Raw genomic sequence first — 288,358 nt, 5'->3', positions numbered from 1 at the left:
CAGAAGTAAATATAAAATGTAAGCTCACCTTGAAGCTGCAGGGCCAGTGTAGATGATGTCATATCGTTCCCTGAACCGTGCAGATGTTTGTGTGTTTCAGCTGACGCCACCGGTCCCAATTTAACCCAGTCGCAGTCATCAAATGGAGATAATCATGTCAGACTGTGTCTGTGCTGTGAGCGCCCCGAGGCTCGTTACGCAGATGGAACAATGAAGTGTAAAAGCATAAAGCATGCTCATGTGTGTGTGTTTTAATGTGCAATATTTGTAGTTGCCCTCAGGGCCACAGCGTACAACATGAGCATGTGCATTTGCAAATGCTTTGGCCATACTGTCAATAATAAATAACTTTGTCACCTCTGTCTGGGCTTGCCTGCGTTTAACCTGCGACACCTGTGTTTATGTTCGAGTGAGAAGTTCGGAGTAAAGTTCAGCTTCTGCCTGGGACAGAACAACGTGTGTTTAATGGCTCCAAGTCAACCAAGTGATTTGAGCTCGTGGACAAATTAATGCTTGAGGCGGCAGCTCCGAACCGTGCAGCAGGCGAGGCACAGCAAGAGTACCAAAGTAATTTAAATCCTCTTCTGAAGGTTAAGAAAACATTTTCAAACAGTTGTGGGGATTAGTATAAACGGGCCTCTCCCAGGTCACGGATGGATGGGCTTATGCTGGGCCATGTAACAGGTTTAGTAGCTTCTAGCTCATGTCCCTCCGACATGTTAGAAAACATCTAACCTTCTTCTTTTAGACGCCTCGGGTAAACCTTTGGCGGTGATGGTAATGGATTCATTTTAGTGGTTCATCACAAACTTTAGACCAAAGGAACTGATGCATAATGTGTAAAATTAGGAACTGAGTTAAAATGTGTCGTAATAACAAGCAAAAAGCACCAAGAATGGTGTCATTTCAGATCTGTTCGTGAAGTTATAGTAGAGGTCAGTTTCAGAAACACGTTTATCATTTTTATGTTGCACCAGTTTCAGGTTATTTCAGCTTTTCCTGATTCTTGGTTCAGTGTTGCTCTTTTGACTTTGGTTAAATTATGTTCTCAGAGGAAACCGATTACATCCTGACACTAAACCTTTAGAACACAAATTCATTATTTGAGGAGTTAAAACAGTTTTGGTCATCGGTTTAAGTTACAGTGTATAATTGTCTCTCACACACCCAGCTTTGATTTGGTGCAATGGTCAACAATCTAAATGATGGTTTGAGATTCCTACAAAACATTCTGAAGTCCATCATTATTCCATCCTCTCAGACCTGAACTCAAGCACACAGCGACTGTGATTAACAGGTATGGTTTTCTTTGGACTCAAAAGCTCGTCTTTATTCCTTAAAGCTAGTTTTTTTTCTCCCATTTGACCTTAAATTGCTGCTTTGGGTGCATCAGCAAACCTCAGTTATATCCTGAAAGCATTTTAACCCAAATGCCATCCAACTTGCTCTTTTTGTACCTGAGGATCTTAGATTAAACTGTCATCATCCAATTACCCTGGATGGTGCTAACTTGGCCTCCAGTTCTAATGTAAAGAACCACGGTGTTTATTCTGGACCCTCACTTGTGAAATAAGTTACCATGACTGCATTTTCCAGAGTGGAGCATCCTCTGCATCGGGTCTTTCACCGATCTTCAGGATAGCTCTCCTAAAGGCCCGGTCAATTGGGAATAAAACCCTCATTTTAAGGGATTATTTTTTCCAGCAGGAGGTGACATTATTCTGCATGAACGAGACCTGGGTTCTTCCTGGTGAGTCAGCGGCACTGTCAGAGCTCTGTTCTTCAGACTGCCAGGTTCTGAACGAGCCCAGGCTCACTGGTCGTGGATTACTAACCATGTTCAGATCCTCTTTCCATCCTAAAAGACTTACTATACCGGTGACTCCAACCAGCTTTGAGTTTATGGCTTTTGAGGTGGACTTTAGTCCTCTGCTGCTGTTTATTCTCTGCTATCGCCCAGCTAAGTACAATTCAAACTTTTTATTGGAATTTTCTGATCTTTTAACAGACTTTCTTCCAAAATATGACCGTGGGATTATTCTTGGTGATTTTAATATATATGTTTGCTGCCCTGACAAACCTCTTGTTGGTGGCTTTTTAGACATTTTAGATTGTTTTGGTCTCCAGCAGCAGGTCCAGTCACCCACCCTTTCAGGATCGCACATTTTAGACTTGGTTTTGTCATTTGGGATCTGTATCTCTGATCTGATTGTTGACTCTGCATGTATCTCTGATCATTCTCCTATTATTTTTAATATCTGTGGTTTGACGCCTCCATCCACTAGGCAACATAATCAACACCTTACAAGAATAATTTCCCCTTTCACCACCAATCTATTAGCATCTAGCCTAGCTGCGACTCTATCCACTTCCCAACCTGATTCCACCTGTGTAGGAGTTGAGGAGCTGCTAACTTCTTTCAACTCTACCTGCTCAACTGTTTTAAATGCAGACGCTCCTCTAAAATCCAGGCATAAAAAATGTGGCAGACCTTTGGCTCAATGAGGAGACTCGTGCCCTAAGACGCCAATGTAGGGTCTGCGAACGCCGGTGGCGGAAGGACAAACTGCAAATCTCCTACCGATTATTCAAGGATTCTTTGACCCACTATCAGAAAGCTGTCTTCACAGCTAGAAACAGATATTTTGCAAATATAATCACTAGGCATAAAAATGACCAGAAGAAACTGTACAGTGTCCTCACCTCTGTACTATCCCTTAGAGAATCTCCCAACTCTTCTCCCTCTACAGGGGCTCTTTGCAATGAGTTTCAAAACTTTTTCCTGCATAAAATCCAGTATATTAGATCCGGATTCTCTTACTCATGTTGGATTACCTGTGTGGAACCTCACTGTCCACCCTCATTCTCTTGCTTTGCTCATGTGACACTCTCTTCCCTGGTTGATCTAATCTTGGCTATGAAGCCCTCAGGCTCTCCAGAGGACAGCCTTCCTCCAAGACTGCTGCGCGATGTCCTTCCAGCGGTGGCCCCTGCTGTTTTAGATATTGTCAATTCCAGCTTCTCCTCTGGTGTGTTTCCAGCTGCTTTTAAAAATGCAATTGTTCAGCCGCTATTGAAGAAACCAGGCCTTGACCAGTCTGACTGTGCCAATTATCGCCCAATCTCAAAACTTCCATTCATCTCAAAAGTAGATGAGAAACTGGCTCTCACGCAGCTTACTTCTCACCTAGATGACAATGGGCTTCTTGACCCTTCCAATCAGGTTTTAGATGTAATTACAGCACATAATCTGCACACATTAGGGTACTCAATGACATCTTGATTCTGACTGACTCTGGCTCCCATGTGCTGTTACTGTTACTCGACCTGATGTCATGGTCTGCGTCAGCCCCTTCATTTTTTGTGCCTCCTGGTGTCCTCCATCCCTCTCTAGATTCTCTCTTGTGTCCCTTTGTTCCCCAGCTCCTCTTGTGCTCCACTCCAGGTTCCCCCCTTGTGCTCTCTTAGCGCCCTCATGTGTCCTTGTCTGCATCCCTGTTTTGTGTCTTATGTTGTAGCCCTTTGGCGCCCTCATGTGTCCTTTTCCTGCGTGTCAGTTTAGTGTCTTATGTTATCTTTTCTACTCTTTCCTCCCAGGTCAGCTCCAGCCTCGTTGTCCCCTGCTCAGTGTGTGTGGGTGTATGTGCTATGTCCTCCTCCAGCTAGTTTGTGAGTCCTTCCCTCTGTCTTTAGGTAATTGTTGTTTAGTTTTGTGTTTAGGTGTTTGCCCTCCTCTGTTTCTGTTTTCCCCATTGAGTTGATTAGTGTCACCTGCCTTCCCTCCAGCCCTCACTCCACACACCTGCTTCCTGTTCCCTTAATTTGTCTCCCAGTCTATTTAAGCCCGGTATTGTCTCTGTCTTGTGTCGGTCCATTAATGTTTGTTTGTTCTTGTTAGTCTTGTTCCTAGCATCTAGTGTTTCCAGTGTCTCTAGTCCTCTAGTGTTTTTATTTACTCAGTTTAGATTATTGGATTTTTGTTTTTTGGCTCCCTGCCTTTGGACTACTCCTAAATAAAGGATTTATTTTCATCATCTACCTCCTGCCTGGTTCATCTGGTTCTCTGCATTTTGGGTCCTAAACATCCTCCTACACCAAATTGTGACACCTGACTGCAGCATTCGACACTGTAGACCTTACCATCCTTCTTCACAGACTTGAATTTTGGGTGGGTGTGACCGGTACTGACCTCGAATGGTTTAAGTCGTACCTTCATGGTCGGTGTTTTAGTGTTCATGTTGGAGACTGCTCTTCTCCCAATGGCCCACTTCCATGGGGAGTACCACAGGGCTCCATCCTGGGTCCTCTCCTCTTTTCATTTTACATACTACCACTTGGTAAGATTTTAGCAAGTCTCGGGGTTAACTACCACTTTTATGCAGATGATTGCCAGATCTACCTTCAAATCAACCAACAGCACTCATTTTCTATAATGTCAGAATGCCTCTCCCAGGTCAGATCCTGGCTTTCTCAAAACTGCCTACGGTTAAATGACAGCAAATCAGATGCCATACTTTTTAGCCCCATTAACATGAATGGTGCTTTAGATGTCTCAACTCTCCCACTCAATCTCAAATTATGTGCCACTAGCCTAGTTATGAAACTGGACTCTGACCTTTCAATGTCTTCACAAGTCAACGCTACTGTCAAGTCCTGCTTTTTCCAACTCCGCCGCATCACTCGTCTTAAGTCAATCCTCAAACGCCCGGATCTTGAGTCAGTCATTCATGCTTTTATTACTTCACATCTAGATTACGCAAATTCTGTCCTGATTGGGATTAATGCTTCAGCCCTAAGGTTCAAAATGCCGCGGCCAGATTTTTAACCAACACCGACAGACGCATGCACATCACACCCATCCTCGCAGATTTACACTGGCTCCCAGACCCAGTCAAATTTAGGATTAACTTCAAGGTCCTGTTATATGTTTACAAGGCTTTGTACTGTTGCTCACTTTTGGCACCTCGCACCATCTGGTATTTTATTTCGTTTTATTTGTGCCATTTCAAATGTTTTTATTATTCGTGGCATTATTTTATTTTTATAGTGCTGTTAACTGTTCTCCTATTTTATTGTTTTTAGTAGGAATTTTTATCTCCGACTATTTATGCTTTGTTCTTATGTATCTTGCCTGTTCTTATTGTGTTTCTTGGTCAAGCATTTGGCTTTTTTATGTACAGCACTTTGGTTAGCCGCCATGCTATTTTGAAATGGTGCTTTATAAATAAATATGGTATGGTATTGTAAGGTATCCTGACCCAAATCATTGCAGAAAAACTAGTCAATGCATTTATTACATTTTGGCTTGATCTTAGCAATTCTTTATTATAAAGATGTTCAAAGAATCCATTAAATGTCTCCAACTGATCAAACTCTGATGAGAGGAAGAGATTTCTCCATTTTAAGCATGACTTTATTGGCTCCCCAAGATCCAAAACAGAATTTATTGTATTTCTAACATATAAACCTCTTAAAGATGGGGTTTTAGACAGAGTTTAGACATTCTTTCCGGAACTGCGCTGCTCTGGGTGGCTGCATGTTGGAGTAGCTCTGTTGACTTTATGTAAGTTTTGTCTTTTCTTGGACATTTTTTCTTCTAGTTTCTCAAGAAAAATCGTATTTTTTGGACACTTTACTTTTCTGTTTCTGGAGCTGTGAAGCTTGGAGGATTTTTACTGCTATTCTTTAGCTTTTTTCACCTTTTGAGCATTTGTTATGATGTGTAACCATGGCAACAAGCTGGTTTACAATCGGTAGCAGCTGATTAACATTGGAAAGACTGAAATAATACCTCAACTGAAGCCACAAATCCCAAATGAGCTAAAACGCAAGAAGCGTGGATGCAGAGCGGGAGCAAAACGGAAACAGAGAAACAGGAAATTCAAACCATCTCTTTCATCGATCATAATGGGTAATGTGAGATCATTGGCCAACAAGATGGAGGAACTCCAAGCCCTTTCAAGGACTCAGAGTTTTGGAACCACTGGAGGAGATAATGCAAAGAATGATTCTCCAGAGAATCAAGAAAATTATGGACAACCCTGAGCTTTCTCTTTACAAGACTGTCCGACAACGGAAGAGTGTTTTCAGTCAGAGGCTTCTTCAGTTTCGCTGCAACACTGACCGCTACTGGAGATCCTTCCTGCCAACAGCCATTGTAATATACAATAACTCTTTGATGACTTGATTATTATTATTATTCTGAGCTACTACAGCAATCAATTTCCCTCTGGGATTAATAAAGTATTTTTGAATTGAATTGAATTGAATTGAGTTACCCTGACTCATCCCTTTGGTGATGCTGCTATAGACTGCAGAAGGACACGTTGACCACATTTCCTCCACCTGAGCTGGTTCTCAAATACAAATGAACTAAAAGCAGTGAAGCTTGAAGCTGCTCATTTAGAAAAGTTTCATTTTTAACAGATAAAAAAATCAAAATTCCAGCTTATTTTACTTCATGGGAAACTCATTTGTTTTATGTTACACATTTAGGCTAGTTCTCTGCAGCTCACAACTAAAACTTAAAGGATAAAACATTTCTTTAGGACACTGACATTTCCATTCTCCTCACCAAACTTCTGTTATTCTAACTGCAGCCTTCCCACCACACACGCTTTTGGGAAAAGTGCAAGTAAAGAAATCTGTTCCAATATGGTGAGTATTGTCACCCCGACACACTTAAAACCTGCAAGCTGTTGCTTCCGTCTCAGTGAAACAACAGTGTTTTTTGTCAAATTACTGTCTTCATCCTCAAGTAAAGCTAGTTTAAAGGTAGTTAGTTACTCAGTAAAATTTACTTGAGCAACCTTTTTTGTAGTTTTACTGCATCATATGTTTTATTTTGACTTCAGTAATATTATTATGAAGTATTGCTACTCTTACTACAGAGTACAATTCTTAGTTACTCTACCACCTCTAGTTACTTTATTGAATGACAATCAGGCAGGTTGTAAACAGAAATCCAGCAGACACACATTTACAGTCATTTACTATTAGTTTACCTGTTGAATTAATAATAGATTCACTAGGATAAATATAATAAAATTTATCTCTCACCAAATAGAATATTTACTAAGAAATCACAATGTAACCAAAGAAACACTACTTGGCATATATGGTGTGTGTGTGTGTGTGTGTGTGTGTGTGTGTGTGTGTGTGTGTGTGTGTGTGTGTGTGTGTGCGTGTGCGTGCGTGGGTGGGCTGGTGGTTGGTGTAAGTCTTCTCCATCCCCAGTGAGTCATGGTGGATGGCTGCTTATACTGAGCCAGTATGGAGGTTTCTTCCTGTTAAAAGGGAGTTTTCCTCTCCACTATTGTTGTATGCTTGCTTAGTATGAGGACTGCTGTAAAGACACTGACACTAGTCAGTGACTCGATGCAATCTGCTGGGTTCCTTATACAGGAAACGTTTTACTCATTGGCTTAACAAACTGGGGCCTCATTTATAAAGCTTGCTTATGCACAAAACATGGTCAGAAAACTGCTTAAGCAACTTTTCACGCAAACTTTGGGATTTATTAAAAAATACAATGTAGCAGAAACGTGTGCGCAACTTTAAGTTGACTAAGGACATTGCTTACGCACATTTTGGACATGGAGAGCACCTGCAGTGCTGCTGCTGAGAAGGATAAAATTATGAATTCCAGCAGCATAACCACTTATACTGCTTCGTGTGCGCACAAAACAAGCAAATGTCTCCCTCATTCTCTGGCACAATGTCATGCACGCTTGCCGGCCCGAGTACTGCTGAGATCCTAATGGCGAGCGGTGGGGGGATAAGAGGTGCTAGGGCCTCCGCCAGTGGCAGACACACTGGTAGTGGCAAGCCTTCTTGATTTTTTTGCCAGACCTTTTTTTTTATATATCCGCCACAGATCTCTTTGAAGAACTCACAGCATTGACGGCTTCAGCAATGCTTTGACACTCCGTGGATTTTCTCCTATTTGTTTTGCCACTGTGACCTCCAAAAGCACTTCCTTTTGTTTTTACACCTCACCCACAAGTACCTCAATTGCTGCTTTGGTGAAAATTTCTTCCTTGATCTGCGGTCGCCATCGTTAATGGTGAAATGCTGCAACGAGCCGGCTTATGTATATGCATGAGCTCCACAAGGCATTTTGCATTGACCATTTATGGCAGAAAGTGGGTGTGTTGAGGGCGGGATGTGATCCAGAAACACCTGAGCACATTTCTAGGTAGTTTGTGATTTATAAAGCGGCGATTGCGTGAAGCTGTGCGTACTCCATGTTTTATAGGTCACAAACTTACTTGGCGTAAGTACTTTTTTTGCTGAGCTTAAGTACAGTCTTAGTAAGGATTCTACGCATTTTTTTTTTATAAATGAGACCCCTGAACTGTATCAGAATGCTTACTTTGTGAAGTGCCTTGAGACGACTCTTGTTGTGATTTGGCGCTATATAAATAAACTTGAATTGAACTGAAATTGAACTAAATTGATTTAATTCACTGCAGTGGTGCAGTGGTTAGAGCTGTTGCCTTGTAGCAAGAAGGTCCTAGGTTCGCTTCCCGGCCTGTGGTCTTTCTGCATGGAGTTTACATGTTCTCCCTGTGCATGCGTGGGTTCTCTCCGGGTACTCCGGCTTCCTCCCACAGTCCAAAAACATGACTGTTAGGTTAATTGGTCTGTCTAAATTGTCCTTAGGTGTGAGTGTGTGTGTGTATGATTGTTTGTCCTGTGTGTCTCTGTGTTGCCCTGCGATGGACTGGCTCTCTGTCCAGGGTGTATCCCGCCTGATTGCCCATTGACCGCTGGAGATATGCACCAGCCCACCCCCACCCGACCCCACATGGACCAGTGGGTTCACACAATGGATGGATGGTGAGACTTCTTGTTTAACATTATTTTTTGAGCCTGCTGCCCCTTTTTAAATGTGTGGAACACTGAAAACCATTTTTTAAATCTTGTGTGTGTGTGTGTGGGGGGGGGGGGGGGGGGGGGGGGCTGCTCTGTCTTCTCGATCCCCAGTGAGTCATGGTGGATGGCTGCTTATACTGAGCCAGGATTCTCTGGAGGCTTCTTCCTGTTAAAAGGGAGTTTTCCTCTCCACTGTTGCTGCATGCTTGCTTGGTATGAGGATTGCTGTAAAGTCACTGACACTAGTCAGTGACTTGATGCAATTTGCTGGGTTCCTTATATAGGAAACATTATTTCTGATTGGCTTAATGAACTGACCTGAATTGGAATGTTTATTATGTGAAGTGCCTTGAGACGACTCTTATCGTGATTTGGCGCTACATAAATAAACTTGAATTGAATTGAATTGAATCTCTGATTATAATTGATCACTCAGAGTTTTTCATGCAGGCTGAACATGAAAATAGTCTCCCACACCTAACTCCTGCATTTATTTCTGATAGAAAATCGATGGTAGTAGAAAATTCTTACAGATCTACGTCACACTGTCACTTGACATTCACCCAACTTGACTCACAACGGGTAAGGCTGTTGTTGGTTTAGCATTCAGCAAACAGCAGAGAACGTCTCAGCTAGAAGAAGCTAAAAGTTAGCATTTGCAACTCCACCACACAGCAGAACTCCTCAAGGCTTTTGTGGAAACAAAACATCAACATTGCAAGTCATATTGCTATTAGCCAATCAGAGGTGAGATATCCAAATAACAGGAAATAAGACTTCAAATCCTGCTGTCTGACACTCAGCTGTCATGTGGCTCACTTCTAATTCCTGTATTGGTGCAATTTTTAAAGTATGTTAAGAGAATAAGGAAGCTTAATTCCTGTAAGTATCCGAGTGTTTGTGGACGTGTCTTCTGTTCATGTTCGTCAAGGTCATCTTCATCCCCTGGTGTTCCTGCTGTTTTTTCAGCAACTTGGGGTCTCATTACTGCTCACTTAGATCTCTGGAGGGAAACTGAGTCAAAGCTCTCACTCAGGACCTCTCTCCCTTCGTCACATAAGCACAGGCAGACCCACACACTGTCATGGCTCCGCTGCCATCACTTATTCAACAGATGGTTGTTTCTCTCTGGAGCTTTTCCACACCAGAGCTTGTGGTTTATACATAATTAAATCACTTTGTTGTCCTGTTGAAGGTAGAACCGAGCGGAGTTGAGCCAATTCAGGCCTGAGAAGAGGAGAACTTAACTCAGCACATGCACAGGGTGCAAATAAATAAATGAAATATCCAAAAGAAGACATTTTGTATTTCTTTTTGTAAAACAAAAACCTTCTGTTGAATTTACCAGGCTTCAAAAAGAGTAGAAAACATCATGTTTGCCGCTGTTTTAAATCACCAGTCAGATGTCTGCACTACATCCGATGGACTAAACATCGACTTGAGCTACAAAAGTTGGAATCAACCCAGAGTCTTCGAAAATAACCCAAACTTCAGTCAGACAGGAAGTAGCAGCACTTTTAAAACAGAGCTAATAACTCTCTCTAACTGCAACCAAAAAGCCTTTTATGATGTCGAGCAGGCAGAGTCGGGGAGGGGGGGGGGGGGGGGGGGGGCGCAGACTAAAACAAAATAAAAAAAGGAGCAAATAAATAAGAAGTGGAGAAAAAAGCAGACGGAAGCGTGAGGAGGGAAAATGAGTCTATAAATTGTATCTGGGTGCAGGGCTGCAGGGAGGGCGTAGCAGCCTGATGAATAGAGCCATCAGCTTAAGCAGAGGCTACAGAGCAGCCTGCCATCTGCCTGCCCATTACTAAAACGAAGTGCATGACAGTCTGCTTTCATCTGCAGGCTCCACTGGCATCTCCAGCACCCAAAACCCTTTCTTTAAATCCAAACGGGAAAATTCTACCTTGTGCCTCAACCTAAACATCACTTTGGCTGCATCTTCTATTGTAATCCATCTTGAGTCAAGAACTTGTGTATTTGTGAAAGGATGTTGTGTAAAAGCTGTGTGCATGGGTGAGCAACAAGGAGCGGGTATCCCTCAGAGAAGAATTACAGCAGCATGACAGACGCTTCACACCTCATTGGCAAAGCGAGAAGAGCCAATCGCCGCCAGTGGATCCGCCCCTCAGGCTGCCAGTCTATTCTTCATTATCACTGATGAGTTGCAGGGAACGAGGGAAGTTACAGAAAAGGGAGATGCAACAAAAAAAAAAACTAACAAACAAGGGAAATGCTAAAGAAAGTGGGATGAGGCAAACAGGAAGAGAGGAACAGGGGAAAACCAATTATTTCCTCTGAGAAGGTCATTACATCAAACGTGGTTAGTCATCATGATGGAGGATGTTGCTTTTCTGTAGTACAGTTAACAGCATCGTGCTCTTTTTCTATTTCCTTTTAAAACCAGGTAGTACTAGTAGCAGTATAGAGCTCCGGACGTCACGTGACTCTCAGAGAGTAGACACCATGTTGGCAGGCAACAAATGTAAACAAAATGAACGGGATCGGCTTGGATTTTACTTCGTCGGAGTTTACTTCACACTTTAAAACCGAAGAAATCGTTTTATATAGTCAGAAATTAAATAGACTAAACATCTCCGACCCTTACCGTGCCCCTGGGATACTTTTTAAAAACGCCAGAAGCTGTCGGAGCGGACTTCTTACTAGACCTGGCCGGGGAACGCCTTGGGATTCCCCCGGAGGAGCTGGCCCAAGTGGCTGGGGAGAGGGAAGTCTGGGCCTCTCAACAAAGGGTACTGTCCCCGCGTCCTGACTCTGGATAAGTGGATGAAAATGGATGGATGGATGGACAAATAACATAGATTTACATGTAAGTAGTTTAAATAGAGTGCTGTGCTGTTTAATGTATAAACTGAATGCCAAGAGAAATCACTAGTTTGATATTTTTTTCCGTGAATAAAATAAATATGTCAGGCAGGAGCGTCTCAGGATCTGTCTGAGATCTGTCTCGGTGAGACAGATAATAGCAATCCAAAGTGCTTTTTATGTGTGATCTGACAATTGATCAATCATTGCTTAAAAATTAAATACAGCTTAGCCGGTTAATTGCTGTGATCATAAAACACGGAAACGGCAGCACGCAGAAATCACGAGGCAACGTTTTACGTGATGTTTACTTGTTGCTATGAGTAATAAGACAGAAAAAGCCACGCCAAAATAAGTTTAGGAAGCCCACTAAGAATCGTAATAAAAGCATTTAAAATAAATACCATACACAGTTGAGGAAACGTTGGTTTAAGTACCTGATATGAAGTGGTCGCTGCATAAGCAAAAACCTTTACTCTCGGGATCCCACAGCTTCATTTTAGCCCGGTCACTAGCGCGTTTTATTACAATGATCCAATGTTTGCGGCACTCCGGATCTTGGGGAATCCTGTAGATGGAATTCCTTATGTTGTCCGTGTCTGTTCTACATCCTGGGGCACAACAGGAATCTACCATATTTCCCATTTGATTGAGTTTTCAATAACAAATAGTCCAGCTGCGGGCTTCTGCCTGCCAAGATGGCGTCGTTTCGATTTGAACTGTTGCATGCCGGGAGAAGTGACGTCAACTCCCGAAGCTCTATTGGAGAGAAATATCACTAAAACATTAAAATAAAATTGTAGCTTCATCTCAATGGCTGCATGCAGCCCAGTGCAGGAACTGGTTCCAGAGAGAGTTAAAAGTTACAGTTCCTACTATAAAAGAAAGAAAATTCAGACAGCAGTGTGAAGAGTGGTGCAGAGGACCATCGGTTCACACTCGATCTCACGGCTCAAAAAAGGTACAAACGCCAGCATTGTTTATGCTAAGACTCTAAAATTAGCATCTCCACCAGCAGGTAACATTAATCATCTTCAATTAGGGTATGGAAAGTTCACTTTTGCATTTTTTTCTACAACAGCTTAGAAAATAAGCACGACTTTATTTGGGTCATGATTTGAAACACTGTGGCCTCTAACCACGACTTTAGCAGGACTTCCTGTTGGAAACTGACTTTGAGTTGATCAGGATTTGATATGAGGTGAAAACCTCTAATATTGCCCTAACCTTTGCTGCACAGCTGATTTAGAGTCAGAATTGTGTTATGCTGCTTCCATGATGTGCCGTTGGCCATATGTGTCAGATCAGCAGCTAATAACAAAACAGAGAAGTCTTCCCTCGGTGATCGAGCAGCTGACCTTCGGCGGTCTTCCTTTCTGCCTGATAAAAAAAGAATTATCATAACAATTTGCATTATCTGGAGCAGAGATAATCAGGACAAAGAGGGCTGGCAGAGGAAATAATGCAGCTTTTCAGGGGCAAACACTTCTCATGACAGGTCTGCGAGTGACAGAAATAATCTACCCAAACCATAAAGTCATAAAACATGTTCAACTTTTAAAAATGATTAATAAATACTTTTCCTAAAACACAAAATCAACTCTAATATTTATGTTTTCTAGCAAATAAAAGCTGGAAGCTCAAAATGACACACGACTGTGGTTCTGTTTCATAAAATCCAAATGCAGGAAACCAGAATTATTCTAATGGTTTTAATGGTATGGCAAGCAAATAACATCAAAGAGTAGAACGTCAGAGGAGAACTAAGTTTAACTTAGACGTTAAGCAAAAGTTGTTAGAATAAAACTAAACAACCCTTTAGCGTCTTTTTAGGACACTTGTTCAACTTCTCCCCCACTTTTAAATCATCACACTAAACAGACACATTTATACCTGTAACTAACTGGAATTTATCTGTTCAATATACGTCATGTATAACAGGATTTTTACATCATTCAATTTACGGGCAGCAGTAGCTCAGGAGGTAGAGTAGTTTGCCTCATGATCAGAGGGTCACGGGTTCAATTCCAGCTCCCACCAGGGGTATCCTGCTGTTGTGTCCTTGGGTAAGACACTTCACCCAACTTGCCTGTCTTAGTGGTGGTCAGAGGGGCCGACGGTGCCAAATGGCAGCCTCGCCTCTGTCAGACCGCTGTGGCTACAAAGTAGCCTACCATCACAAGCAGTGTGTGGATGTGAGAGTGTGTGAAAGCGTCTTTGAGTGTCCTAAACAAGTTTGATGTATTATTATTATTAATTTTATTGGGATTTGACCCTTTTGGGGGTGCATTTGGGATAAAACCTGTTTTGCCTATTTGTCATGCTTATATTTTAATTTAATTGTAATCCTTAATTGTAATCCTATTACATACATAAAATACTCTCAACGTGATTATTCTGGGCAGCACTTGGTCAGATGGAACAAGCAGACTGGGGAAAAAATAGTGAGACAAAATTATCTGGGTTTGTTCTACCAAGAATCACCTGCTGCTAACCCCAATTTCTATTATCCAAAACTCCTCCCACACACACATGCACACACACACAGACACACACACACACGTTCAGCGTCTGGAAGAAGTCAATCCCACTGAGACCAAAAGTCAAAAAGCACAGACAGCTGACCAACACACAGAGGATTAGTCACAACAGCCCTCTCTCTCTCTCACACACACACACGCACACACACACACACACACACACACAAACAGGCAAGTATAAAGTTGTTGAATCAAGCGGTAAAGCTACACAAATAACAAGAGGAATATACATATATTTGATCTCCTGTATCGACTTACAGGTTTTCACAACGCTGATGAGATTCATTAAAGTGTATTATGGTTTTAGGACCTGACATGCTGAGTTTAACCAACTTCTGGGACAATGTGTCCATGAAGCTTCAGTAAACTGGATGCAAATTCACTATAGATGTCATCTGGTATCTAATCTATTTCTACTCTGCACGCAGGTAGAGTTGCTGTTGTGGAATGAAGACACAAAGCTCCAGGAGAAAAACTAAAAATGGCTTTGGCTAGAAGAATGTTTTAGTAGTGGGAGGCTGCTGATAACACTGCTTAGTTGTTTCTACTGAAGAGGGAAAGAGAAGCTTTTGGCACAAAAAACACCCATGTTACAAATGAGAACCTTTAATTACACGTTTTATTATAAAAGTGTAAAATTCTTTTAGTTCATGTGTTCTGAACTCCATACTTTATGATCTAAAAACTTAATCATATGTTTTGGGAAATTAGAACAAGCTGCTCAGCCTTTCAGATTGAAATACTGGAAAATGTGATTTCAACCCTTGAATTTAATTTTAAACTTCCTTTTTAATTAAGAATACTTTAACCTTTCAGGATTCAAATTTTGTTCCAGGACCATGGTCTTGAGTTGAAAAAAGGTAGAATGCCTTCTACAGGTCAGGGAAGAGATCCTGCCTCAGGTGGAGGAGTTTCAGTATCTGTGGATCTTGTTCTCCAGTGAGGGAGAGATGGATCGGGAGATCGACAGGTGGATTGGTGCTGCGACTGCAGTGATGCAGGCGCTGTACCGGTCTGAGGTGAAGAGAGAGTTGAGCTGGGTGGTGACACTCTCGATTTACTGGTTGATCTATGTTCCTACCCTCACCTATGGTCACAAGCTTTGGGTAGTAAGAACGAGATCACGGATACAAGCGGCTGAAATTAGTTTTCTCTGCAGGGTGGCTCAACTCCCGCTTAGAGAAAGGGTGAGAAGTCAGGAGGGGCTTGGAGGAGATCTGCTGCTCCTCCACATCGAGAGGAGCCAGCTGAGGTGGCTCGGGCATCTGGTCAGGATGCCTCCTGGACGCCTCCCTGGTGAGGTTTTCTGGGCACGTCCAACTGGGAGGAGACCTATAGGAAGACCCAGGACACGCTGGAGGGACCATGTCTCTCAGCTGGCCAGGGAACACCTTAGGATTTTCCTGGAAGAGCTGCCCCAAGTGGCTGGGAAGAGGGAAGTCTGGGCATCCCTACTTAAGCCCCATTCCCACCTGTACCGGGTCGGCCCGGGCCGGGTAGCCCCAGTCGGCCCCAGCCTGGCCCGGTTGATTCCACACATCCTTGCCTTAAGCCCATGTGGGCTGATTCTACCCACCAATCAGAGGCTTGCTCTAATGGAAGGTGTGAATGGGCTGATTCTACCCACCAATCAGAGGCTTGCTCTAATGGAAGGTGTGAATTTGCTGTCAGCAGTGGGCGTGTTGGCCCTGGTCGGCCTGAAGCAGTACCCCTCGGGAAGAGGGCCGAGAATGAGCCTTGGTTGGCCCGGGAAAATTCCAGGCCACCCAGATATGTAAACAACCTACGCTACCCGGCCCAGGCCGACCCGGTACAGATGGGAATGGCCCATTAGGCTGCTGCCTCCGCGACCCGACTAAGGATGAGTGGTGAAAAATGGATGGATGGATTTAACTGTTTTCTAGTTTTTTAAAACCTAAACAATTTTTTTTTTTGCTTTTTGTAATTTAACAAAACATTGCTTGGTTCAGGCACGAATAATCAATTATGGCCACTCACCCAAAAAAAAGGGTTCAGATGGATTATTTAGAACAAGAAACATGGAGGCTGGCAGAATAAGGAGTGTATCATCTAAAATGCTGCAATTTAGGCCTTTCTCTTCCTTTAATCTGACGGCACAATCAAGCTGACCCACCTGCTACTGAAAAAACATGGTAAATACTTTTTAAATACTCCTTTTTGCCAACAAACCAGCTGTAAAAAATTAACAAATATTTGTTATTAGTTAAAGCAAAGCCAACAAGTATGCACCCTCAAGATGCTGGACTGAAAGGTGAAAAAATAAATTCAGCAACAGTTCATTGTTGTTTCGTCTTTATTTCTGGTGTTGGTGTGGATAAATGCTGAACATAAGTGAAGTCAGACAAACTGAAGCGTATTTGTCGACACCATAGTGCACGAGGAAGGAAATAAATTACTGAGAACAGGAAAGCCATTTAAATGTAATAATATGAACACATAAAACAAGTGGAAATGGATCTATGTGGCAGAAGCAGCTGGTCTTCTACAGGCGCTTCTGGTTAACGCTGATTGCCAAGCTCAGGCCTGTTGTGTCCTGTTGAACATCAGATGTATCACTACCACTCTGTCAAGATCACAGGAGACAGAGACAAAGGGTAAAGGAGGTAGGAAGGGATGTGGAGGAAAAATGGCTTCATTCCTCTCCCCTTGTTGTGTTCAGTGCCTCTCGTCTGGTTTTGGTCTAATCTGGGTTTTAGAGGTGCGTGTTTTGGTGCGGACTCATTCCTCCACTCTGGTTTAGTTTGTCAGTCCAACCGTCCATCAACAATCCCTCACAATATGCTCTGCATTGCTGCTTCATTCTCCTTCTCACCCTTATCCCCCGGTCCTCAGCTTGTTCTGCAGACAGATCAAAAAGGAAAGTGCATCAGAGAAGGAAAGGCAAAAATATCTATCAAAACAGACAAACAGAAGGGAAAGATATTATTTCACACATGAAAGACGACACAAAGAGAGGACAGCTTGGGAGTACAATAAAAGAGGAGAGGATGAAGTGAGTTGAAGAAGCATGGAAGGGACCCAAGGGCACTGGATTCCATATTAGTGATAAGTGCAACCACAAATCCCCAGCACTCCCCGTCAATAACCATTCGAGCCAGCGTACTCCAGCAGAGGCGACAACAAAACCACCTCAGAGAAGATGAGTTGGGGGGGGGGGATAAAAGCTAAGGAACAAAAATACCCGTTTCCTCAGTCGCCAACTTAATAACAGCACTGGAAGATCTCTAAAGAAATCCGAGTTTATTTTTCCCTTTATTGATCTATCCGTAAAACAAATATTGGCTATAAAAACAGCTGCTCCTAGCATACCAGCTGCACAGCAAAAGTCTAGATTAGGACCAAAACATCAACAGGATGGTCACAGCTCATTAAAATTCTCAAAAATTAAAAAACAAGACTTGAAATCAGTCCCTATGTTGAAAAAATATTGTTAATGCAAATATTTGTGCAAATACAAATTCTTTTCCTTCTGAGGTCTTGTTCACGGAGAAACCGTGTGATCGTGTGTTTCACATGCATGCTCATGGTGAAAACTTTCTTCAGCCCCCGTCCTCAACGTTAGCCGCGGGAAAGAAATAGATGGGTCATTAAAAGCTAGCCTCTTCTACATCACTGGGAAAACATTTAATGCCCCGCCCACCTCGTCTAGCGACCGCTGCAGGCTGTGTTGTTTTAGCGGCCGGGAGAACGCATTCCAAGTCTCGGCTAGTAGAAGCTAATCATTAACATTTCCACTCAGCTAAAGACATGAAACCCCGCGACCCTGCTTGGACAAAGCGGGTTCAGAAAATGGATGGATGGATGGATAAAGACATGAAACATGATAGTATTTCAAGCATAATTACAGAAATTATAAACTCAAAAGCATGTTGAGCTGCTCAGAGAAATGCTACGTCTAACAAGCTGGAAGGGTTTTTCATTGACAGTGCTTGCTAATACGTCTCTGCCTGATATAGGGCTGTTTAAACCTCAAACAGGAATCTGGCTCAGCCCTTTGAGAGTGGCAGGGAGACGGAAGGGTCAGCCTTAAAAAATAAAGTGGAGAAAGAAAAGATAGGGAGCAAAAGGCAGCCATGCAGCAAGAATATGGAATGAGGCAGCAAGCAGTGGATGGAGAGATCAGCCTCAGTGATAAACTCCTATTCAATGACAGAAGGAGAAGAAGAAGGGAGAGTTTATCTGTCCTCTGACCACCTCTTTTTCCTGCCGCTTGCTATCAGACCTGTTAAGAGCTGAATGCATTAGAAATGTGACTTGGGATGAAGGATGGAAGGAGAGAAGGAAGTGTACAGGTGAGGTGAGGAGGGCACAAAGGAGAGCAAAAGTGGGTCTAAATGTTATCAGTGACTGCTGTGATAAGAGGGCTAATTATCAGTGACAAAGGCCAGGCAGCTGACAGACAACACTTCTGTCTTGGTCAGCTTCTGTTGAGGGGTCAGCTTTGAATCTGAGATTTGGCTCATGGAGTTCTCAGCTGTGATTAGATGATATCTCAGCCATCCATATCTCTATCCGTGTGCATCGGACTGAGAGGGCAGGAGACACTGGTTGGAGGTCACCTTTGGATCTTCTGACCTCCAGAAATAAAAGTCGTGTCCTTTGGCATTTATACTCACCGCAGCGTCCTGCTTGCCTCTGATAAAGCTGCATAAACATCCAAATCAAGAACCTGCATCAGCTCATATCAAACCTCCTTCATTGCTCCCCTCTATTCTGTCGGCTGTGTAATTCTGCCCATTATTCCCTTAAAGCCTTATCGCACAACTGTCTCTTTTGCACCTAATGACTTTAAAGGCAAGTCTTAAGACAGATAAGCACAGATGAACAGGAGTGGGTTGAGATTGCTGCAGGCTGATAAACACAAGCGGATTACCATTTTGTCTCAGGCTCGCTTCCAAACATTTTAAAAGATCCTAACAGCTTCCAGAACGTGAAAAAGCCCTTGCTGCATCCCAACGAGTGTACAGGTAGCCTCCTTAAATGTGCACAAGCGCGCACACGAATACACACGTCCGCAGGATGAATAAAACATTGTGCAATTTACATGATGTATAGCTTAAAAATCTGCCTGCATCTGACTTTTGGATCTAATACTATGCCCACGAGAGTGACCGAGACGCAAAACTCGGTTTTCTCCATTTTCCGGGGAAACAATGCAATTGCAAAAAATCTAATAGAAAAGCTCTATGAATGCAAATTGAGTCTTTTTGAGGGCAACGGACGGTAGATATTGCAATGTGAGAGAAGGGGAATCAAGTTAATATCACCCTGAGTGACATGACTATAACCAGAATGTTTTGACTGTGGGAGATGGAGGATGAAAAAACATTTGCACTCAGTAATGAACAGAGGGAGCACAGACGAGACGAGGATGTCCAACCAGTGGCTGCTGCTCTCCCGGACTTATTACATTAAAACATACACGGAGACAGTCGGGAACGCCTGTGTCAGCAGGTATTATGGAAATATACTGTAAGGTTCAAACCAGCTATTTAAAGAGTTTTATTCAGGCGCCAGAAACACACAGGAAATGACATCTTCCTGTCTAACAGCCAGCAGTCAGAGGGTGTACTGTAAATGCATGTTAGGGTGTGTGCTTGTGCAAATTACATCAACTCATCTAGACATTAAAAAGGGAAAGCTGTGCTGGACGTAACTATAGGGTCAGTGACAAATGCTGCAGCTGGATGGGAATACTTCTGTAACACAGATTACACCACGTACAACTACTTAACCAGATAAGGGACTTACACGTCGTCTGTCCAGGAAGGTGCTTGCACATGCTTGTCGTTCTTTCAAAAAGGAAAAGAATTGGGTTGAAAAGTTGGGATATGTTCAGGTTGATGTGACATCCTTTTGTTTGAAAATGTTTGTCTTCTAACGAGAAAACGGTGCAGATTTATAGCCGTTAGATGACTTGATCTCAAACAGCACTGAAACTCAACAGACCCTCATTAGCTGGGTTCCCATCCAATTATATCCAGTTTTACCCAAAATACACAAAAGAAAAAGCTTAGATCTGAATGTCCTACTGTTGAGTGATAGTTGAGAATAGGGGTAGAATGATATATTGGGCCGATATTTACTGTTGTTTTTTAATTTATTATTATTATTTTTTTAATGTATCTGCAATAGCCGATTTGTCCTTAATAAAGTCAATTTAAAGTCAGGCACATGCTCGGGCGGCCTGGTTCTGTTACAGAATTGAATTTAAATGTATTTTTACGTTCACTAATAGCATCTGCATGATAAATACTCTAAATTAAATTTATTTAGGTGTCTGACTTTAACACTGAGCAGTGCACAAAGTTAAGATTGAACAGTTAGTTAAATTTAGAGTAAAAAAACTGATTCCGCTTCAAAGATTTTGTGCATCAACTGATGTTATTAGTGACATTTAGCATTAAAATAAGGCAGAAAATGCCTAGATATCGGCCATCAGCTGACCATGACTCCTATATATCGGCATTGGTATCGGCAATAGCAAAACCAATATCGGCCTCTAGTTGAGAATGGTTTGATTAAAAGGATGATTTGTCTAGAAATAACTACAGAAGTCTGCACTATAAAATAATTAAATATTTAAAAAAAGACACCTGTATGTGTGTCAGCACTTTTTGGCATATCCAAGTATCTCATAAGCATCTTCTAACAATAAAAGTTATTTTTGTTCACATACATATCATTTTTTGACAAAACCCTTATTTTTGAGTATCAGCCTTCATCAGCGTGAAAATTTTCCTCGTCGCTACAAAAACCTGCTCAGGTAGGATTTGATGAATACAAAAACTGAGCAAAACCAGCTCCCAAACTCCCCAGATCCCAATCCAATAGAGCATCCTCGAAGTGCACTGGAACCACATCCACCCGCACAAGCACCACCCCCATCCCACAGGTCTCAACACATCTTCTGCCAATGTCGCCGTGCCAAACACAACAGAACCCCTCAAGAGGGTCTGTGTGGATGTCTCCATGGGTCAGAGCTCATCTAGCACATTTTATAGTAGGCAGGTGGTTTTGGTGATTATTGTGACTGTAAGGATGATTTCTCCTTAAGGAGTGGGATGATGTGTAAGACAGACTTGTCATAATTAGTAGTTGAAGTAAAGGAGTTAATAACGTGGGATAGATTTGCAGTTTGGTGTAAAATACTTTGATTACATGTAATTCCTTGAACTTGGCATTCATCCTTCCATTTTCTATGCCCGCTTCTCCATGCAGGGTCATGCGACCATCTTGCAACAAGGACAGATATTTGAACCGCAACACTTTTGACTTTCAAACAAATAATTCAGTTTAAAACGCACCTGTTTGGCATTGTTGACACACTGAAGGTAAAGAGCTGCTATGTTGGAGCAGTTCAGAGTTTTTCCAGCATTCTCCTTGTAACAGGAAAGGACCTGGCCCTGAAGGTCTGCACACACAGGATTCACTTCATACCTCCTGCAGGGGCGAGAAAGACATACCGAAGAGTGTGAAAAGAGAAAATACTGCATTTACCAGGAGGTGAGAAGATGGAGGACAACAAAACCAAATCAAAAGTGTAAGACACAAACATGTACGTAACACAGGAAAGAATGGGTGGATAAAAATGTTAAACTAACTAAACGCATAATGTTGCTCAATGACAAGAATGACAGCAATGAAAAGGAAGAACAAAACATTGTTAGGTTTATCTCAAGAGAGGCCATGTAGTTAGAGCCCACAGATGTGTGTGTGTGTGTGTGTGTGTGTGTGTGTGTGTGTGTGTGTGTGTGTGTGAGTGTGTGTGTGTGTGTGTGCGTGTGTGTGTGTGATTCCATTCTAAAACACCTGACGCAAGAATCAACAGAACTGTATTGCTTTGCTGAAAGGCAGGTCATTGGTCCACACCTGCTGTGTACACCTCAGCATTTCCCTGGAGAGGCCAGAGGGTTTCCTAAAAACTGAAACAAAATTTCCATCCTGAAAAAACAGGAGATTCATCAGTGCTGCTGGACTGCGGTGAGGACAGCCTCAGAAAGTTAAAGATATAGAACACTGAAAAAACATTTTTTATTGACTATTTCTGATTATAAATGGTCTCCGAGTTTTTCATGCAGGCTGAACATGAAACAAGTCTCCTACACCTATTCCCCGCATTAGCTTCTGATAGAAAATAGATGGTGAAATGCTAGCATTTCAAATGCCTCAACATCCACGGACTCACCCACCTTGACTCGCGACAGGGAAGGCAGTTGTTGGTTTAGCGTCAGGAAATAGCAGAGAACGTGTCGGCCTAGTTGAAGCTAACCGTTAGCATTAGCAACTCCACAACATGGCTAAACTCCTGCAGGCTTTTGTTATTCGTGGAGGTAAAACAACATTGCAAGTCAGTGGTACAGCTGCATTGCTTGTTAGACAATCAGAGGTAATATTAGGGAGGCAGCGATGGATCGGCATTTGATCCCAATCGGCCGATAGCACCCCTATCGGTTTTGATCGGAGTTTTCAAAATAGATCAAAGCAGACCGATCAGACCATTTTAGATTAGGTTATGTTTCCTTTATTCCCAGATTATGTAGTTTGTAGCACTCATTATAATGTTGTAGAAAATTTCTGGTCAATCCACGTGTTCGGTATCGGTGATCAGCATTCTTTGATATCGGTATCGGTGATCGGCAGCAAAAAACCTGATCAGTGCATCCCTAGGTAATATGTCCAAATATTAATAAGTAAGACTCCAAATCCTGCTGTCTGAAGCTCTCTTCTGATCTGACAGTCTTCTAGTTCCTGAAACAGTCATATCAGGCCTTCTTTTTGTACTCAGAGTACAACTTACAAAGCATTCATTCCTACTAGAGACCACTGGAAATGTACTGATTAAAAGAGTGGACCACATCTTTAATGTTTCCTTCAAAAAAAAAAAGCATCTGATTAGTCAGGACAAATTGTGTAATGCATGAAAAAATGATTAAATATTTCCAAACTGGAAAAATGGAAAATTTCATAGTTTTGTATCCATTTGGGAGAATGAATCAAAAATATTCATATTGTAGGCAGCGCACAACTTCACCTGATAATGTTTAAATGTATCACCTGCTGCTAATTACGCTGATGTAATTGGTATTTTAATGAAGGATATTTCTACACTTTTGTATGTTTAAATGATTTTTATGCAAGAGTTGGATGTTGTCTCTAGACCTAGCAGCGGGACTTCCCAGCAGCACTGGTGTCCTGCAGCATTAACTGCTTTTGTCTGTCTCTTCACACACCCCATAAAAATCCATAATGACTACGTTTGCACATGCCTATTGGCCCATTATGCTAATAGTGGTGTCATCGTTTTGCTCACATCACTGCTCAGGACTCAGCATCTGCCCCACTAAACACGCCTCGCACTGGTGTGAAAGGGAATGGGATTTTGCCTGCCAGCAACTCCGGACCTCTCAAAGGAATATTGGGTGGTGGAGCCAAGCCCCTGTAGTCAGAATCAGATGTTTGATTTGCATCCTGGAGAGAAAAATTACCCCCTGTTGGATACAAAGTGGGGGATTGGATGCATGGGTCATTACTCAGGGTGCAATGCAGCAGGAAGCTGTAGCAATCGAGACAAGTACATATGTGCATCACCACATGGTCTTACTGGTTCACAGTGCTGCAAAAATCTATACAGTCCTTGCTGGCAACTTGCTGACAAATTAAAACAATATGGGGTGCTGCCTCCAAATATTCAACAATTAAAACTCAGGGATGAATAATAATCAATTTCCAAGCAAACCTGCCGCAGGCTAAAGTCTTATCTTGAGCATGAGGATATTTAAATTAGGTTCTGGAGCAGGTCTACAACTAGAACCATGCACCACCATTCATCCTTACAGTGCAGGCTAGAATATTATACTGTTGGGAGACGTTCTACATTTGTGTATCCATCAGTGTGAGCTTCAGTCATTTTCTAGGACACGTGACAAGGCCATTGCTCTGCGTCAGGGTGCTGAACGATGACGGCAGAAATCACCGCCATTCTATTCCTATAGATCCAGGCACTCATTTATTACACTGCCTATAGGGCATCTACAGGGAGGAGAGGAGTCACAAATGCCCACTAATTACTTTTTTAAGCGTTTGCGTTAATGCCAGGTGCATCCCGCTGATAGAAACCACCAGTGTTTATCACCAGTGATGGCCCCAAAGAGAGAGCGAGAGAGGGATAGGCAGACAGAGGAAATGAGGGTGGGCAAAAGTGAAGAGCATTTCTTGATGAAGAACTAAACAGTGGTACTTCTATTTATGCTTAATCTCGGTTTTTTTCTCAGGGGAAAGGGCTGAGAACGTGGTGGAGTTAATCATAGGGACAATAACTCTGTCACACACACCGTGGCAGAATGTTGCATCCTCTATCATCTGTCATTAAGATTAACATTAAGTTCTCACTGCCATCCGCACACAGCCGCTGCAGAATGACTATAACCTCCCCTCCCTCCTCCTCAGTTTCACATTAAGTGCCCTCGTGTCATTTATTATAGTGTGACTGCTATGGTATTAAAAAGCAGAGGGAGAACATGCAAAAATCACAGAAAAGTCACACAATGAAAACACCATAAAATATACGAGAACACTCCCTTATATCTACCTTTCAGTAGCACCTCGCATTAAAAAAGCACAAACATAAACTGCAAATTTAACAAAACTGCTGGGAAATAAGTATGAATTTAAGTGATCTCCAGGTAATCTTCTATCTCAATGCCCCAAACCAAGGAAAAGATTATGCTCTGAAAGCTGAACACAGTTTAGAGCATTTCATAAAGCACAGACGATTCTGTCACCATGGGAATTATAAGGTTTCATTATAAATATAGTCAAAAACAGCTACAAATCATCCAGTTTCCATGTAACCTGAGCTTTCATAAACAAGGACACCGTTTCAAATTCCCAAAGCAAACGCTTGCCTTCACTGTGTTTCTTACGTGGGGAAATGATGGCCAGAGGCATGTTGATACATTTGCCTCCTTGTTTTGTTCCAGCCATGTAGTTCCAGAGATAATTAATAAGTTGAACTCAAAAAGGATTGATGCAAGTTAGAATTGTACTACCTACATTTTAGCAAGAGTTCACCAAATAGTAAATCCATTTGAACTGGCGATAAGAAGACTTCTTAATATTTCTCAAGGCCAAGGGCCAAGCATACAGGCTTTACCATAATCCTCCCAGCAGTTTGAGTCAGGTTTTGTAAAAACTTTAGACGTACAAAGTTTAAAAGGGCTCTACTGGCCAAGAGCTGCTTGACTTTTACACCTTTGATACTTTGGCTACTCCCTGTCCTCATTTTGGTGCAACTATGACTGGCAAACTCTTCATATGAAACAGAATTTCCTCATTTGAAATGGTTCTGCTGAAATAAGATGATGGAAAGGTATTCAGGACTGAATATCAAATTAGCAGAAAAAGGATAGTTTTAAAAGTCTTGTTCACTGAGAAACTGTGTAACACTTGCTCTTTTTGAAATACCATCGGCCGTTTCACATGCTTGCTGAACATGAGCATTTTCTTCAACCCCCATCCAGCCACCCATCCATTTTCGGCCGCTTATCCGGTTCAGGTTACGGGGGTAGCAGCCTAAGCTAGGAGGCCCAGACTTCCCTCCTTACAGCCACTTGGGCCAGCTCCTCCAGGGTAATCCTAAGGTGTTCCCTGGCCAGGCGAGAGACATTGTCTCCTCTCGTTTGGATGTGCCCGGAAAACCTCACCAGGGAGGCATCCTAACTAAATGCCTGGGCCACCTCAACTGGCTCCTCTTGATGTAGAGGAGCAGCAGGTCTACTCCAAGCCCCTCCCAGATGATTGAGGTTCTCACCCTATCTCTAAGGGAGAGTCCAGCCACACTGCGGAGAAAGTTCATTTTTGTTGCTTGCATCTACGATCTCATTTGTTCGGTGACTATCCAAAGCTCGTGACCAAAGGTGAGAGTCGGAAATAGGGGTCGACCGATTTATCTGAGTAAAAGGTAAGGCTTCTCTTTGGCGTTTCAAAACCCTACAGCTGTGTATTTGGTGTGAATTAAAAATAAAATATGAAATAATACTTAGCTGAGTGAAAGAAAAAATGAGCCGTAAGAACCGCCGGTAACAAGCAGCATGCTGCTAATGCAAGGCTAGCTTGTTGTCAACTTTAGAGACCGTCTTTAACTCTCAGCTGCTTTATTGCTTAATATGTTAGCTCCAGTTTTATAAATAAAATTATTTTTCTGTATGAGAGTCGGAGAATTTCACTCTGTGTGCGGAGGAGAGAAGAGGAGACTCCAGCGGCATCTGCACCCCCTCTCCCGATGGTGGTGTTCTATGTTGGGAACATTTTCTCATGTGGGTCGAAGCCAAAGAACATCACTTGCTTCTCCAGTTTTTATTTGGATGACACAATGAACAGAAACCACAGAAAATGTTCGCTATATAAGTACAAGCTCTTGTGTTTTTCTGTTTATCATGTAATCTGTGATCAGAAACAGCAGAGATGTGTTCCGAATAAAGACTGCATTTTTAATTTGTACGCTTCGTTTCCACGTAAAATCCAACATCAACAGTCAGTAACACTAGTGAATAGTTAGGGTGCACTTTTATTAATAGATGAGTGCTGTTGTTTAAACGTTTCTCTAATATTTATCATATAGACTGTAATGTGCTGAGTTCTCCTCTGCTCTTTCTGCCACAGACTCAACTGAAGATGGATGCTCTAAGTAAACACTAACAACCGTTTCTCCTGATTCGTTTTTGTCTGATGGCTCAACAAAAGTCAGATCCAGCATGGAAGCAAGTCATGGGGCCAAACCAAGGAAAGCAAGGTGTGATATTAGCAGGAGGCTGGTGAGCTATGAGCTGAAAAATGTAAAAACAATCCAACCTGAAGGTTCTCCATCTCCAGGCACGGAAGCTGCTGCTGAGACAAGAGCTCTAAAGGATTTTGTTTATATTTTACATGAAAATGTTATGAAATAATGAGTTAAAAAGACTGAACAAACTTTAGATGTTGCTGATGTTGTTTTAGCAGGTTACTATTGTGTATTTTATTGATTATTACATCACTGTTATGCATTTTTCTGTAGAATCTGTCTTTCTAAAGTTATAAATATTTTACTTACATGTAAATGTGCATCCCAATAAAACATCTGCTAAACAAATGCCTTGAAACATTATCAACTGGCATTTCTTTTTTTTGCCTCTTTTGTATATTTAATTGGTATTTTTTATTAATCTTGTTAGAATGTTTGATTTTAACACTGAGCAGTGCACAAAATTAAGATTCAACAGTTGGTTAAATCCAGTGTTTAAAAACAGATAAGGTTCAGAAATCTTGTGCATCCAGAGCTAGTGATAAAGCATCTAGATAAGGTGCCAAACATCGAGATATTGGCCATGAAATTGGCCCCAAAAAATCAGAAGCACTTTTCGACCATTGGCTGACCACGACCACCTCATATCGGTATCGGCAATAAAAAAACAATATCAGTCGACCTCTAGTTGGAACGTAGAACGACTGGTAAATTGAGAGCTGTGCCTTGCGGCTCAGCTCCCTCTTCACCACGACAGATCGGTACAGCGCCCACATCACTGCAGAAGCAGCACCAACTGCCTGTCAATCTCGCGCTCCATCTTTACCTCACTCCTAAACAAGACCTTCAGATACTTAAACTCCTCTACTTGGAGCAGGACCCCATCCTTGACCTGGAGAAGGCATTCTACCCTTTACCGCCTCAAGACACACCCTGTAGTCCCCTTTTTTAAAAAGGGGGACCACCACCCCGGTTTGCCCTCGATGTCCACGCGATATTTCAGAGCCACCACAACATCCAGTGCCTTAAGGAACTCTGGGTGGATCTCATCCACCCCCTGGAGCCTTGCCACCGGGGAGCTTTTCAAATTCAATTAAATTCAAAGATACTTTATTAATCCCAGACGGAAATTAGAGATTAATTTTGACTACCTCAGTGACCTCAGCACCAGAGATCCGAGAGCCCAACCCAAAGTGTCCGGACTCTGCTTCCTCACTGGAAGACGAGGATTGAGGAGGTCTCTGAAGTACTCCGCCCACTGATCCACAACGTCCAAAGTAGAGGTCAGCAGCACACCGTCCCCACTAAAAACAATGTTGGTAGCACACTGCTTTACCACCCTGAGGCACTGGATGGTGAACCAGAATCTCCTCAAAGCCGTACAAAAGTCTTGCTCTTCTTCTTCAACCCCCATAGCCTCCATTAACCATAGAAAGAAAATAGCTGGAAAATTATCAGGCCAGAAAAGCCAGTTTTTTCTGGTTCACAGAGAAAACTGGTATTTATTGACTCACCCACCTTGGCTTGCGGCCATGGAAGGCTGTGTTGATTTTTCTGCCAGGAGAGAGCGGGGTGCACCTAGACTAGTAGAAGCTAACTACTAGTAACCCTACAATGTGGCAGAACATGGCTTTACCCAAAAAAATGTGTTTTACAATTTTCTGAGTTTTTTTTAACAAAGTCAGTGGAAGAGTAGCATTGCTATTAGCCAATCAGAGGCAAGACATTTGCATATATAATAATAGTAAGATTCATAATTCTGAACCCCCCCCCCCCCCCACACACACACACACACACCCCACCACCACAGGGTTGCCTACACCTGATTTATACTAATATACACACACACACAAAATGTATTGAAAAAATTAGTGAATGGGACCTTTAAACAATTTTTTTTATTTTTGCAAACTAAAAGCATGGATCCAGGTAAATGGTCCTTTTACATTTAACTGTAACTTAAAAAGTCATCTAAGGAAATCAACACATTGAACCATATCTTCACTCTGACTCAATGGCCTCTTTCAATCTTGTATTTATTTCCTTTTCCCAGCATGAATCTCCAGAGATTCATGGTATATTTAATAAAGCTCTATGTCGTACGATGCACAGAAATAAATAGACATCCAGCCATATACAGTTGGTTATTATTTGCGCTCCAAGAGTTTACGTGTGTGTGCCCCCACCCCCGAGACAGTAAATCTAAACAGTTATATGGGGTTTCAACTCACTGCCATCAGTAGCATGAAAGGTCTCCATAACAACTCCTCCTCCAACCCAACCCCCTCCAGGCCAACCATCAACAGGCAAACACAAAATCCCTGCAGGTTCGATGTACCGATAGAGGCGACAAAAGAATGACAGAGGTTGGTTTAGATATCTATATTATAATTTCTTTGCTGTGATTCATAAATCACAGATGGGAACGTGTCAGAGAAGAGAAAAAGAATAACAGTGAAGGGCAAGATTGAGAGCCTTCCACTGAAAAAAAGATACTCCACAAGAGAAACTGGAACGGCCGTGTTTAAGAGAAGCAGGACAAAGGAACATTTTCCTTTGGATAGAACAAAGAATTAGGCTGAGAGACACAGAATATAAAAAAATAACTTAACGTAATGAAGCTGCACAGATCATCTGAAAATGTCTTGCCAATGTGCTTCTTCATCTTCAAGATGTCTGTATATCACTTAACGCCGTCCCATCATTTAACCATCCTTCAGGCCAAGTCAGCACATTTCCATGGATGGAATGTGTTCTAATGGGTTCGTGTCTTGGTCTACAATCCTTAAGGAGCATATTGACTGTGAGCTGGGGGGCGTTTCTAAGATTGATTCCTGGATTTTCATACAATCTGCATGCGTTACTCCATAAACTGAGCAGGGAACTGTACCGGTCCATTTGTCAAACCAACACACATTGACCACGACAAGCATCTGCTCTAACATCAGACTCTAAAATGACATTCATAGATCTCTGTTATTGATACGGCATGCCTCAATAGCTGAACAAAATGTGATACAAGTGCATGAACAGCCATGTTCATCTGTCATAATTTCACACGCATCTCAACTGTGAAGACAGATGGGAGACAGCATGAAGAGATTAAAGACAAATGCAAAGACACTTGATGCAGAGGTGAAGGAGATGGGGTCCACTCCAGCGGACATACTATAAAGACAAAGAGAGAAGCACCACTAGGTAAGTAATGACCCTTTTTCAGACAGAATGCTTCGTGTGCAGCACTTGAGGCCCGGTCCATCGCACTAGTCGAGTGAGCCACAAAGAAAAGAGCAAAAGAGGTGGCATTTTTAACACGGAGAGCATGTCATTTTGTCACCATCAGTTTGGGAGTTCTGCTTGTGTTTGTAGAGTCTCTGCTGCCAGAGAAGGAGATGTCACTGTCTCATAGCAGAGGAAGAAACACACTGGAGATGAAAAGAGGACCTTGAATGTGACAATCTGTGTAGCAACACAGTAGAAATGTGTTGCTTTTCCTCCTGTACAAACATCTCGTGTCTACACGCTGCAAAGGTATTCAGTCAAAGTTCAACAGCATCACCAAACTTTCACCTGATTTAAAATAATAGATCACAAAGCACAGCAACAGTTTATCTGCAGACTTTTTGAATGAGACATAATGAGAAATAAATACAGCAACTATATTCAATTCAATTCAAGTCAAGTTTATTTATATAGCGCCAAATCACGACAAGAGTCGTCTCAAGGCACTTCACATAATAAAAATTCCAATTCAGGTCAGTTCATTAAGCCAATCAGAAATAATGTTTCCTATATAAGGAACCCAGCAAATTGCATCAAGTCACTGACTAGTGTCAGTGACTATACAGCAATCCTCATACCAAGCAAGCATAAAGCGACAGTGGAGAGGAAAACTCCCTTTTAACAGGAAGAAACCTCCAGAGAATCCTGGCTCAGTATAAGCAGCCATCCTCCACGACTCACTGGGGATACTATACTACAAGCACATCCACGCTTTCACTTGAAATTAATTGTTATGACAAAAAAGGATCTTAAAAAGGGAAAAAATAACATAAAAATTACAAAAATTTAAAAAAACATGCATGTGAGTTTAATAGCAAATGTCCAGATGTTTTCATTCTTCAACATCACTGAGCCCTAAAACACCGGTGTTATGCTTTTAAAAATGAGTCTATTGAGGTAGAGGGGAAGAGAATTACTAGCCAGAGCCATGGGGGAGCCAACATTTGGTCAAGGTTTCATTAAACCTTTGAGTAAACAGATAATAAATACACAGAGAAAACTGAGAGAAATTTCATAGTTTGCTCATACAAAAACTGGAGCTTACTTTGATCTAAGGTTTTTCACAAACATGTGAGGTAAAAAAAAGTTATTTACTGCAGTTTTCAAAAAGCTTTTAAGGTTTTAAGGTTTACTGTTTAAGATTTTTCCTGAACAAGCAAAAGGCAGTTCTTCAGCCCAAACCTTAATGTGGTTTGTTTAAGTCAACTCCCAGACAACAAATCATGTCCAACTCGTTTTCGGGCCCCAGCAGCACTCACAGATCCAGAAGGAACAAACACTGCGGCTCCGTCGATGGTATGGATTATGCGTCCCTACCACAGATTGCGTTTTCAGTCACCACATTGTCCATCTATCATCATTTGGGTTCTTTCTGGGGTTAATAGGGTTAAGGGGAGGCTGCCAGTTCCCCCTTAAAAAGCCTTCACGTTGTTTCCAGTTAAGGCAGGCGTCAATAATAAGATGAGTGAATAAATACAAATGATCCAGTTAAGTAGAAAAATGACACACATTCCACTCATGCTGCTTTTTAAAAGCGGACCTGAGTGAAATCCATCTCCGTGGATAAGAGACTGAGACAAGAGGAAGGGACACAAAGAGACACCATAAAAATTAAATAAGTAAATGTGAAGGATAAGAGACTGCTGGAGACTGAAGAAGGACAGTGAGGACTAGAGAGGAAGAAGCAGACAATAATGAGCAAAGAGTTAGCTAGTGCTGCCACGATTAGTAAATTTGCCCTGACGACGTCGACAAACAATTAGTCGACTATGAATTTAAAAGTTGACGTTGTTTATTCTTCGAGCATTTTTTGAATCTTGCCTGCTGCAGCACACCAGGCGACTGCTTTCTGTCCGAGGCACATGCGCAGCATTAGCCATCCAGATCAGCCTCTGAATTAGAATCACCGGAGAAAGATGACATTATAGCGAGTTGGCAACGTAGCTCAAACATTTGGGAGCATTTTACAAAGACAAAAGAGAAGCACGCAGACTGCAAAATCTGCTAAGTGAAATACTACTTTAACGGGAGCCCATCAGCGACGCACGAGCACCTTAAAAAGAAGCACGTCCTGGCGGAGAACAAAGAGTCTGCTCTGTAAGTTAACTACCTCTTGTTAGCTGCTAACATCGACAGAGAGTTACTCGTATTCATAGGTGTAACAACATCAGTAGTGATGGTGATTTATCATTAGAACACACATATACAGTACAGGCCAATATTTTGGACACATCTTCTCATTCAACGTGTTGTCTTTATTTTCATGACGGAGATTCTCAGTGAAGGCATCAAAACTGTGAATGAACACACACGGAGTTATGTACTTAACCAAAAAAGGTCTCTTGATGAGCTTCAAGAGGTAGTCACCTCAAATGGTTTTCCAACAGTCTTGCAGCTCATGAAGCTCATCAAGGGAATGCCGAGAGTGTGTGAAGCAGTAATCAGACCAAAGGGTGGCTTTTTGAACAAAATAGCATACAAAACATGTTTTGAGTTACTTCACCTTTTTTTGGTTAAGTGCATTACTCCACATGTGTTCATTCATAGTTTTGATGCCTTCAGTGAGAATTTCCCGATGTAAATGGTCATAAAAATAAAGACAACACGTTGAATGAGAAGATGTGTCCAAACTTTTGGCTTGTACTGTGTGCCACGTATTTGCTCTAATGTTACGAACACTACTGATTTATTTTATCCTGCTACGTTACAGTGTTTAAAAAGTGCTCCTCTTCAACGGTTGAGTTTGTTAGAAAGCAAAAATGACTATTTTAGCTGGATTCATGTGTGAGCACAAGTCATTTTTGTGTACAATTATTTTTGGTTTTAGGTGCACCTCCATTGTGAGTGTGTAACATTTGTATTAATGGGTTACAAAGTGAATTAAAAATTGTATAATAAGCTATTATCTTGTCTTTACTATTAGATGGGACATAACTGATCAAACTAGAAGCTAATGATGGGTATATCAGAGCATCCTGGTGCAATAAGCCATTCATTTATGCATGACATGATTAGTCAACTATTAAAATAGTTGTCTGTGGCAGCCCTAGAGTGAGCAAATGAGATTTAAAATAAGACAGAAAACACTGTTCTGTATTAAGTGAACACTGAGGGAAGAAGGATGAGTGGAAGAGTCCGCTCTGACCTTCCTTCGAGTTATACAAGGACACTGGTCTCTGGCCAAAGGCAGAAAAGCAAATCTGAGAAATCCCAGTGAAATATAACTGTTTCACCCTCTACTGGAGATGCAGAAGCAAAAATGCCATGTCAGAATATTATTCACACTCTTGTAATAAGGGGTAAATTTGTTGATTTAAAATAATGTATTAATAATTACAAATCTGAACACAAAAACTACAACAAGTGCAAGAAAAAATACCTTTTTGTGTGTGCAAAATCAACAAATATGCTAAGTGTGTGTGTGTGTGTGTGTGTGTGTGTGTGTGTGTGTGTGTGTGTGTGTGTGTGTGTGTGTGTGTGTGCGCGTGCACATGCGCGCACCCATGCAGGTTGCTTGGATCATGTGTGCCTTTCACAGCCAGAGCAGCGAAGCTCTAAAGACCAAAAGAGGAGCTTTTAAAGCAGTTATTGACTTCTGTCTCTTCGGCTGACCACCACCCTTGTCCTCGTGCCCAGGTTGCTTAGCTACAGAACTGCGGTTCACCCTCACCTGACAGACGGGTCAAAATGCTGCTCAGTCTATCCAACCATCCTCCTTCCTACATCCTCCTGCCTCCACGACGCAGACAGAAAAACTCAGACACATCATCTGAATTAATGTTTCATAAATCAATAAATTGCTGTTTCACTCATCCTGGGCAAACAAACATTATTACAGACTTTAAGAAGCAGAATCCCTGTCAAGAAAATGGAGAGCCTTTACATTTCTGCTGCTATTTTAGATTTGCAAACAAAATGGACTGTGCAGAATATTGTATGGATTTTTTTATTTGTCTTTTCTAGTAAAATAAACCAGAGCTGGAGTGCAACAGCCTCATCGTGCTTACCGAATACGAGTTAACGATCTCTGTGACAAACAACAATTACATAAGGGTTTTCTTTCATATATTTTATTATAATTACTTCATAACAACTTATTTAATAGCATTTTGTACCAACAAAAGATACTTTCAGACACTTTTCTTCAGCATTAATCACTTAGCTTTCTACTAATTTGATGCAGTTTGAGGATTGTTTGTTTCTGAAAGTTAGTAAGCGGCTAAAGTGGATGAGTGGGTTCAGCTTTCTCCCACATAACACAGAGAAGAAATTGTCAGGCATGGTCTCCTGACCGTGGCAGCAGAGCACGTCAGCGTTGTAAAGGGAAAACAATGAGCCATTAACATTCAACAAGTTTCGTTCCACTCCTCCTCATTCCACCTTTGCATGTGCGTGTGTCTATGTAGACGGGGAGAGGGCTGAGACTGCCTGTTACTGTCAGCTGGATTAAATTTAAAAAACAGATTTATTCAAACAAGCTATAAAAAAAACAACAGAGAAAGCGAGCGTGTTGCCTTAGGGAGGAGGGGAGTGACAGCAAAGTGACTGAATAAAATAAGATTTTATCTTCTGTGGCAGCACATGTAAGGACAAGCTGAAAATGTTTAGTTTAGGCACACAAATGCACATTAGTAATGAACACTAAGGTGTGAAAATACAATCCCTTTTCATATTTTTGCACCATGGAGGAGTTAAACTTACACAAGCCTCATTTGTCTAGCCTGCTCCCTGATTTATGATGCCCCGTCTCAATCCTGCCGGGACCTGGGAAAACCAGAAGCGGCCACCTTCAACAAAAGCCTGCCAAAGGTTAGCGCTTAGGCCTACGCTGCCTTTGTTCATTCCACCATCCTTATAATCACACATCTAACATTTTCCTTCATGCTTGTCAGCCTCCGTCCATGCCAACGATCCGGTCCCAGCATCACACACATTCCCATGATAACTACATGTGTGGACATTATTCTTCAAGTGCCCCCTTACATACATGTCGCTCGGTAAAGGTCACACATTCAGAGCTGGACAGTGTGATAGTGCCTCTCGCTTTGATAAACAACTGGTGGCAAATGAGGCAGCGTATAAATCAGAGGAGCGAGACAGTCACGTTTCTACAGGAGGAGGTGGATGTAGTTGCAACAACAGAATAAGGTTTCCAGCCGTCGGCATTTAAGGCTCACTGCCGATACGTGAAGTGAGCAGCCAGCACCATGTCTAGTGACAAATTGTACAGGGTAAGGACTAATTGCTACTAATATGTTTATTTTACAACAGTAGTTATCATAAGAACATCTTCTGGGCTCAGAAGCAGCTGCTTGACTTGCCAAGTCCGCCTTTTTCCACAGTGCCAGCCTCGCTGTGCCGAGCAGACTGTTTGGATGATGGGTTCATCCCAGGATGTTAGCTCATTTCTACATGTATCATCAAGGTAGCTTATCTGCAAACCTCAAACCCCCGCTTCCGGTCGGTAACAAGATGGCGCCCGTGCTTGGCTTAGCCGCAGTCAACGGCCACTTTTTCAAACTTTTCTCCACTAACCTCCTGTTTTCCACCTTGCTCCTGTCTGCGATCCTCTTCAGTAGTGTCCCTTCTACCATCTCCTATGATCGCCAGACTCTTTTGTCCTTTGGTTCGTTCACGATCGCCCAAGATGCACAGGGGACGTACCTCCCTGTTTGTTTATCTGAGTGATGCACTGGCCCAGGGCCAAACGACGATTCCAACCAGGGCGCCTCCAGCTAAGTTTATCTGGTCCCGGGAAAACGTCGGAGGAAAAGAGGTAAGTGAGCAGGAATCCAGGTGAGAATAAGACTTCTCTTAAAGCGTGGTTTATCTAGTAAACATCAGCGTGATCTTCTAGCTTCTTGTTCTTTGTTTGGCGACTTGAGCGCCACTTCCGCATTCCCGCCAGGCCGCGTTGCGGCGCGGTTTCTCCATCAAAGTTTTTTAAGGTCGGTTTATCCTCATTCCTCAGTGGTTTCTCCTCCTGTTCCCTCCATAAGTAGTTTTTATAAACACCGTGGATCTAACCCTACTAATTTACGTCCACTAACTCCAGCTGTTTCTGTAGTTTCTGATTCCTCCTCCTCACTCAGCATGGCCCTATTGAACACCCACTCTGTTAACAATAAGTCCTTCCTGCTCAATGATTTAATTTTCTCTAAAAACCGGGATTTTCTGTTTCTGACTGAAGTTTGGCAGCAAACATCTGATTATTCTGGTCTGATTGAACTCTGCCTGAGTGGTTATTCTTTTCTTAGCCAGCCCCTGGGTTCTGGTTGTGGTGGAGGCCTAGCTGTTGTTTCCAGAGACCATCTTCCATGTAGCTCTACAACCTCTTGTCACTTTGCTTCCTTTGAACTGCAGCTGATTAAAGTCGGGTGTAAGGACCCGTTCTACTGTGCTGTGGTCTATCGTCCACCTGGTCCAAACAGTTCTGTCCTGCAGGAGTTTTGTGACTTCCTATCCTCCACTGTGAAGCTGTCCAGACTGGTGATTGTTGGTGACTTTAACATCTGCGTTGATGATCCCTCTGACCACTTTGCCATGAATTTCTCCAGCCTTATGGACTCCTTCCGCTTTACCCAGCATGTTTCTGGCCCCATACACACCAGGGGGCACACTCTAGACCTTGTTTTTACCCTGAGTCTAAATGCTGACAGTGTTTGTCCTGAGGACGTTTATATTTCAGATCACCATTGCATTTTCTTTAACTTGTCAGTTTCTGCGTCCCCACCTCCTGCTCGCTGTATGGTCAGTTCTCGTTTTCTTAATGAGAGCACAGCTAGCAATTTTTCTGCTTTTAATCCACCCTGTTCTTCTGATAACGAGCCAGATTCCTTAACTTCTCAGTTTAACGAGAACTGCCTCTCCATTCTGGACAATATCTGTCCTGTCAGAACCAGATCAGTTCCTGCAGTGAATCATACTCCCTGGTTTAATGACAGCATTCGCAGCCTAAAGCGCCAAAGCAGAAAAATTGAGCGCTCGTGGAAGAAACCCCATCTGGGCTGGGCATAAGTAATTTTACAACATTGGTTTAAATAGCGCCAATGACGAGACGCGGTGACTGGAGTGGCTCATGGAGCTGTGCTGCACACACACACACACACACACACACACACACACACACACACACACACACACACACACACACACACACACACACACACACACTCACACACATACACACACAGATTCAATAAGTGCACGCTGCGCAAACTCCGGCGTTGCGCTGCACTGCGCCGCGCTGTCAGACTTAAGGCAGAAATGAGCACTGCCTCCTCCGTGATGAAAACAACTTTTATAACAACATTTTTCATTCAAGGTCAAATTAAGATATTAGCTTATATTTGGGAATGACGTATGAAATTCGAGTCTGCTCCAGCCAGTGACTCCTCATGAGCCTGACCACAAATCATGTCATTGCAGCATTTGTTATTCCAGTCCGCGTGGCAGCGGATCGCAGATTCAGCCACACCATAAAACAGCAATAAGTTGGTCTGAGGCAAAAGTGAACCTCATGGCTAATGCTTTTCCATCTTTTCCCCTATAGACATTTGATTACGCACAAGTAAGTGATCAGCTCAGGTTTACGCAGAGCAGAAGGAAGGAGAGCGCTCTGGCCACAGGTTAAACGTTCCTACTTTAAGAAAACCATTAAATTGCATTTTTTTAATGTGCTACCTGGGCACTCTAAATATTTATTTAAAATTAAATCAAAGGAAATTGTAATGGTATTGAATGTTTATTAATTACTACTTAAAAAATGAAAGTGATGGGGAAAATGGTCGATCATGTTTTTTAACTCTGTCTGTCAAGTGACTGTTTAGCTTGACGTCTGATATATATACAGGTGCTGGCCAGTAAATTAGAATATCATCAAAAGGTTGAAAATATTTCAGTAATTCCATTCAAAACGTGAAACATGTACATTATATTCATGCAATGCACACAGACCAATGTATTTCCAATGTTCATTACATTTAAATTTGATATTCATAAGTGACAACTAATGAAAACTCCAAATTTGGTATCTCAAAAAATTAGAATATTCTGAAAAGGCTGAATATAGAAGACACCTGCTGCCACTCTAATCAGCTGATTTACTCAAAACACCTGCAAAGGCCTTTAAAAGGTCCCTCAGTCTTGTTTTGAAGGCACCACAATCATGGGGAAGACTTCTGACTTAACAGCTGTCCAAAAGACAATCATTGACACCTTGCACAAGGAGGGCAAGACACAAAAGGTGATTGCTAAAGAAGCTGGCTGTTCGCAGAGCTCTGTGTCCAAGCACATTAACAGACAGGCGAAGGGACGGAAAAAATGTGGTAGAAAAAAGTGTACAAGCTCTAGGGATAACCGCACCCTGCAGAGAATTGTGACGACAAACCCATTCAAAAATGTGGGGGAGATCCACAAAGAGTGGACTGCAGCTGGAGTCAGCGCTTCAAGAACCACCACGAGGAGACTCATGAAAGACATGGGATTCAGGTGTCGCATTCCGTGTGTCAAGCCACTCTTGAACAAGAAACAGCGCAAGAAGCGTCTCGCCTGGGCCAAGGACAAAAAGGACTGGACTGATGCTGAGTGGTCCAAAGTTATGTTTTCTGATGAAAGCAAGTTCTGCATTTCCTTTGGAAATCAAGGACCCAGAGTCTGGAGGAAGAGCGGAGAAGCACAGAATCCACGTTGCATGAGGTCCAGTGTAAAGTTTCCACCGTCAGTGATGGTGTGGGGTGCCATGTCATCTGCCGGTGTTGGCCCACTCTGTTTCCTGAGGTCCAGGGTCAATGCAGCCGTCTACCAGGAAGTTTTAGAGCACTTCATGCTTCCTGCTGCTGACCAACTTTATGGGGATGCAGACTTCACCTTTCAACAGGACTTGGCACCTGCACACAGTGCCAAAACCACCAGCACCTGGTTCAAGGACCATGGTATCCCTGTCCTTGATTGGCCAGCAAACTCGCCTGACCTTAACCATAGAAAATCTATGGGGTATTGTGAAGCGGAGGATGCAATACGCTAGACCCAACAATGCAGAGGAGCTGAAGACGACTATCAGAGCAGCCTGGGCTCTCATAACACCTGAGCAGTGCCACAGACTGATCGAGTCCATGCCACGCCGCATTACTGCAGTTATTGAGGCAAAAGGAGCCCCGACTAAGTATTGAGTGCTATACATGCACATTCTTTTCATGTTCATTCTTTTCAGTTGGCCAACATTAGAGAAACAAACATTTTTTCATTGGCCTTTAGAATATTCTAATTTTCTGAGATACCAGATTTGATGTTTTCATTGGTTGTCACCTATAAATATCAAATTTAAATGTAATAAACATCGGAAATACATTGGTCTGTGTGCATTGCATGAATATAATGTACAAGTTTCACGTTTTGAATGGAATTACTGAAATATTTTCAACCTTTTGATGATATTCTAATTTACTGGCCAGCACCTGTATATATATATATATATATATATATATATATATATATATATATATATATGTATGTATGTATTTATAGTCATGCCCTGATGTGGGGGCTGGGGGGTGCGTCGACATGGTAGGGACATAGAAGGGGGTGCGCGGCTAAATAAGTTTGGGAGCCGCTGATTTAGACAGACAACCTGAAGTTAATTCTTTAATGAGGACCCTCTATTATAAACTCCTAATTACCAACAAACCTTTACTTATTTTGCAGCTGAGGATCAACTCCTAGAATCTGCTCAGGAAGATGTACGGAGCGGTGACAGTAATACACCTCTCAGCTCCCACCCTCTCTTGATATCTGACTTGTCTGAAAAAGCAAAAACTTTTGACAGACATCCACACCTGGCCCCACAGATTTCCTCCATAATAAACTGTAGCTTAATATCACACCCTTATACTCTTCACAGTGGTGCTGACATGAGCTGGAGTGAGAAATAAAGACATCCTAATAAAAATCTTTCACCCGTCTCACCCTCAGATTAACATTTTAAATTATAATTTTAACAAGAACCAATTAAGCGAGTTCTTCTAAAGCCTCCAGGGGATATTGTGATTTCTGAAGACATAAAAGGTTGCTTTGAGACAAAAAAATATTTGTTTTTATTACTCAACAGAGGCCTAATATAACATCTTATCTGTAAACTCTGTCATAAGAGCTCTGACGAAAGACACACACTGTGCACTCAAAAGCTGCTCATCGCACGAGAGCACACAAACATGCACTATTAAACATGGACTTTTGCACATAAACAAGAATGGGGCAAACATTACTCGTTAAATCCAATTAACCCTTTGCTCTGATCTCTTCAATGCATCCCTGCTCCATCTTGTAACACCAGATCCTCCCGCCATTTCATTAGCACACACACACACACACACACACACACACACACACACACACACACACACACACACACACACACACACACACACACACACACACACACACACACACACACACACACACACGCGCGCGCGCGAATCCTCACCATTCGAACCCAGTCACAACCCTGCTAATGCACATCCTATAATCAAATCCACCAATCACTGTATTCCGTGCAAAGGCCCGTGTCACATGACTAACTGCACATTAGCTCAACGCTTGCTTGGAGTTAGCGCTGTCATTTAGCACTAATGTGATTCGAGAGTATCTTTTTTTTTCTTTAATGTGATTTGGGGAGTCTAAGCTCTGGCTTCTACGAGTCTAGCGCTAAACCCCTGGTGGGCTAGGCTAATCAGTTTCCAACATTTCTGAGGGAGACAATGATCCCGGTGTTAGCTCTGGCTAATGACAAGCTAACACAATCAGCGTAGCCTCCCTAGAGGTGAGCTCAGAGCCAGGGCCCAGCCTTGCCCCACCTCCTACAGGCTCCTCATCCACTTTCCTTACATTACTATGGAGGCTAATGGCCTCTTATTAGGAAGACAGATGGAACATGAATGGAAAGAGATTCTATGCCCTCTTGAGTTACAATTATGTGTTGGATATGAGTTACATTCATGTCCGTTTAAATTTAAAATTCATATCCTGCTTATCATTTTTATTCCAAGTTAACATCGGTTATCAGGAATAAAGGTTAATTACTCATTCATCACTTTAAATGCTTTGGCTTGTCTCCATGTCTTGTTTCTTAATGCAACAAAAAGTTACCTGTTAAAAATACATAAATGTTTTAAACACCTTGCTGCTTGATTCAGGTTTAGGCATGTATGTAAAAAAACACTCTTTTTAAAGTTAAATTCTCAACTAGCAAGAGTTCTTTCAAGAATCACCATGAGATGATCAGAATTATCAGTGAACCACATCATCAACATCGGCTAATGGGCCACACTAATGTGGTTTTGATTGAAAGATGTTGGTTGGAATGAGGCTAGCGTAATTCAATAGCATAGCCAATGGTGCATGAAAACATGTTACCGCATCACTACACGCAAGATCAAAACATACATGATGACAAAAAAGGTTTAGGTTGTAAAATTGATGAAATAAATGAAAATTAAAGACTGCTGCCCTGTGAGTGATAGTCTCACAATATTGTACCTGTTAAAAGCAAACTGTGGTCTAGCTTGTTGACACAATGCTTCATCACGTTTGAGTGCATGAGCATGTTTGGATTAAACACTATTCTCTTTAATTGCCAAACAACTCTTCGTTTTGACAAAACACTAAATCTGAATGTTACGACTACAAAGTTTAGCAGCTCCCAAATCTCAAATTAACTTTCTGTGACATTTCTTAATTACTTCTCGAAAACCTGATACTTCTCTGCAGCCTTCACCTCACCCCATCTGTTGTTATCAGTTATGTGATTTTCAGATCCTCACCAGGCTTTTAGTCGTTGAGTGGAATCAAGCTTTAGAAAGAAGGATGGCCACACTTTATAGTTACTTTTTAACTTACTGGTGAGCTGGGATCGAGCGATATTACACTTACTTGAATTTGGCATTGACTTGGTCAGCAGCTTTGCGGTAGTTCTCAGTGGTGACCTTGTAGAACTGAGCGCTCTGCAGAGGCAGACAGAAGAAAGTCTGAGTGAGGGAAATACACAGACATGATTCTTGCTAATGTGAAAATATAGATTGAAACTCATTATATAAAAACAACACATTGCAGCAGCATTTCAGATGTTTCTGCGCAGTTCATATTTTGATGTAGTGCTACGTTCAGTGCAGTATATTCAGCTCCGCTTCATCTCTCAAATCTCATTAAAATCTAATGGAGATGGATATTACCAGCAGATGGTTGGGTTTCCTGTGCACAATGCACTTTTCAAGTGAACAATAACTTAAAGAGAAAAGGGGTTGCAAAGAAAAAAAAACTATTGCACTATATTTTACTCTGGTTGTGCAACTTGTGTGCAAGTGTGAATTATGATGTTTGTGTTTATCGTCTCACAAAAGACTACTGTAATAACAGAGAGCAAACCGGGAAGGCCACAAGGTCACTTGTCAACAATGTACAGACCCATTGGTCAACCCCCCCTGGTGACCTGTAGCAAATGAGCCCAAAGCAGGACCACTCAAACTAAATTACCTCCTCAAACACAGACATACACCCCTGCTCCTAGACCATTTAAACAACTTCAGAAAGATCTGTCTCGTCACCCTCCAGTGGCTGTTTATAATTTATATTTATAATCACACTGTGAGAGGTTGCAAAGAATGACAGATAGCTCGACTGAATGGTACACAATAACAGATGGGGGGATTTTTACAAATGTTTCTGCCGAGGATGGCAAAGTAAAATACTTTAAATTCTAAATCTTAATATGGCTATACTTAGGGATGGGTACCAAATTCGGTACTTTTTAGGGTACCGACCGAATTCCATAGTACCGACCGAGCACCAATTCACGTCATTTCAAACGGTGCCTCGTTTCGGTACCCGTCCTTCATAACGAGAACTTGCCTAGACAGCTGCGCATGCGCAAGAGCGTTTTGTCGTCGGTCGCTGCGAGCCAGTTGTAAACAGAGCAGCATGGTAGAAAGAACGCATCTTCATCTGCTCCGGTAGGTAAATATAATTAGCTTGATATGTTAGCTTCCGTTTCGCTAATGGTGCGTTCGCTTTCTCCTCGGAACTCTGAATTCCCGACTAGAAGAACATGAACGCGCTCTAAAGTTTGGCTTCACTTTACTAAATGCGACGGGTGAAGACGAAACCAGTGACAACGATCTAAGTGTGAGGCATCATCGTTTTAATCTGCTCCAGCAGCTAAATAAACTGTTTAAGATAACGTTAGCTTGGTATGTTAGCTTCCATTGCTACCATTGTTATCAGCTAATGGTGTGTTCGCTTTCTCCTCGGAAATTCTAACTTCCCAGTAGGAAAAATCTAATGAAAAAAGACGGCAAAAGGAATGAAGATACACAGTAAATTTAGTTCACAGTAAAGATGTTTGCTTCAGTTTAATTATCAGCTTATAAAACTACAAGGACGAAGTTAAAATACAAACAGTTGAATGTTATTTATCGTGATATTTATCAAATACTGTTATATATTGAGAAAAATATATATTTAATTATAAAAGAGAATTAAAATAATAAACACTCAAAAGTATCGAAAATTGGTACCGTTAAGTACCGGTATCGATTCGTAGGTACCGGGAATTAGTACCGAATCGATTCAAATGCCAACGGTATACCCATCCCTAGCTATACTCTCTGAAATGGTCAGTCCTTTAAAAAAACTACAGTCTATAATGTGCAATAGATGCAATACAAAATATAAGCATTAAAGTTGTAAAATTACATTTGATGGCACCCAAATGCTTTTATACATTACATTTAAAATAAGTGCAATCTAGAAACAGTAACATGCACATGAACGTGTCCTAATGTCTAGCTGCGTGTTTTGCACAAAATGTTCAAATCATATTGTAATATAATATAGGTATTTATGGCTATGGTAATAGCTAAAATAATGGCCAGACCAACAGGAAGTCTAAAATTAGTGTTTTTAAAACAACTAATCATAATCATTATAAATTATTCAGCTGATTCATCAAACTTATTTATGAGAAATAATTGACCCTACAATCAACCTGCAGACATTCCAAATACACAATAAAGGTGACAAATTCATGCTTCTTGGTGCTGCCTGCTTTGACGTCATCTTCTTGCTGGGCAGACATTCATCATAGTTCAGCATGGATCAATAGGAATGAACTGCGCTGCTGAACAGATCGATAGTCATGCGTTATAGAGGTAAAAGAGGATGGGACACGGCACTGACAAAAGGTCTGATACCAATTTGAGTCCTCTTCATTTGGATAGACACTTTTACAGACGAACCACGATGGATTGAAAGTACTTCACTTGCTCAGAGTGCAGAGTTTCAGAAGTCATTCACACTGTTTTGTAAAACATCAATATGCATGCTGCTCCCAGTCTGTCCATGAAATACGCAGGCTCAGTTGTGAGTTCTCAGTCAGGAGGTAAACTGGATTTGAGAAATTAAAGTATTGTCAGTGTGTTTACGCAGATTGATGAGGAAATTTACAACAAATACTGAAACTGTTGGGGGTGAGAATGAAAGTTTACTTCATCAGCCAATCCTCATCGTTCCCTGAATGAAAATCAGTTTCTAAAACAGATGAAGGAGTATTAGCAGGTTTGGTGGAGTGGTAACAACATGACCTGAAAAACAAGTAAGCAATCCAGAATTACAAAGAAGGGTTTAAAACAGAGGCTCAGTCAAAGAGGAGTAAAATAAGCAGAGATTTTGGGGGACGCTAAAGAGGCGAGAATAAGACCTGTCCTGGGTTCTGAGACTAACCCACTGGAAGAGAAGGAGAGACGGACCCAGCGAGGCTTGGGTCCCTGTCTGGAATACTAAGTATAAGGTAATAACACCTGCCTAAATGGCAGCGCTGGTACTAATCAGCGCACTAATCCACCTGAAAGGACAAAGGGGTTGTGTGTGTGTATGATTGCAGACCTTTTTAAAATACATGTGCACTAGAGTTCTCACACAAAGCTAGCATGTGTCGACACAAGCTGAAAATGTACACGCACCCTGGCGGTTGGATATAAACAGGGTCACCAGCAGAGAAAAGTGTAATTTGTGTGATTACTGAGTGGCCTCAATTGTGATGTCCTGCTGTTGTCCCAACTGATTTTGAGTAGCCTTGACCTTTTTTTAGCCCAGACAAGACAGGCCAGTCTGAAAACATTCCCTTTAAGTGATCGCAGTGGCAAAACACAACCACACAGTGTTCCCTCGAAGAAACAAATGTTTTTACCACTGTTTGAGGTTGAGCTATGCAATGTCATTGGATGAGCAACATCTTGCAGCAACAAGAACCTAGCAGAGTCATTACCTCTGAATGCAATAAAGCATCTATCACCTCTTGGAAGAAATGGATTCTGTTTATGTTCACACCATTTAGTGTCTTTGCCTTCCGCGAGGATTTTAGCTCATCTGGAGAAAAACAAAACGCCAGTAAAAGGGGCGTCAAAGACAGATTAAGTCATTAATGCTAATGCACTGCAGCAATGTGGAGAAGATAAAAGTGGCACCCTGGTACAGGCTCCAGCTGAAGTTAGAGAAATATCTTGGAAATTGTAACGACTAAAACAAATAACTCAACACACTGATGGCTTCTCTCTCCAAGCTGCTGCTGAGCTGAAGGGCCCTAGGAGCCCCACTATGACCACCATTAGGATGAAGGAAATGAGGCTTCTGCTGTGTGACTCAGCAGAGAAGCATACGATTAATTAAACAAACCAGAGTTACTGTTTTGAAGTTTAAGCATTTTCTTTTGCTTTAAGAGCCAATGTGAGGAGTCGAAGACGTGACACCAAGCAGTTAAGACAGCTTCAGGTAAGTTAATGGGTCTTTTGGCCGATTTTTTTGTGCATTGGTGGGCAAAAGTTATAACTTTATCTTACCAAGAGAACCTGCTGAATGGTCCCAGTTTGGAGAAATGGTGTCTATGTGCTGCAGGACTAGATGTGTAACATCACAGACACGTAAGTCCCCGTAAGCTTAACAGCGCATCCCCACACACACAAGGTTACATAATCACTGGAGAATGGCAAGATCACATGTGATTTTGCACGTTCACACAATAACAAGCAAAGAGAAAGACAAGAGAATGTATCCAAAAGGCCTGTGGTTAATTTTCTGTTCTTTTTACCCCAGCTACGAAGGTGTCACATTCAATTAGGGATGGGTACCTTTGACATTTGAATCGATTCGGTACTAATTCCCGTTACCTAGGAATCGATACCGGTACTTAACGGTACCGATTTTCGATACTTTTGAGTGTTTATTATTTTAATTAACTTTTATAATTAAATATATATTTTTCTCAATATATAACAATGTTTGATGAATATCACAATAAATAACATTCAACTGTTTGTATTTTAACATCGTCCTTGTAGTTTTGCTGATAATTAAACTGAAGCAAACATCTTTACTGTGAACTAAATTTACTGTGTATCTTCATTCCTTTGGCCGTCTTTTTTCAATTGATTTTTCCTACAGGGAAGTTAGAATTTCCGAGGAGAACACGAACGCACCATTAGCTGATAACAATGGTAGCAATGGAAGCTAACCTATCAAGCTAACATTATCTTAAACAGTTTATTTAACTGCTGGAGCAGATTAAAACAATGATGCCTCACACTTAGATCGTTGTCACTGGTTCCATCTTCACCCAATCACCCGTCGCATTTAGTATAGTGAAGCCAAACTTTAGAGCGCGTTCATGTTCTTCTAGTCGGAAATTCAGAGTTCTGAGGAGAAAGCGAATGCACCATTAGCGAAACGGAAGGTAACATATCAAGCTAACGTTATCTTAAAGAAAAAGTCAACCCCTACCAGAGTCTAACTCCACTCCCACTTCATGTTTGAAAAATGCAACACATGCTGTTGCCTGGCAGACCGAGGGGGCGGAGCTGCAAACAAATACACACACACTCAGGCTCTTGACAGCATTGTGACATCATAATGTACCAGTTTACATCATAGCATACTTCTTAGCCAATAGCGGTGGCAGATTTAAATTAAAATACAGTGCAGAGTTTTTACCTGACAACGGCACAACACTGCCAGTTTTAGGCAGAATATTTAAATTTTAACTAAGATGCACTAAGTGCCAAATTATTGACGACACGTGTCTGCAGCACGATTAGACACTCGTTTATTTAGTTTATCAGCAAAAAAAAGTTTATTTGGGGGTGACTTGCTCTTTAAACATTTTATTTACCTACCGAAGAAGATTAAGATGAGGATGTCTCACTTAGATCATTGTCGCTGGTTTCATCATCACCCAGTTACCCCTCACATTTAGTGAAGTGGACCCAAGCTTTAGCGTGCGTTCTTTCTACCATACTGCTCTGTTTACAACTGGCTCGCAGCGAGCGACGACATAACGCTCTTGCGTATGCGCAGCTGTCTTGGCAAGTTGTCGTTATGAAGGACGGGTACCGAAACGAGGCACCGTTTGAAATGACGTGAATCTGTGCTCTGTCGGTTCTATGGAATTCGGTCTGTACCTTAAAAAGTACCAAATTCGGTACTCATCCCTACAGTCAATTGTGTTTTTTTTTTCTACTAGCTAGGCAAAAGAAGAACTGCACACGTCTTTATTTTGAAAGTTGTCTAATGCTTACATTGCTCCTGTGTCTGACTTCCTGTATGGCCTGATCTGAACTGCTGAGCTTGACATGTTCTGGAAGTGTATCACAAAAAAAATAGACCCAAAGCTTAAATTAAGCAGAGGTGGGATACATATATCTGTGGCTATTAGCTGCGTATTATGCCTTGTGGACGTTACACAGCACTTAATTAAATGTCCTCTATAATAAATTTGACCGTGACATGCATCCAGTGGAAAGCCAGGGTTTTGATCTAACCGATGGTAAAAATGCAGCTAAAGCCAAGGTGGATTGCTGCTTAAAATGGCTTCAATCTCCTAAACTAATCTTCATTTGCTCTATAAACATATTCCAAAACAAACCGTATGTTTATTTCGTACAAACCATTGTGGGTTCTAGGGCTGCTCAATTAATCGAATTTTAATCACGATTACGATCTGAGTTTTGGACGATTATAAAAAACAAAACAAGCCGATTATTTGCTCCTCCCGCTTGCGCTGCCCTGAGTTACAAATGAAGCGCTCCTCCACAGTGTTGCCAACTTAGCGACTTTGACGCTATTTCTAGCAGCTTTTCAGACCCCCTTCTTGACTTTTTAATCCTAAAAGTACCTGGCGAACATCTCAGAAACATCTCTGGTAACCCTTAGCTACTTTCTGGATAACTGTCGTCGACATTTCCTGCAAGTTAGCTAAACACTCCGCCTGTGCTCCGGACCGTTCTTCACAACATTAGGAAAGGGAATGATGCAGTGATGTGTCGGTCGCTAAAGAAACGGCTCTCGGAGCCGGCTCCCTGTTGGAGTAACCAGAGTGAGTGACACACACCGCACCTGCGGACTCCTGAGCCACTAAAAACAGCTAAATGTGCGCGTGCAGCGTGCTAAACACACGTGCAGCTTGCCCCGATTGCTGTGAGACCGGGTTGGGGGGTGGGGGGTGCAGCTGTGGTTGGGACAATTATTACATTAACTGATGGACCTGTAAATAAATAGTTTATAAATAAGGTAGAAATAAGTTCCTCACGCTGATAATTAATAACTAATCTCTCTGAGGACACGGTGCTAGTGCACTCTCCTACAGCACCTTGACACGACTCAGTAAATGTTACGCAACATTTTGTGAACATCAATTTATTTGCATTTATTTGTTATAAATGCCACTGTATAATTCTTGCTGTCAGTATTTGCAAGATATTGGTATTTGGGTCTGTACTGGTTAGACTTAAATGAGTTAAACCAAGGTCTATAGCCCTTGGGTCATAGACTATGAGCTATAAGTATATTGGTCTTTTTATACTGGGAATCAGGAGTTATTTTAGTGATCATCTTGTTTCTTATTTTTGTCCTGATTATGCCCTGAGCAGTTTTATGACTGAATAAAAACAAATAAAATCAACATAAATTGAAAAATCGTCCTAAATAATCGCGATCTCAATTTCAGTCATCATAATCGTGATTATTATTTTTGCCATAATCGAGCAGCCCTAGTGGGTTCTATGATGTTAACTCGTTCTCAGACCTCGGTGAAATAAGCCCAGTGATGGATGACTAACACTTCTAAATGTTTTTTAAGGACCAAACCAGTGACCTTACATTTAAAGGACAACCCACCTCCCTCCTGAGCAACAGCTGCCACTGAGCTTTAGTCCCACAGAATCTCATCATGCAGCCAAAACAGGAAACGGTAGGAAACATCTAACAGTAGAAAGCATTGTTGTATTTTTATTACTCTCGTCATGGTGATTACATTTGTAGCCTCAAACTGAGAAAATATACAAAAATAATGAAAAATTGCTAAAAAAAATGTATTGTTTTTCTCTCCTTCTAGCATTCATGCTGTTGAACAATAGCAACAATACTTCCACACCTGTCCTGGAAAAGAGAGGAATAACGAAATGATGGGTAGAGCGAGTGAGGAAGCTAGTAAATCAAAGGCACAGAGACAGAGATGGAAGGCATTACTGTTTTTTTAAATCTCTCTCGCGAGCTTTTCTTACTTTCACAGAGCTGCGGAACTTTGCTATGAGATGGCAATTGCTGCTGTGATTGTCCTCCATAGGAGAGCAGAAAAATCCAATTTCATTGATATACAAGAAAAGAAGAACGACGGACATGAGAGAACAAAATCTTTCCTGGAAAATAAAGAAATAGGGGCATGCAAGGGAGGGAAACTTTAGTGAAAAAAATCTGTAAAGAAAAAAAGATATATAAAGACAGATATGGAGGAGAGGGGGAGCAGAAAGATCGGTTTGGAGGGGAAAAAGAAACATCGGCAAGTTGATTGTTAAATATGAGATTGTTTTACAGCACGGCAGGTATTGAGTGAAAATTTAATAAATATATAGATATTGTTTTCAAGGGCTATTTGGTAGCTGTGAACCCAATGAACAGCAGCAGCAGAGGCAGTAGGCTGAGCTGTCTGGGAGCCTGGTGATGGCCTGTCACTGGAAGCCCCTCTGATGAATGACCATGTTGGATTGGAAGAGACATGTAATATATATCAGACTTACATTCTATCTCTCCCCTTCTAGCTCTCTTTTGGTCACTTTGCCACTTTTTGGCTGGTGTGCAAGCTGCTTTTTTTTGGGGGGGGGGGGGGGGGGGGGGGTCTAAGATCTAGCACTGAAAACAGTAAAAGGCCATGACATGTGAAGGAAGATTTCCGTTACCTAGCAAATGCAAACTCTAAATCAGCGTAATCACAAAGGGGACAGAAGGGGTTAATCTGAAAGTATATTGTCGGCTCTAACATGAAGACAGGGATTGTGTTGGTGCACACATCTGCAGTGATTTTAGCTTCCTTCTGGGGAAGAGCATGGGGAGAGAAAGGCTGGAATGTGAGCCAGAAGGGCAATGAGACAAAAAAAGAGATAAAAAATGGTTTAATAAACATATGGGATCGCAAGCAATGTGCCCACCGTTGATCATCATTTACACACAGCTGAGATGGGAGGTATGGTGCAAACAAGTCTTCCTTTCTTAATGCAAGTTTGGTGGACAGCGTGCCGTTTAATTCCTCAACTGAGTTGATAAATAAATAACAATTGTTCAATTTTGATATTCTTTCCACTGATTCACATTTCTAATTCCCCCTCCCTTTCTTTTCTACGGTTGTAGAGATCTTTCTGCCTTTTCTCCTCTTGTTCTCATTTGTGACATTTACTCTTTCTGCTGCTCCTCTGCCTCTTATTTTCATCCTTCCCTTGTTCTTATTCAACATCACATTCTCACAAATGTCACTTTATCATCATTCTTAGAGATAACTTCACAGGTGAAATCTGTTTAATTCCAGTGCGCGTCTCCTGCTATCCCGGTTTTGTTTTTTATCTCGTTAGAGTTTGAGTTAAATCAGTGTTTCTCTCTTTTTATCCCCGACTCCTGTCCCTGTTGTCCATCCATGGCTCTGAGTGTCTCTCTCTCAATCTTTCATTTCACTCTGAGGTGTGAAGGTGATTTGTTGACATTTTGATCTAAGGATTATTGACCAGAGGTCAGGATAGCTGATGGATGGTGAGTGCTTAGAGTCGATAGCGCTTCTGTTCATTGGGACTCATCACTTTTATTATCTGCACCAACATTTGCTTCTGTATGTGAAACAATCCAGGGATGTCACCATGTCATAAAGCTGAGGAAAAGGACTTTATGGATAGATGTTTTTACTGGCCGTGGTCTCATACATCTGCTTTGTCCTTCACTTAGGCCTAGTCCACACGTAGCCGTTTTTTTTAAATAGATATCCGCCCCTCCAAAAACTTGCATCCACACCACCTCGTTTTTAAAAAAAACTGTCCACACGTACCCGGATAAATACGTTTTTAAGGATATGCCAGACCTGTAGGCGGCAGTACTTGGAGAAGCCAGGTGCCGGGCAATAGCCGTTCTTAACCTCGTCCTTCGTCTGTGGTCTTCTGCAAGGAGCAGTAATTTCGCTTGTAAAAACAAACAAGCAAAAAGCGCTTGGACAGTTGATAAAGCGAGCGCAGCACTGAGGGCATCCATGATGTCGGCTAGTGTAAACACAGGTCGCACACGTGATGTCAGCATTTTTGTGTCGCGGAAAGTGACGTTGTGGACCCTAAAACTCCGGTTTTGTCTGTCCACACGCAGACACCCAAAACGGAGAAAACGCAGATCTTCACTTTGGCCGGAGTTTTTAAAAAGATCCGTTTTCGTGTGAAAAGACTCCGTTTTCGTGTGAATGACAGCCCAAAACGTAGAAAAATATCTACATTTTGGCAGATCCCCGGCTATGTGTGGACAGGGCCTTAGATCACAGCCTTATTATTATTTTAAAAAATCCAAAGATGAATTTAATTGACTGTGGTGTTAATAATGACTGATTTGGGTGAATACTAAATGATTTTAACTTATGTAAGAATTAAAAACAAAGCCAGATGTCGGTGCCCTTTTGTCCTTTTTACTCCACTATGGAGAAAATTTGACTTTTTGCTCCATCCAAAGGAGAACTCCTCCTTCACAGCGTGATTGTATAATTTTAAGGACACTGAATGAGGCATTATAGCCTTGCTGGGATACTTATGATCTCAGAACTGCATGAAGGCATCCTTTTTTACTGAGCTTTAAAAGGGCACTTGACCCCAATCCCCTGCCCTGCAGGCAAAGACCAGTATGGTGCTGTCATTTCAAGTGTGCTAATCATGGCAGCTGACCCTTGTCCAGATGTATAGGACTCTACTATAGCATGGAGCATCAGGGTAATGTTGTTCTCAGGCAAAGAGAGACACTCACTGGGATGAATAAGACTGAACTTTTTATCCTTTAAGCAGAGTAAGAAAGGTTCAAAGTTCAAGGGCAAAACAGGCTAAAACTGTTTAAGAAGTAATTAGAAAGAGCGAACAAGCCTATTTTATTGTATAGCACACAATATTGCATTAAAACATTCCTGAACGCAGTGTAAACAGCAAGTCGTCCTTCATTTATAACAACTTGGCAAAGAACCAAATGAAATAGTTTGTGAAGCTGAGTTAAAGACACTGACACATAAATGATTTGGATTTGGACTGAATAGAAAAAATACATTTAAGAAGTCTATTAAGTTAGTTTCTTACTCTTTCTTCCAGTCGGGCAACTTGTTCCCGGTAGAAAGCATCCTGCTTTTTCAGATCTGCTTCCTTTGCATCCAGCTGCTTGGCCTGAACACACAAATACACACAAAAGAGAACAAAAAGTTGTGTTTAGCAAAGGGATCAGTGACAAACTCATAAAAGAATACTTACTCAAGACAAGAATAAAACGTATTGGTATGAAGATAACTAAAGTTCATTTACTGTACAAAGTACTGAACCAGAAATGTGTACAAAGCTCTTTAGACGATGTTAGTTTATGTGTGGACGCCAAAAACAAGAGGCCTGATCAGCCCATGGCAGGTTCTTGATGTCCTCTTTTGTTTGTTTCTCAGCCAAACGATCAGCCCACAGAGATAAGATCATTTGTTGTTTCAAACAAGCGTTGTGTTCTGCCACATATATTTACCCAGACTACCTGTCTTCACTGTCCTCCCCTCTACCGTGACCTTCACTAAATGTATGGCGGACTTCTATGTGACACACAGGCTGGATAAGACCCAATAAATCACACCATCATGTTGTGAACGCGGACCAATGGCTAACCAAAACACTAACAGGTTACATGCTCTACAATCAACAATAATAAAATATTTAAGAAATGAAATCATGTTCAAATAAACAAAGATGGGAGCAAAAGCTATAATTTATGCTATACTGCAATGATTATCCAGGCAGCAGCATTTTACTTCTCTGGTAACACAACAGCAAGTAGAAAACTCCTCATCGACACCTCTATAGAAGCATTAGGAGGAAACAAGCTGTAAACGCATGTTTACAAAATGTGGATGCTGAAATAAACAAGCTGGCCAAAAGACAAATGTCTGAAATCAAAGATACTTTAAAGAAAAAGAAACCGTTTGTTGAGCAAAGACGATGGGAAGAAGTCTAGTGAGAAACTAGACTCACCTTCAGTTCAAACTCCTGAATCAAGAAAGCAATAAAAAGAAAATAAGAGCGTAACAGACAATGAAATTAGTTATTGTTTACGTAATCAGAGACCAGCCCATGAGAGGCTGGTTTTATACTTATAGCTCCTTCTCAGTTTACTTTCTTGTTCTCAAATGCCAAAAAATATTAAATGCACAACTGTACGTTACGGCAGTACACTGAAACAACGAGCAAAATACAACAATGGATGAAAAAATGCCCATTACCTCATCAAATCCTCTCTCCACTGATAACATCTGTGCTTTAGCTACTCAACACACTGCAGGGGAGACGGCATGCTCCATGCATTGTGATGAGAGGAGATGAGGGGTCTCAGAGAGGAGCGGTCCTCACATGAGCCGAGTGGAGGAAGTTTCAAAGTCAAGGGGATGCTCCAAGCTTGCCCATAACACAGGAGCCCTCACAAAGTCAAACACCTTCTTTATGGTGTCAGACGCAGCAAATAAAACAAACTCCAGGGCGATACTTTATCACACTCCTGACGCTACGAGCAAAAACCCACCAGGACCGAGGTGCTACCGTCTCTGGTGTCCTCAGCTCAACCTCACATAACCAACGACTGCTGTGGTCAAGCACTTTTCGTCACTATGAATCCTTTTAAGAGGTGCTTTTGTTCATCTAATGTTGTACAATGGCTTGGCGCAGCTGCACTGCATGATAGAATCAGGTAAAATTTATACCCAAATGACGGTGCTCGGTAAACGTGCCCTGAAGGATGCCTTTAAAAATGTGCAGTTACTACAGATGAGACCTGTTATTGATTCTGAGCCTGCAATCACGGCCTCTAGGATGGAAAAGTTTTCAAGAGACTGGATTACGTTGTCGTGGTGCCAGAAAACTGTCTCCCACCAACAGCTCAATTTAGTCTGAAGAGACAAGGGATGATGGGAAGAGGGGGGCATTGGCAGGGGGTTGCTATATTGTCACAAGGTGTCCAAACTCAATGTTACGCTGCTAGATGGTGACTAAAGACTTTGGCGTTGCAGGGAAAGACAAAAACATGCACACAAGCACAGTGAGGCAGACAATAGCTCAGACACTGATCTGTAACACACAAATCATCACATGCACACGCAGCAGCCTGAGCAGCTGTACCCACAGAGAGAGGGTGGGGAGATAAATGTGTGCTGATGGCACCACTAAAGGGGTCATTAAAAGAGGAGAGGTTGTGACAGAAATGTGTACCAAGGGATTTTCTTCTTTTATTCACTGTTGTGTGGGTCTCTGCATGTCTACATGCACATGCACCAGTGCGTGTGCTCAATTTCCATTTGAGCAGGTTGGCCCACAACCACAGATGCGCACACATATTATGTCAGGATTACTTTGCACTGATTAATCCCATTCAGCAGACTTTAAAGATAATCTAATCAAACTAAGGGCCAAACAATAGGACAGACTTCAGCACTGTCCATCCACCTTTTGTTCCCCTAATAAGGAGGCGGTCGTTGTTGAAGGAGGAGAGCTCGGGTATGGGCTGAGGGTGGAAGAGGAAAAGAAAGGAAGAATCAGACAAGAAAATGGAAGTGAACTTGAGGGAACAGAGAGACAAAGAGCAGAGACAATAAAAAGTGACTTATCAATAGAGGTGTCACAAAGGGGAAACTGGCTCTTTGGTGGGACATGAAGCATGGGTTAAGTCTGTTTTTTGTGAAATACATTTTCTCCTCACAGCAGCAAAATTCATCTGCAGACCAAGCGGTCACATTACCAGGAAACTTAGACTCAATCCATTTCTGCCCGTCCCTTCCTAATACAGTAGCTTACTGGCTGAGGGTGACACACATTGGGGAGTGAGACCACAGTGGTCAGATTAAACGAACCACTTAGGCTTGGTGATCGCCTCTGTGAATATCAATTAGCCAGCCGCTGAATAATTAAGGACAACTATGTTTTTTAATTAGCTGACTGCCGCAGTTTGAGCTGGGTGAAGGGACTGAGAACGAGGCGCAGGAGGAGGAGCAGGGAGGAGCTGAGGAGAGGAGGATGGAAGAGGGATGAGAACAGGTGGATTTAGCTGCGTCAGCCCTCCTCCCCTTAACTCTCACCCACTGGCTGTTCTCTCACTGAATTGCTCCCATATAGACTATTTTCTTTCACACCTGATTTTTTTCTTTCAAATGTTCTGACACTTGCTCTTTTTTTTTTTTTACTTTAAACCATTTTAAGAGACTGAAATAAAAATAACTCCTGTATGTCGGCAGTATTACAGTCTTTCCTTGGGCTACACACTGGGCTCTGCTAGAATAAAGACTTATTCTAAATACACTTGTACATTCTATTAGCGCAGTTCCTGCTGTTTGGACAAGCAGTAAACTGCACAACTAAAGCGAGGCATAATATTTGAAAGTTTTCTTTTTCATCAGTCGCCAACAGTGAAAAAAAATTGTAATTTCAGAAAGAACTGACAGAATTTCCTTACATATAGTTTTTCATTTCACACCTCAGTGATGAAATTCCTCTAATGTAATAAAATAAGATTCTCCTCTCTTTCCGTGTGCCTGCTAGATACTTATAAATCATGATAGGTGAAAACAATCTCGAGTTGTCATGATCAATAGAGCACAAATCAAATCTCATCACGTTCTTCTTCTGGCTCTTGGAGAGTACAGACGCTTTTTTCCTCCTCTCTTCCCTATCTTATCCCAAGGCTCTTTGTCTTTGGGTGTACGGCACTTCTGCATTTTTTCTGGAAACTGGAAATTATTAAAATGGATCTGGTCAGTTGGTCTCTCAACGCAATTGACAAAAATTTTTCAGTGATGAGAACGGGAGAAGGGGCTCCCGGTTGCCCCTCTGGGACAGAGCCAGCTGGGCATATCATGGACTCCTGGATACAGTGGAACCTGATCTGCCTCTCTCAAATGTCTGTAGAGGATTCTGAAGACGTCTGGATATTCGTGGTGTTGGTGTCAGCTGCTTTTCGGCCTGAGTGGTTACCTGGCTTACCGGAAAATTAATGAGCTTTCGAGGAATACTGGCTAAATCCCGGAGCTCAGGGATGGATTACACCACGCTGTGAATGCACAAATTCATATAATTGTCGAGATGAGTCGTAAGCTTGGAACTTTGGCTGAGATTCAGACTCTGGCACAGAAGGTGGATTCGATCAAGGAGAAAGTTGACGGGTCAGCACGGATTGGGATAGATTAATTACGCCATTATTGGATTTAGAGGGGTTGAGGACCAACGGAACTTTAAGACAGAAAGGAAATTATTTCTGTCTGGCCCCAAAAAAAGTTCTTATCTGAATCTGGTGCCCTTGAGCCTGTGAGGCTGAAGTGATTACTACTCCCCCTCAGAAGAAATGTGGAATGTTGCCGTCGCCATGGCAACTCTGTCTCCCTATCCCAGCCTAGGTGGGACTGCGACCGGTGAAGGCCGTTGAATCGTTCCAGGAGTCACTGAGCTCTCTAAACCCAACGACCTCCCTCACCTGTCCAAACGGAGGTGACGAGTGCTGCTTATCGCGGCTGCATGCACTGATGTGAGGAGAGTCCACAACCCTACCTCCCCACCTAGTGGACACTTATGTTGTGTAATGTCTGAAGTCTGTTGCATTTCTGTCTGAGGTGTTTTTTGCATAGCAAAGCTGCCCTCCCTGTGGAGGATAACTCTGAAGTGCCTTTTTTTTACTCCACCTGACTCAATCCTCATATAAACCCTCTGATCTCTATTAAAGTAGCACGATTCGGGCTGCGAATGACCACAGTCACCAATTCTTGTCATGTGTCTTTGCCTATGTATGTATGTCTGATCTCAGAATTGTGTGTATTGAAACTCTAATTTCCCTCTGGGATTAATAAAGTATCTTTGAATTGAATTGAATTAACCGCACCTCATCCATAACCTTGGTTTCTTTTGTTTCCCCGTTCTACGACTATCATCTCAGCCCCGATTCACCCCGTGTCACCAGTGGCATCACAATCAATGCTCCCTCACACTATCTGAGTAGACTCTGCAGCACGGTGGGTCAGAGCCACTCGCCAGGGCCCATCTATCACATTCATGCAGGACAGGCATCTATGACAAACTAATACTGAAGCCTGCGAGCTTCAAATCCTGCACAACCCCACTGGCAGAGAGGAGGTCAAGGGGCAGCACAATGAGACCGTGCTCTGGTGTTAATTAGCACAGAGGAGGTGTAGGTGGCATGTGGAAGGTTCAAGATGGATGGAGCATGGGATAGAAAAGTTCATAGGGTAGGGAGGATGAAACCGAGGGTGGAGGGATGATTCAATGTGAGAATGAAATATGGATGGATCCTTCTGAGAGTTCTGCAGGGAACATTTTACACTTTGGAACATAACAGAGGTTTGATGACAAACTGTTTCATATTGTTTTTGCTTAAACAGTAATAAAATGAAGTTCACACACTCAAAATGGATTTAGACACATTTCTGTTCTGTCTTCTAGCAGCCTAAAAACCCAGAGCAGCACAATCTTCAAAAGCTACCGGTGGCCGATCAGTTCTAAGTGATGGTGTAAAACGATATCACCTGAGCTTACTGGGCAGTAATTGTTTAATTCGTAACACTAGTAAAACATAAGTCTTGGTAGCAGAGGCTGTAAAAGTCCATTGGAGGCCATCCACTTGGAGTGCTTAATAAGTAAGTTGGGGATTTATGGAGCACCGCTAAACACTCAAGTTCATGGCCATCTATTATAAGCAATGTAATCATGTCAGTTGAGGTACAGACAGTTAATAGGCTTAACTTTGATAACATCAAAGGACAGACACTTATTCACACACAGAGAAGATGTGTTTGGCAATCTTCAATCCTAGGCTTCATGTGGTGCAGAAAAGCAGATCAATACAGAAGTTCTGGTTCCTATTCAGTCTGAAATACTTTTTAAATGTGATGGGATCCAATGGAATATATTCGTTATTAATCTTTGAGAAAAACATGAAAAAGTATGCACCCAGTAATTATACAATGATTTAAGCTATCCTGGTTGTGGATGCAGTAGCACCTCTGGTTGCAGAGACAATAACCCTCCCTGGGGACCTTTTAACACACTAAATAATGACACAGTGACCATCTGGGTCAAAGGGCAGACCTGCTCAGGACAAGGCCCAAAGGCCAATAGGTGTAGGCGGAACATGTGGGTGTCTCAATATTTGCACATGTATCGTAAACGCTGACTGTTTAACTACTAATTAAGACAAAGTGCCTCTAGGGTTGGTGGTTTAACGATGGCAGTTGATTCAAGGTTTTCATCTAACGCAGCTGGCTTTAAAAAGGTATAGGCAGAGGCGACAACTCAATCAGTCATTTACATTTCTTTGCAAAATGTTAAAAATCTGGTGACATTTCAGCAGTGCCCATGTTAAGTATGAGAAAAAAAACTGAGTAAAAATCTAAGTAAGGTGTGAAAACAAATTAAAGTGATGAGTCAGTAAAAGATTAAATCCTCATGGACAAATGAAAAATGGCTCTCTTTTCTACTTTCAGACACCTCAAGCCCTTTAGCTTTTGTTGGAGACATCACTGCTGCTACTATTTGAATGCAAGATCCTCCACGGAGGGACAGAAATAGCATCTGCTACCTCAGAGATTGATTAATTGGCTGATCAGGTGCCTGTGGTGTAAACTGATTGATTGATCATTCTGAGGTTGGAGTTGCCTTTATTCAGCACCCCGGAGAGCAAACCTCTGGAGATCCCGAGTCATCTGTCATGTCTAACACACAGCTGAAGACAAGGAGTGATGATGCGCTTTGGGTTCATTACCAAGACATTGGGGGATAGAATGGAAGAAGTTTAAGGCAATATGGGAACAGGGGACATGCTTCAGTAATTATAGAACATTTGGACAAAAAGGCCAAAGTTGAATGAAAGGAGAAGAAGCTCCAGATGTACAGGAAGAAAAATGAATACCATCTCTGAGCCAAAGACGGCCAAGAAATGTGTCAACTTTGGGAGCTAGCAATAATTAATCAAAGAAGGAATCCTCTAACAAACCCTTCACTTTTAAACTATTAAACTACTACAGCACCTCTTGTTTCCATAAACACAGCTGTACTGGAATAAGGCTGGGTCACCGGAACTTGTTTTTAAGTTCTCAACAAAATTCAAAAATTCAAAAGCAAGCTTTAAAATGTTTATATCCATATTTACTGTCATGTAAATTAAAGTAAAACGTGTGTGGTAGAAGCGCTTCTCACACTGAAAAGTATCTGATGGTGTTACATTAATAAACAAGGGAATTAATTCTCCAAGCTGAAAGCAAATTTGAGTGATTCCATCCTACTCACCAACCAGCCAGAGGAAGATTCAACGTGAAATGTTTTCAGGGATACTAAGCAGTTTTGCTTGCTTTTACCACCCCCTTGTTTCCTCGCTGTCTTTTTAACGCAGCTGGAATTTCTCCCCAGCCATCCTAAGTGTCTACAGGAATTTTTTCTCACTAAATCAGCCGTGTTCATGATCTAAAACATGCAGGAAACGGGCTGAAGCCAGACAGCAGCGCCAGGTAGGTCAGTTAAATTTTTTCTAAGGCCCAAAAAGACCGGACCGGCAACTATTGCAAGTAGGGCTGAAACGATTCCTCGAGTACCTCGAATAATTCGAGTACAAAAAAGCCTCGAGTCAAATTCTCTGCCTCGAGGATTCGTTTAATTCATATTTAATTAATTCATGGCTTTGCAATCGCCCGGGGTCATGTTTCACCCGGACTGAAATAAGTGACGCACATGCCCACTGGACTGAATGCACACGCGAGTAGCAAATGTAACTTAACTTTCTCTTAAGCCATGGCGGACAACTTGAACCCCAGTGGAGTGCGAAAAAGACAGAAAATGTCAAAGTTGTGTGACCATTTTTCACTGCGTAAGGTGGAAAACGTAGTCCAGTATAAATACTGTAAAATGGATTAAGCCCACCACAACACCACATCCTCCATGCTGCAGCACATGTAAATGTCACTTCTGCAAGCGGACTCGGAGCCTCTACAAGATAATGCATTTTAGCCTGTATTTCTATATATTCTGCGGACTCTGCGACTTTTTCGTTTGTAGCACTCAGTTTCAGCTCACACCGTACATCTGGTAGCAACACGTCGAACTTAAAATGTGCTAAAAAATAGCAGTTTTTACACAATATGTCGGACTTTTTATTGTGTTGTTACTGATATTTGTTGTCCCTCGGGATCGCTGCAGGAGGACACGGGTATTATGAGAGTGATGGAGGAAAACGAAAGAAAGTAAATAAATGTTTTGTGATCAGTATAATTTGACAAAACCACAGCAAACATGCTTTCTCGACAATCCTTGTTATTGTGTGAGAAAAAAGTGTAGAAATTAAAACGGACGTGTGTTAATAGGGAAACAGCCGGCGAGCTGTTTGCGCATGCGCCATGAGCGGTTCTGGTTCTGTTTGGGCCGCAGCCGCTCGCAGTGCTACTTCAACAGTTATCCTCCTAGTTTTTGTCTGGCTTGCAGGCTAGCAGATTCTCGCACAAGGGGAAAATCGGCTCAGGTTGTATACTTATTTTTTGCACAGCCATTTGTTTACTGTGAAGTAAAGTTGAAGTGCTGAAGTTTTGCAAACTAATTTTGAATAAAACTTGAATAACTGGCAATTGCTTACTCATTTTAAGAGGTCTTTCATAATTATAACATGCTATTTGATATAATGGTTTACAAACACAAAAGGGTAATTTATTAGAGTACTCGATTAATCAAAAAAAGATTCGATAGAGTACTCGATTACAAAAATATTCGATAGCTGCAGCCCTAATTGCAAGTGTGATATTCTGGCCAAAGGGGCAATAGGGGCTGGGCGGCCTTTCATTAACCATGTAAATGGTCATTTTAGCACATACTGGCTCAATAAAATGATTATGAAAAAGTTGCAAATTGTCCCTTTAATTCTATAGAGTAAGTTACTACAGGATACATAAGACATCTGAACAAATCCCAAAATGAAGTAAACACAAAACATGTACTTCCTACTACCTTTGTGTATAAGAGCCCACAGAGTAAACATAATGGTTACATGAAGTAATGAAAACTGTAAATATTCAGGGCTTGGAATGAAAAAAAAATCTATCACAGTAGAATGAATGTTACTTCTAAACGTACAATCTATCTGCTCATTTTGAATTCCTGACCAGATCAGTAGACAGTGAGAGTAAAGAGAATAAAAGTTAGAAATGTGAAGCTCGTCATCCAAAAGGATAAACCAATGACAGGACAATCTTTTTCCTGATGTCAGAGGACACATTAAATGACCTGGTACCAGACATCCGCTCTGGACAGCAGATGTTCCTGAGGTGCCAAGTTAATGAGAAGGAGAGCTGGTGGGAGAGAGACATGGGGGTGAACAACCTATGGCAAAAGAAGGTGAGAGGAAAACCATGCAGGGAGGGGGAAAAAATAAAACAGCCACTGGATGTGCTGCTGACATTGGATCTCATGGACAGCCCAGGTGGCATGTGAATAGTTTGTGTGCACATGTGCCTGCAGCCTGTGAATTCTCACCTGAATTAGAGTCAATGTTTGGGAGCAGGGTAGTATGTATATAGCTTAAGGTTTGCATGAATATACTGCATGTACTGGGTAATAACACATTCTCCCCAGCAGCAAGTGGGCCTTCACATAGAAGCACCAACATGTTAGCAGAAAGAATGGCCTTCATATTCAGAAAAAGAAGAAGAAACAAGTTTTTATACAACGCTTCTCAAGAAAAAAATCCTGGCACTTCACAAGAACAATAAAAATCTATTATTAAAAAGACCATAAAATGGGAGAAAAGGGGAACATTAAGAGTAAAAACTGTGGATAAAAATACAAAATAAAAATGTAATCACAGGAACAGAGGACATAATAGGTAGAAACACCAGCATGAAAAGAAGTGAAGAAGAGGGTGAACAGGAGGTCATACAAAGGCCAGCCTGAAACTCATATTCAGAATGATATCTTTATTTTATAAACTTTAAACATCCCTCTTTAGTAGTGCATAAAGGTTCAATAGAGAAACATCTTCAGAAACAAGTCTGAGAAAAGCAAGGATGCATGCAGACCTCCCTTTTACACTGTTGTGTTTTAGTCTAACCTCAGTGCTACAACAGTATCAAATAAGCATGCGTGGGTAAACCAAATTGCATTCTGAATTAAATTTGAAAATGTCCTTGGCTATGTTTTCATCCACCACCATACATTTTCCAATTGACTGGGATTAGGACTGTTTGCAGTCGTGATCTTTTTTTCTTTCGTTGGAAGATTGAATGATCTTTGGTCTGCAGAAAGACGGATCATTATTCTGAAGAATGACTAAAATGATTAACTTACATCATTACCAAGCCTACCTACAACTGACCAGATGAAACACAACTCTAAAGTTTGATGCTTTCCTTCATCCTTCTGTTCATTTCTCTTTTACAACCTTCCCATTTTGTTCACACCTGTTCTAGTTTTTGGATGCAGCTAAAGCCGGGCGTACACTGTGCAACTTATTCACTCATAGCATTCAGCGCTAAAACGCTCAAAGAAAATCGCACAAGCTTTAGTAGAAACACAAAATGTATCTACAATTGAATTCATCATGTGTTCCATCTTTTGGATGGAAAAGATGGTTGTTTGGGTAAATTTCCTATCATCTTATAATCTCTACATTTTCCTTTTTAATTACAAAATAAATAGCAAATTTTTACTCGTGGATGTGTGTTTTATTTAATAAAGACAATTGAGAATTTCTATTTGAATGATTCCACTTTTTTTTTACTAAATTTGAAAAGATGATATGACTCCATCTACTCTGTCACTGCTTTGATGTTATTCAACTTTTTGTTCTTTCCCTGTTAACTAACATCTCAGTGGTCCCATATTAGGTTTTACTTATGTTCTCATGTTCTTTTTACTTTCTCAAGCACCTGAGAAGACTGTTCACTTTCATGAAACCTCATTAATACCATCCTCCTATAAGAGCAAAGTGAAAAAATGCAACTGAGACCAAGAAAATGAAAGAGACAAGCTAAAAAAAAAATCATGTGGTCTGAGACAGTCGCTCACTTTAAAGTGAACCCTGAATATTTGTTCTCCAAAATCTTGTACATTATCAGATCAATAAAAACACAGATATGCCAAAATAAACAAAAATATAAAAACCCAAGGTTGCCCCACGTTAAAATGCAGATCTCTATTTTTTATGTATATTAATTTGAGTGTTGCTAGCTGAGGTGCCGCATGTTTAGACAACACAGACAAAATCTATGTTTGTACTTCTACAGGTAAGAACTACGTTTTCTAAAAGCTTTAGAACTAATCAGGATGAACATCGGTATAGACTAGGGCTGGCCGATATGGCCTAAAATCAATATCACGATATATTGTGGATTTCAACTCAATAACGATAAATGGACGATAACTACAGATATGCGCAGAATCAAAAGTTGTCCACTAGATGGGGCTAGTAAGTTGTCTCATTTTTACATGACTCAAGGTGGTACAGCTTCCTAAATGGAGACATCTTTTCATTTTTCTATTATCAAATTTACTGACACGGAAAAATGTATCTCAATAAGAGTCAGAAATTTCGATAACAATACATTTTTTATTTATTGCCCAGCCCTCGTATAAACACAAACATACCACCAAGTGAAGTAGAGAGATTAAACTGACCATCTCTTGATAGAAACAAGCTGTCTTAACAGCAGTATCTTTCCATCAATCAGAGCGCAGAGGTACCCCACCACTGAGGCTCAAAGTGTGAAGTACCAATTACAGACTGGTTGAGTGCCAGGTGCAGATTGCTAGCCAAAGGCTCAGCCAATTAGACTCTAACCTCACATCTAACCCTAGGAGTGGCCTGGTATGTGGGCGTCTAAACCTGGACATGGGTGGAGTACTGTCATCAATGTGTGAGAAATGGATGAGTGGCCTTCCGTGCAGACAAAGTTAGAAAAAAGTGGTGAGGGGAAAAGTGCAAGAGACATTGTTACATACTCACCAGTCAATAAGGAACTAACAGAATGTGATATAATTTAAGTTTTACTGTGAACAGGAATTCCATTTTAACTGATAGATCGTTCAAACAAACACAAAAATAAATCACCTATGTGATGAAATATGGTTAAAACTGCAGAAAATATACAGGGAGTGCAGAATTATTAGGCAAGATTTATTTTTGAGGAATAATTTTATTATTGAACAACAATCATGTTCTCAATGAACCCAAAAAGTCATTAATATCAAAGCTGAATGTTTTTGGAAGTAGTTTTTAGTTTTAGCTATTTTAGGGGGATATCGCTGTGTGCAGGTGACTATTACTGTGCATAATTATCAGGTAACTTAACAAAAAACAAATATATACCCATTTCAATTATTTATTTTTACCAGTGAAACCAATATAACATCTCCACATTCCCAAATATACATTTCCGACATTCAAAAACAATACAAAAACAAATCAGCAACCAATATAGCCACCTTTCTTTGCAAGGACACTCAAAAGCCTGCCATCCATGGATTCTGTCAGTGTTTTGATCTGTTCACCATCAACATTGCGTGCAGCAGCAACCACAGCCTCCCAGACACTGTTCAGAGAGGTGTACGGTTTCCCCTCGTAAATCTCACATTTGATGATGGACCACAGGTTCTCAATGGGGTTCAGATCAGGTGAACAAGGAGGCCATGTCATTAGTTTTTCTTCTTCTATACCCTTTCTTGCCAGCCATGCTGTGGAGTACTTGGACGTGTGTGATGGAGCATTGTCCTGCATGAAAATCATGTTTTTCTTGAAGGATGCAGACTTCTTCCTGTACCACTGCTTGAAGAAGGTGTCTTCCAGAAACTAGCAGTAGGACTGGGAGTTGAGCTTGACTCCATCCTCAACCCGAAAAGGCCCCACAAGCTCATCTTTGATGATACCAGCCCAAACCAGTACTCCACCTCCACCTTGCTGGCGTCTGAGTCTGCCCTTTACCAATCCAGCCACGGGCCCATCCATCTGGCCCATCAAGACACTCTCATTTCATCAGTCCATAAAACCTTAGAAAAATCAGTCTTGAGATATTTCTTGGCCCAGTCTTGACATTTCAGCTTGTGTGTCTTGTTCAGTGGTGGTCGTCTTTCAGCCTTTCTATCCTTGGCCATGTCTCTGAGTATTGCACACCTTGTGCTTTTGGGCACTCCAGTGATGTTGCAGCTCTGAAATATGGCCAAACTGGTGGCAAGTGGCATCTTGGCAGCTGCACGCTTGACTTTTCTCAGTTCATGGGCAGTTATTAAGCACCTTGGTTTGTCCACACGCTTCTTGCAACCCTGTTGACTATTTTGAATGAAACGCTTGATTGTTCGATGATCACGCTTCAGAAGCTTTGCAATTTTAAGACTGCTGAATCCCTCTGCAAGATATCTCGCTATTTTTGACTTTTCTGAGCCTGTCAAGTCCTTCTTTTGACCCATTTTGCAAAAGGAAAGGAAGTTGCCTAATAATTACGCACAACTGATATAGGGTGTTGATGTCATTAGACCACACCCCTTCTCATTACAGAGATGCACATCACCTAATATGCTTAATTGGTAGTAGACTTTCGAGCCTATACAGCTTGGAGTAAGACAACATGCACGAAGAGGATGATGTGGACAAAATACTCATTTGCCTAATAATTCTGCACTCCCTGTATATATATATATATATATATATATATATATATATATATATATATATATATATATATATATATATACAGGGAGTGCAGAATATATATATATATATATTTTTTTTTTTTTAATAAACAAAAACTGCTCAAGTATGAAGTTTCCCATCACATTTTTGGTCCAAAAACAAAATATAAAAGAAAGAATATCTGGACTGCAGGCAGGCAGCTCAGCACCTTTAATGCTGTGCTTTCATAATACGAGCAAATTTTGATGTGGCACTGCTGTGCTAAAAGTTATCTGTGATGGTAGAATACACTAACCTACAAATCTACACTGTCAGCTGCTGAAACAAAGTGATTTTTCTCTGCATATCAGTCTAGCCACGCTCCACTGGAACCTCCACAGTCACAGCTAGTCTGGTGGCTGGCCAATCACAATTCTCTATTGGTTTGGTGGGCAGGATGTTACTGCGACTGAGCAAAACGAATTTGTCAACACCTCGTTTGAAACTACTTTGGCATCAACTTTGGACTATTACGACTTGGGCTTTTCTTTGAGTCAAGAGCAGATAAGGTACTTAAAGCTTCTTTCCAGAGCATTTCTCTATTACGGTGGCACCATCTAGTGGCTGACAAGCACATGACACAAAACAGTCTGTTGCTCTGTTTTTTTAAGATGGCGACTTCACGTTTCTGTTTATAAATGTGCTTCTGTAGCCGACAAATAGCGCTAAAACACACTGTTTTATGAGTATTATTCTCATGTCATGTTGTGTTCTCATATATTTATATTTTAGAGACTTACTTGTCCTTGAAAAGTTCATCAACGTTGCATCAACCGAGGTATTCCTTAAATTTGAAGCATCTAAGCGGTAGTCTAACGCTACTGGTTAGTTCTGGTCGGCGCTCAGTTTCCTATTGCAGGGAGCTCTGCAGGGCAGGGGGAGTGCTTAGCAAAAAAAAAAAAAAAAAAAAAAAGACGCATGGCTTACGTTTTATCACAGTACATGATGAGACAATCACTTTTACGGATTTCTGAAAAATCATGCATCATTTCTGAAAGGGGAAAACTCAGGAAAGCAGCTTTAAGCCCTTTATTTAGATTAAGGATGTATTTTCATCTTCTTCGACAATGTATGGCAGACTACCCTATTGACTGACATCTGTTGCAGTGAGTACGTACGCAAGTCTAACGCCGGGGACACACCGGCCGCCGAAGCGCCAGGAGGCAAAGCGCTCATGACATTTGGCCGCTGCTCGCTGCTCCTCAGTTCAGACCAGACGCTTGTTTCTCCGCTCCTGTAGAGGCGCGCCTTGTAGTTTTTCTATTAACCACTTGGTGTCTTCCATTTCCTCTCCACCTTTTCTCTGCTCTTTTCCACGACACCCCCCTCCCCCTTGCTGTTTGTGTGTGTGTTTGTACGTGTGTGTGTGAACCTATGGTGTGAACCAGTTGTTAATAGCTGGCCTACAACTTTCTGCCTCTCTGTCCTGTTTGCTCCGGTTGAAAGACATCCAAAACCCCTTCACGTGGTCACACACACACACACAAGTTCGCTGTGTGTGTGTGTGTGTGTGTGTGTGTGTGTGTGTGTGTGTGTGTGTGTGTGTGTGCGTGCGTGCGTGTGTGTGTGCGTGTGTGTGTGTGTGTGTGTGTGGTTTTTCTGCAGTGTCTGTTTACGAACACATTTGACTATCGCGGAATTGTATTTTTAATTGCTTTATTTTGTTTTGCTCGCGAAAAAAATAGAGCAGACGCCGAAATGATCGCTGCACGGCGCGGGCAGGAGCGCCGGCGTGCGGTGCTTCGGCGGCCCATGTGGTCTATAGAATAGGATAACAAGGGCGCCGAATGAAGGCGGTCCCAATTTCGCGGCGCTTCGGCGGCCGGTGTGTCCCCGGCGTAAGAATACAGTGCAATGCTCCAAACATTGTAAAAATATAACACAGTTCGGCATTTACGGACAACTTCATGCCAAGAATCTGGCTTTTAAACCATTTACTGATAGAAAAGTAGAGGTTACTTCTCTTTAACAAACACAATGCTTCAAATTACCACACAATTTATTTTCGGACTCGTTGACAATGTTCCAAACTTTGCTAAAGGATTATTTCTTGCATGAAATTCAAAGTATTTATTTTTATTTGAAAGCCATAAATACGGGGTTTAAATGTTCTGTTATGTGGATTTAGGTCATTTTGATATTTCAATATAAAAACAACCTGATATTACATAAATTTGCTTCATTGATGTTTTTGCTAAAAGAAATACTCCCTGATAAACCAAATAAATCAAAACTGTAAAACTAAGAGGTGTTATTTTAACAGCAATTTAAATAATTGAATTCAGGCATTTAAAGGATTTTGACATGTGGAAGAAATGAAAGTCAATATAGTGTACCAAAACATATTTTTAAGAAGAAGTTCTACAACTTTGTTGTCCCAGATTTGCATTATGTCAACATAATAAGTGATAAGGTTTCTTTTTCCCCCAAACTATTTCCTTTAAATACCACCAACAGGCATCAATTCTCAACTCAGCAAGTCTCCTTCAATACCTGGAAAATTAAATTGTCAAGCCATTATCAGGCAAAGCCAGTCGTCCGTCTCCAAAATGCAATAGTGCACAACTGAAGTACATACACAGTATTCACCTACAGAAGCTGGAGACTACACCTCTGTGAAGGAATGGAGAGGACTACTGGGGTGAACGGAGCATGGGGGCGGTGTGTGTGTGTGTGTGTGTGTGTGTGTGTGTGTGTGTGTGTGTGTGTGTGTGTGTGTGTGTGTGTGTGTGAGTGAGAGAGGTGGGGTGCTTGCTACATTAAAAATGTTAAGCTTCACCAAAAGTCATTTTCAAGGCAGTCAAGCATCAAATAGAACACATTTTAAGAGGAGCAGGTACAGATTTTCTCTGAGCTCTTGACAGGATGGACATGGTGCGCGTGTGCGTGTGTGTGTGTGTGTGTGTGTGTGTGTGTGTGTGTGTGTGTGTGTGTGTGTGTGTGTGTGTGTGTGTGTGTGTGTGTGCGAGTGAGTGAGATTTTGAGCAGGAAGTAAGCAAACACTTTTGGTATGTTTCATTAACCCCAGCTGTGAAAGCAGAAAATTTTGTTAAAGACATTCTTATAAACAGGACTGGGAATTGTATTCGAATGTACTGCAACAAGGACGTTGGACAGCTGCTTACATACAGTTGTTTAAAAAATTAAGTTAAAAATTTGTAAAACTCAGTGAACAGAAGAAAGGTTCAGCAGCAAAGTGTAGCTGCAAAAAAAATTCTGTACTGAGATTTACTCTTTTGTCAGATTTCACATTTAGAGCTCACTCGTCAAACCCAAAACAGGATTGGTCCACCACCATGCCTTAAAGCTAGACAGGTAAATTACCTGTATTTGCACAGCACCTATTTAGGGTTCTACAATGTAGCCACAGCTGCCCTGGGGTGCACTGATGGAAGCGAGGCTGCCAAACGCTGATGCCATCGGACCCTCCGACAAACACCTGCAGGCAAGTTGGGTTAAGTGTCTTGCCCAAGAATACAACACCAACATTCTCTGGCGGGCGCCAGGATCAATCCTGCAACCATCTAATTACTGGACAACCCACTCTACCTCCTGAGCTACAGCTGATGAGTAACTGTTGCAAAAAAGTCACTCAAAAGAACTTAATTCAACCAGATGTCATGTTCATTTAGATTTTAATGAACATCTGCTAATTGGGGAAGCTGCATCTCAGGTAGAAGATTGGTGATCAGTAGACTGAGGACTAGCTCAGTGGCTTAGTGGTATGAGAGTCCGCCCTGATACTGGGAGAACATGGGTTCAAATCCACGGTTGGGTCATACTAAAGATTTAGAAATGGGACCCAATGCCTCCCCGCTTGACACTCTGCATTGAGGAGTTTGACTGGTGGGGGGGGGGTTCAATCACCAAATGGATCTTGAGTGCGGCTGTGTCTGCGCCCTCACTGCTCCCCAGGGGATGGGTCAAATGCGGAGAACAAATTTCAAATACCATTGTGACAACTAATGGGACTTTAAATTTTATCTTGAACTGGGAGGTCTTCAGTAGTAATCAAGGAAGTATTACCTCCTTGAAGTGATCAAAATAAAAAACGTATTTATTGTGCTAAATGTGGGAAGAGCTGTGTTTAAACTGAACAGTAAAACAGTAAAAAAAAACTCAACTCAACTCAATCTTTATTTCTAAAGCGCCTTTCAGGAACAAGGGTGACAACAAAGAGCTGCACAGACATACATCAGTGATTAATAAGACAGGGACTAAACAGAGTTAAAAATATGGTTAAAGACTAAAAACAAGAATAAAAACAATAAAAACAACATACAAATCACAATTAAGAAATAAACACAAGCAGACTAATGGCCTTGTGTAAAGGCCAGATCAAAACCACTTAGGTATCTGTGTGTATTGTGGAAAGTTTTAAACAGAAGATGTGTCCTGGAAGATTATTCTCCTTGTGGGGAAGCTTTACAAGAATGTTAGGACACTTACAGGACAGTTTTTCAGTAACTAATAGTTTAATAAAAGTAGAAATTGGCATTAAAATGACTTCTGCTAATGCACAATATTTTAAATGTCAGTTTTATACAAAGTTTTAATTGCTACTATTATTATTTTGTTGTATAATAAAAAACACTCATTGGAGAAAGCAACATTACAATTTCTGAGAAAGCCTGAAAGTTTGAATATTTCTGGGGTGTAAAATCTTGCAGCTGGCTAAAAGGAAAATACTGGCCAAGATGCCAAATGAAACACAACAAAGTAAATATAAGACTTAAGTGTTTTTGAACCAGTTACTAGTAGTAGACAAAGCTATTACCCCACCCAAACCGCGATATGGAGCGAAGAAAGATTGATGACTCTGGGTTTGATTGAAAAGTCTGCCTGAGGGCTGGAAGGTGCGATGCTACAGCGAGTGATTGATTGAACAATGGACCAGTGTGGCTCTGTGGGGAGCAGAATTGTTCAAAATAAAAAGATGGGATGGCGGAGGTCTATGATTTCATTACATTACAGATGTTTGCATTGACAGATTGACACAGAATGGCAACAAAAGAAGTCTAACACATGCATGCACCTAAAAACAAGACTTCATTTAGGGAGTTCATTTATAGCTACATGCGTCTTCCTGCTTTGTCTTTCCCCACTTATGAGTAAATATAATTGTTCATTCTAAATTATTGTTGCTTTTGCAATTAAACACCAATCAGGCTTAATTAATTATTCACCATTCTTCTACACACAGTTGTTAACAGCTGAAAATGAAAACATGCCGTCATTATAACACAAGCACCTCAAACAACATCAAAGTGCAGTAGCGCCCATTGTCATCTCACAGTCAACTGTAAACTAGAGCATGAAACCTTTATTCCAGTGCTAGCTCTTGGTATTTTTTTTTAATATTATTGTACAAAAAAAGGTTAAACAACCACATAACATCAGAACAAGCATAAACACTGCTTAGCTTCCAAAACCAATCCAACGTTTATGCCTTTGTTTCTGTTTGCTTTAGCCTGGTTCCCCTTGAGTGGCATTACATGTGTGACCACTGGCGTTGAACGTGTTCCCTTCAGACAACAGAACCCAGGAAACCCAACATCACCTGCGATGACGGCAAACAGCCTTGCCAACAATGGTGTGAAGTTTCAATTACCGACAGACTTGCTGGCTGCCTGCTGCCAGTCAGCCTGACAGGAAAGGGAATGACTGGGAGAAAAGCATTCCCACTGGGGTGATGCAAACTAGAGCACCCTGGCTTTACTTGGAACCTTACATAAAACTTTCATGTCATTAATTATAATTAAGATGCCTTTTTTCTAGACGTAAATGTAAAAATATCTTTAATGTGAAAGTGTTAAACTGTTGGAATGGAAAATAAATCTCGTAAAAATATCATTTGCATTACCTGCAATTGATTTCCACTTTCTAAAACACTATTTTTTTCACAACTTTCAACAACTTTCTGAGATATCTTACAGTTGCATTTATAACATGACACTTATTGATATAATCGTTGCTTCTACAATACAACAGACATCACAATTTAAACTAAAATAACCAGAAACTAAATCAATAAACCCTAAATGATACCCAATCTTGGTCTAAGCCAATGTCTTGGGGCAAATCTCTCAAATGCATGTCCCTGTAATTGGTGCAGCCGTGGTTGTGAAGGTTATGGCTATTATAGGTGAGCGTGGGGAAGCATAACTACTCATAGACCTTGCTCTCGTTGTGAGTGAAGGAGGAAGGGAATGTATGGGGTCCCACCACTCACCGTGACCTGTATCTTAATGAGGGGGACAAATCAATGCCATGCTGGAAGAACACGAGCACAGCTGCAATAGATAGAGGGGTATTTTTCTGTCACAATAAACATGAAAGCAGGGTTCATCTCAATTAGTGCCATTCATTTTCTGATTTAATACGGACTTTTCTTTTTTAATACATTCACTTGCTGCAACAGTGAACTTTTCTTAGCTTTTGTTTGGAGTAATGTTTTCATTTCCTTGCTCTTTTTTATATAGGATTAATCTCAAATTAATATTTTTTTAATGCCAGGGAAGAATACTGAAGAATGACATTATTGCATGATTATAATGATAAATGATAAATGACCCGCACTTGTATAGCGCCTCTCAGAGTAAGCACTCCAAAGCGCTTTACACTACAGTGTATCATTCATCCATTCACACACACATTCACACACTGATGGTGATGAGCTACGATGTAGCCACAGCTGCCCTGGGGCACACTGACAGAGGCGAGACTGCCGAGCACAGGTGCCACCGGTCCCTCCGACCACCACCAGCAGGCAAGGTGGGTTAAGTGTCTTGCCCAAGGACACAACAGCAGAATTCTCTGTCCGGAGCTGGGATCGAACCTGCAACCTTCCGATTACTGGACAACCTGCTCAACCTGTTGAGCTACTGCTGCCCAATAATAATGATCATTATTATTATTAATATTATTATTTTAATAGATGAAATTGCTACAGTGCTTTTCAAGGCACATAAAATCATTTCCTTTATTCACACATGCACACATTCATACATTAAAGCTACAATTGGAAGTTTAACCCCTTTCAGCAATAATGTATGATTTCTTTTAATCCATAAAAGTGACAGTCTCACCATGTACAGTGATATAACGTAGGCAATACATCCCCCAGATCGTAGAGCCACATGCAACTTGAATTGAGCATCATTCAGCATTAGCCAATAGCGTTGCACATCCACATCTGCACAGATGTCAATCACAGAGCGTCAACGCTTGAGGACGTACCTAGACAGATTCAGAGTTGGCAAGCTCTCTCATGGAAAAGTGAGTCTTAAATAAATAAATATATATGTTTATACCCAACGTGATAATGATAACAGTAAAAAAAATAATATGGGTTAGCCGTGGGTTGGCCAGCTAGAGGCAAGTAATAATGAACGAGAGAAGTTGCTTTTATAGGAAAATGAGGGACAAATTCATCTATGTTTAAAAAAGTCTCTGAAAAACGTTTACACAATATTAATGCAAATACACAAAAGTTAATGCACTCGTTGAGCAAAGACATGACTCCAAATGGAGCAGGACCTCCTCTGAAAAACTGCTACGCCCCTGGTTGTCCTGGAGTGGAGTTGCTTCGCAACACTCCCCAGGCCACAGATAATAATAATAATAATAATAATAATAATAATAATAATAATATATTATTATTATTATTATTATTAAACTTATATAGCAGAAAATACGTCTGAAAGTAAAACGTCTCTCTCAACGCATGTGCGCGAGTCTGCACCCGAGCTGATTGTGAAATATAAATTAGACTTTAGCAGTAGTACATCGACTGGCATTACTTCAACCAACATTTATAGACAGCCAACACTGAAATGTGTTGGGACATGCAAATTTAAGGGTGTGTGTATGCTTAAGATGCATTAAACCAGCTTTTCTCACATGAAACCGTTTCTCTGTGGACATTACTAAGTTACTAATTTAGAAAAGCAGGGTGGAGATGGCGCTGACTCTTAGGCATGGTACACTAGACACCCCAAGCTGTCTATACTTAAAACAATATAAATGCGGTTTTGAGTTTAGGACACTTTGACGCAAAGGAAAACCATAAAAACAACTGTGTTCTCAAACTATACTATATTAAAATGCTTTAACTAGCATACAAAAGGTAGTTAATGTATGTAAACAAATGATTTTGTTTGGTTTGATATAAGCTAAGAAAAGAGTAAACCACAAAAATATGCAGATTTTTCGATGTACTGATCGATCAAAATAAATGAGTTAAGCCTCTAAAACATGAGATGCTTGAAAAATAATTACACAAATCACCCTTTAAGCTCCATCGGCCACCAGATTATGTGCTTAGTACAGCAAGCCATAACTTCTCCCCGGAGCTCTTACTCGATCACCTTATTGACTTTGCCTAGCATACTTCCACCTTCCAATTACTGGTGCTCATGTGCTTTACAATAATGTTGATTTAATTTGCTGGGTGACCAGTGCAGAGGTGCTTATGTACTTTGAAGAGACGGGTTGTTAAAAGCAACCCAATGAAAATGAGCGAAAAAAGGTCAACATTCTCATGCGGAGTTAATTATCTAGGAAGTTGTTTTTATGTCCTATTTCTGCATCAATAAATGAAGTTCACCACCAAAGAAAAAGGGGCAGAAAAAGGATAGAAAGCAGCAGATGGAGACACACACAGACAAACACATTTTAGGTTTCATCAAAGCTGAGCTCGCCATGGGTAGCAGAAAATCTGAGTCTGATGAACACAGAGTGAAATGACAAAGGGTGAGAGGCTGTCTTTAAAAAATGCAAAAAGTCAATTTCCAGTTGAAAAGAACATTGGCTGCGTGGAAGAGTGACTCGACAATTACAAGAGTGCTGCAAACTGCACTGCACCTTCACTGATAACCCGTCGGATTCTATTAAAACTTCTGCACTCCAAAGAACATTCATATGGAAGAAATTATTACACACACTTACCGTGTGTGTGTGTGTGTGTGTGTGTGTGTGTGTGTGTGTGTGTTTTAACAGCTAAATCCTCTGACAATAAACTTTTAGATGCATTCTGACATTTGTAGAAGAATGGAACAAACAAATAACAACTGGATTTAGCAGAAAATGTAAATTACGCACATTTATTGAAGCATGTGTAAGTGTATAGGTCTGGATGAAAAGCAAATGCAGACTTTCGTTGTATGTAGTTTTGAAGGTGGCTGATGCCCCGGAGTTGGCCTTAGGGTTACAAGAAATGCCTTCAAAGCTTATGGGAGGAAGAAGTTCAAAGAATTAGAACTTTAGGGAGATGCAAGCCATGATATCTACAAGAACATTCTGTGACACGAAGGCAGGTGCACAATCAAATGTCCACCGTCATACAAGAACTCTACAAACCACCTTCATTTCATGTCGGCCGATTTCTGTCCTGACAGCCTATGATTGAAACCATTTTCTTCTCTGATGCTGAAGGATATAACATTGAATCAGTCTGCCATCCCTCACCCTGCTCTTTTTTTCCTTCTTCTGATGTTAGCCCTGCTTCTTCATAAACTTGCTCACTGACAAGGAATACCCTCTCAACAAAATTATTCTTTTTTCTATTACGGCGATATGTGTGTGTGAAATGAGCTATATAATCAATAGTGTAGGTTTGTAAACAGCAGCCGCACTCCACAAAAATGTGTTTTCTTTAGTAAACAATAAACTGCCAGCGTGTGGTCGGGATGCTCGTCTAGCACAATTTACAGGGAATAAGCTGGCCAAATTGAGAGCATTTGTCATTACAACAGAGGGATGAACAGGAGCTGATTCAGACTAAGGAAATGCTGAGTGACCGTGGAGAGATGTTTACTACTGTATGGCTTTAGGATGGTTACATGGAAATGTGAAAATCCTTTGTATTACACAGAAGCAGCACTCATGTCTATCGAGTATTTAGGCAGTGAACGTTGACAACATCTGAGCATTTCTATGAATTACAGTTTACAGTGTTGCTGCACGGCAGACACGTCTGTCACCATGCCAACCAAACTCTGCAACTCTGCTAATGCTATTGGATGCCAAGGGCCTGGTAACGGTCCCATTGAAATAACCCCCCCCCTCCCCCCCCCCAAGAATTCTAACCAAGCCAATCAGCGCTGAGCAGCGTACGTCACACACCGCAACGCTCAGTTTCTCACAAGCAACAAAGATGGTGTCTGAAGCGGACTTCACTGTGGCTCTTTCCTCTGTTCTAAATGAATTGGACACATCTTTAAAACCTCAACAAGAAGAAGCACCAAAGGCCTTTCTTCTAAAGAAAGATGTTTGCGCCATCGCCAGACGCCATCTTTGACTCAAACTAAAACAAAACCACTACATCGTGCAATACAGTCGTCCTTAGTGCCTTTTTTCTGATTGGTTATTTTTGAGCTGACTAGTCCCGCCCCTCATGGTGCTCTCTGCCTCTGAGCATCCAGACTTGTCCTCAGTGTAGAATAGACGGACGATGAGTCCGGCAGGCCAGGCTATATAGAACCCCCCACAATACAATATATGAGGCTAACTGGCAGGGGCATGACTGCCGTACACACCAGGCTCTGCTGGGTCCCTCCAACCACTGCCAGCAGGCAGCGTGTGGGTAACAGTCGAGACAACCTGAGCGGGGTGTGAACCTGTGAACTTGCGGTTACGGGGAGGGTACTTAACTCCTTTGCGACCAACGCCACTAAAATAAAACCAGAGTAGTTATGCAAGCATCCACTAAGATGATGGTACTGATGTTGGTTACTTTCAAAAAGGTGCAACATAAACACAAACATATGTGCTTGCATACTCACAAAGACACACACATAAGGTGTCATTTAGGAAACTCTGGATAGAACACTTACAAGAATCTGAGCTCGGAGTATCTCATCCTCAGTGGTGATCCTCTCTCTTATGACAGCCTGCTGGAAGTTCTCTTGGGCCACGGCCCGCTCTGCGGACAGCATCCTGGACACTTCGGCCTGGACTTGTGACTGGGCTGCGGTCTGAGCTTGTGCTGATGTCCGAGCCTTCTCTGCATCAAACCTGCATAAAATCATTAGTAAACTCCAATAAGATAATATCTAAAACTGCTAAATAACTTTTGATTTCAACAAACTCAGCGTAACCAAGGGGAAACTATTAGATTGTAATGTTGCACCTTGACATCATCAGTCACAACGCAGTACTACTGTGAAAGCACTTTAAAATGTTTTGATTTTTGTCAAATTTAAAATGTTTTAGATCAACAAAATTCTGAATCAGATGATAATCCAACCATGTTTAATCATTCATTTTAGTTCCTTTCTATTACTGACGTTGCTACGCGGTTATGTTCTAGGCATCAATGTACAACATTTTACAGGTACACTGATGTGCATTAGAAATGGGGCAGTATAATACTGTTGGTCAGAAGCATCTGTAAATAATTACAGAGCAGATACATGTATCCATCAATAGGAATAATCAGTTATATGAAACAGCTTAGAGAGTTGCAGCGCATTCTCGGCAGAATCAGTACTACCATTTCTACCTTGTCATTGGATTCTTATAGTTGCCTAGCAACACATCCCCAGTGTGCTTGATTGAATGAGGCGGAACATCCCTGAAACCTCTAAAAGTGATCTTCTGTGAGAAATCAAACAGTCGCGGTAAGGTAGAATAAACACAGTACAGAAAGCGGGCACCAGAGTGAGTTATGACGGACGGAATGAAGACAGCAAGGATCTTCATAAATGCCTGCCTATGAAAGATGTGGGAAGCTCATAAGAGATACGGCTGATGAGACTGATGATGCCCCAGAGTGACAGGCAATGTTAAATGATTATATGACACATTTTGATTCCTGGAAATATATGGATAGGATGCAAGATTCCTTCACTCTCAATGAGGTGTCCCATTCCACTCAGATATGTGAATTAGGAATTCCACCCAAGGATCATTTTTTATTCAGAACCCATAAAAACACAAGTTATGACTCATTTACAGCCTCCTCAGGTTTCTCTATTGCTCATTATGATAATTTACCAAACATATTGCTGTGGGCATGAATAATGAGCATGGTTTTAACTCCTAGTTCTGCTGTGTTAGATACAAGCACAATAATCAGACTGAATGATAGATTTTTGTCTTTTAAAGGAAGAAAATACTGAAATTTTTTTCAGTCACCTGAAAAAATATTACAATGCATGGGCAGCGATGACTACTGATTGACACATGAGCAAAAACAGTTCACTTACATACATTTAGCCCACAGTTGCAAAGCACGCCTGATGTCTTAAATCTGCCTGTAATGTTACTAAATGTTTTGGAACAAAGGGGACAGGAGAAAGAGAAAAGAAAAAGAAAGCAAGATGGTGAAAGTAAGTAGAGAGCGTGAGCGGTACGACATGACATGTTTGGCCCCGAGGAAGTGAAGCAGAGAGTGGGAGAAAAGAGATGGTGGGAGACGAAGAGAGACCAGCCATGTCCAGTCTCACAGTCCACTGGGCTGCACACGTCAGCACACTCCATCCATCATCCAGCTCTGACTCACACACTCACACACACACACAAAGAGAGAGACACATGGGGAGCCTCCTAATGGCCTTTTACATTCACCATTTCCCCCACAATCCACGCCTCCCTGCCTGCACGGCTAATGCATCTAAACTGCCTTTACTCAAGAAGCTCTAGCTATTGCCACGATCATGACAACTGAAAAGGAACAGTAAACATGATTTTTTTTTCCTTGGAAAAGTATTTAATGGTACTTAGATGGGCCAGCAAACGCAGTAAATTCAGTCTTTTGACATTTTTATTGGAACAAATGCATTTTTATCTAACAAGAAGAAAGTCTGGACACATAAAAATGCTCTGAATGCTTTGCTACTGAATCTCCTCAATGGAAAAATGCATGTGTAAACACCAAAACAGTGCATATGTCCCAATGACAACCTACTGTAATAGAAATGTTCTGATTTGGATGATTGGTTTTGGGCTAGAAGAGAAAAACAAAAATTTCAGGAAGGGACTCTTAAAGATATCCAGCAACATTTAAAACAAAACACAGTTAAATTAAAAATATACCTTTTGCTTTTCTGTGAAAAAAGTCGCACAAGAGTAAAAAACTACAATGAGGGGAAAAATAGGGGGAGAGCAAAGGTAAAAACCTACAGACTTCCTCACAAGTGCTAACCCAAGCAAAGACTGCTATCACTAGCTAGATGCTATCTGTCTGCTTCACCTCTATTGCTTTCCAGTCATTATTGCCCTGTCTCTGGGATATTGAATGCATTTTTCATTCGACTGTAGAAGATTGGCACTGGGAGGGAAGGGGGGTTTTGACACAGAGAATGGTTGAGTCAGACAGAGGGAGGAAATAGACAATAGCTAAGCCGGAGAAGGGAAAAGTATCCCGCCTTTAGAGAATAGACAAATGTTGTTTTCTGGCTTGGCTTGAGTAGCAGAGGATAATCTTTGCTAATTAACTGTTGATGCAATTGATCGTTGGGCTGATTCTTAAAACAGAAAGAAGGAAAAACAAAATGAAGTAGGATTGGTTTATAACGGAAAACGTTTGAATTCATTGTGTCTTCCTTTAAAGCTGTGACTTAAACAAAGGTACACAAAGAGAGAACAAATAAAAAAGATTACCTTTTCAGTGCTTGAAAGCTTATTTGGGTGTTGGAAATTACTACCAATTTACCACAACCCTGGCACTTTGTTCAGGGCCACCTTGATTTTGCTATAACTGCATTAAATGACCCTGGGAAGTGGGAACTGAAAACCTTTAGATGCTTTTGCTTGTTTGCTCTTCCTTGAACAGACATTTTTAACAAGGACTTCTATAGTTTAGTGAAAAAGAAGAGCACAACAATAATCTACCAGAGCCAATTGCATATCTAAAAGAAAATTAGAGTTTTGGCTAATGAAATCTATTTATTCCAGCTAGAAGTTAGAAGAATCACATTCAGCATTATCAATATTACATTATTGATAAATGACCCGCATTTGTATAGCACCTTTCAGAGTCAGGACTCCAAAGCACTTTACACTACAGAGTATCATTCATCCATTCACACACACATTCACACACTGATGGTGATGAGCTACACTGTAGCCACAGGTGGCCTGGGGCGCACTGACAAAGTCCCACCAGCGGACGAGGTGGGAAAGTGTCTTGCTCAAGGACACAACAGCAGCACTCTTTGTCCAGAGCTGGGATCGAACCTGTAACCTTCCATATACTGAACAACCCGCTCAACCTGTTGAGCTTCTGCTGCCACAGTGTTGGACAACACTGCTGGGGAACCGAGCATATGTGTGGTTTTTACCGTTTACGTTGTCTGGTTGGTTGTTACTCACCTTAACACAACTTATAACTTACAGACATTACTATCTCCTATCCATGGCCAAAATCTATACTGAGGCAAAAGTGATCTATGTTTACATATTTCATTAACAGTTAAGTGTTTCTTTATTAGAGAGGAAAGTTCTCTCACTAAAGACTCTGCCTATTTCATAAAGTATTGCCAAGTAAAACAAGCACTGGTATTTATTGAACTGTAACTACAGACATGATAAAAATAATTAGCTATGGTCAATCCTACGAATGGAAAATCCATTAAAACATCACCCCCGAGTCCTTAAGGGGTGAACATTAATTACTACACTTGTAAAAATATTCTTAAAAAAAGGCATTGAATTAATACCCATCGTCCCACCTCCCCCCCAAACACACACACACACACACACACACACACACACACAGCCTTTTATTTTCACAAAATGTGCACACACTAAAATATCAGGCAAACTGCATAACAATGGTAAACCCAGGTGCTTTGAAACAAATGCATTTAGAGCTTGATGCAATATTGATGTTGAAATAATGTTTCAGAATGTTGGTTATGAATATTTTATGGAAGCATGGTCTCTCCCACACACGTATGCACACACAAGAACACATGCATACACCCTATCTGACTGCAGTTTTAATAAAATGGTGGAAGAAAGTTATGGTGAAGGTCTCACTTACTAATTGTTTCAATATCTACTGTGGTCTAGTATGAATGGCTTAAAAGGAGGCATCAAAAGAATGACTGGATTACAAGTCTTACTCATCAATATTCATAAGCAAACATCTCAACTCTGATTGGCTAACAACAACACAACTCTTACGCTGCTTCCATTCATCATTCTTTCTTGGGTAAAAACTACAACACTGAAGTGTTATCTCCACAAATATTAAGCACCAACTTGTTTCACTATGTTGTGGAGATGCTAATGGTTAGCTTCTACAAGCCGAGACACGCTTTGCTCTCTCCTGGCAGCAACGTCAGTAACGCCTTCCCATGTAGGAAGCCATGGTGAGCAACTCCCAGAATGTAAATGTTCCTTGTGACATATATAGAGGAGGCTGGCTTTTTCTGACCTGATCATTTTCCCATTTATCTCTTGTCTGTCCTCACGATTTTGTCAACATCACCTTGTCTTTTCAAATAACCTAAAGCATGAAGCATGAAATAAAAGATGCAACTGCAAGTAAATCTAAATTATTTTTCAAATTTGATACACATTCTCTGATGTAAGTTTTAAACTAAATAGTAATAATTTAGCTGTTTCCATCCCTCCATAGTGTGTGTGTGTGTGTGTGTGTGTGTGTGCGTGCGTGCGTGCGTGCGTGCGTGCATGCGTGTGTGTGTGTGCGTGTGCGTGCGTGTGTGTGTGTGTGTGTGTAGACAGGTCTTTGTTAATGAAAATGTGAATACTACTGTAACATTTAAATACATTTAAATAAAAACAAACACAATATGATCAGTAAATCATTCAACAGAGTGGCTGGTTAACGCAGAAGCTCTGCGAGAAGGTCAGTGTTCTCACTCAGAAGTCTGGCATACAGCTGCAGCCAGCACAGGCTGCCCAACCACATGCTGAAATAACGGGCAGAAGTTCCACAAAAACAGCTAACCTTTGAGTTACTCAACACAGGCACACACACACACGCACACACACACACACACACACACACACACACACACACACACACACACACACACACAGAGTTTGATAACAGTTCTGAACATAGCAAATGTGGGAAACATAGATTGAGAACTACAGAAGAAAAGACAGAGAAACGTAAAAATGAAGGAAAAAGAAGGTTTCAAAGTTTGATCAAAAGAAAGAGGACGAGGAGCTGACACAAGAAGGAATGCTAAGTCGCAGAGAGTGTCCAGAAAAGTAAAGAGCTGGTGCTTCATGACAAAGGGAGAAGTGATGGGTTGGTGTGAGAGTTCTTTTACCCTCATCCCATCTTCTCTCTCTTCCTTTTCTGTGTCGTTCTGCTCTGATGCCTCACAGAGAAGCAGTGGAGGCAAATCTGCTCTCTGCACCCGCATATTCCCACAAATTAGTTTAGGCTGCACCTAAATAAACTCGGAGCTCAGAGCCCCTACTTCACTTCTACCAGAGCAAAATATGCAAAGCCAGATCTCTGGAGTTCATTTATGGCAGTACAGCCAAACAGATGGAATCGTGCCTAATTGGAATTCCACAAATCCTCAAAATCCCAGAAAATTTTTACACAGCAATACTGAACAGGACAGAATGGACTCATCCTTTTCATTAACTGTTTTTGAAGCAAGGTGAAACAGGCAAACACGTGCAGCTGCAGTTGGGTTGTCGCTAGTAATGCATCTGTTTTCAGTTTATTCAATTTTGTCTGAAAACTTGTATAGAATTCCTTTTTAGTTTTTTACATAACACATGCTTAAATAAGAATAAAAAGTAAATATATATGCATTTAAGAAATGTCAACACTAGGAAATGTTTTGCACTTCATAAAACAGCTGTTAATAATGCAGTTACAAAAAGTCTTTGAAAGAGGAAAAATAAGTCAATAAACATATTTCTGGTTGTCAATTTCTCTCATCCTGAATGAACCTGAAAAAGTTGGTGGAGCACAACTTTCCCACCATGAGGAGAGAAAAAAGTTTTATTTCTCTCCAATCCAAAGTTACTGATCAGCTTGGACTGTTGGGATTTTACTGACGTGAATTCAAGAGAATCGGCCAAAAATAGTTTAGAGTTAAAAAGGCAGCAAAGAAGCCAGAGGGTGAAGGGTGACGGGAAAAATGTTCAAAAAGCAAAAATAAAGAGCATGCTTCTTCATCAGGCAGTGCTAATGGATCACCCCTCTGCATGCAGGAAATTATCTCAGCATTGTGCCCTCCTTACTAAGACATGATTAATTGATTGCAAGAGAGCAGGAGGACAGGAGGGCATCAGATAAAGAGGAAAAGGAAAAGTGCTGAGGTACTTCGGAAAAGATGTAAATTCAAAACAGTAGGGATCGGAAAGACGGATGTTGACCTTTTTGACTATTAATGGAAGAGAAACGTGTTCACCTTAAAAAAAAGTCCTTAATTCGTTTAAAAAACCTGGAAAAAGACATAGACCTGACAGTTGTGTGGTGCCTGATTCTAACTGGAAGAAACAAAGAGGGAAGAGATGTCTAAAGGAACAGCCAAGATGTTTGGCTCCATACCAAAAATCTCTTTTTAAAATTTCTGTTACACAAGAAACATTCTGCAAAACAATAAGATTGGATTGTTAACTCATTCACTGCCAGCCGTTTACTGATCACTAACAGGCTTCGCTGCCAGCATTTCTGACCGTTTTTACTGTTTTTTTTAAGAGTCACAGAACGTTGCGCACTAGGATGATGTCGATGCCTAAACAACCAAGACAAAGAGGAGACTCACCTCTTACATCAGGAAGAGTCCGTGTGTTTCGAGCGTTATCCGTTCTTTCATAATCCGTTGTCGAATTGTGATCGGCAGACACTTTTCCGGTTCGCGCCGCACTTTTTTTTACAGGAACGGCCCAAAACGATCTCCTAACACATGGATGTTTTGCTTCCTGATCATGTGATGTGTGACGTATGCGGATGAAGATCGGCTTCAGGGCTGAGATGTTTGTTCTATCAGCGCGGGGGCTCGTTCCGATGCTCAAACAGTAAAAACATGTAAATGACGACTTTAGTCGTCATTGCCAGTGAATGAGTTAAAAGACCCTGTGTGTGTGTGTGTGTGTGTGTGTGTGTGTGTGTGTGTGTGTGTGTGTGTGTGTGTGTGTGTGTGTGTGTGTGTGTTTTACCATGCTTGCATCTCTTGCTTGGCCTTGGCCCTGTCTTGCTCGAAGCCTTTACTCAGCTCATCAGTGATCTTCTTCCTCAGAGCCTCTTCATTCACTAAAAACAGAACAAGAACAGGAGCAAAAGCAAACGGATGAATGAAGGGAACTGGGTTGAGTAAGCAGAAAAATGCTTCAAAATATCTGCAAAGAAAAATCTGCCATAAAGAAACAAAACTAAACATAAAAGAAAATAAGACAAAAAATAATGATTCCACACTGAAATTATACAATTATCTCAGAAAGTGATGTTCAGCGTGGTGAAACTTGATTTGTTTACTAAATGTACAAATTAACAAAGCTGTTATAAAATGTTGAATATAGAGAATGAAAATACTTATTTGCCTAAATATTTTACATGGTCCTCAAATGTGATTGGTCAAGAATGATGAATCATTTCCCATTAGAAGAAAACAAACAGAACAGTTAAAAAATGTGTTGTGTGAAAGATTAACATGTCCCTGAATATCTTATATTATTCACACACACACACACACACACACACACACACACACACACACACACACACACACACACAATAATAATAGTAAAATGTCATACACACATCCTTTATCCTAACATCAAACCTTCAGCACCACCCTGACTACATACATCATGTCACTGCCGACATACGTGTACTCTTTGTCCTCGCTGTTCTATCTTAGCAGGTAATTAAGCATGAAAGTAAAGATGCCGGCCAGCCACCAGCCCCAAAAACGTGCTCTGAAGACTGAAGTGGCATGCGGTGCACTGCAACACTGCAGTGATGGAGGAGGAAAGTGTGTGAGTGTGTCAAGATTAGCCTCCCACTACATTAGTTAGATGGGATAATCCCCATTGTCAGAGTCTATTATCACCTGGTAACGTGGTAACAGCAGGCCACAGAAACCTCATTACACCTAAATCAGATTAACACTAAGAGAAAACACCAAGACCAGGAATATGCAAAGTCATTTATTTTAATCAGCTATGCTCTGGTTCTGCATTCAGACACACTGGTGGTTTAAAAGCTGTTCACTGTTGATCTCTCATCTAACACACCTGCGGGGATAGTCAGGGCTTTCTGAATCTTATCGATACATTTTAAAATGACAGCAATTAAATTGCTTAATAACTTGGACCACTGACATTCAATGGATTGGTTTTAAATATAACCTCCTCAAAATTGAAATTCTATGTAACATAGACCATTTTCTTTTCTGTAGCAAACAATAACAACACCTATGAAGCACGACAGCTGATAAATGTTTGGAAATAAGGGGTTTGGAAACACTAAAACTAACAAAATGAAGGGTTACTACTTTCTACTTTCGAGTGCATCCTTAGAGGCACACACTGCTGTCGAATGCTGTCCAGAGTGTGGAAGAATAATATCCATCATGTTTGACTGCACTAACACGTATCATTGATCTCACTGCAGAGGAGAGACTAATTACAGCTGTGCTAGGACAGAAGAGACAACCTGAACACCTGACGGAGGATCTGCCACTATATCGAGTCACCAGTAATATAATCTAAACATGGAACAACTATTTTGCCTAAAGTGTTTGTAGTTTTAGCACCAGTTTGAAATTCAAAAACCTCATGGATGTTAGTGTCGAGGTAGGGTCCCCAAAATGTAATCATGTATAGGAAACTCTTTAAATACAACACAGAATGTGTTTAATGCACCGTGCCCTTGACACTAAAATCAAGTAGTCCCTCTTACAGTAGCTTTCATCTGCATTTTCAAAGCAGGCCCTCTTGAAGAGTGCCATGAAAAGTAAAAATTTCAAAGTCCTCTAAGTTCAGGCAAGCGCAGACAACTCTTCATTTCCTCTCTAGCTTTGCAAAGAGAGGCTTCAGATGGCTGGCGAGCCCACGGGGTCAGCCACAGAACAGGTACTGATATGATAAACACTGTCTGGGGTCCTTGAGGGAAGCTGGTTAGGGTCGGAGACAATTCCAGATTGACAGAGACCTTGTCAATCCTGAGTAGGACATGTAAATGTTAAAAAGATTAAAAACTCATCATCTTTTTAGACGCGTCTCCCTCCTTTTGCTTTCCACCAATCACTGCACCCTATGGAAAAACCCACAGAGGCGGCGGCGAGGCAGTGGAGCACAGGCTATTGGCAGTGGAGATAATAGACAAAGGCAAATTGCATTTCTCATCAGAAGTTTCATTAACCCCGGGACCCGCGTGGAGGGCATAATCTGTAACATTACCACTTCCTCACGTTTCTACCTTGCTCTTCGTTGAGTCACCCCACAGATTCCACAAAACGGATGGAAAACAGAAAGGAAAAAGTTGCCAAGGGCTGGTGTCCTGATGCCACTCTGATTGTCTGATTTCCTCTTTATTCCCAGTCTTTGCTAACACAACTCTATGTTCTAGACCACATGTGTCAGACTCAAGGCCTGCGGGCCAGATGCGGCCCGCGGAGCATTTTTATGTGGACCGCGAGATAAATATCAAAAATATATTAAAAGTGGCCCGCTGGCCGATTTTACCGCAAAGACTTTAACTCCCATGATGCTTTGCGGCGTTAGCGCGGAGCCGAAGCGCCCCCTCCTTTGTGTTTTTCCAGCGTCTGCTGCCGGTGTCTGCAGCTCCGCTGTCTCGGACAAACTAAACATTTCTCGCACTCAGCGCCGAGTTCACTCAGCTATTTTCTGACGTTGAAGCCCAGAAACGGAGATTCTAGCCGCTCAGTAATGTGTTCACGACTGAAAGAGAAAGTTTTCCAACTAACGTCCAGAAAGAGCTGATATAACTCCAGCGAGCAGCGACACGCTCAAACCAGCATGACTCTGTGGCTGCTGTCGTTGTGTTTCCTCCCCGACACACAACAACGTGGTCAAGCTGCTCAGACATGTTCAGCAGCACAAACCTATGTGAGCACCTGTTGTCATCTAATGTTGTCATTATTATGATGAAGATAAACAAAACAACAGGAGTCTCCTCCTCAGCTCAGATCAACCCCATGATGCAGGTATCTGGCTGGAACAGGTGAGCATCACAGTAAACCAGTGGAGCAAACTGAGCTTTAAATATGTTGGTTTTATGCTCTTTTTCTGCTCCAAAACATGAAAGTTAACAGGTGAGATGTTGCATTTTCATTTAAGATAAAATGATATTTTATTTTGTTGTTGGCCCGTGAGAAAAGATTTAACCTACAGTAAACAGGAAGTGGAAAGGCTGCAGATAGATGAATAGAATAGAAAATCCCTTTATTGTTCCTCAGTGGGGAAAGCTAGAAGTCACAGCAGCGATGACACGTATGACAGGAGAAAAAAAGGAGAATAAAAAATAAGAAAAATGAATAATCAAGAAAACATAAATCCTGAATAGATTTTAAAAATGCTGATTATACCACAATTAATGAATACCACTGATGCCTTTTATTTAAAACTGACTTGCTCGTGTGTAATTTGGTTATTCCACATTCAGTGTTAATGCAGAAATAAGTTTGTTTCCAAATTTAAAGGTTCAAAATTGCATATATGTTGATAAAGAAAATGTGTAAATTTGCCGTCACTTCTTCAAAAAATATTAAGTTTGGCCCTCGACTCCGTCCCAGAGTTTCATTTCGGCCCCGTGTGAGTTTGAGTTTGACACCCCTGATCTAGACTCAAAGGCTTAACTGATCACTTATACAAAACAACAGGAAAGTTATGAACTGAGAATTACGTGTCACAAGTTTCCACCAACTTTTTTCTCTCTCGTCTTCCCATTCTTTCTGCTACGCCTGGGAGACATTTTTAAACAGACTATTAGTCCAGAACCGTGTGTGGGCTCCAGCATATGAATATTTATAGCACATTGGAGAAGGTGTAGGAGGTTCAACCTTGACTATGGCGTAATCAGCACACATACTTACTTGGGGCATGATTTAGAGACGGCCGACCTGCTGAGAACCTCACTCGATACCCAACTCTTGTGGACACACATAATCAATGTCTGCCTCATTAAGGTTGCACCCTTTGAGAATTGGGCTGAACTTTGCAACATTTTAACGAGATTCACATTCACATTCATCACACCTTTCGCTTGTATTCCTTAAAAAGAGCATGCTCAGGCATGATCAATCGTACAAGTTGACTTTTCCTCACTTTTATAATACTTTGTGACCTTGAGTCTAAATGCAGCTCTGAAGTCCCCTCACATGGACGCCGCTGTGGATGTCCACACACAGACACATGGTCTAATAACAGCTCAGGTCCTCATCAGGAGCAAACACATACTTTAATGTTAAAAGAAAATTGCATAAAAAAGCATCAAACTTAGAGCAGGAAACCAGTTTTTTGCTGATCTGCTCTACAGGAGAGGTCATTTATGTCTACTGGTCCCAATTAACCTTTTCCTTTTTAATTCCAAATAAGTGCTTGTAGACAAAACCAAAAAATAAATAACTAAGATGGAGCTAAATGTTCTTCAGCAGATGACTTGTATGCAAATTGTCTACTTAAAAAGTGTCACTTTACAAAATGATTCCTCTGCTATACTCAAGAAGTGCTTTCTAACACACTCCACAACTTATACAACACCTAACTCTGATGCTCTCACAACATTCATTTGATCTGAAAACAGATCAAATAATAAAGTTCTAACTTTATTTTTGCAAAAACAAACGACTGTGATATAGTGTGGGCCCTGATAAACACACAGGCTGCTCAAGCCTGATTATGAGTAAAACATGGGAAGAAGTTTGTTGCAACACCTCCTCATCTTAAAGGATTTTTTCCAAGAGGAGCTGTGTGGGATTTTTGTACTGCCTCATTTTGGCCAAAGTTAGATAAAATATGTTACAGCAGGCCACAAAATGTATCCCGGTAAAAAGAACTTTACACAAGTTTTTCGAGTTATTTTAGGGAGTCGCAGTTATTTTACAAAGTGAAAAATTCATTCTTCTTGTCGTTTACGGCCCATTTTGCAAACCCTCCATCATTTTGCAAGCAGTGCATTTTCTAGCTGCTGTCCAGTGCAGGTAAGACACCAACTGCTCATGGGAGCTTGAAGGATAAATAAAAGAAATGCACACACATGCACGCACACACACACACACACACACACACACACACTTAATGATGCCTGCACGTTTGTTGTAGTAAACAGCAGAGGTGTTGTTTTAATCACCAGAGCCAGCGTAGCGTGGCATAAGTTGGCCTTTTTTTAATTACCTTACTAAGTGAGCACAGCCAAGGATGGAAGAGCTTGCCCACATCACGGATGCCACCCTAGAAAGGATCTACATCCCTTCTGAACGATGAACAGGTAACCTTCAGATGTCCTCTGCAAGATCAGATTCATGCAGCAACTCTAAGCAGACAATACAACTTAAAGTTTGCTTTGAAGGATTTTTAGCTGGCCATGAAGTTGTTTGGTTCAAAAAGCACATTTCTGATCAGTTTCATGAAAGTTTTGCTTTTTGCACTATTAATGTCAGATGAAATATCCTTATTCTTCCTTTTAAGCTGTAAATGTCTGCAACGTGCTTTAGCTGGATATATAAAGTACTACATAAAGTACTTTTTACTACAAGTAAAGTAGGCCTAGAGAATACCAAAGAAAGTCTGGAAGATTATTTCAGTCTGCATTCATTATGTTACTCTCTCAACAATCTCTCCCAGGTTCAGAAATGAATTAATCATGTCATAAACAGTTAAGGGGTGGCAATAAATCATAAAATGGCCGCAGCTACTGCAAGGCACTTTTTTAAAATTAAGACTAATTATAATCTCCATGAAAAGTTGGAGACAAGCGGCTTAAGGTGGCTTGCAGTTTACACCCACACAATAAACACAATCAAAATAAAATCCTTAATAAACCCATGGCAAGTTCAGTCCTGCAAAACCTCTGCCTTCTAATTAAACATGTTGCAGATGTCAATTGAGTATTTAAAAACTATTCAAATAGTGATAATCTTTTGCAATTTCTAAATGAGCTTTAATACAGTTTTAGAAAGGAAATAGACAGAGGCTAATCAATTAGCTGAAATAAAAAAAATAAATAAATAAAGTATGAAATATGAAATCCCATGCAACCAAAGCACCAACTTATTTAGTTCCTTGATTATAAAGCTTCAATTAAAATCTTATACCAGAACAATAGGTTGGATTTTTGTGTTTTTCCATTTAACAAACACAAATTCTCAGCAACCTGGAATAAAACTCACCCACTGCTGCAGCAGGTGGTGGAGCTGGACTCGATTCAGCCCTTGCCACTGGCTTGAAGACTGGAGCAGGTGATAATGGCTCCACTGTGGGCTGTGGAGGAGGTGCAACTGGTTCACTAGCAGCAGTAAACTCGGGAAAAGGAGGTGAAGCTAAAGGCTCAGCGGCCTGTGAGGGCAAAGAGTCCCCTGAAGGAAGGAGGGGTGCTGGCAAGATTGTGACAGGCTTGAAGACAGGTGGGGATGAGAGGGGCTCTGAATCAAAAAGAAGGGATGAGGGGATGGGTTCACTCTTTACAAGAGGAGGGTGAGGTGGTGTGAAATCAGGAACACATGGAGAAGCAGGAGGTGCAATAGGTTTGATTAATGGAGAAGAAGTGGCAATGGGTTGGCTTATAGGAGAAGGATCAATCACAGAGGGAGAAGCAAGTGATGTGAGTGCTTCCACCACAGCTGGAGCACGACAGGGAGCTGAAGTAAGTGTTTCAGTGTGAGCAGGAGGAGAGGGAGGTGTTAACAAAGTTACTGCATCAACAGAAGCAGGAGGTGTAGCTACAGGCTTAAAAGCAGGATCAGCAACAGCATTGGCAGCAGCTGAGGATACTGAAGGTGCAAGCTTCAGATCAGTTGTGTTGGATGTCACTACCTTTTCTGTAGGGGGTTGAGGAGGTGCAGCCGCAGTCTCTGCGGCAGATGGAGGAGCAACGAGAGGAAGGGGAGGAGGCAAGGAGGTGAACGGGTCAACGAGTGGAGGCACAGGCTGCAGCAGAGGAGGAGCAGAGATGGTGGGTGGGGGAGAGGAGGCATTATTTTGTTTTGAAGGAGCAGCAGGCCCTTTCATTCGCTTGATGACATTTTCAGAGAGCTGCAAACGACAAAGAAAGACCTTTAGAAGAACACACACCTGACATGACCTCCAACAATGTCACACTTTGTCTTATTGAACAAGTGGCCAAAAGCAACAGCAAAGTAGGGGAAAAGAAAGAAAACTAAACAAAAGCACGACAGGCTGAACAAGATGCTTGAAGTGTAAAAAACTGCAGTTTTTCTGTTAATGTTAATACCAAATATATCTGAGTATTTCAGTTAACAACAACTTGACATTTAACAAGGGGGCCAGTTTATTTTATTTTTTTTAATCACAGTGATTGCTGCAATGATGATTTGTAAGTTCCACCTCTATAACATTTTATGAATGCAATACAGTACACACAAGAACAACTCTACTTTTACACAAACGGGAAAGAAAAACACAACTAATTACCCTTATTCTAAAAGTCTACTGGAGCTCTTTTCTGCTAAAAAAAATCTGTCATTCGATACCGTACTTTCTCTTGGATTTGCCAAAATAATTTAGAGACAACTAAAACAAAGCTCACCTGTACATCTGAACACATTATATATTTTGTTTCCAGACTTTTCTGCACCAGTTACTTTTACATTATTTGGTTTTATTTACATATTACGCAGCAATTAAACTTTTATTTAGGAAACAGAATAGTACTAATTTGTGACTTTTATGCTGGCTAACATGTATTATGTACTAATAGAACTGATCGTATTTCCATCCTAGTTTTTAGAAGAAATAATTAAATTAAAATTAAAATGCATCACTATAACCTTAAGCTGCTGATCAAATAAAAACCGGCTATGAGGTAGTAGATTTTATTATAGAAATCGACCAAAATAAACAGGATTAAACAATAGCTTCCTCACATAAACCTTGGCTAATGACAGACAGCAGCCTTATCTGATTGGCTAATTCCTCTCCGTGTATTTTTAACAACAGCTGAGAAAGGCGCAGGTAAACAATACCAGGCTGCGTGACTATATAATGTTATCGTCACAAACACCTCATCGGTAAATAAAAAAATAAAAAAAACATGCCTCAAGCGCTAAATAATGTGAGTTTTGTCATCGTAAGCCAGATACAGAATTATTTCCACAATTCAGGTGTCTAAACCTCACTTCACTTTCAGACTCAGCTTGCAGTTTCTTTAGTTCTGAACTTTTTTTTAGTCTGCTTCCACTTTAACTGTGAATGGAAGTTTCCAGTCTCTCACATGTCTGAGCCGATGGTTTGAGCCCAACACTTCCCTTCTAAGCCACTTTATTGTCTCGGTTCACTAATTTAGCTTCTTTCACAGCACCTGTTAGAAAGTTTGCCTGTAACTCACCCGTATGCCCTTCACCACTGTTACATTATCGTAGTCGTCCGACTCAAATGACACTCTCCGGGTACTGTTGTTCGCTCCCATTGTTTGTCAGCGGATTGTCCGAAGCGTGGTTTATCTGTGTTGCATTTGATGTTAACTACAATCATCCACTTTTGCTTTTATTCAGTTTGGGGCCCAAATTCTTCAGTTTCAGAGGGTTCGCTCTTCCTTAGCGTGACGTTTACTCAAGAACGCGCAAGATTATTGGACAAAAGACTCGTCCACCGTAACATCAGCAGTTGTGATTGGTTGTTTTTCGTGAGTGGGCGGGGTGAAGAAAGTGGCATGCTGGATATCCTCTTGACATTTCACCAGTTTGCTTGACATCTCTGGTTACTACAGAGTTAGCCAAATATTGTACTCTAATGAGAGATACATAAGTTAGAGTAAAAACATTGTTATCAAAAATTCTCAAGGGTACAATAGTATTATTCAAACAGGCTTGTTTGTGACTCATCAGATAAATGAAAACACAACTAAGATTTTCACATTTTTTGAGGGTACTGATTTCAAAGTGCTGGAACAGTACATGGGTGGTCCTTCCACTGACAGGAAGTACAATTTTCTGTTCATTCCCTTAACCTTCACATGGTTGAACTAAATAAATTGAAAATGTGTCATCTGGTGTATTTCTGAGTAAAACGGAATAAAACCGCCTTCAGTGAAGTAGGTAGAGGTGGTAGGTATTAGAAATTGTACTCAAGTAGTATTTGTCATCATCTGTTTTTGTGTTTCTGTTGGTTTTGGGTTTTGTCTAAGCTCCACAGTTTATCATGTACACCTGCTCCCAGTCGGTTTTCAGCTCACCTGTTCCTCACCTCCCTCAGTGTATAGGCAACCTGTGTTAGTTTCGTTCTGTGTTCGATTCCCCTTTAGTTGCTTGTTTGCTCCAATGTTGGCTCTGTGATCTTTCTGTCTTCTGCCCATTTTTTGTCATTAAATTGTTTTTGATGTCACCTGCCTGCATCCTGGGATGTTTCACCTACTCTTGAGTCCTACAACAACCACACTGATAGAGCAATACTTCATAACAACATTGCTCATAAAAATAAAAAGTACAATACCATAAAACAACTCACAGAATTGCAAGTTTTCTAAAAGATACTCAAGGAAATGTAACTACATGAACATAACTACTCACTTCGGGTTATTTACTATTAATGGTGACTAAGTCACATAAATGTTGTATCAAGGACGACAGGAAAAATTGTCTCTAAAACTCATTGCACATGCTCATATTTGCATATCCAAATGCTTTACCTTTTTCCTGCTCTTTATAAAAAGTAATTAAGCAAGTTACTAAATAAATGGCTTGTCACAGCAGCAACATAACAAATGTAAATCATAATTATTAGATATAAATTCACTAACGTAAATAAAATCGTTATTAAGACGTTGACAGCAATACTTTTGTTTTTAAAATTCATTGCGAGTTTCAAAGTCATAATTATTAAATATCAATTAATGATTTATCACATTCATTTTAAAGAAGTGCAATGCAAAATTTTCTTTCTTTCAGTGGTGGAAATAGGTTTCCGAAAAGCTGCCTGTCAAAAAATGAATAAATAAATTATATATATATATATATATATATATATATATATATATATATGTATATGCATATATGCATGAGTCTAAAAGGAAATTTAGTTAATTTTAAACTCAAGCATATTGGGGTCAATTACTTGACCCCGTGTGAATCAGATTAAAAAAATTTCACCATATTTGGTTTGAACCACTTTATATTTAAGTATATGACATAAACATGTTTGGCTGCATCCATACTGTCACAAGAAATCTGTTATTCACACTGTAAGTTCTGAAGAGCAAACCAAAATTAAATTAATGATAAAATTCTCAACTGAAGTGAATACAAACATAATACAAATTATCTCAAGTTGTTGCTTTTTTCCATCAAGAATTGACAAAGTGAAAATTGAGCAGATTAAATGAAAAAAGAGATAAGGAGACGTGGATGTGGGACCATGAACAGGGACGATGGAGTTTACACGTTGGACCGCGCATGGGACTGCATCGTCGGAGAGGGGAGAGCGGGCAGCAGAGGGCGACGACGTCCTCTGCTGCCCGCGGATAAACGGAGAAGGAAGTGACGCCACCATCAGCGTCAGCCTGAGGAAGTCTGCGGCCGCAGACGAAACGTAGCGATTAAACAGGTAACAAAACTGTTTCTGTGTTTTAAAAAGAATGACAGCGTGGAATAAGAACCACGACACACAGCATGAACACACCTAAGATGTAGAAAGTGAAACAATTGCTCATAGACCTTGACATGTTTTAAAAATGCTGGGTGTTCTAATAAAAATACCATAAAAAGAAAAAAAATCACATTTTCAATGTCGTCAATAAAATAACATAGATTTAATATGGATGGATTAACATATAATAAATATGTATTAGATAAGTGATTGATTTGAATGTTCAAGTTAAATTATTCTTAAATAAGAAATAGAGCAAAGGCAGTCCTAATTTATCAAAAAGCTTCTTGTATGAATTTTATACCACATCAAACCTAAACAGCATTGTGGAGTTTAAAGGTACAACATGAATATGAATGAAGTCAGAATGACATCCTGTGGACAAATGTGGGTACTGCAGTCCAGTTTCAAAACAAACAAGTGACTCTCTCGTTCCTGTTCCATGACTTTCATGGCTGTTGCCAGCTGCAGATCAGCACCAGAAGATTCTGGATGACGAGTGAAGAGGAGTCATACACAGTAAGTTGATAAGCAGATGAATACATTTCACTGTAATACGGATTTGCAAAAGTAGCTTTAAATTGTTTTTAGAGCTAACAATTTTTTCTAAGTGCTTTACACTACAATTCATTCATTCACACACTTCCATGAGCTGGGATTGTCCTACAACCCTCTGATTACTGGGCAGCCTGCTCAACCTCCTGATCTACTGCTGGCCTACAAACTACAAATGCCAGCGCTGCAGCATTAGATCAGCTCAGAGTCTGCAACCCTCACAGACTGTAAACAAAGACCACGTCCCACCATGTTCATTTTGAAGGAAGGAAAAACTGACAACCTCCAAAGAAAGAAATCTGTTCAAATGTTACCTTCCTTCCATGATTGAGTCATTAGATTATTTCACTGTAAAATTCTAACACATTGTACCTTTAAAACCACAGCTGGTAGTTTGAATTACCTTGAGGAAAGCTTTTGCAGGAAGAGTGAGCCAGTATACTTGATATATTATACACATATTGCAGTGCAATTTCAATAAGGTTGTTCTCTACTTATTGTTGTAGGATTGTGTTTTCTGCAATGTGGAAAAATGAAAACAAATCAATAGAAACCGCTTTAAAAATTCATTGTATTTATGGGAATTTCTATGTGAATTGAAGGCTCATATGAATCATTTTAAACAATATAATCATGGACCAAAAAATTTACACAATCTATAGCTATCATCGAGGGCATACAATTTTTCCTTCAATTGTCAGCCATAATACACTGCAAAAAAAATTATTGTTTTGCATCTGCTGGGATTTTCTGTGATAGCAGGAATTCTAATGTGTTTACTGTAGTCATAATTTTATTCCATATAGAGGGCTCACGCTTTCATACATCAAGTCTACAATGCAAAGATTATGCAACAAAGATTGATAGTGTGCAGCAATGCCCGTGGGCATGCTCTGAAACACCTCAGGTTGTATTGAACACAGTGCTTATAGTTAAACACTGAATGGTGCAGTGTGAAAAGGGACCTTGCTTTGTGTCTGCATCAGCATTATTGTGGCAAGAAAGATTTTCATTATAAGCAGCTCAACTGTGATGCACAGTGATCAAGAAACATCAATGATAAAAACAATAGATGAATGCAATAAAAAAAAACAGTTTAGCAGCAATTCGTTTTTTACAAGTGTCACAGATGAAAAAGTAATAGTATCACTGCACAGTTTGCTTATCTTTGTACACGGTACTTTCCTGAACTTCTCGTTCCAAAAACTCACATTAAGTTGTGATAGCTGCAGAGAAAAATTCAAATTAACAATATGTATGTTAGCACCTTTGTGAGTTTTTGCCTTATTAAATAGCTTATATGTAGTGTTGATGAATTTGTCTGACATATCATGAAAATCCCAATATTTTGTGTCTTGGAAAATTAGAATATTCCATAAGATCAATTTCAACAAGAACATTTTAAATAGAACTGTCAGACATGTGAAAAGTGTGTTCTTTTCCGTGTCCTCAACACTTGTTGTGCCTTCTTTTGCATGAATTACCTTCGTAATTATAGTTAATCTTTTTTTTTCAGAGTAACAAACCCTGGTGTTTATTGGTTTATTATTTTTGCAAACAAATGTTTGTAATTAGTCACTTTTAATGTGTGCATGCAGGTAGTAGTTGGTATTGATGGGCCAAGGCATGTCTTGGACACAACTAAGGGCCCCCCACGAAAAAAGCATGGGATTGACTGGTCTAGGTTTTTGATACACTGACTCCAACTTCAGTCCACTCCTATTAAAGCTCCCAAAATTCTTAAAGGTGTATATATACATACATACATGTGTGTGTAAGTGCAAACTTGCAACCCTCTGGTTACTGGGCTCGTACTGACGGTAACTCCTTTGCCACTGCCACTGAATTGAAGGTTTTCTTATCTGTAAGCTATACCCATCAAAATTACAAGAAAAAAAGGTTTGTGCACTCTATGGGTAACAAATCTACATAATATATGAGTTTCATCTCTTATATTCAAATTCAATTCAATTCAAAAATACTTAATTAATCCCAGAGGGAAATTGATTAAATATCAGTGGTGTCCAATCTTGTCCCTTAAGACTTTAGACTATTACAGTTCTGGGTTTTACTTACTTGCTTTGCAGGTCCGTCCCCCCCTCCTTTGTATTGTGGACCATATCTGCTGTACAATTGAGAATGGTGAGAGCATTGATTCTAGACCATGAAGGGGTCCATCTCCTTGAGTCCTGATTGATGTGCTGGTGGAATGATGAGATAACATTGTGGGTAATCTTTGTTTTCCAACCACTTATCCAGTCCAATCTAATTGCTGTGTCAAATGGTAGCAAATGTTTTTTTGTCTTTCTTCTATTTTTTTTCTTCTGTGAAAACTCTGACCACCAAGGACCCGTTGTAAATGTTAAAGCTCTTATCACCTAACCCTCAAACTCTTTTCACATAATCTACTGGCTTCTTTGACGTAAGGATTCAGAGCTGGTGCTGCCAGTGGATACTGAGCATGCTGTTCTGACTGATTGATTGGATTAGGTGAAAGGGCAATGTTGCCTTTATCAAAAAATACCACCTGTTGATATTAAAATTTGGAGAACATTTTACATAAATTAAATTCCAAAAAGCTCTTAAGGAGACTACACAGAACTAAAAATGTTTTAAAAATCTTTTCAAACAATTCTTGATGTTATTAATTATTATGAAGAATTCTTTTCTAAATCTGGATTGGCTGCAAAATGATGACTGAAAGTATGGACACACTGGAGGGTATTCAAAAGGCCATTTCACACACAGTCAATTCAATGTGCTATTCAGGTACAAGAAAAAAAACACTAAAACATAAAACAGTAGATTGGAAAATAAAACGTAAAATATACTAAATTAGATTTAAAAGGGAAAAGAAAACCGAGGAAGAACAAACTATTTTTATATAGCGCCTCTCAAGATAATCACGAGGTACACAAGAACCCTAACCCTAACCCAACCAAAAACAAAACTAAACAAAAAAGACTAAACATGTCAAAATAAAAATGGGAAAATGATATTTTTTAAACCAAAAAGGTATTCAGGGATTCCCCCCCCCCACCCCACACACAAAAACAAGTCAAAATTACACTAATTACTTAAAAATGACAAAGAAGCTTATATATTTTAGTTTAATCATTGCAGCAAACATTATTGTATGACATTTTTGACGACGTAAGATAGAGAAAATTTGCCCAACAGAAGCAAAGCAGTTTTTAACGCTGTAAACTACATTTCCCAGCATCCCAAGGTCTGACCTCACGCTCCTCGCTTCCTGTTTGAGTCTGGCAGCTGGAAAAATGGCTGCGGACACAAGCAAATACAGGAGTTCTGTAAACAAAAACAAAGACCCCTCAGGTCTTCTCATCTCTGTCATTAGGTAAGCGTTTTTAGTGCTTTATATCAAGCCAACATGATATCTAGACTGTCAGAAGGGTCTTTTATTCTTGCATTTTGACTCGGGGACGAATTCACTGCTAGCATGGAGCTACATGGGAAGCAGCCACATCCTTCCTGTATCGTAATTTCAAAGAATTAAACGCTAAATTGCTTAAACGTTTCCGTCGTTTTATTTACGATATTATATGACATTAATTATATTAACGCTTTAATGTCAAAACATGTTATACGAAGCTCATTTTATTGTCAATGGAGTCGACTATCGCTGACAATGATTCATATAATGCACCTTCATTTAACAGCATAAAACCCAGAATATCTTTACGATTTGTTTTTAGTTTTCAGCTTCTGAAATAAGAATTAGCAGTGTTCATGAAGGCCTTGTGACATTAAACTAAAGTACACGGATGCATTTATTTTTGTTGTTCCTCTGATGGAGCTTTGTGTTTTCTGTCGTCTCCTGATTCAGGACTCTGTCCAGCAGTGATGATGTGCAGGACAGAGAGACAGAGAAGGGTCGCCTGGAAGAAGCTTTTGAAACATGCGACAGAGATTTAGACAAACTTATTGTTCTGCATTATGCTGAACTCACCACAGCCATCCGGACCTATCAGAGCATCACAGAGCGCATCACCAGCTCCCGCAACAAGATCAAACAGGTGAGAAGCAGTGACCCGTCCCTAATACCTATTTATCTATTTATTTGTTTGTTTTGGTTTTTTTCCATTCAAAAGGGAAAATGGTGTAAAAACAACTGAATATACATACTAATACATATCAACACAAACCACTTTCAATGAAAGGGCAGGAGAGAGAAGATGATATTTTGATGTAAGTGTGTGTTGATGAGAAGGAACCAGATTGTTTTTTACCAAGATGTAGTTTAATTTCAGATTATTTAGCAGCATCTAAAGACTCCAGGACTAAGATCTTAATCCTTTACTTCTAAATGTATTTTTATTTCTGGTTTCACTAAAGCCGTGCGTACACTGTGCGACTTTTTCACTTTTTTGAGCCGATTTTCCACTCGTGCGAGAATACACGAGATCGGGGCGAGTTTTGCGTCGTGTAGTATACAGGGGGTTACGAGAGGCGATTAACACCACGTGACCAGCTACCGATCAGCAATCGTGAGCTCGCACGGACTTCTGGCGTGTTTAATATTTTTGCTCGTCCCTCGTGAGGGTATCGCACTGTTGAAGCGGCGCTGCGAGCAGCTGCGACCCAAAATGTATCAGAACCGCTCACGGCGCATGCGCAATCCTGCATCGACACCGCTCCCCACTATTTCCCTAATAACACACGTTGTTCGTTTTAATTTCTACACGTTTTTTTTTTACTCACAAAGATTGTCAAGAAAGCGTGTTTGTCGTGTTCATGTCAAATTAAACTGATCACAAAACACAGATTTACTTTTTTTATTTCGTTTTCCTCATCGAACCCCCATAAATCCCTGTGTGTCCTCCTGCAGCACTCCCGAAGGACAACAGGCAAAACAAGACAAAAAAGTCTGAGGTGTTGTGTAAAAACTGCTATTTTTAGCATATTTTTAGGGCCGGCGTGTTGCTACCAGACGTACAGTGTGAGCAGTCAGGTCGCATCTGAGAACTGGGTCGTGCAGTGTGAGCACAGGACTCGTGAGATCTGCCCTGCGAGGAAGTCGTACAGTTTGAGCTGAAGCTGAGTGCTACGAGTGAAAAAGTCGCACAGTGTACGCCTGGCTTAAGTAGACAAAGAGAGCACCATCATTTTATGTTGGGTCAAAGTTCTTGTTGTTTTACAAGCAGACACATTTCTATGTACAACACTAAAATACAAATAATTATACCCAATTAAACTAATTAAAAGCGTGCTTCACCCTACAGCAGACTCTTTGAATATTTTATTACATGAAACAGTTTTTCATCCCAAGATCAAACTTCATTAGTGTGTAGATAATGTGTTTAATAAAATGTAATTTTATTGAACAGCTGTGTAGCGGAGTGTGTTTGTGTCTGCAAATGAAAGGTTACTTTCTGGTCAATTTGTTGGTAAAAATTTGACCACAGGTACGCTACACTTGTATAGGTTACTGTATGTTATTGGCCTTTTTCACCCACTTAGTATTGCTTTTAAAAACCAGACCTTTATCAGAAGTACTTCAAAAGCTTTCAGAGGGAAATATCACTTCTCTCCTCCCTCGTGTCACCTGGATTATTTAGGTACTTCCACCAGTTCATTTTGAGATACACAGCCTGGCCCGAAAGAGTTGCCACAAAAAATAGGTGACACACTCTAATATTCTGTTGGACTGCCTTTAGCTTTGATTACAACACACATTCGCTGCGGCATTGTTTTGACAAGCTTCTGCAATGTCACAACAAGATTTATTTCCGTCCAGCGTTGCATTAATGTTTCACCAAGATCTTGCATTGATCACGGTAGGGCCTGACAGCTGCACAAAGCCTTCTCCAGCACATCCCAAAGATTCTCGATGGTGTTAAGGTCTGGACTCTGTGGTGGCCAATCCATGTGTGAAAATGATGTCTCATGCTCCCCGAACCACTCTATTTGAGCCTGATGAATCCTGACATTGTCATCTTGGAATACACCTGTGCCATCAGGCAAGATGGAGTAACCTGGTCATTCAGGATATTCAGGTAGTCCGCTGACCTCATTCTTGGAGCACATCCTGTTGCTGAACTTAGACCTGATCAACTACAGCAACCCCAAATCATAGCACTGCCCCCACAGGCTTGTACAGTAGGCAGTAGGCATGATGGGTGCCTCTCTTCTCACCCTGATGCACCCATCTCTCTGGAACAGGGTCCATCTGGACTCATCAGACCACTTGACCTTCTTCCATTGCTCCAGAATCAAATCCTTATGTTCCCTAGCAAACTGAAGCATTTTTTCCCAGTTGGCCTCACTGATTAGTGGTAATCTTACAGCTACAGAGCTGTTCAGTCCCAGTCACTTGAGTCCCCTTTATGATTGGGCGATGGGACGAATGAATCGACCATCGGCGATGGACTGAGCCGTTGCGGTTGTAACATTGTACAGGAGGCGATTAGTTTATTTATTTATTTGTTGTTGACGAATATTTTACATGTTGTGCACAGAGAATATCGAGAAGGTAACAATCAAGAAAAGATCTCCATCAGCGCATCTGACCCTTTTCTCACCTGCTCCGCCTCTGGCAGCTGACAGTGCACGCGCAAGCCGCACGCTGAGGAGGGGTTTGGAGAGTGTCTGTGAGGCACTCGACATCGTGCACTACAGCGCAGCGTTGAGTGGAAAGTGGAAACCCTTCTATCTCTGAGTCTGGAAGACTTCTGGTTATTTCATTTGGGGAAATGTTTCCTGATTTAAAACTTTGGCTGAAGTAGCGCTCGTTGTTACTCAGCACTTGCTTTGAGTGTGTCAGCAGAGCACGAATCCATCCAGAACATTATTTAAACAGCCACAAGTCTGTCTGAGGCAAAAGTCTAGACGCTCATAGCATCTTCAGCAAGCTCCCTAGAGACATTTGATTACACACAAGCTGCATGTGACCAGTTCAGGTTTATGCAGCGCAGGAGAAATGTGCGTTCAAGCCGCAGAAGGTGAAATGTTCCTAATTTAAGTGAAATCGATTAATTGCATTGTTCATTGTAATGAGTTAATTTACATGTTATTTAATGAGCCATAAGACATAACATTCCATAGTAAATATGAAATCAACCTTATGGATCTGTGGGTATTGTTAACCAGAATATTGGAACTTTTTATTGCAGGGATTATGTAACAGCTTCGTATTCACTCAGAGACAACAGAAGAGAAAGAGTCAAGTTTAAAAGTTTAAAGATTTATTACTAAACAAATTAAACTAGACTAACTTTAACACTAAATGTATGGTGTAACTAAGGTGAATGAGACGGAGAATGGTGTAATGTGGAATGTTGCTCAGAACCAGCAAATCCAAAGAAGCGATTAGTTCTGATGGGAAGTGAAGGTGATGTCTTCACGCTAAGCTTTGGTTAGGAGATTCATAAACACATTCAACGCCATTCTGTCGGCCTACATGCCCTTTTGGAAGTCCTGTTAGATCAGGAATGTCGAGGTCCAGCTGAACCCTCTCTGGAACCGAAGCCGGTAGGAAAAGCAGCGGTTGACGACCAGCCCAGTCTTTGAGATACTTCCGGGTCACGACGGTTTTGTTGGCATCTAGTGAGACCCAAACCTGGGTCGTGATGGTTCAGCTTTTATTCTGAAAGGAACCGTTGCAGCAGTTGGAACAGCAACAGATTTTATCCAGCTTGTCGTTGGTTCTTTTGGCTGAAGAGGAAAGTTACGGATTGGCCACTCCGACACTTCTCTAGAACGCTTTGAACTGGCGTTAAAGATGACGCGGGCATAGTTTTATACATAGGATGTTTTGGTGTATGGTCGAATGAAAAGATGACAAGTTTACCAAGCACCACCAAAACCACTCCTCCGTCAGATCTGGCAGATTCTGATTGGATCAGTAAAGCAATGTGTCATGTCTTTTAACTCTACGTGAGATCAGTCCTAGTGGAAACATTTAAAGTCATATTACTTATTATATGTTTATGTTTATGTATTTAGCAGACGCTTTTGTCCAAAGCGACTTACAAGTGATAATCGGCATTTTGCCCTTGAGGCTAACATATTATATTCAATAGGATTATAATAAAGTAATTAATTAAAGTAATTAATATTTTGATTTCACACATTGGTCACATCTTATTATTGACTAACACTTTGTTTGATTAGCTTTATTAAAATAGAGTTCTTTGATTTATTAAAAGGAGAGAGTCCATTCTTCATTCTTCTCTTGAGCTGGAAAAAAGTAGCCTAGTGAACTAGACCAAATTCTTGCTTTGCAAAGTTTATAAGTAATAATAAAATAATACATTTATTTAGTCTGGCTTGCCAGGCTAGGAAAGAAGCAGTTTATAAGCAAATGCATGAGACCTTGAGGCCATATCTCATGCAGACTAGTTCTGTGTCAGAGGAAAGGTGGAAAATGCCTTTTGGTGGAAAACAGTCATTTCATTCCATTACATCATGTTACTGGGGCATTCTGATCAGCTTGGGAAAAAATATACAAATCGCCCAACCCTAGTTATTGTGCATGTGGAAATGCTCTTACTTTCACTATAAACATAGCCATGAGTTCTACTGTTGTTTTTCTTCAATTTGACGTTTAAATGATTGCCGATCACGAGTGTTCAGATAATTTTTTCTGACCACATTTCTTCCTCAAAGATGATGAGTCCCCACTATCCTTTCAGTTTTTAATAATGCGTTGGACAGTTCTTAACCCAACTTTAGTCGTTTCTGCAACCTCTTTAGATGCTTTCTCTGCTTGATGCCAACGATATGACCCTTCTCAAACAGACTAACTTCTTTTCCACGACCACCAAATTTGTCTTTCCACATGGTTGTTTAAGAAATGAGAAGCAACTCATTGCACCAGTTGGGGTTAAATAACTTGTTGCCAACTGAAAGATTATTGCCCATTTAGTAAACATCCAATAGGAGGCTCCTTCCTATGTGCTTAGTTAAATCCACATGGTGACCTTTTTGTCAGGCAGTTTTATTTTTTCAAGTTTTTTTATTTTGTCTGCTATCTGAGTTGATATTTTACAAGCGCCATATAGCTGTGTTACTCACTGCTTTGGGTTATTGTGTTCTGCAGGTGAAGGAGAACCTCTTGTCATGTAAAATGTTGCTCCACTGTAAAAGGGACGAGCTGAGAAAACTGTGGATCGAAGGCATCGAGCACAAGCATGTCCTTCAGCTGCTGGATGAGATCGAGAGCATCAAGCAGGTTCCTCAGTGCTTGGAGACCTATATGGCAAGCAAACACTACCTTCATGCTACCGACATGCTGGTGAGTACAGTGATCTTTGCTTTACTTTAAGCCCTTTCAGCATGTGTTGTCCAGAAAAGAGTATTTTTTTTTATATTCTAGGGACACTTATTGACCATAAACACACACACTCTAGTGGTTTGTTTTCATTGTTGCTTTGAAGAAGTCTTTGTCTAGCCGTGAATTGTCAATAGGGTGAAACTCACATCATCTCTGTGCAGTAAAGACACTGCAAGTGTGTGTGTGTTTTGTTGATCTTTTGATGTGCACTCTGCAGTATCCTTAGCAGAGTAGGTAAAGGATGGCATTGCGGACCATTTTCTATGAGCTGTCTTCTTCTTCTTCCCCATCCAATGTCACTCCCACTCATCTTCCTCCAGACTCTGGTAATAATTAGTTTGTCTGAATGGGGCTACCTGAGGAGGATGAAAGAAAAATGACTTTGAAACCAAAAGACCATGAAAAATTCTCCTTGTGTGGGTAGAAAGAAAAGGAACCTCATTCAATTTGAGCTTAGTCAGTTCATTGTGTTCTAGAGGTTGTAAAAAGTTTAGTCAGTTCACTTCATTGCATTTATCTCACAAACTTGTGAGATTGATACCAGTTTACAAAGCCAGAGAAAAATCGCACTCAAAACCACAACCTGTTGCTTTTTATTTCGTCGTACTGTTGCTGCTTCTGGTTTTTGCTCTATAAACGTGTTTACATACCTTGTGAATGAAGAATTGAGAGCAATTCAGTTTTCTATGAACCACACTTTAGGCAGAACAGAGGATGCTTGTAATGCCTACAAAACTGTTGATTGTGTCGCATTTTCCATTCATTTATGGATGTACTTACCGTACTTAAAACGTAATGTAATCCGTAAGCTGGAAGGAACAACTGCTGCTTGGATGTGAGTAAACACCCTGAGAGCACTCAGAACTGCAGCACCTTCAGTTTGCATCTCCTGAAGTAGGCCCTTTAAATCCTGAAGTGTGTTCAGGAGAGTTGCCGCATCACAAAATCAAAAGCTTTTCTTCCAACATTTCATATATTTTTACGTGAGCATTTTCTTTCACTTGGCCACGGCCTTGGCTGTAATTCCTGAAGTGTGTTTTGATCTGTGTAACAGACGCTTGAACGCACCTGGTTATTATGGTTTAGCCTTCTCCATCTTGGTGTGCAGAATAATTTGCTTGCCGTGACTTTCTGTTGAGGTTTGAGTTCTGAATTTTGGACCACTTAGTTAACTTAAAGCATTGAAATGAGCTTTTGTTGAAAAATGTTTTCACTTTTCTATCGTATTCATTCAGCTTCTCACATTATTTAAACATGTTTGAGTGTAGTTGTTTTACCCTGTGATGGTGCAGGATTATCATAACCAAGTTGAAGCATTTGCTCTCTTTAACATAACGCTTGCTTTGTGATGAGGCTTCTCTCTGGGGGTTGACAATTAAAGCACTGGGTTTTCTGTCTAATATTGAACAACAGCATTAAGTCCCATGAGGTTAGTTAAAGAACAAACTAGCTTAGGTTGTGAAAAGTGTCTTAGCCTTGTCTTCTTTCTATTGAATCAAAAAAAAAATCTGGATTTTGGTCCAACTGTCCTGGAAGATGTTGTAAAAAAGTTGAGATGAGATTTTTGCTTATTTGAGGAAAAGTTGGATTTCAGGATCTGGCTATGTGTGGTTGCTCTTATAAAAAGTTATTTTATAATGAATGACTTAAAATGTTTCTGCTAAAATTCTGCTCAGGGGTCAGTTTTCTTTAACTCAGAAGAAAAAGAAAAAGAAATTATTTAAAATGAAATGAAATGTTTCTGAAAAACCTCTAGTTCATTCTGTAAAAGGACATTGATTTAATAAGAATTAAACGCGTCCTCCTCCTTTTCTTCATCTTCATTCTCCTTCTCACCTTCCTGTTTCCTAAGCAAATTCCCTTCAGACCCCAGATTCCTCATTATGCTGACAGGACAGGTCCCTAATGATGGTAACCATTCCCTCCCAGCACACTTTTGCACATGTTGAGTGATTTACTAACATGCAATCACACACACATGTAATCATGCAAAGACACATCTGAGAAGTGAGGAACACGCACGCATGCAGGCGTGCACGCACACACACGGGCAACACATCGACGACATGGTGAGTTATTGTATTAAGCTAAAATAGGCTGAAGCATATAATTTAATCTCTAATATGACTCATTTGCATCATTATGCACTTGACCCATGCCCTTAGCCTCCATCTCCCTTTAGCCTACTCTGCCAACTGCTCCCTTTTGGCTCGTCCTGATAATGCACATGTCTTTTGCATGATGCTGGTCATTTGTTCCATTAAAACAGAAAATAGCATTGTAAAAAATACATCCTAACGTCAATGTAAACTAAAACATTTTTATTTCTTGTCATGAAGATTGGTAAACTGCAATAATAATTTGGCACCTTTTCCTGTGTAAAAATGCAAACAAGAAAAATAAAATCTGTAGGAAAGGAAAATTGTTTAAATTTGAAATCCAAATCTCGTACAGACATTTAATTTGTAAAAATACTATGTTTATCAGGCTGTTAGGTCGCTATATACCCCGGTGCCAGAGCTTGGTCCGTATTGCCAGCAGTAAGTCGGGCTCATTTCCTGTGAGAGTTGGACTCCGCCAAGGCTTCCCTTTGTCACCGACTCTGCTCATAACTTTGATGGACAGGATTTCTAGGTTCAGCCAAGGAGGTGAGGGGATCTGTTTTGGTGGCTTAAGCATCAGGTCTCTGCTTTTTACAGATGATGCGGTCCCGTTGGCTTCATCAGAACCTGATCTCCGGCTCTCACTGGAGCGGCTCGCAGCCAAGTGTGAAGTAGCTGGGATGAGAATCAGTTCCTCTGAATCCAAGACCATGGTCGTGAGTCAGAAAAGGGTAGAATGCATTCTCCAGGTCAGGGATGAGGTCCTGCATGAAGTAGAAGAGTTTAAGTATCTCTTGTTCACAAGTGAGGGGAAAATGGAGCGTGAGATCGACAGCCGGATTGGTGCTGCTTCTGCTGCGATGCGGGCGTTGTACCGAACTGACTTTATCAGCTAATGTGTCGGTGTGTTGTTTTTGTCTGCAGGTGACAGCGGTGGAGTCTTTAGAAGGCCCCTTGCTGCAGGTTGAAGGACTTGGAGACTTGCGCCTGGAGCTCAAAAACAAGAAGCTTAACATGCATCTGGTGCTCATCGACGAGCTGCACAGACACCTTTACATTAAGTCTACAAGTCGCCTTGGACACAAGAACAAGGACAAAAATGCTGCTCGTCTTCCAGGGTAACAAACCACTATTGTATTTCTTTAGGATTTAGAATTCCCTTAAATCAGATTTAAATAAATACATTTTCTTTCTTTTTATAAACAACAGTTAAACGGTAGACCTGTAAAATAAATAGGTTCACACATATGAATCGTGTTACCCCGCAGTTTATTCCAACTTTCTAATGATCTGCAGAATCAGAATCATTACTTTTCAAACACCTTTTAAAACGTGTTGTTTTTCTTCTTTATGTGGTGAGCTGCGAAGCGTCAAAGAAATCAGATGAAAGAAGCCAAAATAGTTTAAAGTTGTGAGCAGAAATACTCTGAGCTAGTTAGTAGGCTGGCATATAATTGTGAGAGACACTGCTGTTAGATTATTCAAGGGGGGGTTTAGCACACGTACGATTATGGCATGTTTATAGTTACTGACAGAAAAACTTCCACCTTTAATTGTCTGATGCCATTTATGGTTTAAAGGCCATGAAATGTCTGACAGGCATGATGAGAATAACTGTGACCTGAAAGCTGGTTTCTTCATTTTGTTGTGATGCTTGTATAATCTGTTTACAATAATTCAGCCCACACACAATAAACACAGTTGTTGCTTTCATGGGAAACATTCATTGAAGTTGCTGTTTGCACTTTTGCATGTGTGTGTGTTGGGGGTGCTGTAATTATGGTGGCGGTGGGTTGGTAAAGCACGGTGATTTATTAATAAGGGTCAGCCGGTGACAGGTCCTGGCCTTCCTGTGCTGGGTTGCCTTTAACAACAAGCCAGCCTCCATGCAACCCACTCACTTAGCAGGCGTTCTGTGTTCATGCCGCCTAACTTACAGGACCCGGATTGCTTCCACCTCGGTGTTTGATAAATGGATCGTTGGAAAGCAGAGAACCCTCTCACCGACCGGAGATTTGTTCTAACAGTAGATTGCTTTTGTTATGCAGGTTCAGGTCTGTGTTTGTGTTTCTGTTGGTGGAAACTAGGGATGTACAATATATCGGCATTAACACCAGAATGGGACCAATAGGTAAAACGGGGCTGAAATGAACAACTGACATTTATTTCCCTGTAGCTGCTGTATGTGTAGGGGGTGGTAATGCTGTAATTGTTCAGTCATGTCGCGTTGATGCTGTATGTGTGTATATATAAATATGTGTATGTATTTGTAATTATAATTGTAAAATCAATTAACATCCGTTATCGGCCATAACAGAAATATTATTTGTGAATATCTACGTCAGCCCAGATTTTCATATCGGTGCGTCCGTAGTGGATACTAAATGTCTGCTCCACGATGATTTTTTTTTTCAATGTGCGTAAACAAAAGTAACCAATACTACTTTTGTTTTCCTTTCTCAGGTCCATGACTAAAGAAACATCTCCATTGCCTGTGTTGGAAGTCAGCGGCCTGTCGACTCCACGGAAGCTTTTGGATTCTTCACAGTTTAGCACGCCTGGATCTAGCAGCGGTATAACCTTTAAAGCTTATTAAACACCGAGAGAGTGTTATAATAAAACACAGCCATGGAAAAATGACCCAATATTAACAAGGTGTGGGAGCAAAATCATGAAAGCGTTGGCTGGGGGTGCAGGTTCCAGTTTAAAAACATGGTGCCACATAAACACTACATATATGGTTATGTGTATTAGGGCTGAGTACCATACCGTATTTATTTGTAAAGCACATTTAACCACAACATGTCAGCTGACCAATTCATTTTAGATTGAGCTGCAAATTTTCTGGCAGAAATTGTGATTTCAAATCGATTCACAATTTTCTTTAAACTTCAGCACATTCACAAATGTACAGTAGCATTTGTGAACATGACAGAAAATGACATCATACCATCAAAACGGCTGTTACTCTAATAATGCAAGGATAAAAACAAAGTATTTCCTTTAAATGTATTCATTAACAAGAAACATGCACGCACAGTTTTCACCCACAACACTAAACACTGACTAATTTTACATACATTCACTGAGTTACCATAACTCTACAAAATGTTGTGCTATAAGACAATCCTAATAGTTTTTTTTTTAAAGAAGAGAAGTTGTGATTTCAAGTCCATATAGAGTTATTATGGTAAATCACTTTTCTATGTTGCAGGAATCTGGCCAGTCAGCCTCTGTTTCACACACATGCAAACAGTGCAGAGTGAGAGACGGAAAATAAGTAACGGGTGATGAAATCTATAAATAATATCGGCAGTAGCATCGCTATGGAAGTTATAAATAAATGAATAAATAACAACCAATTGCGCCGCTCTGTCAGCTCAAGAGTCTGGCTATGCTGGTCGTTTAGCCCTAATTCATAGCATTTCAGGGTTTAATGAAAAGCTCTAAATCAAGCTTGTCCAAAGTGTGGCTCGGGGGCCTTTTGCGACCCTCAAGAGGGATTTCATGCGGCCTCAAATTGCATCATTTGAATGTTGAAATTTGTCTCTCCAGTTGGCTGTTGATATTTTGTTACATTTTTATGTTTAGATTATATCTAATATTTAGTTTTTGAACATATTTGAAGAGTTCAAATGAAAAACTGAAGTAATTTTGCATTTTTGTACTTATAAAAATCAAAACGATGTTTCCCGCGCGGACTATTTTGTTAACCTTGGCTTTCTTCTGTAATTGTTTGGACACACCTGTTCTAAATTGTAAACAAGTTAAAGCGTTTCACATTTCAGGAACTATAGGAGATGTGTGTCAATTTGTAACACCGGTTTGGGCAAAAAATGAAAGGTTTTGGATTTGAGCTTGTGTTTGCATTTTCAGTATTCTCGTTCTCAAATGAAGTCATTAGCATCACTCTAAATTACATTCATTTGCATGTTGCTATGGTTCTGAAACTGCTGATCCAGACTTCTGTACAGAAGACCATGCACGCACTTATGCACACAACCACACACACACACACACACATGATGATGATACACGTCTCCCTCGTTTCCAGTATAATCATCATGCCCCCTACGTGTACCATTAGTCACCCAGTGTCTCTGCATTCACTGCAGGGGCGCTGCATTTATGATGCTCAGACTGGTAACCAGGATGTTGTCGGAGGCTGATAAAACCGACGGTATGGGTGTAGAGTCTTCACTGCTTTTCTTCCAGGCAGAGCACAGAGAAACACAAACAAGAAGATAATGAAAAAAGTTAATCTGGCAATACGTTGGCATTCCCTGGGTGTTTTGGGAGTTTTTATATAAAGCCTTGCACTTTTTTTTTCACCACCCACTCTTGGTGCTCAAAGTTATCGACTCACTGGTTTTAGTTCTGTGATACCAGACTCTGCATAGCTCTTAGAATCTGGCAGATCCCTTTGAGCATTTAACATTCCTGCGCGACATGTTGACCATTTACAATTGCTTTTCTTTTACTTCCTGTTCATTTTGTCCCAGCTCGTCAGCATGCACACACACATTCTGACCTCTAATGTTCAATACGTTTCCGTCCTCCCATCCTTTCCACCTTAAATCTCAGCCACAATTTCCCCGACATCACACAAAGAGAAGTCTGGCAATTAGCCACCAGCAGGCAGCAGTAAGTGCCTGTATACCGCCATGTTAACAACTGCGGTCACGACACAGCGACCGGCTTCCATCAAAGCCCTGGCTTTCCATTTTGTCTAATAGCACTAGAGCACCTCATTTGTAGATAGTAATTGTCATAATTATTACACAAACTGCCATTGGAATGAGTGAAAAGAGGAAATACACCCAAAGTCCATTAACTTGCCATAAACATTAACTCTCCTAACGTGCTTTGATGGGGAATTGGGAGGCCCCATCTAATGGAAATTAGAGCATCACTCGATACTGCCAATCTCAATTTAGCTGCTAATGTGGCTAAGTCAGCTGTCGAGAGCATGGGGTGGGTTTGGGGTGCAAGTGCAGGTGTTTGTGTGTGTTTTTGGACAAAGGCATTAACACACTAAAAGCCAGTCGTTTAATTTTAGTGTTTTATATTGATAAAAAGGAAAACTAACAACGCATATGTGTAGTTATCTTTCCCTGTGCTACCTTGGTGTCCCCGTGTGCTGTCTTCAGTGCGCGAGCTGCAGCAGGACATCCGAGAACTGAGCCAAGCAGATCTGTCAGAGGTGGATCCAGAGGAGAACAGCGCTGAGTTCATGGGCATCCTTATCAGGGTACAAGCACGACTACAGCTTCGACAAATACCTCCTCTGTTTTAGTCTTTTGCTTGAACCAAAATATTTACTTTAAGTTACGTTTTCATCATTTATTTTTTTTAAGGCTCTAGCCAAATTGAAAAAACTCCCTGAAACCATCAAAGCCATAATGGAGCGGCTGGAGCCAGAGCTCAAACAGATCGTCAAGAGATCCACAACTCAGATAGCAGACCATGCTTACCAGAGGGGAGAGAGCCTGGCTCAGGAGAGCCAGCCAAGGTAAAGCAACTGCACACAACGCTAAAACATCATTACCTTTGTGAGAATAAAGTGCACCTAGACTACAGGTTAAAACTTTAAAGCACAGCAGTTTTTGTACAAAAATGAAGCAATTTTTTGGAAAATTATTGCTCTGACTAGAACATTTTATTCTTTTTTAAGATCACTACAGTTTGTGACTATTAGTAATGTCGCCTTACATAAACCTTAATAAAGCTCATCAGCATGGGATCTAAATATGAATGAGTTAAACTGCCTACTGGTTTATTCTGTTGTACTCTGTGTTTTTATTAGACTCAGGTTTTCCATTGTTTGTAAATAACGGGTTCATTGATTTGTAAAAGGGTGAAGATGAGTTTCTCACTGCAGACTTTTACTAAAACACTAGAGCTGATTATTTTATCAATATTAATACGCTGTATTAATACAATGTGTTTGCAGTTGAGTGTGGAGCCGGTGGCATCACAACATGTTTTTGAATTCAGTCCCCCAGTGTACATATTCAGACAGTGAGCCAGGTGTGAATCAGAGCAAAGGCTGGTGCAGGAGACCCACCTGACTCTGACCATGAAAACAGATGCTTTAAACAAAGACGTGTCATGGTTAAACACACCCATACACACACTGTTTCTCACCTGCTGCATCAGACTATCACATTTTAAAAGCAGTCTCGTCACGTTAGCCGCTGCAGACGTGCTGCATGCCGTCCTGAGAAGCACAGGTCTCAGTCCACTGATCCCGAACCGTTTAGGAGCAACGTCTTGTTTTCTGTCAGGGATGTTTTCTCCAGCCTCGTCTGCTGCGTCTCTCCTCTTGCCTGCTGAATCTCATCTGACCCCAGTGTAATAAGCCGCCATGTAGCTCATTTTCCTTTCTGCTCTCTACTGATTGTTTTGAATTTGCCTGCACGCATGTATGTGTGTGTGTGTGTGTGTGTGTGTGTGTGTGTGTGTGTGTGTTTGAGAGAGAGCACTTAACACTTTGCAGTTTGTGTGCTTGCAGTTGGATGCAAACATTGCTTGTTCTCTCTATGTTCACTTCAATTTAAAGGCAATGCTTGTTGCTATGGAAACCCCATCCAATGTACCACTTATAGGGAACAATGGTCTTGAATATTGCACACTATATTTTATGGCACTGCAGACCGGCAGCAGGCAAGCTTAAACAGCAGCATGTAGTTTGGCGTTAGAGCTTTATGTTCTCCATCACCTTCCTGCTGATCCCACTGCTTTCTCTACGCTCTGCTTTCACAAATATTCTCCCAAAACAAGCCTGTGTGAAGCTTTTTTTCTCCCTTTGCTTTGAATTTAGCATTTCTGTATGAGTTTCTCTCTGGCAGTATCATAACCTGGCACAGTTAATATTCCAAAATCATTCCCTCAACACATCGGACTCCTATTTACAGTAATTTAATGATCTTTGACTGACGAGCAGCCTAATGGTAATCTAATTTTGATGCTGCTGTTGTCCTTCCAAAACGACGAGCGCACTCACACTACTGGCCAGTTAGTTAGCGACCATGTGTTCCCTCTCCCGACTGCTCATGAGCCATTTGTGTCAGCTTCGATCCTGAGGGGAAATGAGACTTGAGGTCTGAAAGAACAGAAGATATGGATTAGGATGGCCTCCACTGGGGGATAATGAGGAAGACTGGGCTGTCTATAGGTGTGAGTGTCAGCGATGAAGTGCGTCTTCACCTCTCTACTTAGATGGATAATAATACGTTGTTTGACCTTATCTCATAGTTAATGTTTTCTTCTATGCTTTGCCTTTATCCTTTTATTCACTAATTCATCTTAATACATTCTTGTCATCAACCTCTGAATCTCACTGATAGATCATAGTGATTTATTGTTCTGTTTCATCTATTTCTCATCTGCTTAATGCTGCTGAGTGTGGAGGGCAGCAGGCAAACGCACCTAGATAAACATTCATCTTCACATTATTTTATACCTTCATTAGAAATGTGCCCTCTCTTGGATCAGAGATTGTTACTCTTTATTGCTTCTGTTTTAAGTGTGTAATGTGTGTTGCACACAAGTGAGTTGTTACTGATACAATGGCGAGGTTTAAGCATAATTCTTTTAAATGCACTCTTATTAAGTGGATTTGTTGGACATATAAATTCATTGGCCACTTTATTAAGCACACCGTGATATTACCATGTTGGACCCTCTTTTGCCTTCAGGACTGCCTTAATCTTTCATGAAATAGATTCAACAAGGTACTGGAAACATTTCTCAGGGATTTTGGTCCACATTGACATGAAGCATAACGCAGTTGCTGCAGATTTGTCGGCTGCACATCCATGATACTAATCTCCCGTTCATTCCAAACCACATCCCAAAGGTGCTCTATTGGATATAGATCTGGTGACTGGGCGGGAATTACCGGTGCAGCCCTACAATGACTACACTCCTACTTATCCGACAGGAGTTTTTGTGTCCGTGTAGGTGAAACCTCCTCGACCTGGGCGGGACTCAAGTTGGGTGTGCCGCAGGGGTCTGTACTGGGTCCGCTTCTTTTTGCCATCTACTTACTACTGTTGGGGAATCTTCTTCGGCGGTTCGGGTTGCGTTTTCATTTTTATGCTGACGACTGTCAGATCTACCTCCCCCTTCAGCGGGAGGTCGATGGGTCAATATCAAAGCTTGTAGATGCCTTAGAGGATGTGCGCTCCTGGATGGCTACAAACTTTTTACATCTGAATGACGCTAAGATTGAAGTAATTGTACTTAGCCCTGGTGTGTCTACACACCCATGCGATGCTGTGAATCTGGGCCCTTTAGCATCTAATATGAAGACCACCATCCGAAATTTGGGAGTGCAACTGGACACAGCTCTTAAATTCGACGCGCAAATCAACCAGGTTGTGCGATCGTGTTTTTTTAAGTTGCGCAGACTAGCCAGAATTAAGTTTGGTTTATGCTTGACGCATTCACTTTCCGCTTGGTGATGCGGCTCGCGGATGGAACGCGCTTCACAACTTGCAGCGTTTATGGTTCATGCGGCTTGCCTCTGCGGTGAGCCGATATTCTCCCAAACTGTAGGGGGCAGCATGGAGCTGTACAGCATGCATCCAACACTACACCGTAGTAGAAGTAAAAATTACTGTTGTTTACAACATGGCATTCCAGCATTTTTAACAGCGTCCTCGTCTTTTCCGACAGTGCGAGCTATTTCTCTCCAAGAATTATTAACAACATGTTGATCACGGTGATCTCTGAGAGCTGAATCATACAAATGTCTGTATTTACGAACCTCTACCATACTAGTTCTTGCCGGTCCGCCATGTTTTTCCGCGTCCGACCGTCCGCGTGGTTTGAAATTTTCTTGGGTGCGCATTGCGGACATTTTGGGCCGTGCGGAGGCGTGGTGGAGGAGCGTGGTTGTTAAAATGATGCAATTTCGCCTCTCACTGGATGCTTTGCCTATTTCGGACCATTCTCTGTACACCCTAGAGGTGGTTGTGTGAGACAATCCCAGAAGAGCTGCAGTTTCTGAAGTACGCAGAACAGCCTGTCTGGCACCAACAATCATGCCATGTTAAAAGTAACTAAAATCACCTCTCTTCCCCGTTCTGAAGCTCAGTTTGAACTGCAGCGGATCGTCTCAATCATGTCAACATGCCCAAATGCATTGAGTTGCCACCATGTGATTGGCTGATTAGAGATGTTTGCTAATGAGCAGTTGGACAGGTGTACCCAATAAAGTGGCCAATTAGTGTATGTCCTCCAGATAAGCTCTTAGAGCGGCCATATAAGGGAGACTTTGTTTGGTTACTTCTAAACCTCTTGCTCGGATTTTTCAGGCTTGTTCTTCATCCGAATATAACAGCTGGACTTACTTCTGGTATGATTTATTGTTGTCCCCTAGTTATAAAACGTTTGACTAAAGGGAAGGCACAGAGCCTCTGATCCTGGCAGAGAAAGATCTCTGAAGGTGGGGAACTCTCTCAGACAAAAAGGTCAGAGATTCAGGCTGGAACAAAAGATGCCCCAGAGACAGTCCAGCACATAGATACGAGGTGTGTGATTTAAGTGTACACTAAAAGGCATATCCAAGGAGCTGGATGAGTTTAAAAAGTGAAACTGTGCCAAATGAGGGTTAGAAGTCTCCACTTCCCAATGGATTACTCCACTCAAAGTGGAGCTGAGATCCTATGGGACTCTCAGCATCTGCCTGCTGCCCTGATATGGTGGAGGTTGACGAGAAGTAAAAGGGGGGCAGTATATAAATGTAGCAGTCGAAGCTAACTCCAGGTAAAAGTAACATCAGGAAACATAGCTGTTCTACGTGAGGCTGAAAAGACAACTAGAGCAGGTGTGGAAGGGGAACTCTGAAGTGGTCCCAGAGGTAACATGAACATCTAGAGCTTAAATGTCAATTCTAAGTACAGCATTTACAGGGGTTTCAGATTCCAAACTGCATTTACCGTGTTGCTGTTGAATATAGGCAGCTTGAGGTGCTAAATGTAGTATACCAAAGTCTGTACCATCTCTAGTGTAAACTAGTGATGTTGTAATAGCCACGGAGAAACGGTTCATTCTGTGCAAAACTGGTTTAACATCTCATCGGAACTGTAGCCTGCTTAGACACACCCTCTTACATTTGCATGTTCCAAACCACTTCAAAATAAATAATCATTGGTGGTGGTAATACTGACTGAAGAACAAGGCAAGCCTGAGCTACTGCTAACGTCCCTTTCGGATTAGAAGAAAACAGCAAAGAACAATTTCGGAGCACATGTTTCGTTCCAGGATGGACTGGGAAAATTCTGACTTTGAATGAATGCCATGTAGATTCATAGCTGCCTATAGAGTTATCTGGATACACTACTACTACTACTACTACTACTACTACTACTACTACTACTACTACTACTACTACTACTACTACTACTACTACTACTACACTACTACTACTACTGCTGCTGCTGCTTTTACTTACTCGTCATTCCACTTGTCATGCGTTTTTTTCCATTTTGCTGCTGTGCTATAATGCCAACAACCGTAATTATTTTAAAATGGGGGGCTTTAAGAAGTGGAAACATGTGGTTTTGCGATGGAACCACGGAAAGACCCTGCCTCAGAGGAGCTAAGATGGTTATATGAAGTGAGGACGGTGGTCCCTAGTTCTTATCGGTCCACATGCACTAGAGAAGGGCTTGGTTCCTGAAAAGGTTACAGGAACTACAAAAGGTTCCTACGGTCCAAAAGTGGCTTCAGAGCCACTGGGGTCAATTGGCCAATCAGTTATTTTAGTATTCGTGTCCTGGTTGAGTGGGCGGGACCAAACCAGTCTTTCCATTGTAGGGCTTTTTTAGGTAAATGGCCTGTATTTGATATAGCGCTTTCTAGAGTCCTGGAACCCCCCAAGGCACTTTACAACACAATCAGTCATTCACCCATTCACACACACATTCACACATTGGTGGGGATGAGCTGACAGAGGCGAGGCTGCCGAGCAATGGTGCCACCGGTCCCTCTGACCACCCCCAGCAGGTGTTAAGTGTCTTGCCCAAGGACACAACGACAGTAACAGACTGAGCGGGGCTCGAACCTGCAACTTTTCGATTACGGGGTGAGCACTTAACTCCTGTGCCACCGTTGCCTTTACTATGAAGTTGTATTTAGCCATTTATCAAAGCTCTTGGGCCATTTTCAGTCCCAACAAGTTTTATATGCTGTATAGAGGCTCAAAGAACAGTTTCCAATTGTAAAGAGAAACAGTTGCTCTAGAACACCCTTTGGTCTTAGTTGAGAGAAAGGCAGTTAATTAAAAAGTAAATTTAACTGTGCTGAACCCCGACCCCCTGGCTTCTGGTTGAAGAGTCAAGTGAGGGTAAAGACAGCAGAATGTTGACACGTGTGTAATAAACGTCTTAACACCATTTTGCTTCCAGTCAGGGCAGATATCATACCAGCTGAATGCAATCTATAGATAAAAGGATGGTGATAAGAGTGATGTTAAACAAGCAGTGTTATGATTTGTGTATTAACTGTAATATCTTTATGAAAATAAAGCGGGAACTGACTGTGATTAGACTCAACTAATGCAATCTGTGTTCCTTCTTTACTTTGAAAGCTCTGTCCTTGTGCAAAAAGCATAGTCTGGATGAAAGCATTAGACTAGATGAAGCTCCTGTGAGTTTTCAAGCCAGGGCTGAATACTCGGATCAAGTGGAAGGTCGGTTTGGTATTGGTTGTGCTCTCGTCTTCAGCTGGAGCCATTAGGAACTAATGAGAATGGCTTTTTATTTGAATCCGTGTTGGGCAGTTTACGGGTTTTTACAGCAGCCAGACCAGGTGATGGGTCATTAATGCAGGTGAAATATTAAAGCTGCCGTAGAGGGAGCTGCAAAGTAAAACAGGGAACTGCAGTTGGTAATGTCAAATGCTGCTATTAAAACATTTTGGGCCAGTTCCCCTTTATGGCAATAAAGACGCAACACTTTTTTTTCGAGACTTGGCAGAAAGCGTCACACGAACTGTCATATTTCGATTTAATATAGAAGGCTAATGTAGGATGTTGTCTCCTTTTATGGTCACTGTGACAAGATAAATTGCTGACTATAGGTTTATGTGATTTAATTTCATACTGGTCTGTTTTTTTTTTTTCATCTATGATAATGAGTCCTATCACTCTTGTAATAAAGTCCTGGTAACATATTATGAATATAATAACTATACATTTAAAACAAGAGAAATAAATCACAACATTTATTTGTTTTGTCATTTTGTCTGAACAGTTGATTTCCCCCCAGCTGAATCTCCCTTTACTTTCTCCCCCTCTGCATTTCTTCCTCTTTCTGACCGCTCTGCCTCCCTCTGCAGGCTGCTGCTGGAACTGTTGGAGCTGCTGTTTGACAAGTTCAAGGCGGTGGCCCAGGCTCACAGTGTGGTGCTGGCCCACATGCAGCAGATTGCTGTGCACGGTCCAGGTGGAAAGCACGAAGAGGACATCAAGCTGTATGAGCAGGCTGATGTTTCAGCTAAAATCCAGGCCGTGCTGCAGGTATGATTTGCTGAACAGCTGGAACAATATACAGATGTGTTGTGATGTCTGAACCTAACCTGCACTAGTAATTTGTAACAACACATTTTTACATCAATACTGTGACCAATTTTCTGCATTAATGATCAAATCTCACCTGCTTTGTTTCACTTGTTTGAAGTAGCTTTTTTCCTGGAATCCCATGGTTTGTCCAAATGCTGCTCTGTTTCTTTTTAGAGGATATAGACTCGCCTTGTTGCCCTCCCAGAGCAGCCATACTTGTTCCATCTATCTCTAATTGTGCCGTCATGAACTCTGACATTAAACACGCGGTGGTTTCCAGAGTGTGAGATGTAACTGTTCAGTTTCTGCACTTCCTCTGAATGCTGCAGAGTCTGACCTTGGAAGGAACATGCTAGGACGCTCACTCCTGGGAAGATTGACAACCTTCTTAAATATTTTCCACTTGTGAATAACATTTCTCACCGTAGCGTGATAGACTCTACACTGTTAGATGTCCTCAGAATCCTTCCTAGATTGATGGACATAAGCATTTGCTTCCCCGAGGTCATTGCCCATTGTATGTGCTCCTCGGCGTTGAGCTGCACACCTGAACACTTCAGAACACTTCCAGAATTTAGAGGTGATTACACTTACTGATGATCAGTTAATCAAGTGCATTACATAAGCAGCACCTGGCTGCTGCTCGTCATCATCAGTTCTGTGGAAGCAGAAGCACTACTTTTCTTTGTCGCTTCTGCATTTGAATGCAGTTTTTATTAAATCCGTGAGGCTGCAGTCTAATTTTAAAGCTTTTGTGAAATAAAAACAAGTCTTACATGTAATCTTTTCAGTAAAATAGGGAGTAGCTGTGTTTAAAAATGAATGTGGTGTCACAAAAAGACATTGAAGGCTTGATTTGTTTGGATTAATCTTAAGCTCTTTAATTGGCGTGTATTTATGCATGGTTGTTGACCCCCTCCTCTCTCTCTCTTTCTTCCTCTCTCTCTCTCTCTCTCTCTCTCTCTCTCTCTCTCTCTCTCTCTCTCTCTCTCTCTCTCTCTCTCTCCTCCTGATTGATTGGCTGAGGGAGATGAACAGCTGTTAAATTGACCCTGTGGTGACTCTCAGAGGAAAATCTGCGACAGCTGTTGCTCTCGTCGCAAGTAGTGAATGTGTGTCTGGGTGTTTATACCCAAAAATATGGCGAGACACTCTTTCTCAGGAGATATTTTGTCAGTGCATTGATGGGCTGGCACTCAAGTATCCATTCACATTTACAGGATCATAACGCAAAACAGGACACAGAGATTGTAGGTGAGAAAACACGCTATTTCACAAGGTTCATTCTATGTTGATTGTTGCCTTGGTAACAGATAGCGAAGTGTTTTTACTGATCAGAAAAATGAAAAATATAAAAGCAGAGAACGTGTTTTCTTTGTAAATTTGACACACACACACACGCACGCACGCGCGCTCGCTAGCACGCACACACATACATACAGAAAAAGCTTCCAGTAACTTGATATTTTTCCAGCTGGCATCCACAAAATCACCAATTCAGTAGTGTGTTTTTGTGCTGTGTGTGTTTGGAGGGTTTAGTCATGCATAGGCATGTACTGTAATTGCTCTGCTGTGTGCGTACAGTCATCGGTGGCATGAAGCCGATCCCCAGGAAGTGACCACTGCCAACATGCATCTGCCAGTGGCTCCCCTGCCCCTCGGCTCTGTCATGTGAGATAAAGTAATCTCTTGATTAGAATACTCATTATGTGAAATGAGGTTTTCTTACTCAGTCACTTGTGTTATTATTTTCTGGCCGATTATATCAACACGAAGGCCCATCATCCATTCAGTCCTCCCCCGTTTCTCCAGCGTGTTCATTTTTCTTTCACTCCCACTCTGCATTTCCATTTCCTTCTGTTTCCTCCTTCAGCATCACCCCTGCTGCCTCTCTATCACAATCTGTTTCCCAATACCTTCCGTACACCCCTCTTGGTCCTTGTAATTTCCTTCTTAATCTTATTATCTTGCTTTTTCTCTCTCACTACTCCCACGTTCCTCTGCTCTTCCTTTATTTAGCCCACTCTGTTTTACAGAGTCACGTCTGCAATGAGAGAAATTAAACTCCCTCTGCTCCCGCAGAAACTCCGTTAGATGTTATTGGATACTGAGGTGATCTCAAAAACATCACTGGCCTGAGTTATGTGAAGATATTGATTTCATCATTTCTTGTCTTTTTTTCACGTTTACATGTGATCATACAACTTCAGAGTATCTTATTCAGACCTGGCAGTAAATTATTCGACTTCCTGCTTGACCCCCCTTTGCTATTGCAGCTCATATATTTGACATCTGCAGAAATCTTTCGGTGGGATTTCTTTCCCCCACTTTGAGAAGTGGAGAAACCAGCTTGACCTTTACACATGACGTACCAGCAGACAGATGCAGGAGTTGACAGAAACATTGGGTGCAGCCAGCTACAAGACCTTGACAGAAAAACGCCTCTCATCAATGTGCGACTGCGGCCTGGTCGGTTTAGGGCTGAGAGTGGGTAAACAAGCTTTTGAAAGTCAGAATTCATGTAACGTTTCTAATCCATGTTCAGAAATGCTCAAGGTACCCCTGTTGCTTTCTCATTTTAGTGTGAAAATATTGATTTAGAGAATAAAAACTGGATGGTAATCAGAGGTATTGATGTAGGAAGGAGTGCTTTAAAGCCACATCACCATTTTTCAAGTTGTTCTCTGTTAGATGCGTGCATGTATATTGATTATTTACACCATCAATGCATTTACATATCTAAGCTTGCAACAACAACCCTTGACACGCACTCACACACACACACACACACACACACACACACACACACACACACACACACACACACACACACACACACACACACACACACACACACACACACACACACACACACACACACACACAAATCATTTTTCACTTTTTGCTTAAAGCAGTCTGTTTTCTTTCATAGTTTTTCTTTAAAGGTATTGGCCAGACTCGGCATTAAAATTGTACAAATGCAGAATAACTACACTTTACCATCTATGTAAACATGTACTGGGTTAAGTTTTTCATTTTGTTAAGGACTTTTATCATAAATCATTGCAGAAAATCCAAATCCTCTACTCCAGACAGTGAAGAACTGTTTTGCATATGTCACTCGAACTCAATAACTGTTATTTGTTTACTTTCATGCGCATAATTATTACGTAAAATTGCGTTTATAGCTGCAGCAAAAGGTCTGAACCATATATATGTCTGTGTCCTACACGCATTTTTAAATAACATAGAAGAAGAAGAAGAAGAAAATATCATTTCTATAGCGCCTCTCAAGATAAAAATCATGAGGCGCTTCACAAAACAAAAAAATGTAAATATATAAAAAAGCATTTAGAAAATGTTTAAAAATATATTTTAAATGAGCAAAAATAGGCAATTGTGATTAAAAAATGTTAAGAAAGAGAGAGAGTGAACAGGAAGAGGGAAATCAGTGGATCCTGAGGAAGGTGGAATAGGTGGGGAGAGCAGAATAAAGAGAGAGTGGTGAAGAAGGTCATACAAAAGCCAGCTTGAACAAGTGAGTCTTCAGCTGCTTTTTAAAGGAGACCACTGAGTCCACTGATCTCAGGCTCAGGGGGAGAGAGTTCCAGAGTCTGGGGGCCACAGCAGCAAATGATCTGTCACCTTTGGTCTTTAGTCTGGTTAATCCAGCATCAGGAATATTTATTCTGGTAAATTATCGGTTAAATATTTTCCAGAGTTATAATCAATAAATACACACAGCAGTAAAACTGTAGATTACTGAACTATATTGGGACACATGATGGCGCTAAGACCAGCTGAGAATTTGTCAGTTTAGAGCTCCCAGTGGAGCACAGAAATGAAATATTTAACATAAGTAAACAAACTGTACCGATTTTGGTTCTGAAGATGAACAGAATCCTCCTCTATGTCCAAATTGGGTCGCAGGTCTTCTGAGTCAAACGGTCTAAAACATATCTGCACCTCCAGTAGTGATATCCAGCTGGCGGGGTCGGAGTTCGGTTGAATTTCTCCGGCAATTCAATATCCGTTCTTGTTGCCGTATCCCAGAGAAAAAACAAATCTGACTGACTAGCAGAGGCTTCAGAAGCTACATCTGATTGATGACACATTATTCTCTGCTATAACGCTAACGCAGACACACCGAAGTCAGGCGTTGTTTACTATCGCTGTTTCAGCAGAGCACTTTGTGAAGTCACCAGCTGCCCAGGGCTTAGACTGGAAGTTAGTTTCTGTTTTTCCCGCGCCAGTAAAAAACATTAGATTTTCTTAAAATTCCAGCCGTCAAAATCCAAAAACCTTTTTCATCTGAGGTTTTAATACACATTTACACATGCCGTTCAAATGAATTTTGCCTCTATAGCCGATATCTGTAAAATCACATACAAATATTTTCTGTTTCTCTTTTCTTTTCAGAAAAACCATCAACTCAGTTGAGACAGTTTAAGTTTTATTGAATAAAAGTTCAATTTATGTTAGACGTCAGAGAAATCAGATAATTGGATAGCACAGTGCACAGAAGATCACAGTACACAAGCCTCTACATACACCCGTAATTAAGATGACCCATTAGGAGTTTTACCATCAATGTTTGGCATGACGTGTCTGTGGCTACTCATGTCCATCACCTTGTCTACAGCTTGGTTTTGAGGTCTGAACGTTTGCTAATTAGCTTGCCATTTGCTCTTTCTACAAGGTTGCTGGCGATTTGACTGCTAACCACATCTATTGTGTGCTCCGAGTATGTGACCAGGGTGCAAATTACACTTTTAATGAGCAGATTTCTGTTTGCACACAAAGGAGCTTTGGAACTATAGTTAAAATGATCTATAGATGGTGATAACCTAGTTTGAAGGAAGTGATTCTCAAATTACAGATCAGTTTACTAGACAACTTAAAATGTCTGTTTGCATTTTCTTCTCACAAAGAATTAGAATGTTTTTATGCTAGCTTGACTAACAAAGAAGTCCTAACAGACTTTCATCAGAATCTTCTAGTATTTCCTCCCATTTGCTTAAAGCGTTTCTGCTTTCACAGGCTGTTTTGATCAGATGAGCCTATGGCTTAATTTGAATCTGCTTCATAAATTTATCACTGTATTGACTTAGTATAACCAGCACAAAGGCTGCGTCATGTTTGTGTCAACACTATATAAACAGTGTTTTCTTGGCTCATCAACATTCTCACTCCCAGAGCATCAAAAACAAACGCTTGGCCAGCCACCCTCTGCGTCAGACCCCTGATGTCAAAAAGTGCCCTTTTTCATCACTTATGTGCGAAAAGGGTTTTTTCCCTTTTCTGACTGCAGATCCCAATGCAGCGTAAAACTGACACGATGGGATATCCGCTGATGCGGCACCGAACCAGCTCATTTCCGCACCTAAACCTTAACGTTTTGCTATTTATAACCTTCCCCTCACCCTCATCCTGACCTTAACCCTCTTGCTACCTAAAACGTTACTCTCACTGTGATCAAGTGTTTGTTTCCCATGCATTCTGACTGTGAATTTTTGTATTAGCTGCCCAAGGGGAACGTTAGAACATACCATCTGGCGAGGGGGAGGTTACAAATACCCTCTACTTAACCTCCACCTTGGTAGTTGAAACCTCCCCCTCACGTTGCCTCGGTCCAAACCCGACCAATGACGAGGCGGCTCCCGCCGTTCACTTCATAGAGCCGGCTTTTAGAGCGACCAACACATCACTGGAGTGTTCGCTAGCAAGATGGTTAAGGTTAGGGTGGGGTGAGGGGAAGGTTAAATAACAAGAGGATAAGTTTAGGGTGAGGTACAATGAGCTTGTTTGGTGCCCTGGCTGCGGACATCCCATCGCGTCAGTTTTACGCTGCACTGGAATCTGCAGTCAGAAAAGGGAAAAAAAACCTTTTCGCACATAATTGACAAAAAAGGGCACTTTTGGCATCAGGGGTCTGACGCGGAGGGTGGCTGACCAAGCGTTTGTTTTTGATGCGCCGGGAGTGAGAATGTGTTGCATCAACAGATAGCATACGAAGCAAATTGAAGTGCCAAAGAGAAGCCAGGCAACAATAAGCCTCTTTTAATTAGACACCAAGCACAGGCATTGCCACGATGTTCCTGCCCAACATTTTAATCAATGTGTCACATTCATTCTGCCCTCCAAAACATCATCATGCTTACATATTACTGGAGAGCGGTGCAGTCTGCCTCGTCCGTGTTGTTGTAAGGCTCTCCCATTATCTCTCCCTACATCTAGTGTATTAAAACCACTGCAGACTGCATCAGATAGTGGTCTATACATGCAGTGTCGTAAAGCTATTGATAAAATGTCTTGACAATGCGTCAGTCTCTCAGTCATTAATTAAAATAATAACTGTGATTGTTGTGACATCATGAAACGTGCAGGGGACGCAGCAAGGACGGGAGTTTTCTGTGAACGCACAGGCACATCCTCTTCTTCCTCCCCAACAAGATAGCCTTCAAAAGATAGACTGCATGCCGCCGGCTCGAGGTGGGAGCCCCCGCAGTTTAGCAGGAGTGCAGCGCTGAGCGAGTGGCTGTGGCCGAGGCTCTGTTAGAACTCGTGAAGGTTATTGAAGTTTCTGGAGCACAATCAATACAGGATGTATACAGAACCCTCTCTTTGACGGCCAAGGACACTTCAGGCTTCAAACGTCAAGCAAACAGCAAGGGATGCCAGTCAATAGGTTTTGCGACAAGGCGCTTGCCATGGACTTTAGCAGGAAAACTGTCAATTTCATTAAAGCCATGAGAACGGAGCTAAGTTATTGTTCTCCCAGCTGCTTTGAACATGACTTGATCAAAAAAGGATAAATGTAATCAAGATTAGTTGATATTTATTTCCTTCATTTAAACAACTGACTGCTGAGTTTACTCAATGTAAAGTTCTTTCCTGCTTCGAGTGATTCTCATAATTGCAGAGATTCTTTTGCTGTTTAGTTTTTAATGAGAATAATCTAAGGTGATCATTAGATGCATGTGAATTAAAAAGCCACTCTTATCAGGCTCCTCTTCTTCTAATTTATTTTTGCACTCAACCTGTTGACTGATTTAGGAGTGGGACTCTTCTCGGCTATAAACACGCAGAACAAGCTGGGCTGGAGAGTTGCAGTGGAAATGATTGTGTCTGTCAGAAGATTTCTATGCAAAAACACTCTTGAACTCTTGCTTTTGGTCTTATAATTTGCTGAAGAGATGTTTCTAGTTTCACACCTAATTACACCCCACCTGTTTTTGTCATCTGCTCTTTCACAAATTCTAATTTTTTGGCTGAATTTGAACGTGTCTCTTCCTCTGTTTCTTTTTCTTCATCAACTCTTGGTGACCTTTCAGCGGGAGCCACTTTAGAAGTCCACTCAGCTAATTAACGTAAGCTTGGAAACTCACCTGGCTTCAGCTGAAGTCAAAGCGACGCTGACGTGTTGTGGTAATATATTTGTGTTTGAACTGTTGAAGCAGAACAAAAACGTTGAAGACCAGGACGATTGTCAGCTTTCACCTTGTTGTCTGGGTGCTAAAAGATCAGAATTGTTTCATTTCTATGAGCTTCCGTGTTTCTTCTTCAGTACATTCATCACTGCCCCAGATTTAAAAAATATATTAAAACACGCACTCATTTAAAACGTGGCTGTGAGGCCAATTAGCACTTTATATTGTGGACCACTAAATCAGTTTCTTTGGAGTCATGAAATGTTTTTTTTATGTTGTTAATAACGCTACTGATCATTGCAGGGGAGGCTGGGAAAGACCTTTACCTCTCTGCATCACTAGCATCCTCACATCTCCCTTTCTTTCCTTTTCATCGCTTTTTTCAACTTCCTTTGTGTACCTGAGCCTGTTTTATCATCATCATCACTTCCAGATTGCTTATTGCTTCTCATCCTTTGCTTTACAAAATAAAATTCCTGTGAGGTTTAATCTAACTCCTCATCATCAGTCTTATTTTGTAGTGTTTGACCTGAACTCATGCGAGAGGTAAAATTCATAACTGAACCAAAATTAACTTTGTCATATTTGAAGAAACTCAAATTAAATAATTACACCCAGTTCTTGTGTGGAGGTATAAAAACAAACACCAAATTTTGGATCCAGAAAATTCCCAAATATCTTAGTTTAATTTTGGGAAAAGGCAAAGTAAAAAAGTTGTATAACTGCAGGTTTGCATGCATTTCAGCCACACAAAAGGAAAAAAAAATCCCTGAAGTTCGCAAATAATAAATATAGAAATAGTTAGAAATAATCAGCTGGTTTTAAAGATCTACATTTGTACATGGAGGCCTTTATCAGCAGCTGTCAGTCATCAGCATCAGTCTCCTGGCATGGCCGCTCAACCATCTTCCATAATAAATACTTGTATCATCTGCAAATGGAGAAACTGGAATCTTTGAACCAGGTGTCTTCTTATTTTTTGTGATCATTTGTTTTCACACTGCTGATCAAAAACAAAAGATCCGTTTCTGACTTCTGAGCCTAATTTGGTGAATTACTTTGGTAACAAAGTAACTGAGTGGGTTACAGCAGCAGCTCAATAACTGATAAATATTGAGACTTTTGTGGTGATTTCAGGGAAAATAATTGATTTGATATGATTAAACAGTTTAATAAACAATGTATCTTTTCTATCAGCACACAACCAAAGTTAAGGGAACTTGTTTTTTTTGTCATTTTATCTCTTTATAGCATAATAATAATACTTTTCTATCCTTTAAGACTTGCTCCATCGTTATCTTTTCTTTCAGTCCCTCCTTCAGTTCTACGGTCTACCTCCCATCCTTCTCTCTCTCTCTCTCTCTCTCTCTCTCTCTCTCTCTCTCTCTCTCTCTCTCTCTCTCTCCCTCTCCATCGTTGTCTCTGTGCTAGCGGTCCAGTTAATTGCCTCCAAAGTTCACGCTGTCTCTGGGCTAATGCAATTTAGGAAGGGTCGGAGGCCCTTCATCAGCCCAGTGCTGGCATTTCATTAAGTCTGCTTGGGTGTTAGCTTGCAAGCAAGTGCGGGTTTCACTCCATCAGCTCATCATTAGTAATTAATACACTGATGGGATTAGCTGCAGCATGAGGCTGGTGGCAAGTGGTCACTGTGGTGTTGCCGGTTCAAGAGGGCATGTGTGATCAGACATCACTCTCTCTTATTGATGAGGAGGATTGTGTTTAATTAGTTGTGCTGTAAAAAACTGAGGCTGTGTGTGTTAACATTTCTGAGTGAGACTCGTTATCTGAAACATATTTTTGGGTTGCAGACCTGGACCTAACCTAAATTATTGCCAGAATGCATTTGGGACACCTGTTTTTATTGATCTGCACCTAAACTTGGGTTTCATATGGATGTTAGCACATGAAGGCTTTCCCACGCATGACAGGGGATGCTCTCCACAGAGTTAATTACATCATTATGGTTGGGATGGATCTCCATCTGCTCAGCCATTACTCCTTTCCCGTTCTGGGCTGACCCACACTGCGCTTCAGAATTAGATGCACACAGGCTAAATGGCCCTGATAAATTATGAAGCTATTAGATATGGGGAAGCTATTTTGGAACATATGCATTCACAGAGGGAGGAATAAAGGATGGGGGGAGAGAGAGAAAGAGAGGCAAATATGAACTGGGGTAGACGGAACAAGAAAGGAAAAAATAGAAATGTGAGAAATGAGAAATGAAGCTTAAAGAGACTTTGAAAAATGAGAGAAAATGAAAGAAACAGAGAATGTGCAGATAGACTGATAGAGGAAGTGAACATTCTCTGTCCGGCCAGACTTTCAATCTGCTTATTCCAGACTATTGTTAGAAGTTGATAAGATTTTTATGAAGCACGATCAGACGTTGATGGATTTCAGCATGGATCATGCAGACAGATCAGGGAACTGGAAGACAAAAGAATTTATGGCCATAATCTAAAGCGCCATGTCACGTCAGCATCTTATTTTTATCTTTGGAATTGGAATTTTTTTTTAGGATTTGTCATACATGGTATGGTAGTTTTTGTTGTTTAAAATTTAGTTATTGATTTTTAGCTTTGTTGTTAAATACAATGTTTTATGATAAAGCGCTATGTCAGATCACTGTTTTATTTCTTCACACTTTCCCGCTTCAGTTCACAAGACAGCTGGTGTTGAACTTGAGTTCATGGTTAAAGGTGTGGCTCCCACATCACAGCTGAACTTCGCATGGCAGGTTTTGGACCTATTTCCTGGTATTTGGACATCTCGCCTTGGATTGGATAACAGCAACTGGACTCCGCCACTGACTTCTAACTTAGATGTTTTATCTCCACAAATATCACAAGCCTGGAGGAGCTTCTGTTGTGATGTGGAGTTGCTAACGCTAAGGGTTAGCATCTACTAGCCGAGATTTTCTCTCCTGTTTCCTGTATGCTAAACCAACAACAGGCTTCCTGTCGCAAGTCAAAGTTGATGAGTCTATGAATGTTAAGTGACAGTGTGACATAAATCTTTCAGGCTTTTCAGATCCTAGAGTTTCATTGTCTATTTTCTATCAGAAGCTAATGCAGGAGATTGGTGTAGGAGACTATTTTCATGTAGGGGCACACTGATCTATCAGCCAACCAATCTATCGGCCCCGATCTCTGTTTTTTATTTCAAGATTGGTAAACAGTGATTGGCCAAAAACTGAAATCGGTGCACCCCTACTTTAATGTTCAGCCTGCATAAAAAACTCAGAGTGGCTGATTATAATCAGAAATAATCGTTAAAATAGATTTTCAGTGTTCCACACCTTTAAGACATCCTGTTGTTGTGCTTGTTTCTCATAATTTAGTTAATTCTTTTTTTAGAAATGCAGGTTTAATGAAAACATTTACTAAACATTAACAGGGCAGTGTCAAGTTTCTCAAATAACTCTCTAATTTTCCTTAATATTAAAAGGTGACAAGTCATTTGCTGTTGTGGCCCCCAGACTCTGTTACTCTCTCCCCCTGAGCCTGAGATCAGTGGACTCAGTGATCTCCTATAAAAAGCAGCTGAAAACTCACCTGTTCAGGCTGACTTTTGTGTGACCTTCGTCACCACCCTCTCTTTATTCTGCTCTTTCTACCAGTTCCACCTTTCCCGGGATCCACTGATTTCCCTCTTTCTCTCCCCCTTTCCTTACATTTTTTAAATCACAGTTATTTTTCTCATCTTAAACATTTTTAATCATTTTTTAAATCGTTTTTATACTTTCATTTTTTGTTTTTGTGAACAAATAATTTATTATAAATATAATTTTTTTCTTTCTTTCTTTCTTTCTTTCTTTCTTTCTTTCTTAGTTTTTAAATTTAGAAAATATAAAGTATTGAAACATGATTGATTCTTCATTTCCCCCTTGTTGTTTTAATTCATCAGTTTTAGAAAACAGCAGCATTCCCTTTAAAGATTTGGGCTTCATATTTGGAAAACCAAATTTGTGTCACCATACTCGCTGGAAGACAGTTTTTACATCTCTGACCTTTAGTTTTTTAAACTTCTGATGGAAAGCTCTCTGTGTCTTTAAGGTTCTGCTGATGGAGTACCTGGATGTGAAAAACAGCCGCAGCTCCTCAGAACCTTCGGCACAGCTCGCCTATGCCAGCACGGGCAGTGAGTTTGCTGCCTTCTTTGCAAAGAAAAGACCACAACGTGTCAAGCAGTCCCTTTTCAAGTAAGAATCACATTTTCCCTCCCACGTCTATCTTCTTAGTTTTGTTCGAAAGAAAGAGAAATGGGTTATTTTGTGTAAAATACATAAGAAATATGGTCGTCTTATAGAGCTGCTGTTCACTTTTCTGATGCCTCCAAGTCAGTGCAAAACCCACCTAGAAAAGCAGGAAGCTGTAATAATTTCTTATGTTCTAAAGAAAAGCTGGAGTTGGATTAACGAGTTTGATACTAACACCAGCTGTTTTTAAACTTGTGTATGAGGAGCAGACTTTGTTTTGTGATGCTAGCAGCACAGAGAGGAAGACAAGCGAGGAAGTTGTGTGCCACAGGGATCCTGGTTTAAATAAAGGGCTTATTAAGTTTATGAAGTCATGCCTCTTTATAAACAATTGAGTCCAAGGGCTTTACATAATCAGGGATTAGTCTCATTAGGATGTTAATGTGTGAAAAAAAAAGGTTTTCTGACTTTTTATCGTATAAAGAAAGGAATAACCTGTAGTTTTTATTCTACAGCTTTTAGGTTATGAATGTTTCATGCGTTAGAATTTTTTCAACTAACAAAATGTTCACAAACAATTCATAATGATTTTCCCTGTAATTTTGTCACTTTTTTTCAAAATTGATGCTTTTTATTGTAAATGATTCAACCTTGTGTGCTTCCTTGTAGGTTTGAATCATCTTCCCATGCCATCAGCATGAGTGCCTATCTGAGAGAGCAGAGGCGAGAGCTCTACAGCAAAAGTGGGGAATTACAAGGTGAGGAGGGGGATTGAGGGATGAACTCTGAGGAATGGAGACTAGACTGGAAAGCACAGGGAGAGAAGAAAGATGAAGATAAGGGGAAAAGAGAAGAGAGAGTGAAAAAAGTATTGAATTGTAAAATGGAAATGGTAGAGGGATAAATTGAACAGGTCTGCAGTGTGAAGGATATTGTTGAAAAGAGCAGTGTTAAGGTTTAGTGAATGGATTTATAAAAGGGGGGATAAAGGTTATGAATGGACTGGAGAAATACAGCCATGAGAAAAAAAAACCCAGATCTGCTAAATCACTGATAAGACAGGGATGGTAGGTAGTTGCAAGAAGTGTGAGGATATTATAGGAGAAGCAAAAGGTGAGTTTAGGGTGATTTGGTCACGTTTGGTAAGAGTGAGTGTGAGAGGTGGATGGTGATTGAGGTGAAGTGTTGTAATGGAGAGTATGAGAGAGAGTGTCTGGAGACAGAAAGGCCATGTCGCAGTTCGAGGAGTTGCACTTAGGAACAAAAAAGGGGCAGACAACAGAAGTGTGGAGCACCAAGCAGCGATGGAGAAAGAAACTGACGAGATGCGGAGAATGGGGTGACTTTGCAAAATCCGCCCACAGGGAGAGGCCTTAAAAAGCTCTCGCTCACACATTCACACGCACAAAAAGGCTCAGAGAGTGAGCTGCACAGTGAGACCCCGGAGACCCAAAACTGTGCTGCTGCCCTTTTACTTCTGTTCTTCACTCTCTGGCTCTCTGTTCATCTGCCTCTGACCTTGAGGTTTCAATCAGCAGTGCCTGATGGCGATGCTTGCTGCTGTCTGCTGCTATACCTTTTGTTCCACATCAAGCTCCTCATGGCATTGGATGAATAAAACAGAAGAGAGAGACAAAGAAACCAAACTATTACATTTAAGTGTACTGAAATGTCACCACTCCATAGCAGTGAAATTTAAACAATATCTGCACAACTTTTGACAACCGGTATATTCAACCTAAATGACTTAATTTATTTTTGTATTTTACTAAAGAAAGGCCAAATAATAGCTGAGTTGATAAAATGTTCTGGCAGACAATACAGCCTAGACTGTAGTTCCTTTTCCTCTAAATCATTGCTGAATACAGCAGCAAGTCTGTAAATATATAAAAAAGAACAGCATTGATTAACTGTGGATAAAAGAAAACTCCAAATAGTCTTCATATGAAGGCTCACCTCTTTTTCTTCTTCCATCTGTCAGTGCCTAAGAAAGAAGGTGGAAAAATATATATTTTTTGACTGACTGAATGCCTCGAAGCGTTTATAAGAAGATGAGATTTCTCTTGCTTTTATTTCACCTGTCACAGTGTGTAGTGCCGGCCACAAGCCCAAGCCTGGGCCTGAATAGCTGAAAAGAGATTGAAGGGAGTAAGAAATCATTTAGAAAGTGAAATAAGTCGAGTGTGATGGAAGAAAGGGGAAGATGGATGGGGGAGGGAGGGAATAGTAGGAAGGTTAAAAGTCATTGTTTTCATCAGGGTCCAGTGAAGAAGCCATTTAAAGACTTCTGAGGGAAGAAATTAGAAAAATATGTATTGAGACTGTGAGGAAAGGGACTTTTCCCCTCTCTTCAAATTAAAGTAACTGAGAAGTCAGGGACAGGAAAAGAGTTGGAAATGAGAGATTGAGTAGATGAATGCTTTTGGCTTTGGGATTATGCAACACTTAAAAATTAGTCATGTGTGTCTTTCAGTTTCCTTCTTGGCATTTTCTAAAGTCTTTTTCCCTCCATTGTTCTGGTTCAAGTTAATACCGTTATTAACTGCTACGCTAAGCAGTAAAGCCTTGGAGTTTTTTTTCCCATTGTCCAATTTACATCCAATTTTGAATAATTAACAAATGCATATAATAGGTAACAAGCATAACCGCATACAAAGTTACAGCTAAAGATTTGTATGTGCTTTGTGAAAAAGTTGCTTTTATTTGGTGAATTTTTGGATGTTATTTCTTAGAAATTCTTTATTTTTGAGTTTCAGGGTCACTAAGATATACCAAACATGATCTGTTACTGCAAATTCATAAGTAAATTACATTACTTGTATAGTGCTTTAAACCATTTACTACCTGCAAAGCACTTTAACAGCCGTTCATCCAGTCACGCTCACATTCACACTGGTGGTAATAAACTACATTACAGCCACAGCTGCCCTGGGGCATGCAACACTGGTGTACACTGATGCCACCAGGTCTGCTGACCACCACCAGTAGGCAGGGCCACCTTAACCAGCTGATAGGCCCCAGGGCAAGGAGGCTCAGATGGCCCCCCACGACCCTTAAAATTTCCTACACACACACGCACGCACGCGCGCGCGCGCGCACACACACACACACACACACACGCACGCACGCACGCACGCACGCACACACACACGTAGTCTTTGGGGCAGTAATCCTCAAACTGGAGGAGTGGCTAAAGCAGATCCCAAGAAAAACATCAGACATCTCAGTCCAGAAAAGTGCAGTTCTAGGATCAGCTAAGATGCTGCACAGAACTCTCAAGCTCCCGGGCCTCTGTTAGAGGACCCGCGCTTGATGGATAATATGCTAGCAGTTGAAAATACATTATTAAAGCCAACATATCTATTTCAAAGTTTTATTAAACACCATAAAGCATTTAACAAAATAGTGGGGAATCACCACCATCACCTCATCACAAAAATCAAACAGTGATAACAGTGGACATCAGAGTGAGGCTACTGACTCTGTCTTGCTCTATCTTGCTGCATGCTTGAGCGCAGTCTATTTTTCACTCGCTCTCCACTTGCATTGGACACCGGCAAAGTCAGGATAGCCTCAGAGCAAAGTCTGTGTTTGGAGACACTGTGAGGAGATTCCGCTGTCTTAAAACTTTCAGTAACTCCACTGCCGACATGAACGTACTTGTTCAGAGACGGTATTTCTCCAACGGCCTGGATCGCTACTGTAAGGATCTTTTACCTCCTCTATCTGCTCGCCGGCTCCAAGCTCCTCCGCCGCTCCTGTCTGCTGCTCCTCTTTCCCTGTGGTTCCATGCTGTGCGGTCTGCTCTGTGCCTGTTGGCGCAGCATCCTCCTCTCTGCCCGGTGTGTCAGTGACCGGGCTATGTCCAACTTCTTTAGCTTTAGATTTAAACATTTCTGTCAGTTTAGGTATTTTCTTTCTAACTTCGTCTCGAAGCTCCTTCTCACGAAGCGCTTTCTGAGCACCGCTCTTAAATTTCTTCCCCGACATTTTCCCAAATTTCTTTACACCTAGAAGACCATGCCCCAACATCATCTAAATTGTGTGATTGGTGAGCTCATTGTGCAGTGGGCCTTTAGATGTCACGTGGGTGACCTAGGTCACTTGTGATTCGGATCAATCAGCAGCCTTAAATTAGCATCTAAGGTGATTGACAGAAAACCTGACAAGTAATAAAACTGTGGGTTTTTTTTCTTTTTTTTTTTTTACTTGAAATTATAGGCCCCTAAGTTCAAAGTCCTCTGGTCACCGCCCGGTTTGCCCGTGCATTAAGGCAGCCTTGCCAGTAGGCAAGAAGGTTGAAGTGTCTTGCCCAAAGACACAACAGCAGGTTGGCAGGAGCGGGGTGTGTGAACTGGCTATCTCAAATCAGTGACCAACCTCAGAGCCACTGTTGTCTAGATCTGTTTTTTCCTCAACCCTGAACATCTAATTGATTTTCTGACCAGTATTTAGAACCAGTTGTTCAGATGTAAACTCAGAACAGTGTACAGAAAATGCTAAGAAATTCTAAACCTGTGAAAACTCCACGGAGAAGTGAACTTTGGAGGGATGCTAATCTGTTACCAGAGGTAGAATAAGGTTTCTTGAGAAACGGATTCTGAATTGTTAAGCAGTGTAAGATTGTGAAAATGCAGGCTCAAAAGACTGCCACACAGAAAGTCAATGCTCTGGTTGCCAGGCTAAATATAACTGACAATAAATGGCTTGTTTTCTAAAGGCTGCTCTTGCATGTGCTTCTACTTGCACGTAAATCCACTGTGACTAATCAATACTGGAAGGTCATGTGAATGAAAGATGCACAACATTCTGGACCTAAGATTGGATCATAGGAAAGTACTGAAACGATATTTCATTTGTACATTTGTAATGGTTAGTTTTAGGTAATGCTAAAGGGATATGCATGAAATAAGCATTCAAGCTCCCACAGCAAATCTTATTGCCCTTATCCACTACTGCAGGGGTGGGCAATCCCAGTCCTCGAGGGCCGCTGTCCAGCAGGTTTTACTTGTTTCTCTGCTTAAACACACCTGGTTTGAATCTACTAGTGATTAACAGGCTGCTGCAGAGCCTGATGAGCTGCTGAACAGGTGATTCAATCAAGAATCAGATGTGTTGGGGCAGGTAAACAACTAAAACCTGCTGGATAGTGGGCCTCGAGGACCAGGATTGCCCACCCCTGCACTAGTGAGTGCTGTTCAATCTGGCTTGACTCTACATCTTTTGGGTGGTTTTCCATTACAACTGAGAAATGGCTGTAGAGGGTGGCCCCCTGAGTTAGAAACTGCGAGGTGATCTGTAATAGGATCTGTACAGTCAGGTCCTTAAATATTGGGACATCGACACAATGCTAACATTTTTGGCTCTGTACACCACCACAATGGATATCAAATGAAACAAACAAGATGTGCTTTAACTGCAGACTGTCAGCTTTTATTTGAGAGTATTTACATCCAATTCAGGTGAAGGGTGTAGGAATTACAACAGTTTGCATATGTGCCTCCCACTTGTTAAAGGACCAAAACTAATTGGACAATTGGCTTCTCAGCTGTTCCATGGCCAGGTGTGTGTTATTCCTTCATTATCCCAATTACAATGAGCAGATAAAAGGTCCAGAGTTCATTTCAGTTGTGCTATTTGCATTTGGAATCTGTTGCTGTCAACTGTCAAGATGAAATCCAAAGAGCTGTCACACCAGTGAAGCAAGCCATCATTAGGCTGAAAAAACAAAAGAAACCTATCGGAGAGATAGCAAAAACATTAGGCGTGGCCAAAACAACAGTTTGGAACATTCTCAAAAAGAAGGAACGCACCGGTGAGCTCAGCAACACCAAAAGACCCGGAAGACCACGGAAAACAACTGTGGTGGATGACCGAAGAATCCTTTTCCTGGTGAAGAAAATTCCCTTCACAACAGTTGGCCAGATCAAGAACACTCTCCAGGAGGTGGGTGTATCTGTGTCAGTCAACAATCAAGAGAAGACTCCACTAGTGTGAATACAGAGGGTTCACCACAAGATGTAAACCATTGGTGAGCACCAAAAACAGGAAGGCCAGATTAGAGTTTGCCAAACAACATCTAAAAAAGCCTTCACAGTTCTGGAACAACATCCTATGGACAGATGAGACCAAGATCAACTTGTACCAGAGTGATGGGAAGAGAAGTGTATGGAGATGGAAAGAAACTGCTCATGATCCTAAGCATACCACCTCATCAGTGAAGCATGGTGCTAGAAGTGTCATGGCGTGGGCATGTATGGCTGCCAGTGGAACTGGTTCTCTTGTATTTATTGATGATGTGACTGCCGACAAAAGCAGCACGATGAATTCTGAAATGTTTCGGGCAATATTATCTGCTCATATTCAGTCAAATGCCTCAGAACTCATTGGACAGCGCTTCACAGTGCAGATGGACAATGACCCAAAGCATACTGCAAAAGCAACCAAAGAGTTTTTGAAGGGAAAGAAGTGGACTGTTTTGCAATGGCCAAGTCAGTCACCTGACCTGAACCTGACTGAGCATGCATTTCACTTGCTGAAGACAAAATTGAAGGGAAAATGCCCCAGGAACAAGCAGGAACTGAAGACTGTTGCAGTAGAGGCCTGGCAGAGCATCACCAGGGATGAAACCCAACGTCTGGTGATGTCTATGTGTTCCAGACTTCAGGCTGTAATTGACTGCAAAGGATTTGCAACCAAGTATTGAAATGTATAAGTTTGATTTATGGTTCTTATTCTGTCCCATTACTTTTGGTCCCTTAACAAGTGGGAGGCACATATGCAAACTGTTGTAATTCCTACACCGTTCACTTGATTTTGATGTAAATACCCTCAAATAAAAGCCGACAGTCTGCAGTTAAAGCACATCTTGTTCGATTCATTTGACATCCATTGTGGTGGTGTATAGAGCCAAAAATGTTAGCATTGTGTTGATGTCCCAATATTCGAGGAGGGAGATGACAGTAGATTGCACCAGGAGCTGGGTGGCATATTGGGTTAGGTACGGTTTGATCTTTTGTGTGTTATACAGCACGAAGTGTCATGAACAATCAACAGAGGCAACGTGATCTTTAAAGGTCAGCTGGTCATCAATCACAACACCGAAATTTCGAACTGCCTTTGAAGGAGCCAGAGACAGGGAATTATTTCGGATTGAGATATTGTGCCGTATGGATGGTTTCGCTGGGATTACACGCAATTCAGATTTTGAGATGTTGAGTTGGAGATGGTGGGATTTCATCTATCTTGATATGAAAGAAAGACAGTCCGAGAGTCGTGCAGAGACTGTGAGGTCATCCGGTAGGAATGACCGACTGTGAGGTCATCCGGCAGGAATGACGGATATAGCTGGGTGTCATCGGCATAGCAGTGGTTGGAGAAGCCATGTGATCGAATAATCTCACCCAGTCAGCATCATCTACCTTCTATGCATAGATATTATAAAACTAGATGCCAATGATAATGCTGTGAAAGTTAAAGGCTCATCAGTTATCACACACACTTATGTATGTGCGAAATTTGTTCTCCGTATTTGACCCATCCCCTGGGGGAACGGTGAGCTGCAGACACAGCCGTACTCAGGAACCGTTTGGTGGTTTCACCCCCCAGTCCAACCCTTAATGCTGAGTGTCAAGCAGGGAGGCAATTGATCTCCCAGTCTCTGGGCGGACACTCTACCACTAGGCCATTGAGCTGGTAACCTTTAGATTGTGCAGTGAAAATGTGATAGAAGAAAGAAGATGAAAGAACATTAGGACCTTGTGGACTAACTCATAAAGTAGCACATTAGAAGTCATTCAGGAAAATAAAGGGTTATTAGAACTGTTGATAGATGGCCATGTTGACGAAACAAGGATGTCATCCCACACCAAATTCTTTTAGAAAGTAAAAATTATGCATGAAAGTTTGTTTTAATTACCTTACTTAGTGAACAGATTGCATGTGTCCATGGTGATTATTAACATTAAGAAATGGATGCCCCTGCTGTCAGCACATAAAAATTCCTCCCAATGGATCATTACTGCTAATACTCATTTGAATATAAACTATTTTGCTTTCTTTGAGTGTTTACAGTGTTTCGCCAATGTATGAAAAGTTTCCAGACCTCCCGTAACTAAACAATTTGCATAATGTAGTCAGTTATTTTTTATACCCCTCTATAGTTGAAAGTAATATGTAACACATCCAATTCATATCATTTGATTTTTGTTCAGACCTTTCATATATCTTTATTAAACACACATATACAGCTACACAGGCACATTTTCACACTCCCTATGTATACATACAAACACACAGGGAGACTTAATTGCTTTTCTACTCATTGTTTATGCTTCAGTTAGTCCGGCGCTCCATCTAAAGACTTCATTTACAACTCCATATGTGGCCACATCTGGAATTTGTGATGTGAATGTATGTATTGAAACTATGAAACTATGTCTTGCATTTCCAAACACCAGATCCTCAGCTGTCTGTGTAAATGAATGTGTATATAGTGTGTTGGTGTTCTTCACATATCCTTTGCAAAGCACTACTTTAGAATCAAAGAGCTGCATCCAGATTCAATCTCATTGTTCATGAATAAATGATGAAAGTAACAGTTTTTCAATTTATTGATGTGTTGCCAGTCTCTCATACTCCTCTGGATGTCTCCATCCTGCTACACTTTTAGATTCTTGGCCTCTGTTTTTTATTGCCTTTCTGTTGTGTGGAGTCATCAGAGTATCCCAGTGGTCATCTGGGAGGCAAAGTGTGAATATATCCTAATAACTACTGCAGTGTTGCAGTACCCTGTAATACATTGACTGGCCTTTTTTTAAATTTCTCTTTGTGTCCTGATCATTCATTTTGTTCTGCACAATATTGCCTTGCCCTGGGGCATATTTGAAGTTACAATCGCTCCCAATTTGATAGCTGGCAAATAAGCAGTCTGCTTGTCAGCACCATCGACATATAAATATTGGACAATGGGTTTCCATAGACTCCAATAACACATTTTTGAAGAAAAATGGGAGGTGGCCACCACCGCCATTTTGACCGTGTCACAGGTTCTGTCAAGCCCAGACAATTCCACAAAAGGGAAGAGAGGTGGAGCTGAGGGTGGGGCTGTAAGGCTGGGATCAACTGACGACACCTGGTTGAACTAGCTACAAGCTAACCTGAAGCTAACCCAAAGCTAACGTGGAGGTGGGAGCTAAGCTAACGGAGGTAGCAACCTAGCTACAACCGGAGTTAACTGTGCACAACACCAGAGCTTCTGAGTCAGAGATACGCCGGGCTGACCGCAGGGTAAAACCGGGTGGAACACATAGGTCTCCCGAGAGCTCCACAAGCCGGCAGCCGCACAGCAGATAAGTGCCGCTGCGATCTGAGATGCGCAGAGCTGCCGCTGGGGAGAACCGGGTGGAAAGGTTTCCACCCCAGAGCTTCAGAAGCCGGCAGCCCGCGCAGCAGACAGAAGCCGCGATCAGACAGAGATGCGCCGAGCTGCGGGGAGGGGAGAACCGGGTGGAAAACTTAGGTCTCGCGAGAGCTCCACAAGCCAGTAGTCGGAACCCAGCTCCACCAACATGTTATATTTCAACCCATTTTCTAAAGTGCAGCATTATGTTAAATGTACTGGGTTTTACCCTATTACATTTAAATTTCATGGTTAAACAGTACATGTTAAAATCTAAGCTCAGCTCGGCAGTGACCTAAAATACATAAATATAATTTTACTTACCGAAAAAAATGAAGTGGAGACGCCTTGGATGCTCTATTAGTGCAATTAATGCCACAGCAAGTCATTTTGTCCAACAATTGCACAAATAATATCCAAAAAATCAACGCACAAACTGCACAACTAATGGTCTAAGTCGAGAGACTGAAAATGACGGAACAGTTTTCAGGCGAGATCGAGGCTCAGACTGAGGCCTTTCCACGCAGCTAGCTCTGCGGTCACGTGGGTCTGATGCACATTAATTATACAGAATTTTACGCTTTTAATACACTTAAACAGAAGAGTGAAAAAAAAATCACCTTTACTGCTCTGCAGTAAGTCTGCCTCAGTTGTCATGAGTGTAAACTAGATAATTTAAACCAAAAACATGTTTTGGTACCAGGCTGTAAACACGTTTATTTCTGCTGTGAATTTGGAATTTTTAACATGGGAGTCAATGAGGATTTGCTCGCTTCTGACACCAGCCCCTAGCGGATGAGGGTGGAACTGCAATTTTTGTCACTTCCGCGTTGGACTCAATTTTTGAGCCGCATTGTGGGGGCTTGGTCAGCACATGCTTTACCCAGACATGCCCATAAACAAACTTACAGCTGTGTCCAAAAGTTTTGAGAATGATGCCGGTAATATTTTTCATGAAGTTTAACCACTTCAGGGTTTTTCAGTCTTTCAATCAGCATTTTTCAAAGAGAAAATGAAGTAGCACCACAGGCACTGTGTACATTTCAAAGGCTTGTGTTGATAATAACATTTGGTACGTAGAAAGAAGCAAATGGTTTGCAGTGTTTGCCTGTTTTATTCAAGACCTTTGCAGTTCACCCTGAAGTGCTGTTAGTCAATTTCTGGTCTGAATGCTGGCTGATGACCGCCAATTCTTGTATTCATACCTCTCGTAGTTTGTCAGAATTTGTGAGTTTTATGCTCGTCTGCACACCCTTTTAGGATTGACCATATGTCAATAGGATTATGGTTTAGGGTGTTCCTGTTCATGAACATCAAATTTTGATGTCTTGTACCCAGACCCACTTACAGTGGGGCAAAAAAGTATTTAGTCAGCCACCGATTGTGCAAGTTTTCCCACTTAAAATGATGACAGAGGTCAGTAATTGTCATCATAGGTACACTTCAACTGTGAGACACAGAATGTGAAAAAAATAATCCATGAATTCACATGGCAGGATTTTTAAAGAATTTATTTGTAAATCAGGGTGGAAAATAAGTATTTGGTCAATAACAAAAATTCAACTCAATACTTTGTAACATAACCTTTGTTGGCAATAACAGAGGTCAAACGATTACTATAGGTCTTTACCAGGTTTGCACACACAGTAGCTGGTATTTTGGCCCATTCCTCCATGCAGATCTTCTCGAGAGCAGTGATGTTTTGGGGCTGTTGCCGAGCAACACGGACTTTCAACTCCCTCCACAGATTTTCTATGGGGTTGAGGTCTGGAGACTGGCTGGCCACTCCAGGACTTTCAAATGCTTCTTACAGAGCCACTCCTTTGTGGCCCGGGCGGTGTGTTTGGGATCATTGTCGTGTTGGAAGACCCAGCCACGTTTCATCTTCAAAGCTCTCACTGATGGAAGGAGGTTTTGGCTCAGAATCTCACGATACATGGCCCCATTCATTCTGTCCTTAACACGGATCAGTCGTCCTGTCCCCTTAGCAGAAAAACAGCCCCAAAGCATGATGTTCCCACCCCCATGCTTTACAGTAGGTATGGTGTTCTTGGGATGCAACTCAGTATTCTTCTTCCTCCAAACACGACAAGTTGAGTTTATACCAAAAAGTTGGTTTCATCTGACCACATGACATTCTCCCAATCCTCTGCTGTATCATCCATGTGCTCTCTGGCGAACTTCAGACGGGCCTGGACATGCACTGGCTTCAGCAGTGGAACACGTCTGGCACTGCAGGATTTGATTCCCTGCCATTGTAGTGTGTTACTGATGGTGACCTTTGTTACTGTGGTCCCAGCTCTCTGCAGGTCATTCACCAGGTCCCCCCGTGTGGTTCTGGGATTCTTGCTCACCGTTCTCATGATCATTTTGACCCCACAGGATGAGATCTTGCGTGGAGCCCCAGATCGAGGGAGATTATCAGCGGTCTTGTATGTCTTCCATTTTCTGATAATTGCTCCCACAGTTGATTTTTTCATACCAAGCTGCTTGCCTATTGTAGATTCACTCTTCCCAGTCTGGTGCAGGTCTACAATTATTTTCCTGGTGTCCTTCGAAAGCTCTTTGGTCTTGGCCATAGTGGAGTTTGGAGTCTGACTGTTTGAGGCTGTGGACAGGTGTCTTTTATACAGATAATGTGTTCAAACAGGTGCCATTAATACAGGTAACGAGTGGAGGACAGAAAAGCTTCTTAAAGAAGACGTTACAGGTCTGTGAGAGCCAGAGATTTTTCTTGTTTGAAGTGACCAAATACTTATTTTCCACCCTGATTTACAAATAAATTCTTAAAAAATCCTGCCATGTGAATTCATGGATTTTTTTTCACATTCTGTCTCTCACAGTTGAAGTGTACCTATGATGTAAATTACTGACCTCTGTCATCATTTTAAGTGGGGGAACTTGCACAATCGTTGGCTGACTAAATACTTTTTTGCCCCACTGTAATTATCACCTAAACCTTATGATACAGGCCTCAGTTGTGGTGGACACAACATTATTCATTACAATACTGTTCCTGGATGGTTGGAGTAGACTCATCACAGACAGCATGGTTAAATACCCATTAGTTCAATTTACAACTGTGTTCTGATGCTACTACTACTTACATGAATTTCTCAGGATGCTTTACTGTTGATGTTGCACAAGACCAATGGTATTGTTTATCTTTTGTTCTCCTGACAATCCTTTTGATGCTTCATACAATCAGAAAAGGGATTCTTCAGAGAAAATGATTTCCCCCCAGTCCTCAGCAGTTCAATCCCTAGGTCATTTAGCAGGACATCAGTCTGTCCCTGATGTTTTTTTCAGAAAGAAGTGGCTTCTACGGTGCTCTTCATGACATTAGTCCATCATACAGAAGCCTTACTGTACATGCAGTTTTAGTTTGCACCTGATTGCTGACATTCCTGAGCAGCCGGCGGTGTCCCTGTCCTGTTGCTGTGTAGGTGCTTGTTGGGCTTTATGAATGTCCTGAAGCTGTCTACACAAATTTGTTCATGTTTCATAACATTTTGGAGCTGCAAACCTTGGGACAATTGCGTTTCTGTACATTTCAGAACGTTTCGCCTTGGCTGGACTCATTCGAAAGGGCACATCACCTTTCCTAAGATGCTTTAGCAGTTGCTTTGGTTCAAAATCTTTCTGCTTTTCTTTTGATTGCCATATTTGCTTGTTTAGTGTGTCTAGCTGGGTACCCCTAATTACAGCTACTCAACTCTTTCTGATCTCTATCTGATCGTAAATCTTTGTTGAAGTGGAGGGAAAAAGCGTGTGTTGTGTTAGCTTCTTGTTTATGTATAATAGCATTATATTCCCATGGCAGAAGAAAGAACATGGCAAAGAGCAGGGGGAGGCAAGCAGGGTGACCACAAGTGGTGTTCTATGTCAAGCTAATTTGTACGGCCCGAGTGGGAGAAGAGGTGCAAATGGAAAAATGTCTAGCGAGAGACACTGGGGTAGAGGTGGTGGTGTGGTGGGACATCAGGGTGGGGCCAGCAGATGTTGAAAGGTGCGCTCACATTGTTTTTTTTTTTTTTTTTACATTTATGAATCACAATTGTCTATATTTTTGCTTATTTTAAATATATTTTTAACCATTTTCTAAATTCTTTTTTATATTTTTACATTTTTTGTTTTTGTGAAGCGCCTCGTGACTTTTTTCTTGAGAGGCGCTATAGAAACAATATTTTTTTCTTCTTCTTCTTCTTCTTCTTCGTCTTCGTCTTCGTCTTCGTCGTCTTCGTCTTCTTCTTCTTCTTCTTCTTCTTCTTCTTCTTCTTCTTCTTCGTCTTCGTCTTCGTGTGTGTGTTTATGAGATGTAGTAACAAACAGGATATTCCTGCCAAGTGATGTGTGATGTTGCACTGTTTGGCATTGTGATTGCTGGGTGTGGAAAGTAATACATCCAGGCAGAGGTGGGTTTTCGGAAAGGCTCGGGGCTTTCAGAAGGTTGATGGTGTCATTTCAACGTGCTGTCTAATGTCTCATCACCTCCAAAGACACAGACTCTAGTGTCACTGAGACAAATAAAACATTTTATTAAACTACATAGATATTTTTATATATTTTTTAAATTGCCCTAAATTTGTTTTACTGTTAACAGATTAGCTTTTTAATAAATAATTTTCCCTTTTTTCCCTCCTTTGTTGGTGGATTTCATTAATAATTGTTTCTTCATCTTGTGGAGTGATCAACAATACATGACATTGACCAGGCAATTAGAATTATTCCTGTTTATAGATGAAAGATTGGAGTGAATAGAAATTTGTTCCACCACTTCTTTCTTCAATTTTCACCAGTAACACTTTGTTGCAACTTGTTTCATAACTTTTTTCATTTTGATGTTAACATTTCATACACACTCCTATTTTATTATATTTAATCAATTTCCCTCTGGGATTAATAAAGTATTTTTGAATTGAATTTAATTTAATTTAAAGATTGTGTGATGTCATATGCAAATTATATTCTGTCCAATTAGTCAACATATCTGCTTAACTTTGACTCGCCTTAAAAATAAAGGCAAAAGTTAATTAATCACATTTTTGGAGAAAATTGCATAAATAAAAAGTGATGTTATTCTGCTTCGTTGGTAAAGTTTAGCTAACTACTTTAAATTGGATGTGGAGTTGGATTTCTCTTTTAACTAGTTTATAATTTGACTTTCCCTGGGTTAATTTGAATTCTATTTTAAATATAGGACTATAAAACTCAATAAAAAACACATAAAAAGCTCAATAAAACTCATTATCATTTTGGACAATAACTAATTGCTCATTAGCAAAACTTGTAAAACGTTCATCATTATGGTACAGCAGAAGATTCTAAAATAACAGTAATATATTCATAACTGAACTAAGGTTGGGTTTAGGATTTGATTTGAAACAACACCCCACAACACCCTACTATGCCAAAGGGGTTATTAAAATTTTTGTATTTAAATCTAATTCTCATTTTTTAAAATGAAATCTCATCTAGTTGTGGTGTTTTTCTACATTTGAATATTGTAAAACAACATTTTAAACACCTCTTTTTATGACAACGAAACATGCTGACCAGATAAAGGCATAAACACACATCAAGATTACCTGGCAGGACTGACGCACAAGAATATGTCAGAAACTCTGCATGTTCCTTCTCGCTCCAGTGCCAGAGCTTTATGAATCTCTTTAACCCAGCAGCAACATAACTAGGTTTGTGGATAAAATACAATGTACCTCTGTTTTCTGACACTCTATTACCCAGAGCAGATCTGCATATTGTAGAAAACAGACACACACACACACACACACACACACACACACACACACACACACGCGCGCGCACGCACGCACGCACGCACGCACGCACGCACGCACGCACGCACGCACGCACGCACGCACACACACACACACACACACACACACACACACACACACACACACACACACACACACACACACACACACACACACACACACACACACACACACACTACAGCGGCATTGTCTTATCTCTTAGTGGTTATTTTTCATGTGTTTGGGCTCATCATGTTCAATTTGCCTGCAAATTGACATAATATGATAATGCTTAAAACAATAGCTGAGATGTAATTCCTCTAACCGTCCCCTGCCAACACACACACACACACACACACACACACACACACACACACACACACACACACACACACACTTGCACGCATATGCAGGGTTGGATCATCATCCATTGTAGGGTGAGTTATTGAATTACAGAAGTTCTGTTTCTAAAATAAGAGTGAAGCACGAAATTGTGGAAAATGAACTCCGAGCTAAATCAATATAATAGGAATCATTTCAGGCGTTTAGGCAAACAACAGCTGAATATTTACAGATCTGTCGACATGGATAGAGCAGCCATCCTATGACTATAAGTCCAGCAGTTATGTGCCCAGCTCTTTCAAACTAAACACTTTAGTACCCCTTTTTTATTTGTGCATGTTTCATGAGACAGCCCATGTTCTGGAATGAGACTGGATGATAGCAGAAGCCTGTTGCTGTAGACCTGGTTCGTTTCTCAGTATGCATACTCGTCTATACTTGTGTACTCATGTTCTTGTGAAACATCATCAAAGATGGCCCAAGTACTGCTCCAATCCTAAATACATAACGTGGCACATTTGCCCAATGTTCCCGGATGTGTTCATGCTCCGCCCATCGTATCAAGGATGCATCAATGCATCCTTTCAGCAGACTTGGGACAGCAAAGTATCCCATAATGCGTTGTGTCTCGAACCGTTCTACTCAGAGGAGAAACCTCATGACTGTAGTGTTTTAAATTAAAATGCTAATCAAGAAATATGAAGTTGTTTGTTGTTGGAACTAATTGCATGTAATCTATAAAATTTGCTGTGTACCTCAGACTTTCAGACTTCATGACACCTCAAAATGCTAATTGGCTAACTCACTATCAAAATAAAAGCAGCGTTGCCCTAAATATCTCTGTTTTGATGAAAATGAAACAGTTTTTTCGTTTAACCATGGGAAATTCTGGTATTTTATCAGTTTTGATCAAAGTGGATCAAATATTATTCAAATAATATGTATTCATTGTTATTGTTATTTAAGAGACAAACTAGACTTTTATTTTTATGTTAGGTCAATTTTTTAACCGCAAGAAAACATTAAGCAATGTACAATATGCTTCTGTTCCGGACTTTCTGGAATGGGGAAGCTCAGGAGGTAGAGTGGGTTGTCCAGCAATCAGAAGTTTGTAGGTTCGATCCCGGCTCCGACTAGAGAATGTTGCTGTTGTGTCCTTGGGCAAGACACATAACCGGGATTGCCTGCTGATGGTGGTTGGAGGGACTGGTAGCGCCGTTGTTCGGCAGGCCTCGCCTTTGTCAGTGCGCCCCAGGGTAGCTGTGGCCCCATTGTAGCTCATCCCCACCGGCGTGTGAAAGTGTGTGTGAATGGGTGAATGACTGATTGTGTTGTGAAGTACTTTGGGGGATTGTAGAACCCTAAGAAGGCACTATACAAATACAAACCATTTACCATTCTGCTGTACTTGCCAAGAACATTCTTGTCATATACACAAGGACGTACTAGCGTCCTTGGGTATTGTGAAATGGCTCAGGTCCCGTTTTTATTTTTTTTTATTTTAGTTTTTCTTATTCGTTTTTATCAGTGTTATAACAACAACCTGCTGTGAAAGAGAACACACTGCTAGAGGAACAAAACAGAGAGAAAGGAAACACACAAAAAACACACACAGAAAGGCATGGGGGGGGGGGGGGGGTGCAGGCTCATTACAGGGTTAAGTAAACTGGCATCAGTACAAGGATGGCGAGTTACTCTTTTGCAGTTTGTGGCTTACCCAAAGCCAGATCTTATTGGTTTTACATATTCAGACCATTTAGACCAGATTTTATAGAATTTTTCTTTTTGAACCCTGAGAGAAAGCGTGATTTTTTCCATTGTATAAATTTCATGTACAATAGCAATCCAGTCCTCAATTGTAGGAGTTTCCGCCGTCATCCGTCTCCTCGTGATTGCTTTCTTATTTGTTTCCATGAGCAGACCAAACAATCTCCTATTATATCTGTGTAGCGTGGTTAACTACATACTAGGATTTAACACTGTTTGCTATCAGTTTGGTTAGATCCTGAGAAAAGATCAAACAAGTTAACAATTGAAGCTTCTATCATATATAAATATCAATGATAGTATATATTCAATAGATGTTCATATTCCAACGAGCTTGGTCTATTTTTAATCCAAAGATTCATTTTTAACTTTAAGATAATTAAATTTAATAGTAAAAGTTTATTTATTGAATCAGAAGTTTAAAGGAATCTTTGCTTATTCATTAACCAAAAATATACACCATTCTGTGTTTTATTTCAAAGAAGAGTAAGAGTTTTAAAAAGTTAAGAATTTATTAGATTAGATTAGATATTAGAACGTTAAGTTCAAGAATGCTGTTCGCTATATTAAAAGAAATGAGCAAACAATGCGGGCAAACTCCTTAGCGAACAAACTAAAGAATAATGATGTTTCAGAGTTCTGGAAGGAGTTAAAACGCTCCTGTATCAGTAAGCAGCTGCTACCTGCATCTATAAATGGGGTATCAGGAGACAAGAACATTGTTGAAGCCTGGAGGAATCACTTTAGCAGAATTTTTAACTGTGTAAATAGTGAAAGGTTCAATCTTGGCAACTTTAACTACAATCATGGTATGATTGTCAGAGCTGATGAAGTCCGTCTCGCTATAGAGAAAATGTCTTTAAACAAAGCTTGCGGCCCGGATCAACTATCAGCAGAGCACATGAAGTACGCTAGCTGTAGAGCTCAGGTGTTACTTTCATTGTGCTTTACCGGCTTTTTGAAGCATGGAATCTTGCCTGACCATATGTTATCTGTTCTCTTAGTCCCTATAGTCAAAGAGAAAACTGGAAAAATCTTCTGTATTGATAACTACAGGCCTATTGCTATGGCTAGTGTGTTGTCCAAGGTGTTTGAGCATATTTTGCTGGAAAGACTGCAAAATTTTATAACTACGACAGAGAATCAGTTTGGTTTTAAAGGTAAACTTAGTACTGACTTGTGTATCTATGCTTTAAAAGAAACTGTAAGCAAATACATGAGGCATAATACTTCTGTTTTTATGTGTTTTTTAGACGCCTCTAAGGCCTTTGACAGAGTCAATCATCAGAAATTATTCATCAAGCTACAAAACAGAGGGGTCCCTTCTTACCTAGTTAGGATTTTGCACTTCTGGTACTCTCATCAACTGATGCAGGTAAAGTGGGGGACAGAAGTGTCTGAACCTTTCTCCGTATCAAATGGAGTCAGACAAGGCGGGATTCTGTCACCTGTCCTTTTTAACCTGTACCTTGACGAGTTGTCTGTTACTCTGAATGCTAGTAAGACTGGATGCTTGGTGGGTGACCGACTGGTAAATCATTTAATATATGCAGATGACCTAGTCCTCATGTCTCCCTATAGCGCAGGCCTGCAGCAGCTGCTCAGGGCATGTGCTAAGTATGGTGAGCAATATGACATCCTGTTTAACCCTAAAAAGAGTGTGGTTATGATTGCTGCTACTAAAGGGGACCTGAAGCTTAATTTTCCATCTTTTAACTTAACAAATCAGGTCCTGGAAGTGGTAAGCAAAGTAAAATATTTGGGGCACATTTTAAGAAGTGACCTCTGTGATGACGAGGACATTAAGAGGCAGTGTGGTAAGCTGTACATGCAGGCTAACACTCTGGCATGTAACTTTGGCATGTGCTCAGATCCTGTTAAAGTGTCCCTCTTTCGTTCCTTTTGTACTCCTCTCTATACAGCCCACTTGTGGTGCAACTATAGTAAGGTAGTAATGAAGAAGCTTCAAGTGGCTTATCAGGATGCTTTTAGAATCCTCATGAAGCTCCCTAGATGGACTTCGGCAAGTCACATGTTTGTTACGAGTAACATCCCAACTTTTCATGCGCTTCTGAGGCTCTTCATGTACAAATTCATCTGCCGACTGAGTTTGTCAGCTAACGCGGTTGTTAGAGCTCTGTCATCTTTATCTTACAGTGACACGAGGTACTCCTCAGTCCTTTTTAAACATTGGAGCAACTGCCTATACGGTTTGTAATTAGAATGTGTTTGTATTTTATTTTTTTATTTATTTTTTTATTTTTTTATTCTTGTTATGGACATATCCCTTGTCTGAAATAAAGTTTGATTGATTGATTGATTGATTAGATTAGATTAGATTAGATATCCTTTATTGTCATTAAATGATTGCACATTCAACGAAATTTCCTAGAGCTCCACATTAGGCATCCGCTAAAAATACTAAGAAAAATAGTTAAAACAAGTACAATATGCACCATGCAATAAAAAACAAAAACATTACAAAATACAATAAATAATATCAATAGGGTTGATTTTTCTGTCCATTCAGGGTTCTAATAGCCCAGGGAAAGAAACTCTTCCTCAGTCTGTCGGTCCTGCAGCTGAGGGATCTGAACCTTTTCCCAGATGGCAGCATGGCAAAAAGGTAGTGGTTTGGGTGGTAAATGTCCCTGGAGATGGTCCTTGCTCTAGTGAGACACCTCTGCAGGGCGATAGTGTCCAAGGAGGGAAGGGTGCATCCAATCACCTTTTCCGCCGCTCTAATGACCCTCTGGTATCTGTTTTTATCAGCTACTGTGCACCCCGCGTACCACACAGGGATAGCGTAAGTCATCACGCTCTCAATGACTGCTCGATAAAAAGACACCAAGAGGTTGGTCTGCAGCCTATTCCACTTCAGGACTCTCAAGAAGTGCAGCCGCTGTTGTGCTTTTTTGACCAAGGCAGTGGTATTGATTGTCCATGACAGATCCTCAGAGATGTAAATCCCGAGAAACTTAAAGGAGGGAACTCTCTCCACCTCAGCTCCTTTAATGCAGAGAGGGCGGGGGGCATCCTTACTCCTTCGGAAGTCAATAACCATCTCCTTGGTCTTCTTGATGTTAAGAGAGAGGTTATGATCATCACACCATTCTGATAAATGGCAAACCTCATCTCTGTATGCTGCGTCATCGTTGTTATGGATAAGACCTACAAGAGTGGTGTCATCTGCAAACTTAATGATCTTATTAGAGCGATGAATAGGAATGCAGTCATGGGTGTAGATGGTGAACAGCAGGGGGCTTAGCACACAGCCCTGAGGGGAACCAGTGCTGAGCATCAGAGTGGATGACCGCTTGTCACCAAACCTGACAGCCTGTGGGCGATTGGTGAGGAAATCTTTGATCCAGCCACAGGTGGTAGGGGGGAGGTTCAGGTTAATCAACTTGGCTACAAGGATGTTTGGGATTATGGTATTAAAAGCAGAGCTAAAATCAATAAAAAGCATTCTAACGGAGGTGCCGGGGTTCTCCAGATGTTGCAAAGAGGAGTGGAGAGCATTAGATATGGCATCCTCAGTAGACCTGTTTGCTTTATATGCAAACTGGCAGGGATCCATGCTGGGTGGGAGGAAGTCCTTGATATGTTTTTGCACCAGCTTCTCAAAGCACTTGGTCACCACCAGTGTGAGTGCTATGGGTCTGTAATCATTGAGACTGTTGATTGTAGTAGACTTGGGAAGTGGGACTATTGTTGTTGATTTCAAACAATATGGAACCGTAGCTTCAGACAAGGAGCGATTGAATAATTTGGTGAATACCATGGACAGCTGATCTGCACAGTACTTCAGCACCTTGCCAGGAACACCATCAGGACCAGCCACTTTCCTCTGATGAACAGCCCTGAACACGGTTCGAACCTGTTGTTCTTGGAGTTTGAGTATTTGTGTATCTGATCCAAACTCAGCGGGTGATGTTATAGGACTGATGTTAGTTGTGGGGAAGTTGGTATTCTCAAAACGAGCAAAGAAATAGTTGAGTTCTTCGGCTAATGAAGCTCCTATTTCAGTGCTAGATCTGTTGTCCTTGTATTTGGTAATATGTCTCAGTCCTTCCCAGACCCTCCTTGGGTTGCTGGCAGACAGATGTTGCGACAGCTTTTTGGTGTAGCTCACTTTAGCCTCCTTGATTCCCCTTTTAAGATCAGTCCTTGCCCGCCAGTACTTTGCCTGGTCTCCCGACGCGTATGCAGCATTCCGTGCCTTTAACAATACCCTGACCTTACTCGTCATCCAGGGTTTACAGTTAGGGTAGATCCGAACCTGCTTGTGAATGATAACAGTGTCCATGCAATGTTTGATATAGCAGAGCACAGTATCTTTTAAAAATGACAATTTGAAATGACAATTTTTAACAGCTTTGATATTAAAACCCATTTTAACAGCTTGGATATTAACTTGTTTTTAAAAGCAAACCTGTGACTGAATGGAAACTAAAATGAAATGCGAGGTTTTGGATGCTTGAATGAATCTCAGAAGGTTTCTTTCAGAGAGAGAAGCGCGTTCTGAGTGAAAAGTTAGTTTTGCAGCTAACTGAGTCGTTTCTTAGAGAGAATGGCATACAGACGCCATCTGTCAAAAGTTTCTACCTCACCCATTTCAGGAGACCCTCTTCTGGATCCGAGATGTCAGGTGGAGATGATGTCCTCCGGGCACGAGGTTGGTAGAAGGAGCTTAGTGCGACCAAATCGGTTCTGAGATGTCTCCTTGGGTCACACGACTGATGAAACTATTTGCGTCTCAAAATCAATAACTCTGAAGGAGTTTTGTGTCAGCTGGTTACAGTTGCGTTTATTCGAAGCAAGACTTTCGGCGTGACAGAATCCTTAGTAGGGACTTGGGCGGCCATCCCTCGTCCCCCGGTATGGTTCAAGAACTGGCTTGGGCTGTGGGAGATTTGGTTTTAACAAAACCTCAGAACACGCCCTCTCAGCGTCAGAAAGCTTGTTGTCATGAGTAAAGACATGCGAGGTGGTTAAACTTTACCCTGGATTCACCCTCTGTGTGAGGTGGTTAAACGTGCAAGATGACCTTCTGGTTTACTGAACACACATTACGGATTCATAATAATAACTATTATTATTACACAAAGCATAATAAGTCATTTCAGTAACTAAAACACATTTATACTGAACCAGATGATTATTATGATGATTGTAATAAACAGTAATAAAGTCAAAGAGTACAATTATTATTTAAAATTATTATTGTGAAATCTTGAAGTGTCCATCTTGGGACGGAACAGCAGCAGATAAAGATGGTGTTTCAGCAGACATCACGGCTCCTGGGTTAATCTGTGGGACAAAAGTTACGCTCGACCCAGCTGGGAAAATGTGACCTTTGGTTCACAAATTAGAGGCCATTCATGACGCTACATCTGTCCAACGTTTTTGGTGCGGCACCCATAAACAAAGTGGTGCACTTGAGTGGAAACTTTATTCCAAATATATTCTCTATATGAGTATGAATTTCTCTTCAGTAACTCTTTAATGTATTGCAATCCCAGAAAATGTGTCCATGGGTTTCACCCTCTGCCCCACAAAGTCTCCAGCAGGCATCGCCAGTGCCCTGGTGTTTTTTCTGAACGGGTGTGATGAAGGATCTTGCGATATTCTTCCAGCAGAATTCCCGCCATGAAGTTGAGTCTGTAAATGTCCACTGGAGCTGGCATATCTCTCCCCACAATTCTGCTGGAATTTGTTCGCTTATTTCAGCCTCCCATTTCTTTCATATGTAGTCCGTATTGTCTTGTTTAGACAACACGTTGCCTTTTTCATATTCTGATTGATGTGGTGCCTGACTTGTAAAAATCTGTAGAAGTCTCCCTTTCCTAAACCGTATACATTTTTTAAGGCCTCAACTCTCTTGACTGACCCCTTGTGGAGAAATAGATTATAGGATGTAAGACCCCTTAGAGACCAGTTTTTAAATCTTCCCTCATTTCTGTTGGGTGCAAAGTCCGAGTCGTAATCACACCATCTTAACAGTTTACCGGATTCCTCTAATTTATATGTATTCCTTATGTTTTTCAAGGAATTTAGGTGGGAAGAGAGTAGAAAGTCATCCGAGAGTCCCAAATCAGTTTTAAATTTTATCATCAGCCAAGAGGGCCCCCACAGGGACCCCACTGACATTATTCCCTTCCATTTCCTTCCATCCTGATGTATAAAATGGGGAGCAGATACACACTAATGGTCTCAGCTGGGCAGCGTAGTAGTAGTCGAGTAGGCATGGGAGGCCTAGTCCTCCCTCTTCTTAGCTGGAGTATTTTATATCTGATCCTGGCCTTTGTCCCTTCCCATAAGTATCTTGAAATGAGTCTGTCCCATTCTTTAAAAAGTTTAGGAGGTATTGTTATTGGGAGGCATTGAAAATAGTAAAGCATGGGGGGGAGAACATTCATTCGAATTGACACTATCCTAGAACTTAAATTCAGAGAGGGAATTATTTTCCATCTATTGAGATCTGACTTTATTTTGGAAATCAGAGGTTTGAAATTACTCCAAATAATTTATTGCAATCCTTGTGGAGGGCGAGTGCCAAATATTTTATTGAGTCACAATCCCATGGCAATGTGTGGCGAAACACAGCAGCCCTGACACATTCCCCTATGTAAATATAATGAATCTGTCAGGTCACTGTTAATCTTAATTCGGGCCCATGGCTTGTCATATAGAGCTGATACTGTTTTGATAATAGATTCGTGAAAACCGAACTTCTGAATAGGGATGGGTACCGAATTCGGCACTTTTTAATGTACTGACCGAATTCCACAGTACCGACCGAGCACTGATTCACTTCATATGAAACGGTGCCTTGTTTCGGTACCCGTCCTTCACAACGAGAACTTGCCTAGACAGCTGTGCATGTGCAAGAGCGTTATGTCATCAGTCGCTGCGAGCGAGTTGTAAACAGAGCAGCAATGGGTAGAAAGAACGAACGCTAAAGCTTGGGTCCACTTCACTAAATGTGATGGGTAACTGGGTGAAACCAGCGACAACAATCTAAGTGAGACATCCTCCTCTTAATCTGCTCCGGTAGGTAAATAAAATGTTTAAGATAACGTTAGCTTGATTTGTTAGCTTCCGTTTCACTAATGGTGCGTTCGCTTTCTCCTCGGAACTCCGAAACTCCGACTAGAAGAACATGAATGCGCTCTAAAGTTTGGCTTCACTTTCCTAAATGCGACGGGTGATTGGGTGAAGAGGAAACCAGTGACAACGATTTAAGTGTGAGGCATCATCGTTTAAATCTGCTCCAGCAGTTAAATAAACTGTTTAAGATAATGTTAGCTTGATATGTTAGCTTCCATTGCCACCGTTATCATCTAATGGTGCGTTCGCTTTCTCCTCGGAAATTCTATCTTCCCAGTAGGAAAAATCAATTGAAAAAGGACGGTAAAAGGAATGAAGATACACAGTAAATTTAGTTCACAGTAAAGATGTTTGCTTCAGTTTAATTATCAACTTGTAAAGCTACAAAGACGATGTTAAAACACAAACAGTTGTATGTTATTTATCGTGATATTTATCAAATATGGTTATATATTGAGAAAAAATATATATTTAATTATAAAAGAGAATTAAAAATATTAAACACTCAAAAGTATCGAAAATTGGTACCGTTAAGTACCGGTATCGATTCGTAGGTACCGGGAATTAGTTCCGGATCGATTCAAATGTCAAAGGTACCCATCCCTACTTCTGAAGCACTTTGTTCAGGAAGGACCATCTCACTGAGTCAAAAGCTTTTTCAGCATCGAGACTTATGATTAATGCTTCCATTTCCTGCCTGTTTATCTCTTTAATAATAAGCAGTGCTCTCCTAATACTGTCTTGAGTTTGTCTTTGTCTAATGAACCCTGTTTGGTTTTTATGTATTAAATCAGGTAATATTGAATCTAATTGCTTTGGTAAAATAGAGGTGAACAGTTTGTAGTCAATGTTTAAAATACTTAATAGATCTGTAGTTTCCACAGTCAATTTTATCCTTCCCCTCTTTAGGAATAACCGAGATAGTCACCTCTCTCCATGAGGGAGGAATTACATGCTTGTCCAGGACCCAGTTAAATGTCCTCGTTAATGTTGGGATTAATAGATCTTGCATTGCTTTATACCACTCTGTGGTAAAGCCATCTGGTCCTGGGGATTTTCCACCCTTCAACCTTCTAATTGCTTCTTTAGTTTCTTCCTGTGTTATTGTACTTACTAATTTTTGTTCTGATTATCTATAACCTTGGTTAGATGTAGTAACTCTAAGAACTTGTCAGTCTGATGGTCGTCTACAGCTTGAGTCTGAGAGTATAATTGTTCATAGAACACTTGAAAGCACTGTTTAATTCTTTCGGGGTTAGTTTCTATTTGTTTTCTTGCTGGGATCAGTATTTTGTGAATACTTCTGTCCTCCTGCTGTTTCCTCGATTTATATGATAGGAGCTTTAAGGATTTCCCTCCCGACTCGTAATAACGCTGTTTCGTAAAAATCTGCTTTTTCTGTATTTTTCTGTACTGTTAGTTTCGTCTATTTCCTTGGTCACTTCTGAAATTTTATTTTTAGTTTCCTTTTTGAAAGACTCTTCTGCTGCCATCTTTTACAAAACTAGAAAAAAAAAACCCAGAAATGTTCTCTTCACAAATAACATAAATCCAAACATGTTGTTGTGAAATTGCTAATTATTAGCTTCTTCTAGATTAGACAGGCTGTACTAATTTCTCCTGTGACGTATAGAGACTATCTTTTTCTGACCTAATAATTTTCCTATCTATTTTCCCATCTACTTACTTTATGTGGCTTATGCAGGCAATGGGGATTGAAGACTGTTTCCACAAGCAGCATGCATGTGAAACTCAGAGTTACTGATCGGGTAAAACTTTGTATTAGATTGTTTGTCAGTGAACAAGACCTTTAAAAACTTCTGATAGGATGTGTCCTAGTGTGCTTGGATGAATTTAAGAACAAAGCGAGCTATGTCACACTATAACCCATCATGAGCTAAACCATTAATATGGGCTAAACCAAACAAAAAAAATCAATGCAATGAGAAAAATTAATTTTGATACAAAAATGACAGAGAAGCAAAGGAAAACACCAGGAGAATAGAAGACAGAAATAGTTTACTCAGCTAAGATGTTTAATCAAGGAGCAGGAGCATGGTTTATTTTCTTAGCCTAAGGCTAATTTTAATCAGCATCAGACCCACTATAATTGGGGGATTTGGCTGTCACCTCTGTGTTTACTTTTAATCTCACTGTCGCTGATTGGAGAAATGAAAAATTGATGTATGTAGGGAGATTGACTAGTGGAGGAAGGGCATGTGCAACTAAAGTCTGTTGAGACTGACATCTACACTGTAACAACAGTGATAGCCCTGGTGGGTGAACACACACACACACACCTCTGACATTCTCGCTGTGCAACAGGTTGTTCTGGTAAAGAGGTGGTGTGCTGCCCGACTTCCTGCTGGGTCTAATCAGACATGTGAAGGCACTTGGTTTTCTGTCTGTTATTTTTTTTCTCTTTTATCTTCTAAAACACCTAAATATATTGTTTCAACCTGCTGCTTTTTAGGTAGACATCTTTCACCATTTCTTCTTTTTTATATTCAGAGTTGAGGGACAAAGACTGACAAATTTCTGTTTATAGGATATATAAATGTGACTAATTGGCACATTAAATGCATTTCTAGGAAAAGAAATACAAAAACGCAGGTGGTGCACTCTACACAGTTGGGACAGGTTAATGGTTAATCAAAGACAGTTTTGATACTGTCTACGAGATTCTGATGAGAACAGGTCGGTATGTCCCTGTCCTTCACTCACATAGCCGTACTCAAACATATTTCCCCCAAGAAAGCTAATAAATATACAAAGTGAAGTTTTAAAGTTCAGATCCTGCTACATTTTCACTTTTCCACATTTACAGAAACTGCTGGCCAATCTGCAAGCAGAGGGGTAGTTCCTCTTTTGATTGAAGCCCCCTAATCTGCTGTTGGCAAGCTCTGCACATTTCTAGCTAAATTGTGAAAATAGTTGGAAATATGTAGGATAATCAGATATTCGCCCTCAATGGTTTCATTTGTCTGTAGCCGCTACGCTACGAAAATGAGTTTGGTCGTGATCAATTCAGGTCATACTTTCCATGTACGAATCAGATGCATTTAAATGTGCGTGCGGGCTTACTGTCGGTCGGCCGCAAATTCACAGTACTGAGGCCTTCTAAACTAATAAGATTGGTTCCTGTGTCAATAATTCATGAATTTTTGGTCAATTCCAGGCTTCCCATTCCACTCAAACCTTCTTCATGTCTGATTGGGTCATAATGAGAGCCTTCTATTATTAAAGTCATTTTGATGGAATGGTATCTGCTGCTCCACCAACCGCAAGATCAAACCCAGCCCACAGCAGAGAATAGATTACATAAATAAATTATAGTATAAATAAATTCAGGTGTAAATTGAGTCGTATTAATTATTAAAAGTGTCACTGTGGCACACAATGTGTCTCGTGGGTCTTGGTTTTTATGAATTCACATCTGTCATTGCTAGTATAACAACAGTTCTCAGCAGCAGCAGGATAAATATTAATTTTGGATTATGTATTGTCTTTTTCAAGCTGAAATATTGTTGGTGCTGCTAGGATTCTTGAAGTGGAAGTTACTGGTAAAACATTCAAATGTTTTTTTTTACAAATTACATTAGAAATATCTAATCTATTATAAGTTTTTCTGTAGAGACCTGCTGAATTAGACTGCAGATGAATTTCTAGACATATTTCCAGTTGTTTCCAACTAACAAATATTTGATTAATTTATGTTTAATCTTTTTTGCTATATTAACCTTTAAGGACCCGTGGTGTCAAATCTTGAGTCAAATATTCAAGTTTGAAAACACCAAGTAACATTCTATCCATACATATATTGAAAATTATTCAGCTTCTTTATTTTATTTAAAATTTTTCTACATTTCGATGTTTTTCTTCGAATCTGTTTTTAATTCAAAACGGGTTGGGTTCTAAAGGGTTAAGTGAATTGTTAACTTACAAGTGCAAAGGTGAGTATATGAAATATATTAAGACTCAATCAGATTGCTAAATTACACAGTATGTCAGGAATATGTTTAAATATAAGAAAGCTTATGTTGGAAAGAACATTTCAAAGGAGAAAACCAAAATCTTAGAATAACCTTTCCAGAGACTCCTGAACTAAAATCTTCAAAGACTTTTGAGATGACAGAGAGGAGGAAGCTAATCTGTAATGGAGATACATACTTCTTGTTTGATGAAGTTTAACTAGTTTGCTTTTCTTTTTTTGAGCTTTTATGCGTTGGAATCCATAAAGCCTCCAAAAACATGAGGTCATACCACATTAAGTAGGAAGGTTTATTATGTTATGTGTTCTTCCTCCATTGAGCAGATGTCTTATTGTGAGCATAGGTCAAAGCAAAAACCCGTCCTTTGCCTGTCTGTGTGGATTTCCTCATCTCACCCTCTGTCAAAGATCTCCAAATGCAGGTGCACACATACACTCGAATGCACAAACTCACACACTGGTCTCAGGAGACATAGAAGTGTGTTAAAGAAGGCATCACAAGTTCTTTCTTTTTGCCGCCTAAAACCTGGGATGGCTGGAATTCATCACAGGATCAGACTGTTTCTCATCAAACCCAGGAAAGTGTAGCTAATGCAATTTCACTAAGTCACTGCCTGACTTGATTAGATGTGGGCTGGAGAGTGCATGGTTAGACACCATAGGGGCCTCGATGGGTGTCACTGTGTGTGGGGGCGTATTTGAGCATGAGGTGTCATTTTTTTCCCATTCCTGTAACTTTTTGTGACCTTATATTCTTTGTGTGTATTGAATGCCTGTTTAGTGTGTGTATGACAGGATATACACTATGCTGAGACATAGATATGCTGTGTGCCACTAGTGTTTTAGACAGTACTACAGCCCTCAAAGGGGATCTCAATCAGATTTGGCTTCATTAGAATTACTGCCTGGATTTCAGATGACATCCCACTGAGGCCCCTTTCCTCCTCCACACATCCCTCTCACTAATCCTCGTTCAGACTACATCCCAAAGGACCCAAATGGACACAAACAGTTATCTGAGCAACACTGCTCAAGCACACAAATTCAATCTCACAAACAAAATCGAACTTTTAACAGACTGTGTTGAGACGAGGAACGCTGCAATTTTGGTGACCTCAAACCAGAGCCACCCTGTCACGTCTTGACAACTCAGAAAATTGCCATGCATATTAATCTGTTCCTAATTAATATTCATCAGCGCCATGCCCTGTTGGCAGCTGGTCCCAGACCCAGTGGATCATCGAGGTCTCTGCCTCGTTCCTTTGTTTGACACGGATGCAGATGTTTAGAGCATGAAATTAAATTGGTCGCTGTCACTGGGAAAGCACACATAGTTGTCTGTTTGATACGTGTGCCTGTGTGTAGTTTCCAGTTGGACGTGGCTCTTGGAGCAAACAAGTGACGCCAACTTTCCCAGCTTGTGTGACATGTTGACGTTATTCATGGGAACTTGACTGTTTGCAAGGTGGTGACAAACAAAAGTTTAGCCAGCTCTTTCCACACCGATAATCTGTGAGCAGGAAAAAAGAAAAATGGAGGATATGAAAAACCTGAGAGGACGAGCAAGAAAGGTGTGCGTTGGCGGCAGCTTTGTTTAGGAGTCTAGAATTGAGTCTTAATTGAATTGGCACAGCGGAAGGATGGATAGATGGTGCTTTTGTGAAAGACAAAGTTTGAGTGAATTGGACCTCATCTTTGTCTCCTCTTAGGAACGCAAAAGTAGTTATACCATTTGGGTAAATTTTCATAGCAACAGATCTGAATCAGAGACCCTTGATTGAAAAGTTCGAGGTGGAATGAAACATCCTCTTGTGATTTTAATGAAAATACAGCGAGTGCTGTCTCCCGCACATGTCAAATGAAACTTGTTCCACTAGAAAATGTATTAAGAAGCTCGGCGCAGGGAACAATGTGCTGATATGCATTTGAATGCAAGGCTGGCTAGGCTGCACAGGTAAGGCAAGGCAGGCTTTCACACTGCTGCATGCCATCTTTGTGTTAAAGCAAGGAGCTTTGGAAGGCCATATTCATCATGGAAATGAAACATTAGGAAACAGCAGAGCAAGGCTTTGTGCCAAACTGGAAAACATTTCAGGATGCACACAAACCATTAGCTTTTTCGACATCACTGGATCAACTTTTTGTTTGATTTCCGCCTTGATTTTTGTTTTTTCTTTAACTTGACTCATTCTTCATGCAGGCACTAAATATTTCCCTATTTGCAACCACCAGACTGTATAACTGGAAAATGCAGCAGGTGTGGCATTATTATTCACAGAGAATGCATAGTGAATTGCTAATGCACCAGGCTTACTTGGGTTGATTGTAAATTATCAAAGCAACAGTACATTAACCTCATAAAAATATAAATGTGCTAATGTTCACACCAACCAATGACTATTTGCTAACATCCAGTGAACATCTATGTAAACATGTGCATAGGCATTCATGCGTATTATCCTTTCAAAATCTTTGCACAAGTGCATTCAGACAATCCATGTTTTGCCATATCGACAACAAGTGGGAGTTTCTTCTCTACCAATTCTATCGATTACTTCTGGGTGAGTGAAGGTAATGAGCTTTGGTGTTCTTTCTCTCCCTGGTGATCTCACCTTTTCCCCTGTCTGCAGCTAGCTCACCCACCCCTCGGATGTTACATGGCAATGATTTTCGGATTAACCCTGTTGGCTGTAAGGTTCACTCATGCAGGGGCATGAGGGTGTGTGTGTGTGTGCGACGCAGTTAGATTTGTGATGAAGAGAGGTGTTGATTGAGTGATTGAAACTGAAATTAATGCAAGGATGTATTCTAGTGGTCACATCTTTCTGTGACAAGTGATGAAATGGAATAGCTTAGCAATTATTTCAATGTAAAGGTCTCGTTCATTGAGAAGCCGTTTAATACTTGTTCTTTTTAAAATATGATCGGTCACTCGGAGTTGCATATGCATGCTAAACGTGAAACATTTATTTCTGCCCCCATCGCTTGCATTAGCTGCAGAAAGGCAAAAGATGAGTGAACGATTAGGTCTTAAAAAAAGCCAGTCTGTTCTACTTCACTGGGAAATGTTTGCATTTATGGACTCTCACACATTGACTTGCCACCGTGGTTTGGCTGTGTCGATTTTAAGTGTGCAGACTAGTGCATCTTGGCTAGAAGCTAACAATTACCATCTTTATAACATGGTGGAACATGTTTTGGCTTGTGTTATTTGTGGAAATAAAATATAAGTGTTGCATTTTTTTGCCCAAGAGTGAAGAGCAAAGGAAGGCAGTAGAAGAACTGCATTGTTGTTATCCAATCAAAAGTGGGATGTTTGAATATCATGACTATTAAAGAGTAAGGCTTGTAGTCCTGCCACCCCCCTCTGACAAACTTCTACACCCAGAAACAGGAGCGCCAGAGCATTTTTATCTACACAAAACAACTCACAATGCATTCTTTCATACTAAAGACCACAGCATTAAAAATCAATAACTAAGATCTTTATAGTTTATGTACATTGGACTGGCTCACAGTCATTGTTTTTGTCCCACATTATCAACAGAACGGTTCATTAGAATTTTCTCAGACAATGTTGGGTAGATTTATTTTAAATTCACAAGCCAAAATCAAAATTTGTGTGAAATATAATTCACTCAGAATTGAAGGCTTTCAGCCAGAAGTTTTCTTGGGTCATGGGTGTAAAGCTGTCACCACTTCTATTTATTGAAAGTTTATTTGATATTAATTGAAGTTTTGTTTCTTGTGTCTTAGGAGGTGCTGATGACAACCTCATTGAAGGAGGAGAAATGAAGTTTGTGTGTAAGCCAGGAGCGAGGAACATCACTGTGATCTTTCAGCCTCTTCTCAGGTATGGCACCAAGCATTTACTCAGTTAGTTTCCTAGTTAAATACAAAGATTTCTAAAGTCGTTTTTGGTGAGTTTTTAATTCGTCATGGCTCTTTAGTGACAAAACACCAGAGGACAAAATACATCTCTGCTAAGGCACAAGTTTGATAATTGAATTCATTCACAGTCGATTTTACATATTCAAATCATCTTTCATTTGGTGAATTAGTTATGCAAACATGTTCTATCCCAAAAAAAGGTTAGAACAGAAATAGCAAGGTACTGAGTTTGTATCGGGCAAAAGAGTGACTCAAGATTAAAGTTAATAAAAAAATGCTTTTTATTTAGTATTTTAAAAGCAGATTCCCATTAACATCACAACATGCTTCTGTCCACACTGGTGTGAAATGATCAGACCACTTACAACATATGATGCTGTGGACATGACAGTTAACATGTAAACATGTAAATCTAGTCACATTATACAAGCTCCTAGTGACTCTATTGATTTTAGCTTTACATTTTTGGTTCCAACCTCATAAATCAAAGAGGATTTAAAATGATAAATCTCAAGTTTGAGATGTTTTTGTACATCTCCTAAAAATTTGGATTGATTCCCAACATTTCTCTTTATTTCTTTGTATTATTGCTGTTCTGAAAGTCTGCCTTTGTTTTACCATCCTGTAGTTTCTATACGGTACCACAGTCCCAGCAGAGGAGAGGAAATCTAATAGTGAAACAATTTTATTCAATTGATGTTCACTCGGTGATATATTGCCTTTTAGGAGCCATTAAACAGGGATGCTTTCTCTGCTGCTCTAACCATCATACATGTCTTGAATTTTAACTCCAGCTGTTTACCCACAAGAAGAGGGATGATGTGTTTTTAGGCACATTCTATGTTTTTATTTTATTTTTATTTTTTATGTTTTTTGTATAAAATCTTTCTATTTTTACTGCAGTGTAATTGAAAGAGAATGCCTGGATGACAGCATGTGCTATATGCTTTCTTGTATTTTGTAATAATGTCTCGTTATCGGTTCCTTGGCTTTGATTCCGCCTCGTTTGGTTTCCCTCTCATCATGAGCTCTACGCCCGTCCTCTCTCTGACATCCAGCCCTAGCAACACTGGACTGGCCAAGCTGTTTTGTCGGAACAAATGACCAAAAATAAAAGAGTGACTAGCTCCCTCCCACATCTCCCATGTTGTCTGTAATGGTTCACATCAATCAAGGCAAACTGCCTTGAACACAGGGCTCACTGCTCTCTTCCTTCCTCCCTCCCTTTCTTCCACCTGGGTTCTCCAGACTTGTTGTGCCAATGGAGTGCCGTTGCTTGCAGATGGTTTTCTAATGGCAAAGCTCTAGCACTTCACTGATGGATCACTATACCTCCTGCAGCAAGCCTGGCTACTTATGGCAGCTTTAATGACAAAAGCAGTTAGGGGTTTGCAGCACCAGAAATCACAATCAGTACATGGGAGATAAAACACCAGGGTCTTAATGTGCAACTGCAAATGATTTGTGTTGTGTTTTGTTGTGTTCTCAATCATTAAATGAAGTTAAATGTAGAATTTTTATTTATTTATTTTTATTTCATAGTCTTTGTTTAACCCAACCTTCACTTAAAGCAGCACTAGGGGCAGCAGTAGCTTAGGAGGTAGAGCGGGTTCAGTAATCAGAGAGTTGTAGGTGCTCCCAGCAAGAATTCAGCTGTTAACTCACACTTAACCCACCTTGCCTGCTGATGGTGGTCAGAAGGACATGTGGTGTCTGTGCTTAGCAGCCTTGCCTTCGTCAGCGAACCCCAGGGCAGCTGTGGCCACAATGTAGCTCACCACCAGCAGTGTGTGAATGTACGTGTGCATGTATGATTAATACACTAAGGATGCACGTTTTCCAAAATGTCTTTAACCAGTTATTGACACACACACACACACACACCGCACACACACACACACACACACACCGCACACACACACACACACACACACACACACACACACACACACCGCGCACACACACACACACACACACACACACACACACACACACACACACACACACACACACACACACACACACACACACACACACACCTTTTCCACTGCTCAGTAAACAATACAAACGCTTTTCCCATCTACTCTTAATATGAGTGCAACTGACACACAACCAAAGTCCCACACTCGTTACAACATTTATGAACAAAAGTGGCGTGAAAGTGTGATGAGAGCTGAAATGTCCATCAGAACCTGTTGCGCAACAGCCTGTCTGGCATCAAATACACAGTGCTGGCCACGCTTAAAATAAATAAACACTTTAGTTTCCTTACATTGAACTAAACTACACTCAGGAGGCTGACACAAGCAGGAGCATCATGGGATCTGTTTAATTGCTGGTCTCGGTTAATTTTCCTGCGCAGCTACATTTTCCACGTTCTGCCAGGCTCAATGCTTAGATGTGGGTTTCATTCTGTTAGCGCCCAAATATCCTGCCCTCTAGTGGCACTGTTGACACAGTTGTGGGAAATTTACTTCCTGCTTCCCAGCATGTTTAGCGGCACATACACAAATATGATGCATGAGGCAATGTTTGTGCTTGGAGCAACCAATTTAGTTAGACTTGTAGGGTCTTCTGCTGACATTTGGCTGGTATTTGCATCCCTTGCTCTGGACGAAGTTGGCATTTTGAAAAGTTTCAGCAGGCCCCAAGTCTCCTCTCGTTAACAATCCAATGAGGGACAAGAGGAGGACGTGCCGCTATCTGTGTGCCTGCCCACAGCCAGCAGTTAGATTGCACGGGTCCTGAACGTCTTTCTTTCCTTTTTCCTTGAGGTAGAAAAACTGGGAGTCTAGAAACAACTGGAGAAAAAAACAGCTGCCGATTCCTGTGACAAGCACATACATAATTCAGTGTAGATCTGCACACTTTAAAAGTTGTGAAAGAGGACATCTGCTTGCATAATCAGCTCTTTTGTCCTGGACCAACTGCCTTCCTTTCTTTACCTCGTTGAAAGGCTGCATTCAATTTTTTGTCATGTCCATTCAGTAGAAATATATCACTGTATTTTTCTTTACAGGACAATGTAGTCTTTGTTTTTAAAATCTGTGTAAGTACCTTTTCCCCATATGTCAAAGAAACTATTCCAGAAGTTGTCAGCTATGTGATGCTAGAGTGATGACAGTAGGACTCAGCAAATTCATCATTTTCACTTTCTATTTTTGCTGAGAACTGCATGCGTCAGGCGCAGAAGAAGGGAAAGGTGGCATGCCAATTTTCTTGATGATGCACCTCAAACAGCTCATGTAGGCCGCTGAGCAGTAAATAGGAGCACAGCAATGAAAAATAAAACTCATATCGAGGACACACAGGTGAGGAGAGCAGTGCGTCTTCATCTTCCAATGCTCTCTAAACGGACATCAGGATTTGCCTTTTCTATGTGACAGTGTCCCAATGCAAAACAAAATAAATAAAATTAGATACAAATGCTTTGTGCTTTAAGATTTTTTATTTTATTTTCATTATATTAATTTAAGTCCATCTGTTTTGGTCAATAACTGCTGGAAACATTCAATTTTAATGTAAAACAGGTTTTAAATATAATCTGTGCATAAATATAGCTTTGTTTCTGACCAACAGTTAGAACATCACATCACTAAATGCCACATTATGTAATGTTAATGATAAAACTAATTAGTACAAAAAAGATTCAACTATTGAATACAATTTGAAAACCCAAAGCATATAAAGCTTTTTATACATTTTTCGTATTACTTGTGATATTAAGGTATTAAAGGAACATTTGGATGTCATGATTTAAATGTATGTTTCTGTAAAATGTAACTGAAGTGATTGCAGCTGTTTGTCTCCTTAAAGATATGCTTCACTTAAATACCTGTTTTTAGTTTTTCTTATTATAATTGTATAATCACTCAGACTTTTTCATGCAGGCTGAACATGAAAATAGTCTCCTACACTTATTTCCATACATATATATCAGTCCTTATATAAGACACTTTTAGCTACTTGGCATAATGAACTGAACTCAATTATTATTATTATTATTATTATTATTATTTTTATTATTTAACCCCTATTTAACCAGGGACATCCTTTGAGAACAAGTCTCTTTTGCAAAGGTGCCCTGGCCAAGATGGCCGCCATAAAAATTTCATATGAAAATACAATTAGTTAAAACAATGACAGTAAAAACATAAAATTTTAACATTACAGGAGTTCAACCAAAATTAGTAAATAACACATACTAATGCGCACACACACACACACCTATGTGTACACGTACAAGTACACAAACATACGCACCAGCATACACACAAATACAATGGGAAAGACATACCAAGCATGATGCATTAATATTGCAGATTTTCAGTAAACATTAGGGAATGGAAGTTTTCGTCTTGACCTACATCATAGGCTTATCCTAACTTCGGAAGCCGGGACAGGGGCCGAATGTGCCTGCTTCCTGTTCCTTTACTAGCCACTTAAATTGACCAAAAGACACTGGGTTTTCTAGTTTTAAGTGATTCTTAAAGTGGCAAGTAAAATGTTTTACTTTGTGAAGTGCCTTGAGATGACACTTGTGGTGATTTAGCACTATGTAAATAAATTGAATTGAAATCCTGCATTAGCTTCTGATAGAAAATCGACGGTGAAACTTTAGGATATGAAAAGCCTGACAGATATACGTCATACTGTCACTTAACGTTCATGGACTCACCCATCTTTACTCGCAATGGGGAAGGCTGTTGTTGGTTTACTGTCCAGGAAACAACAGAGAATGTCTTGGCTGGTAGAAGGTAACAGTTAGCATTAGCATCTCCACCACACAGCTGAACTCCAGGCTTGTGTTATTTGTGGAGATAAAACATCCATGTACCAGAGCAGGGTTTTCCCCAGCGCTTTATAATCCTGGCGGCCCGCCAGGCTTTGCATGGCCACCCGCCAGGCTAAGCGTCATGCCCCGCCCCCCTCCCCGACCCTACCGGGTCCGCTGACATCAACAGCGCAGCGAAACTAGAGCCCTCCATCAGCTGATAATGGTGAGAAACAGCAGCGGAACGTGTGCAACCCCCCCACTCCCGCTCTCACGGAGGAGCGCTGCAGGACGGAGAAGATTCTCCTTCTCACCTTCAAGGCCATCCGTAACCTCGCCCCTCACTACCTCACAGATCTATTTCGCATCGCTACCTCGTCCCGTTCCCTCAGGTCCTCCTCCTCCATTCATCTCTCTGTGCCCTCCTTTTGTCTCAGCGCCATGGGGAGTAGAGCCTTCAGCTGCACTGCTCCCAAACTCTGGAACTCCCTTCACCCTCTCATGAAGAACATTAACTCATTCACAGAATTCAAAAAACAACTCAAAACTCACCTCTTCATAACCACATATCAACCTTGAATTTTAGAGTACCTTGTTGTTATCCTTGTGTATTTATTTTGCTTATGTTGTACTTATGTCCACTTTTGTTTTATTGAATTTGTGTTTTTATTCTGTACAGTGTCCTTTAGTGACCAGAAAGGCGCTTTAAAAATGTATTATTATTATTATTATTATTATTATTATTATTATTATTGTGGGAAAAGTATGAAAATATGCACATTTATTCACCCGTCACTGAGGGAGTACAAAATGTTATATTCATGGACAGAAAAGACGTGAAACATGGGTTTATAGGTACTGATCACATGTAGAGGTTGATGGGGGACAAATTTGTTTGTGTTCAAGTCTCTGGAATACATTAAAACAATGTAAACACAATATTAAATACATTGTCATGGACCAGATACGTGACTGTAATGGTGGCAGGATACCTCGGAATAGCGCTACGCCCTCTGGGCGTGGAATTGTTTTGTAACACTCCCTAGCTGATGGAGAAGTCTGAGAACAAAACGTCTCTGTCAATGCGTGTGCGTCTCTCCATGACGGAAAAGTATAAATTAGGCTTGAGACCCCAATTCCTGTTTTTGAAACTATTTTCTCTTCCAGCTGATTTGTACTTCGTGAAATAGGCACATCTGAGCTTTTTTCGCCCCCTCGAGTATGACTTAAAAGGCATTCATTCCTACTAGAAACCACTGCAAATGTACTGATTAAACAAGTGAACCACACCTTAGAGTAGAAAGAAATATCAAGTGCGAGCCGTTTTTCTCCTCACTGTGTTTTAAAAGAGGTTGCTGCCAAATTATGTGCTCTAAAAATAAGAAAAGTTGAGTCTAAAATAACTGTTGTTAAGCAATAAACGTGTGTTTTGTTATGACATAATCATATATTTCGGTTTTTATGGCTTGATTATTCTCAGATGAATTTCCGATTTGATTGTCGCTAAATTGTCACTGCGGTTCAGCATTGGACATGCTAGCTCTGGCTGCTAACCACTACTCTTGCTTTTAGAGTTCATATACTTCAAGTCCTGCAGTTATAGTCTTGTATTGTGCCGATTTCCTTTGGTAGCATTAAAGACAGTTTTTCCTGTAGGAGACAATTAAGTAGAGAAAGACACTTTGGAAATCTGTACAGATCAGATTGATCACAAAGGTGCATGCTGTTGGAATGATAAGGTGATGAGACAGTTTGTACTGTTGCTTCCTCTGTGTGACTTGTGTCAAACACGCCAGCTGTAAATTGCGGTAAATCCTGAAAATGGCTTTAAGTGTTTGGTGTCAGACCCTAAGCTTCATTTAATTACACAGTAGCTTCCTAATTGCAAATGGACAGTGTTTATTTTTTTCAATGTCTGTCATCAAACTCAGAGACATGCCTGCATGCAGGCTATTAAAATGCAGCCCACATGCCTCGTCTTAAGTCTTCCTCACACATACAGGCACATAATGCTTTGCTCTGCTAGCCCTTGCTTTCTTCTCTAATCTTTTCTCACTAGCTCTGAGGATTTTCCTTCAGTAAACAGCACTCTCTCTTTCTAACCAGCACCCATTAAAATTGTAGTTGAGAATCAGGGAAGCGGAGATTTTACACTGGAAAGGTCATGGAGGGAGACGGAGAAAAAGGCAGAAGAAATAAACCAACAACAAAGAGATGAGAGACTGCATACAGCAAAGAGAGACAGAAGGAATCAGCTGGAATGGGAATAGACTGAAGACAAGAATAATAGGAATATGAAGGCAAGGCCAGGCCAGGCAAGGCAAGGCAGCTTTTATTTATAAAGCACTTGCACAGAGGCAATTCAATGTGCTTTCCACTAGCAAGAATAGCAAGGACATTAAAATCAATGTGACAGAAAATACTATTCAAAAGTAAAAAAGAAACAGACAAAATTCAAGTTAAAGGGTGAGTAGTTACAGTGCAGAATGTGCAGCATAAGAGATTAAAAGTTACTCACCCATATTAGCTCATGACGAGGAAGACTATTTTTGGTTTAGCATCCAGAAGGGCAAAACATTAGGTTAAATATGAAACCTGTACTTTTATTGTGCTGTTATCTTTGCAGTTGAGTTGTTTTATAACACAAACACGTGTCATGTATTAACAAAGATGACAAGTAGCCATATATCTGAAGAGCAGGTTATAACAGCTCTGGAAAGTTCAGATTAGATAAAGATATCTTATTCTCATTTTAGATGGAGCATAATTATGATAATAGGACAGTTGAAAAAGAAATAGTTATGTGCGTATGCAAATTTTGTTATGTGTTTATCAGAATTTTATTTTATTGCAGTTTTGTTTATACATTTTAAATTTAATTTTAATTTGATTCAGATTTATTAGACTTTCTATTTTTTTTTACTTCTGTGACAACCCCAAAATCAGTGGTCATCAGCAAAAATTGGAAAGATGCCAAGCTTTCTCTAAGCAGCCATATTTATGGTAACTTGGGCCTATCTTTTTATTTACTAGTTTAGTTTTTATTGCCAGAAACCCATATCCTGGCACAAACAATGTGACATACTCACCACTACAGATGCCAGCCAACGATGCAGTCTGCCCTACTCTGTCCAAGAAGACATAAATATATCCTTTTTCTAAATGAACGCAAGTACCTCTATCTGCTCTTTGCTCATAGAAAAGTCCAAGTCAGAATAGTCCAAAGTTGATGCCAAAGCTGTTTCCAACGAGCTATCTATGCCTTTGTTTTATCAGTAACGTCTCTCCCACCAACAGAATGCTGTTATTGGCCTACCAAATCAATAGAACATTGTGATTAGACCTCCAGGGAGTTGTGGTAATCTTAGTTTTGCTCAGTTGTAGTAACATTCCACCCACCTGGCTGATTGGACCGCTACGGATGTCTGTCAACAGGACAGTCAGCCATTACATTGTGGAAGAACTACATACAACCTGTTTTTCTAAATAAGCGCACTGTGATTGGCCAGCCACAATACTGGCCAGGGCTGCAAGGTTCCAAGGCAGCACTGCTAGACCGTCAAATTTGCTTCAGCAAATGACGATCTAGGTTCTAGACTAAGAAATCCACGCTGTTTACCATGTTCTTTTGCTCACAATGGTTAAATAACTCTTAAAACTTTATTTTTTTGACTAAGACATTTTTCTTCAACAAGTGTGTTAGTATGTGAGTGTGAATGGGTGAATACCTAACTTTAATGTACAGTTCTTTTGAGTCCTCTGACTCAAAGGCATTCTACAAATGCAGGTAATTTATCATTTGTGCTTAAAATCCTCAATTTTACATATATAACATATACTAAATAAAAATCGTAAAACATTCTAGTGAGTTTTGAGTTAATTCTGAATAAGGCATAAAAAATAGAAAAATAGATTACTTAGCCAAAAACATGAAGATCGTACTTGTACTTTTGTTTTAAAACAACAGAAAACATTATCTGTGTTGCTGCTGTAGCTGATGAAATAACTTTTCTTTCAGTTTTCAAATACTTTTAAAATCTAAATGCTGGTGCATGTATTTGTCCGCTCTGTCTTCTCGATCCCCAGTGAGTCGTGTTGGATGGCTGCTTATACTGAGCCAGGATCCTCTGGAGGTTTCTCCTGTTAAAAGGGAGTTTTCCTCTCCACTGTCGCTAAATGCTTGCTTAGTATGATTGCTGTAAAGTCACTGACACTAGTCAGTGACTTGATGCAATTTGCTGGGTTCCTTATATAGGACACTTTTTACTGAATAGCTTAATGAACTGACCTGTATTGGAATGTTTACTTTGTGAAGTGCCTTGAGACGACTCTTGTTGTGATTTGGTGCTATATAAATAAAATTGAATTGAATTAAAAAGAAAAAAAAATTGTTATTCCTGCTGATTATAACATTATTTTAGGGCCAGGTCTGAAATAAATACAGCTAAAATACAACATTTTGTGTGCTCTTTTAACCAAAATATCATTGAACATCTTTGATTTTCTTTAGATCCCTCCAAAAAAGTAGCAGTATTACAACTTTTATTTTGTTTATCTTTAGCATAAATACGGCATTGATTTACAATTTGCATTTGCTAACAAAGTATTAGTTGTGAAGAAAACTTAAAAATACATGAAGCATAAACAACATTAAGATGCAATCAAGAGGAATAAACATCTACACATATGGAGATAAATCGACCAATAAAAAATCCTTGACATGTTTACATAGCATAAGTCTTTTTTTACCACGAACCTGTCAAATGCACCTATGGTCCATAGCTGTCCCACATATTTTCTTTAAATTCATATTGCGGAGATGTCCTCCTCAGAGGACAACACACACAAACCAAAGGCTCCACTTTTTTACTACTGCTGGTCTTTTATCGCTTTCTAAAAGTGCAGCTTCAGCCACTTTCTTGTTATCTGGAGAGTTTTCAATCTCCTTGTGTCTTACAAGCCCACTCACACATGGAGATAGACATAAACACACTGGATATTACATACACTTGAACACACACGCACGCACCCACCCACCCACCCACCCACCCACGCACCCACACACCCACCCACACCCACACACACACACACACACACACACACACACACACACACACACACACACATCATTTTGCAGGAGATTAGATCCATCATTGTTGGGGTCTTTTCTCTAGCTATTGAAGGTGGATAAAGTCTTTGAATGTGTTTATCCATCCCATAATGGAATCAGACTGGGTTCCCAGGGCAACCTGGCCAGCAGAAACGTGAAGCAGACAGTCGTCAATCTCAGCTTAAGGGAGTCTAGTCTGCGTGAAAGCTCAGCAGTAGACTTCTTATGAAGTCAGCTTTGAGGGTCCTGGAGGTTTTAGGTCTGTGTCGGGAAAACAAGTCGAGTCTGGGAATATTTGACTGGTCAGATTAAAGGTGGAACAAAAAGACAGACACATGTAGGCATTTGAAGCTTGTCCAGATGACCAGGTCATAAGCACTCAACAGTTCACACAGTCATGCTGTCCTCTTCGATGCTGTCTCCTACAGTCCCTTATTGTGTCCTATTGGCTGCTTTTGAAAGAGATCGTCTCTCTCTGGAGATTTTAGATGTGTTCGTTGTGGTATATTGTGTTACCCAACAAAAATTCAATGAAATGGAAATTCTCCATTTTTTTAAGTGTATGGTGATTTAATTAAGCCTAATACTGCTCTTCAGACCTGTTGCAGTGAAAGAATAGAAGTGGGAGGAATGAATGCCAGAGGGAGCTGCTGCCAGAAGAATTACAGAGCCACAATCAAGCACAGGGAGATGGTTTTGTCATATGCCTCAGACTTTTCTGTTCTCTTCCCTACACATTTTTTCAGATGTACAGTCTAGCCTAACTAAGATGACAGACATGACAGCGCTCTACTACTCATTAAAACAGCGAAGATGCTCCACCTTTACCGAAAAAGACGGACTGATTTATAGAAAATTCTTTTGTTCCTGTCTTCCATTTTCTTGTGTTTTTCCCCTTTGGCTTCAGCTACAGTTGTCTGTCTTTCCGCTTTCCATCTTTCTATCCCTTGACAACATGACCTGCCACTCTGTGTTACTGTCACACGAGCGAGTGCCGGCCCCCACATCACAGCAGCCTTTGATTGGCCAGGCCTTTCCAGGTCGGTGAGCTGCTGCCTGATAATAACCTTGTTTGATTGCTGGAGCAGAGATGTAATTGATTGATCTGCTCTCCCTGTCTGGGGCTATGCTTCTGAAGTAGCCCTGTGCGTGTGGGTGTGTATTGAAGTGAGGGGTTGGTTGATTGCTGAATGGAGCTCTAGATAAGCACACACACATCTGCACACGTACCTCAACTCTCTCACACACACACACTTACCCAAAATGTTGTTGTTATACAATATAATATTCAGATATTATCAGAGGTGTGTAGATGAGAGAGAAAATGAAGGGAGTTTGTTTTAAACACCCCCCGTGTGCCTGCCTTGTGTACGTCTCTAAACTAAACCCAGCAACCAACCAACAAGTCATTAAACCTCTTTAAAATTCTCCTAACTCCCACTGAAAGCATTATTTATTTCCTAATTGGTGGTTATATAAGTTAGTCTATCTTTCTGGATTGTTAATTACTCTAAAAGATAGATGAAATCAGCTCAGTGCAGCATTCATTCTAATTGTGTCTAAACAGATTCCACACCGTTTAAATAGAGTGCTTCACGGTTTGTTATTTGAATTTGAGAATCATTAGCAACAAACAAGAAAAAACAACAACTATGAGTTATGTTTTCTGTTGTTGGTTCTCTACTCCTAAATTGCATGGTTCGAGTCATTACCTGAATCTTTGTGTAATTGTAATATTTGTGTTATGCATTTATAAGCTGAGTAACAGCTACATATTGCTGTTTTTCGCTGAGCATGTAATTTTATCTCTGACTTGCTTTACCGAAGGATCGTTTTGCAGTATTTACATAAAGATATCATTGGAACAGACGCTAGTATTTCCATCTTGAGCTATGGCAGTGGCCCTGTGGCCAAATTAAACGGAACCTAGCTGTTAGAGGAGGAGGAATCAAAAACTTTGTCAGGGATTCAAAATCTGTTTCTAAAAGGAATTAATCATCAGCGATAGTTTACACTCCTACCATTCTTACTGAATTCTTAGTGTACTTTTACTATTACAGTAGTCAAGATGGCAGACTGATTTTGTACTAGACTCTTCAGATTTTTTGTGCGTGACTGTTCTACACCCTCGGTATTTGATTTCTTGTTAGTCGATCACTGTGGAAAAATAGCTCTGGTTAGCCGGAGGAGTAGGTGGCAGAAAATGACAGGATTTAGAGTCTCACTTATTAATATTCATGATACTCAAACGTCTTGCCTCTGATTGGCTAACTGTAGTGCGACTCTTCCACTGCTTATGTTCCCTCTGCAATGGTGATGTTTGCTCCACAAATAACACAATAACGCCCACCGGGACTCCTCTGAAAAGGGCCCAGGATGCAGCTACACCTCTGCTCGAATGAGCTCTCGCTCTCTGAGGTAAATTGAGACATTTGCTGACATAAGCTAGAGGAATAGCCTCCACCACCCAATGGGAGAGTCTTTGTCTGGACAGAGCTTTACCCCTGGCTGGATTGGCATTACACACAAACAGCTGATCACATAACCTCATACTCTGATTATGGTTAATGTAGATATGTAATGCATGCACTGGGTACACAAAATGAAGCCTACTTTGTTCCTCTAAAGTAAAAGGAGGCGGATGAAAGCTAGCCAGCTCAATAATCATGAAGCTGTAACTAGATGGAAGCAATGTGACCTTAGAGCCATCAGCAGAGAATTGCACACACGGCGAGTGCACTGTTTGGCAGACGCCAGTGCAAGAAGCAGAGCCGCTTTGTATGATAAGCCGACTCAAGTGGTTCAAACGGTGTATCACACAGAGCAACCAGCACAACTCTTAGGTCCCAGGCATGAACACTTGATTTAATTCCTGGTCTCAGTCTGTGGACCCCTTTCAGGAAACAAACCACTAAGGGGTGTGTACCTGGTGTCACTCCATCAATGCCAACATGGCAAGCAGTAATGGCAGCCAAGTAAACCTTGATTGTGGAGAAAGATAGACCCCTTCCACCAGTTCCTGTAAGAACATTAGTATGTCCATGATGGGGCACTGGAGTGGAGCAATATTCCAGTTCAGACACCACTTCTCAAAAGCTCGCCATTTTAAAGCATATAAGCTTCTAGTAGATGGTGCCCTAGCGCACTGAACAGTCTCAACCACAGCGAAAGGGAGACCCCTGGCTAATAAGCTGGACCTCTCAGCAGGTAGACATGCAACTGTGGATGAAGTATCTCTCCCTGCGCCTGCGACAGGAGATCGGGACGGTGAGGGAGCTCCCAGGGCTCCTCCACCAGCAAGCTGATTATCTCTGCATACCGTGACTTTGCAGGCCAGCGAGGGGCCACCAGAATTTAGATCAGGCCATGTTTGCGTACCCTCTCTAGTACTGGCGGAATCATCTCCACCGGAGGAAATGCATACAGAAGCACTTTGGGCCACCGGTGAGCCAGCGCGTCCACCCCCAGTGGAGCATTCTGATGCTCTATTGAAAAGATCAGAGGGCAGTGGGTGTTGTCTTTAGTTGCAAACAGATCTACAGTTGCTCTCCCGAATCGTTGCCAGATTTGGGTCACCACTAGTGGGTGCAGTCTCCATTCTCTCCCCATTGGGCTGCCCCTGGACAGCCGGTCTGCTCCCAGATTCAGGTACCCCGGCACATGAGTTGCTCTGATAGACAGAAGCCAAACACTGCACCATTGGAGGAGTTTGTGAGACAAGTTTAACAGGGAAGCCAGCACGTGCCCCCTGTCTGTTTATATATGAAACCACTGTGGTGTTGTCTGTTCGTATCAGAACATGTTGGTTGTTCAGGATCCCCTGAAATTGTCTCAGAGCTAGCAAAACTGCTGGTAGTTCCAAACAGTTGATGTGGAGCCTGGACCAGATCAGAGACTGTCGCAAATGGCACCCCATCCTTTCAGAGAGGCATCCGTGGACACCACCTTGCGGAAGGACACTCTGCCTACTGGCGAACCTCTGTACAGGACACCAGGTTCCCTCCATGGGTGAAGGGCTAACATGCACATAGCTGTTATCGTTAGCTTCCTGTGTAGGTGGCGGGTTGTGCACAGCCGGTGAGCGTGGGTCCAGCGTTGAAACACACGCATCATGAGCAGTCCGAGTGGCACCACTGAAATCATGGAAGCCATTATGGCCAGAAGATGCAATATCGTCCGGAAGCGCAGTTTGCGTCCCAGCTGAAATAAAGCTAGATGCCTGCGGAAAGCTGTTATTCTGTGCTCTGAGAGACGGGCTTGGCCCGACAGGGAGCAAATCTCCAGACCCATGAAAGAGAACTGACTCTGGGTTAGTGAGCTCTTTTGAAAATTCACCAGAAAGCCCAGATTCTGGATGTGAGACAAGACCTGCTGTAGTTGATCTGCCGCACTTTCTCTGGACCTGGCTATTAGTGCCCAGTTGTCCAGATAAGCTAGGATGTGAATGCCCTTCTCTCTGAGAGGAGCTAACGCTACTTCCATGCACTTTGTAAAGGTGCGGGGTGCGAGCAAAAGACCGAAGGGCATGACTAAGTACTCGTAAGCTATGCCCTCAAAGGAAAATCGCAGGAACTGTCTGTGTTCTGGATGTATTGCTACATGAAAGTAAGCATCCATGAGATCGATCGTTGCAAACCAGTCGCCCGGACTCATGGCATTCTACAGTTGTCAAAAACCGTTGTCAAAAACAAAAGACTTCAATAAACGGGAAACACTTCTTTCCTGCTAATACATTTTCACAGTTGATACTAATAACTATGCTCCTTCAAGGGATGTGCTCCTGGCTGCAAAGCATTGCAACTTCAAAGCCAAAAATTTGTCTTTACTTGTGTTTGTCTGTGTAGGCAAATAAATTTGTTGATATGATATGTAGATAAATATGTAGATACATAAACTTTTTTATATTCAGTACAAGTTACATAGATTTTTTTGCTTTTAGTTTGAAAAATGAGAAAAAACCCTTGAGAAATGAATCGTGACTTAAATTATAAAATTGCAATATTGAAGAAAAAAATCACAATTAATTTATTTTCCAAAATTGTTCAGCCCTAATTTCATATATGATGTCCATAAATTTTAAAGACACATTTTGATACTAAGAACTTGAGGAGTAGTACAACATATGTGCGATCCAGGGTGTTGTGTAAGTCAAAGCGGATTAGAAAATAGCGTTTTTAGTCATTTTTAATGACTTGCATTCATTTTTTTAGTTTTTCCGGGGACCCAAGATGCGGAAGTGACTTAGGCTCCCTTTAAGCCAAGATGGGTGAGGTTATGAATGCAAATTTACAATGTGTGTTTTTTCTTACCAAAGTGGTATTTCTTTCGATAACTAATGCTGGAAATAGTGATAGAAGACTATTTTCATGTTCAGCATGCATGTGAAACCAATCGTATTTCAAAAAGAACAAGTAAACGATTTCTTAGTGAAGCTCACCTTTAAAGTTGGGCATATACATAGTGCTTGTTTACAGTAGAGGTAATGCCATAACTCCCTCTTCCTGAATGTATTTGTGTTAATTGATTACATTTAAAAACAAATAAATTTCACTCTGAACAATCTCTAAATATAGAAGGAACAACTGGAGAGAGGTGTTGAGAGATGGGAAGAAGCAGAAATCCATTATGTTTGATGTTAGTGTCTCATCCTTGCCGAAGACTGTTGGAAAAGCCCTGGGAAATGACATTAGGAGCATCATGTAATGTGATTACTGCTCTGTGTGAATATAAGATTTCTAATGGATCAGAGCACATTAGAGCAGTCTTTATCAGTAGTATTTATTCCCCCTTGGTTTCAAACACAATTTACTAAGTACGACATTTCTCTCTGCTTTAGTTTGCTGGCTCTCCGGCTTGAAGGGATATGGGAGAGGATAATATTGCTTTTCTTTTCATACGGGTTGGGAGATGTATACAGTAGAACATTTCTGACAAATTGATACATAATATGAAATGGGTGCTTTCTGTATTATTTGCAAAATGTGCAAAGATAATTGTTTCATTAAGGGGAAGATTTTGCACGTGCCTTAGAGTGTGTTCAGTTCTGTTTATGATGGAGAATGTGCGCACAGATGTGTGGAAAACTGTTCAGAGCATTTGTTTTTGTTTTTGCTTGTAATACCATAACATTGTGGGGTAATGCAGTAAATGCAGAAAAGCAGCGCTACGGGAGGGAACAAGAGTTACAGCTTCAGAGTGACTCTAGGAGCGTGTGGCAGGGATAAAGGACAATCACTGACTACAAAACAACTACCGGCATGATGAATGCAAATGCGACTCTGGCGGACGAGCTGAACACCTTCTATGCTCGCTTCGAGGCTACAGCTAAAGATGCTAGTGATGCTAATACTAGCGATAGTAACGGCTACAGACAGGAAGGAACTGCCGGCACCGGGAATTCGCTCATCATCACCGAGCATGACGTGAGGAGATCCTTTAAGAGAGTGAACACCAGGAAAGCAGCAGGACCAGACAGCATCTCAGGCCGTATTCTCAGAGCCTGTTCAGACCAGCTAGCACCTGTGTTCACGGAGATATTCAGCATTTCTTTATCTCAGTCAGTGATCCCTACATGCTTTAAAGAGTCCATCATTGTTCCTGTCTCAAAGAAACCACATCCTGCTTCTCTTAATGACTATCGCCCTGTAGCCCTCATCTCAGTAGTGATGAAGTACTTTCAGCGCCTGGTCAGAGACTTCATCATTTCTTCACTACCAGACACACTGGACCCTCTACAGTTTGCATATCGTGAGAACTGCTCCACAGTCGATGCAATCTCTCATCTCCTCCACACATCACTCACTCATCTGGACACTAGGGAAGGGAAATATGTTAAAATGCTCTTCATCAACTACAGCTCTGCATTTAATACCAAAAATCCCTCCACATTCACCTAAAGGATCTTCTGACATCCTTTAACTTTGCAGTCAGAGACACCAGGGTTTCCTATTTTTCCAACCTGGTGTCCCAGAGCAAAGGGAACCCCAAGGTGCTGTTTAACACTATGAGCAGCATTGCCTCTCCTGCCTCTCCTACAGCCTCCATACACTCTGTTGCAGACTGTGAGAACTTTCTGTCTTTCTTTGTGGACAAAGTCAATAAGGTTAGATCTAGCATCTCTCCTTCAGCCTTATCGCTGCCTCTCCCGACTCCAATCAGGCCCATCATTCTAGATAGCTTTGCTCCTGTTTCTTTGCCTGAGTTAACCAAACTAGTTAACTCTATGAAGACCTCTGCATGCCCCCTCGACATCTTACCCTCATCTTTGTTTAAAAGTGCTTTTCAGTCCATCGGTCCTAGCGTGCTCTCTATAATTAATGCTTCTCTGGTTTCTGGTCAGGTCCCTGCTTACTTTAAGAACGCTGTAATCCACCCGCTTCTTAAAAAACTGAGTCTTGACGCCCCTCTCCATAGCAGCTTCAGACCCATCTCTAAACTTCCGTTCATCTCCAAGATCTTGGAAAAGGTTGTGGCTAAACAACTCACAGCTGCTCTTGATGAACATAACATCTATGACTGCTTACAGTTAGGTTTTCATAGAGCTCATTCTACTGAAACAGCTCTTCTTAGGGTCTCTAATGACCTCTAATGACTCACAGTGATGCAGGGGACTGTTCTGTTCTGGTCCTGTTGGACCTGACTGCAGCCTTTGACACTGTTGACTATCACCTGCTACTGGAGAGGCTGAGAGACTGGGTAGGCCTATCAGGATTTGCTCTGGAGTGGTTCTCTTATCTTTCTTAGTGCTCCTTTTCGGTGGCCGTCTCCAAGTTTAGGTCCTCCACCACCTCCCTCACCCATGGTGTCCCACAAGGTTCTGTGCTGGGGCCTCTGCTGTTCCTCCTCTATCTGCTTTCTCTTCAGCACATCCTGAGCTCCTTCAAAGGAATCTCCTACCATCTTTATGCAGATGAAATTCAACTGTACATCTCCTTTAAGTCCCATGAGATGTCTAAGCTGCAGCTGTTACACACCTGCCTAGACTCTATCAAAACTTGGATGGCTGGGAGCTTTCTACAGCTGAATGAAGATAAGACTGAGATCCTCATATGTGCCCCGGACAAGCTGGTTCTCAAAGTCAGAGACTCTCTTGGTCAGCTTGCTTCTCACACCAAACCTTCCGTCAGGAATCTTGGCGTGACCTTTGACCAGGCTCCCACCCTGGATTCGCATGTCAATTCTCTTGTTCGCTCTTCCTTCTTCCATCTCAGGAACGTTGCAAAGCTGTGTCCCATTCTGTCCAACTCTGAACTTGAAACAGTTATCCACACCTTCATCTCCTCACACTTAGACTACTGTAAGTCTCTTTTCGTGTGTCTGAGCAGAACCTCCCTGAACCGTCTACAGGTGGTTCAGAATGCCTGTGCTCGGGTTCTGACCAAGTCCTCCAAACACACCCACATCACCCCGCTTCTCCTCCAGCTTCACTGGCTGCCAGTCAACTTCAGGGTTCATTTCAAGATCCTGGTTCTGGTCTATAGGGCCTTACATGGACAAGCACCATCTTACATTGGTGATCTTCTTAGTCCCTACACCCCCAGCAGGTCCCTGAGGTCCAGTGATCAAAGCCTACTGGTTGTGCAACGCACCAGGCTTAAGACCAAAGGTGACAGATCATTTGTTGCTGTGGCCCCCAGACTCTGGAACTCTATCCCTCTGAGCCTGAGATCAGTGGACTCAGTGGTCTCCTTTAAAAAGCAGCTGAAGACTCACTTGTTCAAGCTGGCTTTTGTATGACCTTCTTCACCACTCTCTCTTTATTCTGCTCTCCCCACCTATTCCATCTTCCTCAGGATCCACTGATTTCCCTCTTTCCTATTCACTCTCTCTCTCTTTCTTAACATTTTTTTCACAGTTGTCTATTTTTTGCTCATTTAAAATATATTTTTAACCATTTTCTAAATTCTTTTTTATATTTTTACATTTTTTGTTTTTGTGAATTTCTCGTGATTTCTCTTGAGGCGCTATAGAAAGAGGTTCTTCCTCTTCTTCTTCTTCTTCTTCTTCTTCTTCTTCTTCTTCTACTTCTTCTTCTTCTTCTTCTTCTTCTTCTACTTCTTCTTATTCTTCTTCAACACAGTTGTGAAAAAGGCCCGACAGCATCTCTACTGTCTCAGACGCTTGAGAGACTTCAGACTGCCCTCCAGGGTGCTCAGGAATTTCTGCTGCTGCACCACAGAGAGCATCCTGACGGGAAACATCACAACCTGGTTTGGAAACAGCATCATGTAGGGCAGACGAGCTCTACAGAGGGTGGTACGATCAGCTGAGCTTATCATCCTCACCAAGCTCCCTGACCTGCACTTGATCTACAGCAAGCGGTGCTGGACCAGAGCCAGGAAGATCATGAAAAACCCCAGCCATCCCAACAATGGACTTTTTCTCATCTGCGGTCTTGGAAGCGATTCCGCTTCCTGAAGGCAAACACAGAGAGACTGGGAAGGAGCTTCTTCCCACAGGCAAAAAGGTCTCTCAATCACACCACCACACAGGTCTATTAATATCTTTTTAAAGTTCTAACATTTAAATTGACTGGACAATCATGGACACATTCATACACACTTGTACTATATATTTATAAATTTGGGCCATTGTATAAGTTACTTTAATGAATCACTTTTCATGTATATTTTCACAACCACTGTCACTTTCAAATCTTATATATATATATATATATATATATATATATATATATACATTTTGTTCTTCTATATTTTTATAGTTGTAATATTTTTATCATGCCCTTATTGTACAGTTTATTTTACAAGTGAAATTAGTTGTCTTTAGTATTTCTCTTTTTTTTAAGGTCACTGGCAGTCGTATAAGCATTTCACTGCATTTCGTGTCTGACTATGTATGTGACAAATAAAATTTGAATTTAATGAAAGGATACACAGTGACATGATGTTTAGAAAATCTGACAAGGTGGGTTAATTGTCTTGCCCAAGGACACAACAACAGCGACAGACTGAGTGGGGCTCGAACCTTCCGAGTACGGGCGAGCACTTATTCTCTGTGCCACCGTAAATCTTCAGGTCTAAACTCTGTAGTCCACTTGCCTAAGAGACTCTTCTGATGACAATAGTGTGCAAATATGAATCAGAGAAGATTAGTAGTTTGATAGAGTTATATAAGAAGGAAAAACAAACATTGAATGCAGATTGTAAGCATCAACTCTCCAGAATTTACCATGCAGCTCTGAATATGATCCCCAGACAGTTTTCCAGAAATCCACAAATTAAACCATGTTACTAAAACCTCTCACACATGAACCTGCACAAGAGAAAGGGGGGTGATTTGTAAACCACCATTATCAAAACACATTTCCACCCTTTTCGTTTTTTGAATTGAAGAAGCTCCTCTGATAAGAAGTGAAGCACTTTACAGTGTATATATATATATATATATATATATATATATATACAGTTGCCTTTTTTCTATACTTGCTAGGATTCCTATGTCCTGTATAAGTGTGAACCATCACTGGTAATTTGAATAATGAAATCAGCACTTTTTAAACAATTGCAAAATCTGAAGTCTTAAAGCTATCTAAAAGTTTATATGTGCAAGCCAAATTTGTGAAAATCTTTAATGCTCTGAATTTCTGCATTGTTAGAACAAGATACCAGTATCCCATTTTTTATTCTGATTAAGACATTGAATCATGCTCACCTCCAGTTTTCTGACACCCTAATATCTGTTTCTGACTGATGAGGGTCACGGCATCTCTGATTAGCGTTCACATTTGCATGTTTCTCCTGCATTTCCGCAAATCATCCCAAATCAACCAATATGGTGCACTCCAAGCTCTCCACAGGCCTAATGAGCTAGATTAAGAAGGAAGTCATTTAACCCCTGCCTGCGACACAATCATGCACACAAACGCACAAGCAGGCATACCTACTCATCACAACCAAACAAGCACATGCACGCACTCTAAATACCTCACCTCCACCCTGGATTTCACTAGATGGGAGATGGAGCAAGGCCATTATGCAAATGTCAGGTGTCAAGTGTAAATGAGGTTGGAGGGATGGGTAACAGAAGTATAGAATATCACACTGGCTCCCTTGGCAACTGCACCAAGGGACAGTAATGAGAGCATTCCAGGATGTAGGCTGGCAAAAGCTTCGTTAAACTGAAAGATGGAGCTGTGGAGGAGATGAATAACGTCCACTGGGTCCTGCTGATGTATAAAAAGCACAGATAACACCATCTGCTCTGTTTGCATTATACTTGGAATATGAACAGTCATGGTTTTTATAAAAATCAGCTGAACTTAAAAATATGTAACTACAATGTAGAATATTTAAATGATTTATTTTCCTTTACCAGATCATGTTAACGGAAGAGTAGTTATTTCATTTTTGCTGCGCATACTGTCTTCACAGTTTTTTTTAATCACCATATTTCACCAACTCGTTTCGTCTCCTCTAGAATTCCCACTCAAAAACGAAGAATTTCTTTATCAGATCCTAACTCTATTACCATTAGTTTAAATATTGATACAATTCTGAACAAATAATTGCAGAAAGATCATGTAAATGTTAGATTTGAAGTCTCCCCAATCACAGTCTGTACTCGTGAAAGCAACAAGCCTAGTTAAAAAATATATCTGTACCACTCCTGAATACCTCAGAATGATCACTATAATAATAATAATTTAAGATTCGTCATTGCACAGGTGTACAAAGAAATGGACTTTGCGCTCACTAAAGACAGCTCTTGTAAGAGGTAGTAAAATATGAATAAAATAAAATAACAAGGCTAAAATAGATGTCACGCACATGCTCTCTCTTGCTCTATAACAATAACCATAATAAAAAAGAATAATAACTTTATTTATATAGCACCTTTAAACAAGGCGCTGCTCATCCATCATCAATAAAAAACAATGCATAAATAAAAGCAGCGATGAAAAAATTATAAACAATAGCAATAAGATCAAGACATCAGTAAAAGCAAGGTACCATAGAAACTAATTAAAATGAGGGGGTTAGTAAAACACCTTATATCATGTTCTTGAAAGCATGCAACACTGGTTTTATACTCAAAGCTCAATGTTTAAAGGTTTTTTCATATTGGTAAAACAAACTAATTAAATTATTGATTATTTTTCACAGAAATGCACTCACTCTACACCATGACTTCTGAAAGGCTCTCAGTAACTTCCACTACCTCCTAAGAGACAAACCTGTCATCTTTGACATGAAGGGGTGGCATTATCCTGGAGGTTGTTTTCGAGCGGCATTTCTGTTTAAACTGCTGTGATGATTAAGTTAGTTTATTATTTCTTAACTCATAAAATTGACCGTGTGAGGAGGAGTGAGTCATCAGCTGCCATACAGACAGATAAAATTGATCAAAGGCAGGGAACTTTGTATTTTTTATACAGTTTTACTATAAGATGTTAAGGTTGGAGAACATGAATTTTTATTATGTAACAAAAAGACTGATGATGCAGCTCACAGCATAAGGAACTTATTTTAAAAATTTGTTCCTGTGATGTGTGTTCATCAGTGCCAGGCAGAGCTACAAACCTGCAACTTCTGCAGGATCATGTGACGGTAATTAAAAAAAAATTTTTTTGTTTCCATTTATCCAACCATCGTTGTCGTTGTTCCCTTATCCGAGGTCTGGTTGCAGGGGCAGCAGTCTCGCGGAGAGGCCCAGACTTCAATATCCCCAGCCACTTGTGCCTGCTCTTCCGGGGAAATATCAAGGCGTTCCCTGGCCAGCTGAGAGACATAGTCCCTCCAGCATGTCCTGGGTCCTCCTTTAGGCCTCCTCCCAGTTGGACGTGCCCAGAAAACCCCATTAGGTAGGCGTCAGGGAGGCATCCTAACCAGATGTCTAAGTCACCTCAACTGGCTCCTCTCGATGTGGAGGAGCAGCAGATCTACTCCGAGCCCCTCCCAGATGACCGAGGTTCTCGCCCTATCTCTAAGGGAGAGCTCAGCCACCCTGCGGAGAAAACTCATTTTGGCCGCTTGTGTCTGCAATCTCATTCTTTTGGTCACTACCAAAGCTTGTGACCATAGGTGAGGGTAGAAATGTAGATCAACCAATAAATTGCGAGCTTTGCCTTCCAGCTCAGCTCTGTTCACCATGACAGACCAGCCAATCTTGCGCTCTATCTTTCTCTCATTGGTGAACTAGACCCAGAGATATTTAATCTCCTCCCCTTGACGCAGGACCCTAATCCCTGACCTGGAGAAGCCATTCTACCCTTTTCCAACTCATGATCTTGGTCAAAAAAATCCCATAACATGTATTAGATGTTGGCATATGTTAGGTTTTTGAACATGTGAAAGAGGCTTTATTCATATGTGAGGTCCTATAGTTGTCTTTTTAAATCACAATCCGCAGAGTTGTTTTGATTTGAAAGTTTACATTACTTACAGTGGGGCAAAAAAGTATTTAGTCAGCCACCGATTGTGCAAGTTCTCCCACTTAAAATGACGACAGAGGTCAGTAATTTTCATCATAGGTACACTTCAACTGTGAGAGACAGAATGTGAAAAAAAATCCATGAATTCACATGGCAGGATTTTTAAAGAATTTATTTGTAAATCAGGGTGGAAAATAAGTATTTGGTCACTTCAAACAAGGAAAATCTCTGGCTCTCACAGACCTGTAACGCCTTCTTTTAGAAGCTTTTCTGTCCTCCACTCGTTACCTGTATTAATGGCACCTGTTTGAACTCATTATCTGTCTAAAAGACACCTGTCCACAGCCTCAAACAGTCAGACTCCAAACTCCACTATGGCCAAGACCAAAGAGCTTTCGAAGGACACCAGGAAAATAATTGTAGACCTGCACCAGACTGGGAAGAGTGAATCTACAATAGGCAAGCAGCTTGGTGTGAAAAAATCAACTGTGGGAGCAATTATCAGAAAATGGAAGACATACAAGACCACTGATAATCTCCCTCGATCTGGGGCTCCACGCAAGATCTCATCCCGTGGGGTCAAAATGATCATGAGAACGGTGAGCAAGAATCCCAGAACCACACGGGGGGACCTGGTGAATGACCCGCAGAGAGCTGGGACCACAGTAACAAAGGTCACCATCAGTAACCAGTGTTGGGCAAGTTACTTCAAAACTGTAATGCATTATTTATTACTTGTTACCCTCATTTTAAAGTAATTCATTACATTACAATATTACTGATTTTAAAATGTAAGGCATTACACTACTTTTGCATTACTTTAAGTTACTTTCACCAATACAACTTCAATATGAATCTGGTAATGTGACGCTCAGTGAGCTCATGACTTATATGTGGAAAGTGATGTGGTGTCTGAGCTAGGGTTGCTGTTAAAAACAGTCATATATAATAACAGTGCTTTAAAATGATTTATTAAATAAAAGCAACAACAATCTTTACTCTCAGCACACTGCCATCTTATATTAACTCAGCAGGGAGTGGGGTGGTGTGGGCTCCAAGCCTATATTTGCCTTGGTCCCTAAATGCCTTGATACGGCCCTGGATGTGGGACTGACTTCTGGGGTGATCTGATTCTATCACATGTATAAATATTAAAATGCTTATGTATTATTGCTTTTCACTGGTAAAAATGTGTATTGGGGATACATCTACCTACTTTTTTTCTTTTCAAGCACTTTGTTTTGTTTTCTTGATTTTATGTGAATAATTTCCCGCCCTTTCTCTCTCTAACCTTCCTGCATGCTGCATGTTTCCTCCGTCTTCCAGAAAAACTGTTTCCTAGATTTCCTACTTTCTAACTAATCAGCCAAAGGGATCTACCGAACGCAAAAAAAAAAAAAAAAAAAAGCTTAATATGTGCTGCGCTTCAGCAGCACTGAGTTGAAATCACCGGGGCAGAGATTATGAACTCAGCTGAAAAGTACATAAAGTACCAGAGAATATGGGCTGATATAAACGATCACAAATGAATAACTTCGTTTTGGTGGAGCGATTTTGTGACTATTACAGCGGCCGCACGCAGGATGCAGCTGGAGTGTTTGAGCCATCACCGCTGTGTCCTCTCTGCTCATAGAATGCCCGCAAAGCTGAGTCCATAAATGACGTCATATATGTGGATACTGGATTTTTTTCAGGCTTCCCGCAATTTTAATTTTTAGGAAACCCACATCTTGATTCTGGGTTTAAAAATGCATTATTACCGCATTACTGACAATTGTACCGAGCAAATATTACCATTTTCTTTCCCTGTAATGCCTTACAGGGATGGCCCACATTACAGCAAAAAGCAATGCATTACAGTAATTCATTACATTTGTACCATGTTACTCCCAACACTGTCAGTAACACACTACAATGGCAGGGAATCAAATCCTACAGTGCCAGACGTGTTCCGCTGCTGAAGCCAGTGCATGTCCAGGCCCATCTGAAGTTTGCCAGAGACCACATGGATGATACAGCAGAGGATTGGGAGAATGTCATGTGGTCAGATGAAACCAAAGTAGAACTTTTTGGTATAAACTCAACTTGTCGTGTTTGGAGGAAGAAGAATACTGAGTTGCATCCCAAGAACACCATACCTACTGTGAAGCATGGGGGTGGGAACATCATGCTTTGGGGCTGTTTTTCTGCTAAGGGGACACGACGACTGATCCGTGTTAAGGAAAGAATGAATGGGGCCACGTATCGTGAGATTCTGAGCCAAAACCTCCTTCCATCAGTGAGAGCTTTGAAGATGAAACGTGGCTGGGTCTTCCAACACGACAATGATCCCAAACACACCGCCCGGGCAACAAAGGAGTGGCTCCGTAAGAAGCATTTGAAAGTCCTGGAGTGGCCTAGCCAGTCTCCAGACCTCAACCCCATAGAAAATCTGTGGAGGGAGTTGAAAGTCCGTGTTGCTCGGCGACAGCCCCAAAACATCACTGCTCTCGAGAAGATCTGCATGGAGGAATGGGCCAAAATACCAGTTATTGTGTGTGCAAGCCTGGTAAAGACCTATAGTAATCGTTTGACCTCTGTTATTGCCAACAAAGGTTATGTTACAAAGTATTGAGTTGAATTTTTGTTATTGACCAAATACTTATTTTCCACCCTGATTTACAAATAAATTCTTTAAAAATCCTGCCATGTGAATTCATGGATTTTTTTCACATTCTGTCTCTCACAGTTGAAGTGTACCTATGGTGTAAATTACTGACCTCTGTGCAAGTTCTCCCACTTAAAATGATGACAATCGGTGGCTGACTAAATACTTTTTTGCCCCACTGTACCTTGAGTTACATGAATAACTAAACTGTCACTTTATTCTGAATTCTTTTTGATTACCCTCCAACCTTTCAGGATATAAGTAAATTCACCAAAGTTTTCATGAAAAATGCTTTTTGCTTCAAATTAGCCCATACATACTCATTTATACTGCAACTCCTAATTTTATATCATTGAAAGATCCCAAAGTGTTAGACATGAATATTCAGATATGAACATCAGTTCACTTGATAGCATAAATGTATATGGCAGCTTTTAATTTCATCTCAGTTTCTACTTCAGCATTCAGTTTGTGTTGCCATCATTTCTCCCTTTGTTTGTTCACGGATTAACTTTAATTTGCTTTAATGCTCCGTGCGTTTTGTGGAGCAGGCAGGTGATTTTATTCACCAGAAACAACTTCATGCTCTGATATTCATGCTAACGTTGGTTCATTTCACACTCCAAAAAAATTTAAATAAAATCTAAACACTGGTATTCGTGTTAATGTGTGAAGTAATGGGTTGATCAGCTTTGAGCTGGCATTATGTTAAAATCTCTGAAGTACAAACGTAGTTATGGTGTTAATAAAGGCAATAAATGCTAATTATAATTTTAATGCCAATTTAAATTTAAATGTTGGCACGTTAGTAAACTGAACTGGTCTCTATAGTCAAGTTGGATAAACTGATGGTAAAGCATATGTAGGCATTCTTTGTGTCTGTGGTTTCTGGTTTTATTCTGTTACATATTTTTATCGTAGATGCAACACTTGAGAGCTCCTGTTTCTAACTGATCATAGATCCTCAGATAGCAATGCACGTGCATCCTGAAATACTCACGTAATAGTTGTTGTAGACAAATGCAGCTCATTTTGGTTTTAGATTTAGGCTCAAAGCCAGCCAGCACTCGCTGATTCCTGAGTAGTTTTTGTTTTAGCTTTCATTACACATTAGATCTGAAATCTGCTTAAACCAAAATTTGCTTCTTCTACAACCATTATAAGGTTGGACCTTGTCGATTTTCTCTGTGCTTCTGTTTGGTAAAAGTTATAGAGAGCTACTGAGTCTAAGAGCTTCCAATGACGAGTAAACAGACTGAGAAAAATCCACAGTAACTAACCAAGTCTTTAAGCTTTTACTTAAAGGTGGTTTATTCAAAATTATGCTTTGACAAAATGTATAAACTGAAGTCAGGGATGGGCACAAATTTGAGTCAATGTTAGGGATAGCAGTAGCTCAGGAAGTAGAGCGGGTTGTCCAGTAATCTGAGGCAGGTTCGATCCCAGCTCCGACCAGAGAATTCTGCCTTTGTATCCTTGGGCAAGACACTTAACCCACCTTGTCTGCTGGTCGGAGGGACCGATGACTGCTCGGCTGCCTCGCCTCTGTCAGTGTGCCCCAGGGCAGCTGTAGCTACATCATAGCTCATCCCCAGCAGCGTGTGAACGTGTGTGTGAATGGGTGAATGACTGGTTGTGTTGTGAAGTGCTATACAGATACAAGCCATCTACCAATGTTGTTTCCATCTTTATTCTATAATTCATTATCTTGAAACTTTCTGTCCCCTCACCTGAGTTCGCTCTTTACTCCCAAAGACCCTGCAGTGGCTCATCTAGGCCAAAACTTTCATCCGTTCTGGCATCACAGTGGTTGAACGAGTTCCCGCTACAGTTAGGAGCAGAGTCACCAGCAATCTGTAGCCTCAGGCTCAAAGACCCAACTATTCAGACAAGCTTTTAGCAGCTAGATTTCCCCCCTGTGAAGACTGTAGTTATTGTAGAGCTGTCATTGAGCATTCGAAGTAAAGTAGGGTTTTTATAGCCTTCATCTTTCTTTTTTTTACAAGCCTGACCACCCTGTACCTGAAAAGCTCTACACTCAGGTCTTGTTAGGAGTGCATTTGTGGAAGTGTCAGAAGCTTTAGTAGGTAGCCACTTTTCTAAAGGTTAACTTTGGAGGAACAAATACATCCAACCCTTAGGTTTACTTCTGTCTGTCATTCCATGAAACAAAATGCATTTATCCTTTGCAATGTTCATTATGCCCTCTTTTTAAATATTAAACGGGGTTCTTTTTGCTTCGGACGTGAAGGCTTTTCTAATGACCTTTTTACATGTTTCGGCCGTCGTCTGCGGTCTTCTTCAGAAGTGTCACAGGTTTTTGTGTGACACGTCTTTATCAGCTGTTCTTCTGGTGGGCGCGACCAACCCGGATCTGTCAGACCCGCCGGGTCGGTCACGCCCACCTCTGCTGGCTGGTCTTTGGAGAACATGAAACAGAAACATGAACAGACAAGAGGGGGCCGATCAGCTGTCTCGCACCTGGGATTCCCTTCTCCAAAGACCAGCCAGCGGAGGTGGGCGCCACCAACCCGGATTTGACAGATCCGGGTTGGTAAGAGAAGAACAGCTGATAAAGACGCGTCACACAAACACCTGTGACACTTCTGAAGAAGACCGCAGACGACGGTCGAAACATGTAAAAAGGTCATTAGAAACACCTTCATGTCCGAAGCAAAAAGAACCTTGTTTAATAATAAAATGCATATATAATTCTATTCAAACTGCACGTTGTTATATTTGCTTATTTAATCACAGCAGCATTTTCAGTAGATCCAGAAAGTCCATCTACAAGAGAAACAATTTTGGATTTTAAAATAACTTGTCATGATTGCCAATGCCTTATCTCTTGATTAAATGACTCACTTTTTAACTTCTGTCCTCTTTGTGCTCAAGCTTTTGCCTTTTATTAATACTTGAGACAGCAAATCAGAACCAGCAAGCTACCACATCTGTCACAGGCTGTTACAATGTGCCTCTAATGCTTATTAAATGTGGACAAACCATTTCAGTAAGTCGGTCCAGCCTTCAGATCATCCTTTTATTATTTAATTGTCTTATTATCAGCATGGTAAATAATTTATATCATTTCTAAGTAATTATCTCTCTAATTAATTTAAAACGCAGTGATCTCCCCTTCTCTCCCCATCAGCTTCTTCTCCCTCTCCCACTCTCCTGAGTGCCCTTTGGTTATCTTGATACTTGAACCTTTTCAGAGACAGATTATTCTGTTTACCCATATGGCCACATGCATAAAAGCTCTCTCTCTCTCTCTCTCTCTCTCTCTCTCTCTCTCTCTCTCTCTCTCTCTCTCTCTCTCTCTCTCTCTCTCTCTCTCTCTCTCTCTCTCTCTCTCTCTCTCTCTCTCTCTCTCTTCTCTCTCTCTCTCTCTCTCTCTCTCTCTCTCTTTCTCTCTCTCTCTCTCTTTCTCTCTCTCTCTCACACACACACACGCACACACACACACACACGCACGCACGCACACACACACACACACACACACACACACACACACACACACACACACACACACACTGCCCACACACGTCACTTTTTAAACGTGTAACACTCAAAGTTAAAGGTCAGTGCGATCTCAAGTTTGTCTCTCTCTCTCCCTGGAGAGCCCTTTCAGCTGGACACGCACACAGACGAAGAGACGTGGCATTACAAAAAGCAGGCTTGCCGAGGCTATGAAAGGATCAATGAATAATTTAACCCCTAACATCATACTTCCCCCGTCAGTAATGTATACACAAACACCGGTCCTTGATGTGGGGGGTGTTAAGTTGGGAAGTATTGCCACTTTCATTTTGCGGATGCCCTGCACGCTGAGAGGTGGCTATTTCGACACTGTAATGTGATGCGTGGGTGTGTTATCAGAGCTGTAGGTATGACAGACACACAGCCCTAGAGCTGACTTCCTGGAATTGCATTTTGTTGGCCGTCTCCAATATGAGACCTGTCACCTCGTTCCCTCCAGGCCATGCAAACCGTGATTGAGGCATTTCTGTGAGGTGTCACTATCAAGGGTGCACACTTGGGCGTTTTCTCTCTGTGTTTCCATCTGCTTGTGTGCTCTGGGTAATAAGCTGGTTCTCATACTGAAGAAGATGCAAAGTGTTCTACCTCCTCCTTTTTTCTGTCAGTCTTCTTTTAACATCTGTCAGGCTCTAATTCTTTCTACGTTCTACTTGGTCCTCCTTTACTCGCCTTCTCTCCTTCCTAACCTCGTATGTCCCCTTTTTCTTGTCTTCTGTCTACTCTGTCAGAGCATGGCGAGCCCTTCAGTGTATTACAGACCTCTCACCAGTAGTTCTCTTTATGGCACTTTCTCTTCTTAAATTCAATCAGGCTTCGATGGAGCCCCCAGAACCATTTCAATTTACTACCTGGACGCCACAGGATGGAAAGTCCTACACTAACATAAAGGTCTAAAAGGAGTTGAAAACTAACAGAGATGGAGGAATGGTGTGAAAAAGAGGGAGGGGAGTTGTATTGAAATGGTGCCACAGAGAGATAACGGCAAAGGAGAAGCAAAAAATAGAAAGAGGCAAAGGAATTAGAAGAGAGAGGGTAAGAGAGAAAGATGAGGGAAAGGGAACTGTCTGAAGTGTTACAGGGGATAAGAGACCAAGGCTGGAAGATGGAAAGTAAAGGGATAGAGGCATATAGTACAAAGATAAGGTGATAAATTTAAAGTGTGCTTTTTGTAATCATAGAGAAAATGTAATCTGAAACGGCTCACCTAGCTGCATGTTGATGGAATTCGTCGGCCTTTGGATGCCTGTGATCGAGTATGCAGTTAGTATTTAGTTCTGTATAGGCTAAAAGGTAGATATTTTCAGCCATTCCATATGTGTGTGTGTGTGTATATATATATATACATATATACATATATACAGGTGTGCACGAAAGGGGTCCGCAGGTGCGCATGCGCTGTCAAAATAAACAATGCGCACCTGAAAAAAAGCTGCAGCACGCATTTGCGCACATAAGATTTTGTGGAGGAAGGAAGACATTTCTGGAGCATTTTAAAGATGTACAAGAAGCAAGCTCCATTAAGTAATTATTTTGGTGTTCCTCCGCCTCCCAAAAAAAAAAAAAACGTCAGACTGAGTCGGAACCGCAAAAGAAAAGAGTATTCGCGGAGAAGTGGCTGCAGGAGGTCGGCTGGCTTCAAGCTAACGATTAACGCACAGAGATGTGGTGCAGATTATGCCGTGAAAATCCCACCCTGGCAGACAAAAACAGCACATTTTACATAGGCACTGAAAACTTCAGTCATCCAGTGTTTGATAAACGTACTAACAGCAGAGAACATCAGAAAATTGTCCTCTGCTGTGTGTGAACTGGAGGAAGCCAGTCAGGATAGTAAGGAGGAGGATGATGAGGATGTCTGTAGAAATGAAAACGACATTTATGCCATTTCAAAAACTTCAGTGCTCTGAAATAGTAATTTTGTTAAGTGCTTTAAAATTTACTTTATTTGATTTTTGTTATCACAAAAGCAGGTGTTTACACATTGTGTTTTACATTCAGATAATTCAGTCATGTTATTTGAAAATTAGAAGGTTTAAGTTAAGATGGCAATATGTACCTTTGTACTTATTGTTTTCAGTCAAAATGAAAATATGTTGCGTCATCAACGCATTTTGTTCCTATTGTGAGTTGGGTTAAGAATTAGGTGCATTAAAGAGTGTGAGGACCAAGCCATATGTATGCATATATATAACAGACAGACAGACAGACAGACAGACAGACAGACAGACAGACAGACAGACAGACAGACAGACAGACAGAGAGAGAGAGAGAGAGAGAGAGAGAGAGAGAGAGAGAGAGAGAGAGAGAGAGAGAGAGAGAGAGAGAGAGAGAGAGAGAGAGAGAGAGAGAGAGAGAGAGAGAGAGAGAGAGAGAGAGAGAGAGAGAGAGAGAGAGAGAGAGAGAGAGAGAGAGAGAGAGAGAGAGAGAGAGAGAGAGAGAGAGAGAGAGAGAGAGAGAGAGAGAGAGATCAGCAGAATGGAATATTTCCACCTGTGACCACCGCTGTATCTTTGAGGGAATATTAAAACCGTTGCCATTTTTCCTCAGCAGCCGTTGTCTACTTTCTTAAGGGCAACTTTTCATTCACTTTTTCCCTTTTGGGCCAAAATAGACTCATGTCAGTCCTTGCTGCCGGCTCTTTGTGAGTTGTGTGCAGGTTGAGTGTTTTTCTCAGTACTTTACAGTTGAATTGAAAAGTGCCTTAACACTTAGCTCTCTCAGGAATAGTTGCCATTTCAGGCTTGCTGAGTCATTCACTGGACCAAGAGTGTCCTTCCATGGATCACAGGTTTATACCGTCACCATCAACTCAGTTTAGAATAGATTTCTGTGTGTGTGTGTGTGTGTGTGTGTGTGTGTGTGTGTGTGTGTGAGAGTGTGAGTGTGAGTGTGAGTGTACACATGAGTGTGTACATATATGTCAAAGACCATGAAGGTAAAGCTAATTTATTCTGTTTGTTTTCAATTCTTCATCTGTTGCTCACTTTCTATTAAAGCAACGTTAAACTTGGTGCGAAGACTTTCAGTCGAACCCATTAATCAATGCATCTCTTGCTTGGGTAAAATTGCCATCATTTCTATTTTTATGAGCTCAACATTGACACACACAATTAATTATTTTCTCTTTGCCTTTTTTCTGGTTCTGGTGTAAAGACTGTGGAATCATATTCTGGATGGTACCTTTAATCAGGTCCAAAGCTCTTGCTTCCTTTCTGTGCTTTGTCCTGAATCCTTTTAACTTTTTTTTTTTTCCTTTTTCTACACTGAGAAGTTGCTCCTAGAGAGAAATGACAAACGTATTAGGTTTCTCAGCTAGTCAGGTTGATTTTTTTGACATTTTTTTGAACCTAAAAAATATTTAAGAATATAATAATTTATCCAATTTGAGCAATAAAATCAGCCACTTTATCTTATGGCACATTAATGATAATTTACAGTATGGATAATTAATAGTGGCTGTATTTAGTCTCATCAGCTTTATATTTTTACTAATACATCTTCGGGTTATTTTAATAGGAGTCCCTCTCCTCTCTGGGAGGCCAATTACAGCTCTGCTTGTTAATCATGCTTGTTATATAAGCAAGAGGCAACACTTAAAATACTTGAGTCATGATTACAATCAGGCCTCATCCTTCTTCTTTTTGAGGCGGTCTGCACCTGGATAGTCAACATCAGAATTCTGTGTCCGAACTAAGCAATTGGAGGTTGTTATCAAGAAAAAAAGCAATTGAAGGGGCCTTGCATCCACAAAATCCAGCCATGAACAGAGCCATCACCTGCTTCTCTGGTTTTATTGATGCGCATTGTACAGTGAGCACAAAAGTGGTCATTTAGACCCAGTAGCCTCCCATTGTGGCATTCAGGCATCTTTGCCTCTCTGTGGACTTAATGGCTCAATGCAGCTTGTGAGAGAGCTGAACCTCCTCTCGTGTCCCACAGCCATCCTTTATTCACAGGATAGTAAATGAAGAAAACACAAAAAATTGCAACAGTTAAAATGAATGGGAGATGCGCTTTATCTTCCAAGGCGGAGATTTGTAGAGATGTTGTTATTAAATGGCAATAACAAGTTTTTTCAAGTCATGTGCAGGGGTGCTGGTCTGAAAAATAGTGTGATTTTATTTATTTTTTGTTATTGTTAGTGGAGAGCTCCATTTTTCTTTGTGATTATTAATGAACAGCATTTGGGTCAAAAATAATAAAGCAGTAAAATCCAATCCCTTGTTCATGGCAATGCTCATAATGTAGCTACTAAAACCAGATCCATATCACGCTCAACAGCCTTTGTAAGGAGCGTAGGGGTCTTTTTTAATTAAAAACAAAACATCATATTGGCATTAAAAAGGAGATTGTAAAATATTCTGTGGAGTGAAGAAGTTTCAGAAATGAGAAGTCAACCTAATGTTAAGAACTTATAAATAAAACTATTTGAGTTTGTGTATGTGAAACACACACTCACACACACTTTGGATAGTGGTAGAGGTAACTCTATAAGAATCAGAGACCAGAATACACCTCATCAACACACACCAACACTATATTGGAGCAGGCGGAGGGAGTCTACGGGTCTTAGCACACCTCTGTTGTCGCTTGGCTTTCCGGGGCTGGAGGCTAGGAGGGGGGGTCTGGTCGTCTGGCTGGGGTCTGGTTGGTGGGTTGCTTTGCTCAGCGTTGGGCGGAGGAGCCTGCTCATCAGCACCCCAGCAGAAAGGTTCGAACTCTGGGAACCGGTGATGGTTGTACCCCATGTGCAGCAGTACCGGGACCAGAGTGAATAGGGTGTGTGTGGGGAGCATGAGTGGGTGTCCGGTGTGCATTTTTGTGAGTCTTAGGTTGTATGTGCATGTGTGAGCATGAGGGAGGGAGTGTGTGACTGTGTTTGTGTATGACTGTATATGTCAGGTGGGGCCTTTGACTCCTCCCCTCACCTGGGACTTCTTTTGCTGCTATACATCTTCGCCCCCCTCCCCCGTCACACCTGGTGTGAAGTGTGGTGCCTTGGTCTGCCTGAGTGTTCGTGGCTCCCGGGTCAGGGGGTTTAAGATTTTTAGCGTCTGCCTGATCAATCCCGGTGGCTGCCTGGTGGGATCTGGGTCCCTGGGCTCTGTTGGGTCCCCGGCGGGGTTGGTCGGCCCTGGGTCCCGGGTCGCTGGGTTCCGGGCTCGGCCGGCTTGGGGGTGGAAGGCTGCGGGCGGGCCTGTGGACTTGCCGTTGATATCCTCAGGATTCAGCCGGCTGCTGTTGTGGCCCCCCGGGGCAATCCTCTGCACCTGTCGAGGGGGCAGGGGCTTTTCTGGTCACAGTCTCCCTGGTCCCTGCACTCTTGGGCAGCTCCTGGATCTCTGAGACTTGGAGCTCCATCCATCTCCTACGCATCTTTGGGGGCAGATCTGTGGCCCCTCACACTCTCTGTTGGACGCTCCCATAGAGAAACCTTACATATACAAGCGCGTGTACACACACAGGTGCTCACATGGTGCTCTCATAAGTATGGACTTGGGCACGTTCAACACATGTCGGCTGTGGTTGGCACTTAATGCACTGTGATTTATTATCTTGATTGTTCAGTAAAACAATGTTTTTATATTTCCTCATCAGGTTGACGCAGTGATAGCTTGCTCCTGCTGTATTGCTGTGTGTCCCTTTTCTTTTTCTTTTTTTTCTCTCCTACTGCAGGTCTAGAAGCAGACTTGTTCATCATTGATCTTTTGTTTTTGTGGGACCCCCCCCCCCCCCCCTGTCTCTTCCTTCCTCTTTCACCTCTGTTTCCGTGTCTGGTCAAAATTACAAAGCATTAACAATAACATTTTAATTATCAGGCGTGAAATTAAAAGCAGAAGTTTTGATGCTCCACCTGAGAGTAAATCTGCAAGGCTTGTCACCAGCATTCAGACATTAATTGTGTTTGCTTCACAGCCAGACAGGACACGGTAAAAAATAAATAAATAAATAAATAAAAAGAATCAGAGGTCAGGTATGCTGTTGATTTGTTTTGTATACATCAGAATTCACCTACACTAGCAAACCCCACAGAAGACTAATGAAAGACACTCTTAGATACAATTAAAGGGAGATAAAGAGATGGAGGGCGGGAAGCATGCTGTGGCAAGATGGAGGAGTAGGCCAATAGCGGCTGTAAGGTGGTGATTTGTCTTTGAGGCTCTGTGGTGTTGGTGTTGGCAGCGTCAGCTAAACAAGGCCATCTCATTTCCTGTTGTCTGCAGGAAGCGCCTGTCTGCTGCTGCTGCTGCTACTCAGAGCCCCCGGTCATCAATCTCCTCTTTTTAATTGGTCTGCACCACACTGCGACATGCCAGCACACACGCACACGCACATGCACGCACGCACGCACGCACACACACACACACACACACACACACACACACACATCGACAACAGAAATGTGCGCAAATATAAATGCCAATGTAAGCAATACACGTGAGTGTGCAGTCTCATGCGCATTGGTAATGGCAAGTTTTCAGACCTTTACAGGTTTGCTGAATGCTTTGAACACTCCTTTTGAAAACGAATTCAAACACCAAACCAACAGTACTTCATTGTGAGCGCAAAGCAACTTGTTTTGTTCTTTTTCCAAATTGTAAAACAGTTTTCAGAAAATTAGGGTCTAAAAGTTTAGCTTTTGCATTTGCATCTGTTTGTTGTCTTGTTTTTATAGACTCGATAAACTACACGTTTGGTGTGCATAATACAGTTTTATAAGCTGTATAGAGCTTTTTTTTATTCCTGTATTCATGACCCAAAATCCTATAGATGCATCTGAGGAAAAGGGAGTGTCACAGTTATAAAGCCAGAGATTGAACCACAAACTTCTCACTCATTTTCTGTTGCCACAGCTGCATAAGACTTCTTAAGGTTTAAGTTTGGATAAAACATTTATTTGCAATTATTTTCCACCCTTGCATCATAAAGCCCTGATTGAATTTATTCTACTTCCCTACAATATTTATTTTATTTTGCAAACACAAAGATTTTTTTATTTCCAATTCGATCGAGGGTCTTTGCTCTTAAACACAGCTGAATTTGACAAACTGTAGGATTTTCATGAGCTATATAATAATAATATGTTTTATAATATTGTATTTGATTTATATAGCGCTTTCCTAGGCACTCAAAGCACTCACTATTATTCACGCACTCACATTCTCACAGTTCTGGTGATTGTAAGCTACTACGTAGCCACAGCCGCCCTGGGGTGATTGACAGAGGCAAGGGCCACCATTTAGCGCCATCGGCCCCTCTGATCACCACCAACACAGGCAAGGTGGGTGTGGGTGAAGTGTCTGGCCCAAGGACACAACAGCAGGATACCCCTGGCAGGAGCTGGAGGCACTCCCGCAATCCTCTGAGCATGAGGCAACTCGCCCTTCCTCCTGAGCTACTGCTGCCTCATATTCATTATTAAATAACCTTTTAATTGTTTGTATCACCACATCATGAACCAAAAGGTTCCAACATTTTTTCAAATCCAGAACAAATTTGTTTCATGGATTATTTTAATGTGACTACAGAACTCTATAGGTGTTCCTAAAACATCTTCCACTACTACTTTGTTTGCTCATTTGATCATAAATGTCCAAACAAGCGTTTGACATTTTTTATCTTTCTGCCTGACTTCAGCTCAGAACTCTTTAGTTTACTGATGTGCTATAAAACCACTCTCGTAAAAGCTTGTGTTCACATAGGATTTTTTTTCTGCCAAACCAGGACTTTTCATAAAAAGGCTCTCCCTCTTGGAGCATCGACTGGAGCTTACAGCTGTCTCATAAAAGCACTAAATTTACTAGCATTGTTCTGGAGGATCTGCACCTGAAGTGGGCCTTACTACAGCAGCAGTACTAGCATTTTTAACAGGAGCCTTTTTAAAAAGGCTTTACAGTAAAGGTCCGAAAAGTCCGAATGGTCTTTCTTGTCACACACTGACTTTCTCTTTGAAAAATGAAAAGCTAGGCATGCAGCATAAAGGCTGTACAAACTTTTTAGAACTCAACATTTTACATGTTTGTTTCCAATGTGGAGAGGGTACATGGAATTTAACAAAAATCATGTAAAACAATCAACACTACCGAAAGTATCCTAGTTATTTCTCTCATCCAGTATGGGTAACGGTTTATGTGGAGCTTGTGTGCAAAAGAATCAAATAGACTTCTTTTTTAAATCACATTTATCTCTGATAATGTAGCCCGTTTATACCTACAGCTGTAAACATGTAGACACACTCGCTCACCTCATTTCCATAAAGCATTTGCATATTGCTTTCTTCTTTTTTTTCTCTCCTCACACAAACGCATGCTTATGGCTCCGCACCCACCCCTGAACACACATGTATACCACGTCACTTGTTTCGGACACACAACACATTGCAGGAGCACGGAAAACCTCCAGTGTGTGTGAGGCTGCATCAGAGGCCAGGAGCAGAGTATAAAACAGTAGGGATTCTGGGAGAGGCGTGGGTGATGTGTGGGAGGACCATATGCATTTCATCAGGGACTGATGAAAACACATAATCGCTCACTTAATCACACACTGCATTGTCACATTAAAAAAACGGAGGAAGAAGCCATTCTTTTGCTTGTTCTTGCACACACACGCATGAAAGTCTGCACAGGTTTCAGATGGTACGCACCAATGGAATCTTAATTCCTTCTCAAAACCTGTTTGTGATCAAAAATAAATAAATAAACAACAAAGGTTTTCTATTAACTGGTCGTGCAGCCGGGAGCCGAAAGAGAAAGCTGGCATACTGCCATCTTGTGGTAGTGGTGGTAGTAACTTCTTCTCAATACATATTTTAAGGTAACACATCTGATGGGCAAAACCTAGGATAAGATCAGTAGCCTTCATTTAGTATTTTGTTGTCCTTCAAATGATGCACCACAGCACAAAACTGCTGTGTCTCAGGTGTCACTTCAATAATGTGTTGCCACTGCCGAGAGAAAAACGTTGCGTGTACTGGGGTGTGTAAAATTACCAACAAATCATTATTGAATATGCAGTTCGATAACCCCGAAAGCTGCATTTCTAGCATTTATTGACTAATTATTTGGAATGAAAGCTAATGTTTACTGTGCCATAAAGTGTCCTCAACTGTTAACATTCTTTTATGAGTTTCAAATGTGCCTGGAGTGATTGGGTTGTGCAGCATGGGAGAATAACATGAGTAAATGCTTTTGGTTGTCTTAAATGAGCATATTGATGTATTGATGTGTGATGCGGACACACACACACACACACACACACACACACACACACACACACACACACACACACACACACACACACACACACACACACACACACACACACACACACACACACACACACACACACACACACACACACACACACACACACACACACACACACACATCTGATCTCTCTCTCTCTCAGTTGGCTAAGGCGCAGCTTGTACTGTCCTTGGTGTGTGACGGAACAAGCTTTCCTCTCTGAGCGGCAAAATCAGAATTCACCAGAGCTGATGGGTTCGTGCCTGAGGGGAATTCTGGGAGATTTAAAAACGCTGAGTCCCTAATCGATCTCAGCACACTCTTATTCTGCTGTCTCTCTTGAATCTTTGTCTTTATCCCATTTCTCTTTCAACATCATTACACTGTGGTTGCAGATAGAGATAGATGATGAGATCCCAGCCTTTTCCATTTGAAGAAGCATTTGTTACCTTGTCGTTTCTTGTGGGAAATAAATTCAAAGCTGTTGTTGGAAAAAATCTTTATCCCTTTCTTCTTTTGTCAGTTTTTGCTTGAAAAAGAGAAAGATCAAACACGTGTCTTAGTTGGCACCATCAAAAACTCATAGGTACCAATATTTTTTTTCTTAACAGACTTGTCTTTGTCCGTATAAATAAATTATTCCAGTCAGGAATTTTGGTCTAAAGGTACATACACATAGGGCATGACATTAAAACTCCAGACCCAGGGCTCTGACATCTGTATCCTAATGACAGATAATTGCATGCTGTCGGACAATCATCAGCTGTTGCAGCGAAGAAACCGAGTTTAACATGAGTGGTGCAGCCAGGTTGGAACCAAAGGTAGCTGCTCCTTTATTTTTGCTTGAAGACATTTTTCCAGAACACGTTGCTGTTAAATCAATTGTTTTTGTAGTTTCTCATAAAGGATGGTCATTTTTTATTCAATGGTTCATAAAAAAATCATAAAATAGCTGTCAGCAACTCAGGGTTGTTTTGACAGCACAATTGTGACTGTAAAATAGCAAGTAGCTGATTATAAAATAACTGTAAAAATTTTCTTTGTTAAACTTTTTCTAACAAACCTAAACCATTTGAATCTATAATAAGCATTTGCTCCAGTGTTTTGTTTTCTGATACACACACCGCTCAGTCTGTCTTCAGTTAGGTATCCTGTTGGTTTGACAGATTTTGTCCTTTTTACTGGAGACCCTAGACTACAGCTCCATGCTGTCAAGCATCTGCTCTCTTTTAGTCTAATTGGACAGTTTGAGCATTTGAAAATTATAGTCACTGGGCATTTATTGCTACTGTGATCAGCAGCAATATTTATTTCAGTCAGTAAAACAATTAGCAGCATCTCACTAATGTGTTGTTATTGGATGCTCTCTATGGTGGTCTTCTGTCTAACTTTAGGGTGGTAGAAATTTGTTATTCTGGAGGGCAGTTTATTGTATTATTTAGATTCATTAAACTTTCACATATTGTCCACATTGTGCTGATGCTGCTGTGTCGCTGCTGCTTCCACACCTAATCCTTAGCAACATGGCCGACACCTCTGCTGCAGGCAGCTCCCATCTGGTTGGCTGGTGTGTTTTGTTGTCACCTCACAGGGGAATCAACAATGCCAACATCACATTGGGTCCAATTAGAGAGGCATCCTAAACAGGCCTTGGATGTTTGTGAAAGAGCAGTGAGTGTCATGGAGCTGAGTGATGTTATTCTTAACTGAATGGAGAGTGAAACGACTTTGGTCAATGATGACGTTAGTCCAGAATAAACACACGTTTTGGGCTGACCATCACTCTAGCTGCCCCCTTTTACATTTTTTAAGATAGAAAAGACTGTTTTATTGCCCAGTTTCCCGTTATACTCAAACATGATCACCCCGTCTAAAAAAATCCATCTATGTTCAACAACTAACTTGAGGATCCATCATCTAGACACATGCATTGAAACAATGACAATAATGTCAGCATGCGATGGATGGCAGAACAATATGACACATGTTTAAACTTCAATTCAAAGATCAATTTTTAAAAAAATGAAGCTGTCAGCATTTTTCTCTCCCCTAAAGCACAAGAGTTTGAGTTGTGCCCCTCTCATATTTATGCTAGTAAGCTCTACAGCTGGGTTCGATTGTTTTGCAAGCTTGACGGTCTTAATGAGGCCACAGAAGAGTTTTTCCTACTTAACTTTCTGTTGTGGTAGAGTTTCAGTGGGAATCAATGAAGGATTTAGAGCGGGTTTAAGTTCCTCGCTCACTCGGTCTCTTCCTTGGTTACTTTGACACACAAGGATACTACACACACACACACACACACACACACACACACACACACACACTTTCCTTTTTTGTTTCTGACTAATTGGGAACAGACACTGAGTGGTGTCCTATGCCATCTCCTTTATTTTTTCTTTAAATATTTTGTTTTTAGGTCATATTTGTTTACATGTAGCTATCAATCAATAATCCACCTTCTGTGATCTGTATAGCATAGCCTATCGGTCCTTGTTTGTCTGCTCTGCAGCATCCACTAAAGCTCAAAAACAGCTCTCCCAGAAGTGGAGTTGTTATATTTTTTTCTTCTTTTTGTTTTAAATTGCCATGTCCAACCAAATGCCTCTCTGGACTCATCTTTGTAGCATCACTTTGGCGTTAAGTTCATCTTTTCAGTTTTTTCACAATTTTGTCACCTAAAACATTTTTCTTGTCTTAGTGTGGGTCATACATTCAATGTCTCCCAGGTCAGAGAATTCTTTTGCGAAGGGTTTGATTTATTTGTGCATTTATATGGACTGAGCGCTTGAGAAAGCACTTACTCTTGCATGCTTTGCTCTGTGGTGTGTGTGAGACAAGGCCAGTGACCAGTGATTCACTGATAAACGACATGCGCATGTGCCTCTACAAACCCATACATAACTGTCTGACCCTCTGTGATACAACCAGACATCAGTTTTCCAGAAAACTCCAGAGCATTATCGCTTATTGGTTCTTATTATTAACACTGTGCATTGCTTTGATTTGACCAATCAGTTTACCTCATATTTAATGAGATTTTTATTTTCTTTGTCTATTGCTGCACATGTTCACCACTGCATGCTGACATTTGGGTTACCTCTTATAACTAAAGTCTTACTATAATGTCTCTGAAAAGCTCCACTGGAGCAGTTTAGGTTAACTGCCTTTTACAAAGACACCTTGAGAGGCATTTATAGCTTTCCTAAATTAGCTCCCATGGCAGACCTTTAGCCACCAGTTTTTGCTGGACCAGCAACGCTTCTGTCCTCCACCTCTTTGCTACCATGACAGCATTCTGAATTGCCAAGGTGCAAATTGGTCACTTTTCACAGATGTTATTCATAATTTTTTTTATGTTTTTAAATCTTTCTTTTCCAGATTCATTCAGGAGGTGGAGACAAACATGGGGCCAGGTCAAGCCAAACAGTGCCAGCTCCGAGCTTTTCTCACCTACTACATTCATGACCTTTTTCTCAACCAGGTTAGTGAACGAGTCAGTAATGGTTTGTATAAAATCTAGAAAATTACCTTAAATTGCTAGCCTGGCAAGCCATCCTATAAATGTAAATACAGGTCCTTCTAAAAAAATTAGCATATTGTGATAAAGTTCATTATTGTCTGTAATGTACTGATAAACATTAGACTTTCATATATATTAGATTCATTACACACAACTGAAGTAATTCAAGCCTTTTATTGTTTCTAATATTGATGAGTTTGGCATACAGCTCATGAAAACCCAAAATTCCTATCTCAAAAAATTAACATATCATGAAAATGTTCTCTAAACGAGCTATTAACCTAATCATCTGAATCAACTAATGAACTCTAAACACCTGCAAAAGATTCCTGAGGCTTTTAAAAACTCCCAGCCTGGTTCATTACTCTAAATCGCAATCATGGGTATGACTGCCGACTGCTGTCCAGAAGGCCATCATTGACACCCTCAAGCAAGAGGGTAAGACAGAAAGAAATTTCTGAACGAATAGGCTGTTCCCAGAGTGCTGTATCAAGGCACCTCAGTGGGAAGTCTGTGGGAAGGAAAAAGTGTGGCAGAAAACGCTGCACAACGAGAAGAGGTGACCGGACCCTGAGGAAGATTGTGGAGAAGGACCGATTCCAGACCTTGGGGGACCTGCAGAAGCAGTTGACTAGAGTCTGGAGTGGAAACATCCAGAGCCACCGTGTACAGGCATGTGCAGGAGATGGGCTTCAGGTGCCACATTTCCCAGGTCAAGCCACTTTTGAACCAGAAACCTGACCTGGGCTACAGAGAAGCAGCACTGGACTGTTGCTCAGTGGTCCAAAAGTAATTTTTTCGGATGAAAGCAAATTTTGCATGTCATTCAGAAATCAAGGTGCCAGAGTCTGGAGGAAGACTGGGCAGAGGGAAATGCCAAAAGGCCTGAAGTCCAGTGTCAAGTACCTACAGTCAGTGATGGTCTGGGGTGCCATGTCAGCTGCTGGTGTTGGTCCACTGTGTTTGATCGAGGGCAGGGTCATTGCAGCTAGCTATCAGGAGATTTTGGAGCACTTCATGCTTCCATCTGCTGAAAAGCTTTATGGAGATGAAGATTTCATTTTTCAGCACACCCTGGCACCTGCTCACAGTGCCAAAACCACTGGTAAATGGTTTACTGACCATGGTAGTACCGTGCTCAATTGGCCTGCCAACTCTCCTGACCAGAACCCCATAGAGAATCTGTGGGATTTTGTGAAGAGAAAGTTGAGAGACGCAAGAGCCAACACTCTGGATGAGCTTAAGGCTGCTATCGAAGCATCCTGGGCCTCCATAACACCTCAGCAGTGCCACAGGCTGATTGCCTCCATGCCATGCTGCACTGAAGCAGTCATTTCTGCAAAAGGATTCCCGACCAAGTATTGAGTGCATAACTGAACATACTTATTTTTAGGTTGACTTTTTTTGTATTAAAAACACTTTTCTTTTATTGGTCGGCTGAAATATGCAAATTTTTTTAGATAGGAATTTGGGGTTTTCACGAGCTGTATGCCAAAATCATCAATATTAGAAACAGTAAAAGGCTTGAACTACTTCGGTTGTGTGTAATGAATCTAATATATATGAAAGTCTAATGTTTATCAGTACATTACAGACAATAATGAACTTTATCACAATATGCTAATTTGCTCAGCTGTGGGCGGGATCTATGGTTGTCTTTCAAACTCTCTGCATACTATTGGAAATCAAACAACGTGATGTATCTACCGCTACGGCTGTCAAGCAACAATGCAATATGCCATTCTCTGTCAAAGAAGATGCAAGCACACCCTTTTTCTAAATAAACTTAAGTTCCTCTATCTGCTCTTGACTCAAAGTAAAGCCCAAGTCAGAATAGTCCAATGTTAATGCCAAAGCCGTCTCCTACAAGTTGTCGCCATCTTTGTTTGTTCAGTAAGATCCTGCCCACCAACAGAGTGCTATGATTAGCCCAGCAAACCAATAGAGCACTGTGATTGGATGGTTACGGATGTCAGTCAACGGGACAGTCCACCACATACGAGGAAGACAAAAATACATTGTTTTTTTCTAAATTAGCTGTGATTGGTCAGCCACAATTCTTTCCCGGGCTGTGGAGGTTCCAATTGAGTGTTGCTTGACCAACATGCAAAGCAAAATGACGTTGCCTGACTTGCATGACACTCTAGATTTTAGGCTATTGAATTGCCGTAATTAGTTGGAATATTATAATTCACCACAAGCATGTAAATAAACCTTCATATTACCTTTTTTTATTACCTTTTTTTTTAATTCAAACTTTTCCCACTGAATATTCAGGTGCGGACAGAGATCAACAAGGAAATTGAGGCAGTCAGTAAGGTTGCTGACCCCTTGAAGATTCTTGCCAGTGCTGATACCATGAAACTCCTGGGCCTTCAGAGACCAGTGCTGCAGGTAAAGAACAAAACATTCACTGTGTATGGAATGTTCGGTAGTGATTTTTTTTTTCCAGATACTTTTGATACTGGTCTATCAGTCATAAATTATAATGTGAATGCTTCCAGTACTTTTAATTCTTCCTCCTTCTATGAGACATCAAACTGAGCCTTACTAATATCAAACTGTTTTGTGACACATTTTCACAACCTTCCATGCAGACACAATTTATTTCACACCTATTCTCGTGTGAGTTGTTAGAGAAGCTTAAAAAACACACCGTACCTGTTTGTTTGGCACCGTTTCCCCCTCGTAACCTTGTTCAATGGAGGACGTGTCTCTTGTGTACATTCACTTTTTAGTTCTCTGCTCTTTCACACAAAGTCGTACTCCCCATACCCTCAGTTTCTCCTCCCGCCTGTCATAAAGATTTATACAGATTAAATAGTTTTTGATGTTTTTTAAGGTTGAATTTGATGCTAATGTATGTTTTCCCTTCTGAACAAAACAAAAACGCACTCAAACTTTTTTTTGGAAATACATCACGTGCCCTTTGTGACCTGGCCATAACAAGCATCAAACAGAAAATTAGCACATTTTCTCGCAATTTGCTAACTGCTAGCATTAGCATTATCCAATCTGCCTTTAGTTTCACTTTTGTTCCCAAACGTTGTACCATTTCTGCCTTTTACAATGGTTAGTATCTTTGCTGTTTCTTTATTTTCCTCCACAGCACATGGATTGCCATATTGTGTGCCAATTAAATGTGTTCAGACTGTGGTTAACACATTTAACGAAGCCTTGAATCAGTAAAAAAAATTCAAGAAATTTAATGAATTGAACAATATGAAGATGTCTTTTCAGCCCTTATATATGTATGCTTGTCTGTATGTATGTATGTATGTATATATATATATATATATATATATATATATATATATACCATCTCCAACTCAACCTCTCTAAAACTGAACTACTTGTCGTCCCAGCAAAACCATCCATGCAGCACAATATCTCAATCCAAAATGACTTTCTATCTCTGGCTCCTTCAAAGGCAGTTTGAAATCTGGGTGTTGTGATTGATGAACACCTGACCTTTAAAGATCATGTTGCCTCTGTTGCTCCTTCATGCCGCTTTGCGCTGTATAACATACGAAAAACCAGACCATACTTAACACAACATGCCACCCAGCTCCTGGTGCAATCTAATGTCATCTCCCGCCTCGATTACTGCCATGCCCTTCTAACTGGTCTTCCAGGCAGTACTGTGAGACCTCTTCAATTGGTCCAGAACGCAGCGGCGCGTCTGGTCTTCAATCGGCCAAAAAGAGCACACGTCACCCCTCTGTTCATTGAGTTCCAATGGCTACCGCTAGCTGCATGCATCAAATTCAAATTGCTAGCACTAGCATGCAAAGTCCGAGATGGTACGGCTCCCATCTACCTGAATCCTCTTGCAAAGGCTTACGTCTCGGCCCGGCCGCTCCGGTCATCACAGGATCGTCGGCTAGCAGTGCCTACACCACGCTCAGGACAATCCAGACTCTTCTCATGCATCGTTCCACAAATGTGGAATGACCTACCAAGCACTACAAGAACAGGAGCTTCCTTTTCGACTTTCAAGAAACTCCTGAAGACCCTGCTCTTCAGAGAGCATCTTCTTAATTAGCACCCTCCCTGCACCCGTCCCCCTCTCTACTGTCCACTCCTTGTTCCCACCTCTCCATCATTCATCATGCTGCCTCCCTGCCACCTACGACTGACTGGAAATTGGTTTTTGTTGTTGTTGTTGTAATTGTTGTTGTTAGCCTCAAAGGCAACATACCTATAATCACTTGTAACTCACTTTGGACAAAAGCGTCTGCTAAATACATAAACATAAGCATATACATATATATATGTAGCGGTGAGGATTGACTACATATTTGTTAAGTGATCGATAAGATGTGATATTCCATATAAAATATGAAATATGAATCTGATTGATCTTTGAATGTTTGATTTAGATTGCTCTAGGTTCTTTGGCTATTCAGGGAACACACACTTCATATTAGTTCAGACCAGTGATGGGAATAACGCCGTTTAAGATATCGGCATTACTAATGGCGTTCTCTTTTGGGTAACGGAATAATCTAATTAATTACTTTTCCCACTGTTGCAACGTCATTACCGTTACTGGGGACGGAAGGTTGTGCGTTACTATGTGCTTGTCGAACGTTGAGCAACAGTGTGAGGCTTTGACCGCCACACTTCAGCTGCAGCCAGGGAGAGAGAGGTGTTGGTAACGCACTTACAAACACGATGATGATTGGCTGGGTGGGCGGAGACCCTCACCATCTCAGTCACTGCATGCTGTAGACACAACAAAGCAGTGATGGGAATAATGCCGTTGTCGGTACAGGATCTGCTCGGGGTCCTTCGACTGCCGATGATGTCACATTACTGCGAATCTACTCGGCTTTCACAAATACGTTTTGGAAAGACATCAGCAGTTTTGTTAATAAATTCTTGTTTGTTAACACCTAAATGTTTTCTGTATAATTGTAATTTGTTAATAAAACACCATATTATCTTTGTTTTGTAAAGAATGTGAAACTGCATAAAACCAACATCAGACTGACCAAAAAAGTAGAACAGTTATTATATGTGAAGCCATATCTGTTTGTATTAATGTGGAGTTTGTCTGTATATTTCCTTAGTTGTTATCTAAATACATTCTTTGACTCAAAATATTCCTTGGTGTCTTTCAATAAAGTTCTTATATTTTATTTTGCCCCATTTCATCAACATCAAGAGCTTTAGAGGGTCACAGTTTATCATTTGTTTATATTTTACATTTCCTTTAGAAATTCAAACATATTTTCTCCAAAAAGTGTTGATTTTTGGACTACAGTACTACAACCGCAAATTTGTTCTGACCAATCAAAATCATAACGTGATAACGTCACTTCCGTAAGTTTCATGTTCAGCCAATCAACTACTTTGACGTCATCGGCAGTCGAAGGACCCCGAGCCGATCCTGCACCCAAACAAATCCTGTACTGACACCGTTTAAAATAACCGCGTTACAAAGAAAAATATTTATTTCAGTAACGAGCAAACTAATTAATTGCCGTCGTCTTTTATCAAAACGTTTCTGTTACTGATAAGAAAATGCATGCGTTAAGTTGCGCGGTGTGTTGAAGCTGTCATCAGCTGATCAGGAGCTAAAGAGGCAGATGTTTTCGATCAACGAGCTGTGGCCTAAGGTATCCTGGTGCCAAGAGCACATATGGACACTTTTATGTCTGAACATGGTGTTCATTATGAACAATCCATGACTAGCACACAAGTCCAATAGAAGAAGAAGAAGATAATACCATTTCTATAGCGCCTCTCAAGATAAAAAATCACGAGATGCATCACAAAAACAAAACATGTAAAAATATAAAAAATATATATTTAGACAATGGTTAAAATATATTTAAAATGAGCAAAAAACTAGACAATTGTGATTGAAAAATGTTAATAAAGAGAGAGAGTGAATAGGAAAGAGGGAAATCAGTGGATCCTGAGGAAGGTGGAATAGGTGGGGAGAGCGTAATAAAGAGAGAGGGGGTGAAGAAGGTCATACAAAAGCCACTTTGAACAAGTGAGTTTTCAGCTGCTTTTTAAAGGTTTCCACTGATCTCAGGCTCAGGGGGAGAGAGTTCCAGAGTCTGGGGCCACAACAGCAAATAATCTGTCACCTTTGGTCTTTAGCCTGGTGCTGCACAACCAGTAGGCTTTGATCACTGGACCTCAGGGACCTGCTGGGGGTGTAGGGATTAAGAAGATCACCAATGTAAGATGGTGCTTGTCCATGTAAGGTCCTGTAGACCAGAACCAGGATCTTGAAATGAACCCTGAAGTTGACTGCCAGCCAGTGAAGCTGGAGGAGAAGCGGGGTGATGTGGGTGTGTTTGGAGGACTTGGTCAGAAGCCGAGCACAGGCATTCTGAACCACCTGTAGACGGTTCAGGGAGGCTCTGCTCAGACACATGAAAAGAGAGTTACAGTAGTCTAAGCGTGAGGAGATGAAGGTGTGGATAACTGTCTCAAGTTCAGAGCGAGACAGAATGGGACTCAGCTTAGCAATGTTCCTGAGATGGAAGAAGGAAGAGTGAACAAGAGAACTGACATGAGAATCCAGGGTGAGAGCTGGGTCAAAGGTCACACCAAGATTCCTGACGGAAGGTTTGGTGTGGGAAGCATGCTGACCAAGAGAGTCTCTGACTTTAGGAACCAGCTTGTCTGGGGCACAGATGAGGATCTCAGTCTTATCTTCATTCAGCTGTAGAAAGCTCCCAGCCATCCAGGTTTTGATAGAGTCTAAGCAGGTGTGTAACAGCTGCAGCTTAGACATCTCATGGGGCTTAAAGGAGATGTACAGTTGGATGTCATCCACATAAAGATGGTAGGAGATTCCTTTGAAGGAGCTCAGGATGTGCTGAAGAGGAAGCAGATAGAGGAGGAAGAGCAGAGGCCCCAATAACAAAACACCACTCGAATTCAGATCAAGGGGGCTGTTCCTCCCAACCACACATCTCCACGTCTCACTGTCGTTGCCCACGTAAGCGTTAAAGTCCCCCAGCAGAACGAGGGAGTCACCGGAAGGAGCACTTTCCAACATCCCCTCCAAAGTCTCCAAAAACAGTGGGCAGTCTGAACTGTAGTTTGGTGCATAAGCACAGACCACAGTCAGACCCCCCCCCCCCCCCCCCCCCCCCACACACACACACACACACACACACGTAAGCGGAGGGAGGCTACCCTCTCATTCCCCCGGGTAAACCCCAACATACAGGCACCAAGATGGGGGGGGGGCGCAACTACTATGCCCACCCCACTCGGCGCTTCACAGTGAGAGCAGCTCCAGAGTGGTAGAAAGTCCAACCCCTCTCAAGGAAACTGGTTCCAGAGCCATGCCATGCGTTGCGTTGAGATGAGTCTGACTATCTCTAGTCAGACTCATCTCAACCTCACACACCAACTCAGGCTCTTTCCCCACCAGAGAGGTGACATTTCATGTACCAAAAGCCAGCTTCTGTAGTCGAGGATCAGACCGCCAAAGTCCCCGCCCTCGACTACCACCCGTTACACACGGCACCTCACCCTTTGGCCCCTCCCACGACTGGTGAGCCCATATGTGTGTTGAAATTTTCTAATAATTATACTGATAAGTTTACTTTAATATTGAGAGGCAATATCATACCTGGCAATATGCATTTTTGTGTTTTCCAGAATTGATTTTTAGTAAAGCTTTTCTAAATAGTTTGAACTGCAGGAAGAAACACGTCATAAATCAATCAGTTTAACTGACCCTGACTGCAGCACATTTAATCACAGGCTCTTGTTCTTTTTGGCAGTCAGTTTCATTCAAAACAGCCTAGTGGCTGGTCGAGGATTATAGCAGTGCCAGAGTCGAGATCCAGACAGTTGGTGATTTGTCTCAGCTGTCAGATCTTCTCTGTGTTTTCTGAAGTTTGGCTTCCTCTGTCTATTGTATTTCCTAAAACTGTTTAACATGCGTCATTTTGTATTTACATATTAGCGTGTGGTGTGGGCTTTTGTCCATGCAGTTTTCAGGAGACTGTGTCCCAGAGAGGTGGCTCGCTGCTTCTCTGAGTATTTGTGAAGCCGAGCTTGGATTATGTGTCTGTGTGAGTGTTTTGCTGTTTGTTTCTGTCAGAGCCTTCCTGTCTGTTCTCTCAGAAGGAGAGAACAGTGGTGGCAGTTCATTACAGAGAGAGGGAGAGAGGGACTGTGGGTGTTTGGAGTTCAGCTGGGTTTGTTTACGACTCAGGCCCCTCCTTAACGAGGAGTTCAGCATCTTGCTAATTATGCTGCTGTGGCTAATGAGCCTATCTGCTGATATTGGGGAGTGCAATAAAACACTCCTTTTGTTTGGGCTTTTGCCTGTTTTAATTGGGCCGAATTAAAAAGGCCTCCATGTTTTCACTGTTGCCATTCATATTCAAGAATCAGAATGGCTCTTGTGTGGTTCTTAGTACTTTGTCATGTCTGTTTGTTGCGATGATGGTATGTTTCCTACCTGTCTGCTACGTAACTTTTTATTTCCATTTTAAGGGGCAACCCACGGTTTAATTTGCCCTCATCCACATTGTCACTCTTATCAACACATTTGCTGTCTCTGTGTTGTTTTAGTACACTTAGTTTTCATAACACCATTAGAAGAACTTATTTGACTTTTGGGTTTTTTTTGGCAAAAGCGTACAGATTTAAGTTTTGATTTAGGTGAGATGGATACTTTACCAGAAAGATCCATCTGTTATGGTGTTGCATCTGTTTACCTCTGTGACTCTATGGGATTATTAAAAAATAATAAAATCTGTCTGTCTGTGTATTTTCTGTGTGAAATGTATTTACAATTTCGATTAAAGATGCAATAAGTTCTGGCAAATGTTAGGTTTTGCTGCAGTTTGGAGAAACTACAAGAAACAAATACTCATTAGCCATGCAGGAGAGTTTTTATGTTGTTTTTGCAGTATGTTATGTGCACATATATACTGTATGTGCCTCATTAAAGACCAATGGGCATTCTGTGCCAGGTGTTATCAGAGGCAGACACATATGAAAGTATAAAAACCATCATGTTTGATAGGCAGCAGAAACTTCTATATCGCTACGCTACATTAAGCTTTTTCATACAGCTTGGCCACAGCCGTATACAGGAAACCATAAGGGATCACATTTTATTGAGGCATCTGCTCTCTGCAGCCACTGAAGCGCACATTAATGTGTGATAGTGTAAATTAGAGGGAGGTATTAGCACTGGTGGTTTTTATGTTTTCTGAAATGAAAAAGTGAAGTAAAAAATATTTGCTACAATATTATGTTTGGCCTTGGGTGCTTTCACTGTGCAAATTAACCCGTTCTCCCACCTGACCGGGATGCCATCAGAGCAGTTTTACATGCCTAAGGACAAATTCTTGGAAAGCCTTTGTTTTCTATTTCACATTGATGTTTTCTTAAGAATATGGGGAAAACATACTATATGAGTTGAATTTATGTTAATTGTTTTTTGGGAACCTAATGGTGTCAGGTTTTTATCACATAATGGATTAACTCAGTGCCTGGGCTGTCTTTGAAACTGGAACACTACATTTTCCCAGCTTCCACTTCCCTTTATCGTTCCAAGAATCAAAGTCTGAATCATTTGGAATGAATTGGTCTTTTAGAGTTTAACTGAAACCTTTACTGACTTGAAAGAACAAAATGCCCATGTATTTAATATTTCTATGAGTATTAACCCTTTGTTTTTACTTGAACCTACTTACTTTTGTGAGTAAGACATTTACTGCTGCTTACTATTAAAGAGATACTAGTCAGCGTTGGCTTGCTTTTAAGCCAACATCAAATCTAACAGCCGAAATGTATCCCCAGCCTTCATAAGTGTCTACAGGATTGGTTCATCACTAAATTAAACAAATCAGCTGTGTTCATGATCCAAAACATGCAGGAAACGCGCTGGAACTAAGTCCAACAGGGACCGGACGGTCACTCTGAAGTTGCAAGTGCAATATTCTGGCCACAGAGGGTGATGGGGGCCTGAGTAACATTTCAATAACTCTGTAAAGGTTTTTTTTTAGCTCATGCTGGCTCAAAAAATGATTTAAAAATATGAAAAAATTGCATATGTCTTTAATACGTAAGAAACAACTATTGAAGAAAAAAGAAGTATATTTAAACCACCATAGGTAAATCATAAGTGATACTGTCCCCATCTTTCTCTGGAGATTATGCAGAATTAATTATTTTAAGAGGTAAAAAGCTGATGTTTTAGGTTGTACAACATGGACTTTCTTGCGCTATCATGCAAATAAAATTGTAGCGTTGCAGCTACAGTGCTACAAGTATTAATTATGTTGAAAACAAAACAAACCAGAGACTTGTATTTCAAAACTGAGTATCATTGACCAGTGTGGGGGCCTAGTGGAATCAGTGTCTCCCTGAGACTGGGAGATTGTGGGTTCAAATTCATGGTCAGGTCATACCAAAGACTTTAAAGGGTACCCAATCCCTCCCCACTTGACACTCCTCATGAAGGGGTTTGATATGAGGGGTTAAAACACCAAATAGTTACAGAGTGCAGCTGCGTCTGCAGCTTACCGCTCCCCCAGGGGTTGGGTCAAATGTAGAAAACAAATTTCACACACCAGTGTGACAACTAGTGGGACTTTAAGTTTCATTACAGCACAGATGCATGGCATGATTAGTAGTTTACTGCTTTATCTTACATAAGTCTTGCTACTGTATTAGTTTAAAATGCTGCTTATTGAACCCTAAGGAGTCATGTTTGCACAACAAGGTTTATTTCTGTTTAAAACCAAACAAACCATACGCCTATTTATCAAAAAATATGATTGACCCTAGCTACAAAGAATGTTGGAACCCCTTGATAATCTTGGCTACACTCTGCACCAAGAATAAAATATGTATGAAAGCATTTCCATAACAATACCTTTTTGGGCGAACCCATGTTATTAAACACATCTGTATGGATTAGCTGCCCTTTTGTCAGTGAAATCTCTGCTGCAGAAATAGGAAAGTGTGACTTTGGGGAAACACTGCACAAGAGTAAAGGTGAATATCGTGCCTGATGTTTGCTTAAACAGCATCTAATAAAAATACAGTGCAATGAAAGCCTGTGAGTTAATAGCAAGTAGCGATTATATTAGGTGATTTCCCTATCACTTGGCACCAGCAGTGTCAAATACTGCTTTTATATATCTATTGCTTCCATTGATATGATTATGAGCCTGACACAAGCTATATATAATGTCCACTAGGAGGTTGAGATAGGGGTTGGCAGCAGTTGGGCCTAGTTCATTGGGAAATGTTAATGCCCATTCATGTGTTTGTGTGATAGCACAGCTGAGGGTGATACGTTCCCAGAGGAGCAGGGGCATTAAAGACCAGAAGAACGTAGCCAAGCATCAGATGTCCATCTAGAAATCCCTCTACCTGTCAGGGCTTTATTTCTTACTTGGTTCTTTTGTTGCTCTGGATCTTTCATTGGTTGTGATTGTAGTTTTACTCTTGTTTTCGTCAAATTTTTTTTATGCGCTAAACTCTGACATTGTTGGGTCACACAAGCACACACACACTACTAACCCAAGCAATGTGATGCTATCTGTCCAGCTTTGTGTTGCCACTGATTGATTCATTTAATTAGAGTTAGATCAGAGGAGAGGAGGCAAGCGGTGAGGAAAGAAGGGGAGCAGAGCAGACGAATAAAACCGGATAGGGGAGGGTTTGGTCACTCTGTTGGATAGGCCTGGAGATTGGCTCCATTAATCTTAGTAGAACCCCCCCAGTGTCCTCTTTATGCTTGCACTTTGCGACTCACAAACAAGCACAGGCACATACAGCCACACACAAGTGCAAGGAGACAAAGCCTCCAAAACGACAACCAGGTGAGCATGCTTCTCGGTCCCTGAAGAAAGCAGAGTCAAGCCATCTTCCTGCCCAGTTGTGTGGTTTGCTCGTGCTTCTGTTAAGCCCGTGAGTGCAGGTGTGTTGTTTGTAAGCTGCTTGTTTACTTCATTAGCCAAGACCACATCAGTGCCATAATTACCCAACACATTGGCCCTCTCTTTCCAACTAAGTATCATTCAGCTCTGTCCCCAATGTCTCTTCACAATAGCCCCTAAACAGTTCTTTTGCATCTGCATGTTAGCGTGTTGGTTGTGCATTCATCATTTGCATGCACTAGCCTGCATTTGAGTGCTTGTATGCAAACTTGTTCTAGACTAGAGCCATATGAAGACTGACTTCATTCACTCACTGCCAGCTGCAGCAAAGCTCGCTGTATTGGAGATGTGTTTTGCTTCCAGTGGCCTGCTAATGATGTTGACCTTTTAAAACTCATATTCACATGTAGCTGTGTGAGACAGGAGGGGAAAAGAAGGCGTGTGCGTGTTAATTGTGCATGCACACACACTTCCACCTCAGATGACTGTAATGTCACTGACCTTTTGATTTGTGATGATCTGTTTTGGCAATGCTTATTTGTGAGGGGCTGATCGCTTCTTGGTTCTTCTTCTTGATTGGCTTCCTGCTGCCCCCATCCTATCCAACACACACACACACACGCACACACACACACACACACACACCCTGAAGAGATGCTGCAGCATTCTTTAACAAGGATGTGTTGGGTAATTTTATCAATCCAATATTACCTTAGGGAAAGTTTAAAGCACAGGGGGTTATAGTAATCAATCAATCAACACCAATACAATCATAAACAATCAATTTAGACTTTGCAAAGTGGAGACGAAGACCACACACCAGACAAGGTTGCAGTTCACTCTCATCAGACCAACGCCTTCCGAAAGTATTTATTAAGCACACACAAAGATTAACGCACACACATTTTGACATTCCTTAGACTCTCAGGTGGGAAAGCTGTAAAAGGGAGTCTAAACTTTCTCCAGGTGCTGTCAAGTTAGATTGGCTGAGCTGATGTGTAGTGGAGGTTGCTTGTAGCGTGGCTGTGTGACCCAGACGCAGAGTGGCTGGCGTTGGGTTGAACAGAGCACGCAGCTTTAATCTGGGAACGGCGACGCAGCGCTCGGAAAGAGCCGAGACTGAGCGGCAGTTCCGGATAAACAAGGCAGCTGACTTACTGGTGGTAGGCAGCGAGGAAAGATCTCTTTCCTGGTTTGAGGGCTGGTGAGCCTGAGAACTCGGGTCGATGTCTGGCATGGACGATGACTTATGGATAACTCGGCGGCGGCACTTCCGTAAATAGAGTCGCGTGATGACGTCGTCGAGCCACGCCGGTGATGGCAATGCTGGGTAGTGTAGTGCTCCGCCAGTTAGGTCCGTAGGGGGTGGTCAGGAAGAGGAGTTCGTGACAGGTGCACCCTAAATCAACAAAGCCATTGCTAGATTTTCTCAAGGGAGTTTTACTGATAAAGGTCGGCTCCAAGGCAAGGTCATCCTCCCTGTAAGACCTACTGGAGCCTGGTATCTATCAACAGGATGAACAGGATGAAGCTACGTTTAATAAGACACCAGATATTTAACAGTCAAGACATTAGTATTAGGTCAATAATAATAATATCAGTTTTTATCTAACAGGATGCACTCAACTTACAGTTCCCATCAGCAGACACAGCACTCACATCACAATACACCTGTTAGCTGCATTAGCCGTACCCTGTGATTTGATCGGGGGGGGGGGGGGGGGGGGGGAGAGTAGGAATAAAAACAAACATGCATTCAAGGTCCCTTCATGTCAGGGAAGAAGAACAATGCTCACTTCACTGGGAACAAAAGCCAGATCCAGCATGTTGATCAGCAAATAAAAGAAAAAGTTTCACTCCACAATTCAAATTCAGGTTTTTACTACGTTTTTGGAGCTCAGCGCTGGATTATCTGCCACGAAATGGACTGTGTCTAAGCTTTCCGTTGACAATTTTACAGCTCATAAGAGTTGTGAAAGGAGGAAGGAACATTTTTTACTGAAATACTTCTTTTACCTGCAGCAGTTCTGGGTGCAATTAAAATGAATCCACTTGCTATCCCTTTTCTGCCTCTGTCAGTGCGCCCCAGGGCAGCTGTGGCTACATTGTAACTCATCTCCACCAGTGTGTGAATGTGTGTGTGTGAATGGGTGATTGATACTCTGTAGTGTAAAGTGCTTTGGAGTCCTCTGACTCTGAAAGGCGCTATACAAGTGCGGGTCATTCTACCAAGAGATTTCAAAGTCATGTTTTGGGGGCAACTTGATGTTCTTCAGAGATTATTTAATATTATTTTCTCACCTTGGTGGCAAATCAAAATGAATGTAAAAAATTGACTTTTTTCATTTCTCTAATTCACTATAAATCTGACTTATATTAAAATTCTCGTTTCTGTCAACCCTCCTCTCTCACAGCTGAAAGCGATGCCGTCCCCTACCACCCACCTTTTTCTGGTTATCTTGCACCAAGCACATGTACTCCTGAGGCTCGTACCCAGCTGCCCCGGACATCCAACCTGCCTTAGCCAAAGAGATGCTCCCTTTTTCTTAAATGTGACACGGCTCAGCTTTGTTTGTAGTTTTTGATAAATTCATGACAACGTGATGGTAATATATTATAACTATAAATGTACAGATGTGTGCTTCATCTCTGTATTTGTTATGAAAGAGACGGCATTAAAACGAGCAAAGAAAGCAGCCACTGCCGAAGGTAGTACAGGTTCACATCATGCAGCGCTACCACAGACAGAGTCTCTGTGTGTGTTACAAGACATAATCTTTGCCTTCTGAGTGAGTCGGTTTGAGGGAAGGAAGTTGAAATGTCAGCTCTATGACAAACATGCCCTTTGGTCTGTAGAAAGAAGACTTGGCTGTGGGTGGCTGATAAAATTTAAAGCTTGAATTTTAAAAGCAAGTTTGCTCTCTGAGTTTGCAAACGACAGTCTTTATGTTGCCGTGAGCATGTTTGTGTACATGTGTGTGTTGAAGGTAATGTACTATCTACAAATGGGCCTAATGGAGCACAAAAAGGAACATACCCCCTACAAAATGCATTAACTACATTATAATTTGCCTTTCAATTTCTCATCAAACGTTTTTCTACTTGTGCCAACCACAGATGGCTTGAACTAGTTTTTGTGATTAAAAAAATCATCATGATTGACAATAGAGGGTAAATAACTATCTATAGAGAACGCTTGTCTCACTATTGGGATGTAATTTCATCATGCCAGGTGTTGGACTGGAGGTGCAGGGTGACAGAAGGACCATGTTATGATTTTATTGAGAAGTTACCTCAGGGCCTTAAAGGAGAGAACTGAACCCCGGGGTGATTCACAGGCTTAGAATATGCAGAAGCTATATATTTCAGCTTGTGTTTGTTTTGTGCATGTGCAATATTAGGGTGTATGTTAAGCCATCTGTAATCGTTCAAGTGTGATATTGCTCTTCATTTCTCAATTAGAACACTTGCAAAGCTTAATGCAGTGTTTGAAGTGAAAGAAAATTTGTACTTTTAATAACTCAATCTTTGTCCAACCAGAGGCCGTGTGTATGCGTCAGTTTTTATAGAAGCAGTATTATTTTTGCCACACTAAGACTGTCAGAGCTGGTTATTAACATTTTAGTCCCTCAAGCCTGAAATGGATTATATAATGATGTACAAACATAATGAAATAAAGTTTGTTGGAGTTGGTATAAAAACAGATAGGAGTGATAATGGGTCTCTGCTGCCAGCGGCTCCATAGAGCCAAGGTTGTTTCTGATCTGCAAGTTAAACTGCATACTGCTATATTAGTAATGGACTTTTAAACATGGCATTTGCTCAGGAATTAATACAAATATTCCACTAGCATCTTTGTTCTATCACAGTACACTTAATCTGAAGGAGACATCTTTAGTTGCAAACTAATAACTCAGAAAAATCCTGCTGGTTTCACCGCAGTCTCCCATACAGCTCCAAGCTCTGCCTTCTCATTAAATAAATTACAACAAAGTCTTTTACTTTGATGTTGTTTTAGGGTTTTCACCTACTTCAAAAAATGAGTTCTCCAAACTGAGCAGCAAATACATCAAAAATAAACAAAATCCTTCAATTTAGTGAACTTTTTAACTTGGTCCAAGTGTAAACATTACTCGCTTCGGTATGGAGAATGAAAAGTGTGCTGCAGTCTGTAGGATGAATGATTATTTGCACCAGCTTAAAGTAGACAGCTTTCAATTAGTAACTTATGGGTCACATTGTCAGAAGGGTGTGTGTGTGTGTGTGTGTGTGTGTGTGTGTGTGTGTGTGTGTGTGTGTGTGTGTGTGTGTGTGTGTGTGTGTGTGTGTGTGTGTGTGTGTGTGTGTGTGTGTGTACAAGAGTAGCTGCATACAAATCGATGACAAAGATTTAGCTGTCCTCTTTGTGTTAATATCATCAATCTGTTTTACCTTTTTTGTGTAACAATTACACCATCTTGCTTCCGGTTCAAACATTTGACGTTGTAAGTCGCAAAAGGTGGAAAAGGTTTTGGTATTCATGATTTAGATGGAAAGATTTATCCAAAATATAGAAGTTCTTTTGTGTTTAGTTTTACGTTTTGTTGTGGCTTTTTGATTCATTTTCACATCCAGTGGTTTCATGCATTTGTTAGTTATTCAAACCAATTTTTGCTGAAGGTAGTCTTAATTAGATAACATTCTTACAAAAAAAAAAGCAAAGAAATATCCTGTGAGAAATAGACTATCATGGTTGGTGATCCACAATAACATCTTATAACAGTTCTTTCACATCTCTACATGACCATTGTAAATAAACTTTAACACACGTCTACTTCCATACATGGACATTTAAAGGGGTGTGTGTTGTAGTTGAGTGAGCACAAGCATGAGGGCCATCCGGAGTGTGTCGGGAGTCTTTGGAGAACGGCTCCACACTGACTTTGATAAATGATCTGTCAAGATGATGTCCCACACATGCCCAGCTCCTCTTTACCCAGGAGAAGGATGCTCTGTGTGTGTGTGTGTGTGTGTGTGTGTGTGTGTGTGTGTGTGTGTGTGTGTGTGTGTGTGTGTGTGTGTGTGTGTGTGTGTGTGTGTGTGTGTGTGTGTGTGTGTGTGTGTGTGTGTGTGTGTGTGTGTGTGTGTGGGTGGGTGGGGGGTGGGGGGGGGGCTTATCACCATGCTTGCTCCTGATTGTGGGTGGGCGAGGGCCGTTGTATGTACACCCTGCTGAGTGAGTATTATTTTGGCCACCCTTGGTCAACCATGGGAGTGTCACAGCAGTGGCATTACACGTGTCAGTGGTTTGAGGTCAGGGTGTCAGTGAAATAGCAGAGAGCAAAGGGTTAAACACCCTGACCTCAGCTAAACCTTTAGAGCCCCCCAGCCCACATCCCTCCCCTATTGGGGAAAAGTCCTTGATCCGTTTCCGATTCAAACCTGAGACCCTCATGTCTGATCTTATAGATAACTTAGACAATAGAAAAGTCACAAATCTGTCATTTCCGTACTTTAACCAGACGGTCTACAAGAGCTTGAATGAATAAAACGTACTTGTTTTAAACCCTCCAGTTTAGAAAATGACCCATTTAGCCAAAGGAATTGTGCACCATCGAAAACATCCCCACGTTTTCACTGCAGTAATAACATTCCCAGCATTGTGCTTTTTACTCACTCCACCAAAGAAAATAACCACTTTTCACACCAACTCGGGCTGGTTTCTGTAGTGATGACCATGCATTAACAGATTTTCTCACTGAGGCGCCGTTCTGCATGCTGCCTTGTTGATGTCATTAAACCACTATTGCTGTGGCCTCCATTCCCCAACAGCAGTTTACCCTGCAAACTCTGATATCCATTTTCGAAACCCTGCTCTAATTTTCTGTGATGACTATGTGTTTATTTAGTAATGATGTAAAGGAGTACAGGCAAAGTGCAACCGAGTGCAGCTAAAGGGTAATAAAATACTAGAAAGTAGAATTAAAGAAGACATAGGGGTGTTTTTCACATTATTCCACAGCGTCTTGACCTTTTAAGCTTGAAACATTAGAACAGGAGCAGAGGGGTGATGGAGGAGCCTTCATGATGGCACTCCTATGTAAAAGTCAAGTAAGACAGAGGAGATGTTGCAAAGTCGCTTTCCACAGCACTCTTGCTCTTTCTGTTTAAGCCCTCCCTTTCTCAATCTGTTTCTTGATTACTTTTTAATGATTGCTGCTGCCTAAGACGAATGGCTGTGTTAAATGAACAAATTAGACAATGGAGCTGAGTGCTGGAGCATTTTTTAGAGCAGGAGTAATGGATTGGGCATCCATTGTTTACTCTTCTCCATTCACTGCCCTGGCCTGCTATTGTACCCCATGTCTTCTAAGAAGAGACTGAAAGAGTGGCGGGTATTCACGGGTATTCATGAAATGTGTGCTGCACAGGAGCTTTCTCACCACGTCTTGAAAATTTAATCAACGTGTATTTTTCCACTCACTCCCAATCCCGCATGATTTTATTGATTTGACATTTCATTATAATTTGGAAAATAGAGAAATTAAGCATCACATATTGGAAGTAAAGCAATTCATTTAATTACACATTTGTACTAATTCATCATCATTTAATAATGCCACATGAGTATTGTACTAATATGATTTATTTTATCTGGTTCTCGATAAAAGGGCTTTGTGAGGAAAATTAATTCAGTTTAAAACAGCTTTACTCGGGTGGAGGATTCTGTGTTTTCTTTGTTTCGTAAAAATTTTATGGTAAATGGTCTGCATTTGATATAGTGACTTCTAGAGTCCTGGAACACCCCCCCAAGGCACTTTACAACACAGTCAGTCATTCACCCATTCACACACACATTCAGACCCTGGTGGTGATGAGCTACATTGTAGCCGCAGCTGCCCTGGGGCGCACTGACAGAGGCGAGGCTGCAGAGCACTGGCGCCACCGGTCCCTCCGACCACCACCAGCAGGCAAAGTGGGTAAGGTGTCTTGCCCAAGGACACAGAGACAGGCTGAGCTGGGCTCGATCCTGCAACCTTCCGATTATGGGACGAGCACTTAAGTCCTGTGCCACCGTCGCTCATCGATACGAAAAAAAAAGACTTCGTTTAAAAAGCAGTTTTAATCAACTATTTATTTCCCACAAAGCAGAACTTTAAAGAGCAAGTTACCCCCTACAATAAACTTACTTCACTCCCACTTCATGTTTGAAAAATGCAACAAATGCTGTTGCTTGGCAGACCGAGAGGGCGGAGCCGCTAACAAATACACACACACACAGGCTCACAATGACATTATGACATCATAATATACCAGATGACATCATAGCATACCTCTTAGCCAATAGCGGTGGCAGATTTAAATTAAAATACAGTGCAGAATTTTTCCCTGACGACGGCGCAACACTGACAGTTTTAGGCAGAATATTTGAATTTTAACCAAGATGCACTGAAGTGCCAAATTATTGACGACACGTGTCTGCAGCACGAATAGACACTCGTTTATATAGTTTATCAGCAAAAAAAAAGTTATTTGGGGGTGACTTGCTCTTTAAGAAACCTTTTACAAAGTGCTGTCTTATAAAAACGCTGTTGTGCACTTCTGTAAATATTGTCTTAGCTACCTCATGAACACCTTGCAGCTCTGCAAAATTACTGTTTTGGCAAAACCATGGATTTCCTGTGTAGTTATTTCTTTAGCTGTGGGCCTCAAGGACAACAGGGGAGCTTTTGCCCCCAGTCACTTTCAGATTTGATTACTTAGTTTATCACCTTTTTTCTCATAACTATTTAATACGTGTACTGCGTTTGTTCATTTGAAATGTTGTTAGACCTTCCATGAAAAGAATGTTGCTTTTATAGCTGGATCAATGCTGAAAAACAGAAATGCACTCAGAAACCAACATTAAACCACCAGATGGTTCCCGAGCGCAGCCACTGCCATAGCTCACCTTTTCCCATGGGGATGGTTCAAATAGAGAAATGTAATTTCACCAGCATGTGATTATGTCTAATGGGAGTTTGACTTTAATTTTAAAGCTGGCATTTAAACTGGCCAGTCACTTTACTTTTCTGGGGCCTCATTTATCAAATGTGTGTTGAAACTGTCCTACGACTGAAATTTAGAATGTGTGAACGAACAGTCACAAGACTGAATTATGAAATGTGGTGGCCTCTCCTACGCACGTTCCTCTGCAATCGTCTGATGATAAACCCACATGTGCGTACCTAGGTGCTCGTGTCCGTTCGCCGTCATTTACATAGAAAAATACCCTCAATTACCCATACTTGGTCACGCTACGTCCTCAGCATGTGATGGTTCTCTGTTTTTTTCCAGAAAAAAATAAAACTATATCAATAGTAATATTGAAACAGTGGCTGTCGAAGCGCAAAATAACCAAACAAGTTGCAGAGGTTATAAACGTGGTTGGGACAGAGGAGAGGTTCCTGTCAGAAATGAATAAAAATGAATATGATAAATCGTGGAGTAGCGCGTTGTTAAGGAGTCATTCTGTGTAGAGTTAGGTTTATTTTGAAATGATGTCTGAGAGTGCAGCCTCAGCCTCTTCTGAGCTGTCATTCACTCTGGTTGCGTGTATGATCGGGGAAAAGAGGTTGTTGTAAAATAAAATATGAACTGGAATCGGATTCGTGCCGTTTATCTGTTGCTCTACAAAGGGTCCCGTCGGTCACAGGTGTCTTTTACTGGTTTTAGCACCAATTATGCAAAAAAAACGTTTTTCCACCGATATAATTGCGTACTGGATAAATAAAATTTGTGGAAGAGAAACTCATTTGGATGGCTGAGACGTTCGGTGTTGCGCTTCCCCATTTTACCACTAGATGCTGTACTTATGCATGGTTAGAGATGTTCTTAAAGAGCAAGTCACCCCCAAATCAACTTTTTTTTGCTGATAAACTAAATAAACGAGTGTCTAATCGTGCTGCAGACATGTGTCGTCAATAATTATGCATTTCAGTGCATCTTAGTTAAAATTTAAATATTCTGCCTAAAACTGTCAGTGTTGTGCCGTTGTCAGGTAAAAACTATGCACTGTATTTGAATTTAAATCTGCCACCGCTATTGGCTAAGAGGTATGCTATGATGTAAACTGGTACATTATGATGTCACAATGCCATTGTGAGCCTGTGTGTGTGTGTATTTGTTAACGGCTCAGCCCTCTCGGTCTGCCAGGCAACAGCATTTGTTCCATTTTTCAAACTTGAAGTGGGGGTGGAGTTAGACTCTTGTAGGGGGTGACTTGCTCTTTAAATTTAGGAATGTTTCTACAAACAAGTACAAAATGATAAATACCACACAATGCATAGATTTGTTCCCACGCTCGAAATATGCACAGATCTGTGCGCAAGTACGTTTGATGAATGAGGCCCCAGGATTTTATTTATCTTGCTTAACTATTTGTGATTTGCTCTTTGCAAGGCTGACGTTTAAATTCATTTTGTAGGTGCTGCAACAGCCTGTTTTTACTGTTCCGGGAGTAAATAAAAAACAAAGGTTTTGTTACTGGTCTTTTCAAACATTGAAAATATTAATAAGGCTCACTTTTCATTATTTGCTGTCACAGGACCGTAAAAGCAGTTTTGTACAGAAATAATAAAACACTTTTAGTGGATGGTAAGAATTAATATTTTTTCAACACTGAAGGCTGTGAAACAATTGCAGCTGTGGTTCATATTCGTGGAAGTGATTCTCAGATGCTTCAGTAATATTGATGTCTATGTTATTGAGACAGATGATGGTAATTGAGCTTTTTCAGCCAAAACCTTCAATAGAATAATGTCCTTCATATTAGATTCAGATGTAAATTCAGGTTTATTCTACCGTTTATCAATTTCACACCTTTTTGTGAAAATTAAGTATAAATGGATAATTTAAAAAAAATACATCATGGTATCCCCATCAGATACTCTCTGATGTCACACGGGCTTGTAGGCGGGCGTGTAGATCCTCTGAGAGAAAGTGGAAAAAGGATGGCCTACAGGTCTCGCGTGAGTTGTTCAGAGCATCTCTGGTTGCTTATCAGGATGCAGTGAGGGCCGCCAGAATGGCCTATTTTGCAGACATCATTGAGACAAACTCCAATAATCCTAAGATTCTCTTCAAAACGCTAAACTCAGTTCTGGTGTATCAGGAGCCTAGCACCATGTCTCCTACAGCTGCTGGAAACTCTGAAGCTTTTCACAAATTCTTTGTTGATAAAGTGTCGGGCATTAGAGCAGTCATTTCTGGTAACTCTGTTGACCCTGTTCCAGTTCATCCATCACCACCCACCCTGAGCTCCCTCAATACAGTTTCATACTCTGAGCTGAGTAAGCTAGTTGCGAGGCAGAAGCCATCTGGCTCTCCACTTGATGTTCTACCGCCTCGTCTCTGGAAGGCTGCCTTTCCGTGCCTTGGCCCATCACTTGGTCAGATTATCAATGGGAGCCTCAGCACAGGTGTGGTCCCAGCTGCTTTGAAAGCAGCAGTTGTTCGGCCGACCCTGAAGAAACCTGGTGCTGATGTCTCTGTGATAGAAAATTACAGGCCTATCTCTACCCTGCCCTTTACATCTAAACTGCTTGCAGGGTGTCCGCGGGGTTTTAAAAAGTATTAAAAAGTGATAAATAAAAATAGTCAAATTTAAGGCCATTAAAAGTGTTAAATTTGGTCTCAGAGGTATTATTTTTTCCAAGTTAGGTATTATTTTTTTCAGACTATCAGGTGTCGTATTCTGAACATCGACATAGAAATATATTCCGAATGAAATGTTTTGAACGATTATAAAAATAAAACAAGCCGATTATTTGCTCCTCCCACTTGAGCTGCCCTGTTACAAATAAAGCGCTCCATTGCCAACTTAGCGACTTTGATGCTATTTCTAGCAGCTTTTCAGACCCCCTTCTTGACTTTTTAAATCTTAAAAGTACCTAGCGAACACCTCAGAAACATCTCTGGTAACCCTTAGCTACTTTCTGGATAACTGTCGTCGACATTTCCTGCTGCAGGTTAGCTAAACACTCCGCCTGCGCTCCGGACCGTTCTTCAGGACATTAGGAAAGGGAATGATGTAGTGATGTGTCGGTCGCTAAAGAAACGGCTCTCAGAGTCGGCTCCCTGTTGGAGTAACCAGAGTGAGTGACACACACCGTACCTGCGGGCTCCTGAGCAACTAAAAACAGCTAAATGTGCGCGTGTGGCGCGCTAAACACACGTGCAGCTTGCCCCTGATTGCTGTGAGACCGGGTTGGGGGGTGGGGGGTGCAGCTGTGGTTGGGACAATTATTACATTAACTGATGGACCTGTAAATAAATAGTTTATAAATAAGGTAGAAATAAGTTCCTCAATCCTCACGCTGATAACTAATAACTAATCTCTCTGAGGACACGGTGCTAGTGCATGCTCCTACAGCACATTGACATGGCTAAATAAATGTTATGCAACATTTTGTGAACATCAATTTATTTGCATTTATTTGTTATAAATGCCACTGTATAATTCTTGCTGTCAGTATTTGCAAGATATTGGTATTTGGGTCTGTACTGGTTAGACTTAAATGAGTTAAACCAAGGTCTATAGCCCTTGGGTTATAAACTATGAGCTATGAGTATATTGATCTTTTTATACTGGGAATCAGTTCTTTTAGTGATCATCTTGTTTCTTGTTTATTTTTGCCCTGATTGTGCCCTGAGCAGTTTTATGACTGAATAAAAATAAATAAAAAAAATCTACATCAATTGAAAAATCGTCTTAAATAATCGAGATCTCAATTTCAGTCACAATAATCGTGATTATTGTTTTTGCCATAATCGAGCAGCCCTGCTTTAGCATATCCGGTCACATTATGACGTCATATTCAGTGGTTGTTCTGCATCATTTCAGGCCCCGTGGTCAACTGTCTGAACCGCTGAACAGAAGTGCCTGGCTTATTTTCTAAGTAAAATAAATATGCGCAATACGTTGTCAACATCAGTGAGTCTCTAAGTCTATTCTTTTTGTATGTTATATATGTTAAAATATGTGTAAATAGGTCGCTGATTAACACTTGCAATTTAGTGTTGTGATGGTTTTAAAAAAATTCTGAAGGTAGTAAAAAAAAGTATTAAAAAGTAGTAAATTTTACTTAAGGATTGCTGTATATACCCTGTGCTTGAGAAAGTCGTTTATCAGCAGCTGGTCTCACATTTAGCTGACTCTGATCTGTTTGAGGTTTTCCAATCAGGGTTCAGGTCTGGCCATAGCACAGAGTCGGCTCTACTGAGGGTCCTAAATGACATCTATCTATCACTAGATCACGGAACATCTGTACTGCTTCTGTTATTAGATCTGACAGCAGCCTTCGACACAGTTGACCACGCGATTCTACTCGATCGCTTGGAACGATGGGTTGGGATCAAAGGGTCAGCTCTGGACTGGTTTAGATCGTATCTCCAAAACAGGACATTCTGTGTTAAACTGGGTGATGTTTTTTCTTCTTGGGAGGGGCTCCGGTGGGGGGTCCCGCAGGGATCGATCCTTGGTCCACTTTTGTTTGCCATTTATCTGCTACCTCTGGGGTCAATCTTTCGTAAACATGGCCTATCATTCCATCTGTATGCTGACGATTGCCAGATTTACTCTCCATTATGTCAGGAGAAAGGTCACTCTATCCAGTCCTTTGTGTCCTGTGTTAATGAGGTGAAGTCTTGGCTAATGTCCAACTATCTACATCTGAATGAGGGAAAGACAGAGCTCATTGTTTTTCACCCCAACAGCAGGAATGTGGATCGTTATGCTGATCTTGGCCCTCTTTCTCCATACTCAAAACCAGTTGTTACCAGTTTGGGGGTGAAACTTGATGTAGGACTTAAATTTGATGCTCACATCAATTTTGTGATCCGGTCCAGTTTCTTTCACCTGAGACGCCTTGCTAAAATCAAGCATATGCTGTCGAGAGCCCACCTGGAGCGGGTACTGCATGCCTTTGTAATTTCTCGGCTTGATTACTGCAGCTCTCTCTACGCAGGGTTGTGTCAGTCAACACTGCGTCGCCTACAGGTTGTGCAGAACAGCGCTGCCAGGTTCCTGACTGGGACCAGGAAACGGGACCACATCAGTCCAGTTCTGGCCTCCCTGCACTGGCTTCCGATTTCCTATCGCTCACAATTCAAAATACTCGTCTTTGTTTATCATTTCTTCCAGGGTGGTGCCCCCCCCTATCTGGCCACACTCCTGAACAGACATTCCCCATCACGCGCTCTGCGCTCCTCTGACCAAGGCCTGCTCGCTGTCCCTCGGTCTAGGTGTCGTACCCGTGGGGACCGGGCTTTCTCAGTCCTAGCACCGTCACTCTGGAACCAGTTGCCACCCTCAGTTAGGCTGTCCCCTTCTCTGCCAGTCTTTAAGAATCACCTAAAAACACACCTCCTCCGCTTGGCGTTTCCAGAACATGTTTGATTATGGCCCTCTATTATGTTGAATCCATCCCACAGTTTTCATTGGTACACTCAATCCATCCACTCAATCCAATTGTGTCTCACACATTTGGATTTTACCGGAATGTTTAATCTATCTTGTAATTTCCATTTTGTATTTTGTAATTTGTATTTTGTAATTTGAATTTCTTTTATTGTTGATTTATTCAGTATAATTACTTACAACTGTACCATGTTCAGCGCTTTGGGCTTCCTGACAGGGTTGCGGAAGGCGCTTTATAAATAAAGCTTTGATTGATTGATTGATTGATTGATTGATCAGCGATTGTTAGACTACAGTTGGTATCAAACACCAAATATGCATGTTTTTTCCATTGTTCATATTCATACTTAATTTAAAGATTTGTAACTTTTTTGGAACCAGGCTTGTAGCTGCTGCATTAACCTCTGCAGCTGCTGGCTTTCCTGCTGGGTTTGTGTGATTCTTGACACTCTGGCACATGGACACTTAAGGCTGCTCCCTTGGTAGAGACGAGCCCTCGGGTAGTACTCCGTGGGTTTTGGGCACCACTATAGATCATTACGTTCTTTAATTTAGACCCGTCTACTCATAAAAGCATGACTGAAAACTTAAAAACCCTCTATTTTGGGGAAAATTTGAATTAAAATGTCCTTATTTATAAAAACTATATTGATGCCAGGGCGACACTCGTAATACAATTTTGGAGTGGGTGCAGCAGAGGTATCACAAAACCAAAGTTTTTACCATCATAAGAAATGAAGGGTAGATTGGTTAAGTGTTTGAAACAAGCCAGCCCAACGATTCTGAACTGTAATCTTATTTAACAGCTTTTGAATTGCTCAGAGGTGCGTGTTTAAAAAGTTTGCCCTCTCGTGTGTTTGCACGAGGGTGTCTGGGGATATGAGGCTGCTCTGCTGTTCCTGGGCCAGCTATTAATCAGGCAGGAGTGGCTAATCTGTAACGGCTGCTGTCACAGCCCTGCTGTGGCTCCTGGTGATGGGTGCATCGTGACGAATGCGCACACACTCACGTTAAGCTTCACGCAGCACAGAAGTTCAAAACACACAGACACGTGCGCTCGTGCTGATTCACTTACACACAAAGAGTCATCCATTTGTCTAATAGCGTTAAGACTTCTGACAAGTTCCGCTGCTCTAGTCGTCAGTCCAGCCGCAGGTGATGTGTAGAGAAGTTTGAGACCTTCAGTTACTCTGCTATTGGAACAGGCCCAATACAACCTGACACTACCATAAAATCCAGTCCATCTGTGCTGTCTCTGCCTTATTTTGTTTTCATCAGTTTTAAGGTTAAAATGGACATTTTTGGCCGAAAAACAAGGCCAGTTAACCTTTGTTTTCCTGTATTTTGTCTGATCTTAGAGCACAGTGGTTGTGGAGAAATCCATCCAGGATCTGATGAGCTTGATGCAAGACCTGAGTGCCTACTCCAACCAGTTCCTTGAGATGGTTTGTGACAAGCTCAAGGAATACAAGGAAATCTGCAACACAGCATATAGGTGAAATTATTATTAATATTTTAAACGTTAGTTCCCTTTGCTTTTTAAACACACATACACATACATTCTGGCAATGCAAGGCTGTCTATGCGTGCTCCTCTGGGACTAACCAACACCTGGTCAGGTAAAGGGAGAGTTAGGAAACATGTCCAGATAAAAGCAGAACGGGGCAGGCCACGCAGGAGAGAACTGATGAACTACTGGGAGTCCATATGGGCCGGGTCACAGGTCACACTCAGTCTCAAGGGCCTCTGAGTAATAAAGGCAAGACCAGCAGGGTATGCCAAAGTGTGTTTGTGCATACTGTTAAATTTTCTGTTTTAATATGAGCTCAGGCCATTATTTCATGAGTGCATACTTGTAGATGTGCTATATGTGCATGTAATAAATGTGTCCTATTTATATAAAACTGAGCAGGCTTTTAGATGCATGAAAATAAAACTAATGCAAACCAGCACTCTGCCAGTTACGCCACGTTACGTCTGCTATGATATTCTTTTTGTCAGTGCAGAATCTTGTGACTCAGACCCACATGCACTTGAGTTTAATAACTAACAAACCTACTAATTAGCAAGTAGCAAGACTTGAAATGTGGCTTTTGGGTGTTTGTTGTAAGTTATTCATAAAAGCCAAGTTTTGAATATTTTGTGTTCTAACATCATTGAGTTTATCTGGATTCATGTGTGCCCGCAGGGGTATCGTCCAGTGTGAGGAGAAGCTGACCATCAGTGCTTCCTGGTCTAAAGATGAGGACATCAGTCGTTTGCTCCAGTCCCTCCCTAACTGGGCAAACATGACTCAGCCAAGGCAGACAAGGCAGAAGAGAGAAGATGAAGAGGACTTTACACGGTACACGCAGAACACAGTCAGCTGCACATAATGCATAAAATCCTGGTTTTGTTCTATTATTATAAATTATTGTAGCTCCTTTATGTCTAAAAAGTGCTCATAAAAGAAGCCATGATTGCACTTTAAAAGTAACCTTTATTATGGGAAAGTAAAAAGATGAGAACAAAGTAGAATATGAGGAGAGCAGTGTGAGGCAGAGAAAAGACGGGTTCCGTCTTATCGAAACTGCCTCTGAACGTGCACCCTCTTCAGGGAACACTGAGGCTCATTGAAGCGGAATGGTAAAGTAAATACATAAATTGGTTATGTGACCGAAGAAAGTCGATCTGTTGTGTGTGTTCTGTTGCCCCCTCTCTCGCGCTTGCCTTTTTTAGACACACACAGCGGACATGGCGATAGCAGGAGCGAGACCATAAGGCTGTTTGATTTAAGAGCCATGGATGTTTTCATCACAGTGAAACGAGGGATTAGCTTCTGCGCGGCTCTCCACACAGCTCTTAAATGAAACCCTATTAATAAGCTACGCGTTTCTATGTGTGAAGCCTTTTTTTTCTCCCTTTTTTCTTTTAACCCATCTGTTGTTTAAAGGATCTTGATTTTGTGTGCATCCTGGTGGCTCTGGAGGCCAGTCCATATGCTTGAAGTTTGGGATACCATGGTGTTGGAGCTATAGTTAGCCCTACTTCCTTGTCTTGCCCCATCTGTCTTTCCTGTCATAAATTATTCCTCCAACACAACAAGAGCTTCTACATAAAATGCATCTTTACTTTTGCAACTTCCTTTCATAAAAGTCCTCTATTACATGTTGTTTTTGTTTTCCCTCCTCTCCGTGGAACTAATAAGTCCTTCAATCTAAATTAGTTTCTTCATTCACTAAGTCATCGTTTGTTTCTGTCATTGTTTTGTCCTTTTCTTCTATCTAGGAAACCGTCTAGTTAGCAAGCCTGTATCCTTCCCTTCCTTCTCTGTTCATAACTGTAAAGGTCATGGCAATATTTCAGTCCCTCGTTCCTTAGCACGAGCATGACACCATTATACATTTTAGCACAGGTAGTACTCTTGCGTTCCGTTAAACAATCAACCCCATTCTAACTTTTTTGTTTTGCTTTTAAAGGGGCACATAACTTTTTAAAATGTATAATTAGGGATTTGTTTTGGCATGAATCTGGTGAAACAATAAATCTCAATACAGGGGGGATGATTCAATATGTTGCATTACTAAAAGTCAGATGATGTTTGCATTTTTAAGACTGAATTTAGTTAGAAAACTTTGGTCAGCCGCTCAAAGACACATCCAGTGTTCCTGTGAGACTTTGTAGTTCCATCAGAATGAAGGCGGTAAAACCTGCTGCCAGCTAGCAGTCAGAGTTTGAGTCTCACCACACAAACAAATACGTGTTTGCATGTATCAATTATCTATAAAAAATGTATACGATTCATACATACATGAAATATGGCAAAATATCAGTGCATCTATACTTATTTTGTCCCTAGCTGTAATAGTTCTTTGTTCTAATCTGAACATGCTTGCAAAGTTCTTTGCACTAAATGTTTTACATAAAGGGATTTCAGTAGTTTTGTTTGTATTCTTTACATGTTCAGTTCCTTCTAGAATGAGCTGTTTCAATGCTCTGTCACTTTAAACTAAAAAGAGCCATTTCTGGCCACGCCCATCCTATCGCATGATTGGCTCCTATGAGGTGAGCTTGAATATTCATCAGGGGCTTTGAGTAGAGTTGCTGCTCCTCTAGTAACTACAGATGGGGGAGTTCGGCTACTATTGTCCTTATTGGGATGTCACAAACAGGAGTGTTCGGAGTCTTTATAGAGACAGTAGAGATGGCAGCACAAAAATATGCAAAGGAAGTTTAGCATAATAAGTCTCCTTTAAAAACTTTAATACAAATCTTTTTTGTTCCTACATTGTGCTCCATCACTCAGGGCTGCTTTTGCCAAGGAGTCAGAGGTGCTGACTGGCAACCTGGGAGACAAGTTAATCCCCCAGAATGAGATCCTGCGTGATGTCAGTGACCTGAAGGCCCTGGCCAACCTTCATGAAAGCATGGAGTGGTTTGCTGGTCGCCTTAAGGTGTTCTTCACCACCCTCCCTCAGACCTCCAGTGAGTAGAAACACAATCCGACTGTATGCTGCTTCTAGCTGAATATACCTTTAGGTAGAATATTGTTTACAAAAATACAAGAAACTGCTTTTTATATTTACAGAACAAACAAACAAACAAACAAACATATGTGCTACTTTTTCTGCCTACATCCTGCACACCCACACAGACAACTGTTGGTGTATACTTCTCCTTCTGCAAACTCAATAACTTCCTTTTAACAGGAGCTCTGATCGGTAATTTTTGTTTTAAAGAAGCCATGTCATGGAAAATCCACTTTTTGGAGTTTTTAACCACTTGATGGTAAAAAGCTACACTTGTCAGTATTGTGTTTTCAACCTTTTGTCGGTAAACAGTTTAAAAAGGAAGGACTAATCTTTTTTTTTTACTTGGTTTTTTAGCCAGAGTCCATGTGAGGTGAGCAGAGTAAATTAACTAAAATGCTGCTTGGAAATGACCAAATTCAAAGTTCTTTAGAATATATTTTGCAGAAAATAATCAATTACCTCATTCACTGGCATTGACGACTAAAGTCGTCATTTTAGATCCAACCGTTGACAAACAGAAAATCCATGTGTTAGGAGATCGTTTTGAGCCGTTCCTGTAAAAAAAAAAGTGAGGCATGAACCGGAAAAGCGTCTGCCGATCACAATTCAACAACGGATTGTGAAAGAACGGATAACGCTCGAAACACGCGGATTCTTCCTGATGTAAGAGGTGAGTCTCCTCTTTGTTTTGGTTGTTTTGGCGTCGACATCATCCTAGCACGCAACATTCTGTCACTCTTAAAAAAAAACAGTAAAAACGGCGAGAAACGCTGGCAGCGAAGGCCTTTAGCGATCAGGAAACGGCTGGCAGCAAATTAGTTAAACTAAAATATAAAAAAATGAAATCCCCTTCAGTTGGCTAAATAAATTACTGCCATCACAGGGAGTCAAACCGGTGTCAGGACATATTCAAAATGAAAGGCAGATGCTTTAACTGCTGGACTGCCAAGGCCAACACAACAGTGGACTTGCCTAAGATGCTGTTGCAGGTGTGCTTTGTCAGAGCAGGCGCAGATAAAGCCTCACTAAAGCAAACCGTTTCATTTCCGGGTACTAAATCAGGCTGATGAAAATAACTCATATTTAAGGTAAAATGACATCTCAGTAGTGCCAGTGGTAATATTGTATCATATATTGTGCCTACTTTTGCTCTCAGATGGTTTAAAATAGCATGATATGTAATCTTTAATTTGAACGCTTTCTCGTGTCAAACTGGGACACAAACAGAAAGACTTAAGTTCCAATAATTTTACCAACGGATAGATTACTCTGCTGTATCAGTTGTTTTCCAAAATACATTCCTAGAAGTCCGTTCATTAGGAATCTTATTGATCTAAATCCCCTCTGGATCTTTGTGAAGGACCTGGTGGCTGTACATTTCTCCTCATTCATACACCCGCTGCATTTCACCTCTTACCTGTTCCTCATTAAGTTCTTGTTTGAGTGTATTATCACACACTCATTACCTTCTCCACTGGAGTTGTGGCACACACGCACGCATGCACGAGCACACTCCTATTATCCCTGGTTCTGCTTCTGTTTAGAGTGTGTGCAGAAATGTCTGCTTTAATCAGAACCCCGTCATGCGCGCTTTCCTCTGTCATCACTTTTGCATCATAAATTTTTCCGTTTTTGACTCCAACATGTATTTATATTTTGTCCTCATTTAATAAAAAACTAAATTACCACTACTATTGTTACTACTAGTAATAACAATTTTATATCATCCACTTCTGTTTTGGTTCATTGCATTGAAGTTGTTGAAGAATTGTGCACAGCTTTATGCAAAGCAGGTATTTCATAAGACATGTCCTTCCTATTTACCAAATACAAATAACTTGTCTTTTCATGTTTTAATGGACGGGTGCAGGAAAGTGTTCCAAGATGGCAATCAGATTAGCATTTTTATTTGTCTAATAATGGTGAGGGTGGTGTACGGTCATCTGGTAGCCTGATCATTCATTCATGCAATCAGCCAATGACATGGCTGGAGTACAGTGTGTTAAACTATACAGGTCATTATATTCAGCTCTGTTATAAGATCAGGCTGGATTTTAAATGGATGTAAAATATCTTGTTGCTGGTTTTAAGAGGACTGCTGATAAAACACTTTATTGTCTTTTGTGAGTTTGGGAAAGAAAAAGAAGACAGCAACGAGTAATCTCGATATGGAAGTACTTCAAGCTAAAAGACGTAACAGAACAACAAAAACTGTACCACAGATATCCAGACTAACATTGTGATGAGCGATACTTTTAGGCAAATGGGCTACTCACTAATCCAGAATCCACTGCTAATATAAGAAATCCCTGCACGGGGCCCAGGCTTGTTTGGAAGACAGAAAAAAACTAGCTGCTCTTAAAAATCTCCATTTTTATGGGACTGCAGATGGTGGGGTCAGAAATTGGCTTCAGAAGCATGAAATCATGGCACCAGCCTTCCACTTGCCAACAGTCCAGCCTGTCCATGGTGACGTGAGGGGGAGTTCTTTCTTGGCACAACTTTAATGGTTCTGAATACAAATTAATGATTGTTTCGTGGCTTTGACTTACCCATCCTCTAATGGCCTTGGTAATGTACCATGTCACTACATAAAAATCATTAAAAACCAGTTTTTATGAATATTGCAATAAATTCTGGGCATTTCGTTGGCTTTTTTTCCGATGCCAGATCTGAATTCTCCAAAAGCATTACAGTAATAATGTCACGGTCTGCCCCTGCCTCCCTGACTGTCTCTCTCTCCTGCCCTTGATTAGTCCTTATGGTTTTCACCTGCCCCTTGTTTACCTGCCCATGTGCTCCTCATTTGCCCTGTGTATTTATACCTCCCTCCTTGAATCAGTCTTTGTCAGATCATTGTGGTTGTTTGTCATCGTTGTCTTGTGCTGTTCGTTCCCGTCCCACCATTAAAACCATTTTACTTTATCTGAAGCCTGCATCTTTACCTCCTGATCTGCTCCACCACACATGGTCCATCAACTCCTACACCCACAACGTGACAAATAAATCCTCAGTTGTTTGCAGGATGCTGCCACATGTTTAGAAATTCTCATTGAAACTTTTAGAACAACAAAAATACCTTTAGGTTGAATTTTGCACAAATTTTCCTTTTCTTTAATGTTCAAAACTTTTATTCATTTAGACCCTGGAATGAGTTCTGACGACAGGATCTCTGTGTCTCCATCATAAAAGTGTGTTTTTTAACTTTCATCTAGCTTTTGCCTTAGTTGTCAGTGGGTTACAGTATCTACACAAACTGTGCTGGGTGCACTGCAGTATCTGGGTCTGCCTTCAGAGCTGTGGGAGTTTCTGCACCTTTCTGAGAGGAGTAAAGAGGACTTCAGCCATTATCAGCAGTTGTCACAACTCTCAGGCTTCAGACTTGTGATTGCTCATTGAACTTGCACTATTTTGCTGTTCCATATCGCAGCTTTTCTTTAAAGAATGAAATAATTAAATGTGAAATATTCTTATTTGGGGTTGACTTTGTCACTGCAGTATCTCTCTTTAAACACTTTTCTCTCACTGCGACGACGGCTTTCTTTGTCCGTTCACAGATAAGAATTCAATGAAAGTGCGGGACGGGACGGGACATAATTATCATTAATTCCAACGGGTGGCACTAATAAGAAGGATAGGGCAGTGACTTATCATGCTGGGACAGCCTCCATATTGTTCATTATTTAGTGTTTGGCGAGACGATGACGGGCTACATGTGCGTAGGTTTAAGTGCAACATGCATGTGTGTACACAACTGTGCAAGATGAGACGAGCATACAGGAGAGAGAAAAAAGTACCCGCCTTATCTCTTCTTCCACCCCCCAACTCCGCCACACACCTCACATCTATTTCTCTCTAAATTGGATTTTATATTACAGAAGCAGTCAGGTATGAACAAGTCATTTTCCTCTCCTCTCCTTGTTTTGCCTTTTTCTCTCTTTCGTTTCTCCTCCTTACTTTTCTGATTCCTTCCTTCTCTGCATTTTCACCTGTCACTCTTTTTGCATTTGTTTTATTTTCTTCCCTCCTTTAAAGAGTATTTTTTTATTTAATTGTTGGAATAAAATTTGGCCATGGTCGTATGATCTCTGAGATTAATATTTTAACTGGTAAAAAAAAGATGTAATAAATAAATAAAAAACATGAAAATATCACATTTGATTACATCTTTTTATTTTATTTTGTTTACTTTTATGATTAATTTTTTGTTCCTGCAGATTCAAGAATCTTTGGATCATAAATGTGTGCATGGATGTAGACTCTGAAGGTGGGAACAGAAAGTGTTTGCACCAGTGGACGTCTTTCATGTGCAGGCAATATTTACCCAGCAACACAAACACCTGAGGGAAGCATCTACCTGGCAGATGTGTTGTTTTTCACGTTGATCGCGCAGCGCTGCATGTATGAATACATTTGACTTGTTAGTCTTAAATTTGAAATCTTGAAATGTGAAATCTTAATAGGGCTATGCTATAATTGGATCTATTTTTTATTTTGGTTGTAAATTAGCTCCAAACAATCCCAAAAATCATGTATTATTGAAATTGTGTTCTCATAATCTCCTTTGCAAGAATGCTTTCATTCTGTTTTGCCTTATGACTGAAGCACACATCTGTCCCTTCTCAAAACTAAATTCACACTCGGTATTTTAAAATATAAGGACAAGTAAAGATGGAAGACAAAACAAAACTATTTTCAGCATCAAGCTATTTTTTCCCCCATGGTTCATTTTCTAATGATTGTTACTTCTGAAAAAGCGCATTTATACCCTTTTTTGGACTCCTGGGCTTCTGTAGCAGCTCTTGCCTGCTTTTGTAGCATGTTTTGTTCATGTGACTGATTCATCAAGTAGACAGTTGAGTTAAATTAGTTGATGTTTACTAGAATTTGAAATGGATAAATGTTACAGAACTGTTTCTTATACAGGTTAACCTAAAAATTAGAAATGGTGCAAGAATTCATCTATTTTGGTGATTTAGACTGAGAGACCATCTAAAGGCTCAAGAACCCTTTGCAGGTGTTTGGGATTCATTAGCTGATTAGAGTGTGATACTTTGAGGCTAGAATATTGAACCTTTTCACAATATTCTTGTCCAAAATTTAGAATTTGGGGTTTTCATCAGCTGTAAGCCATGATTATCACAATTATAACAAATAAAGGCTTGAAATATGTGGCTTTTTAGGTTTAATTACTTAAATATACTTGTGCTGCCCCAGTTTTTTTTCTGAATTTTTCTGCTAGCAGCAATTAATGAACTTGTTCATAAACAGTGTGTTCTTGGTTTAACATGATCATCATTAGGGGGTGAAGATTTTAGGCCTCCAATTAGTAACCCCCAAATTCCACTACCTCCGCTCCGCTCCGGCACGAACTCCACAGCAAAATCGGTCCCGTTGTAGTCAATCAGAGCAATTCCACTACTGCGGCCGTGCTGCGGCAGTGCGGCGCAGCGCGCCGCCCTCTGTTCCGGCGTCCGGCAAAAATAGAATCGATCCTATTGGACGCCGGAGCACCTTCGCAGTCAATGGACAGGAATCACAACCGCCCAACAGGAAAGGGAGCAAGCACAGCTTCCGTTATTTCACAATAAATCGATAAACAAAAAGCGTTTTTTGTTTCATATGCACAGGTTTAACAACTTTTAACAACTATCAATGGCAGCTGAACTTTAAATGCACAAAATAAGCCATAAATACAGTTTCCACTATCAAAGTAGTCACCCTTTGGTGATCCAAACACTGCTGATCTCTCAACACAAATGATGGGCAGATTAAACTGTTCATTTCGATGCTTCTCCTACACAACGGGTGTTTGGATATAACTTCCGCGTTTATTGCTCTGACTGTATCGCAAGATCTCGAAAATCCCGCGCATGCCTGTTTGCGCACCTCAGGTCTCCGCACCGGAGTGGAGCCGTTGTAGAGCGGGTACCAGTAAAAATTGAGTTCGGAAGCGAGCGGCTGCGGAGGGCGGGGGCGGAGCGGAGCGGAGGTAGTGGAATTTGGGGGTAATTATGTCATCTCCTTTTAACAAGAGACTGCTGTCATCCTACTGCCTTAGAAACGACTACAGTCAGTCCTGGACTTTAAGATTCACCGGTAAGCTTACTTCACTGTATTTAACTGGAGGATTTCATTACTAAACTATCAAGTTTACTAGAAATGCCTGAAGTTCAAGTTTGAGATGATTTTGGATTTGACTCTTGAAAGTAATTTATGGTTATTGTTAGTCTGGGCAACCGTTCAGGTTTTGGTTACAGATGTTCATCCTTCACCAGATGCAGCAAAAATAAATATCAGCTGCTCTTCTTGCTCATTCAATCTGTTGTTTATGTGGCATGTAGTACTTAATGCTTGTAAATTATTGTTTTTTCCCCCACTGTTTTTTGTCATTATTTTTTTCTGTTGAGAAGAAGAGGTTGTCTCTGATTATTATATTTTTAATGGCTCTTTTTGCATATGCATCTCTCACTGCTTCATATTGTTTCAGTGATTCTCCTCAGCAATCAGCAGTGCATTTGGCCAAGCAGGACACCGCATGTAGCTTTAGATGTGCAAACATGAACTGTCCCTGTCAGTGTGCACCTGCATGCTGAGTGTTTGTGTGAAGATCCCATCACTGATCTTCTCCCTCAATGTCTACCAGGCTCATCCTCCGCACATGGCAAGCAGCAGATGCTTCCCTTAGATGGAATTCAATAATAATTGGATAAACATAGTGCACTCTAGCATACACATGCATACATGCATGCTTACACATGAGTGCATAAAGAAATCCAAGAAAATTCAGAAACTCACATTTAGTCATGCACACACAAAGAAGTCATAATTTAAGAGTTGGTGGTGTTTTAGATGTAAAGGTAGCAAGAAAAGGAAAACAGAGCAAAAAAGTTGTCAGTCAGGACCAATGAGTCGTCTCCTTTAGCCCGTCTGTCCCTGAGTCTAATGGTGCCCCCCCATGCTGCGATGCCTCCCTCGCATCATCAAAGCAGCACAGGCCTGCGACGTCAGGAATTGGAGTTTATTTTTATGCATGTGTGTGTGTGTGTTTGTGTCTGTGTGTGCGCTTCATAGAGGCCCCCCTAGAGAGACCTCCTGCTGCGTGTGCCACAGTAATCCCCCCTTTTTTCTTTCTGTCAGAGTGACTGATTGTAATGCACATGAGAGGAAACAGGCCTTTGAGTCACTTTCATGCATATGCCCATGTGCATATACACTGGCACTTCATGGAGGGGAAACAAACACCCCTGCCGGGGCAGAGCATGTTGGACGTGTCCCCCCTTCCAGAAGCAACAGAGACTAAAATGTTTTATTACATAAATGTTTTATCTGATGTGCTTTCGTTACCGTCATTTAATCCAAAAATGCAATTATTGATTCTGAATATACAGCCCTCATACTGATTATTACAGCACTTATTAATAGTGCAGTGACCTTTTTGTTTTGGCAAAGACGATTATCAAAAAGTGGGTGTATTTCTTGGGAAACATTTGTTTCTCAAAATGAAAACAGCAGACTTCCAGAAAACAAAAGACAGCTGGAGATTGCTAATTAAGCTTGTAGTGCTGTAATTGTTCTTAATGTGTCTTCATCTTTTATTACGGTAAAGATGGCATTGGCACAGTGATTTTCTAGCTTGGCAAACCATCCTATATATGTGAATGTGTAGTCTAGCCACAACCCATAGAAAGAGCTCCGTCGAGGGGTGGAATCTACGGTTGTCTTTCAAACTATTGGACTATTGGGCAAACTATTTGCATGCTACTGGACAACAAACAATGTAACAAACTTTCTGTTATGGATATCAGTCAACGGGACAGTCCGCCATACACCGTTGAAGATGCAAATACATAATTTTTCTAAATAACGGACTTAGTTACCTCTATCTGCTGTTGACTCAAATAAGAAGTCTAACTAGTCCAAAAATGCCAAAGCCATTTCAGATGAGCTGCCATCATCTCAGTTGTTCCCACCCACCAAACCAATGGAGCACCGTGATTGGACCACCAGACTGATAGAGCCCTTTGATTGGCAAGACAAAAGACAGTTTTGGCCTGCTGAGGTTCCAATGGAGCGTGGCTGGACTGACATGCCGAGCAAAATCTTTTTTTTTTTTTTAGTTTCTGTCTGTCTAGGTTTCTAGGATAGTGTTTGTCTGCTTTCACAATTCAAATCTGTGAGTTGTTGCATGTGCCATTGCTCTTTGGTCCTCTTTTGATCTTTTAGAGTGGCTGTTTAGGATACTTGGTTTCATCGGTCCTTTCAACAATCATTTTGGCAACAACTTTGTGTTTTGTTGTTTTGTATTTGATAAGTTGGCTGGGTAGAATAAACTGCTTCAGCTAAACGCAATTAAATTAGGTCGATTAATGTTGTGGTACTCTAATCTCAAGAGAAATTTGTATTTGGATAGTTTTTAATCAAGAACAATCGTTGTTGTTGCAGCCACTTATTTGGGTTTATACTGGTCTAAAGATTTACTTTTGCCCTGCTTTCTTCATTGTTGTTTTTATTTATTTTTTTGTTGTAAATATATTTTTCTGATCTTAGTATCTTTCAAGTGTTTTTACAACTGTGTCAGTGTTCACGGACCATTTAAGAGCCTTGCTGATGTGCACCCCCAGAAATGTAAAACTGGGCAACCTCTCTACCTTCTCACCCTTAACCTCGAGTGGCCTGAGCTCCCCTCTTCACCTCCTGAAGTCAATAACAAGTTCTTTATTTTTCAAACTCGAGTCCTTTTCTTCACCTTGTCTCTGTTCCACTCCTGCGATGAATCTTGGAGAAGCCAATCCATGGAGATCTCTGCTCTTCTCATCTCCGCGGCTGGATTTGGGGTATATTATGGAAAGTACACAAAGTTGCATCATCCTTGCAAACGGCCATGATACAGTGTTTTTTTTTTCAAGCGCAAAACTAAACATACAGGTGCTGGCCAGTAAATTAGAATATCATCAAAAGGTTGAAAATATTTCAGTAATTCCATTCAAAACGTGAAACTTGTACATTATACTCATGCAATGCACACAGACCAATGTATTTCCAATGTTCATTACATTTAAATTTGATATTCATAAGTGACAACTAATGAAAACTCCAAATTTGGTATCTCAAAAAATTAGAATATTCTGAAAAGGCTGAATATAGAAGACACCTGCTGCCACTCTAATCAGCTGTTTCACTCAAAACACCTGCAAAGGCCTTTAAAAGGTCCCTCAGTCTTGTTTTGAAGGCACCACAATCATGGGGAAGACTTCTGACTTAACAGCTGTCCAAAAGACAATCATTGACACCTTGCACAAGGAGGGCAAGACACAAAAGGTGATTGCTAAAGAAGCTGGCTGTTCGCAGAGCTCTGTGTCCAAGCACATTAACAGACAGGCGAAGGGACGGAAAAAATGTGGTAGAAAAAAGTGTACAAGCTCTAGGGATAACCGCACCCTGCAGAGAATTGTGACGACAAACCCATTCAAAAATGTGGGGGAGATCCACAAAGAGTGGACTGCAGCTGGAGTCAGCGCTTCAAGAACCACCACGAGGAGACTCATGAAAGACATGGGATTCAGGTGTCGCATTCCGTGTGTCAAGCCACTCTTGAACAAGAAACAGCGCAAGAAGCGTCTCGCCTGGGCCAAGGACAAAAAGGACTGGACTGATGCTGAGTGGTCCAAAGTTATGTTTTCTGATGAAAGCAAGTTCTGCATTTCCTTTGGAAATCAAGGACCCAGAGTCTGGAGGAAGAGCGGAGAAGCACAGAATCCACGTTGCATGAGGTCCAGTGTAAAGTTTCCACCGTCAGTGATGGTGTGGGGTGCCATGTCATCTGCCGGTGTTGGCCCACTCTGTTTCCTGAGGTCCAGGGTCAATGCAGCCGTCTACCAGGAAGTTTTAGAGCACTTCATGCTTCCTGCTGCTGACCAACTTTATGGGGATGCAGACTTCACCTTTCAACAGGACTTGGCACCTGCACACAGTGCCAAAACCACCAGCACCTGGTTCAAGGACCATGGTATCCCTGTCCTTGATTGGCCAGCAAACTCGCCTGACCTTAACCCCATAGAAAATCTATGGGGTATTGTGAAGCGGAGGATGCAATACGCTAGACCCAACAATGCAGAGGAGCTGAAGACGACTATCAGAGCAACCTGGGCTCTCATAACACCTGAGCAGTGCCACAGACTGATCAAGTCCATGCCACGCCGCATTACTGCAGTTATTGAGGCAAAAGGAGCCCCGACTAAGTATTGAGTGCTATACATGCACATTCTTTTCATGTTCATTCTTTTCAGTTGGCCAACATTAGAGAAACAAACATTTTTTCATTGGCCTTTAGAATATTCTAATTTTCTGAGATACCAGATTTGATGTTTTCATTGGTTGTCACCTATAAATATCAAAATTAAACGTAATAAACATCGGAAATACATTGGTCTGTGTGCATTGCATGAATATAATGTACAAGTTTCACGTTTTGAATGGAATTACTGAAATATTTTCAACCTTTTGATGATATTCTAATTTACTGGCCAGCACCTGTACATTGTGGTTTTCATATCCAGCTTTTATATCAGAACATAGTTAATTCCTGGTAATTAGGTAGTGCCTCCACCCACAGCAAATAGTCTAACAATGCTGTCATTTCCTCCCACACACACAGCATATACCTTACTCAAGAAGACAGTTAATTAGCAGGTAATTTCATACACACAATACACACTCTGGACATTGTGTATACACTTCCTAACTTCTCATATCCTCACCTTTAATGAGAAACTGAATTCTCAGCCTTTATCGCTGTGTGTCAGATACACGGGCTGTAAGCGTAGCTGTCACCAGGTGTCACATCACTACCCTGGCTGTGTTTGCTTTGTTGATTGGACAGCCAGAGAAGACACTGCAGTGCTGTTTCCCAAGGTCATTGCTTTCTTATCTTACAGAGGTTTGTTTAAAGAAGCTACAATAAAAACTGGATTCAGCACATAGTAAATTTAATCTGATGTAAAAAGTGAAAAAAGGTGATGGTTCTGAAACTGAAGAGTTACATCCTCTTTTAGTTTTGTTATCTTCTTCAGAAAGGTGAAGGCAGATCACCGGGTTATTTTGGGCTTAGTAGTTTACTGCACTGTCCTTGAGTGAGTGGGTGTGTGTGTGTGTGTGTGCGTGCATGCACGCACAGTTTTGTACAGGCTTACATTTGTGTGTGACCTTCGGAAGGGCAAGAAGAATAAGTATGGAGCGGAGTTTGACTGCGGCACATCGATCGTGGACCCCTGCATTCTCCTGCTCACCACACACACACACACACACACACACACACACACACACACACACACACACACACACACACACACACGCACACACGCCTCATTGGCCAAATAGACTTACATATGAGTGACGGGGCCAATTCCTCTCAGTTTCCTCCCCTTGTTAATTTATGGCCATTGATCTACACTGAGCTGAATTTATATAAACTCATCATGCTCTCTGACTTTCTCCCAGTCACACACTCAGACACGCACACACACTCACACTCAGGACTTTTGTGTGGCTTACAATGTGGTGCAGTGACACATGCTCCTGCTGCATCAGCACTAGTGGTGAGAGAAAAGTATAAAACATGTTGAAGGACTCTGGAAGCGTGTGAAGTTGAACTGGTGGTTCGACTTCACACGCTCATGAATGACCTGGTGTTATGTTCTCATGAAGCATCTTCCTGTTGAAGGTAGATCACAGTCTAAATATTTAGCAAGTTCCTTTTCATCAGGCCCCAGACACAAAAACTTTGTTTTCACACTTTTAAATAATGGCACCTTTATTATCTTCAGCTGCACTTGTTTAGTGTTACTCCTTTGATTAATTTTCCTGTTTATGTCTTCTCGTTTGCGTCTACTCAGCTGCTTCTCCATGCTCCACCGACAGCCAGGTGCTTGGTGAGAGTGAACGGAGCAAGGAGCAGATTCTTCAGACTCTGGGTGATCTGTCTCGAGGTTTCCAGGAAATTGCTGACTGTTGTCTCCTGGTGTTGCATCTGGAGGTCAGGTATGCATCAGAAAGTGTTTAAGGTGTTTAATCTTGTTGTGCTTCGTTTTGATGTAATCAGTTCCAGATTCTTGATCTGGATGTTTTAAATTAGACTAAATTTAAATTTATCAGAAGAAAAATTCAGTTGCAAAATTTTGCGTCGTTACATAAAAAATTACATTTATTTGGTATAAAAATGCACATTTATTTTGTGAAAAAAATATTTTTATTGATCAGTGTTTGTTTTCTTAATTTTGTCCAAAACTTACTATTTCTGAGGTGACTATGCTGTTAGTGAAATGTAGGAAAGGAAAAATAAATAAATAGTAATAATAACAATAATGCTTGCTTTAAAAATAAATTATCCGATAATCTGTGGTAATTTTTTAAACCTGGCATTTTTACGTGAATATTTTTTGTTTGTTTTATTGAATTTTGAAAGGTCTTATAAAAGACAGTGTTTTGAAACAAAATAAATCTTCCTTTGCATTGGTATTATCTTGATTTCTGAGCTCATCAGGACTCATATTTGTATTGCGGATGTGACCTGACACATCTAATGATGCAACGCCACCAATAGGTGTTGTGTTTGGCTCACACTGTGTAGCGACATAGCAACAAATCTAATTTATCTTTCACAGCAACAGACAAATACCTAGAAACATTTAAAAAATAAACTGCTCAGTTACTACATACTGACAGAGGCTGTGACATAAAATTCACTGAGCTAAACAGGAATTGCACAAACACTAAATGTTTTAGTTCAGTCCGCTGTTTTCAGTATGCGATTAGAATGCCAGCACATGAGTTCATTTACCACACCATATACTTTTTCACTCCTACCACCACTAATAGTTCTCCATCATCCTTTTCCATCCCTCCCCATAGTCCACTGTGTAGCTTATGCAATATTGTTGATGATTTCAGTAGAAAACCCTCCCTGAGGCTGATGTCTAGCTATATGCTACACTCCATTGACTCTCCCCATCTAGCGAATTTCCCCTGATGGTGGTACCGGCTAAATGAAGCCATGAGGAAGAAAAAAGAAAACAAAAAAGGAGGAGGAGGATAGAAAGGAAGAGATGGAGGAGAGATGAGTGAGGTTAACGTGTTTGTGAGGGTTACAGAAAGATTCTACAGTAGCTAAGTGGGGATAATGATTGAATAGCAAAAGAGAGAGCGAGGAGAGATGGAGGCCTTCGATTTGCAGAAGAGGTTTGGGCTTTGCCTTAAGGCAGGGGTCGGCAACCTGTTCCCATCAAAGAGCCATTATTACCCGTTTCCCACAGTAAAGAAAACACTTGGAGCCACAGCAGCTGCAGCGTTGTGGGCGGGGCCTACCCTCAGACAGCAGAGCGCTGCTCACAACAGGTGACAGCAGCCAGTACCGGTCGCTCGTGTACGTCAAAGCTATCTTTCATAAGACGATAATCAATAAAACGATTTATATAAAGTGGATCCAGAAGTTGTAGCCCGTCTCTGCCTTCAATATTTTGATATTTTTCACCCTGTTGATGGTTTTAATGAGCAGGTGCCCCTTTTGTCATACGTTTCTTTTTAAAACATGTTTAGACTGTTCAGAATACAAATCCAGGCTCTGTCACGTTTGATTGTTGTAATTAAACTTTGTAGGCGGGGAAGGTTAGAAAAGCATCTGATCAATTTGTTTTTCCCTCATTTACAGTGACGGAGATAACGGCGCAGTGCGCCAGGCTCTGGTGTTAATCAAGTTTAATTATATCTCTTTGCAACAATTTTCACAAGAAAACAAAACAGTTAAAAGCAGGGCTTGTGTTGACCGGATAGTTCCCATATTTGACCGTTTATTTTGACGGAGAAAGAATAGAAAGAATTACCCCGACGCATGCAGACGAACTGACATTTTATTCTACGCACATCGCAGATGTAGCTAAATCACTCAAGAAGAGATTCCCATCTGAACATCTGAGCTGGACACTGCTCAGCGCAGCTCACTGTCAGCGTGTACTACATAAGGTCCACAGCGAGCTGAAGATGTGGAGAGGGACTTGGAGCGCGTCGCAGAACCAGAGCGCATGCAGGAAAATTCCTCTGACTGAAGCGAGACTTGTCACTTAGAAAATGTTCCCTGATTATGAAACTTTGGCTGAATAGTGCTTGTTCCTGTCTCCAATGTGGCGACACATCCAGGAGCCGTCTGAGGAGAAGCCCAGAGTCTCACATCGTCTTCAGCTCAGAAAGCGCCTATGATTACGCACAAGCGTGACGCGTCAACCCGGTCTCACAGTAAGACCGGGTTGGAACTGTTCAGGTTTACGCAGACAATCTTTACATTTAGAATTGGCATACAGATGTAAAATTAATGCAGTAAAATATAAAGCTTTTTATTTAAATATCCATTCATTATTTTACAAGCACAGAGAGCCGCATCAGATGGATGGAAGAGCCGCATGTAGCTCCAGAGCCGCTGGTTGCCGACCCCCGCCTTAAGGGGAAGAGACATTCATCCATATGATTTCATACACTCCTGTTCTGGGCATTGTGATAATGAAATTACTAAAGTGTTGACTTCTTAAGTCCAGGCAGTGTTAGCCTTCTGGTCCTCAAGGATACCAGAGATGTACAGTAGGATGTAGAGTGAACACAGAAATGTCACATTTTGTGAAAATATGTCAGATTTGACTCCAGAAACCATTGGATGCTTGTGCATTTTAATTCCAGCTTTATATATATATATATATATATATATATATATATATATATATATATATATATATATATATATATATATATATGTGTGTGTGTGTGTGTGTGTGTGTGTGTGTAGTGAATTTTAGTGGTGTGCACATCCTTGCTGCATTTTATTAAAAGCCATAAAATGTATTTTATGTTGGTTTTCTATTGTTTGGTGCTTTGTCAGGACGTTACTGCAGCTGTTTTTACCTGTTTGTGAACATTTCCCTCTTAAAGTTAGTCTTCATGAAGTTACATTGACCACAGTCATATTGGAGTCACATGACCATGTCAAATTAATCTCATCAGACAGCGTAGTTAAAAATATGTTAAATCTATTTGAGTGTTTTTGTTGCCTTTTAAAAATATTTCAGTTAAAGTGTTATTTCTATTCATGCATTTTCTAATTTGAGTGTCAGCCTTTAGAGTTAAAACAATTTTCTTTTATAAATGGTTTTAAAAAATCTTGTTCTAAATGGTTACAGGCCTAATTACATGTTACTGTGGCATAAAAATAGTGTTTTACTATAACAGCGACTGGAATTAGCTGTCGATTTCCAACATGCTTGTAAAATATTCTTTAGAAATGTGAAGCATGTTCAGCGTGGCACCCAGCAGCTCTCAGATTGGCTTAATGATATCCAGCAGTGATGTAGTGGTAGTTGAGTGAGAGGATATACTATGGGTACTTAAGCAGAATGATTTCTATAGCATTTATATGGTTTAAAAGCAGCAACACACTTCACGTTCTAACCACTTATTCTCCCAAGGACACAGAATAATATATGTAATTTACGTTCAATGTTTTTTTATTTTCGCATTTAGCAGGGTTCATATGCGGTTTTAGCCTAGCAGCAGGTGACCATGAAGTGGAAATTACTAGTATGGAATGAGAGAAGTCGTCAAATTGATGCAAAGCTAAATCAAACACATTATTTTTCTACTTTCTCATTTCTCCTGATGCTTCTCCCCATTTCAATCCAGGGTGCATTGCTTCCACTACCTGATCCCTCTGACCAAGCAAGGGAATTATGCCATAGTGGCTAACGTGGAGAGCATGGACTATGACCCCCTGGTGGTCAAACTGAACAAGGACATCTCAGCCATAGAGGAGGCCATGGGAGCTGCCATACAGCAGCACAAGTTCCAGTATATATTTGAAGGTAAGCAGGGCCTTTTGTTTTTCTCCACCTCTTCTTTTTAATCCCGTCATCCACAATCATCAACCATTATTTCTTCATCCTCTCTTGTTCTCGCAAGGTCTTGGTCACCTGATCTCCTGCATCCTGATCAATGGGGCTCAGTACTTTAAGAGGATCAGTGAGTCTGGCATCAAGAAGATGTGCAGAAACATCTTCGTCCTGCAGCAGAACCTCACCAATATCACCATGTCCAGGGAGGCTGACCTGGACTTTGCCAGGTCAGAGTCTTTTTTTTTTTAAATTATTATTATTTCATACTCTGAGCCAGAAATGCAGCTGACCCTGGGGCAGTTTCAGCGCCTTTTCGCTGTTACAAACTGAGTCAGTAACAGTAAAGGTAAAGTCTTCTAGCAAAGAAGTGTGGAAGAGGTGAAACCCCTGGATTTAGTAGTATTCAGATATTTGACAACATGCTCTGTGTTCCTGTGCCAGAATCTTTCCCTGGACTTTTTTTTGGAATAAAAGGAGAGAGTGAAAATCAATGATGTCCAACTTTACAGCACACTTGGAGAACTGTCCTCTAATTCAGACGGCAACTGTGTCAATGCACCAGGCCAGCAGATGGTGGAACAGACTGTTGACCAAACCCTTTATTGTGTCAACGTGGTTATTGGTGTTTATTTCACATTTATACATTCACATTTTGTGAGTCTACCTGCTGTTGCTTAGAGTGAACCAACCCTGTTGTTGTTTGTAGAAGTGTCTGTCCTTGATAGAGGAAGGGTGATGGATAAAACACAGAAAGCATGGGTCAGGGGAAGGAAATTGAAACACGATGTGAAATGAACTTTAAAGAAAAGACTCCTTTCTTGGGGAGGGGGCAGAAATGATATGGATAAGGTGATGGGGATAGAAGATGACAAACAATGGGTTGATGAGAAAAGGAAGAACACAGACAAAAGCTAAAAGTAACTTTTTAAAGATGAAACTTTTTAAACAACCCTCTGGTTCTTATGTTTTAAGGTTAATAAGCTTAATTCATTTGTGTCGTTCCTCATATGCCTGTACACAGTTTGGAAAACCAACCCATAAAATAATAAAGCTAAGAGTCAACCTGTAATGACCAGCAGCTCTACTGGTCTGTACTGGTAGTGGAGGCGATTAGCATGTTATTTCTACTCTCTGTCATCCTTGATTATGGAAAAATGGAGGTGATGGCTTTTGTGTCATTTCCTCCCTTTCTCCTATTCTGGCTGATTACGAGGCGTGGGTGGTGTGGAGGTGTTGATTGGGAATTGCAAAGCACATTGTTTACACATTCATGGCTTTTTGGATTGGCTGGCCTCCGGCACCAAGACTCAGACTCTTTTTAAACACAGAGACACACACTTACACACACCTGTTGTGTGTCTTTTTCTCACCCATACACAGTTACTCAGAACAGGTCATTTACATTCTTTTTTTTTTTTTACAGACTATGAACATGTTTTTACCCTGCTGACAAAACTGCTGATATGATTGATATTTAGTTACTTTAAGACTCAAGTTGCACCTTAAGGTGATTAACTTGTGCATACAGAAATGTAAAGCTATAAAGATCTAAGCTAGTTTGGAGTCGGTGGCTTTTGCTGCCTGGTGGGAGTAAACGATTAAACATAGCAATGCATGCAAATCAAGGTCAACATGGTGCTTTTATTTGCCGCCTGGAGGCTCTTTTTAACATGTTTAAACTGATTGAACAAATATGGAATAGTAGCCCACTTTTTGTAAGAGATTTTTTTTTGTCTAGATGGGCATTATTTCTACACCCTGGAACATGTAAAGTTTAGACGGGTCCATCATTTGCTGTAGTTGCTGTCCTCATCTGTCACAAACCAGTCACTGCAGGCTGAAGTCAAACACGTTGCTTTTTCTTCATTAAAGGGACTTTACAGAGTTTTTAATTTTTATGCTCGCGATTGCCCCCTCAGGCCAAAAGCGTAACGGCAGCTTCAATAGTAGGCTCGTGCACGAGGCACGCATGCTGTACGTGCACACTCCTTAACGAAAATAACAGCTGAGACGAAGCTCTGCTTCACAGAGCTCTGAGAGCTGACAGTCTCTTGTGTGTGTGTGTGTGTGTGTGGGCGGGGGGGGGGGGGTGGGGGACAGAGGACAGGAGAACGCGCAGCAAATTAATTAAATAATTTGGTTCTGTACCTTTCTCTTCAGCACAGCCGACAAAGGTTTATGGTGGGTCAGTCCTCCTGCATGCTCAGATCATTCCCTTCCCTTGCTTGAAAAATTGTTCCAAAATGAAAGTTGAACCCACATCTTTTTTATCTGTGAATTCAATGCCGTTCGGCGAGTCTCAAATAAAAATTTGGGCATCTTACTGTAAAAAAATATATCATTAATGTAAAAAAGAAACTCTAAATAAACTATGTTCACATCCAGAATCGAACCCGGATCTTCTGCACAAAAGCCCGAAGTCTTACTCGGCGAGCTAAATCGCCAATGGCGTCTTCTGTATCTGTAACATTTGTATCGTTGATAACAGCTGAAACAACGTTCAAAGAATGGTTCGGAGGGCTATGCCTGAGCGTGAACGCGCATGAAGCAGCCTGCTCGACCCGAGCAGCTCTCTTTTTCTGTGATTTTACAGAAAAATAGGCAATCACAGTAAAAATGCCAGGGCTCATTCTACAGGACCAGTAGCCTAGTGAACTAGACCAAAATCTTGCTTTGCAAAGTTTGTCTAGGCATGCTCCATTGAAACTTCCGTAGCTCCTACCAGGACTCTGGCTAGCCAATCACAGCTCTCTAGAGGGGTTTCAAAAACATAAAGAGCTGTGATTGGTCTATAATGGTGGGCCAATCATAGTGCTCTATCTGCTCAGTGAACAAATCACAGAGCTTTATCCGCTTTGTGGGCCAATCAGGGCACTCTAAATGCCTGGTGGGTGGGATGATGCAACAGAGTGAAACATGAGTATGTCACATTCATTGTCCAGTGGAATGCGGAGATCATTTGAAAGACAACGGTAGAACCCGCCCCACAACCTAGAGCCGTCAATGGAGCGTGGCCAGACTAAATAATACATTTATTTAGTTTGGCTTGCCAGGCTACAGGACCAGGGCATTGCAGGAGAATGTATTGAGAAGAAATTTATTATTTCTATACATGTTTTGGCTATCAAACTTCCACAATGCCCCTTTACTGCAGGCACACAACTGAAGAGGTGAGAACGAAAACTGTGATACTCAATAGGAGGTCTAATATTTAAAATTCAGACTGTCAACTTGGATTAATATTAAGAAAATTGGTGTTTCTTTTGTTAAAAATTCAGTTTTAAAAAGTTGATTCAGAATGAAGGTTCTTTATTATTACCACCTTTTGAGAAAGAAGTGATCACAGCAGGAAATCTGACTGCAGATTTTTGACTTACATTTTTATTCCTAGTGTGTGTTGGTGTGTATTTTGACATCATCTGAGAACCATAAAAGGGAGTGATCTGAGTGAAAACTGCTGTGAAGCCTGGTAACAGGCACTGCAGAACAAATGAAGGCACACACAGAGAGAGAAATGTACATTTTGGCCATGATCACAGACTAAGCAGCAGGATAAGTGAACAGTGCCACCCTGTGGTTGAATTAGATTCTTTACTGCAAAAAAGGCATCTGTGGAAACGTATGTTAAATCAGTTGTTAATGTTGCAGCAGCTTATGTTACCTGTGTGTGTGTGTGTGTGTGTGTGTGTGTGTGTGTGTGTGTGTGTGTGTGTGTGTGTGTGTGTGTGTGTGTGTGTGTGTGTGTGTGTGTGTGTGTGTGTGTGTGTGTGTGTGTGTGTGTGTGTGTGTGCGTGCGTGTGAGACAGCAGGTGTATTTGTATTGTCCTATAGCTGTCTCTTGTCTCTCAGTCAGAAGTTTGGCAGCAACATAAGCTTGTAAGTCAAGGTCAAATCACACACACTCAGACCATCTGCTCAGAGGCAGCTCTGTGGCCCTTTCTACAAACCTGTGTATTGCTGTAAAGTTCTCTCTCTCTCTCTCTCTCTCTCTCTCTCTCTCTCTCTCTCACTCACTCACTCACTCACTCACTCACTCACTCACTCACTCTCTCTCACTCTCTCTCTCTCTCTCTCTCTCTCTCTCTCTCTCTGTGTGTGTGTTTCTCTCAACATTATCACTCCCCTGATCACCTGTTATTGTCCCTCGTAGCCACCTTTCTCCCTCGCTCTCTCTGTTTATGCTTATTTGTACTTTCCTTGACAGGAGCAGAGATAAGATAAACAAGAGAAGTTGTTTTTGAGTCCTTATCTTGGGAAGACCAGAAGCACCGATAGTTGCTTATGACAGAAAAACTCCAGACAGCTTTAGGAACCCTCAGAAAAATGATCTACTTTTGATTCCATGCAAGTTTAACCTTTAGATTTCAGCTTTTTCTTTTCCATCACAGAAAAAGTTTTAAAATATAAGAACAATTATTTTTAAAATAACTTAAAAATAACAATTTCTAATAAGAATCTTTTGATTCTATCAGTTTGATATTGATGTATTAAAGAGAACTGATTTGCATTTGTACTTATTGAAAATGTTCAGTAACTATTTTCTAATAAAATAGAAGTTCATGCCAAGTTTTTGCTAGTTGTGCAACATTCTCAACTGTTTTGAGTGTTTGCATGTTACTTTTCCCTAAAAAATATTTTACAGCAGACAAAATGTAAACAATAAAAATTTTAGAAAACAATAAACATGTTTAGAAGATTCTAATGATCCCATCCAGAAGGCTACAAAGATTTTGGTTGCAATGTTATCTTTCTGCACGTACTTGTTTAAAACTATTTATTCAGAAGCACCTGTAATGGGTTTTTGAGGGATCTCAGCCTGATTGTTCTCCACTATTGACAAGATGCTGCAGCAGTAGAAAGAGCTTCTGAAAGAACATTTGTTTACACTTAAGCCATGTGTTGTACAGGAATATTGTACATGGAGTAGAAATGACCTACAACAGACGTGGAGCTGAATAAATGCAGCCTTTTGTCATTGTAAATACCTTTAGGGTATGTTTTTCATCGTGTTTTTCACCATCTGAAGCACTGTTCTAGTGAAGCTTCGAGCTGTCCAGTGACCCACGTAGGCTTGTTGCAGGCTGTCATAACACCCATCGCAGACTTGCAGCCTCTTAGCCAACCAGTTAGGCTAAACACCAGTCTGACAGTCTCACTCTGGAGACTCCCCAGGGTTCAGCCCATCTCACCCACCTGTCTGCTGCTGGAAATTACTACAGGGCTCCAGTGTGCAAATGTGTGATGTACAAGAAGCTTTCGTGCTCTGTATTTTACCGAGGTGTACCTCCCTGGTGTCTGTGCAATGCAAAGATTCAGTGTGTCGGCAAATAAACCGTCTTTCATTTGGTGTGTGTCAAGGTGACAGGCTGCTGTGTCCTCAGAGAATGTGGTAATAAGTACAGTTGACGGCCATGTCAGGAGGAAGTGGGTGTCAACAGATAAAAGCGTTTGTATTTAGGCCGGGTTGCGGTACACTGTCTCTTCTGTCTCCCTCTCTGTCACCTTGTGTTTCTTACTTTATCTCTCTCCTTCCCCTCCCACTCACTGTTTCCTCCCTGTTTTTAGTTGAAGTCCAATCACCTGCAGTGCCTCTGCTGAATTGAAATTCTCTTTCTCTCCATCTGCCGTCAGCCTTTCTTTTCTGCAGCTCCTGTTTTCTGTTCGCATTCATGAGACTGGTCTTTGTTGGGGAAACCAGGGAGCGTTTTATGTATGCACACCTCACAGCATGGTGGCACTCCATCTTTGCCGATGAAGCCAGTGAGAATTTGTGCATGTTGCATGCTCATATTTATGTGTGGGTTTGCTGTGCATGGCGCAGCATGATGAGGCTGGTCTTTGCTGATGAAGCTTCAGCCTGGGTCTCTGCAGACCTTTCCTCATCACCAGAGACAAATGTGCCGCTCTGGAGGGAGATGGAGACAGCAGGATTGGCAGGTGGTGGAAGAGTGAAAATGATACTTGGAAAAAGATTGCAACCTCACAAAGCTGCTTACAAGGCTTGTTCTTTTTTTTATTATTACTTTTACATTTATGAAACAAACATCACCATTTCAACTCATCTTTGGTCTTGAGGGTCATGTTTCAGCATATTTTTATAAGAAATTTTGAAGCATCTCCCTTTAAAGAATTACAAAGATGCAAAAGCAAAGATAAATCTTAACACCCCCCCCCCCCCCCCCCCCCATTAAACCTGTTAATAACATAGTTAGTCTGCCGCTAGTCTGGATTTGACAGAACATGATTTTCTGTTGTCATAGTAACACTGCTTTCCAGCACTACACTCAGATATTGCTTCTGCCAGAGCAGAGCAGGAAAGATTTATTAGAGAAAAACATAAAGGAAGTGAAACTAACTGGCTACTTGGCTTCCAGCTTTTCCTAGAGTGGGAAAACACCATGCCTCACACTTGGAAGTCTGATCTTGAGGAAAAACAAACGGTTGCTGTGGTTTTCTAAAAGAATACTTTAACTTATGATGTATCATTCATTCATTCATTCATCATTCATTCATTCAGTCACACACTGGCGGTGATGAGCTACAATGTAGCCACTGCTGCCCTGGGACACACTAACAGAGGTGAGGCTGCTGAGCACAGGCACCACCAGTCCCTTCGACCACTACCAGCAGGCAAGGTGGGTTAAGTGTCTTGCCCAAGGGATTAAAGAGTAAGTCACCCCCTACCAGAGTCTTAACTCCACTCCCACTTCATGTTTGAAAAATGCAACAAATGCTGTTGCCTGGCAGACCGAGAGGGCGGAGCCGCTAACAAACACACACACACACACAGGCTCACAACAGCATTGTGACATCATAATGTATCAGTTTACATCATAGCATACCTCTTAGCCAATAGCGGTGGCAGATTTAAATTCAAATACAGTGCATAGTTTTTACCTGACAACGGCACAACGCTGACAGTTTTAGGCAGAATATTTAAATTTTAACTAAGATGCACTAAAGTGCCAAATTATTGACTGCACGTGTCTGCAGCACAATTAGACACTCGTTTATTTAGTTTATCAGCAAAAAAAAGTTGATTTGGGGGTGACTTGCTCTTTAAGCTCACTGGTTTAGTAAGGATATGAATTAGAAACCTCAAACTTTGAAACAACAGATCTGATATTTGAACGACACAGGAACTAGAGCCAGTATGTCACTAAGCTGCAACTATGACACAAATATTCATGTAAATATTTAATTGTATATGTTCAATGGGATTCACACTTATTTATGATACTTTTGCAACAAGTTTTACATATTGTAGGGTAATGTGTAGCATATGATGTAATTCCAAACATTATGGCGGGTATGCAGTGCAAATGTTTGTGTTGAAATCTAGTCACGAAGTGTCTCAATTATATTTAATTTTATCTGCAGTTTATTTGACCAAAGCAGACTTCCGCTTCTCACACGTCCGTCTCATCTAGTAAACAAGATTGGTCTGTTTGGAGAGAAAATGTGCCTTCCAAATTATTCTGAACATGTTCGAATTATTTCACAGCAGCTTCTTGTTGACATGGTTTGGGGAATGCGTTTAACCCAAGACATGCAGAATCACACACTCACAGATCATATGGTTAAACAAGAATCTTTATTTTAAAACGGGAACTGAAGGTGCACTGGAAAAGCCCAGTGGAGATTGAGAACCGGAGCGCAGTGTCTGAGGAGGGGAGGGCAGATACAGGCGAGTCCAGGAAGGTAAGTCTAAACTTTTTGGGTGCAGAGAATAGACTTACTGGGAGTAGGGGAATGAGGGAGGGTAGGTTGGGTGCCGGGGTGAATCCAAGTGGGGTGTCCAGGAGAGGGAGCGAGAGGAGAGCAGGAGAGCGGGCCGGCTGGGAGGAATGGAGAACGGTGAGAGCTTCGTCCGGAAATCCTATGGAGCACAGGTGAGTAATCCTGAGGAGTCGAAAAAATCCAAAGACGTAATCCAGAGAAGTCACAGAAGTCCAAAAACGTTCCAAAACCTGGTAACGGGTAAGAACAGGGAAAAGATCCAAAGGTTCACAAAAAATCCTAGAAACACTAGAGCACAAAACCCAAGAGTCGCAGGAACCTACCAAGCTGTAGTAATCATCTGGCGTCGAGGAGTGTTCTCCATCCTCCTTTTGTAGCCAGACCCTTCTGATTGCAAATCAGCTGCAGCTGGAGCCTCCCTCTCCTGAAACACACAACTCAAATGGGAAAATGAGAGGAGTACTCAACCCGGCACATGACACTTGTGAGGAAGTTGAGAAAACTTGCAAAAGTTTCTAAACATTTTGGAAACTCCTTCACTACTGCTGTTCGCCTACAGTCGAGAGAGACTCGAACCTAACCTGAGTTATGCTGTTATACGAAACCGGTCTCATTTTTTATCACATTATTTCTCTCTAAAAGGTTCTCTGAGTGCGGTTGTAATTAGTCTCAGAGATTATTAACAAATGCGGGTTTATTGTTGCAGGTGAGACACAAATGGTGGGCAGCAAAGGCTTGTTTTTGGTGCCAGGAGTCATTTGTTACAGCAGCAACAAGCTAGAGAGGTTGATTCACACACTGGTCCATTATTTCTTCCCCTTTTTCTCATCTCTCTCCGACTAACTAATGTGTTGTTCCAAACGTGTTGATGGAGGCAGCCGGTAATGGCTTTAATATTGTGTACACCAGAAATGAGGTGAAATAAATTCTGCTGAATCTGGTTTTTCTCTCACTTTTTTCCTTCTCTCCCCTCATATCTCTTGTTCCTTTGTCATGTGTCCATCCTACGCCGTGTCCCTGCGTCATAGATTTATTTAATATTCTTTGCATCTGAGAGAAAGTGGAGAGGAAGCTAATTAAAATTTAATAGAATCCACTCCACGGAGGCATGTTTACACACGCATTCACAGAAGCTGATTACTAAATCAAAACTCTCAGAGAGTTCTGCAGGAAGCAGGTGGAAATTGGCAAGAATTACTCTGTGTGTGTGTGTGTGTGTGTGTGTGTGTGTGTGTGTGTGTGTGTGTGTGTGTGTGTGTGTCACAAGGGCTTCTTTTCTTGATGGTGGGCTGCAGAGAGATTTTAATCTTATTAACAGCCTTTCCCTGTTCGGCAAATAGCTTTCCAACTGCTAGGGTAATAAACTGTTTGAAAGTGTTTTCAGCACACACCAACATACATCACTCAGACACATGGGTAGATCGACAAGCACACACACTTTTCACTTTCTGAAGCAGTCCCCCTCCCCTGAGCGCTGAACAGAGGCCAGATTGCCAGCTGTCCTCGCGGCTCACCCAAACAAACACACTTTTAAGAGCCAGCTGACGGTCGAGCACACCCCCTTCCTTCAGATGCCGCTTTGCTGTTTTGATTTAAGATGTTGCAGGAAGAAGGACAAACTCCACCATGGATTTAGTGCCCTCTTTAAGCATCATTAGACCTGTTTTTAACAAATGTGGTTTCTCTTAAAGCAGCCCTGCCAAGTAATTATAGATGCTATTAAACTGTAGTAAAGCCTTGTTGGAGCATTTTTTTAATCCTCACCAGTCCACCAATTCCCCTTTACCACTCCTCAGACTTTTATTGGCAGGGAGAAATGTTCATTTTATCTCCTTTTGTGTTCATCGTGCTAGTTGAAGTCAAACACAAAAAGCTTAGCAGTCTGAAATGTTTTAGTTTAATTTTGATTTGGCTCCCAACATCTACGACAAATGTAATTGTCGATAAAACATTGTATTAAATAATATTTCACTTGAAGGGCATGCTCCTACCTTCCTCCCAATGTCTTCCACTCACATTCAGATGTGTCTTGTTGAGCTTCTGCTATGACATAACACTGTTTTTGGTGCATTGTCCAGTGATTTCTTGTTTATTTTCTTTTTACAAGCATCAGCCCTTCCAAAAACACACATTTTACTCCATGTTTGTGAACTTTTGACTGTTTGCTGCTATAGCAGCACTGTCTGTCCATGTTATAGCAGCACTGTCTGTCCAGCCATGTTTTAAACTAACATCTGACTAATCTCCCTAATTTATTTACTCTTGGCATTTTAGGATGTACCTAATCAGAAGACTTCTGCTATTACACATTCTGCTTTCAAGATGACACCTATGTGGTGGGTTAAATATGCAATATTGTAAGTTTTGTTTAAAATATGCAAATTTTGCATCTATCGAAGCGAATCAACCCTGGTACCGAAGAATAGAATAGAATAGAATTTATTGATCCCACAGTGAGGAGATTCACTTGTTACAGCAGGACAAACAGTTGGAGAATAATTCAAAGAAAAAATAAAAACAAAAGTACATATATGTATACACATAAGCAGTAAGCTTATGGGGGCAGCAGTAGCTCAGGTGATAGAGCGGGTTGCCTCATGATCGGAGGGTCATGGGTTCGATTCCAGCTCCCGCCAGGGGTATCCTGCTGTTGTGTCCTTGGGCAAGGCACTTCACCCAACTTGCCTGTGTTAGTGGTGGTCAGAGGGGCCGACGGCGCCAAATGGCAGCCTCGCCTCTGTCAGACCTCCCCAGGGCGGCTGTGGCTACAAGTAGCTTACCATCACTAGCAGTGTGTGAATGTGAGAGTGTGTGGAAAGCGTCTTTAAGTGTCTAGAAAAGCGCTATATAAGTTCAATGCATTATTATTATTAAGCTGTCATTGTAACCTTTGAACAGTAAATGCATAACATTTCATTTTGTGAAATGCACAGTATTAAAATCAAACATTCCTCAACTATTAATTAAACCCTTTTGTGCACCTGACTTAACAGAAGCATCGTAGTAACATGACCCTCATTTCTGAGACTTTCTAGAAGGACAATTGCAGATTTGCCTGACTTTAAATCATGTCTACTAAAGAAGTAACTTGGCCAATACCGATGTGTGAAAGGTGTTTTTCAGCCCTATCAGTCAACCAATATACATATGATTAGCCCCTTCATGTTCTAAGGGTTTTCAAGTATTTTAGATATTTAGCTAGGTTTTTATTTTGTTTGCTATTATTGATTTTTTTTTCTTTTTGATCCTAGTGTTATTGGTGTCTTGTCTTTGGTTTATTTGTGCTGTGATCAGCGCTTTGGATCCCCCTTGAGGGTGATGGAAAGCACTATCCAAGTAAAGTTTGGTTGATTGATTGATTGATTGATTGATTGATTGATTGATGTATCCATCAACCCCCCTATTAATTCAAATCATGTTGGTGAAGAAAAACATAGAAAACATCTGGGTAATGATCCTCCAGGACCGGATAGCCCTTGCTTACAGGAATGGAGCATTTTGATGAGATAAGACAGGTCATGATAATAAAACTTTTTATTTTTGCTTTGTGTGGTGCATCTTTACTAACACAATAGTAGTTGTAGTGAAAGTTTTGTTTTACTATGCTGTCCAGTCAAAGTTGGTAGTTCTGTGTGATTTTGTTTTGTGTTTACCATTATATCACAGTCCAAGGTGATTTCATGGAGTGTTAGGTGATTTTATGAGTTTCAGAAACAAAACTTTAGTACTTTACTGCTGCTGGGGTTTTGCTCTAAACGCAGCATGAGCTCAGATAGACAAAAGAGAGGCAGCCGTCATGAAAGGCAATCTTTATGGTGCACCTTCTTATAACTTCCTACGGCATCTTTCTTTTTAAGTTCGAACTATTGTTATTTCAACACTTTTGACAACTTTTTTCATAAAATGAATAAATTCAAGGAGAATATAAAAAAGGGAAAAAAAACCTTGGAGAGCAGGGTGGAGAGTGAGACAGAATGCAAATGCTTTGATGATCAAGGGCATCGCTTGTCAAGAGAAGGCCATAAAAACAGATATTATGCACCCCCGCTCCTCATTTATCTCTTTAGCAATCTGTCTTTTCTTTTTTCGGCAGCTTCACTTTATTCCTTTCCCCCTTCATAAGTCGTTTAAGTATTTTTTTTTCAACTGTTGAATCCAAAATGGTAGCACATAAAACACAGAAGCAGAGGAACAGGAGCTCCCTAAGTGTTCATTAACGCCTCGTTAGCATTGGAAATGAACATCACAAAAAAGGGAATGACTCAGGATTGGGATTCAACTAATGAGCTCAAACTTTATTTCCTTGGCTTTTTACTCAGCCATATGGAAATATTCAAGTTCATTTGACTTTATATAAGCCAAAAGGGCACCAATTCTTTACTCAAGATGCATTTTCAGTGCTAAGCTGAATTTGTTTTTGGAATGCTGCACCAAAAATCTTTATAGCTGTTTTTGCTGGCTTGTTTTCACACCTCTAATGCCACCACAGGGCCTTTTTGCTACTATTTTTTCTGCTCTCACAAAGCAGCAGTGCTGTTTAGTGACCAGCAACTGTCCTTGGTCAAGGTGGGTAGTTTATTTTAATAAAGGAAGCTTTTTTTTTCCTTCCTTCAAGGAGGAAAAGCAGCACTTCATCAGCTGAAGCTGTAGTCAAATCCAGTTAATTACGTAACCTTATTGACTTTTTATCATAATGAAAATAGCAATAGCGGTAGATGAGGATATAAATGTGTAATTTTACAGCATGCAAAAGGTAACATGATAAATGATGACATCACTACATGTATGAACAGAAGGAATAAAAATATGTGCCCATTGCACTAAATATTTCCATCACTCTTTTTCTCAAATGCATGGGCTTCTTCCTTTGTGTGATTTACGAGTGCAACACAGGAAATGTGCATTTACTTTCCGGGGTGTTTGACCCGTTTTAGCCCTTAGCAAAATAAGGATATTGTCTCTAAAGCATTAGCTTATTTCAATTCTCTTTTTTCTCTGAATTATGTGTATATAGCATGTTGTCAATTAAGACATTTTATTTGTGGCGTTTTAATCAGCAGGTGGAAGTGTGAGTCACTCAACAATACTCACTGTCCAACTGTGCTCCTGATTTATCAGTATGTACTTCATGCTCTCTTTCAAATGGCCCATTGTGGCATTCGCTCCTGATTAAAGACCTATTTATTCCACACACACACACATCTCATTCCTCTTTTGCCTGTCAGCAGTGTTTCATTAGAACATTCTTGGACGTTTGTTGCCAGTGTATGTTTTTGCTTTAGCATCTACTCCAAGCAGCAGCAGGGTGAGGTCCTTGAAGTCATTTATAAGAGAATTGGCCTTGACAGCAGCAACAGCGGCTAGTCTGGCTTTTGTGTTCTCCCTTTGTTGCCCATGTTCTTTGATTCTGCGTTGGGAAAAAAGAAAAACAAAGTCATATTAAAACTCTTTTTTTTATTCACCCCCTCCTGTGCTTTCTCCCTTTGAATTTCTAGCATTTCTTCATTTGCGCTGGTCTTCTACCTTCTTTCCAGTTGTAACCTGGTGTCTTTTACTCTCTTAGGCAGTACTACGAGATGCTGTACAACACTGCAGATGAGCTGTTGAACCTGGTGGTGGACCAGGGTGTTCGCTACACAGAGCTGGAGTACATCAACGCGCTGTCGTTACTCCATCGCAGTCAGACAGGTGTTGGGGACCTGAGCACCCAGAACACTCGCCTCCAGAGGCTGAAGGAGATCATCTGTGAGCAGGCCGCCATCAAACAGGCCACCAAGGACAAAAAGATCACCACAGTGTAGCAATAAGACATGATAGAACATGCAGGATGGATGGATTTGAATTAGATACATGTTTGACATCAGAGTTTGAAAATCTATGGGTCGATGGATTTTGTGTTTTTTTTTTTTTTTTTTTTTTTGCATATTGTCATAAAAAGGATTGGAGTTCAGGACTGATATAGAAATACATCCTTCCCAGATTATGTAAGAGCCCATGCCACACTGACTCACTCTAATTGGGAAATGAAGTGACAACCCTACATAACTGCAAACCTTGCACGTCAAGTTCCTATATCAGGTAACTTAAATTGTCAGCTTCCACTTTTTAAAAAGACATAACAAACACGCTCTGCATGCCAAAACTGGGAACAATCCTCAGCTCTCCATAACAACAGCTCCAGTTAAGAAGAGACCGTCTAGGACAGTCGCCTGAACTTGGGCCCTATCTCATCTCATTTTCCTATTATATCCAAACTGCTGCTCTCAATTACACCTTTATCTGTCCTCTCCTGCCAGCCCCATGGGCTCACTGATTCTGTCTGCAATAACAGATGCCAGATTAGACTGCCTGAATGAGGCCACATCTTCCGCCTGCTGCCAATTTAGGCTGGCCCCAAAAGAGTTCCCTTACTGAGAATTGTATTATATCTGTAGTTGTTGAAAATCTGTTTATCAACCTGCTTTCCTGGAAGTTTGTAAAACTTTGTAAACCTGGAAACTATCATTGTCTTTATTATTAATAACATACAATGACTTGTCATTAAAAAGGATTCCCCTCCATTTTTTTTTTCAACTCATTAACGTCACAGAGAAGTATTTAACGAGTGGAGTAGAGAGAAACTGGAGTTCTGTCAATACAGCACGCCCAGCACAGGTCTCCTGGAAGCCCACAGTGCAATCCATCATAATGACGCATAGGCTGAAATCGATGGTAAAACAACAATGAAGCTGCTGAGTGATTCGCCCATCTCTCTGAAAAGCACACTTGGTGTAAAATCTGAAATTTGCTCACTCATCTGTTCACTTCAAAACTACTTTTACTGGCTAATATATGAGGAACTTTAATATAATGGTAACCAACTGACTTCCCAATATGTGCTATTTTCAGCCCTGTCTCTGCAGAAATCGTTTATATAGTATGTCCAGAAGGCTAATGTGTGTATCATGCATTCAAATCAGAACCACTCCGTTATTGATTAAACACCTTTTTTTTGTTATAGATCACTTGTTTCTTTAAAAAAAAATACTCATTTTGCACACGTTTGATGTTATTACACATTTCACTAAAGAATATCTGCTACATTAAATAGCTTTTGGCGTGAACTCATTTAAATTCCACAGTAATTGTTTCTCTGCTTGTCTTTTCTTTTAAAATTCTCTAGAGAAATTACATTTGACTGTGTCTACACTAATAAAGAGCAGAAGAAAATAATGTCTCCTAAATGTGCATCTGTTCTGTGTGTTTTTATTCTTGCATAGTTGTCATATTTTCCACTTGGCTGGCTGTTCGTTCTTTGACAATGTGTCTTGATGAAGTTACTTCTGTCCTGTTTCTCAAGAGCCAGTCAGATCTAAAACTAACACCCAATAATAAACTGACAGGTGTGTGATGTGCAGTATGACATGACTTGAGGCACAAATTGCTTCGAGTGTGGCATGTGGAGAAAATAAACAGACGGCCTGAAAAGGTGTGCTGATGCTGGCATAAATCCATGCAAGGATTTATTTTTTTGCCGAGTACAAAACAGTGTTTATACAACTTAGTTGTCAGTAAATGAAAAACTAAATGTTCCACATGATTGGCTTTAAAAAAACGTCATGGGGTGGATCGTTTTTAGTCGATTTAATTTATTTTTTTCATCTGAATTTCAAGATTATATTTGTTGATTTTTTTTCTGCTGACAATTAATTGTGTAAGATTTGGAAGTGTGTTTTTATTAGAGATGTGTTAATGTAAATCCGTCGAATCAAAATATAGTGGGTAGACTACATCCCCCACAACACCTTTCTGCTCAATAGTAACTCGGTTGCCTAGCGACAGCAGTTTTAGAGTGAGATGTTGCTAGCTTACTAGCTAGGTGTTTAAGTCTTTTTTAGCGTAGCTCTAACCTTTCAGCGGTGACTTTAGGGCCAGAGAAAATGAAGCGAAGCTTAGAAAGAAGCTTGACTTTCCCCTTATTGAGTGACAGCAACCCAGCGTCCGCCACCGAGACGCCCAGCGGAGAGCTACAGGGACAATTCAAGATGGAGGTAAAGAAATTAGTTGGTTAATAGCTTGTGGCCCAACAGTTTCTGACTTCCTGTAATTTTGTGACTTTTACAAATAAATACTTTACTATAGGATCTCAAAGAGCATGGGCTGCTATATTAAATATGCGTACACTATTTATTTGCATTGTCATTCATATTCAGCTTGTTTTGAAATGTTTAAAGTAGCTAACCATGTTGCAGGAAGTCTGGATAATTAAAACTGCCCAGCAAGGTCAACTGGTTGGCTTAATTGCAAATTGTTAAAGCTGCATTACACAGCAGTTCAAGTGTGAAGCATCTTGTTTGAGATTTCATGTGTTATGCATGAATAAATGTTTACAAATGCTGTTTATGTTTAGGAAGCAGGTAGCACTGGCGTCATTAACATGTCCTGCAAATACAGCTCTGTGAAAAATCTCCGTAGGCAGATTTTATTTATTGTTGTTTCCAGACAAAGATAGCACGAGTAGGTCAAATACAAAAGGTAGTTTCCATAATGGTGATTATTACGGGAAAAAATGTTACCTAAATCTACTTGGACCTGAGTGGAAAAGATCATCATGAATCAACCGATAAGCCATTTTATTTTTTAAAATGAGTTCAATTTCACCAGCCAGATTCAAGCCTGTTTACTGACAGATATTTGTGATTATTCATTTCAAAATAATGATAAATGACCTGTACTTATATTGCAGCTTTCAGTCAGAGGACTTCAAAGCGCTACAGAGTATTATTCATCCATTCACGCACATATTCCCACACTAATGGTGATGAGCTACATTGTAGCCACAGCTCCACTGGGGCACATTGACATGGTCCACTAGGGTCCGGATCCATCCACAACCCTCCAATTTTCTGGACAACCCGCTCTACCTCCTGAGCTGCTGCTGCATACATGAGCAAATCTGTATGTGATAGGCTTTAGAGAGGCAAAGTCCTAGTCAGGGATCTGGATTGGGATGATGTGGCATCAGTCCGTTTATGCTCGAAAGCCCTCCTTATTAAGAATTTAGTATAATTTAGATCCTCCACAATGAGACTCTTTACCAGTTATAACAAATGTTGGACTGCAGCAGTTGCCAACAAGGGTGTTGCAACCAATTGTGTTTGGGGTTACTTTTGGACTTAAAACAAAATTGTTTTAGAGCTTTTTTCCACTTAATAAATGCAAATTGCAGTTTGTGTTTATGCAGGTTAACTCTTTTGCATGACAAAATTAGTTTGCTGAACTGAAACATTTAAATGGAAATGAAAAGACAAAAACAGAAGACTTGCACCTGTAAAATTTGGCTGAACTTTGTTTTTCTTGTTTCAAAGGCTGATGTTCTAACTGATGAGATGGTGTCCAGAGGGTTATCCAGATCTGGTTCTTCTCGCTTCTTCAAAATCTCTTTTCCTGTGAGAAACTCATAGACATGCTTTTTAAATACAACAGATGTTTAACTGCAAGTTTGTTTATTGTCTCTAGCTGAGACCAGTAAGCATGTGATCTAAATCATATCGTGATTTTATTAGTTTTCAGAGTATTTTTGTAATAATAATTTTAAATGTCATTTTCTTTTTCTTTTTATTTATTTTTTGCTCAAGAATCTCAACTTGAAGGATATATCAGTGTTACACAAATATGTCTACCTTCAAAAGCTCGAACTACCAAACAACAGAATCAAAGGTAACGTTTGTCACTTCTCTTTCATAGCAATAGTTACCCGAAAAACGTAAGTGTGTGTGTTTCAGTCAGTGGGGTTTTTATGGAACATCATTGAATAAATAATAAAATTAAATATAAATATTTTGCAATTAAAAATGCATACAAAGTTATTTTCACCAGATATAGAAAAGAGGAAAAATGATATCTGACTGTTGTTGTGCTCTGATATTATTATAACCTCGTTTTTATGCTCTGACATAATCATTACGTGTGTGTGTGTGTGTGTGTGTGTGTGTGCGCGTGTGTGTGTGTGTTTGTGTGTGTGTGTGTGTGTGTGTGTGTGTGTGTGTGTGTGTGTGTGTGTGTGAGAGAGAGAGAGAAGTTAATAGGGGAAATATGCCCATATATGCAGTACTTTGATATCATTCGAATAACTAATTTAACCACAGTAAGGCAGCTTTTTTTTACAGTTAACTTTTTGTGAATCCCGTTTATATTTTTATTTTTAGTTTGCATTTGTAGCAATTCAATATTTACTCAAAATAAAAAAGCAGTATGCAGCCTAAAATGGGACTTGAAATGTGATAATTTGCTCTAATTTAAATAGTTTTCTCTTGTTGTTAGATCTATCCTGCTTAAGCCACACACCCTATCTTGTCATCCTGGATTTGTCTGGCAATGAAATCTACAACTTCTTTGAATTCCAGCCTCTGCAGTACCTACGGGTAACAAGACCTTGAGCTGACAGGATAAGACAATATTTGATTGCTGGCATGGGCCTCACTCTCTAGCGTTATTCCCCCAAGATGGGCCTGGATTTCCATAGCCCATCTGTAGTCACTCTGAATATGCTTACAAGGCCTTTACTGTCCTTGAATGGCAGCGAACTTTAGCAAAAATCTTTTTCAAACTGTGGTCTCAGCTCACATTCAGTCAAAAGTTTGTCTTCAGTAATGTGTGCTTTAGGTTTTTTCTATATTTTGTTCTCTAGGAGGTCAATTTGTCCCACAATCGAATGACAAACATGAAAGATTTGTCAGGATTTGTATCCCTTTGTAAGCTGAATCTGGACCGTATCCTTTAGAAATGATCTTAATTCACGTGAAATTCATTTTACCACCTTCTTAAGTCGTGATGCTTCCTGGTAGTTCTAATCTTTTTCAGGTTTTTGACCAGAAAAGCAAAGTTTTATTTCAGAAAATCAGATGAATGTATAACAGGTGTTTGCGTTGATTTCTTAACATTTTTGTGCTCAGACAACGGCTTCTGTGAGATTAGCGGTCTTGAACAATGCTGCAGACTCACCCATCTCAGTCTGGCACATAACAAGGTCACAAAGATGAGTGGCCTGGATGGTCTGCCTCTCACACACCTCTGCCTCGTGAGTTTGCTTTTTTGTGACATTCACAGGCTGGAATATTTATTCTAAAACAAACCCGAAGTGTGATTTGTTTTCCCTTTGCCTTTGGAGGTATTTTGTTGAAAGGTATTGAGGTGTTTGTAGGCTTTTTTTTTACCCCTTCCTGTCTCTGTTGTCTACTGCACACACACTGTTATCATATCTTACCATTTTCTTTTAATCTCCTTTCTAATTGCAATCAATCAATCAATCAATCAATCAATTGCAATTAATCAATCAATCAATCAATAAAAATCATGTCAGGAGAAAGGTCTCTCTATCCAGTCCTTTGTGTTCTGTCTTAATGAGGTAAAGTCTTGGCCAATGGCCAACTATCTGCATCTGAGGCCTAGTCCACACGTAGCCGGGGTTTTTTAAAAACGAATATCCGCCCCACCAAAAACTTGCATCCACACCACCTCGTTTTAAAAACAAACTCTGTCCACTCGTACCCAGATAAATACATTGTTAAGGACATGCCAGACCTGTAGGTGGCAGTACTTCCCCCGTTCTTAACCTCGTCCTTCATCTGTGGTCTTCCGCAAGGAGCAGTAATTCCGCTTGCAAAAACAAACAAGCAGAAAGCGCATAGACAATTGATGGATCGGGTAGTGACAGAGCGCAGCTCTGAAGGCTTCCATGATGTCGGCTAGTGTAAACACAGGTCGCACACGTGATGTCAGCATTTTTTTTTGTCGTGGAAAGTGACGTTGCGGACCTTAAAACTCCGGTTTTGTCCGTCCACACGCAGACACCCAAAACGGAGAAAACGCAGATCTTCACTTTGGCCGGAGTTTTTAAAAAGATCCGTTTTCGTGTGAAAAAACTCCGTTTTCGTGTGGATGACAGGCCAAAACGTAGAAAAATATCTACGTTTTGGCAGATCCCCGGCTACGTGTGGACAGGGCCTGAATCGGAAAGACGGAGCTCATTGTTTTTCACCCCAATAGCACTATTTGCACTATTTGAATTGCTTTTTTTTTTTTTTCGATTTATTCATAATGTTTCACATTTCTCATGTACCATGTTCAGTGCCTTGGGCTTCCCAATAGGGAAGGCACTTTATAAATAAAGCTCTGATTGATTGATTGATTGATTGATTGATTGATAATTGCATTCTCCTAATGTTGTATTTTATTAGTCTAATGTTTAGCTTATTTTAAATCTTGTCCCATTATTAAAATAAAAAGGCAATTATCATATGTATCTATTGAATGCATTTGAAAACTCTTTGATTTCCTCTTTTTGTGTGTGTGTGTGTGCTGTTACATGTGTTTTCTGGTCATTTATCAGTGTTTTCTGATAGTCAGCAGCCATCAGGCTGGCAGCATCTGCTGCTGTCGGTCTGCTTTGGAACCAGATGTTGATATTTGAGTGAAACTGGACATAATTCAGCATGCTCATGTGCCGTATCCATCCAGCTTCCATCCATTCGCATTCCTGACCCCCGCTTCTCTCAAGCACACTCCCTAAACAGCACGTCATTGTCAGCCGACCTGCTACCCAGCTCATCACAGCACTGAGCCAGTGCTTCAAGGGACCAGCACGGTCACTCACTCCTGCTGTCAGGAACCTTCTGCCTGGCAGCACAGCTGGCAAGAGTAGTGTGAGGTGTGGCCAAATCACTAGATAACAACCTATTGTCAATGAAAGGGAGTGAAAATCAAAACGACAAAACAGGAGTGCCCAGGTCTTGTTCCTTTGTTAGTTAGCGTGCTGAGCTAGCACCTCGCCAGCTGTTCAGCTGTTAGAGCTGCCACTCATCCTAGCAATGTGGAGGTCCAACAATTAAGAAACCAACGCATTTTAATTCTCAACATTGATTATTGAGACAATATATATGCACCTAACTTCTTTATTTGTGTTTTGCTCCCATCTGTGTTTAGAAAGGGAACCAGATAAAAAGAGGTGCAGGGTTGGAGAACACAAAACATCTGCATGTTCTTGATTTGTCTGTGAATCATATCACCAGACTTTCAGGACTCAAGAACCTCCATCTTCTAGGCTCCCTCAACCTGGAGAAAAACCAGGTATTGATCAGAAAAATGGCAGAAGTTAACTCTATAAACAAACTATGCAGATATGTCTTTTTATATGAACTCTAATATTAAACACGGCGATTCCTGAGTCGGTCAAATATTTTCCACATGCAAATGATTGTTTCACAGCAGAATGATGGAGGTCATGATGAGAAATATTCTGACAACCCTTTTCCAGATTGACAGGCATACAAAGTGCTTATCGATGTCTTTCCTGCTTGGCATTGTGACCAACAGCCTGCGAAACTTTGCTTTTATATAGACACTCACACTTAGATCCTTTAATCAAGTGCACCTGGCTGTTCTTTAGCTTTAATAACTAATCATTTATTAACATTGTTTTTTAATTTATAATGTCAGATCAGGGAAATCCAGGAATTGGAGCACAACAAACTTCCTCTGCTGAGAGACCTCAACCTGCAGGGGAACCCTGTGCAGGTACCCTGAATCTGTTCCCACAACAATCCTAATCCCTGAGAATGCAAGTAGAATTCTGTTCATGGTTGATCTTACCTTCTTTTCATTGATGTTGTTGTTGATCTGATAACATTTGTATTTATTCAGCATGGGAGTTATAATTTTTATCATGTAATTGGCAGGGCATGCCTGACTACAGAATGGCCGTAATCTTCCTCTTTCAACATCTGACAATCCTGGACCAAGTGAAAATCAGCACAGAAGAAAAGGTGTGACAAAGTTACATTTTAAACATTGTTATTATTATATTCATGTGTTGATCACACATTTTAATACTAGATCATGTCATATCCCAGGTGGCCTCTGTAAACAAGTTTCACCCTTCGATGGACGTTCTGGCATTCAGGGATCACATGACCAACTTAGTTTATCAGCTGACACAGCCACAGGTCCTATATGACAGGTTTGTACAAATATTTACTGTTTTGACATTTCTATTTGTTACATTGCCTGAAATTACCTGATTAAAAAATAAAGTTTATGTTGAATAATAATCCATAAGTGTTGTTTAGGAAGTGCACTAATATTAAAAAAGGCTTTAAAACAATCCGCAGGCAACATGACATGAAATGATAGCCACAATATTTGTGCTGTACTATAAAATACCCAGAGAGTAGAGTAGCAGTTTATCTACAGATAGCTTGTTATCTACTTTCTCAAAGGAGAAAAAAAAAGTCACATACAAGCAATTAAAAAAAAAACATCTATCATCAGCAAATAAAACCTGCAGCTACGCTCAATTTACTATTCAGCTCTGCACTCACTAGCAGGGGCACATCCATACTGCTCAACAAGCTCCTGTTTATATTGACTCTTAAGAACAATGAGGTTTTAACACTGGCGTCATGGTGTCGCACACTACAGTTAAAAAAGGAAGATAACTGCTGTTGAAGTTAAGAATGTACATGCAAAATGTGTGTGTGTGTGCGTGCGTGTGTGTGTGTGTGTGTGTGTGTGTGTGTGTGTGTGTGTGTGTGTGTGTGTGTGTGTGTAGTACACAGCCTCTCTATCCTGTGCTGGTGCTGACGGGCCCTGACGACTGTGGTCAAAGACAACTGCTTCACAGATTGTGTCAAGAGTTTAGTGAATACTTCGGTTTTGGGTCAGTCACAACATTTTTGTTCACGTTTAAAATATATATTAATTCACATTTAATCAATAAAAAGGCCAAATAGACTCACAAACATTTTTAAGATATTTCATGTCAAATTCAAATAAATACACGCACGCATGCATGCATCATGATGTCTTTGTAAGCTGTTTTAGTGCTGAATCTTGATTGTTGCGCTCTTATATAATCACTACAACACAAGAAATAAATGGTAAAAGCCTGTATTTATATTGCACCTACCTAGGGTTCTAAACCCCCTAAGGCACTTCACAACACAATCAGTCATTCCCTATTCATACACACATTCACAAATAACTCTCTTCCAATAAAATACAGAACTATAATTTCAAGAGGGGGGCTAAATGTAAAAACACACTGTACCAGAACAAATGCAAAAAGTAAATGTATCTCAAAAACAGGGGTTAAATAATGGAATAAAGTAACAGAATAAATAAAAGAGTGAAAACAGAAATCAGTTTAAATTAAGATAAAAACATTCCATCCATCCATTTTCTTCTGCTTATTCGGAGTCGGGTCAGGGAGGCAGCAGCCTAAGTCGAGAGGCCCAGACTTCCCTCTCCCCAGCCACTTCGACCAGCTCTTCCGGGGGAATCCCAAGGCGTTCCCTGGCGAGGTGAGAGGCATAGTCCCTCCAGTGTGTCCTGGGTCTCCCTTTAGGCCTCCTCCTGGTTGGATGTGCCCGGAAAACCTCACCAGTGAGGCATCCAGGAGGCATCCTAATCAGATGCCCGAGCCACCTCAACTGGCTCCTCTCGATGTGGAGGAGCAGCGGATCTACTCTGAGCCCCTCCCGGGTGACCGAGCATCTCAACCTAACTCTAAGGGAGAGCCCAGCCACCCTGCAGACGAAACTCATTTTGGCCGCTTGTATCCGCTATCTCGTTCTTTCGGTCACTATCCAAAACTCATGACCATAGGTGAGGATTAAATGGTAAATCGAGAGCTTCGCCTTCTGGCTCAGCTCTCTCTTCACCATGACAGACCGGTACAATGCCCACATCACTGCAGACACAGCACCAATCTGCCTATCGATCTCACGCTCCAGCTTTCCCTCTCTCGTGAACGAGACCCTGAGATACTTAAACTCCTCCACTTGGGGCAGGACCTCATCCCTGACCCGGAGAAGGCATTCTACCCTTTTCCGAATCAAGACCATGGTCTCAGATTTAGAGGATCTGATTCTCATTCCAGCTGCTTCACACTCGGCTGCAAACTGTTCCAGCAAAAGCCAAAGATCGCCTTCTGATTAAGCCAACAGGACCACATCATCTGCCAAAAGCAGAGACCTGATTCTCACGCTACCAAAACAGATCTCCCCAACACCTTGACTGTGCCTAGAAATCCTGTCCATAAAGGTTATGAACAGAATCGGTGACAAAGGGCAGCCTTGGTGGAGTCTAACTCTCACTGGGAACGAGCTCAACTTACTGCCGTCATTGCGGACCAAGCTCTGACGCTGATCATACAGGGACCTAACAGCCCGTATCAGAGGGCCTGGTACCCCATACTCCCGAAGTAACCCCCACAGGGCCCCTCGAGGGACGCGGTGGAACACCTCCAAATCCACAAAACACATGTAGACTGGCTGGGCAAATTCCCACGCACCCTCCAGGATCCCCCTAAAGCCGGGCGTACACTGTGCGACTTTTTCACTCGTAGCATTCAGCTTCAGCTCAAACTGTACGACTTCCTCGCAGGGCAGATCTCACGAGTCCTGTGCTCACACTGTACGACCCAGTTCTCGGATGCGACCTGACTGCTCACACTGTACGTCTGGTAGCAACACGTCGGCCCTAAAAATGTGCTAAAAATAGCAGTTTTTACTCAACATGTCAGACTTTTTTGTCTTGCCTGTTGTCCTTCGGGAGTGCTGCAGGAGGACACACAGGGATTTATGGGGGTTGGATGAGGAAAACGAAATAAAGAAAGTAAATCTGTGTTTAGTGATCAGTTTAATTTGACATGAACACGACAAACACGCTTTCTTGACAATCTTTGTGAGTAAAAAACGTGTAGAAATTAAAACGAACAACGTGTGTTATTAGGGAAATAGCGAGCGAGCGGTGTTGATGCAGGAATGCGCATGCGCCGTGAGCGGTTCTGGTACTTTTTGGGTCGCAGCTGCTCGCAGCGCCGCTTCAACAGTGCGATACCCTCACGAGGGACGAGCAAAATATCAAACACTCCAGAAGTCTGTGCGAGCTCACGATTGCCAATCGGTAGCTGGTCACGTGGTGTTAATCGCCTCTCGTAACCCCCTGTACACTACACGACCGCTCGGCGCAAAACTCGCCCCGATCTCGTGGATTCTCGCACGAGTGGAAAATCGGCTCAAAAAGTGAAAAAGTCGCACAGTGTACGAAGGGTATAGAGCTGGTCCAGTGTTCCACGGCCAGGACGAAAACCACATTGCTCCTCCTGAATCCAATCCAAGATTAAAAAAATATTTAAATAAATATAAAGATGGAGAGAGTTAAACCCAGGGTGGGAATTTAAGTTCTGTTCTTTATTCTGTTGCTTTATTTGAAAATTGGTTATTTTGTTTATTTTGTCATTTTAGTTTAAAAGGAATTATTGTGTTTGGTTTTTGCATTTGCAAATTGAAAAACTATTTCTAGTGAGGGATATATTATATCAAAGGGCCAAGTAAGGTCATACTTCTGCCTTCTCCATTTTCAAACAAAAGAATTAAAACCAAAGTTTGCTTACTCTACCAAAAAGTAAACGACATCATCTTCAAACGGGTGGAAAAAGTTCCTGTTAAGGCTCCGACTCTCATCTGGTAGTACTTCTGAGGATAGGCTGTGGTGCCACTTAATGCAGACCTGGGCATTTTACGGCCCGCGGGCCACATCCGGCCCTTTGGTTGACTTTGACCGGCCCGCGTAAGGTTAATTGGAAATTACAAAATAAATGTATTTTCTCATTTTACCTCATGCATGGGCTAAGGCTGCATTGCTTTTATTTTGAAGTTGTTTTTTACGTGCACAATGACGCAATACGTATAGCAACAAGTGCCCGCGGTTGACATGGTGATTGTAGCCTGAGAAATGTCCGCTCATGCAAAAAAAAAAAAAAAAAAAAAAAAAAAGAAAGAAAGATGCCGAATGCAGGATTTTCAACAAAAATTGGACTGCTAAGTATTTTTTTTACTGAAGTCGGAGGTAAAGCCGTGTGTTTGGTTTGCGGGGAGGAGATTGCCGTGTTTAAGGACTACAATTTGAGTCGGCATTACGACAAGAAACACTCGGAAAAATACAAGAACTTGTCTGATGCTGAGAGCTGAGAGGGCACGGACATCCGAAGCTTTGCTTGCAAAGTTGCAAAAGCAGCAAGGCTGTTTTACTAAGCTTCACACATCCAGGGATGCAGCAGCCAGGACCAGCTTTGTGATATCCCACAAAATAGCTAAAAACAGCAAGCCGTTTTCGGAGGGAGAGTTTGTCAAAGAGTGCATGGTGGACTCTGCCGCACTAATATGCCCTGAAAAAAAAGGCGCATTTGAGCAAATCCCGCTGTCCAGGCGAACCGTGACCAGGAGGATCGAGGACATTGCGGGGAACCTGGAGCTTCAGCTGCAACGTGAAGTGGCAAGTTTTGACTTTTTCTCATTAGACGGGAGCTGTGATGTCCGCGACACAGCCCAGCTGCTCGTATTTGTCCGGGGATAACGGACTTCAAGCTCACAGAGGAGCGGGCAGCAATGCGGTGGATGAAAGGGACAACGACAGGGAGTGATCTTTTTACAGAGGTAAATGCGTGCACGGACACTCTGGGATTGAAATGGGAGAGACTGTCAGGTGTCACAACAGACGGTTGTCCAAATCTTAAGCCGGGCTTACACTGTGCGACTTTTTCACTTTTTTGAGCCGATTTTCCAGTCGTGCGAGAAGCCACGACATCGGGGCGAGTTTTGCGCCGAGCGGTCGTGTAGTGTACCGGGGGTTACGAGAGGCGATTAACACCACGTGACCAGCCGCCGATCAGCAGTCGTGAGGTCGCAGTGACTTCTGGTGTGTTTAATATTTCGCTCGTCCCTCGTGAGGGTATCGCACTGTTGAAGCGGCGCTGCGAGCAGCTGCGCCCCAAAAAGTATCAGAACCGCTCACGGCGCATGCGCGCGCAATCCTGCATCAACGCCGGTCGCTCGCTATTTCCCTAATAACACACGCTGTTCGTTTGTTTCTACACGTTTTTTTTACTCACAAAGATTGTCAAGAAAGCGTGTTTGTCGTGTTCATGTCAAATTAAACTGATCACAAAACACAGATTTACTTTCTTTATTTCGTTTTCCTCATCCAACCCCTATAAATCCCTGTGTGTCCTCCTGCAGCTCTCCCGAAGGACAACAGGCAAGACAAGACAAAAAACTCTGACGTGTTGAGTAAAAACTGCTATTTTTAGCACATTTTTAGGGCCGACGTGTTGCTACCAGACGTACAGTGTGAGCAGTCAGGTCGCATCCGAGAACTGGGTCGTACAGTGTGAGCACATGACTCGTGAGATCTGCTCTGGTACACTTTGAGCTGAAGCTGAGTGCTGCGAGTGAAAAAGTTGCACAGTGTACGCCCGGCTTTACATGGAAAAATGTAGGACTTTTGAAACGCATGCAAGATAAAGTGACAGAAATCGATGCAGATCAAAAATAGGTGTTTTTGCATTGAATTATACACCAACATGTGTTGTGCAAGTCAGTGCTAAAAATCAACCATGTTACTGATGTTGTTACTAAAATAATAAACTTCATCAGGGCGCGGGCGATGAATCACAGACAGTTTGTGGCTCTTTTGGAGGACTCCACACAGCTGTCAGCTGGCTCAGCCTGGGGAAAGTGCTGAAGAGGGTTTGGGACTTGAAAGCAGAGATTCAGGATCTCTGCTGGATTTCTACTCTTCTCTTAAGGAGGACTTTCCAAACCTGAGGAGACATGCTCAGAAGATGTTGGTTCTCTTCGGCTCTACCTACATTTGTGAACAAACATTTTCAATGATGAAGTTTACAAAATCCAGGTATAGATCCTCTCTCACTGATGATCATTTGTCAGCTGTGCTTCGCTTCTCCACCTCAGACATTCAACCTGACTTTGATGCGCTCGCTAAAGCCCAGCAGAGACTAGATTTCTCTCACTGAATAAGAAAAAAATTGCTTAAAAACACAAAATAAGGTGTTTGGACCACAAATGTAGGCAACTAGCAGTGAACTGCGACACTTTTTTTAAACCTCTTTCTCAAGATCACAGTTCAGTGATTTTATTTTACAGACAATACTGTGTGTCTGTAGAATGCTAAGAACCTCTTTCCAACAATATTTGAAACTCAGAATGTGTTTTGGAGTGAATGTGACTGAAACTGCTAACTAATATAAGTCACAAATGTTTAACAAAAACCAAATGTGCACACTTTGTTTACCATTGCCTTGGGAAATTTGAATAAATCACATTTTTGTAAGACAACCTCACTTTTTCCTTTTTGCTCATTTATAACATATAGTCCACTCTTACCAGCTTGAAGAAACAATGGTATTTACTGCTTTTTATAAAGAAATACCATTAATATTATGCATAATTGACTTCAGCCTTTTGGCCTGGCCCTCCACAATATTTTCTATTTCTCATGTGGCCCCATGGAAAAAATAATTGCCCACCCCTGACTTAATGGCTCTCCTTCATTGCTACCAGATTTAGAATTATATTGTATTTTCTAAATCAAATGTGTTTGAAATGACACAAGCAATCTCTAAGATGGCTACAGAACACTGGATCTAATAAGTGTTAGACTGCCTTCCAGGAATGAGCGGTGATGTTCAGACTTTTTTTTATCATATTAAAAAACATCCAACAGAACAAAGTGATAGGATTAATGCTGTATTTGTATTGATTATTAGGATTGCAGTTGTTTCTCTGATCAGAAATAATAATAATATGTTTTCCCAGCATCTGCCACACAACTCGGAAACCATATTTTGGAGAGAAAAATGGATTTGATTACCATTTTGTTAGTGAAGAAGACTTTCAGAACATGATTCACATGGTGAGTTTTTTTAATTTGCTCATTTTTGCAAGAGACAATTTTCACGTTATTTTTTGGTTTATAAACTCAGTAGTTTTTTTGTCTGTGTCATGAATCATTCATCAATGTTAACACCCGTCTATATTTCAAACTACTCTTTAAAGTGCATGTGAATGTGTGTGTGAATAGATGAATGATCAGGGTATCCGCGGGTCCTTAAAAAGTCTTAAATTTGCTTTTCCAAATTTAAGGCCTTAAAAATCTTTAAAAATTACTAATAATCCTTCAATACAGTTTCCAAAGTCTTAAATGACCAAAGACCCAATAAAAGAGATTAGTTTATTTCTATAAAATTTTTGTGATTTTCTAGCTGGTGTTCCACTTTTTTGTGTACGATGTTGGCGTAAGCGAAACCGTACACATTCAGTTGGTTGTGAAAGGGGGCTATTTTTAGATGAGCACATTAGCTGGTTAAGCTAGTGGGAGCTTGCGCCATGGGGAAGTGCAAGTTTAATAGCAACTGGATGGCTAATCTCACGTTCGCGACGTGGTTAGCACCGGTTCCAGGCAATAGCTGGAAATGATAGCTTAAATTTAATTTTAAAAATTGCTTAAATTTGGTCCAAGTGGCCTTAAAAAAGGTCTTAAAAAGTCTTAAATTTGGCTCCCTTAAACCTGTAGATACCCTGATGATACACTGTGATGTAAAGCGCTTTGGAGTCCTCTGACTCTGAAAGGCTCTATACAAGTGCAGGTCATTTGTCATAAAGCTGTGTTTTTAGTGTGCTGGATTCACACACCTCCTTCAGCAAGTTTCAAATTGATTTCACTCACTTGGCTGTGATGAGTCGTGTTGTTGAGATAATTAGTTTTCCTTGGGTGAATTGATTTTACTTTAACTGGCAGATTTTTTTCAACGATACCTTTAACTGAATGGAGCCTTTCTCCAAAGCTTCAAGGGACACACGGGATTAATTTAATTTCAGGATGAGTTATTAAAACATCTCTTACGACTCTTTCACAAAGCAAGCAATAATTAATAGTCTGGGACAGCTGGCAGGGACACCGCTCGACTTTAGTCAGACTCCTCATGAAGTGGTCTCAACCCCGACTGTTGTGACTCAAAAACGCTAAAACTGAATCTGAAAATCCTTCTTGGTCAGGTGTCTACCATCCAAGGACGCATTTGTTTTTCATCTTGTCTTCCATGCTGGCCGCTGTTTAAATCTGTTGGATCATTATTTATGGAGGATTTAGTCTTAGAGTGATTTACACAGGAAGGGCTTTGATGCAGGTGTTGATGTTTTTTCTCTATCAGATGGTAACTTTACAGTCTGGCCCAACCTCCATTGGATACGTGACTTTCCCCCCTCCTCTTCTCTTTTGTCTTACATGTTTTATTACTGTCCTGTCCTCAATTCTTCCTCTTCATGCCCTCATCATTTATGTGTCAGCTGCTTCCTCTTAGCCTCAGATGTGCATTTATGTAGGGAACAAAATAATCTTTTTCTTCTTTTTTTAAGAATCAGAACATTTATTACAAGTTTCTTTTAATGTCCCTAAACTGAATTTTGCATGTTCCCTGCTGCTTGATGTTGGGAACTAAATGTAATTTACTCACAAGCATCTTGAAAGTAGTGTGATTTCTTCTTCTATTGCTGAAATAAAACAGCTTCAGAAGGAAAGCTGTCAAAATGTTTTTTGGGGGGGTTGTCACATGTCAGAGAAGACTGAGATTTTTTTGCCCCAATTTCTGGGTCAAAAGGTCACTTCCCAGGTTGTCAGATGACTTGAGGTTTTTAAGCCTGACAGAACTTTAGCTGCAGAGCTGCTGGAGTTTTGTGTCTGTTGTCCATTTAGATAATTTGAGATTATGATGATTAAATAAAACATTAATCTGTTTTTCATTTTCTTTTTTATTAAAACCCAAAATTTGCTGTTAGGGTAAGTTTGTCCACACCATGAAGTACGGGGATCACCAATTTGGCCTCAGCAGAGACGCTATAGAGTATGTGGCCAGAGAAGGGCTGGCCTGCTGCGTGTCCCTAGAGCTGGAGGTACTCATCTGTTGATGCATGTTTAAGGTTTAAATAGCCACACATAAACTTCATTAAACCTAAGCCACATTGATCTGAATATTTGTGAGGTTTTCTTAGTTATTGAAATAAAATCTAAGACTGTTTTTGTCTTGATTCAGAGTCTGTTGAGATTTAGGAAGAGCTACTTTGAGCCTCGATGTATCCTGCTCTTACCAACTCAGATGGAGACGTACAGGAACACGTTGAGCAGCCGGGAACGCTACACCCCCGAACAGATCGAAGCTGCTGTGTCTCGTTTGGAGCTCTACGCCAACATCCACACACAACGCTCAGGATTCTTTGACTGCGTGATCCCATGTGGTATCAGTAAAATAAATTGTCTCTGTTTTGTTGTTTTATCATCCAATTCATTGTTATGGTAATATAAAATATCACAAATCTTTTGAAATAATTTTAGATATAAATCCACATTTGTGAATCCGTAGAGATGTTTTGATTCTACGAATAGATATAATGATAATAATGTTAGTTGGAGGACTTTGATGTTATTGCTCTGTTCACGGGCAGTCCATCATCATAGTGTCAGATGGATTAACTTACTTCAGAAAAATCCATATACTATACTTTAAATCCAATTACCACATGTATCAAAGGCATATAGGTGCAGGATAGCTGTGTTTATCTTTGGTGATGGTAGCACTCAGCCGTGTTTGCTGCTTTCTTAATGAGATGAGCACACAGCGACCGTGAGACACTCATCATTTTTATGCACCGCTTGCTAGCACCTCATTACACTGAGGTCAAGATCTCCATATCTTTGATTCATGGCTGTTTGATGGTAGATGCATTGGCTCAATTGAGAACCAGGTTTTCCCTGTGTGTGTGTGTGTGTGTGTGTGTGTGTGTGTGTGTGTGTGTGTGTGTGTGTGTGTGTGTGTGTGTGTGTGTGTGTGTGTGTGTGTGTGTGTGTGTGTGTGTGCTTGCTTACGCATGCGTGTGAACATGTGCGTGTGTGTGTATGCATGCATGTGTGTGGGGATGCATGGGTGCATGTGTGTGAGTGTGTGTGCGCATGGGTGTGTGTATGTGCGTGTATGTGCATGCATGGGCGTGTGTGTGTGTGTGTTGAACAGATGACTGGGAGCAAGCCTACCAGACGCTGGAGCAGGTAGTGAAGGACCTCTTCTCTCTTGAAGAGGAAAGGGAGGAAGAAAAGAGCAGTAGCAAAACGTCTCCTAATAGCTCCCTCACAGGTTTCTTTGTCTTTTTCTAGTCAGGTCAGAGACTCGAAGCTTTATGATGCTTCTTCTTTTTTTCTCTCTCTCTCTTTCAGCTGTCCCTTCGGGGTTGCTATAGTGAATCATCTATCTCCATTTAGTTATATCTCTTATATTGTCTACCCTCACACCAACTAACATCATGTCCTTTTTGCACTGCATCCATAAATCTCCTTTTTGGTTTTCCTCTCAGCCTCCTGCCTGGTAGCTCCATCCTCAGCATTTTTCCACCTATGTAATCGTTGTCTCTCTGGACATGTTAAAACCATCTCAGTTTGGCCTCTCTGACTTTATCTCCAAAACTTCTAACATGAGCTGTCCCTCTGATGTCCTCATCCCTGATCCTTTCCATCATCATCATTGCCAAAGAGATTCTCAGTATTTTGAGCTCTGCAACCTCCAGTTCTGCCGCCAGTCTTTTCCTTGTTGCCACGGCCTCTAAATCATACAACAAGGCTGGTCTCTATCTGTTTTGTTAAACAAGACTCTCCAAAGTTATTTCAACCAACACATCAAAGTCTGTATATGTCTTCAGGTCACAGTCCAGCTGAAAGAGCTACCTCAGCACTGTCTGAATCAGGACTTGGGCTACCTTCTTCACTCTCTGCATCAGCTTCTGACCCCTCAGGTTTCACCTGCAGATCCTTTAAGATCCAGACAGAGCTGAATCCTGAGAGGACCCTTGCTGTGAGTTTACATATGCCAGATGAAACACCTACCTATAACTGAATTTATCAGTGCATCTGAAGTCAAATTTATGGAAAAATAACATTCAGTAAGCATGTAAGGGGATGGATGTTTTATCTACCTCTTGTTTCTCCTCACATTTAACTCCTCCATCATTCTCCTTCTACAGGAGCTAGCTTCCATCAGGAGGCGAGAGCAGCCAGTGAGAGAAGCTTTTGTTGGGAAGCGTCCAGGGGTTCTCAGTCAGCTCTTTAAAAGGTACGAATAAGTGGCAGGTACTCCACCTAGCTCTATTGTTTAATTGTAAGTAGGCACTCTGTTGGGCCAAATTGGTGTAATTGCAACACTTGTCGTAATAACTGCAGTTTGATGGCTTGTTTTGAGTTTGACATTGAGGGTGAAGTAGCAGGTGTCCAAATTATTTGATTGTAACAATCCGTTAACAAGATTGAGGCTTTTAGCTGTGCTTTCCACTCACTTGTTCTAAAATATGCAGTCACCAGCTGTAACCACAGTTCAGTGAAAGACAACAAGATGGAGTAGTGCTATAACAATTGTTCGTTTGTGTAAAATTGTAATCATTACATATAGATTAGTCACATTTGTCTTTGTTTTCTTGTGTTTTTCTCCAAGAAAATCACCATCACAATATCATCAAGATCCTGGTGCACATTTTCTTCAAAAAGACAACAGGTGAATAATATATACAACAACAAAATACTCAATAAATGTAATCACAGAGTTCTAGTCTTAAGTAATGATATAAGAACACAAAAGTACTTTGGCTAAGTGCAAATTATTTATTAGCATTTCTAAAGACCTCTTTTTAAAACTCTTACAAGGCCTGAATGGACTAATACAAGCAAACACACACACACACACACACACACACACACACACACACACACACACACACACACACACACACACACACACACCCACACACACACACACACAGAGCAATAAACCAACTCATAAATTCAGATTTAATGGCTCTGGCTATTTTTGACTCCTCTCTGAATACACTTACACTCAATAAACAAGCATACTGCTCAGATCAAATCGGATTAATCAGACATGCTATAATTAGTGCCATTTGTGTGATGCTGTGTGCCTGTACAGCAGCGGCTGCACGACGGATGTAATTACAGTATTTATGTATATTTTTTGAATCAGAAAAACATGATGAGTACACATTGATCTGTTTCTTTTTGGCTCAAACCAACATGTTCTGTCATCAGAATCAATGTGTTAAATACCCTCAGTGTGTGTGATTTGCAATACTCACCCCTTCAGTATTTCAGTGCAAGAATCCAGACATCAGTCTGCTTGTTGAGACATCACTTAAGAGGGTGTGTATCACCTGTGCATTTATCTCACTTAGTGTAATAAATACAGACAGGTTATCAGACAAGGGGCCGGATTTATCTGGATCACACTGTGTGATTTTCGACCGTCGCACAGGATTGTTCATGTCACACTGTGAGAACTCCAGAAAGGTGGCAAACTGCTCAGTGCAAGATTTCTGAGTCAGGCTGCACAACGTCTCGCTCCGGCAGGACACACGACGTCATGAGCACACCTCCCAAAAGCATTCGTCACTAAGCCGACCGCTAACCAAAACAAAGGCTGAAAAGATTTTTTAAAAGCGCCGCCGTTAACAATTATTTTTAGCGTCACCTCATGACCCAGCTCATCCTCCTCAAAGAAGAAGGATCGTTTTCAAAACCCTTGCTTTGGCCGCAGACTCCGGCTGCAGGTCTCCTTTTCTTGTCTTTCAGCTAACCAGCAGATCTGTCTGCTGGTCATTCATCTTTCTCCTCCTTTAAACATAAAAACCCACTAAACTACAGAGAAGTAACTATCTGTCACAGCTCTCTCTAATATCTAAACCTTTGCCCTGGATTCTGTCTCACAGTTCACTCCGCAGCTCCGTGACATCTCATCACACTAGCTGTCACGAAACGCAGCTTCCTCTGTCCCCCTGCAGTAAAACCCTACTAAACCATCCTTATCAGCTGAATGTGTGAAATATCCATAAACAGAAAAGGGATCTCATGTTTTGTGTTTTATTTTTTATATCCATGAGCTCACCTCCTCTCAGCTCTCACAAATCACATAATCATGGTTTTCACAATTCAGCTTATGGTCTAAAAATGTAGTTTAATTATTTTAGTATAACTCTGGTTTAACTTGGGCTATTAACAAAAATAAAAACTGGTTTGTAGTTTGTAATCTGCATTTTAAACATAAATTGAAACCGAAGCTCAGAGAGGCGGAGTCTTGCTGCTGCGGCGTCCCAAAGGTGTGTTTTAATTGGTCGATTGCAGACGTCGTAGATTTTCAAACATGCTTGTAGACTGTCGGAGGCTGTCTTTGGTCGTGAGACAGCTCAAAAAGTTGTCAGACTGTGTTCTAGACGATGTTCATTGCATTTTTCCCATTTTTAACATGTCTCATTTTGCTGGTTTCTCTATTTTTGGACTAAGTTTTAGGTCACATTTAGATTAAAAAAAAGTGTCTATACATTTTTCTTTTTTTCTGTATTTTCTTCAAGATTATTTAGTTGTTCTTGAATAAATCGATTAAATCTTTACCCAGTAATCCCTAACAGAGGATTGTGTTGTACGCTTTGTTCTGTTGTTTATAGAAGAGTCTTGATGTATAAACTAAATGTTAATTACCTGTAATTTATGACAGATTTATCTACGCTTCACATTTTGCTTACACAACATTTCTACCACACTTGAACTCCACCTTAAACCCTTTCTTCACTTGTTTTTTTTACCTTAATGTTTATTTGTGATTTTGTATTTCTCTTCCTCTTTCTTTTGTTTATCCAACTAGCAGCTCAGACGAGTCTTGTGCCAGCTCATCTTTGACTGTGCCCAGTTCAGCCAGTGTTTTAGGTAAACCTCTAGATGAGTCCGTCCTCATTCACAGCTTGGACTCATTCAAAGGTTAGTGTTGCTTTGTTGCTGTTGAAATCATTTCAGATTTGTGATATGTATTTATATGTATATACACAGTGTGATTGATATATATATACATATATATATATATATATATATATATATATATATATATATATATATATATATATATATATATATATATATATATATATATATATATATATTAGAAATCAATAACAGATTGGTTAAAAAATTTGTAAGTAAACAGTTCAACTGATGGCAGAAAGTTCTCAAAAGTCATTTACAAGTCTCCACATTATTGCAAGTATTAAGTTAGATATTCCCCTTTCAGAATATGTAATATCAGGTCAGACGTCTGACAGGCCACAACCAGGGATCGATGCATGCACTGCTGTTGGATCTCCTGCTAACAGTCGCCCAGGATCCAGAGACTATTATGAGCAACCACCAACTGTTATTGGGGCAAATATCTCTGCAGTGTCCAGGCCAAATCCATCACCCACACCCAGCCTTGACCTGGGATTGAAAGTGAAAGGAAATGAAAACATGGAGGAATAATTTAAAGAAGGTTCTTGCCCCTAAGACAAGTTTGCAAATATTCTAACATGCTATTTTTTGTAACAGTAAAAATGTCAGTAAATAAGCAACAAAAAACATGTTTTTTTTTTCTGTAGTTGCTAAGTTAGCCATTAACCACCAAACCTAGTTTGTCTCATTTTCACCGCAACAGAAACAAGCTGTAAATTGGATACATCCAAGTCAAACACTGGAGGTTAGATTTGACTGTCAGAACTTGCCCCTTACTGTGATCTATTATCCATGCTGTAACATGTCTAGATATTTTTGCTGTAATGAATGATTACCATAAAATAAAGTAGCTACATCCTAATTACTGGCAACGTTGTGCAGCTCATTTTTAGATAATTGCAGGCTGAATAGCCTAAAGGTATAGTTCAGACTCACAAACCGTCATAATAAACAGAGTAGCATCTTTAAGGTATCCACTCTTATCTCCTTTTTACATTCTAATGAACACCGTCATGAGTGAATATCCAAGGAAAGAGTAGTATGTGGTGCGTGTCATGTTTCTTTAGTAAAGCAATTATTTTCCTGACAGCCAACTGGTATTGTATTTTCTTCTGCTCAGTGATC

The 288,358-nt window shown here is 41.0% G+C and overlaps 3 protein-coding genes across 10 annotated transcripts; 2 read left to right on the top strand and 1 right to left on the bottom strand.

Moving 5' to 3' along the window:
• Window positions 1–16,542: 16,542 nt before the first annotated feature.
• chchd3a (coiled-coil-helix-coiled-coil-helix domain containing 3a) lies at window positions 16,543–93,325 on the bottom strand. 2 transcript variants are annotated; one of them, XM_054739725.2, is made up of 10 exons: window positions 93,113–93,325; window positions 91,582–91,800; window positions 90,939–91,029; window positions 84,745–84,838; window positions 77,472–77,652; window positions 53,001–53,084; window positions 42,256–42,326; window positions 21,575–21,710; window positions 20,019–20,059; window positions 16,921–17,105 (listed from the first exon to the last, which is right to left on the bottom strand). In XM_054739725.2, the coding sequence occupies exons 1-10, from the start codon at window positions 93,191–93,193 to the stop codon at window positions 17,096–17,098; spliced, it is 1,008 nt and encodes a 335-aa protein (XP_054595700.1). In that variant the 5' UTR covers window positions 93,194–93,325; the 3' UTR covers window positions 16,921–17,095. The 2 variants fall into 2 exon arrangements, with proteins under 2 accessions (XP_015814696.1, XP_054595700.1); XM_015959210.3 differs by lacking the exon at window positions 20,019–20,059 and having other exon boundaries at window positions 16,543–17,105.
• Window positions 93,326–98,562: 5,237 nt separating this feature from the next.
• Window positions 98,563–266,746, top strand: exoc4 (exocyst complex component 4). 2 transcript variants are annotated; one of them, XM_015959221.3, is made up of 20 exons: window positions 98,563–99,280; window positions 99,770–99,959; window positions 104,984–105,178; window positions 108,244–108,437; window positions 109,783–109,892; window positions 112,470–112,570; window positions 112,677–112,831; window positions 119,668–119,848; window positions 131,379–131,524; window positions 132,191–132,279; window positions 163,668–163,764; window positions 205,887–205,989; window positions 208,306–208,422; window positions 232,716–232,852; window positions 233,546–233,701; window positions 235,643–235,821; window positions 247,763–247,907; window positions 251,586–251,764; window positions 251,862–252,021; window positions 265,098–266,746. In XM_015959221.3, exons 1-20 carry the CDS (start codon window positions 99,201–99,203, stop codon window positions 265,333–265,335), a joined length of 2,952 nt encoding a protein of 983 aa, XP_015814707.1. In that variant the 5' UTR covers window positions 98,563–99,200; the 3' UTR covers window positions 265,336–266,746. The 2 variants fall into 2 exon arrangements, with proteins under 2 accessions (XP_015814707.1, XP_054596043.1); XM_054740068.2 differs by lacking the exons at window positions 247,763–247,907; window positions 251,586–251,764; window positions 251,862–252,021; window positions 265,098–266,746 and adding an exon at window positions 240,086–240,214.
• Window positions 266,747–266,891: 145 nt separating this feature from the next.
• On the top strand, window positions 266,892–288,095 carry lrguk (leucine-rich repeats and guanylate kinase domain containing). Of its 6 annotated transcripts, none has more exons than XM_015959247.3 (20): window positions 266,892–267,564; window positions 268,882–268,962; window positions 269,152–269,233; window positions 269,837–269,937; window positions 270,204–270,285; window positions 270,469–270,593; window positions 272,498–272,641; window positions 273,011–273,088; window positions 273,250–273,336; window positions 273,424–273,530; window positions 274,122–274,229; window positions 280,192–280,288; window positions 282,211–282,324; window positions 282,528–282,666; window positions 283,440–283,559; window positions 284,119–284,270; window positions 284,440–284,528; window positions 284,904–284,963; window positions 287,118–287,230; window positions 287,538–288,095. In XM_015959247.3, the coding sequence occupies exons 1-20, from the start codon at window positions 267,454–267,456 to the stop codon at window positions 287,762–287,764; spliced, it is 2,217 nt and encodes a 738-aa protein (XP_015814733.3). In that variant the 5' UTR covers window positions 266,892–267,453; the 3' UTR covers window positions 287,765–288,095. The 6 variants fall into 6 exon arrangements, with proteins under 6 accessions (XP_015814733.3, XP_015814725.3, XP_015814717.3 ...); XM_015959239.3 differs by having other exon boundaries at window positions 282,465–282,666; window positions 287,121–287,230; XM_015959231.3 differs by having other exon boundaries at window positions 282,465–282,666.
• The last annotated feature ends 263 nt before the right edge of the window (window positions 288,096–288,358 follow it).

Source organism: Nothobranchius furzeri, chromosome 1 (assembly GCF_043380555.1).
Source record: "Nothobranchius furzeri strain GRZ-AD chromosome 1, NfurGRZ-RIMD1, whole genome shotgun sequence".
In the NCBI taxonomy this organism is placed as follows: Eukaryota; Metazoa; Chordata; class Actinopteri; order Cyprinodontiformes; family Nothobranchiidae; genus Nothobranchius; species Nothobranchius furzeri.
This window is presented reverse-complemented; position numbering and strand designations above follow the sequence as displayed.

Excerpts from the sequence above, each read along its gene's own strand:
- chchd3a (XM_054739725.2), bottom strand. The coding sequence starts at position 93,193 with ATGGGAGCGAACAACAGTACCCGGAGAGTGTCATTTGAGTCGGACGAC. Across the intron at positions 77,653-84,744 it reads AAGCAAGAGATGCAAGCATG|GTTTGATGCAGAGAAGGCTC; the intron begins GTAAAACACACA and ends GATTTTATGCAG. Across the intron at positions 53,085-77,471 it reads TACTCCGAGCTCAGATTCTT|GCCAAGCAGCTGGATGCAAA; the intron begins GTAAGTGTTCTA and ends TTGTGTGTTCAG.
- exoc4 (XM_015959221.3), top strand. The coding sequence starts at position 99,201 with ATGGCTGCGGACACAAGCAAATACAGGAGTTCTGTAAACAAAAACAAA. Across the intron at positions 235,822-247,762 it reads CACCCTCCCTCAGACCTCCA|CTGCTTCTCCATGCTCCACC; the intron begins GTGAGTAGAAAC and ends GCGTCTACTCAG. Across the intron at positions 247,908-251,585 it reads GTGTTGCATCTGGAGGTCAG|GGTGCATTGCTTCCACTACC; the intron begins GTATGCATCAGA and ends ATTTCAATCCAG.
- lrguk (XM_015959231.3), top strand. The coding sequence starts at position 267,454 with ATGAAGCGAAGCTTAGAAAGAAGCTTGACTTTCCCCTTATTGAGTGAC. Across the intron at positions 270,594-272,497 it reads CTCTCACACACCTCTGCCTC|AAAGGGAACCAGATAAAAAG; the intron begins GTGAGTTTGCTT and ends ATCTGTGTTTAG. Across the intron at positions 273,089-273,249 it reads TGCAGGGGAACCCTGTGCAG|GGCATGCCTGACTACAGAAT; the intron begins GTACCCTGAATC and ends TGTAATTGGCAG.